The 288,358-nt window shown below is 36.5% G+C and overlaps 1 long non-coding RNA gene across 1 annotated transcript; it reads right to left on the bottom strand.

Annotated features, from left to right (window-relative positions):
• Positions 1-94,249: 94,249 nt before the first annotated feature.
• LOC122237602 lies at positions 94,250-241,580 on the bottom strand. The gene is made up of 5 exons (XR_006216179.1): positions 241,510-241,580; positions 239,258-239,344; positions 197,245-197,350; positions 174,580-174,685; positions 94,250-94,353 (listed from the first exon to the last, which is right to left on the bottom strand). It is a non-coding gene; the product is annotated as an uncharacterized LOC122237602 (long non-coding RNA).
• Between the last annotated feature and the right edge of the window lie 46,778 nt (positions 241,581-288,358).

The raw sequence follows: 288,358 nt of genomic DNA, 5'->3' as shown, positions 1-288,358 counted from the left end.
TGCACATACAAATGAGATGAAGATCCCACTTCATATCCTGTGCATCAGTATTTCTTAATCAGCTAGAACCTTGACTCTCTCTGAGAGTCTTACACAAAGGAATACGTCCATGTCCTAAAATGAAAATAATCTTGAACTTCAAGTTTTTGCTTATTTCTTTTTATTGCATGTAGAAAGCCATTTCCTCACATGGACACACTTCATAATATAATCTTCATAAACAATCATGTCTTTCTCTTTTCATTTTTTTTTTAATTTTTTTTTAACGTTTTATTTATTTTTGAGACAGGGAGAGACAGAGCATGAACAGGGGAGGGTCAGAGCGAGAGGGAGACACAGAATCTGAAACAGGCTCCAGGCTCTGAGCTGTCAGCACAGAGCCCGACATGGGGCTCGAACTCACGGACCGCGAGATCATGACCTGAGCCGAAGTCGGCCGCCCAACCGACTGAGCCACCCAGGCGCCCCTCTCTTTTCATTTTTTGATAAAAATAATTGCTGATTCCTAAAAAGACAACGATTCTAAGTTTTCCAAGGAGGTAAAACGAAAGAAAAACCCCACAGATTTTATTTCAGCAAAAGTAGATTTCTGTGAGATTTTGCAGTTTGTTTTCCTGAAAAAGAAGCTGAAATGTTCATGTCTTAGACTTAGTCTTGATAATACATATGCCACTCCTGTTCTTCATACATTTAATACTTTTTATTCCAAAAGTACATATCTACATAACTTTTTCCCCAAATCTCACTTCGCAGAGACCATCATTATTACCGTTTTGGTTTATCCTGACAATTTGTCCCTAAAAACCGATAAACCTACATGAGCATACTTACACACAGTTATATTTGGTGTGTTTTTTTGTTTGTTTAATTAAAAAAAATTAACGTTTATTTATTTTTGAAGGACAGAGAGAGACAGAGCACAAGCCAGGAAGAAGGCAGAGAGAGAGGGAGAGAGAACCCGAAGCAGGCTCCAGACTCTGAGCTGTCAGTACAGAGCCTGACACAGGGCTCGAACCCATAAAGTGTGAGATCATGACCCAAGACAAAGTCAGATGCCCAACTGACTGAGCCACCGAGGCACCCCGTTTAATTTTTTTAAAGTATTCTCCACAGTCAACATGGGGCTCATGCTAATGACACTGAGATTAAGAGCTGCATACTCTACTGATGGGAGCCAGCCAGTTGCCCCATAGTTGGTGTTTTAAAATAAAACTGGAATCATCTTCTTCAACAACACTGTAACATCAGTTTTTTTACCAATATCATCTGATCATTTTTTACTTTTCATGTTGGTATGTAAGAGAACAACCTGATTATAAAATCAAGGTAATAAAAAATAGAAACAAAAACAAAACCCACAAGCCTGGAGTTTCCATCGGTCACACTGCTGGAGGACAGTCCCCTGGAAAAGGACTACAGAGCTGCTAATCTGAAGCCAGACCCATTATATTCTTTGTCCTCAATTCAAGAAGCTTATCTTCAGCAAGTCCTTCCTCAACTGTCCCTATCTGTGTCAGTAAGAAAGGATTATGAATTCAGATTTCGTATTTAAGGTCATCTAAAAATTTATACTCTGAATTGTTTGCACTGTTTGATGGTGTTTGCAGAACCTGCCAGATGATAAATGTATAAGTCTTTACCGACTTTGATCCTGGACTACATGAGGCTTCACTTTTCAAGCACTGGGAAATCTGAACTGATATCTGTCTCTAATCTCTCTTGACAATGGCAATTTGGCTACAGGAGCTCTTATTTGTGCTCAGCATCAACTACCGTGATGACCCCACAGCCCTAAATAAAGGCGATTTTTCCTTTTCAGCCAAATGATCCAGGCATTATTCAGGCCAAGTTACTTCTCCCTACATTAGCCTGAGAATTATACTGTATTTTTTATTCTAAGAAATTAATTTTGCCTGAATTTTAACCAGGTGCTCGAAGACGTTTCCTTAAAGGCCTTAAATATTCTATTACACTTTCATTTCTTAGCAGAACTCTTAAGAAGGTCCTGACATTCTGTACATTGACAAATTTCAGGGCAGCCAAAAAAAAAAAAAATAACACTTTTAAGAATTTTTGTCAGAATCCCCGATGACAAAGCGTCTCATGAAAAATCATGACTCAGAGTTGAGGCTTCCTTCTTTACCAAATACCCCAAATCAGATAATCTATCAAGCTTGTGATGGTTTTCCACTCACTGCAGAGCACAAACTGAGATTTTTCTTTCAAATATTGTTTTCACCAGTAAAGTAACATTTCTATAGTTCTAAAAATCCATGATCCTCAAAGTTTTCAAAATAGGCTTGTCCCAAATTATTTTTCATTGACCGTGCCAGTATGCACATAACTGATAGATGTTATTAGTTCTTTCATTTATTTGTTGAAAGAAAATTATGCAGCTTTCATTTCTCTTTGATATTCAAAATATTAAATGAAATGTCATTGATCTGGGATGAATGGTATATTTAAAGAAGGCTTTTTTCCCCCCAAACTTTATCTGTTTCATCCCCTGGGGTCGGGGAGCTAAATTGTTTCCAGGGCAACAAGACAGCAAGGTATCTCAAATTGCTCGTGATTAAAAAAAAAAAAAAAAAAAAAGTTAATGCAAGAAGCAACTTGGCTTAATATACAAGGATATGTATTTCGCTTTGGAAAATCCACATATCGAAACAATAAGGTTCTCATCATTTTAGATCAGGTCTTTTTCTCAATAGAAGGTGCATACCTTTCAATGCACTTTTTAATTAAGAGTTTTTTTGTTTTTGAGATAATTAAAGATTCACCTGGAATTATAGGAAATAATACAGAGATACACTCTGTACCTTTACTCTGTTCACACCAATGGTGACATTTTGCAAAACGATGGTACTATTATCACAACCAGGACAGTAACATTGATGCAGTCAAGATACAGAAGATACAGAACAGTTTCACGACAAGGATCCCTGATGTTACCTCTTATTACAAAATTCATTCCCTGCCCCACCCCTCATTCCTGAGCTCTGGCAATCACAAATTTGTTCTCCATGTCTATAATTTTGCCAAGTCAAAAAAGTTTTGTATACAATGGAATCACATAGTATGTAACTATTTGGAACCTTTTTTTTTTTTTTTTTAATCTAGTGAAATCCATGCAGATTCAGCCAAGTTTTTGTGTGATAATATTTTTTTGTTGTTGTTTTAATATCGCCAATTAGTATTCCAGGGTATGATCAGACTACAGTTTATTTACGCTTTCACCTATTAAAGGACATCTCGGCCATTTCCAGCTTGCAGCTATTACAAATAAAGCTGCTGTGAATAAGGGCCCTCCTTTAGTTTTGCTGAATAATATTTCTCTGATGTTACCTTTCCATGAAAAGATTATGCAGCTTTGGTATCCTATGTCTCAGTGATGAAAATAATACCACAGATTTATAGCACAAAATATTTAAGTTATAAGCCAGGAACACTGAATTTCCCAGATTGAAACAGAAAAGAACTAGATTAAAAGGTTTTAAATTAAGTAGCTGCCAAAATCAGCAAAAAAGGGCAGGGACAAGCAATGGAAGGCAATATCCAGGATCAGAGCAAAAATCTAACAGAAGAAATACGACAAAAACAATCCTACTAGCAGCCCGATCGCAGTGGACTTCGCATCTGACATTGCAGCCCATGGGGCTCTAAACCACTGGACAGTGGTGATGACGCCATATCTGTTCTTACAAATTAGCCATACTGTTGACCGTGACGTAACTGCCGAAAAGGACTCCCTTGTTATCATGCACACAACTGTATATAGTCTAAATATCCTGGCGGCCCCCGACATCAGGAATGCCACAGGAAATACTGTCCTGAATTTACGGTAACTTTTTTTTCTGATTCACAATTGAATTGATGGCTTTAAATTTAGGTTCACTTTACTGAAAAGGTCTCCACAGATTAAACAGAAACACTGACGATATTATATGAAGATGCAATTATCGCATAAAACCGATTTCATTCTAGAATAACAACAACAAATAAGAGTTGGGAAAAATAGTAATTGTGGAGAAATTGGAAGCCTCATACACTCCTGGAGTAAACGGAAAAATGATCTTCCTGCTTTGGAAAACAGTCTGGCAGTTCCCCAAACACTTAAAGAATTTCCACATGACCTGGAAATTCTACACCAGGCTACATACTCAAGAAAATGAAAACATGCATCTACACAAAACTTGTACATGAATGTTCATAGCAGAATTATTCAAAAGAGTCAAAAAAGAGAAACAACCCAAACATCAATCAACTGATAAATGACTGTGGCATATCCACGCAGTGGAATATTATTCAGCAAAAACAAAACAAAACAAAGTAAGAGAAAGACGTGCTGATTCATGCTACAACATGGATACACCTCGAAAACATTACGCTGAATGAAATGAGTTCATCACAAAGGACCACATATTCTACGATTCTATTTATATGAAATGTGCAGAATAGGCAAATCTACAGAAAACAAGGTGAATTCGTGTTTTCCCCTGGCTGGGGTGAAGAGGGTACAGATGGGAAGTGAAATTAGATTAGGGGGGATAGTTGTGCTATCCTTAAATCTACTCAAAATCTCTGATTAGTATATTTTGAATAGGTCAGTGTTAGAAGCACCTGTGTGGCTCAGTCGGTTGAGTATCCAACTCTTGGTTTTGGCTCAGGTCATGATCCCAGGGGCATGAGATCGAGCCCCACATCAGGCTCCGCACTCAGCATACAGCCTGCTTGGGATTCTCTTTCTCCCTCTCTCTGTCTCTCTCCCACTGGCCTTTCCCCATTCTCTCTCTCTCTCTTTCTAAAATAAAAATAAATTAACTAAAAAATAACAAATGCGTGAATTTTAGGTTTAGATTCCCTTTCCTTGTACCATTTCAAGACCTTCCCCACCAAGTATCCGTACTGCCTTCCTAATTAAAGAATCATGACTGGCCTATTCCCACTGTCTCCACATGCAGACCTCCCAAGAATTTCTCAAAACTGACGCAATCTGGTTTCTTTTTTCCGACCCTATCATTCTATTGAAACCCTTTTACTACTTCTAAATTGACAAGTCACTTCCTTTTCTTTATATGTCTTCCCTATTTAACATGTTACTCCTTCACTTCTTTATTAGCTCCTATGGCTTCTTCAACAACATTCACGCCCTTCTTCCAGCCCTCAGATTAATTATACCCCAGCACACATTAAGTTCTCTCTCCTCATATCTTTGTCTTCAGTGCAGATGATTCCAAGGGTTTATTCCTAGTTTTCCTCTCTCCTGTCATCCTATCTTCCTAGTTGATCTCATTCATATCAGGTCTTCAACCTGCACTGCCTAATATATTAACCCACTCATAAATCTTGTGTGTCTGCCAAGCAAAATAACAAGTAGTAATGAAAACTGTGGCCACACCCACAAATACACCTGCTAGGTAATGTTCTACTTGTGTTTTACAGATTATAATATCCAATTATCATGGGGACACTGTGTGGTATTGTAACTTTGTCCATTTGATCGACGAACACACTAAAGTTTAGAGAAATTAAATCATTTATCCAGGGTTGTACAGATTTTAAGTGTTCAGGTTGGGACGTAAAGCCGTTCATTGTCTTTGGAGCCACATCTAAACTGTGTTCCAGACTCCAAACCTATATGTTAAATGGTTTAGTGAGTATATCAGTGTTCCTCAGGGGCTTAAAACTAAAAACAACATAGAAAATAGATTTTCCAAAAAATCTGTTCTTCCTGTTAAATTCCTTAATGGCACACAATCCTCTTAGGCATCTTACCAAGAATCGTGGGTTTTATTTTAAATTCCTACATCTGCCTCAGGCCCCACATCTAAGCAATCCATAATTCCAAGTGATTTCACCTGCTAAATATGTATTCCATGTCTAGTGTTCTCCACGTGTAATCCTTGTTTGTTGTTTCAAGATCCTGATCACCTCTCCACCAGAATATTGCCAGGTTTCCTAAGGATTTCTTCCTCGACCCAATCTTTCATAGACCCGTGGTCAATGTATAATTTTATTGAAATACTTACCTGACACTGTGGTTACCCACAGGATTTAGTCAAACGTCTGTGCACTGCACACATCTGTGTCCGCCCACTCTCTTTCAGACTCTGTGTTCTAACTAGTTTGAAGTGCTTGCATTTTCCAGAAAGAACTATTTTTTTTTTTCTCAGCCTCAGTTTTGCACTCCCTGGTCCTTCCAGACTTAGTGTAACGCCATCTCCTGCGGAAAGCTTTTTCTGACCACAGAGCGCTCTGATTAACCCTCACCCCCATGGCGCTCCTTTTCCATCCAAGAATTCTTTCATCTTGGAGACGCAGCATGAGCTTTGAAGCCACATATTCTTGCCCTGGGAACCCATTTTCTATATGTGAGATCTCAAAGAACGAACTTAAATCATCTGATTTCCAGGTTTCCCATCTATAAAATGATTGCACTCATACCTACATCGAAACGCTGTGGTGAGGATCCCATTGATATAAATAGTCCTTGACATAGTTTGAGTTCAGAAATACTAGATATTGCTTTAGCCTCCTAACAAACTGGGGTATTCGTTTTATATCTCCTCACTACTATGATCATAACATAACTCTTTTCAATTCTCCGGTTCATTGCATAATAAGTATTTAGTGATTTTTTGATGCCAAAATGATGTTTCAATATGAACGGCTTCAAGTTTCAGATATTGATAAATATACATTTATAATATAAATATCTATCATTATCCAAAATGTTAATGTATGCTTTTTATTATGACCTCTTTTATTATAATCACATATATTTATTTTTAAAATGCTACAATTTGAAATATAAAATTTTTAGCCATAAGTGACGTACAGAAGCCAACCAAACTAAGGTTTGTTCCAAGCAGAAAGAAATACTCCAGTAGAACAGGCACAAATAGCAAAGGGTAGAATAATTAGGTGGATCTGTGGAACATGAAGAAAGCCAGTGAGGCAGAAGATTGAATCATGGGGAGCATGTGGCCAGCCTGGAGGAAGTCTGGAGGTACGGGGCTCGAGGAAGACTCTGGGTTTAAAGAGTAACGAGAGTCCCAGGAGGACCAGAGCTAAACATCAAACGTCTTTTTCCTCGGTGGAGAATGTGCTGTAAAAGGAGAGTAGGAGCAAAAACTGAGACAACATGCCATGGCAATGGTCGCGAGAAGAAATAGTGAAGAAAGTAAACATCCTTAGTGATAATACATAGCTTTTTTTTTTTTTTTTTTACATCTCACTGGACTCAATTTGCTGCATTCTTCCTCACAATATAGAAATTTCTCTTCGTTACTTAACCTGCCAACCCATATTTAATGAGTGGCTACTCTGTGTCAGGCACTGCTTCAAGTACTAAAGACACAGCAACGTAAAGAGACAAAACCAAGTCATCTTATGGAACTTTCATTCCAGTGGGGGTCAGAACCAGGGGACAAACAGAGAACCAAATAAATAAGGGAGATAAGTAACGTGTTTGAGAGTGACAAATTGTAGGAAAAAGGAAAGGAAAGGCCACAATGGGTGAAGCCTTGGAATCTGCATAATCTGAAATGGGAAGTCCTCACTGAGAAGGCGACTTTTGAATCAGGACTTGACTGGTGGTGACACTAAGATATCTTGAGGAAGAACATGATAGCTTAGCAAATTCAAATAAAAACTACAAAGCATTAGTCTGGGTCTCTATAGGTGATTGTTCAGGGTAATCATGTGAGTTCCCCTGATAGTCCCTGAACTTGCCATTCTACCTGTGGCTGGAAAGCTTATAGTAGGGAAACTGGGAAGCCCCAGTTCATACTTCAAAACACTCCCAACTAATGCTTAATCTCTTGAACCAGCGCTTGTGTTCTTTCCACAAATCCACCCCACCTTTCTACCACTTTAAGAAGAAGCTATAAGTAATACAATATCAGTAGTGCAATTATCAGTTAATGTGGACTCCTTTTGAAATACTAGAATGTAAATGTCCATCTTCCAAGAACTTTAGCAAAGCAACTTATACACAGAAAAGACTAGTGTGTGTACCATGTATTCAGTCTTAGAGATTAGAGAGGGAGATAAACTGTAAGAGACTCTTAAACACAGAGAACAATCTGAGGGTTGCTGGCGGGGTGTTGGATGGGGGATGGGCTAGATGGGCAGGGTATTGAGGAGGGCACTTGTTGGGATGAGCACTGGGTGTTATGTGTACACTAAATTCTATTCCTAAAATCATTATTACACTAGATGTTTACTAACTTGGATTTAAATTTAAAAAAAATTAAAGAGAAAGGAAATACTTTGAGATGTCGGTGGAACCATACATGTGAAGGCAGGCAAAACCAAGAGAAAATAACCCTTTGGAACATACCCCATAAACAGGTCCATTCTCTTTGGTCATCTGTCCATTGTCTGTTTTCCTTGCTGGTTGTGACTATTGCTTTACAGGGTATTGGTTAGGTGTCACTGAGAATTATGGTTTCTGCCTAGCATCCGGATTATTAAACCAGGTGCCAGAATGTCCAGCCTTATTCTTGCATGCTTCCCAAACAAAGAAGGTCCTACGGATTTCTACAAATCTCTTCTGCTCTTGGTGTGTTGATGTTACCACTGATGATACGAATCATCAATGCCTTTAGACAAGTTATTTACATACCAGCTTTTAGACAAGTTTTTGAGAAATATCTTGTGATGGTTAATTTTACATATCAACTTAACTGGGCTAAGGGATGGTCAGATAGCTGGTAACATGTTGCCCTGAGGTGTGTCTGTAAAGGTGTTTCTTGGACAGATTTGAATTTGATTCAGTAGACTGAGTAAAGAGACCTACCCTAACTAATGTGGGTGGGCATCCTTCAATCTCCTGAGAGTCCCCACAGAACACAAAAGCAGAGGAAAGATAAAGTCTCTCTCTTCAGTACAGCTGGGTTGTCCACCTTCTCTTGCCCTATGACACTGGAGCTCCTGATTCTTGGGCGTTCAGACTCTGGGACTTTTATCAGTGATTCTCTGGTTCTCATTAGACCACTCGCTTTCCTGGTTCTCAACCTTGCTGATGGTGGATCATGGGACTTGGCATCCATAATCCATAATTACATAGGCCAGTTCCTATGATAAACTTCCTCTTATACATGTCTAATTGATTCTGCTACCCTGAAGAACCCCAACTAAAACAAATATTTTCTGTCCTCTTTATAGAATCTTATTTCAGAGACATCTGTTTAGTGATGTTACTTGCATAGTAATATTTCATCAAGTTTGTCAAAGTCTAATTTTAGTTTTTTTTTACATACAGATCTCGTGTTTTCTGGGAACCTCAGGTCTAATAGTTCAGGAAATACAGTAGTGCCCCCTTATCTCCAGAGGATTCCTTCCCAGACCCCCAGTGGATGCCTGAAACTGAGGAGAGTACCCAATTCTATGTATACTATGTTTTTGCCCATATGTACATGTCTATGATAAAATTTAATCCATCAGTTACACACAGTAAAAGCTAAACAGTAGCTAGTAATAGAACAATTATAAAAATACACTGTAATACAAAGACTGTATGCTGTAACAAAAGTTATGTGAATGTGGCCTCTCTTTCAAAATACCTTATTATCCAGTACTCACCCTCATCTTCTTGTGGTGAAGGGAGATGATAAAATGGCTGTGTGATGAGATGAAGTGCAGCGAATGATACAGGCATTATGAGGTAGCATCAGGTTACTAGTGACTTGACAATGTGTTAGAAGCAGGGTCACCTGCTCCCAGATCACAGCAGACCCTGGGTAAAAGTGAAAACAGGCAGAAGGGAGGGGAAGTGTATTGAAAATGCAATTGCCAGTGGCCATGCTGCCCTGAGAATTCTACCTTCCTACAGAAACCAAGACTTCCTCCCTGAGCCAACCTCTTTCTGCCTGGGGCTTTTTTTCCTGCCAGAGGCTTTATCTTATGACAAATAAATCAAACCTCACTCAAAGGACCGTCTAGTTGGCCCATCCTACTTCTGTATTAGACGTGTCCACATGTAACACAATTTAATATAGACTCAAACTGAAGTCCGTGTTGCATACAAATGGAGCATAAAAAACACATGACCAGATACTTGTTTTGTGCACCAAATAAAATTCTGGATGTGAGATATCTGTAATCTATACAGATTATTATCGATATTAGCAATGACAAACAGCACCCTCTGGTTTCTCCATTTTATTTTTACCTCTTGCTCAAGTGGAAAGGCTTAGAAGTCAGGGCCAAGTAAATCATATTACTCGGCTGACCTGATTTTAGTGCAGGCACATCCTTCTAAAGGCTCCTCACTCACTCCGCCGTGGACTGACTGTGCACCCTCATGCTTCTAACTGAGCTTTGACCGTCACCAGCTCCTGTTCTGGAAGTCTGCCTCGCACACCTGCCCCTTCCATCTCCTAGCTGGTTCCCTGAACATATCACACACTCAGTAAATGGTCACTGATGGAAGAACATATTACTTGAAACAGATAAAAGACCAGGTAATTCAATTATAAAGGGAGCCCTCATTAATGAATTTGTGATCTACTCTTTACTACAGCTGTCAGCCTTCCAGCATTAGCCACGGTGCACGGATTTTATTTGAATAGTCTCTCTATTTCATCATGTCCTCCAGATATTATAAAATGCCAGTGTGGTTTTTATTGTATGATGATGTGAGAAAAATGAAATAAAACGTCACTAATTTCTACTTCATTAAATCCGGGATTTGTGATCCTATAACCTGCACCAGCCTAAAAGCTACCTTTAATACTATGATAAACAAACCAGTAGTTTAAAGTATATAACAGGAGAAGTGGTAAACCCCGTAGAAAAAGCACATTGTTATATGCCAGCTGATGGCACTAAATATAAATAAAATGAGGTTGAGTGCCTCTACTTTGAAGCATGTTCTGTTTAACAACTGAAACTAAAACCAAATTCAAAAACCAATACATTTTTTTAAAAATTAGACTTCATTGAATCATAACAGATATTTCATTTATCCTAATAGCCTTTTATATAATCATAAAAATGATGAACTGGACAGGACATTACAAGTAGTAATGTATTGCAAACCCTCATTTGGTAGATGTGGAAAGTGCGCCCGGGTGACGCGATTTGCTGGCAGGTCTCAACGCGACGCCTTCTACTGCAATCTCGACCTGATCTTCTCAGACTTACTGCTGTCCTAGGATGCTTCTGTCATCTTTGCTTCCAACCAAAACACATCAGTGAAGTTGTAGGATAACCGCAGCACTTTTCTTAGAAAGTAACGATTTAGCTTCTATTTCACAAACTTTAAAATAAAAGGAGACTGACAAGAGGTCATCTCTAAAATTGTATCAGCCCCTAAAAACTAAATAATCTACCTCTCCAGACTCCCAGGACAATTTTTGTTTCTTTACTTATTTTTATATTTTTTTAAATTTTTTTTTTTTTGGAAGAGAGAGACAGACAGCACATGAGCGAGGCAGTGGCAGAGAGAGAGAGGGAAACAGAAGATATGAAGCAGGCTCCGTGCTGACAGCAGAGGGCCCGATGTGGGGCTCAAACTCACAGAACCGTGAGATCATGACCTGAGCTGAAGCTGAAACTTTAACTGACTGAACCACACAGGAACCCCTCAAGGCAATTTTTTATGCCATCCGCATGGACTTTTACTTTCTACCATATACTGCAGATACAGGGCTATGTTATATCTCTTGTAAAAGACCATAGGCACTTGGAAGGCAAGTGGTTCCATTAAACAATCATTAAATACTTGTAGGAAATGATATGAAGATCATGAAGTCTTTTTTTTTTTAATCGATAAATCTAGTTAAAAAAAACACTATGACTTCAAATATAAAATATCTTAAGGAGTCTAAGAAAAAGAGTCACTCCCCCCTATTGTGAATTGCTCACATTATCTTAAATTGATCTTTTGAATTCAAAAGAACTGTGAATAATCTAGTGCTTAGTAACGGGAAATCAATGTTTGGCTTTAGTTTTTTGTTTTTTTTTTAATCTTTGTGTTATTATATCATCATGTACCTATATATCCCAATGATATCTCCAGGGAGAAATATCAACAAGGTTTCAGTGTTAGAGTTAAATACTGTGATTGGTTTAAGCTTATCCTCTATTCATAGTTAAAACCAAACCCTATAAAAATATACATCCCAGGGAGTTAGCTGAAATATTTTTGTTCCTACTTGTGGCGAGTTTTCAATAGACGATATAATTTAAAACTAAGATGAGAGAAAATTACTTAAAGTCAAGATGAGAGGGAAATGTTTTAAAGTTTTAAAAATTATATTTAGTAAAAATTCCGCAACCTAATTTTTCTCTCATACAATGCTAACAGCGTTTCTGTACATTTGGCAAGTCAGCTGTAGTTAAAATGAAGTATTTACTCACAAGTAGGTATTACCGAATTTTAAGAAGATTGTAAAAAATAATTAAAATTTGGTGTTTATAGTTTTTATCAAATTACTCCAACAATTGCTAAGTTCAGAAATGATATTTTTTGCGTGTAACAAAAACTCTTTCGAAACACTGAACTCCTTTTATTCCTTTGCACTGAATCAGTCCCTGAACACAAGCTATGGGTTGGCGCAAAAATACGTATTATCTTGAAAAACCAAAGTCAAACAGATCAAGTACCTATGAAATTAGGATCTATAGACTGAAGTAGAGTTAAACGTAAACCACTTTTGTTACATTTTTATTTTGCAGCTCCTAAAGTCTCAGCACCAATGAGACGGTTGCAACGTCCCACTCTGTGGCTATGGGAAACGACTGAAATGACATGAGGATCGAGCCTGTGGTTGGCAGAACAGGACTGGGGGCGAGCCTACCTCTCCTTTAATCTCAGCACATCAGTGCGTTTCTGGAAAAGGGAAAAGTGCTTTATTGAGCTGTCTCCAGACAGGAGTCGAAGTACTGCATTTGCTGCCAGCGACTTGCCGAAAACTCCCTTCCGTGAGTCCTTCAGGTGGAAGGACGATGGACAGGACTGCCTCCCTGCTCCTTCACTTTCTTTCCTTTACTTTCCCATTAATGTGAGCACATGCTTGGTAATCTTTCTCGCCTTTTAATTTTTTTTGTTTTTTACGTTCCATTTCTTTCATTTTCTTAACCTGCCCTACCATTTATTTCCTTTTTCCATCCACTCTTCTGCCTTCTATCTCCTTCACTTTCTTAAGTCACAAGAAAAGGGTTACAATTCACGTAAGCAACATTTCCCACTTTCTCCATCAAAATTGCTGTCACTCGACCGGGAGAAGAAAGCTTGAATACTTCCAAGAATCAGGAGAACAAGAGAAACATTTGTATAACAAGCATAAACCTATGTAATCAGTTGACTTGTAAAGATCTGTTAAATGTATCATCTCCTTTTTTTCAATGGAAAGTACTAGAGGCTAAATGTTGCTCAGGAAGAGATGGAAAATCTATTTAAAAAATCCACGGTCCCCACTAGAAAGGGTAGGCCAAATTCTCAGTTTCAGTGTTAGAGAAAACTGATAACAAGGAGGGACACTATATAAGTACAAGTGAGAACAATATAGCCACTGAGGTAATAATGAGGATAATAATTAATCATAATAATAATAGTTAGTATATAGAAGACATGATTGGCTACCATACAAAGTTGGGTTCCAGGGTTAGGGGATAGCTATAGTTTAAGAAATGAAAAGTATTTCACCCAAGTTTGCTAAGGCACACTGGTAGCCTGGGAAAATGCTGTTTATTTTCAAGGAATTGATATAGGAATCTAGGTCATCTTTCCACAGAGAATTCTGGGCTAAGCTTATGTCATTCTGAGGGGAAGCAAAGTGTTCTTCTTTAAATACTGAAGGACTGCTTCCAGTGTATGAGAACCACAAACGGTTTCCTGGAGCACACCTCAGGGAAGCACCTAGAATCTTAATGGGTAGCTCTGTGGCCAGGAAGGCCCAATGTATCAAGAGCCACGTCTGCTGACTCACCGGTGAGTTACAGTTGTACATGTTCCGCACACTGCATGGTACACAGAATGGACCCAACAAATGTATTTAACAGAAATCTAAATAGGGGCACCTGGGTGGCTCAGTTGGTTAAGTCACCAACTTCGGTTCAGGTCACGATCTTACGGTTCATGGGTTTGAACCCTGTGTTGGGCTCTGTGCTTGAGCCTGTAGCCTGCTTCAAGTTCTGTGTCTCCTTCTCTCTCTGCCTCTTCCCTGCTCACGGTCTCTCTCTCTCTCTCTCTCTCTCTCTCTCTCTCTCTCTCTCTCTCAAAAATAAACATTTCAAAAAATTTTTAAAAAAGAAACCCAAATAATGGCAGAAGAACATTCTCAAGATAGAAAAAAGGCACTGAAAATAAGATTTCCAACCATAATAAATATTTTTGTTTCTTGGGCTACTTTGTGTTAACCGTTCTATTATCTGTAATAACTAAATAATATAGATTATACATAAAATAGCAGAGTCAGAGACTCCCTATATTTTGAAACACGTTAAATAAATGAACTCTTATTTGATAAAATGAGTTTTTGTTAAGGATGAACTTTATTTCAACAGTGGAATTTCCAAACTGCAGACTTATATCAGATGTCTGAGATCATACACAGATTTTATTTTAAAAGCATGCACTCTAGAAGTTGGAAAACATTTGACAGATCATCCAGTCCAATACTCATATTTTATAAGTGAAAATAATGAAAATGAGAAAAGCTGAATGAACTTCTCCCAAGGGCACAGGACAAGCTTCGGGGATCACCTGGATTAACATTCAGCTTTAAAATGAGATTAAAATGGATTATCACCATATTATCTAAGATGCTCCTGAAGAACTGAATGATTACTTAGGTCCTAAGACACCAGAAAGATGAATTAAAAACTGAACAAAGAATTTGCAGGACTACCTCTAAACCACACAAGATTGAAAAAAGAGTAGATGAAAACTATTTTATCGGAAGCCTGGTGTGAGAAATGACCTACAGAAATATGTACTCTTGATAAGGTGACTTTCTCAAAATTGATAAGAATGTAAGGCTGAAAATTTCTATTTTCTTAAGCTTTATTTTGTTGAATTCTCACAATGCCTTTAACTGCAAATAAACTTATCCACATGTAAAGTAAGAATACATTTTGCTCAAGTACCATGAGTGTTAAGAAATAAAAAGTTTTTCAGAATTCATATTTAATTATTGCCATTTCCTGTGTGAAAGGACATAATATATTTACTGGGCATGTTTTTAGGAAGTTTACTAAATATAATATAATTAAAATACATGTTTTAGCTTCACAGAGAGCTAAAAAACTACTTGAGGGGAAAATTAAAACAAACAAGCAACAAACACACTTTAACAAATGGATACTAAATGCAGGGAATAAAATGTTGAGTAGGATCGGCACGTTCTACATCCATACATTGAAAAAGGAAGACATCATAGGATAGTAAGCCCCAGACAGGACAACTACAGAGTATCGTGCAAGGGCAGAGAAGACATCCCCGCCTCTATATGCCTGATAAATGAAGACTTACAAGGGAAATGACAGTCTCGACCATCAAAATTCTGCAGTAGTATAGGGGATATTCCGATGGGAAGGGATTGTTCCAGGTAGAAGAATCAGTGTGCACAAAGGCCTACCAGCTTGACGAAGGCTAGACTATTTGTGGAAATGCAAAGCATCCAGCCTAGCCAAAACCTAACTACAAAGATGATGTATCTTTGTATGGCTACATGTGGTGTATGTGAGAGATGCCAATATTGAGATAAGACCAGACAGTTACAGATAGATCCTTGTGAGCTATGATCTAAGTTTTAGCTTGTCATGAGAACAATGGGAAATCATTAAAGGGTTTATAAACATAAGCCTGGTGAGCCACAAAAATTAGATGTACAATTGAGGAGTGGCTTTGGAAGGCTCCTTCTGTGCAACAGGACTACAGAAAAGGTGAAGGTAAATGATCACTAGGGGTGTAAAGTCTTCCAAGAATAACTTCCAAGACTTCAGGGGGACTTAAAAGCTAAGTGATATATACGGTCAGGTAGTACAGAGGAATAAGACCACTGTAACAGAAACAGGTAATCAATGATTAAAAACAGGGATTGTTCGTGGTATATAAATAGAGTTGACTTGACAAAAGCAGCTTTAAGAAAGAGGGGATAATAAGATCTACAGAATGGGCTAAACCATGGAAGACAGAAGATGAGGAAATATAATGTATCTTTGTATTAAAACTCTGACGGCGTTTGAGTCATGTAGTATGGGATGGTGGGGATCCCTTCAGAGTCTAGGAAATCAGACCAGGGATTATCAGAAACCAGGCTGGAAACGCCAAAGAGTTTTCCGAGGTTACGAAGGGAGATCTGGAAGGGCTCTTAAGATAAATGCAGCGCTAGTGTGAGTGGGGCAGGTCTCTGTCCTGTACAAGAGCAGGGCCCATATTAGTCACATGGCCACTGCATCCTAATACAATATGCATGCAAATGCAGCAGGAGGAAGGTTGGAAGGTGAAGTTAGTTTGTCAACAGAAGGACGATGCAGTTAGTTGTTTTCGGACATGTTTTTTTGGCCAGTATGTGGACAAATTCTTCAATCTCAAGATCTGAGGAAGGAAATAAAGAAATGACAAAAATTGAGATCTTATAAATCACAGGAGCTCCAAGGAAGAGAATATGAAAAAATGCACAGTGAATCTTGCTGATTCTTTAATCATCTGGACAAAAGCAGGAGGAATAGGAAATGGGCAAATTTAATTTCTCTCTCAGTGATCAAGTTTTACAGAAATTTGGCACAACCTAGATTATAGATTTAAACATGATTTCAATAAAACTTTGGACCAGCTGCAAAAAACCAAATTATTCTTGAAATGATTTTACAGTAATACCTCAAATTACCATTTCCACTTTTCCTGTTGTCCATTTGATCATCTATTTGTAGATATTGATCTCTTCAAAATTGAAGAAGACAGCAAAATGTAAAAATAAAAATAATGAATGCATTACGTCTTTTGGAACTCATGAAATTTTTATAAGAAATAAAGATAAAAATTAGTCAATTCTCTACTGACTGGTGGACATTATCCTCAGGGAGAAAAATTAGAAAATATATAAATAAATGTAAGTATTATTAAAATAATCTTAATTATGAAATACTGCCTAGTAAAACACTTGGGTTTCTAATAAATCATTTTATTCAACATATATTTTTGCCAGAAAATTGTTGCTACAAATGTGATGTAAAGGCTTTTTGTTCCTAAAATGTGTATTTCATATTTTCTATTTCATCTTGTCAGCAAACTCTTTTCCTTATTCGTAATACAAAAGTGAACTTAAGTTTAGTACAAACAAATTATTACAAATACTAAATTCATACTAAATTAAGGAAGTTTTATTATAAATGTGTAACTAAATTGTGCCACCACATATTAAATTTGTTTTCCCTATATCTCACAAGTACCTCTAATTGGAAATTTGCTACTCGGTAGGGGAAAAAAATCACACCAAAGGCTTATTTTAGACAGATGATAGATAGATAGATAGATAGATAGATAGATAGATGACAGATAGATGATATAGATGATTTATGTATTTACATATATATCATAACAATGATTTTTGCCATTAAGCCTCACTTCAGCAACAAGGAAGGTAGCAAAATGTCTGAGATTCCTTTACTTGTATTTAAATGGAAAACATAACAGTTATAGAAAAGCGGACATTTTTTTCTCTATGAATTTGACCAACTCTCACTATGAACAAGCCTCCTCCTGGTACAAAAAATAGAGAAATAATAGAGAGGTTTACGGCACTCAATCGGACTGGCAAACTTTAATTTTTAAAATTAGGTCCCCTTTTAAACACTTCAGAATAGGTACCATGACAAGACCCACAGTTCTTAGCCTTTTTTTAAGCAGACAATGAAGACTGAGGAAATAATTCTGTCTCTAAATAAACCCGCCTCACCATAATCACGTCTTACTCCATTCGTGCTATGGCTGCCAAGCCTTCTAGGGCACTTTCTATTAACTTATGTGTAGGGGCACCTGGGTGGCTCAGTCAGTTGAGCGTCTGACTTCAGCTCAGGTCACGATCTCATGGTTCATGAGTTCGAGTCCCACGTCAGCCTCTGTGCCGACAGCTCAGAGCCTGGATCCTGCTTTCGATTCTGTGTCTCCCTCTCTCTCTGCCCCTCCCCTGCTCATGCTCTGTCTCTCTGTCTCTCTCAAAAATAAATACACATGCAAAAAAATTTAATTATGTTTATTTATTTTGCTGGGAGAAAGTCTTTCCGGAAGTAACAACACATCCTCCTCCAGTCTGATAGTTCTCTGAAACATTTCATTTCCCAATTCATCAGCATATTTTATCCCACTAGTCAAAGGAGTTTAAACTATTTTTCCTTAACTTATTTCTTCACTCGTAAGCTACATTCGAAAAAATAAAACTCCATGAAAAGGTTAGGATTATTTGAGATATATATGCATATCTTAGAATAATTCAATTGATTTGCCTTTATCAACCTCATAGTTTTTACAACTTTAGCAAATGTATAAGTGATAAAAATATTTCTCCAAGAAATCAACAAACTAAGGGAATCAGGAGAGCAAACAAATCTTAAAACATGTGATTAAATAAATCATAAGAAATATCAATAAGAAAATCATACCAAAAACTAAAATGCCGGGTAATATTTCAGGATTTAATTAATTTTGCAATAATATTTTCATTAAAAGTCTTTATTTTCAAATAAAAATACATATGAGCATTTTAAAGGGTGATGATTTTCTGCATTGTTAAACATTTCTGCTTTCCACTCTTTCCTTGGCACTATTTTTGATCCAACCTCCTCCTTCTCAGATCCACACACTCATGCATGCATGCACACACACACACACACACACACACACACACACACACACCCCTATATACACAAGCACGCATACTATCAATTTTGCTTAACATGAAAAAGAGATCTTTAACTGTTATCTTTAGAGGTGATATGAACCAGATGCTATTTGGGCATTATCATCATTGAACTCAGAAATTCATGAGAAATGGCCCATGTGCAGAAGCCAGAGGATGTCCTGCCGTGGGAAATACATACAGATGATACCAGCTCCCTCAAGCTGTGTATGCAATGGCGGTGTACATTTGGGCAGGCTTAGCAGAGAGTGACAAGTGGACCTAAGTGGGTAGCAAGAACTTAACACAACTTAGAAACAAACCAATTCTTGTGATAGCACCATTGGTGAAGCAACTGCTTCAGATCAGAGAGAAAGGAACAAAAGAGACCACCCCTTCTAAAGATGGAATCTTCCTTTTCTTCATTTTTCTGTGCGCAGGTCTCCCATCCTTTATTATCTACCGAAATCTAACATGATGGTAGCCTGAGGTGTAATCAGTGCAGTTGTTTCAATGATATTTAACTCACACAAGAAATAGGCAGAGAATTTATTATTATTTGAGATCAGCATTTGCCTGGAGGTTGTGTGATATTGCTAATCTTACTGATGCTTTTTAAAGAAGCATTTTCCTACCCTTCAATTATAAGGTTTTTTTAATTGGGTTTTTAAAATTTTAAAGGTCTTTAATAATAAATTACCCACAGCATGTCTATTGCCAACCACAGATGCCATCTCACCCAGTGCTGTTTTTAAAGTACCTTATAATTAATCACAATATTAGCTGATTTTAGGAAACAGTTTGGTTTCCAAATCTAGACCATTATTTCATCTTCTATATACATGAATGGTTTCATGAAAAATACAGTGTAGAATACACGGTGTGAGATATCATGGAATACTATAAATGGAAGATACATTCGAATGAATCCCGATGATGGTCAAGCATAGGTTCAAATATGCTTCCTCTCCTTTATTCCATCAATTTCTAAACGAATTGTTCAAGATCCAACTCAAAGTTCACTTCCTTCATGAAGTAATAACATTTATCACTTGAGGAGAAGTTAACTAACACATTAAGATAACACAGTCTTTTGGGGTCAGGCAATGGGGTATAAAAGGAATTCAGCCCCTGACTTCAAGAAGCCCAGTCTAGACAGAAATAAATACTCATAAAACAAAATTGCAAGTTCATTAATGGAAATATGTAGAAGTTAGTAAGGAAACAAAGACAATGGATGCTTATTGTGTTGTGGAAGTCAAGGAGGACATTCTGGAGGTCAGGAGGTGTCCATTAGAAAGAGCAGGTATTGGACAGTTGATTGATTGGCGGGGGACAATAGGTGTTATTTGAGTTCAGGGGGAAGAAGCTGGGAGTAGGTCATGCAGGAGGACGTGGTTGCAGGAGCAAAGGCCCAAGAGTCAGTAACAGCATAAGGTACAGGAGGAACCACAAGCAGTTTGTATTACTAATGAAAAGAAGGAGACTAGGAGTTGGAGCAGTGGAAGATGAGGCTGGAGATGTGTCCGCACAGAGGTTGGATCCACATGACCTTGCAAATTACGTTTAGGGGCTTGGAATCTATCTCAGAAACACTGGAAATCATAAAAACGCATTGAGAAGGGAAGAACACCCTCAAGATTTGTGTGTGTGTTGTACTGATTTGCTCTTTTCTGTGTTTTTTAATCACTGGAATGTGCTTGAATAAAGTCTTTGAGGAGTCTAATTCTGAGGAAAGTAAGGAATGGCCTATTTCAGCATAGGGATAATGAGCACATAAATAAGGGTACTTTGATGGGATGAAGTGATTTTTGGAGAACATGTTCAAGAGATATTGGGGAAGTAAAATAACAATGCAAGGTGCTATTTTAGACCAGAGGATTAAAGAGAAATCAAAGACCACGCTGAAGAAGTACCACATGGTTCAACACATGTCTTCAATTACCATCCAAACACCACCCTTCCTAGGTGACTTTGGCACAGTGTTTAACACACTTAAGTTTAGTTACCAAAATGTAAATGACAAATTAAGTGCTATCAGTTTTATAGACTGTTAATATTAGTTGAGGTACTTCATATAAAGTACTTGGCACAGTGAGGTACATACTATGATCTCAATAAATGTTAGCTAGGTATTCTTATTAATAATATCAGGAATTATATGAGATACTGGTACTATTGACTGAGAAAGAGAGATATGGAAGAAGTTATCATTTTAGGGGAAAAGAGATGATGAGTTCAATTTTGAAAATTCCAAATAATTATGGAAAAGGACATTCACATGGAAATGCTCAAGATGTTAAGAGTGCCAATATAATCCCAGGGAAAGTATGATGGTTGAGGATATCAGTATGATGGTAACAGAAAAACAAAAATGAGGAGCAATAAAATTTCGTAGCAATGAAAATGATGAGTCCTAAGGGAAAAGAATATAAATGGGAGAGGTATGGGGCACGTGGCTGGCTCAGTCGGCAGAGCATGTGATTTTTGATCTCAGGTTGGTGAGTCTGAGCCCCATGTTGGGTACAGAGATTACTTAAAAAATAAAAAAAAATAAAAAATAAATGAAGCTTGGGAGTGTAAAGAAGAGAGTGACGTAGCAAAGATAAAGTTTAAAATAAAGTCCAGTAAGGTAACTGAAGATGCCCAATGGATTTGGCAAACAGGAAACTGTTAGATCCCTATAAAACAATTCTATGGGCTAAGCATGGGAAGCCAGGAGGCAACTGCTTGAGCAGTGATCAGCATTGAAAGACTAGAGGTGGTGACTGGAAATTGGTCTTTCAAGAAATTCCATGGAATAAGGAGGGTCACTGAGGAGGGAGGCATGGCCCAAGAGGAGTGCTGAGTGTGTGCCCAAGCACATGCATGCCACACAGCAGGATGGCTGTGTCTCATTTTAAACATTTGTAAATACTGCAGAGTTGAGATCATTTTGAAAACTAGTTCTTCGAAAAGGATTGCTGACACAAGACAGACAAGGGATGGGCTGGTCCAGGCCTCAGAGGAAGCAAGAGAGGTTTGTGTTCATCATGGGAGCAAATGATTTGGCTCTGATGCAGCTCTTCTCTGCTGAAACAAAAAGGAAATAGATTAGAAAGGTGTAGAGGGACAAAGGTTTGTAAATACTACTGGAGATGGAATGGGGGGAAGCAAGATAAAAGAACCACTCCATATGCTTGAAATAATGATGTAGTCTCTATCAGTGATGGAAAAGTCATCCACTAGGGCCAAGAGTTCCGATTTTGAGACAGTTGAAGGCCTGAGATCACTGCAGGCAGGACAGTGTGAGCCGACAAAGGACAATGAATGGACAGAGGAGCCTTGACAGGTATCCCAACTGCAGACAAAACGTTTATAATGGGCCTAACTATACCACCATGTGACTTTTTCCAAATAGATTTGTGTTCTGGGTGTAAGAATATAGAAGGTGAATGTTGTTATTGATGCCATGTTATTGGAAACTGGAATGTAGGACCTTGTCCTCTATGAAGAACACCAAAGATTGGGGTGAAATCATAGTTTTCCTGACCAAACATGGGGCCCAGGCTGGGTAGGGAATGAAGAGTTCTGGAGGGATTGAAAGACTACAAAAAACAAAAAAAAAACAAAAAAAAAAAAAACAAAAAAAAAAAAAACAGAATTGTCAAGGGACTGGAGGGATCAATGAGGTTGACCAAAAATACTCCTTTTCATTCAGACTGCTGGCTCCTTAACCCTGGTAAGGGCTGATACACACATTTCACCTCTGTGGCCACTGAAGTCTGCATCTCATCCAGGCTGGGCCAATCATAGTATCTATACCTGGCCACTGTGTTCAGGACAGGGCACTCCTACACCCGGAGCAGGTCAATCAGAGTCCTTCTTGGGCTTTTTTGAAAACCTGCAGGTGAACATAGTTCAACCTTTTGAGGGAAGCAAGGTAACTTTATAATAAAATCAGGCATGAGAGAGAGAGACAGGAGAAAGGGATGAAAAGAGGGAGTGAGAAAGAGATAAAACAGAAGAGAGGAGAGGGAGAGAGAGAGAGAATAGCGATGATGATATAATTGCCATTAGGAATCATCCTCATTCTGAAAAAGAGGAGAGACAACTAGCCCATTGATGCTGAGTCCCCATCCAAGGTTTCATATGTACAAAACATTTCATACGTATGCACTTTTTGCAAGAACTAAGTCTTTACTTGTAGGTAACTGAATGAAAGTTAAGCTAGTTAAATTATCCCTATATATTTTAAACATTTTGGTAAAGCATCCTGAAGAGAAGGTCTCAAGGAGCAGTACCTGCTCCCACATAAAAACAAAAAACCTTTTCTTTTTCAGTTAAATGATTCATTTCATTGCATTTTCTTTTACATTATCCTGAAGTTGTATACAATCATATTAAATTAAGCTCAAAGAGGTTAAGTATTGAAGACTATCTGTCTGTTCTAATTAAACTATGAATTAGTGTTTAGTAGAGGTTAAAATTTAGGGAAGCTAAAAGGGATAAAGATAATTCTTGCATTTGGCTCTAGCAGAAGCTAACAATGCCTTCTTTAGGTTAGTCTTATGCACATGATTGTATAAATGCTCACTTTAAAACTTATAGAAGTGACTGGAATTAATGTGCAAACCAAATAAACCAATTTATCAAATAGTCATCATGTAGTTAACTGTTTCAATATTTATTGAATGCTGACCACATTCTAGTTATTCTATTTACTTCAAAGTACCTGTATTATACGTTATTTCTCCTTCTTCTCTTTATATAGATACACAGTTATATAATACACACATCACATGTACATAAATATAAACATATAAATTTGATTTTGCCAAATTTATGGGCCTAAAATCCATATTAAGATTTCTTTGATGTCCATCAACACATGAATGGATAAAGAAATTGTGGTTTATATACACAATGGAATACTACTTGGGAATGAGAAAGAATGAAATACAGCCTTTTGTAGCAACATGGATGGAACTGGAGAGTGTTCTGCTAAGTGAAATAAGTCATACGGGAAAAGACAGATACCTTATGTTTTCACTCTTATGTGGATCCTGAGAAACTTAACAGAAGACCATGAGGGAGGGGAAGGAAAAAAAAAGTTAGAGAGGGAGAGAGCCAAACCATAAGAGACTCTTAAAAACTGAGAACAAACTGAGGGTTGATGGGGGGTGGGAGGGAGGGAAGAGTGGGTGATGGGCATTGAGAAGGGCACCTGTTGGGATGAGCACTGGGTGTTATATGGAACCAATTTGACAATAAATTTCATATTAAAAAAAAGATTTATTTGAGGGACACGTGGGTTGCTCAGTTGGTTAAGCAGCCCACTCTTGATTTCAGCTCAGGTCATGATCTCAAGGTTCATGGGATTGACCCCTACATTGGGTTCTGCACTGAGCATGGTGCCTGCTTGGGATTCTCCCTCTCCCTCTCTCTCTCTCTCTCTCTGTCTCTCAAAACAAATAAGTAAACATTTTTTAAAAAAGATTTATTTGAAAAGCTTAAATATGAAGAATAGGAGCACTTAATTTAGCAGGCTCTCCCTTCTGGTTACACTCACCCTTATTCATAGTGCAGGCTCATTTCCATACCAAGGCTGAATTATGAGGTTGATGAGCAAATTACTCTCTTGTCAACCCCTCAGCTTCTAGGCAGCTACGTGTGCACACCAGTCCGCATCGGCAAACCCACTGTTCCTACAAGAGAGCTGCTGCTTCCAATCTTAGCTGAACCCAGCACACCATTTCTTTTCAATCATGGAGATATTTCTCATGTGACGCTAGTAAGATCTCCAGAACGGTGAGTGGAGATCAAGAAAAGTGTCCAGAACTAAGCCCTGGGCCTCTCCAACATCCAGATGTCAGAAAAAGTGAAAATCAAGTAGGGAAATCCAGGAGTGACCAATGAGATGGTAAAAAAACACAACAGCCACATGCCGGGCACGGGTATCTTAAAATGAAGACTGAGGAGTGACATTTCGACTTAGCAATATGGCAGTTATTGATGACTCCACCGTAAACAGTTTGAATGGAGAGACTGTCCAAAATCTGATTTGGTTGCCAAATGAGGGCAAAAGTAATGGACAATCATGTCTAGAGAGAACTCGTGCAAGGGGTTTTGCTGCAGAGAACAAAGAAATGGGGGCAGGATCTGGCGGAGGAATGGGTGCTGAAATAAGAGCTGGTAAGAAGGACAGAAGGGAGAACAAAATGTGATCATGAGGCACAGCAGAGACTTGCTTACTGACATCCTTGGGCATGCGACAGAAGGTAACATTTGGTGCAGGTACAACTTGTGGAATGGATGGAAGGAAGGAAGGAAGGAAGGCAGGCAGGCAGGAAAGGAGGAATCACATGAAGGTTTTTATTTTAACATTTACAAAAATTGTATCAAGATACTTATAAGTAAGCAAAATTAAATAATCCATATATAGAGTCTTGAAAATAGTAAAACAAAAAGACTATGTCACACAAATATTAAATCGATTAGTAAGCGTTTAGTGAGCACCTCCAACAGAATGAGGAACATGTGTGACAGGCAAATGAAAAGAATTGCCTATGATATTCAGTGTATTGCCTATCATATAATAAATGTTTAGTATATTAAATATTTATATTTGTTACTGATACTAAATATTTTTATTGATACCAAATATAATAACACTATTATTATTGCTATTTTTAACAATAATACCATCTTTTTATTATTATGTTTTTTAATCTTTATTTATTTTTGAGAGACAGAGACTGAGCGTGAGCAGGGGAGGAACAGAGAGAGAAGGAGACACAGAATCGGAAGAAGGCTCCGGGCTCTGAGCGGTCAGCACAGAGCCCGACGCGGGGCTCGAACTCACGGACCGTGAGATCGTAACCTGAGCCGAAGTCAGATGCCTAAGGGACTGAGCCACCCAGGCGGCCCACTGTTATTGCTATTTTTTTAACCCTGTGGTCAATTACTTCATTGATTTGGAATAAGAATGTAAATAGTACGAACTATTATGATACTCTGTAAAAAAACAAATTGTCTTTCCTGAGGCGACTTCGTTTATATCCAGGTTTCAAACTGCTCTTAAGGTTCTGGTAATTTTTCTCTTTTGCCTGGTGTTCTCCCTGGGACTCAGAATCATTCACCTTAGGACTCTATCATTAGGAGTGTTCTTTTATTCTTCCAAGGCAATATACTGCTCAGGACACCCATTTTTCTTTAATTGTTGGCTTCCTTTTCCATTTTCCTAGCGCAGACATTCTACATAAAATTTCTCATCTTAGAGTGAGTAACGGTTCAGAGCTTAGGCTCATAGTTGGGCTGGCCAGAGTCTCACTCCACTCTCTCTAGGGACAGTGGCATGTGTATTAGCCTCCCTGTGCCTTAGTGAGCTCATCTGTGAAATGAAGCTAATGACAGTACATAACTCACAGAGTTTGTGAGGATTAAATGAGTAAATACATATAAAATAAAATAAAATAAAATAAAATAAAATAAAATAAAATAAAATAAAATAAAATAAAATAAAATACAAATAAATACCTGAATAATAGAGGAGTGTATGGCCCATGGTAAATTCTCACTGAATCTTACTCATCTGTATTTGATAGAACACTCCATTTGAACTGTGCCTCAGTTCATAGGATGGACTCCTAACCAAAACTTCACTGAAACATGAATACAGGCTCAGGATTGCCTTCCTACTGTAGGAGGAAAATGAGTACTAGACCAAGTCACACAGCGAGTGCAAAACACGGGATTCAAATGGAAAACTATGGACAACTGGCTGTGTAGATATTTAAAGATAGATCACATTTTCATATCAAGTTTTGAGACTTCACACATTATCTTGGTTTGTACCATGGCATGTACATAGGTAATTCTTAAATCACACGCATTCTTCACGTAGCTCTAGGTTTATTTCCAAATAGCTCCTTAATGTTTCCTCTTTAAGGACCTGCTAGGATAGCAAGTATAACATATCCAGAACCAACCTCATTTTCTCACGAGGCGCATTTCCTGCTTCCCAGCAGAAGTGTGCTACTTGAAAGAGCTTTTATTTTTCCACGTGCCTCACCACCAGCCCCTTCTGGGTTTTAAATTGTGAAGTCACCCTGAAGTACCTTCAATTCACTTCCATTTCTATATCCACAATACCAGATGTGTTGTGCCTTGACAACCATCTTCAAAAAGTGGCAATTTTTACTCACGGAGAAAGATGTGGGGCATGTGGCAGGGGTCTCAAAATGGTAGTTTGGGATTATATGACAATATCAATTAGTGAACAAATCAGCTTGGCAAGTTCTAAGCATATCTCAGACATACATTGTGCAGTAGGAGTAAAATAAAAACATAGACTATTTCCATATGTGTGTGTGTGTGTGTGTGAGTGTGAGTGTGTGTGTGTGAGTGTGAGTGTGTGTGTGTGTGTGTGTGTGTGTGTGTGTGTATATATTCAGCAATGAGAAATTTAGATCCATGGTGGTGAAGGGTGAAGGCCTACTAAACTGTGCTAGGATCTTTTTCCATTTGTCATCTCATTAAATTCTTAACACAACCTTATGAACTGTTATTAGCCCCATTTTGCAGATCAGGAAAATGAAGTTCAGGAAGCCTCAGCCATAGCACAGAATACCACATAGCCATTAAAATTGTGTTTCAAAAGATTAGTTATGTAAAATTCTCAAGAAGTTTTATGTGAATGGGAACAACCATTTATTTTTGTTTTGTTTTGTTTTTTGTTTGTTTGTTTGTTTAACTTTTAAGATTAGAAGACACTACACCAAATGGGAAGACTATTCAGCCAACTGCTAACAGCGATGTTCTCTGATGTGGGAGGAAATTTTTGAAATTTTATTTTGGGCATTAGTACTTGTCAAACTACAGCTAATTAGAAAAAATGAAGGCAAAGTGGTAGGTGGATAGAGGACTGCACAGAAGGTAACAGGGAACAATGTAGGTAGGTGGGTAGGGAAAAACAAGAAGAGACAGTGGCTAATTATAGGACCACAGGCAGGGAACTAGAGAATCAATGCAAGGGTCAGAAGGACATAGAAGTGGGAAGAAAAAGAATGCTCTAGTATTTGAGGAATGACTAACACAGAAAATGAGCTCATCTCTTCATGGTAAGCCATAGCCGCTGGTGCCTAATTAAGAGAATATTCTCCATACTATTTACTCAAATATTGCTATTACTGTATTTTGCTCATACCAATTGTGCACAATGAAATGCCCTCCACCTGACGTTGAACAGGTGATTCAGGGTCACCACTTTCTATAGCTAGCCAAGGAATAGGCAGCTTTTTCACATTTGAATGGCTATGACTTTTATCTGGTCAACTTTAGCGACATTAATTATACAGTGATTCTGCTGACATACAAATATCACAGTGTGTATCTTATCTCTACAAGATTGTGTTTCTTAAACATCAGTACCTTATGTTTTCATGTCACCACATAAAGATTTTAATGAGATGCCTTACATTGAGATCTATTTGATAAGCATTTGTTAATTAATGTACTGACTTTTGGATGCATAGAATTCTTCACAAGAAAAATATTGGCAGAAATAAAGACTAGCTTATGTTCTCCACAAATTATTTCAATATAATTAATGTGCATGAATTTAAAATAAAACTTCACATTAAGAAAGTGTTAAAGCGGAGATTTCCATAAAATGAATCAAGAATTTTCAAGTAATGTTTCCCTTAGTAATCATGATTCATTCCTTTATGCACATATAGTATCCCACTGCTATTAATTTAGTTATATTTTATATAAAATATATATGTAATGAATACGTCTGACAATAAAAAGAATATATAGATGACTTCAAAAATGCCTTAAAATATAGTATATGGGAGAGCTTTCTAACTATACTTTAAAATTAAGACTATTTACGGGGCGCCTGGGTGGCTCAGTCGGTTGAGCATCTGACTCTTGGCTTCAGCTCAGGTCATGATCTCACGGCTTCATGGGATGGAGCCCCATGTTGGGCTCTGTGCTGGCAGAGCCTACTTGGGATCCTCTCTTCCTCTCTGCCCCTCCCCCACTTACACTGTCTCTGTTTCTCTCAAAATAAATAAATTTTAAAAACTTAAAAGAATAAATAAAATTAAGACTATCTTTGAGAATTTTCCCAAAACTGGCTCTCTAGAGTTACACATTCATGTACGACACATGACCAGCTGTGTTCACCACTTCTTTCTATTTGCTGAGCTCTTCGCATCGCAATAATTTTCCCACATATTCCTCCATGATTACCTTAACATTTTAACATCTTTTAGCTTTTAACACTTAACATTCTTAGTAATCATATTTATGATATATTTATTGAATTATGTATACCACGGTACTTTAATATAAATTAATATAAACATTTCTTACCATAAGCTAGTGACTTATAAAAGGCAAGTGTTTTTACACTAATTTTAAAGTGGACAATGTAGACTCAGTGAAATGTCAAAAGACACACATCAAAGAACTTCTAAGAGGCACAGGGAGTGACCAAATTCCTGTTCTGATTCCTTTTCTCATGTTCATCACATTTAAAAATAAGGTCTTGAGAATATTAGAATGTATTTAATAATCTTACAGTCAGTCCCATTAATATTTTTATCTATGTGTTTTAATTTCCTAACCAGATTAAATACCTCTAGAGGTCAGAGATTTTATTTTAAGCTTTTGGTTTCCACAGGTTAGCAAACCAGCAAACAAACAGCAGTCATTTGGGAAGTACGTGTTGCTCTTGAAAATGTTGGTAATCATTACCAAATATTTATAAGGAGTCATCAAAAAGCAAAAACAACAAACAAAAACCCCCTTCAGTATCACTGATAGAGGTCAATTTGTAAAATAAATGTCACATCAATACTTAGACATATATTTGACTTTAAAAGTAAAAAAACAGAAGTCACATATATGAGGGGAAAAAGAGGGCATTATTCATGTACTAGCATGTTTCAAAGTGGTCTATTTCTTATACGACTTGTTGATTAAAAACAGAGATTTGTTGAGCCATTTCTCATACTAGTGAATTAGAATGTATGAAGGGTGAGGCGTCCTAACAATTCACATTTCTAAAGTTCTACCAGGTCATTCTCATGCCCAATAAGTTTCAAGGGCATATATCTACAAGTTGAAAGGTAGAAATTTTCACATCATCTGTTAGTTTGCTTCTGGAAATAACTAAACTGTACTAACACATGTAGTCATTTCATGGATTACTTTTTCTTTTCAGAACTTAAGATTATTTTATTCGATTTATGCTAAAATCTTATATTACAATGTGTAATTTTAAAACTGTATGTTCATATAGCAAGGGGGGAAGAGAAGAGAGGCAAACAAACCACATGCGACTTTTAATAATAGAGAACCAACTGAGGGTTTATGGAGGGAGGAGGGCAGGAGGGATGGGCTAGATGGGTGATGGGTGCCAAGGAGGGCACTTGTGATGAGCACAGGGTGTTGCACGGAAGTGATGAATCACTAAATTCTACTCTTGAAACCAGTATTGCACTGTATGTTAGCTAAGTAAAATTTAAATAAAAAAAAAAACTGTATGTTATATAGGGGCTATGGAGGTACCTGTACTCCCAATAGGGGGATTTTTTCCTAGGAATAAATCTTCATATACTGAATTACACATGTAATGTATTATGCTTATAATTATTATCCTTACAAATCTGGAAAGCCATTTTGGACTTAAAAAAATCTGTATAAGTCAGCCCTTAGTTTACAAATTCATCTAGACTGAGGTAACAATGCCCACACTAAAATTTGAACTGTTTGCAGGACCAAAATATGTCATAACCTCATAAAAATATTCAAGTGGATATTTTATTTTTCAAAGACAGCTTACCTTTGAGCTAAGAACGTGAGCCTTGAGCACAATTTACAGGCATATGTGAAGGATCTGCCAGTAATTAATCGTATAACATTAACTTTGGTACGTCAATAAATGACATTTGACATTTGTTTTTATTTAGATGTTGTATGTATAAAATTACATCTTTGTGGAGAAGCCACTATATAGAATTTAAAATAATTCAAATAGGGGATATATATATTTTTTTGGAAATAATGCAAACATTGGGAAAATGTCTTTTTCTTTTATTCCTGGGCAGATGTTGGCATTTGGAGGCACATCAGAAAAATGAATTACTTTTGGGCTCACTTCTGTCATAAACACATAGCCAAATATTTTCTACTAAATTCCTCCTGTGACTGGTATGACAGAATATTAAATCTACAGCTGGCGTTTTCTTCTGAATGCTGAGGCATAAAAAAATATATATATTAATATAAATGATTAAAAGACTAATCAATACAATCTGCATAATCAATAGGATGTAAGATACCAGACGCTTGCACGTTTTCTGCCATATGTACAAAGAAGACAGAAGAAAAAGAGCACCAAAGCCTTGACCCTATTTGTGAACATTTAAAAGCATACATAATATAAAGTAACTTTATATGTATATGATCCGATCTCAATACTTGAGTGTTAATACACTAAGTTCTCCAGTCAGACATTATGAAATATAAATTAAGTTGCACGAACACACAGTGTCTGCAAAGGTCAATTAGTATAACCTTTAAGATATTTTGTGGAATAATTGATTAATGTCAACTAATATAAGAATAAAGTGTCAGTAAACGTGTGATTCTAGCAACAGTGAGAAAACATTGATTTCATTTTACCATCTATGTAAAGCAGCATAGAGAAATTGGGCTTTTAAATTGTTTTGTACTTGAAAACTGATAATCTATTCCATTGCCTCTGGTAACGCTGACCTAAATAGCTTAGAAAATGAGTAGATATCCTATTTATAATGTTGGGGAAAAATCAAGGATAACAAAGCATTTTGATAAAAATGTTTGTTATTACATTTATGCAAAACCAAAGTTAACTGAATACATGAGATAAGGGCTTCTAATGACTTTGCCTATTCTGTTTGTGGTAGAAAGATCCAGAAGGTCATTCTCCCCCCAAAATCTACCATAATGAGCGTCCAAGTCCTAAAACTACCACAGTAATTATTTTCTACATGTTATCTAATTAAGTGAAAATCCAAATAGAACTATCCTATGATCAGACATCCATATCTCAGGATGAGCTTTTTCTCTGAATATACTTTCCAGTCTGGCAGTTATCTGAGAACATTCCTCTAGGGAAAAAGATGAGGAGAGTAGAAAGGAATAAGGCAGGAATGTGTTACTCATAGACAAGGCATAGCATTAGTGGATTCTCAGAATTACATTACAGAGCTGAGTTCTGGGAATATTAGTTTCCTCATAAATTTGTTTTTTGAGGTTTCATATCCTATTTTCTACGGGTCCTGCAATCTCTTGGAGGGCTTAACATCTCTGAAGGAAAAGAAAAAAAAAATATTAGGTTCTTGCAATATTCTGATTCTCTTGACCCTCTTCTTCCTCATAGGAGGAGAGCTTTGTGAGTAAGCAGGTGCCATGGCTGGTGTCGGTGATGACTACACACCTCTCAATACAGCTGCAGGCCGTAGTATCGTCCATGAAGCAACCAAGGATGGAAACGATGGACTCGTATCCAGGACCACAGTACAAAATGGTTTTCACTCTTATGGTTCATTCAGAATTAAGCCCTAAGGTACCCGTTTACAGTCCTTTTGAAGTCTTAATACAGCAAGTCCTCAAAAATTATTTTGGAAATGTGACATGTAAGATTAGACAGTTTACGGGGGGACATTTTGTGACTCCCTTATTTTTAATACTAGAATATCACTTTTCACTATACATAGATGGTATAAGTGCAATTTATATATATTATGCTAGCATTTCGATCATACCGAATGACTTTATGAATCATTCACTACAGAATACCACCATTAGAACTGGAGTACAGACATACCGTAAGGTCTACATTGTTTCAGAAAACTCAGAAATGATACTTTTTGATGAAAAACCAACAAAGGAACAAAACAGATTGAGGAAAATATGGGAAAAAAAAGAAAAGGTAAGTTAGGGGCTTTAAGAAAGACCAAGTCTCTGTACTCTTGAATGGAGACTGCCACAACTATTCTGATTATTTGTAGACGGCTGCATTACTCAGGGAGATCAGTACACAGCAGACATTGAGCAGTAATGCTGAAACATCTGGGAAACCCAGAAGGTCTGAGGAGACAGAATCTCTCTTTGTTCCTCACCCTTAATACCAAAGACACATCTTTAGCTATCACGAGGAAGTGAAACAAAACCTAAAAATTAAGGATTTTCTGTTTTACAAAAGGTGAAGTGCAGGAGGCTTTCCAGTTTTATGTCCTGTCTATCTTGTCTATGGAAGATACTATAACCAAAATAATTTGTAAGAGACATTTTTAACGGAGAAAGAATTACTTGAAGTTATTCTTGAAGCCAAGAGCAATGGATTCTCCCAGGATGAACACATACTAAAGACAGATATCAACAAGACAACTTAGATCCTTGCTATATGCATGGAATCTGCAAGATCTTTGGACCAAAACTCTTTGCAAATCAGATGGCTCTGGGTTATACAAAAGTAAAGAATGTGTGTTTTATTCTTACAATTCCAGAAGCAACAAGGTACTTAGCAATGATTAGGCCTTCTACAAGTGTATGCCACGTAAATTGATAGATACATAAAGATATCAGAACATTAAACCAGTGGATACAGGCTTTATATTCATTTGCTTGGTTGAGCACATAGCAGGTACTATTTTGGCCAGTAATATACTGAACGAGCCAGAAGAGTCCCTGTCCTCAGGGAGTTTACAATGTCAAAGATCACAGTCATATTAGAAGACCATATTTCTGCAAATATAAGATGAAATGGGGTAACATTTCTGAGCCTCCTCTGGCTCCTTTCTGAAGTTGAGGGTTTGGAATAATCACAAACACTTCTAACACTATGATCCTATAACTGCGGTAACCATCATGATTAAGCGGACAAAAGAAATTAAAGGAGACACTCTCTTCCAAGCCCCCTCGCTGAGAAACTTTGAAAATGTCCCTTTAGATTTCTCTGACAACGGGGACGCCTGGGTGGCTCAGTGGGTTAAGCAGCTGGCCTGCTGACTCTGGCTCAGGTCATGATCTCATGGTTCATGGGTTCGGGCTCTGTGCTGACAGCTCCGAGCCTGGAGCCTGCTTCGGATTCTGTGTCTCCCTCTTTCTCTGCCCCTCCCCTGCTCATGCTCCGTCTCTGTCTCTCAAAAGTAAATAAACATTGAAAAAAAATTTTTTTTAATTTCCCTGACAACAGCCATGTTTTTGCTGACAAGAAAGTGGAGCTAAGCCTATAGAGCCTACCTATGTAGCACTGTTCTTAAAAGCAACCATAATAAATAGTACTTTTGGTAAAGTGCCATTAAAGTATCATTAAAATAATCTTAAATTACATCAATTCAGTTGGGACTTATATGAACTTCCATTTCATATACATGATCCAATTATATTGTTGCTTAATTACTCCATTGTTCTATATCTCTTTTGTCTTTTCTTTCTTAACTCACAGTTTGTGACTGTGAAGTCCCCATCTTATCGGACAACTTGCTTTTATTTTTATACTAGTAAACACTATGTAAGGTACAAAATACATATTTAATAATTACTTACTGCATAAGTATCATTGTATAGGTATAATCCTTATTGAGCATACTTATTAGAATGAGTATAATACTTATTGAAGTGTATAATCCTTTTGAGTTATACATTTATGCTAACAAAGTAAATAAAAAGTTTACCTTGTAAAAATGACATTTTATCTCTTCATGACAGAATTATACTTGGCATTTCTCTCTTTTTCCTTGTAATTTTTCTGAAGTTTCAAAGGTACTTTCAAATGGAAAAGCAATTCTTATACAATCAGAAAAAAATAAATAAAATGTTTCAGGAAAATCCCTCCACAAAACTCTGGGACTATATTTAAGTCTGGGACTAATTAACAATGCACGTTAAGTATTTTAGTTAACTGAAGAGGAAAAATACAAAATGTATTTTCACAAACATTTAAAAGATAATATATTTCTACCATTTTAAAGATTTCTTAATTAACCCCATTAACTGAATAAAATTATTACAAGTGTCCACCATCCAGGTGGTTCCAAATAATGGATAATGAAATCAGTAGGATAATGTTAAAGTGTTGAGGCCCAAGGGCAAAATAAATTATTTCAGTGAGAGGAAGCACATAGTACTGTATAGGTCAAGGCACTTTTCTGATAAACTATTCTCAGGGAAGTAGGAAATAAAATCCACGTTCATGTTTAACACTGAGCCTCTCCATCAGATTTACCACTAAAGGAACGTCACTGTGAAGGAAAGGAAAGTCTTTCAATAGCTTAGAAAAGCTCACTTTGCAAAAAATCATTAAACGTCAATTAAGACAAATTCATCTTCATATCTCACTCGCCGAAATCAATAGCACGTATAGGTATTCTACAGGCGGGATTCCCCGAAGTCGCTGGATGTGACAATTCCCCGGCTACTCAGAGACTCCCTGAAAGTCAGCGTGCCTCTAACTCTGCTCTTATCCCCAGAAAGTCAAAAGATGAAGGATGAAATGCTCAAAAAGATTTTTAAGGGCAGTGTAGGCACCGCCCCTGTGATCAAAGATCAGTTCACTTCTCTTGCGCTCACTAAGCAACTTGGGTTTTGACCTGTAATAGGAGGAAAATGAAAGTCAGTGGAAAGTGGAGTCCTGAAATGGGAATACACATGATCTGGAGCTTCCCTGCCACTTCGCCCCACGTATGGGAAGCCTTCAGAAGCTGAAATTTAGGCCAATAAGCAGAAGCATGCATATTCCTTTGGATTCACCTCCTAACTTCTTCTGTCCTTTCTACTGTGCCTGAAAGAAACTTCTTTTAGAAGATGTAAACCTTTATGTATGTAAATAACACAATGCGTTTTTATCTGCTCAATCTAATTGGAAGTTGGATTAAAAATACGGAGTAATATCATGCCTTTTACATGTTTGGCTCTCAGGAGGTATTTGTTAGGTAACTAAATACATAATCAACCAGTCAAGGAAATGAGGTCTACAATGTGTTTTAAGTCATTATAAAAATAAAAATGTATATTTAATGTATATTCTTACAGCAGCCTAGGTGCTCTATACAAGTATTAAGCTTGGTTTGCAATATGTAGCATAGGACATCAAAGATTAGCTGGTTGAAATGATGTCTGTAAATACCTGATTTAAAATAAATAATTGCGTATTGCAAACTACAATGAAAATAATCTTGTTGTAAATACTAAGAATATTGCCCTCATCTTTTGCCATCTGGGTTTCATAAAGGAGTTATCCAAAAGCGACGAGGAATCATATTCCATGATTTATGTACATAGTTCTTTACATATGGTAGTTTTCCTGAACCAGAACATAGCAGAGAATGAAAAGGTCTGTTTTATGAGCCAGAACCCAACTCTAGCCACTGCTGGTATATCGACTTCACTCCAGTTACTTGGTAATACGAGGACACCATGATGTCTGTGGTTGTTTCATGCTCAGTGAGCCTCATGGGGCAGGGAGGGAAGTCTATTTTTCCAAATGTCACCTTCCAAGTCACCACTTACATTCATAAGCTGGTTATATAAATGATAAATCCATTGGAATTTCTAGGATTAAAAATGAGCCAAGCACACATCAAGAGTGCTGTAACTATTTACTGTAATTACCATACATGTTAAGAAAGACTGAGATGGCAACTTTCTTTCTGAACAATGAAACATATTAGAAGTATTTGATTTGCTAATTATTAGTCTTTGATTAACTACAATAAAAATTATACTGATCTGAATTACATTTTCCCTCCCTTTCTTGGTCATTCCAACGGAGTACGGATATTCAAGTTCTTACCAAAGGCTAGTCACCACCATTTTAAAATAAAGTGACTGACAATATAACTATGTTGTTTGGATTAAATGGAAGATTATATAAAACTGTATTTTGAAATGCACCATAAACAGGATTGCCTAAAAGGAGATATTATTTGTCCTATATAGTCTTTCATTAACGTTGATTAACTGTCCTTTTATTTCATGACTTTATGACTATCAATACTGTTATCTCTCTAGATTTAATTGAATGTATTAAATAAACTGAAATAATTCCTGCAGCATTCTTTGGCATGAACATGATTTTCAAAAATACATTTTTGATTAATAATCTAATAAAATCAAGTAACACAAAGAATATGATATTACTGGTCTTCAAAAACATTATATAATATTCACTTCCTCTAATAAGTAGAGAAACACATGGGGCTATGCTCTCAGATATGCTGAAAAAAATTAAGCAAAAATACACCTATAAACATTTGAAACAAAGCAGAATAAGAAAAACATCAAAATATAGTTTGTATATTAGTATATAATGTATATATAGAAAGCTTGTTTTATTCTCTTTTAAGTAACTAATGTTATGAACTAGTCATTTTCTCATAATTTTTCCAATGGTTTTATACTGAAAAAGGGTATGAGAAAAAGTTGATGGGGGCAAAAAAAAAAAGAGAGAACTAAAGAAGTTTTTTAAAAAGTTGTACCAAAACAAAACAAACAAAACATTTTAAACTTAATTATTTTTATTTCATTCCATTCATTGAACTAATTTTTCCCAGCTAACATGTTTTCAACTAATAATGACAAGTTAAAAACGTTGTGGACAGAAAGCTAACGGTCCCTGAATATGCAGATAAGGGGAAACCATTTCATCATATTTGCATTTTAAAATTTCTTGATGGTTTCAAAGCTTCAATTATAACTGCATTTTAGTTATACTGAATAATCAATTATTACATTAGTAAAATTTAAAGGTTTTTTTTTTCTCAACTCATTAGTGTGAAGTATTAAAATAATCTATTAAGTGCCTAATGTATAGAAAATGTTTTTTTTTAAAAATGCAAATAGGAGAAAGAGAGAATACTGGGACACAGGGAATCTCCAAGGAGAATCTTATTTCTTCCTCTTCCTTATGGTCATCAGCTAAAAAGCCAATCAAGGCAATGCAATTCCCATAGGATTAATATAGTTAGGTCTGATTTTCCTCAGCAGTAGAACCCAGGAACCAGTTTATGCATTATATTTTTATATGTAAAAAAAGTTAAGCCTAAAGATTTGGCCCACTGAATCACTCACTAAATCAAACCACTGATTGCCTAAGGATATACCTAAGGAGCAAAAATATCATTATAAACACATACAATAACTCAAATGAGTTAACTCAAAATTATTTTCACATCATTACTAAGCAAGGACCACTAACATTATCTAGTGAACACTCCAAAGTTATAAATAAAGAGTTCCACAACGGCCCCATTCTAGCACAGCTATCTGAGAGGAGTTCCCTTACCTGTAAAACAGAAATACCGGTAGCTATAATTTGGTGGTGGTGTAAGTCTTATAGGAGACAACTCATGTAAAATATCTTTGAGTACTTAGAGCCCCCCCACCAAAATAACTAAAATAAAATATCCTTGAAAATAGTGAATTGTTAAACAAATCTTAAATTTCATTACTATTATATATACACATAGTATAAATAATATTTATTATATGTTTATTTTATATATTTACATTACAAATTATCATATCATTCACTGTAAATAAATGATTTTTGTACAATAAATAATCTAACTATATACACTGCTTTCATTAATATTTTTTCTTTATTCGTTGCTAATTAAAAAAAAAAAATGGATGGGGTGCCTGGGTGGCTCAGTTGATTAAGCATCCAGCTTCGGCTCAGCTCATGATCTCACAGTCTGTGAGTTCAAGCCCCACATCAGGCTCTCTGCCGTCAGCACAGAACCCACTTCGAATCCTCTGTCCCCCTCTCTCTCTGCACCTCCCACTTTGCTCTCTCTCTCTCCTTTTCTCTCTCTCTCCTCTCCCTCTCTCTCTGTCTCAAAAAATAAATAAAAATTTAAAAAATATTTGGAATCCCAAGTCTTAAAATTCTCAACAGATGGAAAGGCAGAATTTATTTTATGATGCATACATTTTTTCTATTTAAAAATAAATCTCCAAAATCATAAGGTAATCACAAAGAGTTTAACTTGAAATGCCGATGATTGTTTTAAAAAATATCTATCATAAACTGAATTCAAATTCCTCATCTAGGAATTAAGTGATAAAGGACGTCTGTCTCAGATCTGTATCCCCTCCTATTCTACCCTTATCGCCACTGTGGTCCCTTCCATATATTTAAAAGAGAAATATCAGGAATTCACAGAACATGAGTTTCACAGGAGGGGGACAGCATCTGTGGAATGTAGGCAATGGCCATGGGGGATCTTTTCAGGGATTTAAGACTTGAAGAAATCCATTAATGGATCTATGTAGATACATAGATCTATATACCTCAGTGCTGATTCTTAGACCTATTGTTGATGTCATCCAAACTCTTCATTCAATGACACCACCTTAGCTTCTTTTAGGTAGAAGCTACCAAACAAGTATATGAAATCAGTGGGGCAAATCCTGAGTATTTAAATACTATCAAATGCAAACAACAAAAAACTGTCAGCTTATTTGGGGGTACTTACGAACTGCCTTCCAATGCAGTGTTCTTCAATGGGCAAACTACTGATTGAGAAAAACTTTTCATGGTACACATAATAGAAAAAAGAATCCAAACTTCCACTCCCCATCCACATCCCTTGCCAAAAAGTTCTAATAATCCCTGAAACATGTGAATATGCTACCTCACATGGCAAAACAGACTTTGCAAATGTGAAAATGTTTAAGGATCTTGAGATAGGGAAATTGACCTGGACTAACCAGGTGGGCAGATTCTTTTTTTTTTTTTTTAATTTTTTTTTTCAACGTTTATTTATTTTTGAGACAGACAGAGACAGAGCATGAACAGGGGAGGGGCAGAAAGAGAGGGAGACACAGAATCTGAAACAGGCTGCAGGCTCTGAGTGGTCAGCCCAGAGCCCGACGCAGGGCTCGAACTCACAGGCCGTGAGATCATGACCTGAGCCGAAGTCGGACGCTCAACCGACCAAGCCACCCAGGCGCCCCCAGGTGGGCAGATTCTAATCACAAGCATCCTTAAAAGTAAAGGGTTTTTCCCAAAGGTAACAGAGGGGGACATGACTACAGAAGAATGGTCAGAAAGATACAGTGTCACTGGCTTGAAAGTGGAAGATGGGTTGGCCCACCTGGGGGGCTCAGTTGGTTAAGCGTATGACTCTTGATTTTGGCTCAGACCATGGTCTCATGGTTTGTGGGTTCAAGCCCCGCGTCAGGCTCTGCATTGACAGTGTGAAGCCAACGTGGGATTCTCTCTCTTCCTCTCTCGCTCTGCCCCCCCCCCGCCTCTCTCTGTCTCTGTCTCTGTCTCTCTCAAAATAAATAAATAAACAACAACAAAGAGAAAATGGAAGATGGTGGCCTCTAGCAAGGAATGTGGATGTCTTCTGGAAGCTAGAAAAGGTAAGGAAAATAGATTCTCCCCTGGAGTCTCTAGAAAGCAATGTAGCCCTGCCAACACTTAATTTTAGACTGATGAGGCTACTCCTGGGCTTCTACTTAACTGTAGGATATCAGACTTGTGTTGTTTTAGGCCACTAAGCTTGTGTAATTTGTTACAGCAGCAATAGGAAACTGATACAGCACAAGTCATCCTGAGCTCTGTATGATGACCAGAATCCTTGCTCCTTTTAATCTAATGTCACAAGTGTTCTCTGGTTATTGCTACAACTGAAAACACCCACCCATGTGTCCAAATGTCTGCCAGGTTGTGCAGAACTAGCCTCTGCTGAGAACTTCTGCATTAATGAACACTTATTTGTAATAAAAGTTGGCAATGACATACTAGATTCTAATGTATAAATTCAAATGTTTTGATACATCTTTAAAAATCATCTTTGATACATCTGTAAGCCTCATTTCCGATCTTAAATAAAACTGCTGAGTCGAACCCATTTCACACTGTATTGTTTACATCTTTCAGTGAAATCTGTGTGCTAAGCAATTCTATCTGTAACTCTCTGGACAATACCAATTCATTTATCAGGACAGCCATTAAGACGCCATCACTAGGAGGGAATCCAGTGGACATCCAAAGGAAGGAGAGAGATATTTCTAATTCTAAAAAAATATGAACTCTACTTAAAACAATTTAAAAATAAATATAGCATGATGAAGTTGATCATTAAAAGCCCACACAAATTTGAATGTGTTGACTCTTAATTTCATATAAGAAATAAAGGCATAAAACATTTATTTTATTCTACTAATTAGCAAAGATTCATACTTTGCTATTTTAAAATGCTGCAACCAGTTAAAATATTAAACTATCTACAATATACACATTTCAAATGTAAACAGAACTCATGTTAATATTATTTGTATATTGTTTCACATAGTGAGTCTTTAGGTAAGCTCTAATAAGCAATTCAATTTCAAAATTACATATTGAATGTTATTCACGCCATTAGAAATTTGAACGAAGGATACTGGAGTGAAAATATAAATTATTTCTTGTGTTTCTTTTTAAAATACATATGATATAAACACATACGGATGTGATAGTTTTAAAATTACACATACCTTACAGACGTTAAGTACCACAGAAGGACATTAAAGTATATATTTGGAGCTTCAAATTTATAAAAATTGTAAAAATTAACTAGATTAATACAGATTAGATTTATGCAGCTCTTGGCACAAATGCCTAGTTTTCTAGTTTCAAGAATTCGGGCTATCCTCCTTGGAAAAGTAAAACTAACAGAGCTCAGCAGGAAAAAATAAAATAAAATGATGCCACGTGCTTTGTTTCAAACCTGGATATAAACAAAATACTTTATGTGATAATCTACTTAAATATTTATTATTTTAACTATAAATAATAAATCTATCATCTCATAAAAATACATACTCTTTTTACTCTTCACAGGAATAGGCAACACATTCTATTTTCTAAATAATTTATTCTCTATTAATCAGATAGAAATAAAGATAACCTCATATCCACTTTGTACTAAGAATAAATAGCACTCGATCTACACTCTGAAATATTGTTAATCAGCTTCAAGCAATACATAGCCCAGGAAAGAAACACCATAATTTTATTTATCGCAATGCTTATTATGCAGTCAGATGGGTTTTCATCACAAAAGTCTAATACACTTTCATCTTCACAGAAATATATAAAATGTCCTTTGAAATCAAACAGACCTTCCAAAGACATCAGTCAGTCCATTGTGAAATATTACAGCTTTGTCACCTTCGCCCAAGAGATTTCTGTCAGTCGCCAATCTGGTGTCACTATAGAATTACAGCTGGAGTACACTATCAATGCCTGCTGTGTCCTTTGGGAAACAAAGCTGTGTGGTTGAACTTTATGATTTAGTCCCAAAGGCAGAAGAACATAGCTTTGAAAACCAGACAGGACACCTTCTTCTAAAATTCTGAAGAGACAAGATAGAATCTATTTGCAATTGTTTGGTGTATTATAGATTAAATTGAATATTAGACAAATTTATCAGGTTCATAATTAGTATTAGCTGTCTCTCTGTGTTTGTTCCAACAAACTACACTGTTTTAGAATTTTCAGAAGTACCCATTTATTTTTAATGTGTTTCTTTTTGCCTTAGTGAGCAGTTACCAGCATTAACAATGATTTCCCTCTAGGAAAATGCAGGTAAAAGGAATAAAGTTTTGCTCTTCTTATTCTGAAAACTGTAGTCCCCCAGAGCATTTCTAAGGCCAAGTGTGATATTTCAAATTTTATTATAATATTAAATTTAAAAATCGGTTACAATTAATTTATCATTAAAATGTCTTTTTACTATCATTTTACTATTATGGTTAAAAATTAAAGATCTAGACTTAGAAACAGTTACTGAAGTGAGTCTAAATGCACTTTTTTTTTCAAACAGAAAGTTTTGTACATTTATGTCTATTTCTAGCAGACACATATTGTTTCTTGGATCATAATACTTATATTTTCTTCTGTATGTGGTTGATATTATATATATTCAATCTTGAATGATCTGGTTTATTTTTCTTTTCCTTTTTTTTTCTAGGTGGTTTATAAACATATTTTTTAATATTTATTTAAATTTCAGTTATTTAATTTTCAGTTAACATACCAGTATAATATACACAACTGGTGGGTTTTTTTTTTTAATTTTCTATTATATTTCCCCTAGACGTAACTCAGTCACTTAGAAAAGTCTACCACATTGACCCATTACCTCCAAATGCAGTGCCTTACCATCAATGACTGTATATTACTTGCTATGGTAAAGGAAATACAACTGTTTTCTAGTAGCTAAACAAATGTGAAGAAATAGACCAATCAGCACACAAATATTTTGTTTCTACTAAACTGAGATGCACCCTGATCCCTTGCTGTTAGTATTAAGCCTCAAAATATATGTCAGATGATTTTTTAAATAAAATATTGAGACTTAATAGAAAGCATTGAGGAAGAAATTACCTAATTATTTGGAAATACAAATTAAATTCATATATACATAAACCCTTTTCTTCTTAATTTATAACTGATCAGCTCTGTTCTATCTAAAATTACACATCATATGTTTATATTATAGCCACTATTTTAATACTACATGAAGAAATGAAAAAAAAGAGCCTAATGTATGACGGTCTCATAAAATTGAACATTTTTCTTGCTTTATTCAAATAGTAAAGTCCAGAGATACAGGGACTTCATTGGTTATTTTTTTATTTTATATTTGACTGCAACTAGTCCCGATAAGGTGTTAGGACTTAGAAATTAAAAGTACACCCAGGGACTAAGGTTCTGCCAATTTGGCAAACATATATACAGAGTGCACTGAGAGTTTTCAAAGGGTGTAATAAGATGCTACATTTTCAGAGAACACTCACTTTGCCAAAGTCTTCAAAATATCAGGAGGTAATCAATTTTTCAGCCCTTTAAAAATTATATCCTGAGGGGCGCCTGGGTGGCTCAGTGGGTTAAGCGTCCGACTTCAGCTCAGGTCATGATCTCGCCTTCTGTGAGTTCAAGCCCCGCGTCGGGGCTCTGTGATAACAGCTCAGAGCCCTAAGCCTGCTTCGGATTCTGTGTCTCCCTCTCTCTTTGCTCCTCCCCCGCTCATGCTCTGTCTCTCTCACTCTCAAAAATGAATAAATGTTAAAAAAAAAAAAAAAAAAAAAAAAAAAGAATTATACCCTGAGCCGACTGAGATCTCTGAGGTTTGCCTGAGTTGGTTTTCTCTATCCATAAATCTGAGTAATGTACTGATTTGCAACTAACAAATATTTGTGTGCCTGTGTGTGTGTGTGTGTGTGTGTGTGTCTTACTTTCACAGAACTGCTTATAAGAAATGGTGATCTTCTATCTGGACTGATTCTGTGTAGTGGCTCAACACCCTGTCTGAACAAGATATATTTCCAAATCAGACAAAATTCTGACCATTACATAAGTACGTTATTGTGGAGCAAATCGAGTCTAGAATGACTCCAAATCACTCCTATTTTAACGTGCTCCAGTAGCAGATTAGCAGAGATCAAGATCAAAATACACGATAGAGTCTACACTGCACTCTCCAATGTGGTAGCCACCAGCCAGATGTGGCTTTTGAGTGCTTGAAATACAGCAAGTACTGGAATTGGAAAATATGCACCAGATTTTGAAGACATATTATGAAGACAAAGTCGGTAAAATATCCCACTTATTATATTGAAATGACAATATTTTGGATTTATGCATTAAATAAGTTATTAAGTTAATTTAATCTTTTCTTAATACTGTTTTAATGTCCTTACTAGAAAAATCTCAAATTACATATGTGGTTCACACTATATTTCCACTGGAAAGTGCTAGTCTTTATATAAGTTTGAAAAGTTGGTAAGTGTTTAGAGACGGGGAAAAAAGGACATTAGGCCAGCATAAGCATTTCAGAATGCTACCAAAAAACCCCAAAAAACAAAAAGCAATAAACAAACATTGGTGGTTGGCCATTCTATAGCCATTTGAAGGCTTTTGCTTGTTGTTTTTTTTTTGTTTGCTTTTTGTTATCTTAATAACATAATAATTTAACAGTCAAATAAGAAACATCATGAGACAGAAGAATAGGGCACCAGTTCTCATTCCAGGCTACATGTTAAGATTCATCTTGGAAACTTTCGGAATATCCATGCCTGAGCTCTGCCCCTACAGATCCTGATTTAAATGGTCCAGACTGGGACATTGAAGTTTTTTAAATAACTCTCTCGGTGTTTCTATTGTAAACCAAAAACTGTGAGCTGTTATACACTAAAAATTGAAAAAAAAATTAAATAAGAATAATATCCTAGAGGTTCACAGAAAGATTGTGGAAGGTGGGCTTACAAAAGAAAAGGTTTGAGCCACAACTTTATTCAGAGCACAAGAGCAAGAATGAGGAATTTGCTTCATCTCGTGAGCTCGTTCTGACACTTTGGATGCTGTGTTGTTGAAAAGGATTCAGAAGACGGAGCAGACCTTGCATGACAGTAGTTCTATGATTGATCAGCAATGTCTTCAATGGGGAAACAGAGTGGGAGCTGGTGTTAACCGTTTCAAGAATTTACCATCCAGGGCTACATATTCACTTATCTGACTTCGGACTATTTTTATCCTCATTAATGTCAGATCTAAACTGAAAGTAATTTATAATTCATCCCACCCCTGATAACCACGGCAGGGCCCTTTAAAAGCTCTTCCTGGATCCCTTTCCTCCCGATCTGGGTAAGTGGCAAGTTTTTATGTTTCCAGTAGCCACTTACTGTTACCTCCTTCACAGGTACTTTTTCTCTTGAAGCAACGCAAAGCAGCCAACCAGTCACCTGATTACTTTGCCCTGATTCAAGACCTTGCGCAGTGCTTGTTACTAGGTACATTTTCCTTTTTTACCTATTTATTTGTGCAGAGTCTCCACAGCCAGAAATAACATTGAGGAGATAAGGTAAATGTCTCTCTGGTTTACTGCTACATGCCTAAAAATGTGCTGGCACAGAGAAAATACTGAATGAAGATTTGCCATATCACTAAATTAAGGAAGGAATGATTAATACCTTTTTAGGTAATATTGACTTTGTAGATGGATGCTTTCTTCAAAAGCAGGCTACCTTTAAAAAAAACACAAATAATATAGTTTGTGATTTATTTGCATTCTTCTAAAGTGAATTATACTTTCTGGTAACGGAAAATCTTTAGAAGGGTTTTCTTCATGTCAGCCTCTAATTTATTGAAATCTTATGTGAGTATATTTATAGGCAAATTGTAATGATTTGAGGTGCTGATTTTTACTTCTGGGATCACAGGCCTTCTAATAATTCTTATTTCTGATTGCTTGATTTGAAGCAATTTCACTTATGAAAAACTTTATCAGGTAGTGGGCTAAAGTTATAAAAAGATGAAATCCAAATTGGCAGTTTTGCATATTCCTAGAAATACAAATAAAATGTAACGAGAGATAATAATGAAAGTGGATAAAATCCAAATTTTTGTATGACCTGATTCAGCATTACTTGCTTAATCAGTAGTTATTTCGGTTATAAGTTATCGAACTCCTAATTCTTTCTAAATCTTTTGAACAGAACAGAAATTGTAAGTCACAGAGGAAAATATGATTTTAAGTTAAACTAATCCATTACCAAATGTTTTATCTTCAAAAAATATGATCGAGTTTGATCACTACACATAAAACTCTCCATGTACAGAATTTTTATCTCAGAAAGACACAATATGTCATGCCAACAGAGTTATGAATAAACCCTTTTAAGACTTTGCTTACCTCTATCTTCACTGAAACCACTACACTGACATGGGGTGAGGCAGATATTGGAAGACACTAGCAAGAGGTAAATGAAAGACGAATGAATGATTTGGGAACGTTTTAGACTATCAGCATCACAAGCCAACAACTGCTGTTTGCTGTTGTCAAAATGCTTTTGAAAGACACACACACACACACACACACACACACACCCTGGAGACTACAGGGAAAACATCTGCAGGGTGAAATATTAAATATCATTATGTAAATACATAAATGTAAGTATAAATAAATATATATGCAGGTGTATACACATACACACACACATATAATACATTTACAAATTTTGCCAAGCAAAGATGCAAAGATCTCTCCAGAGGAAATGCTGTCAATTCAAAACTTCTTTGGTTAAAGTACAAACTCCTACCTGTATTTGTATATTGATGTGAGCTTCCATATTTGCTGGACCTTTAGTTTCACTTCATAAATGTATGCTTTATTCTTTTATTAACTCTTTAATATAGGCCAAAGTTCTTAAAATAATGCTGCAAATTCCTTATCACGTGGTCTTTCAGTACACTTAATGCCGTCGGGCTATTTCACTCGACCAAAAGAAGGTGTTTTAAAGTCCTAAAACTTTCATGATTGCTGATAATCTGTATTAGAAATAAAACATCATAGTACTGTGTTCCAAATCAATAATCCTTCATAGATGTAAAACATAGGATTGTCCCCCATACCCTGCCTGAATTTAAGTGCCAAAAAAGAAAGGATGAGGAGAAAAGAATAAAAACTCCCAAAGAAAATCCATTTAAAGCACCAACTTAAATGTAAGTACTAAAAAACACTGGCACATGCCATAGCTTCTACTCCCAGCTCCAACATAGATAATTAAACACTAAGGAGATGCCCTCCAGCTCTTAAAAGACCTGGAGTCCCCCCATCTAAACAATTAAGAGGTGAAAGGGAGTCAATACTGAGGTACCAGTCCCATGCTTTATTCCTCTGATTGGCACATTTTTTAAAAAGAGAATTGTAGAATTAGGGGATAATAGAGTAACTTTGTCAAACCATCTAAGAAATCCAATAAGTGACATCAATGTTTACATCAATCCCCATTCTCTAAGTGAACTGATATGACTGCCCGGCTTTCAGGTCGCCTGCCTTATCCACCCTGAGTCTGTCTATTTTTAAGTAATAAGTGATTCATGGCCTTGCTGGATTCCAACCAGACAAAGTATTCAAGAGAATGGCCCACAATAAAGCACCTTAATGTGATAATTGAACTACTAGATAATACAGATGAAGTGATTATTGAGTATGAGAAACTTTCAACTCAGTAGAAAATGACTTTGGATAAGAGGCCTCCAGAGTTACAGAGAGAGGTTATGTTTTGGTTTTTTAAATAATGATGAGTAAAGAAAAAGACAAGGACAGCATATACTATAACATAGAGAGCATAAGTGAGCAAGCAAAACTTTCATTTTTCTAAAAACAATTTTGAAATGTTTTTAATTTTTTAAATGTGTACACACACACACACACACACACACACACACACACACACACAGAGTTCTGTTCAAGAGATTTATGAGAAAACACCCAAATTTCTTACATAAACTCCTTTGAAACTGTCAAAAATTGCAACCTAAAGGGTTTCCTCCTAAAACTCTAAAATTCATTCTTCATTAAATATCTTATCAAGGAAAAACACCTATTTTTTTTTCACGCTATCAAAGTGTAAGGACAATGTTTGGGGTTTTTGGTTTGCTTGTTTTTAGAAATCATTTTCCTTATTTATTAACTGCATTGTTAATTATTGAGGATTCTATGCCATGTGCTGTGATTTATGTTAAATATAAACTGGTATTCAAAACAATCATGGGACAAAATGTATTCTGTCACCTTTTTGCTCTACGTGTATGATGGGTCATTCATCTAACCACTGACTGAATTATAACTTGTCTTTTGAAAAGAAATAGATTAATAAGCTCCATGTTTTATGCTATTAATACGTACTCAAAACTCTTCTTTCCTTAATGATCTCATTGCTTATTTCTTACCACAAAGGATTTTTTAAGTTTTTATTTTAATTCCGGTTGGTTAATACACAACGTAATAGAAGTGCCAGGTGTCCAATATAGTGATTCCACACTTGCATACAATGCCTGGTGCTCATCACAAGTGCCCTCCTTCTTCCTCATCACCTACTCAACCATCCCCCACCTCTGAAGGATGATGTTTTGTAATATATTTTTAAATGTACCTAGTGCAATATTTGTACCAGACAATAAAAGTGATAACTTTAAGATTTCTTCTTCACAGAGAAACCTAGCTTAAACAAAATTATGCTATAATTTTAAAAGTATACAAAATTGGCAGATTTCCTTTACTAAAGGGTACTCATACTATCCTGAAAAGTGTTTTCTCTGTAACAGGCTTTACAATCTAATTTTTTTTAATATTTATTTATTTTTGAGAGACAGAGACAGAGTGTGAGTGGGGAAAGGGCAGAGAGAGGGGGAGACACAGAATCCAAAGCAGGCTCCAGGCTCTGAGCTGTCAGCACAGAGCCCGACAGGGGGCTCCAACTCACAAGCCCGCCAGATCATGACCTGAGCCGAAGTCAGATGCTTAACCAACTGAGCCACCCATGTGCCCCTACAATCTGATTCTTATTGTCTCCCAGGGAGACCTCACTTGTGTTGCTAAAGGATTTTGGATCTAGGACTTTTCTCCAACCTCAATCTTCTCAGTATCTCTGAAAGTAGAAACCGTAAACGACACTTCTGACCTTCTGAAATCGAGCACCTCAGCTCTCATTTAGAAAACAAGGAGGCCTGGGCTAAACAGTCTCTAAGTCCCTTGCAGTTCTGAAATTTTACCAAGAGTCAGGAGAATTTGAATAAGCCCTCAGTCTTTTCATTCGTCTCTTATCAGCTGCAGGTATTCCTTAAACCAACGTGCACTGTCTCCTACATTTCACCTTTTCAACCAGTCTCAGAGCCTATCGGTTTGTTGAAGATGATTAATACCCTTGCTCCTAACACGCACATACCACGGTATAGAAACAGTTTGGGTTTAAGAATTAAACAGAACGTTGTCTAAATCATATCTTGGCTGCTTACTAACTGTGGCTCCTTAATGATAACATAATACTCTTCATGTCTGAATTTTTACTATCTACAATGATGCAGGTTACAGTAAAAGGATGGTATAAAATGGTAAAAGGTCATAAAAACTATATATGGAAGTCTCTGTGGTTGACCCACAGTAGGGCTACAAAACATATTCTTTAACTGAATGAGCACTGTCTCTCTCAAGGATATTTTCTTCTAATGAGGCTCACTGCTTTCAGAATGAGTCTCTTTGTAACGGTGGGATGTTAAGTAATAAACATTGACATGATTGAATGCTATTTTTTCACAAGGTAAATTTATTTAAATTTTTCATATCACTTACTTTTCCTGGGACTATTAGAGTCCTGTTGCCTGTAGTTCCTGCATCTAACAAATCCTTCCAGTAATTCGGCACCTTCTTGATAATGTGTACCACTTGAAAAGCACAGTCAAGGGGAAAAACTTAAATTAATTGAGAATAATGACCATAACAAGAAAATACCATTTAAGGAAAATGAGTTAGATTCATTGGCTAACTGAGGCCACAGTCAAGAGGTATTATTTCCCGAAGGTAGAGTTTTGAAGAGACTTGGGAGAAAAGAAAACTGTGGAGCTAGTTGGAGACGAGGAAATTTTAAGTAGAATATGTATGCATCTCTAAAACAAGGTATCATGACTTAATTTCCTATGGACAATGGTGTATATCTTTCTGCACAATCACTCCAGATCAATAGAAGTTCAAAACAAACACTCTCGGGGGAAGAAAAAGCTTTGCTATTATAGTCTTGATATTTATCTTCCTCTTAAAAGAAATGCAATGAATGTGATCATGGCTAAAATGAAGTGCGGTAACGTGCTTCAAAGCATGTTCATTGCATTATGCTTAATGTACTTTAAAAAAATAGGTCCATTTAAGTCCTCACGCAGGAAGAAAAGTGCAGAATTTGAATCCTATATGAAATTCTCCCCAGCCTTAGAAATCTTGCCATATTGTGGTCCCCTAAAATTATACCTGCAAATAATTTTACACAAGTTGCAGACTGTAAGAGTTTCACTTTGGGGGTAACATTTCTATCGACCCATTCCACATTTATGAATGACATCCATCCTTATTTCATATTTATGCCATATATTACAAATATATATTACAATATATAGTAATATATTACATATATAATATAATACAATGTAATGTAATATATTACAATATATAGTGGGAACCCTTTTTCCTGTGAAAATATGTAATTCCAATTTAATACGAATGCAAAGGGCAGAAAACTGGCTCACGATCTAATACCTTGAACACCTAAATGCTCACAACTGTGACTGTATACAGGCATTTAGCATTTGGGATAGAAGAATAAATATATTCTAAATAGTGTTTCTCCAAATCTGGCGCATAGACCACCTGCATCAGATTCATCAAGCATGCTTATTTAAAAAGTTGATATTTTACCCTCCCCCCTTCCCCCCCTTAAAACCCCTGCATCAGAATCTCTGGGTATGGATCTCAGATGTCTGCATTTTAAGCAAGCTGCCTGGGTGAATCTTACACACGCTCCGTTGAAATGTCGCTATCGAAGAAACACACAAGACTTCGTTGATCCAGAAGTGGATGGTAACCTCACGAACACAACCTAAGTGAAATTTGGTTACAACTTCTCACCACAGGACCAAGGTCCTTTGTGATACAGCCTCTCTCCTCCCCAGCCCTCAACTCAATAGAGATCAGTGACACGGAACCATATACAGTGCTCACTTTCAGCCACGCATACCTGGCCCACACTTGTCTGATCGCTTCACCAGCCTAAATTCTGATTTATATGAAGCCCAGATGACACCCTCCACTATTCTCCTTTCCTAATGGTGCCCAAACCTTATTCCCACAGTAAGAATAAGTAAAAGGCTTATTCGTGTGACTGCTTTGCTAACATCTTTATTTAAATATAATTCACATACCATAAAATTCACCCATTTAAAGAGACATACAATCAAAGTTTAGAAGATTTTGACCCCCCAGAAAGAAATACATTAGCAATGACCCCACATTCCACTACCCCTCTACCCCACCCTAGGCAATGACTAATGTATTTTCTCTTGCACCTATTCTAGACATTTCATAAAAATGCCAGCTGCACATGTTTCCATCACAACACCATGAACTGCATTTTAACTATTTCCTGATACATCTGCCTTTCTGAGACTGAGTTTCCAAAGTCTGGCACTCAGCATGGCATAGGAGGAATAATCAATAAATGCTGGATTAATTAATCAATGTCCCTTTTGCTTCGTGTCATAGGCAAGGAGAGACAGAACTTGGATGTGCTGTCTCCACTTACAGGGAAAAGACTGGATGGTAACTAAATTGTGGGGAGTTAGGTTCAGACAGGATGGAAGAAGTCTGGCAAACCAAAAAGTGGGATACACACAGCTACTGCTCCTAGACCTTGGGGAGACTGTACATCTGTTGTTAATTGACCTTTACCTCCAGCACCTGTGCACTCTCCTTCGTCAAGGGGCCCGGAGTCAACAGGTTGTGCAAAGCCTCCCTCCCTCTAGGTATTCAGAGTTTGAAAAGCAAGCGACAGATCTTCCCTTTGATTTTAATCAAAATTTCTATTGCCTAAGAGCTACTCACATCACAGTGATGTGATTCTGAATACATCACCTGATTGACAGAACTGATTAAAATACTAGGCAAGATATCAGTCATTAAGTAAAATTTATAACACACGCTCTTAAAGAAGCTTTACAAAGCAGCGTATTAAAAAGGAATGATTAAATCACCCAACATGCCACAAGGGGAGGTTAACATTTTTCTTAAAGGTACTTTGAGACAGCTCTGAAGACATATACACATATATCCATATATATACAAGTACTGTTTACACTTTACAATATACTGCGCAGATTGTTCCCCTTGAGTAAATATACAACTACAGCACCCAGTGATGGCTGTGTAGCATTTCATTGTTAGATGTTAGATGAGTCATCTAAACAATCCTTTACTCTTAGACATCTTGGTTACTTTCCTTTTGCCTCCCACCACCCCTGCCCCCTGCCGGCTATTATGAACAATGCTTAGAAGAATATATACCTGTGCAATTAGTTGGGTATACCCCTGAATACATTTTTATAAAGAGAGCTTCTGTAGCACAGTGTATCCCTTCTTACGTTTTGGTCAACATCACAAAAGTGCTCTGCAGAAAGGCTATATACCCCGACTTACACTCTGGCCTGACACCCTGGCCAAGACTGCATTTTCATAATATCTTTAGTATTTAACAGGCGAGAAGCGAAGCATGGCCTTTTGACCCTGATGTGTCAACTGCCAAATTGGCGTGCTATTAACCTTTTTCTTACAAGTGTTGATGCAAAAATCCCCCTGCCGCTTTCCTCATCCTTGACCCTCTCCCCGTCCCTGACCTATATCCTTTACCAAATCCACATTTAATCCCATGTAACACTGGGGTCAAGGAAGCTATGGAATACACATTTCACCTAATCCTCAAAAGTATGGAAACTGTAGTGCTCTATTTTTTTAAGGACCCATCAGAGTAGAAATACACAATGTAGATTTTATTTGCATTTCCTCAGTTACTTGTGAAATAGATTTTTATTGATCTTGATAGTTCTTTTGCTAAAGTTCAATATATAATTGCCTAAGAGGATATTTACCTTGGGTTTTTAAGACTATTTTTCCCACTGATGTCAATGCTTTTGTTATCATGTATTAACATTCCATATATGCATGATATATTTATTTCTGGACTCTCTATTCTTTCCATTATCATACTATTTTGAATCGTGTAACTTTATAATGAATCTTGGTATCTGCCAGGGCACAACCCCTCCTTCAATTCTGCCTGATAGTCCTTCACTTGTTTTACGTGTTGTTTTTTTTTGTAAGGTACTTTAAAACCACATGATGTTTGTTTTTTTTTAATCCTAATAGGATTTTGCTTGATTTCTCAATGCACAGATTAGGGTTTTAGAAAATTCCTGTCTTTAATATTTTAAACTTTATCGTATATAGCAGCAACAGAGGCATGTGTACCCATAGCACAAAGAATAACAGTGGTGATTAAATGTTTAGGGTGGGAAAATGATTTTTCAGGCACATCATATCATTATCTTTTGTCAATCATAACTGCAAAAGGGATGTTTTTATCATTATCGTTTTGTGGATGAGAAGCTGAGGCACAGAAATTTGTGGTAACTCGTCCACAGTCAACCAACCAATAAACACTGGAGCAGGTATTCCACACAAGCATTTTGTAAAAAGCCTCTACGCTGACAATTCTGCATAGTTAGGGTACACACTCCATTCTGGTCTGTTTTTTATAGCTTTAAAATATTCTTGGGGCTTCTGGGGAGCTCAGTTGGTTAAGTGTCCAACTCTTGGTTTCTGCTCAGGTCATGATCTCATGACTGGTGAGATCAAGCCCTGCGTTGAGTTCTGAACTCACCGCACAGAGCCTGCTTAGGATTCTCTCTCCCTCTCTCTCTCTCTCCCTCTCTGTCCTGTGTACCTGCCCCACTCTCTCTCAAAAATAAACATTAAAATAAATAAATAAATAAATAAATAAATAAATAAATAAATAAAAAAAATTTTCTTCACCCAACACTGTACATATCTTGTTGAATTTACATCCACCCATTTTATATTTTTGACTGTAGTTTTCAATTATTACATGTCTTCGGTAAATTTTTTTAAAATTGGCATTATGTATATTATCAATTATTTATTTGGTAAATGGCCTAATTATTGAATGCTCATTGTTTCTAATTATACTTCAGTTGCTTTCCATTTCCAACAATTATCATCTTTAAATAATCATAATGTGGTTCATGGTTTCCAATATTTACACTTCTGGAGTCTCTATTGTCTGATTCTTTTGCCTCAGAATTACATAACTGCATTATATAACAATACCTAAAAATAGTTTACTACAGTTGAACATTAAAATTTCCTCAATGCATTTATTTTAATGTTGAGATAATTTTTTTACATTTTACTGCTATTAATCAGACCGATTTATAAAACTGGTTTTTATCTATAATTTTTTTATCTATATTCCCCAGCAGTTAAAATAGCTTAGGCTTCTTTTCCTAACTACTAAAGGAATTTGACAATAACTTTCTGAAGTACGAATCTTTTGGGGGATACCTCAACACCAGTCTTTTTATTGGTAAACTTGTATTTTACACAATTTACTCAATTCTTCCAATTGATAGCCCCTGAAATATCAATTTGATGTAGGTTTTCCTTTCGTCATTCCTGATTTTATGTGTTTTCTCATTATTTTATCATACATGTTTTGATCAGATAAATGTTCCACATCTTATTTATTGAAAGAATAAATTTTTGAATCTTACCTTCTTCAAGAAATAAGTTTCTGGATTTAGTTTCAAATTCTGCTATTTCTTGTAATTCATTAATATACCTTCTTTTAGATTTCTTAAACCATTCTTTGTCCTTTCCTACATTTTATTTTGTGGATATTTTTTAGTTTTTTCAATTAAATAATTCATTCACTTTTATTTTTATATAATAATAAAGTACTTCAGATACTAAGTTCCTTTTTATTACATTTTGTCTACACACATAGGTTTTGTATGGTTTCTCTTTTTTTGTATTTCCACAGATGGCATTTTTTTACTGCTATTTTCTAAATAGTCTGCAATGACAGCTTGATTTTATTCTTTGGGTTAGTTATTCCTAAATTTATTACTTTATTGTTAAACTAGAGAATAGTCTATTATTACAAATTTGTCTCTTTTTTTTTTTTTTTTTTTTTTTTTTTGAGAGAGAGAGAGAGAGAGCACACTTGAGTTGGGGAGGGGCACAGAGCAAGCAGGACAGAGATCTCAAGCTCCATGCTGACAGCAGAAAGCTGGATGCCGGGATCGAACTCAGGAACCATGTCAAGGTTGGATGTTTAACCAACCGACAGAGCCACCCAGGTGCCCCCAGTGATTACCAATTTTTCAAAATGCATTAAGGGCTTTTCTTTTTCCTTGCTTGTGTGTGTGTATGTGTGTGTGTGTGTGTGTGTGTGTGTGTGTGCGCGCACGCACGCGTGCGTGTGTGTGGCTAAGTATAAGGTAACATAAATGGGATGTATATCTTGTGTGGAATAACTTTTGATTTGCTTGTATAGTACATAGTTTGCTACTCATCTATTGGGCGATCTTATTAACTAAATCAGCAAAACCAATTGTGCCACAATTTAATTCTTATGTATTAATCTTTCATGAACTAAATAAAGTGTGCTGAACTCAACTACTTCTTGTGTTTCTTACTCTTCCCTGTGTATTGAGCAGTTTTATGTTACATTTTAATTCTAGGTCAAACTTTAAGTTAAAATTGATGATATTAGAGGAGGTGGACATTTTTGTTGTTTTTTTAGAATTTCAGACCATAATCAAAAATTCCTCTCCTTCATCTCCAATCATTTCCCAAGGAAGAAAATCATGAAATGTTATATTCTGCAGCCACATACAATCTACAACCATGAAAATAATTAAAATAAAATGATTAAATTCGTCTAAGAGAGCAACGAATACTTTAATCCATAAATCACATATTGGAAAGTGCAGAATCTGTCTTAAATTAACATGTCCATTTTACTACAATACTATTCTTGAGATCTACATCATTAATGATAAACAAGTCAGAGTATATCAAATTAAATTCTCACATTTTATTACTTAAATCATGAAATGGGGAGTCTAAGAAATTATTTATGTTTAATTTTCTTTTTTTATACTGCTCTGATTATAGGTTATATAGGTTATATGACTTATATATGACTTATATGACTTATATATGACTTACTATATGACTTATAATATGACTGATTATAGGTTATAAAGGTTATATGACTAATATTTTCAACATTGTTCTATAAAGGATAAAGGCTCTTGTGCAAATCAGAGGATTTTTTAAATTCACTAAAGTCAAGACATACATACCAGCTTCTAGCCCCGTAAAACTTAAATAACTCTACCTGTCTAGAGAAAAAGAAACAGAGACGAAGAGAGAGAGAAAAGAAGGAAAAGAGAATAAAAATATGTATTTTTTCCATTATGTCAGAAATTGTGCCAGATTTGTTATCCTGTATCATACCCCATAAGTAATTACTTAAATTCACATTAAATTAAAATCAAATACGTTCCTAATTCTCACCTTGTAGCTAGCGACTACTCTCTTGGACAGTACAGGTAGAGAATATTCCCGTCACCACAGAAAGTCTTTTAGGACAGCACGGAGGACGGATGCTCCTCTTCTCAAGAATAATAAAAAAATACTTATTATTTCTATTTTCAGATAGGACATCTAAAGTTGAGATAAAATAAATTTCATGTTCATGTCCAGAATATTAGCAACTGACGAACCAAAGACTTTACCCTGGTTCTGCTTGGTTACTGAGCCTCTGCTTTTTCCACTCACTACATAAAATTGATTGGAGAAAAGAAACTGTTAGCATTAGGAATGGCTGTGGGAAGCACCTGCCCCAAGCAGGTCAAGGTCAGGAATCTCACCAAGGTGCCTTTGGCACCCTTTCTCCCAGGAACATTTATCCTCATCCTTGTTAGATTGTTTTCATTTTTTAAATTTATTTATGTGTTCTGAGAGAGACAGACAGACAGACAGAGAGAAAACAAGCAGAGGAGGGGCAAAGAGAGGGAGAGAATCTCAACCGGGCTCCACACTGTCAGCTCACAAACCCTGAGATCATGACCGGAGCCAAAATCAGAGTCAGGTATTTAACTGACGGACACACCTAGGTGCCCCCTTGCCGGATTCTGCATTTAATGTTAGATTCTTTGAATGGTGTTAAAGGCTCTTACCAGTAGTTGTGTTCTTCAATGCATTTGTGTTTCAGATTTCTACATCATACCTCCCATCTCTGGCAGAGACTTAGCAACTCTGCCAAGCACTGTATTTATACCACTTATGGAGACAATTTTTGTAGGTGACACAGTCTAAATGACCTGTCCAAATTTAATTATTTAAATTCTACCAAACTCACCCATTTTCTGTTGTAAGTTGAGTAGCGCCCTCAGATATGCCCATTTCCTAATCCACGGTACCTATGAACGTGACATTATTTGGAAAAAGGGCTTTTTGCTGATGCAATGACATTAAAGATCTAGAAAAGAGATCATCACAGATTTAGGACGAGCACTAACTCCAAAGCCTGGTATCTTCATAAGAAAGAGCAAGGAGAGGGCTGGTTCGCAGGCAGACACAGAGGAGGACACAAACCCACAGAGGAAGGTCAGGTGAAGTTGGCGGCAGACAAGGCAGTGATGCAGATAGAAACCAAGGACCATCCGGCATTTCCGGCCACACCAGAAGTGAGGACAGAGTCATGACCCGACTCTCCTTCAGAGCCTCCAGGAAGAATCAATGCTGCCAACACTGTGGGTTCAGACTTCCGGCCTCCAGAACCGTGAGTGAACAGATTCTTATTCTTTGAAACCACCGGTTTGTGGCAATTTGTTACAACAGCCTTGGTAAACTAATAAAGCCACCCTCTCTGTCAGTATTTCCTGTCAGTGCTTTGATCCCCTTCAAAGAAGGTAGGGCTCCTTCTGCATCCACCAAGGAAGTCATCAAGAATGTCTTGTGACTGACTTCCCAATTAACTAAAACAAGGTAGCAAAATCTGGGTGAACACCTAAAGAAAAATGGCAAAAACACAAGGATGTTAGGTTACAGGAAAATAACTTTGCCTTGTAAAAATTGGTTGACTGGCTGGATCGAGAGCAAGCTGTCCCCTTGTTGCAAGTTCTGAACTGGGTCTGAGGCAAGATTAGTGTAGAGAGACTCACTGACAAGATGTGTGAAAACGTACCCTTGATCAAACAATGGCAGAGAAGTGAAGGGAGCTGCACGATACTGACAAATAGAAGAATGGTTCGTTTAATATGACATCTACTTAATGATATGCAAATAAATTATCATGCTGCATGATGATGAGAAAAAAGACGCAGAATGTAAAAATTTACATTTTCTTATTGATCTTATTGATAATCTTCTCTTGTATTTCTCTAGCATCCGCAAAACTAATTTTAACAACTTTCCATACCATGAATTTTTAAATAGCCATTGCATTCTTTAAACTGTGTAGAAAGACTCTTAGGAACATCTTTTAATCTGCTCCAAGTACCTAATCCTGTGAACTATATTTGGTTTCCTCCTAAGGTCTAATGCTGAGAAGTTTTTTTGTTTTGTTTTTTGTTTTTTTTAATTCTCAAGCTCATAGTCAGTGAGGTGCTTACTAAAAATGATAATATGGATGATTGGAACAGAAGGCTGCGGGTTAGATGTTGGGATGGAAATGAAATCTCAAACAAGGGAAACTGAGTGGAGAGACTCGTGTTTCAGAGTAAGTGTAGGAGAGGGTGGGGTCATCAAAAGAACTGCATGGGAGAAAGGGACCCATCTTCTGAGGAGGAAGAGCAGATTGAGTCAGCAGGGCATTGGGCTCCAGAGACAATGGAGCTAATGGCCCAGAGACAAGGCTTCTCTTCTGTTTAAGAAGGCCTAAATAAAGAAGAACAAATTGCCTGAGGCCCATGGATATTTAAGTATAAAGTTGTAATAGTATCACATGACTTTAGTGGAACAAGAAGTAAAAATGCCTTCAATTCCAGAAAAGGGAATCTGAGGGGTTAAAAGAAAAAAAATATATTTACTTATAACTTTGAAGAACCAGGTTTCTTTGGCATTTTCCGGGAAGAACACACAAAGCATTTGAGGCTGGTTAGAAGAAAATGATTGGAAGGCATTCAAGCCTTGGTCAGTCAATTTAAAAAGTCACCCGCTATCATTTGTGTTTATTTTTCTTTAAATGAGGTAGTCTGTACAAGGCAGTAGACTCAAAGGGAATGGCCCTTATGATCACTTTGGCCTAATTGGAATTTATGTGATCCCACAGCCCCCAGGGTTCTCTAGTTAAAAAAGACCGAGTATTCAGGTAAAGAAAAAAAAAATACTGGAAACAAGAAACAGCAGCAAAACTGACTAAAGACTAACGGAGAAGGTCATACAAGCCTAGGATTCTCCATAATTACCTATCCACTCTTCACTGAGACTTCAGCCGTACGCTTTGGAAACTTTTCACCGCTTCCTGACTTTATAAGAAAATGGCAGGCTATCAGAGTTATTACACCATGATGGATTAGACATTTGCTGCAGAAGGTTTTTCTCTACTTTCTACCTACATTGGAATTCTTTATGCAGCTGATTTAAGGTACACACTTCCTAAAATGCTGTTTGATTGCAGTTCATTAGAGTATACTCATTTTTTCCTATTATATATGTTACATACAATTTGATCCAGCAATAGGATATATCCTGGAAGCTGTGCTACACAGGATCAGACTCATTACAGCAGAGATCAATGTATCATTAGGATTACTGTCGGTCCCCCGCGCTTGGAGGGAGAATGGGAGACTTGGTATGCTAACGGATAAAAATTCTGTGATTTGTTTAAATGTCCATTGTTTGATACGTTACGTGCACTCGCATACACTCCTTCACGTACACACACACACACACACACACACACACACACACACACACACAAGTGCACATGCACACACGCACTCTGGTTTAGAGGACCAAAGTGAGGAACGGCAGGACCTAGGAAGCACTTCAGAATAGCTTCTACAGACATAAGAAAATATCACCTCGTACAGTCCCAAATATATTTGCAAATTACATTTTCGAAGTATTTGTATATATCGTTTAAAAGCAAAAACCTCTGGAAAGACAGAGCTTTTTTATGGATCAGAAGAAAGGCACTGAGAGAGGAAACAGATTGTTTTTGAGAATGGGGCCCTGGACAATCAGGTTCAGATTGGGCACCAAAGAAAGTGGACTTACAGCAACAAACAAGGGCAAATCTAATTCATTAGTTGATTTAATAGCACGTAGTAGGTGCTTTTAAAGTTTACTTCATCTAGTGAAATATCCAAATATAATGAACTTTTTTTTTTTTTAGGGAAACTTAAAATGATTCGTCACAAATATTTTGAGTATTGACAAAATGGTGCCAAATATTTACATACTTTAAAATCTACTTACATAAGCCAAAAGTGTATGTGAACATTGGCCTATAATACACATTAACAGAATTTGTGGAAGTATGTGCAAGAATTAATATACATATGAGAATATACATACACACACTCACGGAAGCATATTTCAAGGAAATAAGTGAAATAAGATGAGGAATTAATTGTAGGTATATATCGCACAATCTATGTGCCTACATTCCAAAATATTATGCAGTCAGCTATGGAACTGTTTACCAAAGGAAAGCTAAAAGAATGTTAATCTGGAGGCTAATTTAAGCTTCAGCCCAAACAATTGGCTTTATGATTAAATATTACTGCAAGATCACTGACAAAAAATATCTTGCAACCTTGAAGCTGGCAACAAGTGAGTTAATGCCAACACATCATGGAAATACAGACCTACTTTTATTCTGACACGCTATTTTTTTTTCCAAAATCAGAAGTGGGGTTAGAAATATAACTGTCCATGGTGATCATGTTCTATCAAGCATAATTACAAACACCTTGGCTTATAGATGAGGAAACTGGAGCTAGAAGGTATTAAAGAATCTACTCGAGATCACACAGATTTGAGTGAAAATCACATTTCACATCCTGGCATTTCACATAACAGCATTCAGTGTTATGTCTGTGATAATAAAATTTACTTCTCAAGTAATAATTCACTTCAGAGCCAATCACAGTACTGTGGTGGTTCCCAGTATTTAAGAATAAGCTTTTATGAAAGCTATAGCTAAATATTAATTATATTTAAAATAAAAAAAAAAAACACGCAGGCATACCCTCTAATGTAGTAATTTCAGTTTTGAGAATTTATCTCAAAAAAAAATCTTTATATGTCAACAAAGACACAAACAACAATCAAACTGTTCATGTTTCTTTTTTTTTCTATTATGAAAATGGTAAAAGAAATATCCAAACATAAGAGACTGTTGAAGAACTTTCACTAAATCCAAATAACAAAATAGCATGCAGCACTGACATAATAATTACTGGCATAGACGGCCAACATATCATTGACTACAAAATCAGAAATAATTTTTGAGTAGACTTATAATTTTCTACATGACATTTATAACTTTTACATGACATTACATACATAGCAAAACCATTGTTCCTTAATGTTGTTACCTTAGGATTTGTTACCCAAGTTAAAAATCACCTTTCCATAATTTCACTTCAGTTGTGAAGGACTAGCCTAGAGACATAACTGTTGCAAAAAATTAGCAATTTTATTCTAGAGTTGTTAATAGCAAGTTGATTCCAAATAAAATGAACTGAAAGGACCAAGCTCCAGAAACAGGAAAAAGCAAAGAACTTTATCACCATGTAATTACATTTTTACTCTAGATTTTTCACAAATCAGTATGTCCAACATTTAAATATTAAGGAGAGCATTAGGCATATAATCTTATTTGTACACAATTAATACCAAATCTGATTTGGGGGTAAATTCTCTTTCAAAGATACTTTGTAACTCATATTTCTTTCTGTTTGTTTTTCTCTGAAAAAAAAATCATTAAAATAATTTGTTTCCTTTGGACCATTTATTACTTGCACACTTTTATTTAAATGTATCAATAAGAGAGATTTTTGTTAAGTACTACAATTTCAAATTTTAAAGCAAATTTGAAAATTACGAATATTACAAATTTCAATATTGGTTTCAATGCACACACAGGATATATAAAATATATATAAATAAAAAATAAAGTTACAAATGATCTATATAGAGATTATCAGAATGGCGATTTGGACACAAATCTTACCAAAATCAGTACCAAGAATTTGAAAACTCAAGACTGTTATTAATGTTGTTTCTGCACTTAATTATTTCTAGGTTATTTTCTCTCAAAATTTTTAGGATTTCCAAATACTGAGATTTCTATTTTTTATATTGTTTGGACTAGGTCATCACACAAACTTTTCATTTAACTGAAATTTGTTTTTCAATATTAAACCTTTAAATTTTTATTTTACTCAAATCAATTATTGTTAGCTGTTTTAAAGGCAAAAATCTTAAAAAGTGTAATATGTTCCCCAGTTTATAACTAAGGAACATCATTTTATTTAAAACATTATTTCTAGGTTTCTAGAAGATGAAGACTATAGACAGCAAAGAAATACCATTGGCCCATAATTATATTAAAATTAATAAATGTATAAATTAATCCAGTTACCAATATAAATTTTAAAGAAATGAATAGCAAATTAGATTCACATAATTAACTTCAGAAAAAATATATTTTAAGGCTGTTAATACTTTCAATCTTTTTAACGTATTTTTGAATCAAAGTAAAATGAAGGTGACCGTAATTAAAACATTATCAACTATGCTTTGAATTTAATAAGCAAAACATTAAGTTGTATGTAAAAGTATTGTGAAATTTGTCAATAAGGAACTTCACAATGATAAACAGCTCTCAGATCTGTATTTTAGCAAAGACCTTCAGTATAAATAATGATACATATAAAACGTGAATTTAGTATTTTTTAAACTTCTTATCTACATGTACCATACATAAGAATGCAAGGTATTTTATCACACTTATTTTGACTATAGAACAAACTTATTTTAGATAAGAAATCTCTATATACAATACAATATTAAAATAAAATAACAAATCCATAAAACAACAAGAAAATAAATTATGATACATCCTATCACAAAACAAATATTCTGCAGTTGTTAAGCTCCTGGATTGTCTGGTACCTATTTAAATATATTCTTATTATTATATTATATTATATTATATTATATTATATCAGCATACTGTTTTGTTTTTAATTTGATAAGAACAGATCAAAGATAGGAGGATCCTAATATTTATAGAGCATTTAATTTGATATCTATACCTTACATACTGTTTATCAAGCTAATGGATACTCTCTAAATTTGCATAAATACTCTTCAGGAAAAAAGCTTAAGGATGGAAAGTACGTTGGCATATTTATTTTTCAATAATATAACCACTTAACTTTTAAAATCTGTGTTCAATAGGATACCATTATCCTTTCAGAATATTCTACTCTAGTGATAGTACCTACTAATTAACAAAGAAAATTAGAACACACACACACACATACACGGAGGCTCATTTATCATTTCCAGTTGTCAAATTTCCTGAAATATGGGTGTGTTTGTTTATGCTGCTGTTAATTTTGTATATAATCACAGCTTAAACCTAGAAGAATTTATCTTCCAAATAATAGAATTAATCCCTGAAAACAGCATCAACAACTTCTACTTGGTTTCAGTATGTAAGTATTCAAAACCAGGCCATGCTGATTTTACCATTAACTGCCAAAATACTTTTCATTTGTGAAAGGTAATGTGAATAAACTTCTGCCTTAATTCACACTTAATGAATAACTATTATACAGCAAAAAATATTAAGGACTGATATAATCTACTAATGAATTGGTATTTGTAATCCTAACTAGTTCTCATTAAATAGATCTACACTTAAAAAATGTAAAAATTAAGTGTATTTAACAAAATCATTCTGTAAACTGAAGGGCAAACAGCTAAGGTTGTAAACAGGTGTCCTGACCCACCTTGCTCTCAACCTCATGAAAGTGCAGCTGGGGAAGGGATATTTTTCCCTTTTCACCTGCCCCAGGGAACCAGTTCAGCGAATTTTATAGACTCGGAACATTTTTTCAGGTTGCTTATTTTGCGTGAGAACGTTCTAAATCTGATGTTAGCGTCAAAGATCACTGACATACAATAATGGCGATCAATATTTATTATAAAAGTCCACTAAAAGACCAGCTTTTACGTTACTAAATATGGGGAGTTGAACAGAAGTGTAATATGATTTATATTCTTACCAAAATCACTAGCAAAGCAGTAAAAATGCAGATTTTTGAGGTATGTAAATACTAATATCAATTTGAAGGATTTTTTTTTTTTTAACACTTAATTCAGTCTTCGAATTTGCCAAAAGTATTATAGCTGCCTTCAGGTGTAGACCAAGTCTGAGAATTGATCAAATATTTCAAAACCTTTAAGACGTTCATATTAGAAAACAAAAAACAATCATTTGGGGCATGGAGGCATTGTAAAACAATCAACATCAGAAAACGTATTTGTATGGACATGTAAATACCAGACAAATGTTTTCTTCTGATAATATCAGGTAGTGAATTCTTTCATGATTATGCCTTTCATCTTTTAATTATGCCTCTCTCTAGCCCTTCAAATCTCCTACCTCTTGAAAAAAATAACTAGAAAGGTATGCTAGTTGTAATAATTCGTAAATGATTCTGCTAAATCCTTAAGTTTTCACCGATTTGATACCAATTTTTGATCCACCCACCTTTTTCAGTAAAACTTCTAAATACAGGTCCTACAAAAACACGGGAGATGGTTTTCTACCATTACAGAGACATATCTGCATTTGTCTTATCCAACAGTTTTAACCTTTAAATAACTTATAAATCTTCTATACAATATGCTGTATTTAAGAGACTGATCTCAAGTTTTATGGTAGTTGAATGAAGAGTAGGGTGGCTGACCCAATCATAGATCTTTGACCGAATATTTCTAAAGTTCTAAAGCCATATGGCAGAACCATTAATGTGCCCTATGCAATCACATCCAGAAAATCATCTGAAGTAAAAAAAAAAAAGGCTTTGGATAATCAAAGAAAAGGCTTTTGGATAATCTATCCCTAATTTTCAATATTGTAAGAGAAATCTTATACTCAACGTTAGAAAAACAAGTGTTGACTGAAATAAAAGGAGCTTCTTAAATATAAAGGCATCTGCACCCAATACATCATTAATACATAAAGATTAAATGAGAGAGGAATAGTCAAAGTTGGGAATATCATTTGAAATACATTTTGAGGTCCCCTTTATTTCTGCTAAGACTTTATATTTCAAGATAAATTTATAACACCTATGATCATTGAGAGTAATTCTTATTTTCTTATAACAGAATTGTTTTCTTAGATGGACTGCTTAAAACTCTTTCTTGTAATTAAGAATGGTGCCCCCCCATGAAACCCAGATTCAAATATATATGCATTTTCTAGAAATTATAAGTGAAAGTCATATTCAATCATCCTTTACATTACAAGTGAAGTCAAACAGGCTGGTGACAACATAGAAATTAAAGCATAAAAAGGTTTCATCTTGTGTTTGATCTTCACCGACTGATAAACCTATTTTATCTCTTAGAAGATAAGTTAATGAAGAAAAAAAAACAATACTCACAGCTTCTTCATAAACTCTCAATCCCTCTATATCTTTTTGAAAAGCTTAATTTAGTCGAAGCACATATAAGTCGAAACTTAATAACTATATTTGATACTGTCGGAAGAAAACTACTTAATATAGCTACAAGAAAAAGAAGTCCTGAAGAAATGGAATGAAGGTATAAATGTACAGAAAGTGGATTAAAATACCATAATAACCAGTATAACCACTTGGTGATTGTCAACCTTCAACTATTACCATAAAACTTAAGTTAAATATAGGCACATTATTCAGGAGACTCTTGTAAAGAACCTAATATTGATCCTATGGTTTTTAAAATAAGAATTTAAAAGTTAGTGATTAAAGCATTTCCCCAAATCTTGCAATATACCACACTACCACTGTCATTATCGAGAGTCAGAAGGCTGTCTATCTAGCCAATATTTCCCCCTTTAAACTTGAACTCAACTTCCGTAGTGTGTTACATGATCCTGCCAGCCAGATAAACTTAACTGAAGAGGCTCACTAATGTATAGAGTCTTGAGCACTTTTTTAAAGTTCTAAAATACAATTTATCTATTTATTAATATACAGACCTGCCTATCTACATATGAATATATAGACAGAGAGATGGAGTATACAGAAAAAAAAACATAAATACGCTTGGTTTTCTTTGCAAATATATATATCACATAAGCAATTGCCATACTATAAACACTTCTAACCTATTTTGCTAAATTAACATTGTTGTTCCTAGCTGACTTTAAATTATAAGAGTTAACGTGCTCAAGGAATTTTATATGTTTAACAGTAATAAGAAATTAGTAAATCTCTGGTTCTTATATTTTTAAACATTTAAACGTGACATAAAACTGTCAGCATTTGATACTGAAGTCCTTTTGTTTTTGCATGTGTGAAGGGGTATGGAATGGGATGTTTTTTAAATCCACAATAATTTAATCTGTGTGGCAATAGGCAGAATAAAATCAGTTCCTTCAGAAGGTAATGTTATTATTTTACAACTTGGGGAGTGCCAAACCTTCCTTAATATTATGTGAATGCAAAGGAAACGTAGTTTTAGAATGCACAATTAAGTACTTTTCTAAAGACGTTACCTGATGATTTAGAAAATAATCACATATATGTTATAAACATGAGTACTCAACATAAAGCACGTTTAGATCAAACGATTCTTGGTACTATCTTTTCCAACAGCATCCCATCTGTCTCAAACGTCCTTAAAATGTTTGGTACAGAATTGTAATTTTAAATTGCTAAATAATGATATTAAAATAAGACGTAACTTGATTCTTCCAGACTAGTTAAGCATAGTCCTCTGCCACAGTAAAATCGACAGCAAATTACAGTGAAAAAGCAGAGAAGGAAGATAGGCAGAATAAACTCCAAGACCCAGCTCTTTTCTGAAACTGTGCAACTAATCCCTGAATTTCGGTATGCCTTTGCTGGTCTGTCTGTAAAATGGGCAGCCTATTTTTCTCTCTTAGCTTCAAAGTTCATTGTCAGATACATGACTGGCTGTAAAGCTTTTGACTTCAGGTGGGAAGGCAGATTAACTCCCCACATCATTATTGTTGCCATAATTACCAATGTACAGACACAGGCAGCTTTGGAAGATTTCTGCCTTTCCACCTGAATGTGTGTTTAATGTGTTCAAGGAACAGCAGTTCCAAAATTCAGTCCTGCATTATTGGGAAGGCCAATGAGCACTTCACCAGGATTCCTAAAAAGTTAGACCAACTTTTTCCCTTCAATTTCAGCTACAGTAAATTACTCCAAGAAATAAGTATTTCCCCCATCTTCGTTGTAAAACCATAAACCCAGTTTCATCCAAACTATTAAAAAGTAATCAAACGGACGTTTACTCACTTTTAAGTACAAGTTCATATAGTCTTTTGAACTATAACACAACAGTCAGCCTTTCATTACGGCAGAATGCATGGTTTCCATAGGAGCAACCGACGTTTCTGACATAAAGAAATACTCATAGTCTAATCTGACCAAGGGACTATTTTTTAAGAATGCTTTCTGGAAGCAAAAGGCTTAAAGAATTGAGGTCTACAGATATACTCCCACTATATTTCAGTTGGCATGAATCTTTTTTTTTTTCTTTCATTTAGGACAGAAAATCCAGTCTCTCTCCTAAAATTAGAGCTCCATATACTTTTTTTTTTTTTTTTTTTTTTTTGGCTTCCTCGTGATTGAATCGGGATAAATGAGTGCTCCGTAGGTTCTAGTACAGTTTTCCACTGCTCCATCTGCTGGATGTGCCTACACCTCCTGCACCAAGCGGTAACCTCTACAAAGTAACAGGAACTAATTCAGCAGGTGGCTTCTAAAGGCTCAAGCACGTTCCTTGAGAAACTTACGGTGACTTTTTAATTCTTGTTTCACTGCGAGTTCTTACCTCGCCGTAAAATAATAATGGCAATAACCATAAATAGGAATCCACAGTCGTCGCTGAAACACTAAGGCCGAGAAGATACGCTTCACAGTAGTTGACCGAATACAAACAAGAAGGAACCAGGCTCCTCCTTAGCAGGTTTGCGCCCTGCTCCAACCCTACCGATTTTGACACGTATCCTCGAGGTCCTACAGCCGTTCACCCAAATCTGGACGTGACAATGACATGCACAAAAGTTTTAAGAAGATCTGTAAAACCCGTCTACCAGGCAAGCATCTAAATCCCACCAAAGAAAATCATGCGTCTCCAGACTGTGATTTACCGAGCGGTTAAGGGGCCCGTAGCTCTGTCCGCCGCAGCATCTTTGCAGGCAGCTCGAGTGTCGCGCTCTCGGACCAGGCAGCCGCACTCTCCCCTCCTGCGCCTGGTCACAGACGGGACACGATGCAGCTGCCGCCACCGGCCAGGCCGCTGTCCCCGCCGCCGCCGCCGCCGCCGCCGCCGCTTAAAACCGTGTCCGCTGCTGCAAAGAAAGGGTTACTCCTCTCTTGGAGTCTAGTGGCTGCAAACTTCCCCTGCGCTGTTACATCTACCTTTTTTTCTGCAAACTTGTACGTCCTTCGGCGCGGAAGGGCCAAGCAAAACCGCTACAAGCATCCCTGGGAACATCGTAATAAAGGACACCCCAGGAAGGTAAGACCTGCGACTCGGTTCGGAAACGCGATTTGAAGCCAGACGGGAGACACCGCTTCCAGCGGATGCCCCGCGCACCCCCCGCGGCTCCCTCCGGCGCGCGGCGCCCACGCCGCCTGCCCGGGCGGCCGCAGCGGCCACGGGCAAGTGCGCGGTGGAGGTAAAGTTTGACAAACGATGACCCCTCCTGCAAAGGGAAGCGGCCAGGCAGCCCCCAAATACTCGCGGGGGCGCGGGGGGCGGGGGTGTGAGGGTGGGAGCCGTGCGGGAGAGTGCCACGTACCTTTCCGCGGGCGCCAGGCGCGGAGGCTGAGCAGAGAGCGTCGCTGGAGCTGGCGGGGCGCGGGTCCAGCCCTGGCCGCGGGCTCCCTCCCGGGGCGAGCGCAGCCGCCGCCGCCGCCGCCGCCGCCGCCGCCGCGCCTGGGCGCAGGGCCGAGCGGCCGCCGCCGCGCCAAGGGCGCCGGGCAACGCCGGGCAACGCCAGTCACTTGGCCCAGAGAAGTTGGGCAGCCCGGTCCGCGGCCTCGGCAGCCGGCGAGAGCAACACGTTTAGTTTGAACTTTCCAGCTCCAGTCCCAGCAAATACACACGCACGCACACACATGCGCGCGCGCGGAGGACCTCTCAGAGGCGAGCGAACAGGCACCGGCGGCTCTCTGGCCGCGTCTCTCCCTCTCCCTCGCTCTTATTGGCGCGGAGGTTATTGTTTTATTTATTTATTTCCTCCTCCTCCTCGCTCCGGCCCCCTCCCCGCGCCTCCCGCCCTCCCCGCCGCCTCCGCCTGCCCCTCCCCCAATCTGCGTGGCCGGCCGCGGTCGCTCCAGCTGCAGCGTGGCGGGGCTGCGCGCGCGGCTGGCGGAGGCTGCGGCGGGCCCGGTGGGTGCGCGCCCGGCGGGGGCGCGGGGGGCCGCGGAGCGGGGCGGGGCCCGGGGCGGGAGAGGACGCCGGGGCGGCCTGCGGGGGGCTGTTTGGGGGCGGGGGGGGGGAGACGAGAGCCAGTGGAGGCGAGGACAGGACGCCCCCCACGGCCGCCGGGACCGTGCGGCGTGCGGCGCGCGGCGACGGGGAAGCGGGCGAATCCTGCGCGGCGACCTCCCCGCCCGGCCGGGGAGCCGTGCGAGGGGCGGCAGCCTCGGCGATCCCCGACCCGGCAGCAGGCTGCGCCCCGCGGGCCGGAAGGCTGCGCCCGCTCCTCACCACCCTTGCGTCGCCTCCCTGAAGCCTGGCCAGACCCCTCGGGGACGCTCCGAGGCGCACTGCCGCTGTCTACCCGGGGAAGACGCGACTTTGCTGTTTTTGTCTTTTGGGGTTTTTTAATGGTGGCTGAAGCGCTACGCAGTTAGGCTTCCCCCGCTCCCCAGCCTCCCTGTCCCCCGACGCTCGGGAAAGGCGCGTTCGCCCCGGGTGCAGCACCGGGCGCCGCGACCGGGCGGGCTCAACCCTGGTAGGAAATGAAGTGGGTGTCTCGAGACCACAGCCTCCGGGCGCCGCTGGGGGAAGCCTGCGTGGTGCTCCAAATCCACCTGCAAGCCCCGGGGCGCCAGGGTCTTTGCTGCCACCGCTCGCCCCAAAATGAGCTCTCAAGCGTCACCTGACCGCTGGTGCCACCGTCTCTCCGGGCCAGTCCGCCTGGTTCCCAGACCTGCAGGAGAGATGACCTTAAAGCCGGCCGCCCTCCCTCACCCCATTCAACCCGAGAGCTGGGCTGGAAAGAGCCCGCTTCTGATTCAGTGAAATCGCTGGGCCACTTCACTTGCGTCTTCCCGACCCTACTTCGGAGAAGCTTCTCCAACGCAAACCCCTTCCAGGCGTCCCATTCGGTAAACCTTTTTGTTTGCTTATTTATTTTTATTTTTATTGACTTATTTTTTTAATTTAAGGGTTCACGATTTCAGTCATGGAAAGGGGACAAAAATAAAAAGGAAATAATTCTAGAGATACATAAATCGACACGGCCAGTGAAGTACATACACTCTATCCCAAAGGCTACAATGCAAATCTCGCCACTTGGATTTGCAAACAGGGTTCCTGTCTTAAGCGATGTGTCCTCCAAAGTCCTAACAGTCTTGGGCTGTTTTTTGACTGGGACTCCAGGTATAGAAACACGGTGACACTACAGTACTTGCCATGATCTCTTATGTGTACACTTATTTTTAAATCACTATAAATCACTATTATTATTATTATTATTATTATTATTATTTTATTTTCTGGCCAAAAACACCTTCCAATTTCTCTGAAATGTATATGTTAGATATCCATCCCTTAATGTTTTAGATCTTTTCTCAGAAAGTCCCTCTTAAAGGTACAAGTACTCTTTAAAGACCTGACATTTAACATATCTACTTTACCTTTTCATTGACAGCCGGAGTGAGTCCCCCCAGAGGACAAGGAACAGGGGAGGTTCTGAAATGGGAGAAGGTGGGGAAAAAAAACCCCAGGCTTCCAGCCTGATGTTGCTCCATCTGTAATGCACACTTGTCATTTCAAGGAGGACAAAAAGCAATGTCAATATATACATATCCAACTCTTCCCTTGTTCTGGAAGCACCATCTTACAACTGAGAAAAAGGGCCACCCATTGTTGAATCTAAGACCCTTCTACTGAATGGAAGGAAGAATCTTGAGATAATCCCTAAAAGCAGAAAAGTGGCTCACACTGGTCAGCTGAGCAGTGGTCATGAGGGTCTGTGGGTTTCTGATGACATCTGTGCCAGTAAGGTAGTTAAGATTTTTACTCAGATCTTGAATGGACCACATATAATTTAAACCCAGGATTTGGAAGCATTTGTATTTCTCCCTTGCTCCAGAGGTAGCCAGCTTCAAATATGGGGAACACTTATTAATACTTCAGTTGAGCTCTGCATACAACTTCTTCTGGATATAGATGTCTTTTTTTTTTTTTTTTTTTTTTTTACCATTGTCTGAACAACAATTAGGATGGCATTCGTCCAGGGAATAAAACTGTTCCTCTCCTTACCCTTTCCACATAAACTTGTCCCCAGTATGCTCCTAGTCTCTGATGTCCAGAAGTAGAAATGTCCACTGCAAGCTGTTGTCCAAACTATGATGACCATGTTCACGATCAACACAAAACATACATTTGGTGCCAAGAAAGGTAGTGACTCTAGATTAAACAAATATCATAGTCCAAGATTCTGGATGGAGAAAAAAGTATAAGCCAGAAATTGATATTCATCATCACAGTAAATTACTGAATTTGTAAAATGTCTATTTTCTGTGAACTTCATCTGTTTCAAAGACCGTGTTTATGTTTGTACCCGCAGCATAAGGCATGATTCGTAGGAATTAAAAAATACACGTGGGGTGAATTAAAGTTACAAGAACATAGAAGTGGTGGGTAGCCTTTTTTATCTGTTACGGGTCACTGAATCAGAGGAAAATAATTATTTGTAAAAAAGTATATAAATGTTATGTAAATTCTACATGGAGATAAGCAAATGACAATGTTTTAAGAGATATTTGAGAAATTCCAAAAGAAAATCCACTGCTTTATATTAAATATAAAAAATATATGTAACTATTGGATTAGTTAATTTATTTTAAACTGTTCTTCAGTATCTTATTGTGAGCTAGGAAAATACAAGGAAATAGAAAGGATGAAAAGGGAAAAGGGAGATGAAAGATCCAACAACAAGAGAGGAAGCCAGTGAGGTGGGAAAGGATGTCATGGTAAGAAGCAGGGAGGGAACAGAGAGGGAAATGGCTCAGAATCCCTTCGTTTCTGGGCATAGCATCAACAATCCTCAGAAAACCCATTCTCACATCTCTGCTTAAAATCCGGAGTTTATGGGAGTTTGCTTAGACCGTGGGTTGCTTGTGTCATCAATGATAAAACTGCATCAAACAAGAGAGTGAAAACAGGCCAATCGTCCTCACCTCCACATCAAGGTACTCACTTTTCTCATGTTTTCATAAAAGGTCACTGAGCCATAACTCTTACGTGGTGAAAAAAAACTCTAGTCCAAATTGGTTTTTAACTTGTGAATGCACACTGGCAAGTCAAACACCACCACCCCTTTTCCAGAATTTCTGCTCATAATTTGCAACCAATAATTGTGTGTGTGTGTGTGTGTGTGTGTGTGTGTGTGTGTGTGTGTGTGTGAGAGAGAGAGAGAGAGAGAGAGAGAACCTGTGTATATGCATACACATTATCAACATCTAGCCTGACTCACTGTAATATGGGATCATCCAGGTTACAGATAGATAATCTGAAGTTCAAATCTAAAAGAGATTATTTTATGGTTAAAGAAAAAAAAAGGCATTGTGATTTGGAGTACTCAGGGCTAATACTAAACTATTTGCATGTTTCAAAATGAGTCCCAAAAGTCACTGAAGAATGCATTCCTAATACTTAGCATATTACATATCTCGCTTCTCAAATTCTTCAGCATTTATAATTTTTGTTAATCTTAAAAAAGTCTAAAACTATAGACTCCTCTCTGACACATATTTGCACATTACAAAGAAGATTCTCTAGCCAGTCATCCAGGATTACATTTCCTGCGCTCACCTCAATTGTCGAAGTTGAGAAGGAAGTATCCTGTTCCCCAAGTTCCCCCCACCCCCCCAATCTCAGTCATTTTTCCTACTTCTGGCATCTTTAACCACTATATTCAGGACGATATTAGAGCAAAGATCAGGGAGTCTTTGGACAAGGTCTTCAATTATTATCTCAAGTGAGGAAAAAGAAGGGCAGTAGATTAGCTGTTAGCAAACTTAAGGTTATAGAAATTCTGGGCAATAAGAAACTTAATCTGTCAGATAGGCCAGTGCCATTTCTCTTTATCTGTGTGAAAATAAATAGAAACTGTGTGCCAAGTGTGACTGTACTTAATCCTGTGGATATGAGCGTGTGAATATAGTCGTCCTTAGAGTCAAGGTGTCCAGCCACAAGCCTCAACCTCATCAGTCTCTTTCTTCCTTTCTTCCTATCTTCCTATCTCACAAACTGGCCTCCTTTAATTCTTCCTTATTGAGTTTCTTCCTTCCTCTTCAGGACCCTTGCAAAGACTGTCCCCTCTGTCTGGAGCATACCCATTTATTTCCCCCAACCACCCACCTAAGCTGATTCTTTTTCATCTTTCAGCTCCACAGGAAGTCATATGCTAAGGATGACAAGACACTCCCTCGATTGATTCTGGACCTCCTTTATTTGTTCTCATGAGACCCCTCTACTTTTTCAGCAGAGGACGCAGGACAGCTTGGCATTTCATACACCTGAGATATTTAATGGACACATTTTCTCAGGCTTTGCACTATAAATTCCACAAGAGGAATTTATCTTCAGCTCTTAGCACGGTGCTAGTCACAACCAAGTACATACCTATTAAATGACTGCATGAAAGAGAAATAGATACAATTCAGGAAAGCCATTGTCTGGGCCTTGGAGAGCTGTACAACCGGGACATGATAGAATAAAAAAAGATAAAGGACTTATTTTACCCTGTTTACATCACTGTTATGGAAATCTCTGATATTTTTCAAAACTCCTACCATACCTTCAAGGATAAAATACATCATTCCATAGAAACCATATTTTGAGGCAAGTACATTTTTGAAAACAATTAACAAAAATGAAATAGAGAATCATAAAGAAAGGAGATCAAATTATAGCATTTTGACATTCTAAATGAATCAATCCTTAATCTTGGTCAATTCTGTGAGATATTTTCCTCGTTTATGCTTTGTTTTGTCTTATTAATAAAAATATTCAACTATGTTCTAAGTTAGTTTTAGTGTGTTCTGTACAAAGCTGGGAATGCCTTGGGGAAAATTTATATTACTGTTAATACAGAGTATATGAGTAAGGAATAATAGACTAATTTAAATGAAATTTGTAAAATATAATGATTTATTATGAGATGACAATTATACTGCCACAGCACTTATTAAAAAAGGAAAAATTAATATGAGCCTTCTGATTTCAGAAGGGTCCGTGAATGTGACACGGAATATGAAAAGTACCTGTTAAGATCAGAAATTTTGAGAGAGGACAGTAGAAAAATGGGCAGTTAGGATGAAGTTATAATGCAAAAGATCCAGGTTCACAATAAAGGGTGTGTGAACATATTCCCCCAGTAAGAAGACAAAGTTTATGCTCTAAATTTCCACTTGTATTTAACATCTGCACTTTATGATCTGATTTGCTTGTTTTGTTTTATTTATCTACTTATTTTGAGACAGAGAGAGTGCGTGTGTAAGAGCAAGCAGGGGAGGGACAGAGAAAACCTCAAACAGGTTCTGCTTGGTCAGTGCATCGCTTGACTCACAGCTCCATCCCATGAACCATGAGATCATGACCTGAGCCAAAATCAAAAGTCAGATCAGTAAGAGACTGAGCCGCCCAGGCGCCTCTGATTTGTTTTGAATGTCATCATTGGGAATCATTTGGCATGAAACAAGTGAAAATCTGAAATTTGAAGCATTTATGATATTCTTGATTTTACAATTCAGGGAGTTAATGCTATTTTTTTTTCATGGAACACATCTAAAAAGTCCTGTATACGTAAATATGATTTACAAATAGATACATTCATGAGTTTTTAATGTAAATGAAGGGATTGTATACTTTGAAAAGTAATTTAGTTTTTCTTTTTGAAAGGGAGTTCCACAAATGCATTTGAAATACTTTATTTTTCAAAATATTATTTAAACATTGTTTCCCTTATATGTAATGACATATTTTGCCTTAGTTTTTTTTTTTTTTTCTTTTTTACCGAAAAGTGGAGCCCATCTCAAAATGTTCTCTCATTGATAGAAGGATCCATCAGGCTAACATTAACCATGCCAAGCGCCAGCTAATGTCTTTTCAAAAGGTAAAATACCTCACAGCTTTTGGGAGAACTTTTTCAAATATGACTTTTAATATTTTGCCCTACCAAAATTATCTTTAAGACTAAAAATTTGTGGGGCACCTGGGTGGCTCAGTCGGTTAAGCGTCCAACTTCGGCACAGGTCATGATCTCATAGTTTGTGAGTTCAAGCCCAGTGTTGGGCTCCGTGCTGACAGCTCAGAGCCTCGAGCCTGCTTTGGATTCTGTGCCTCCCTCTCTCTCTGCTCCTCTTCTGCTTGTTCTCTCTCTCTCTCTAAGAAATAAACATTACAATTTTTTTAAAGAGTAAAATTTTGAAAGCTGTGAATGAGAAGGGAATAGAGGGATCAAAACTCAGTAAAGAACTGAGTATCACAAGTGGATCCATGTTGCCCAGGGCCCACCATAGATTTTTCAACCAGTAACTAAAATACATGTTAACCTATCCGACAAGAGAACACATGAGAAGTTTCAGGGAAAGAGAAGCAGACAAGGAAATTTTATTGTATACTCTGTGAAGAAAACTAACACTGAAATAATGCTATCTATCTGGGGCTGGAACGAGGATGAGGCCAGTGAACCTCCCTCCTCAGGTGCACGCACAGAGTGGGGTGAGGTGAGGGAAACACCAATACTGGATGTAAGTAATATTTAAATACTATATTTTTAAAGTTGTAGTGAAATATATGTAAGATAATATGATTTAAATGATTTTAAGTGTACTATTCATTCAGGGGCATTAGGTTATGCGATTGTTGTTATGCAATCATCACCACCATCCATCTCCAAATATTTTTAATCTCCCCAAACCAAAAACTCTGTACCCATTGAACATTGATTCTCCAACCACCCCACTCCTCAGCCCCTGGCAACCATGACATCGCTCTGTCCCTATGAGTGTGACTACTCTAGAAAACCCGTAAGTAGAAACATACATAAGTGGAATCCTTCTGTGATTGGCTTGTTTCTCTTAGCAGACAGTCTTCATTGTTCACCCGTGTTGTAGCATGTGTTAGAATTTCCATACTTTTTAAGGCTGCATAGATTTCTGTTGTATGCATAGATCACATTTCATTTATCCATCCATCTCACCGTGGACACTGGTTATGGAAATGGATGTACAAATGTCAGTTCAAGTACCCGCTTTCAGTTTTGGGGGGTATATACCCAGAGATGGAATTATTTATACTAATTCTGTGGTTAACTTTTTTGAGAAAATGTCATGCTGTTTTCCACAACAGCTGCACCATTTTGCATCCCCATCAGTGGCGTATGAGTTCCAATCTATCCACACCCTGTTCAACACATTTTGTTTCCTGTCCGCCCTCCCTCCCTTCCATCATTCCTTCCATCCATCCTTCCTTCCTTCCTTCCTTCCTTCCTTCCTTCCTTCCTTCCTTCCTTCTTTCCATAATAGCCATCCTAATGGCTGTGAAACAGTATCTCATTGTGATTTGGGGTTTGCATCTCCCTAATTATGACTGAGGTTGACCATCTTTTCATGTGCTTATTGATCATTTGTGTATCTTCTTTGAAGACATGCCTTTGCTCATTTTAAAAATTCGGCTGTTTGTTTTCTTTTTGCCTTGTCTGAGTTCTTTATATATTCTTGATATTAAACCCTTACAGATACATGATTTTCAAACATTTTCTCTCATTCTGTGTGTTATCTTTTCACTCAGTGTCCTGAGATGTACAAGTTTTAATTCTGATGTAGTCCAGTTTATCTACTTTTCTTTTAAATGCAATATATACTTTTTTTTAGACTCTTAATAAATATTTATTGAATGGATGAAAGAATTCAGGTCATTTATGGTTACACACTTATTACACATAATGCTGCAATAGACATTATTGTAGTTAAATTTTCGTATACAACTTTCAAATTTTTTCATAGGATGAACTTCCTAGAATGGGGTTTCTGGGTCAAAGGAATTATATACTTTTTAAAAATGTTAACTAATTCAAAACCATAATGAGCAAAATATCCAAATTTAAAATATATACAGGTCAGTATCACAAGTGTTTTCTTTGCCTCAGGTTCCAATATGGCTCTATACAGCATTACTCTGTGTATTTTCTACACTATGCATTGTGAAACATAAGAAATCTTATGGGTTCAAATGCTACTGTTAACACAAGTACATAAATTATGTAAAAAAGATTCTATAGGAAGGGTTCTACACTGTAACACAAATAGTACTGGGTTAATGTAAGTTCGCAATTCTCTTTATTTGGGTTCTCTGTATTTTCAGAATAAGATAAGATATAAAATTCAGGTCTATATTTTTAGCTTGGTCACTTTTCTTCCTTCCTTCCTTCTTCCATTCCTTCTTCCTTCCTTCCCTCTTTCCTTCCTTCCTCCCTTCCTTCTTCCTTCCTTCCTTCCTTCTCTGTACAAATGTGATTATTCTTATTAGTTAGAAAATGGTCTTATTTATTGGTGGGAATCACAACTGGAACACTACCCCAGGGGAGTTACCGCAGGAGGAGATGCCCTAGAGAGCAGGCAGCAAAGTCTGTAAAAAACTATTTTGTGCATGCTGTTGTGCCTAACCCTTTCTGTCACCGAAAGAGGCCATATTTTCATATTAATCAAGAGACTGCAAATCTTCTGAAAGCTCATGGAAAGTTTGGGATATTAATAGATTTAATAGATTTCTTTCTAAATGTCAGCATATGGCACTCTAAAGATTCCTTTTGTCTGAACCACTAGTGACTATACGTAGATTTACCTTGCTGAACACAGCATACACATTTCTCATTGTTCTACAACTAGGTACCTCTACTTTTGTCAAATGAAAACAATAAGCCAGATTAATGTAAGTCTGTTTCTTTGTACTGTTTTCCATTGTCAAACACTGAGAGACCTTCTTTTTTAAGTGATTGGATCAATGGTGGACTTTGTTTTGAAGCTTGTATTTAAGAAGGTATTTAAGAAGAGTGCAGTTCATGCTCTTCACATCCTTAGAAATCAGTCCTCAAAGACCACAGCACCACCTGTCAGTCCAGCAGACACCGCCATGTCACAACAAAGACCATGAAAGTTGCTTGTCAACTACTTTGAGTTGGAGCAGTTTACTTTCTCAATAGATGAGAACAGAGGACTTTTTCTTTTTTTTTTTTTGAACAAAATGAAACTGAGTTTTATAAAGCCATCTGAATCTTTTTAACTGCTTTCTTTTAACACGCACAGTAAAATCTTTCATGTGAATTTCATTAAGCTTCAAGGTCATTTAGGAGAAAATGGTAAGCATATCAATGACAGAAGTGCTTTGCATTCAATGCCTATCAAATAAATATGTGTTAATAATAGACTCTTCCATTCATTTCCTGTTATTGCCAGCAGATTTGGAAAGGGATCATAATATACGAGATATTCTCTCATTCTCTTTTCTAACTAGGAACACATCTACCACAGAATACGTAATGTTATGTCGCTGCGGTTATTCTTACTTTCAGTAAATAATAAGAGAGAGACAGGGTAAATAGTCTATTATTCTCTTAACTGATTTTTCATTGTAACTGAATGTCCAAGATTATCCCATTAATTTTAAGAGAGAAATATATTTATTTCCATAATCCAAGATTGGACTTTAAATCACAAAGATATTTTATAAGTATATTAAAATCACAGAAATCCACAATCTGAACATGTTGTATTTTTGTAATATACATTCACAGTTTTAACTGAGACTAATGTCCCCAGCAGAGAAATATACCTGAAAAGTAAGATATTCTTTTAATATATTTGTATTTTTTAATTCCTGAAATAAATTCACTTGTGTGGGCAAGAATCTAAGTTCTTACTTAATTTTTTATATATGCTTATCTTGAAAAATTATATTGCAACAATACTTAATTATATGTATAATGCATAGTGATCTTTATGCAAACTGTGTTATACAGACATGTCAAGATACAGAAATTTTTACTAATTGTGAATTTCAGATATGGTGCAACTTATTGGAATTTCAATCATGATCGTGAAAAGAAAAGATTATCTTCAAATTAGTACATAATCGGTGTTATCAATAAATTTGTAACTAGTGTGCTATGTGGCTTGTTAGTTGTTGTAGCTTACTGATCACTGTGACTTGTACATAAAATTTTGAAAACACATTGCTAGTGGAAGAAAATCTCTGCACCAAAGAAAAAAATCTCTTTAAGTCAAAATAATGAACGATACAAAAAATGTTTTTAGGACTGAGGTGACCTGATATGACATTTCTCAAAGACAAAAGGATAGCTATGGTAAAGTCCTGATTAACTAGAATGCTCCAGAATAGCTAGTACAATTTGTTACATTTTTGATTGAGAGTTTTAATTGGCATAGCTCTTCTTTCAATTATTTATTAATTTCTTACCAATGTATTAGAATAGTTCCACCCTTAGTCAAAAAGGATAGTAAACATTCTCAGCAACATGCTTTTTAGCTAAGTTTATTCATTTTTTTAAGCATAAATTGATTTTAGGCTTGACCATTAGAGATTCAAAGTTGAATAATCCTAGCTTACTATCTGTTGGTATCTCACATTTAGACATCCATCAGAAATGTCAAGAGTCAGAACACAATATACAGTGGCCAAAACAGGTGTTACCGAACTTTTAATCTTTGACATTCTGGTAGGTAAAAACCATATTCACTATAATTTAATATTCATTTATTAGAATCGGTTCAATAATTTGCATCTTTTAAGGTCCATTTGTAGTGTTGAGATTGTGACTCATATTTTCACACCCATTGCCCATTTTTTTTTAGTTGGGATGTTGTTTTTTTCTTAATAATATGTGGAAACTGTTTATGTATTCAACTAGGATTATGGTGAGTTCTTTGCCAGATATTTTATTAAAACAATAGTCAAACTTATTGCTTTAATTTACTGTTTTTAAATATTGTATCATACTTAGAAAAGTTCTCTCTCTTCCAGCATTTTATATGATTTTTCTAAATTTTCTGCCATTACTTCTGTACATTCATTGTTTTTAACATTTAAACATTTAGTTATTATGATATACAGTGTCACTATGGATATAACGTATTCCTTTTTTCCTAGAATTTTCTCAGTGATTTGCAGGTCACTTAAACAATCTTAATTAAAAAAAAGTGTATTTATTGATTTTGAGGGAGAGTGAGCACAAGCAGAGGAGGTGCAGAAAGAGAGAGAGACAGAGACAGGGAGGGAGAGAGAGAGTTCCAAGAAGGCTTCGTGCTGTCAGCACAGAGACTGATGTGGGGCTCAAACCCACAAACCATGAGTTCATGACCTGAGCCAAAACCAAGAGATGGACCTTAATTGACTGAGCCACCTAGGAGCCCTGGTCACTTAAACACTCTTAATGAAATTTGTCTTTTTCTGGATTTCTAGTTGATTCAATTGATTTGAATTTCTATTCATATTTATTATTCCCCAGTTTTAATTCCTTTGTCATTATATAATATCATAATTTATTTTACTACCTAAACAAATACTACTTCTCCTCCAATCCAAATTCCAAGTGGTTCATTTCTCCTGACCTACGAGAAACAAGGCACAACTAGATGAAATGAGGTCTTGGGTATTTTTTTGGATCCCAAGAGAAAGCTGGTTTGCAGTTTTGTTCCCTGAGGATTGAGAAACCACATGAAAGACTAAATCAGACATCTCAGCCAAAGCTGGCAATTGGTACATTCTTGGAATCGTTTATAAAGCAGGGACTTTCAAAAGTCCCTGTGGAAGACCAGTATTAGTGCCTTGTGGATGTTGAGCTTCTCTTATTAACAAGAGAACAAGATGATGTGGAACTCACAGACTGATGACTCATTTGTCTTGAAGCTGAATGTATACAGAAGCCAGAGACAGACTAGCCTCCTCCAGCTGTCCCAAACATGGATGGACACCTTGCCCACCACACCACATTCTGTCACCTTTGTGGCTGGTGACCCTAAATGTAAACTCAGATCCACATCTGAACCCCAGTTCCCTGGAAAGCAAAATAGCCACACGTCTCAGAGGGTCTCTATTAGTTTACTATTGCTACTATAACAAATTATCACAAATGGAGTGACTTGAAACAATGCAAACGTAATTATTTTAGAGTTCTTAAAGTCAGAAGTCTGAAATGGGTCTTGTAGGCCTGAAATCAAGGTGTCCACAGAGCTGCCTTCATTTTGGAAGTCCTGGGGTATCCAGGTGTATTCCAGGAAGCTCATTGCTCTTTCCAGCTTCTTTTTTTAAATTTTAAATATTTTACTTATTTATGGGAGAGAGAAAGAGACAGAGTATGATTGAGGGAGGGGCAGAAAGAGGGGAGAAACAGAATCCGAAGCAGCAGGCTCTAGGCTCTGAGCTGTCAGCACAGAGCCTGAGGCGGAGCTTGAACCCATGAGCCCTGGGATCATGACCTGAGCTGAAGTCAGATGCTTAACCATCTGAGCCATCCAGGCTCCCCACTCTTTCCAGCTTCTTGAGGTCACCAGCATTCCTTGACTCATGGCCCCTTCCTCTACTTTCAAAGCCAGCCACTTAGTTTCTTCCAATCTCAATCCACCCCGCTCCCTCTCTTCCTTCTGGATCCTGACATCACTTCCTCTCCCTCTGGTCATGTTGTCGCATAACTCTCTCCAACTGTAACTCCTCCTGCATACCTCTTAAAAGGGCCATTGCTAATCATCTTGCCCAGACAGCTCCTCGTCTCAAGATCTTTAACTTAATCACCAGTGCAAATGTCCTTTTGTCATATAAGGAAACATAACCATAAATTCCTGAGATTAGGATGTGGACATCTTTAGGGATCATTACTTAGCTTACTATAGGACACAACAGGGCAAAAAAAGAAAGATCAGTCACAACATTGTCATTGAAATATAGCTCTTACAGGAATGAAGTGAAAACCCAAAAGAAAAATAGGTGCACTTGAGAAAACTCAGGAACAGTAATGTGCACACACCCCCAGATATGCCAGTGCTCACAAAACTTCTTTCCAATTAAACAATTAAGTAGGCTATTGCAAGAAAAGGCTGTCAGCCTTGAGACCAAATTCAGATCATGAAAGATAAAGGGCAAAAACATAAGGTGATGGAAATCCTGAAGGATAATACAATGACTGGAGGGCACATCCAGGAAACCCATAATAAAAACGAAAGGCATTCAGGAAGATAAAATGGAACAGATGGAAGAAAGGAAATAATTAAATAATAGGAGATAATTCATCTGTGATGAAAAAAGACCTGCGTCTACAGACTGCGAGGGCTCGCTGAGTTCCAGAACGTACCGACGGGATAAGACACACACTTGGCATGTCCCGCAAACTTCCTGAATGATGAGGAACAAAACAAAAATAACACAAGCACAGGGTGAAAGTACAGACTTCTTATAAAAGCAAAACACACTAGCGTTCGGGATTGTCTTTTGCAACATTGGGTGAGAGACAGTAAAACGGCATCTACAAACCCATACGACTGTGCAACCATAAGACGCCTTGCCCACTCGAGATACTGCTCATGTATCAGAAAGAAATATTTTAAGACCACACAGGAAATCATTAGAGCATATCACTCATGTGCCCTATATGAAGAAAGTACTCGAGGAAAGACTCTTAACACAATAAAGAATTGATCTGAGGCAGAACCCTCAGGACGGGGGCACAAGAAAGCAAAGAAATGTGTGAAGAGCACCTCATTATACACTGCCGTGGACATATGTGTATAACTGAACATTAATCTAGTGGATAATGAGTGACTGCCCAGGAATACATAATACAATTGTGGAATAAGGGCCTTTCTAACAGAAGGGACAAGCTGTTGATGAAATTCTAAGTACCACATAACCCAGCAAAACACAGGAGTTTGAGGAGAAGCAGGAACTGATAGAAACGCAAATGGCTTCCAATGTTGTCATCTGGCAGAGGTGTGTGTACCAGTGCAGAGAGAAGTAAGTGTTTGGGAAGCTCAATTTACTGGGGCAGGTACAAGTACCAACGAAATACAAACTCTCAGAGGAAGAAATAGATAGCATCTTGTTTTCAAATATGCTGAATCATAGGGCTTTTAATCCATGGGCAGAGAAAAAGAAAGTGATAATGGAATAGAAAAGTAGAACTTTGTGGATCAAACCAGCAAGCATCAGGAAAGTGATAGATAAAATTAACTCACTCGCCTCCGTCTCTCATTGTTGCAGATCCCTAGGTCTCATCCCCTTAGATCTGCTTCTGTTCTCCATCCATATCACTCCCTTAGTGAGGAAAACTAAACTCAAGGTTCCAAATACGATTTATATGCTAATTATTCCTGAAGTAGTATCTATGACCTGGAACGTTTCCTCCAACTATACACGTATTTTCAACTGACTACCTACCACTCCACTTGGATGTTTAAAAGATATCCCCAAATCACCTGAGCTTACCTGAAGCTGAGAAGTTGAGTTTATTCAAAACTCAACTTCTAATAATTTGCTCCCCAACACACAAGTATACACTGAAAACCACCTATTTCACAGTCCCCTTGAGTCCTTAGAGCTGCTGCTACCTGACTATGTCTCACCACTTCGATGCCGCTATGGTCCCACCACCTTCCTTCATTTCCTGTGTGGAATACTGTCGACTGTCATGCTTTAATGCATGTTCCCCCCACCCCGTCTCTCTCTCTTTCTCTCCCTCTTTCTCTCTCTCCTCCCTCTGTCCTGCTTCTCTCCTTCCCTCCTTCTTTCTCTCAACAATGTTATTTATTTTGAGAGAGAGAGAGAGAGAGAGAGAGAGAGAGAGAGAGAGAGAGAGAGAATTAGTGGAGGAAGCATAGAGAGAGGGAGAGAGAGAATCCCAGGCAAGCTCCATACTGTTAGCAAAAGAGCCTGAAGCTGTGCTCATTCTCAGGAACTGTGGAATCATGGCCTGAGCTCAAACCAAGAGTTGGACGCTTAACCGACTGAGCCACCCAGGTGCCCCTCAACATTATTGAGATATAATTCACATACCATAAAATTCACACTATGAAAGTATGAAATTCAGTGTTTTTTAGTATACTCACAGAATTGTGAAACCATCATCACTATCTAATTTCAGAACATTTCACCATCCCAAAAGAAATGTGTTCCTAGTGGGAATCACTCCTGATTCTCCCTCATCTACATTTAACCTGTGCCAACAACTGATCTATTTTGTCTCTGTGCATTTGCCTGTTCTTGATATTTCATATAAAAGGAATCATATAACATGTGGCCTTTTGTGACTGGCTTAATCAATTTGCATGTTTTCAAGGTTCATCCAGGTGGTAGCATGGATCAGTACTTCATTCCTTTTTTTATTGATGAATAATTTTCCAGTATACATCCACACCACATTTTGTTATCCATTCATCAGTTGATGGACATTTGGGTTGTTTCCACCATTTGGCTGAATAATACTGCTTGAGAATTTCTGTACAGGGTTTTGTGTGAATGTCTACTTTCAACTCTCTTGGGTAGATATCTAGGAATGGAATTTCTAAGACATAAGGTACTTCTATGTTTAACATCTTCAGGAATTGCCAAATTATTTTCACAGTGGCTGTTGCACCATTTTACAATCCCACCAGCAAATATAAGGGTTACAATTTCTTTACATCTTTATCCACAGGTTTTTGTTGTTGTGCATTTGTTTCACTTTAGCCATCCTAATGGGCATGGAGTTGTATCTCAGTTTGGTTTTGTTTGGCATGTCCATGATTACTAACAATGTTGATCATCTTCTAATAGTCTTGGATTGGCCATTAGTATCTCCTCTTTAAAGACATATCTCTCCAAATCCTTTGCCCTTTTATTTTTGTTGTTGAGTTGTAGAAATTCTTTTTCCCCCCAACTTTGTTAACATATCATTGTGTTTTTAAGGTGTATCACGTAATGATTTGCAACATTTATATATTGTGAAATGATTACCAAAATTAGGTTAGTTAACGCATCCATCACCTCACATAATAACATTAATTTTTTTTAGAAATGTATAATTTGTGTCAGGTATGTTTTAGAGTGAACCCAGAACAGTTGTAGTATAAATGCCTGGCAGGGTGGGTTTTCTGGGAAAAACTCATTATTTTTTTAAAAAAATAGAATAAAGCAATGATGTTCTAGACATCTGTCTAAATGATCAGACTCAGGTTCCATACAAAGTACCTTGTTGGATTCTTTTCTATCATGTTGTGCTACTAAAAACCCGGGATGTAAAATACTAGTTTGTTGGTAAATTCTGTGAATTCTGTGAATAATAATATGATTGAAAATAAGTCTAGGGGTGCCTGGGTGGCTCAGTCAGTTGGGCGGCTGACTTCAGCTCAGGTCATGATCTCATGGTTCATGAGTTCAAGCCCCACATAGGGCTCTGTGCTGACAGCTCAGAGCCTGCAGCCTGCTTGGGATTCCGTGTCTCCCTCTCTCTCTGCCCTTCTCCCACTCATGCTCTGTCTCTTTCAAAAATAGGTAAACACTTAAAAATTTTTTAAAAAATACTTCTGAAAGTCAAGGTCTTTATTACTTTGTTTATTTAACAAATAAGTTTGAGCATCAACTTTGTGCCACATCCTGTTCCCAGTACTTAGGACATATTGCTGAAGACAGCAATCTGATTGCTATTCTCATGAAGCTTAGATGGTTTGGGAAGGGGGTGCAGGGGAGATGGTGGGAGGGGGAAAAGAGGCAATGAATATAATCCACAGGAAAATGGGGCACCAGGGTGGCTCAGTTGGTTAGGCCTCTGACTTTGGCTCAGGTCCTGATCTCACGGTCCGTGAGTTCAAGCCTCGCATCAGCCTGTGTGCTGACAGTTTGTGGAGCCTGGAGCCTGCTTCAGGATCTGTGTTTCCCTCTCTCTCTGCCCCTCCCCCACTAACGCTCTGTGTGTCTCTCCAAAATGAATAAACATTAAAAAAATTTTTTTTAAGAGAAAAGTCTAAACAGTTGAAAAGTGACCACAAATAATGAAATAAATGTAATTGTCTAGATCAGCAAAAAGAAAAAAAATGTTTATGCAGTGGTTTTCTGATTTTCTTCCACTGTTTATTTGCATTCTCTTGGATTTCACTGGGTTTCTTTAAAGTAATTGCATTGACTTCCTCGTCCTAGATGTCCATTTCTTGGGGGTTGGTTATCGGAGCTTTAATAGTTTCCTTTGGCACCTGTGCCACATTTTCATGATTCTTAGTGAACTGTGTAGCCTCACGTTGGTGTCTGTGCATTGGAGGAAGCAAGCACTCTTCCAGTCTTTACAGACAGGTTTCAGGAGGTAAAGACTCTCCTGTCTGTTCCCTGGGCTGATGGGATTGCCTCCTGAATCAGAATCATGCTGGATTGTAGCCAGTTATAAGGCTCTTTCTGGGTCTACATTGGGGTCCACTGTTGGAGGGTTTTCTTAAGAGGGTGGGGGAGGCATGCTTCCTGGCAAGTCCCTGTGCCAATGAGACTACCTCAGACCCTTGGTCAGTAGGATGGCGATGGGACAGGCATCTATTTCAGGATCCTCAGATAGCTAGTCCATGACCAGGGGCACGATGGGTGTGGCTCCCACCAGGTCCCTGGGAGGGCTGCTACCTGGTCACTGCGTGTTCCCTTTTGGGCAAGGCTGGCCCATTACTGTGGCCAAGAGGAGCTGGAACCAAGCCCCATGGCTGTTACAGGTTCTATAGCCAAGTTTGAAATATGCAGACCAGGTTCTGGAAGCATGATTGGGCATGTCTGCCACCAGGTCCCTAGGTGGGCTGGGCTGGTCCCTGACATGCCTGGAGGGGCTGGTGCTGAGTAGAGGGCCCTTTCAGGAGCTCCTGAGATGCCAGAGTATGTGTCTCCCACCTGGTCCCGGGGCCAGCAGGCCTGCTCGTGGGCTGCAGCTGGAAGGCCTGGCATAGAGTGTAGGACCCTTTCAGCATCCCTGGGTGTACTGAGAGGGCTCAGAACTACCGGCAGACAATGGCTGTGGGGAAGGTGGAGGGGTATATAGGGCCTTTCAGGATCTCTAGGGGTGCAGATGGGTCCCTGTGATAGCAAGACTGTGGACTGTGACTGGGATGGGCTCCTGCCCGTCGACAGGGCTCTTTTAGAATCTACAGCATGACCACATCGGGAATTTGGCAGGCTTGCCTCCAGGGGCTCCCATACCGCAACCCAGAGGGGCTGTCTTTGGTTCACAGGCTACCACAGAGTCAACTGCCAGGACTGAGGTCTCTCTGCCCATTACCGGTGCACAGGTGGGCCTGAGTCCTCCCAGGTTCCTTGGTATGTGGTGCTGGCGACAGACTCACAGCCAAATGAGACTGTGGCCAAGTCCTCCAGGATACAGAGCTCTTTCTGCTGCAGTACCCAGGGCCACGGTTGGCAAATCCACCACCAGGGCATGAGCTCACCTGCTCAAAACGGCTCTCCTGTCTCAGATTATCTCTGAGTTTCATGGTCCCCCGCATGGATCTCAAATTTCCCACAAAGGCTCTTCGGTCTAGATGGATGCCTAACTACTGTTGCTCAGAGGGGATGTGAACAAGGAATGTCTCATTTGGCCATCTTGTTCCCTATGGTTGTTTTTTTTTTTTAATTTTTTTAATGTTTATTTATTTCTGAGGCAGAGAGAGACAGAGCATGAGCAGGGGGAGGGACACAGAGAGAGGGAGACACAGAATCCGAAGCAGGCTCCAGGCTTTAAGCTGGCAGCACAGAGCCCGACGCGGGGCTCGAACTCACAAACTGTGAGATCATGACCTGAGCCGAAGTCGGTCACTCAACCGACTGAGCCACCCAGGCGCCCCTCCCTATGGTTTTTTAATACTAACATACTTTTTACAGTGAGGTTACGAAATGCTTGTCAGCTGCGGTCATTTCCTTAGATGTACACTCCACATAAGAGGCATCTGTTTACAGACTCATTTATCCCCAGTGATGGATACTCTAGAGAAGTGTAGTGACACATGGTATGTTCCCATTGAACATTTGTTGATAGAATAAATGAATGAAAAAAATGGAAATGGGTAATCCAGGTGACACCAGCCAAATGAAACACACAGAAGAAGTTAACATTATACATACTTCACACAATAATGCTGAACATTTAAAGAACAAAAGGCAGCGTAAGGATAAATGGATTATAAATATGAACATAACAGGGGAAGTAAGTGTATAACTCACTAAACAAAAAATGGTTAGAAATATAAAGAGAACATGCTACATTTAAGAATGCAATTTTAATAAAATGCTGAATGTAAGACTCAAATAGGAAGTAAAAGATAGGGTAAGACTAGCAATTACTAGCAATTACTAATGAGAAGTGTGTTGATTGGTCTGCAAACGAAAATCAAAGCACAAAATCTGTCCACGTTCTCTTCAAAATCTCTCTTCCTAGAATTTTCTTCACTTTCGCTCTTATCCTTCAAAACTCAAATGAAGGTAAAATTTGCATTTTGGAACTTTATTTAATTTTTAGCTAATGATAAGCTCTCATTAATTTGAATTCATAATAGTATTGAATTGTTAATAGTGCATTAGTACATAACATACCAGATAATTCTTGCAGCCTAATACATTTTAAATTTTTATTTACAACCTTATGTGGAGACTTGTACTCTGGTGAAGATGGAAAAAATGCAGAGACTGGATTTACCCCGCCACCTGAAACATCCAACAAAGGAGCAAAAAAATACCAAATAATGGCATTAAAGACACTAGTTTCAGGCAACAAAGGGCAATGATCCCCAGGAAATAGAAAACAGATGAAAGGATCCTTACAATTACTCCAAGATCACTTCTTTGGGAAAATTTCCTGGCTATTTGAACCCAGACAGATCCAGGTGGACATTGTGAGTTGAGAAGATAAATCTGAGAATCCAGGGAGACAGACGGCTAGACTTTGCAAGACAGAATGCCAGCGAGACGAGAGCTCCACAGAAAACTCTGGAGATCTGCAGAGGAGCCCCTCAAGCCTAGTACTGATCAGCACAGTCATGTGAGGCGACTACCTAAACCTGGAAAGGAAACCAATCGAGAAACTCTGACGGAACAGTACCAGATGCTCAAACAGGGCTGGGAACAGTGCTGGTTCCCATTTGCCTGACTGGGGAACCTAACTCCTAGTGCATTCAGTACAATTCTCAGATGGGTCTTACCTCAGAAGAGGGTTTGCATTGACTTTGGAAAAAATGCTGATTTGATCCTATGTAATAAACTTCAAGATGATGAAACTGTTTCCAAGTAATATAACTATATTCCAGAACAAAGCTTAAAACTAGTAATAGAAATAAAAGATATTTAGCACTCCTCAAGATAAAAGTAACAACGTCTGACACCGAACTAAAGGTTTCCAAATGTGTAAAAGACATAAGAATATAGGCTCCTGATGAAAAAAAAATGAATAAATCAAAATCAAATAAACGGGCACAGATGTTAAGGATTAGCAGAAAAGAAGATGAAACAGCTATTATAACTTTATTGCATATATTTAAAGGGCACAGGCATGGAAGATATTATTTTAAAAAAAGACCTAACTGAAATTCTAGACCTAGAAACTATACTGAGATGCAAAATATCCTACATTGAATTAGATTAGATATTGCAAAAGAAAAGAGTCATGAACTAAAAGACCTATCAATGGAAACGATCCAAAAGGAAATACAGAGAGTAAGGAGAATCACAAAATAAATGAAAGGATCACCAGAGGACAATTTTAGATGGTCCAGTATAAATGCAATAATGCACATAACAGGCTTCTCCATAGGGAAGGAGGGAGAAGGTATGGCAGAAAAAATACTGGAAGAAATAATGGCCAAATGTTTTCCAAATTTGAAGGAAACTATAAATGCATAGGTTTAATTTGCACAAAAAATTAAGAAAACTGGATTCACATAGTTCAAAGTTTGTGATAAATAGAAAAATCATCTTTAAAACAGGTGGGAGAAAAAATGTCTCAGGCACAGAAGTGCACAGATAAAGATGACTGTACGTTTCTTGAAGAAAACCAAGTAAAGAAGATGACAATGCAGCAGTATCTTTACAACAGGAAAATTTAAAAAGATGTTTCTGTACCTAGGGCAAATTCTATGCCATGCTAAAATGCCATTCCAGGCATTTGACCCATTAAACAAACTAACAAACAAAAAAAAGCTCTACCTCAAAACTTGCGAGAAAGATACGTTTAAGAAAGTTCTTCAGACAGGTTGGAAATAAGGAGCCATATAGAAGTACAAAAAGCAGTAGAAATAACTGCATGGGTAAATGTTTAATATAATTTGTATTCTTTAAAACTATTTAAAAGACATCTCACTTTTAAAAGAACAATAATAATGCATTGTGGGGTTTATAACATGTAAGTGGAATATATTACAACAATAGCATAAAAGTCAAGAAAGAAAATAGAATACTATTTTCAGTTTTATGTGCTATGCATACATTGGTGTCCTTCCACCCAAAATTACACTCTGAAGAGCTGAAACGTTGTAATATAAATCCCAAAGCAACAACTAAAACAACCAAGCACCACTGAAATTATATATGTATAAAATCCATGAAAAAAAGCCAACAAAGGAGAGGAAATGGAACAGTATGAAATACTCCAAAAACAGGTTGAAAAAGATGTAGGGGGAGCAAAGCACCAATGGAACATAGAGAAAAAAACATGACAGACTTAGGTATGATCCTGTTGCATGTAAATGGTCCAAACACTACAATCCAAAGGCACAGGTTATCAGACTGTATCTAACCAAACACTGTGGGGCGCCTGGGTAGCTCAGTCGGTTCGGCATGTGACTCTTGGTTTTGGCTCTGGCCATGATCTCACAGTTTGTGAGTTCAAGCCTCGAATTGGCCTCTGTGATGACGGTGCAGAACCTGCTTGAGATTCTCTGTCTCCCTCTCTCTCTGCCCCTCCCTCACTCACTCTCTCTGTCTCTCTATCAAAATAAATAAATAAACTAAAAAAAAAACAAGTATTTTTGTTGGAAGACTCAATAGTTTAACATGTAAATTATCACCAAATTGATTTATAGATTAGACACAATTCCAATCAAAATACTGGCAGGGATTTTTACACATTGGTAAGCTAGTCAAGGATTCAAATGGAAATACCAAGGACTAAAAGAATAAAAAAAGAAAGCTTTGGAAAAATGAAAGTAAGAAAAGGGGAAAGCAATTACAAGGTGTTGTAAACTGAATTCTCAATTTTGTCCCCTCAAAATTCATGCAGAAGCTCTCCCCTCCAGTGTGGCCGTTTTAGGAGATCCGGCCTTTGAGAAAATAATGAAGGTGAAATGAGGACATACAAGGGGGCTGTGATCCAATAGGACCGACGGTCTTACAAGAAGAAGGAGAGACACCAGCGATAAGTGCCCCAGGAGGAAAGGCAATGTGAAGAGGTAACAAGGGGGCAAACATATGCAAGCCAAGGAAAGAGGCCTCACAAGAATCCCCACTGTGGATACCTTGATCTTCAACATCCAGCCTCCAGAGCTGTGAGAAGATAAATTTCTGTAGTTAAACCACCCAATCTGTGCTATTTTGTTACGATGGCCCAGACAGGCTATTATGGGGTAACCCTACATGTTTTCAAGATTCATTATAAAGCTACAGTAATCAAGGTGGTGTGGCATAGTATCAGGATAAGCACCCTGGAAAATGGAACCCAATACAGAGTATAAAAACAGACCTGAATATATGCAGGCACCTGATTCTTGACCAAAGTGCAAAGTCAAATAAGTTGAGAAAGGACAGCTTTTCAGCACATGGTACTGGAGTAATTAGGTGACCACATGCAAAAAAAGGGACTTTCGTCCATACCTCACACTGTATACAAAATCAACTCCGAATGGGTCACAGACACACATGTAAAAGTTAAAACTAACAACCACCTAGACGATATGTATGTGTAAGCCGCTGAAACTAGACAACAGAGCAAATGTCCGTAAACTGGTGATAGCATGAACTACGGCATATCTATCTGTGCAGTGTCATACAGCTCAGCAATTTAAAGGAACAGACTATTACTACATGGAAAAGCATGGATTAGTGTCAAAATAATATTGATAAGTGAAAGGAGCAAGACCACAAAGAGGTCATATTGTGGAATTCCATGTTACAAGAGTCTAAAAAACATAAACTATTCTATAGTCACAGAAAGCAGACAAGTGGTTGCCTGGACAGGACAGAGCGGGGAGGGCTCTGAGGTGGGGCTTATAAAGGGGCATCAGAAAACCTCTAGAGGTGATGGATACATTCACCATTTGCTTGCAGTAACGACTGGTTTCACGAGTGTTTATGTACCAAATTTCATTCACTGTACCAAGTTGTGCACTTTAAATTTGTGCATTTTACTGTATGCCAATTTACCACACTACAAAATGGGACATACTGCATATGGGTGTATATTCTCTGTGTGTAACAGTCATTACTAACAGAGTAAAACTAATTCTTATAATAAGCGCAATATTCTGTATTGATTCCAACATCTAGGAAAAACTCATCAAATGATACAGCCTTAAAAAGGCCAGGGTATCAGGGTGCCTGGGTAGCTGAATCAGTTAAGCAACCAACTCCTGATAGTGACTCAGGTCACGATCTCTTGGTTTGTGAGATCAAACCCCATGTCAGTATCCATGCTGACAACACTGAGCCTGCTTGGGATTCTCTCTCTCCCTCTCTCTCTCTGCCTCTCCTCTTCTCTTTCAAAATAAATAAATAAACCTTAAAAAGAAGAAGAAGAAGAAGAAGAAGAAGAAGAAGAAGAAGAAGACGACCAGTGTATCCTCTTAGAGAATGCCCAGTATGACTTCAACAAATCTTTATGCTAAATATCATATCTAACAGCCACCAAGTAGTCCTGGGACCTAATTGGCTACCTGTTGTTAGGCTTAACATCAGGTATTATATTCACATTACAAAAAAAAATTATATCAGCATTATACATGAGCTACAACATAAATGAAAAAGCAAGAGACATGGTCCATCAATGAATTCCTAAATAGAAGCTTCTTGAAGTCTTTCTAACATACAGTAGGCATTTGATAAATATTTTAGAATGGATAAAGTAAGCATTCTAGCATTGAAGCTTCTCCTTTAAGACAAGAAGGAAGAACACAAGGGTAACTCTCAGTAGGCCAGAGAGAAACAATGCTATATGTGTAGCTAAAATTCTACTTAAAGTTTCCCATTACAACCAGATACCAGAGACATGTTAAACCAGAAAAAAATCAGAGACTAGGATGTCTCATTTGAGCAAAGCATCCAAGAATGAATGTGGTTTGCAAATTGTAGCCAAATCTACATAATTACTTGCTCTTAAGGATTCAGCTTTATTTGAATACATTTTTTTGCAAATTTTCTTATAACTGCTATGGACAACATAGAGGCTCTCATTTCTTACGTATCAACATTAGTAGAGTAGATCTGTAGAATCCCTGCTTGGCTTTCTGTTACATAGCTTTCATTTCATTGTAACACTTCAACTAAAAAAAAAAAAAAGATGGTGTTCAAAGTAGAATTGCATATTTCCCTTTTATTTTCATTGTATTATTATAATACAATACTCTTATCCCTATGAGTATCACTGTGATTCAAATTGTACTCCAATATGATCGTTCATTCATTTAAAATATTTATTGAACACCTCCCAAGTGACAGGTGCTATCCTAGATAATGAAGACACAAATAAAAACAGAAGACATTGCTGCTTCCACATGGATAATTTAGTTTACAATCTGGCAGGAAAAACTTGAAACTACAGGGTGGTGGTACAAACTGTCAGCCAGGGAGGGTAAAGAAAGACTTAGGAAAGGCCTTTCTCAGGTAGTGTTATTTCCAACTAAGGTCTGAACACGATTACAACTTTACCACTAAAGGAAAGAGATCAAGTTATAAGACAAGCATGGGATAGAATGAGTCACATCTGTGGAAATGGCATCATTAGGATATGGCTCATGGAAACAGAATTTCTTCTTAATTTCAATACATACTTTTAGGTCTCAGCAATTGTTTAGAATTTGTGTCCTACTCAGAGATATAGATTTTAATATTTTCATCAAAGTGACTATAGACTTTACTTCACTACATTCTAGGGAGATCCTTGCCTTTGATTTAATATTAAATGGGGTACATGTGTTACACTTATCCAAATTCAAAGCATGTAACTGATAGCGTGTTGGCACCTTACCTGAAATGAGTTCACTAGAACACTGTGTTTGCAAGATCGTTACTTCCTGGCCATAAAATGCTTTGTATCATGAACACAATGTATGTTATTACTTTGCCATAATTAAAAAGTTTCTAAAAGCACTAGTGTGGTAGCTGGCTATATCCTTAGAAATACACAAAATTATAGAATAAAAATGGCATAAAATTCTGGGGAGCTTATTTTATTGTATAGCAAGCAATTTAAAGTATTTTATATTAAAAGAAATGCAGCTGCATTGCAGAGTAGAATGTAAAATCTGTATGATCTTTTGATATAAAACATGAGCATTGAAAGAGGGTTTATATGTACAGTGGGTAATTTAAAATTATACTTCCTTGCTTTTTTTATTCTCTTGTCCTATAAGGGCTGTAAGTGGTATATTCGTGATAAAATTTGAGAATGGAAATTGATCATTTTGACTTATCTATTATTCATTCGTTAGGTAGCTGGTTCTGATTATTCAGTAAATCCTGTTCTATATGAGAAAATGCTCAGATTTACATAGGGTTTCCATGACGCAGACCTGAATCTTCTTCAAGGTAATTATCAAACTCAAACCACTGATTTGTTTAAAAAAACATATTGCAGGTGATAAATTATTTGGGCAATGTTTGCAGAGCAGAATTATAAATATCAAACAATTATTTTTGAGGGACTGCCTCAAGAACAGTTGTAAAGGTTTGTAGTCTGCTTAGGTTGAAAATGAATGAAAATGTTACTGAAATGTTACATTTCATGAATGAAATGTTATATCTGAAATGTTCCCAGAATGAAAATGTTACTGAAGACATTAATTTAGTTTATATTCTTTCTTTTTTTAATTTTTTTAATGCTTATTTATTTTTGAGAGACAGAGAGAGACAGAGTATGACTGGGGGAGGGGCAGAGAGAGAGAGAAAGACACAGAATCTGAAGATGCTCCAGGCTCTGAGCTGTCAGCACTGAGCCTGACGCGGGGCTTGAACTCACAAGCCATGAGATCATGACCTGAGCCGAAGGCAGATGCTTAACCGACTGAGCCACCCAGGCGCCCCAGTTTATATTCTTTCATTGTCAAGTGTATCACTATAAAGTTGACAAAATAAAAGAAGATACATTTTAGTGTTGTTTTTCTATTAATAATAAATAAAAGCTATTAGAAAACTTATAAATATAACTAACTCTCCATCTTCGAGAATAGTCCATCCTAATCTATTTCTCATCAACTATAAATTGATTTTGCTCCAGAATTTTATAGTGCATCTTAAGATAAAATCATATTTGTTACATATGGGACAGTGCTATTTCCTCAGATTGACTTTAAGATATTAAGAAGTTGTTTACTCAAAATGGTGAACCGAACATCATTCTGAAGGGTTTGTGTTCTTAGTGGCCCCGCTACAATGGATTCTTGCTGTGTTCCATTAGCTTTTACTATTGGAAGCATTCTAGAAACTCCTTTGGGTTCAATAAGGGTCTTCTCTGGCCTAATTGTATAACAGCGGCCATCTTTCCCCTTGGTAAATCAGTATCCATCACCTCACCCAGTCCGGTAACACCTTCCTATGCCTGTATTTCAATAGTATTAACAACACATAGTGTTGACAATGGTAGTAACAACACACACAATGATAAGCTTAGAATATAAAAGTACCATGGCTACCTATAGGGCAAAAGCCTCTTCCCTTGGGAACCAGGAGAGCATAAAATTACTGACAGTGAAGCGAAAGCTTTTGAATGCATTATGAGGGGTAATAGTCAAAGGAACTATCCCCACTTTTAGCAATTGGCACATATGTTCTTGATTCTGGAGAAACTACATCTTATTTTGGACTTTGGCTCAGAACATATACTACATTCAGCAGAACTGCTCACTCCAGAGGATGTCGTCTTCTGGAGGGGCCACAATATTGTCTTCTATAACTTACTCCAGAATTCCAGAATGCTGGCAGATTTGAGAGAAGTCGTGTGAGGTGATTCCAGCAAATTCTGTGAGGATAATTAATTTTTATTTCTGTAAAATGTATTCGCTGGTCAAAAATGTTATTTTATAGGATACCAGGAATGTGAGTAAAATATTACACGAGTACACATATGATAGTGCTGAAATGGAAATTTCCATCAGCAAAGGAAAATGTATATAAAGATGAATGTCTGTCTCAATGAGGACAACCGTCTGTCTCTCCAATTATGCAAATGAAACAAAGTGATTTTCTAAACCCCTCACCTCCACCAGGCAAGGGTTTATATAAGAAACTCAACATTGACATATCCTGTTGGCAGCTTAGGTGTTCCACAGGAGTGGTAGCTAGAGTATATTTGATCATGGGTAGTATTCTTTTACCCCTTCTACAATTTTTATTTTGCACATGACTCTGGGATGGCTGAGGCAAGTGGCTGACATACTTCCAAAGAATTGAGCCATCTTTTGTTCCTTTTCTTTCTTCCTCCTCTTCAGTGGACTCTTTGGTAAACATTTAATTGTATGCAGACACCTTACACAATGCTGCTATTGTTAGGACCCCATCTTCTTTCCTACATATCCTAGTCCCCAGTATTCAGATCATGTTCTTTTCAAGTCTTTGTTATCTGGTAAAGGTGAGCCACTGCTCATAAATTAGCATAGATCCATATCTTGGGCGATTGCTCTAATGGGGCAAAATAGATCAGTAGATGCAGTGTTCAAAATTTTTATCACTAGTTGGCTTTCCCTCAATAAATTCCAAAAAACAGAGACAAAAAAGAAGAAAATTTACAAATACACTAGAGATTTTAATACATATTTCTAAGTAACAGAAGAAGCAGATCAAAAAAAATAGTTCAGTAATATATAGAGGATTTGAGTATCACAATTAACCATCTAACCCAATTGATATTCAAAGGACATTACTTGGAAAAGCTGCAGAATATGCATTCTTCACAAGTGCCCATGGAATATTCATTAAAGAAGATACTATCTTGCTATGAAACAAATTCTCTGAAAGTTCACTTGATTAAATCATACAAGATACACAATTAAAAACTCATAGAATTAAACTATATGTCAATAACAGAGAGATAACTAGAAACCCACCGTATTTAGAAATTAAACAACACATTTCATCATAAACATGGTTAAAAGAAGGAAATACAATGTGAACTTTCAGAAAACATTTTGAACTAAATGATAATGAAAATACAGCATATCAAAATTGTGAAGTAGAGCTAAAGCAGTGTTAAAAAATGTACAGCTTGGTATACACGTAATAGAAAAGAAAAGAAAAGCAGCGATATAAGCCACCTGTTAGAGACATTAGAAAAAATAACAGAAAATGAAAATCAAAGTAAAAAAAAAAAAAAAGAAGAATGATGAAAACAGAAATCAATGATATAAAATGCAACATAGGAATCCAGAGACATGATGAGTAAATGTAAGATGACTTCCTATTTGGGATCATGGAACAGAAAAAAGGACATGAGATGAACACTAAGGAAATTTGAATGAATTATGGATTTGGTTAATAAAGTGTCAACATTGGCCCTTTGATTGCAACATTTGTGCCATACTACTGAAATAGGTCAACAATAGGAAAAACTGATTAAGGGGGTATATGGCAACTCTCTGAATTTATTTTCTACAAATGTAATTTTTCTGCAAATCTAACACTGTTTTAAATCTTTAAAAAATCTTTAAAAAACTTCTACAGTAAAAAACAAAAGCAAATGTACAATAGAGAAACATCAAAACACCAAAAATGTCAAACATTAGTTGTTTTAAAAGATTATATCATCAATACTAATTAAGGAAGTGTAAATTACAGTCACAATGGATAGCATTTCATTTCCACCAGAAAACTTATAATTAGGAGCACTGAAACCACAATGAATAAATGAAGATTGGAGAAACTTGATATCTTTACAATACCAATGGGAGTTGAAATGTGTCTAATGATTTTTGAAAACCTTTTGCCAATATCCATTAAAAATAAATATACAGTGTACTCCTGCTACCACATAGAAGATAGAAAGCTGCAAACAATGATGTTCACACTCAAACAATGAAAAACAAAGAGTTTAGTGGTCTACAAGGCAATAACCTTTCTTGAGCATATTACAGAGCTTAGGTTGCAAGGCAAATAGGTAACCTGAAATCCAAAGAGAGGCTTTAAAGTAATCACAGTATGTTAGAAGATTTAGTAGATGTCCACACCTTGCATAAAGAGATGAAGATTATAAGAAGAAACATGGAAAATATAGGCAGGTGCCAAATGGAAAAGGCTAGCAATGCAAATCATAGTACCAGAAATTAAGAATCCCTTCAAAAAAAATTGAAAATAGAAAGTAGTAGTTGAAGATAGATCAGTAGCAGGCATTCAAACTAATGGACAGAGAAAAGAAAAACGATAGGGAAAAAAATGAACAGAACAACCAAGAGCTGTGGATCAATATCAAATGGTCTAAGATACATGTAATTCTCAGAAGTAGTAGAACAAGAGAGTGGGACAGAAGAATTATTATAAGAGAAAATGACAGAAACTGTTCCAAAAGTAACAAAAGATACAAATCACAGATTCAAAAGACTCAAAGAATCCCAAGGGAAGTAAGGACCAGTATGTGTAACGTGTGCATACATACACTCTTGGAAACATCAAAAACTACATGGCAATTTTGAACATACTCAGAGAAAACAACAGCATATTATACGGAAGGACAAAGAAAATTAAGCAGTCTCAATATTTCCACTACTGGCTATGTACTCAACAGAAATTCGCTATGAAGAGAAACAGTTCAGAGACAAAAGATTACAAACTGTATAGTTCTATTTACAAAAAAGTTCAAGATTGAGCAGAACAATCTATGGTGATAGAAGCAGAAAATTTGATTTATTTAAGGGTATTGACTTACAGTGAGCACAGGTGAGCCCTCAGGAGCACTGTAAGAATTCTATAACTTGATTTTGCATTTGAATTTTCCTGTTTTTTTTTTTAATTGGCTATCTATTTCTTTATGATTTGTAGACATTCTTTATATTTTTGTATGGTAGTCTTTATGAAACATATATATTGAAACTATCTTCTACTGTGCAGCTAAGCTTTTAATCTCTTAAAAATTTCTTTCAATAAGCAGAGATCCTTAATCTTAGAGAGGTTTTCTCTGTTTATCATATTAAATTTCATTGAGCTGACACTTAAGATTTGTATATAAGTAGCTTATAACAGAGTAAAAAGTGAATTAGTGTACAGGAATAAAAGGAAGAAAATTTGAGATCTTAATAGAAAGAAAATGAAAAGCTTAGAAAAATTAATAGACACATTAAAATTCTAAGTTCTCAACAGAGTCTGCTATAATTTGACAAAATAAACTTTTGAGTTTTGGGGGGAAGAATACCTAATATTAACAGTATAACTGATGCCAACGGAAGACTGATGAGCAGCGATCTACCTTACAACACATTAAAAATAATATAATCAAGGCAGTATCGGCAAAGACTTAAGAAAAAGTAAGTAGAAGAATAGAGTCCAGAAATAGTTCCAGAATATATAAATTTTTGATGTATGAAAAGGAGGATATTCAAATTCAACAGGCAAATAACTGTCTAATTTAAACCTATGGCTGGCCGAAAGGAGTGTTTAAAAAAATTTGTATAGAACTCTACCTCAAATTAAGATTAAAATGTGAAAATAAAATTTAAAAATTGCAAGATCTCAGGAGACCAAATAAATAACCCAGAAATTAGGGAATTTTTTAAAACATGACAGAAAATTATTGGCTACAAAAATATTAAATATTGTATATATCATACATAAAATGGAAACTTGTAGGTCAAGATACATGATAACCACAAGACAACATATAGATTGGGAAGCATTTTGAAATACATATAACTTACATATCTTATAATATTTATGTTATCTCTGATATTTATTAGGGCTACCCTATTTCACGATCCCCCTGTACATAAAAGGCACTGTGGCTTATACAAACCCCTGGAGACTATAACTTGAATGGAAGCATGGTAGGCTTCCAGCACTTGCTCATTATGGCAGTCATCAAAAGAGTTCCTACCTGCTCTCACATAACAAAAACCTAACAGAAAAATTTGCACAGTGTCTTCAACAGACAACTTACAGAAGAGACAACAAAGCAGCCACTAAAAATATAAATCTATGGTGAGCCTCACTAGTACTAATTTCAAATTTCACTGCAAATTTTAATTATAAATTAAAAGAATAATGGACAAGTCTACAAAAATTTAAAAAAAAAATATTATTATTAGTGTTGGCTCTAACACAAGGATACACATATAAGGACGTATCACTGGTATAAATGTAAATTTATATAGTCTTTTTGGAACATACAGCAATGATCATTTGTATTAGAAACAAATATTTCTATGACCAGTACTAAGACTCTAGGAAGTCTGCAGATTTATGTACAGTTATTCATTTGTATGGTAAAAATTTGAAGGGAGGGATCCTTAAAATGGATGCCATGATAAACCTCATTATAAAGAGGGAATATCTGCAATTGAACGAAAGCAGTAGGAGGGGAGCTGAGAAAATGATAGGACATCCACACCATGGAAATATGAGGAGGTTGTAGGGAGTTAGATGCATTCCAGTTGCCTTCAGGATATTTCACAATATAATTTTAAGTGAGAAAATCAAGGTGCAGTAACATGTATATTATGTGAGCTCAATTTCATAAATAGATAAGGAAAATCCTGTTATAAAATTTTTACTTGACTTGTGAATGAACAATGAGAGCGTGTGGATTAAGTGGAAAGAGCAAGCAGAAATCAGAAAACAAAGAGGATAACTAAAATAAAAACAATACCCCAACCACAACAAAAATCAGTTATTCATCTAAGATAAATAATCATTGGGGCACCTGGGTGGCTCAGTCAGTTAAGCATCCGACTCTTGGTTTGGGCTCTGGTCATGATCTCACCCCTGCTCGCTCTCTCTGTCTCTCTCTCTCTAAATAAATAAACTTTAAAAAAATTAAAATAATCATATTTATGTAAAAATAGTATAAACATGTGTAGATGCAGATAATGATATATAGATGATAGATATAGATATATAGATATGCATACACATACACATATACATATACATATACATGCACATATACATATACATACACATATACATGCACATATACATATACATACACATATACATACACATACACATACACATACACATATACATATACATATACATATACATATACATATACATATACATATACATATGATTCTTGTGAAAACGTTATTGCTGATCATCTCTGGTAATTGAAAATTTCAAGTGATTTTGACTTTCCTCTTACATTTTCTATACTTCTTGAAGTATGTACAATAAGCATGAATTATTTATATAATCAGAAAGAAACAAGGAAACATTTTTTATTTAATAAGGAAAATGCGTAGACCATGTGTGATATGTAAATTTATGACTCAGAATAAGTGAATCATGGCAATATCCCACCCCTATGATTTGTCACAGAGAGCGTCATGCATAGGTAATTTTCTATCTATAACTAGGTGGCTGTGTTTCTACTTAAAAGGGTTGTTATCATGTCATTCCCTCTGACATATCTTGGAGTCACTACCCCCTTGATTAGCGGGTTCCATGCCACGTGTAATAAATAATGCCACTCTGAAAGCCTCCTGTCCTGCATTCGCTACTCTCTTTCCTCGGTTCCATTGAATGCATTTGCTCTTCCAGTGAACTCGGGTCCTGTGTTTTCCCTTCATGTAGTCAACAAGTTATTATTCAGTAAGTAGTTCTGTACAATACCACTTTTGGTAATTCTGAAAATGTTCTGTATCTGTGCTGCAATACGGTAGCAACTAGCCACAAGTAGCTACTGAGCACTTTAAATCTGGCAAGTGTAGTCAAGGAACTGGCTTCTAAAATCTTATCTAATTTGGACTCATTGAAATCTAAATAATCACGTGGCCAGTGGATACCATTTTGGAGAGTGTAGTGTTAGAGCCTCAGAGCAATTCTTTCGGGCCACTGAATGAGTGATAACACTTCTTCCTTTAGGGCACATCCCTCACTGTCTGCATTGGGTATGGCTGTGCTCCGTGGCCCCTGCCTTGTTCCAATCATTTATATTACTCTCAAGCCTTTTTTCACTTATGATTATTTGTTTTTTTGGACATACATCTTTTCCTCCAATCAGGACTCTGCGACTTTATTTTTATCACGTAGGGAAATCTGTTTATAACCAAGACATCATTATGGATTGTATATGAATTTCCTTTCACAGGGATTCTGGACCCCAGCAACTCAAGGGCTATGAATGGGTTTTTCTTTTTCATGTTAGTGAATATTTGTGACCAACTACAAGAACAAATTTCTAAACATTTTTTTAAAAGGGGCTTGTCTGGTAGAAGCATATTAGGAGGTAGCATGGCCTAATTCTCCCTGTGACCCCATTAGAGCTTCATCTCCGAGACATGCAAAACTGTACACACGGAGACATCCCACAATTAGGGATGCCTCCACTCACCTACGGAGCAGGGGAATTTAAATGCTTTTTTCTCCTGCAGGTGCCACAAAGAACACCAGGGACACCAGTAACCCTGGGTAGACTGGGAATCCGGGAGTGGCCGCCATAGCACTGGCCTAATGTTCATTTTCTCTGTCCCCATTCTGTCACTTCCCAGGAGGCAAGCCGGATCCATATGCAGGGTCAGGATTTGCCTACTCGTTTGCCTTCTCACAAATTCAGAGCATAGCTCAATTTCTTTTGTTTTGCATCTGGACACTTGGAAGCTACTTCTTTTAGACCCTCAAAACACAAGTTGCACATCCCTTTCTGAGCAATGGGAGGCAGAGTGTGAAGATCCTGGAGTCAGCATGTCTGGGACTGAGCCTGGCTTCTCCAATTTATGTCATTTTGTGTGCTTGACTACGTTTTTAATCTCCGTCCGTCTGTTCTCATCTTTGAATGAGGAATAATCATATATGGATTTCAGAGTGTTGTTGAAAGGGTGAAATAAATTAATATATAAAGTCCTGATAACAATGTCTGGCAATATTACTGATCTTATTAGGCGCAACATTAATTCTCATTATCTCCTCTTCACTTCCTGAAGGTGAATACGTTTATAACATTCAAGAAGAAAGCCATATTATCCAGAGATTTTCCTTCTCGGAGCAACCATACATCTTTCATCTGTGGCAAGAAAAATAGGCCCACACACACCTACACACATGTCTTCTTAACATTAATAACTGGAATAATTTTCATAAATAAAATGTAATTGTTCTATTATGTTTCCTATTTGAGATGGAGAATATTAAAGCTGAAGATAGGCTTTCATTCAGAATAATTTTTACTTTTTTAAAAAAAATTATTTATTTTGAGAGAGACAGAGACAGAAAGAGCAAGAACAAGGGAGGAACCAAGGGAGAGGGAGAGGGAGAGAATCCCAAGCTGCCTCTGCACTATCAGCCCAGGGCCTGAGGCAGGGCTTGACCTCAAGAAACGTGAGATCATGACCTGAAATGAAATCAAGAGTTGGATGCTTAACTGACTGAGCCACCCAGGCGCCCCAATTTTTACTCTTTGATGATACAATTAGCTCCATGCCCAATTTTCACAAGTGTTATATTAATAAATGAATGATCTTAAATTTGCAGCTCAGCACATTGTTTTGTTTTGTAGAATCAATCTATACAGGGACGAGACAAGGGTGTGGAAACAAAAACCCATGCCCATTTTAATGTCTGACATAAAATTATTTCAAAACCCATTTGCCATGAAAATTACCCTCTTTATTATTGTTGAGTTATACACATTGGGATATATAAAATACGGCTAGCAGATACATGAAAGAATGTTGCTAATGAATAGTTTTTGGCTCTAAAAGTCTTTGAAAATCAGGTGACCAGTTCGTTTCCCAGTCTTGTTTGGTAAAAACTGCCCACAAAGCAGAGATATGGGAATTTTCTCTAGCTTCTTGCCAAGGACAGACTCACAGAGATGGCGTGCTAGAAGCAAGAGTCAAGATCTGACTAGATTCAAAGTTTGGAAGGGAGATGGTCATTTAGTTGGCCTAAAAAGCTGTAGTAGTGTCAATGCAGAAGCAATAAAATAAAATAAAATAAAATAAAATAAAATAAAATAAAATAAAATAAAATAATGATTTACAGGTGGAAATACATGATAAAACCAAGAACAAGCCTCATTTTCCCTCCTAGTATGCTTATTTCCATTGGTTTTAAAAGTCTTTATCTGTAGATTTGTCTCTACTCCCTTACTCATCAATTTCCATGTGGGCCAAATCTTTGTTGAGGACATATGCTTGAGGAGGGTCTCTGTTACTGATTTAAAACACTCAGCTCTAGATCTCTGCTTCTAAAGATTATGATAGTGGTACCTATCTAAGATGGAATTTAGGCATCTTTTAGCTATGGATTGAAATGGTTTATTATAAAGTTACCTCTCAAATAGCTCTTGGGTGGACAGAGGTTGTAAACGGAGGTAATATTTCTTTTGAATGGATATTTTGGTGAATATACTTATAGGAAAACTCTTTAGGTGAGCAGTGCAGCAATTCAGCAGGGTAGGGGTTTAGCATATTTTTTATTCTTCAAATCAGTTGTTCACACATTCTTCCAACCAGTTTTAAGTGGGTGGTAATACTGAGGCTCATTGAGCATAGAAGCACCTTAACTAGGACCTTACACAACTTAAATCTACTAGGAATATCTGCAATGAAACAATGGTGTTGAATGCCCTTCAACTTATTTTTCAGAACAACTGAAAAGTAGAACCAAGGTATTTAGGAATAAAGAGTGTCCAGCATAGGGTGGTCAATCATTCTGGTTTGTCCAAAACTGAAGGTGTTTTCAAGACACAGGACTTTTATTTTTATTATTTTTTCAAGTTTTTTTGTTTGTTTTTTGGAGAGACAGAGAAAGAGAGAGAGAGAGAGAGAGAGAGACAGTGAGAGAGGGAGAGAGAGAATCCCAAGCAATCTCCAGCTGTCAGTACAGATCCCTACACAAGGCTCAATCCCACAAGCTGTGAGATCGTGACCTGAGCCAAAATCAAGAGTCAGAGGCTTACCCAACTGAGCCACCCAGGCGCCCCTGGACTTTTATTTCTAAAACTGGGTGGGGGGGGGTGCCTGGGTGGCTCAATCGGTTGAGCATCCAACTTCAGCTCAGGTCATGATCTCACGGTTCATGGGTTTGAGCCTCGTGTCGGTCTCTGTGCTGGTAGCTTGCTCAGAGCCTGAAGCCTACTTAAGATTCTGTGTCTCCTTCTTTCTCTGCCCCTCCCCCACTCACACTCTGTCTCTCTCTGTGTGTCAAAAATAAATAAATGTAAAAAAGATTAAAACTGGAAATGTCTTGGGGAGCCTGGTGGCTCAGTCAGTTAAGCGTCTGACTCTTGATTTTGGCTTCAGTCATGATCTTACAGTTCATGAGTTTGAGCCTCGCATCAGGCTCTGTGCTGTCAATGCGGAGCCTCCTTGAGATTCTCTCTCTCTTTCTCTCTCTACCCCTCTTATGTGCTTTCTCTGTATTTTTGTCTGTCTCTCAAAAATAAATAAACATTTAAAAAATTGGGAATATCTTGAGCAAACCAAGACAAGTTGGTCATCCTAGTCAAGCATCTAATAGTACATTATTATTGGTATGGCCACCATAAATAAAATGGCTTCATTGCACAAGAATGGCCCAAGATCCAAAACAAGGTCAAGAAACGTGATCCTGTAAAGACATTCAAAACATTGAATTAGGCTCTTTTCAGTTTTCTGGACAGCTCCCTTTAAAATATATATAATAAATATTTTTCTGGATTTGTATCAATTAGGTATTCTTGGTAAACTAATTGAGTTTTTGGAAAATCTGCTTCCTGAGAACTAAATATAAAAATAGCATAAATTCAATGTAAACCGTTTTCTTCTAGCCTGTTAAGGCAAGATTTCCCCTGTGATAGCATAATACAAGATGCATCTGTTAGAATTATTTTTTGGCATCTTGGGAAAATGTTTACCAAAGTGATGTCCCATCAGTACAAGACAACTTCAAAACTTTCAAGTGTTGGAAGTATAAAAGATCTGAGTACCTCACAAATCTTGGAGCAGCCAAAATTCTCCATAACAGATGAAGAGACACAAAATCAATACATAATCAAGAAGGTTCTAGGCTCTCCATCTTTCAAGGGATTAAGATGCTTTTGGCATCCCACAATTAAAAGAGGGGAGGCAGTCTATGAAGAGGCAAGAAGTAGAATGAGACATAGTACCTATACTGGGAATGTCTACTCCCATAGCTGAGAACTCATTCCAACACTCCTATTCAGCTACGTGCACTGCCCATCCTTGCACTATGTGAGGGCTGTTGAAAAACCAAGATTCAATGTATTTTTCCACCTTCTTAGGCAGAGTGCTGGACTGATCTCACAAAGATCTAGCTAATACCTAGTGAATTTTAGCAATAGAGAGTCACTCTTATTCAAGACCAAATGAAATACCTAGAAAAGAAAATTAGCAGAAACTGAAAGTTCTGTGATCCTGTCAGAAATGGTGAGTTACTTAATTTGTGTTCTCTCCTTGAACTGTACATTAAGAACCTGGCAAATGCAGAGAGATGTTTAGGAACTTTCCTTTCGCCTTTTCTTCCTTCCTTCCTGAAATATTACTTTAACAAGTCATTTCCAGGTAGGAATACGAGACTCTATAAGAATGAAAAAGAGAGAATGATTGCATGGTATCAAAGCCTAGTATATTTGCAGGTGAAGGGAAAAATGTTTTGATAGATTTTAGAAGATCTCTGCATTTCCTGTGAAAAAGTAGCTGGAGATCACCTGCTGACAGTGATGGGAAGAGAAGGAGTGTTTGATTTTGGGTAAGTGGGCAACATATGCCATATTTGTTGCAGACAATATATTTTGGTATAATTTTGGTATAATTATAATTTTGGTATAATTTGGTATAATTTATAATATACCAAAATATATATTTTGGTATAATTTTACCAAACAAATATTGGATATTATCCCATATGGAGATTCCAGTTATTGTGAATGATCATGAATCCTTAGTGGTACCAACTTGCCCAATTAGATAAATTTATCTAGCTGTGTTCAGCTGTCCAGAAGAAAAATAAGTTACAGGAATAAGAAAAAAACAATTAAATAATGGACTTTATAACTGAATTTAGAAAGCAAAAAATACAAAGAAGAGAAAAAATAATAGAGGAAAATAAAAGGATCAGGATGTTTAAAATTCAGTGGGAGTAGTTGGCCAGATGAGCTAGAAGGACAGAAAAAATTATACTTAAATTAGTGATTTGGGATATGAAACATCGGTTCCATTTGTGTACTGGGAATAGGAACATTCAGGTTCTGAGATTAAGGATATAGAGGAATTTGTTTATAATGTTCCAGAAGGCAGAAGAAAGGAGTTCAGGAGGAGATGGAATAAAAAGGTCAGGACCAAGGAAATGACACGCTCCTAAAGAATAGATTGCTAACATAGACTATGAGTTGGATTGGTTTGGCAATGGGAAGGACGTTAATCACTGCTCTTAGATGTAAATAACAAAACCTGCTTGAGTTAGGTTGGAAAGAAAAAGGTTTATTAAACAACCAGAGAACTACTACTGGGTTATGTATGACTAGGAAACAGAGCTAGGGACAAGACAGGAGAAACATACGACCAATGACACTGCTGGGATCACTGTCCATGATCCAAACACTTGATGCTAGGGACTGGAAGCTAAAAAATATCTGCCATGATTGCCTTGAATAACTGAGTGCCTCTGTGACACTGGTAACTCTATACATCAAGCCACTTATGTGCATCAGGTTGTTGACTTCCATACCTGACTAATGCAGACATATATGTTTGGGGAACATAGGGCACTACATGTTTCCTGTTTCAGCTTTGCAGCCCCCATAGAAAGTCAGACAAGATTAGAATGGGTGTTAAAAGAGGGAATTTACTGCACCTGTCCTAAGGTGTACAGATTTGAGTATTAATTGATGGAATAAGAAATGAGGATCAGGAGGCATCTGGGTATCTCAGTGGGTTGAGCATCTGACTTCAGCTCAGGTCATGATCTCATGGTCCATGGGCTCTGTGCTGACAGCTCGGAACCTGGAGCCCGCTTCGGATTCTGTGTCTCCCTCCTTCTATGCCCCTCCCCTGCTTGATTTCTGTCTTTCTTTCTCTCTTAAAAAATAAATAAACATTTAAAAAATTAACAAAAAAGAAATGAGGATCATGATGAACTTAAACTGAGCCAAATGGAGAGAAGTCCTTGCTTCTTTTGCTTTGTGTATTGTTAGTCATATAACAGTAGTCACATCACACAAGAGTCAGTAGAGCATATGTGCTTATTTTTTACTCTTTCAACTTTGCCCATTGTCAGACTGAGAGACAGAAGGCTCTGCTTATACACCTGACACGTGGTCTGTTTTATTCCTCTTTTTCCAGGTTAGGCATGAAGAATTCTACTGCCCATTCTCATACAAGAATGGATCATACATTTTAATGTAAAAAACAAAATGATACAAATTTGTAAAAGAAATTATTGGAGTCTTTGTGACCTTAGGTTAGGCCCTTGTTTCTCAGCTATGACAAAATTGTATGGTACAAAAGAAAAAAAATAATAGACAAATAAATAAAAGTTTCAAAGGATACCACTGAGACCGTGAAAAGACAATTCATAAAATGAGATGAAATATTTACATACCATATATCTGATAAGGAAGTTATATCCAGAATATATAAAGAACTCTTATAATTCAACATATTAAAAACATATAACACAATTTTAAAATGTGCAGAAGATTGAAATAGACATTTCTCCAAAGAGGATATACAAAAGACAAACTAAGCACAATGAGAATTTGCTCAATATCATTAGTCCTTAGGAAATACAAGTCAAAGCCACAATGAAAATTCACTTCCCATCCATGAGAGTAGTTAAATTTTAAAAAGACAGGCAATAACAAGCATTAACGAGAATATAGAGATATTGGAGCCTTCATACATTGCCGGTGGGACTGTAAAATGTAGCTACTGTGGGAAACTGGCAATTCCTCAAAGTGTTAAAACCTACAGCTTCTATATGATCCAATAATCTCACTCCTAGATATTTACTAAAGGGAAACAAACACATGTTCACAAAAGAATGTGTACAAACGTTCACAGTAGCATCGTCATGTATAATAGCTAAGAGGTAGATGTCTATCAGTTGGTGAATGGAAAAATAAAACGTGGTATATGCATGCAACAGGCAATAAAAAAGTCATCAAATATTGATACAGGCTATAACATGAATGAATCCTGAAAACATATTCTAAATGAAAGAAGCCAGGGCTGCCTAGGTGGCTCAGTCAGTTAACCATCTGACACTTGATTTCAGCTCAGGTCATGATCTCACCGTTCCTGAGATGGAGCCCTGCATGGGGCTGCATGCTGAGAGCATAGAACCTTCTCGGGATTCTCTCTCTCCCTCTCTCTCTGCCTCTACCCTGCTTGTGCACTCATGGATGAGCTTTCTCTTTCCCTCTCTCTCTCAAAAATAAACAATTTAAAAAAATAAATGAAATAAACCAATCACAAAATACCATTCATATATGATTATAGGAATTCCATTCATATACAGTGATTATGTGATTATATGATTCCATTCATATACAGTGTCCACAATATGCAAATCCACAGTGACAGAGACTAGATTATAGTAGTTGGGGGCTAGGGAAAGGAGAGAATAGGGAATGACTACCAATAGGTAAAGAGTTTCTTTTTGAGATGATGAAATATTCTAAAATTAGACTGTGATGATCAGTGCACCATTCTGTGAACTTAATAAAAGCTATTGAATTACATACTTTAAAATATATTTAAGATACAAATATAAAACATATCTCAATGACGCTGTTATTAAAAATATACGTACAATATTCACAAGTAACATATATTTGCAGTCCCCAAAAGTGAACTAACAAAATACTAGCATCCTTGGTAATTTTAGACAACCTTTGTTTCCCTATTCTTTCTGCACCGATACCTTCTTTACTTAATTGCCTATTTTGAACCCGTGTAATACAGCTGCTCCTATTTTCTCTTTAGAATTGATCTTTGTGGGCGCCTGGGTGGCTCACGGCTCAGGTCATGATCTCACGGTTTGTGAGATCAAGCCCCACATCGGGCTCTGTGCTGACAGCTCGGAGCCTGGAGCCTGCTTCAGATTCTGTGTCTCCTTCTATCTCTGTCCCCCACCCCCACTTGTGCTGTGTCTCTCTCTGTCTCTCAAAAATAAATAAATGTAAAAAAATTTAAAAAAAGAATCGATCTTTGTGCCAGATATCTTGTCTGGAACTCTTGTAGCAGAGACCTCTTGGTTATGATAGGAACTGTCACTTCCTAATTACTGTTTCCAAAGAACACAATACTGAATGGGAAAAATCCATCCCAGTATTTTGGGAAAGGGATGTCCATGCATATTAATGCCATTTCCTTCAATTTGCAAAGTTTCTCATACCAGCACTATGCCACACATTTTAAGAAATTAAGAGATATTCCATCAAGATCCATTTTCTTTATCTAGATGCAATTCATTGCTGACATACAGAATGGCACTTTGTAAGAAAACCTGTGTATGTGATGATCATAATCATATACACAATCACATTATCACACTCAGTATGGGAAGCAGGTAACTAAGGAGTCCCTTTTGTACCCCACTTAGAGGATACTTCCACAATTTTTGGCTATTCTTGGCTCTATATTTGACATATTTGCATGATTTGCTCTCTGGTGGTTCTGTTGTGAGGTGTAAGGACCTAACTGCCAGAGCAACATAAATATTGAGCTGTTCATGAAACTTTTCTAAGTTGGCATCTGAAGATAAATGGTTCCAATCCATTGAATATGTTTAGTTGGTGGGAGACACAGCTAATGACACATTTGCCTGTTTGCTACTATGGAAGGCACCACTTCTAAAGAAGAAGACATAAATAAATGGCAACATTAATGCTTTGCCAAAATTGGTGTCAACAGAGTGAGAATGTTTTGAGGTAGAATGGTTGGACCTGTACTTTGGTGTTCGAGAGATTACCTGCATAGGTAATCCTTCAGGACAACAATACAGCCACTGACTACATATGATGTGCCCAGTGGTTACAGGGAAAACTGTCAAGTTCAGCCTTGAACTACTGCTGAGCCTAATTTCCTAGTCAGGCTGGTAAGGATTTTAGTTGCAAGCCAAACTGAATGTATTTGGAGCTCATATACATTCTCTCCACAGTGATTTCTGCAGTGCTCTTTGCTGTCACAGCTCAGGATTTTTTCAACTATTTCCACCCTGGGAAGATATGTGATGATCATCAAAGTTTCTTTTGTTCCAGAGATGCAAGGCCATCGGGCAAATAAAAATACCCAAAAATTCCCATAGCTTACCAGATACCGCTACTCCACTTTTTCATGCACATTGTTTTATTAATGAGACTTCTTAAAAGGTAGTGTGTCCTAACATCTAATGCTGCTGCCAATAGAATGGCTCTAAAATCATCCTGCCTCTGAATAAATCCCACATCTCCTGCATCTTAATAGTATGTCTGGGATAAGATGTTTCACCTACCTGTACCTTGTCATCTGAAAATGGGGAGGAGTGGCAGTGATGATTCTTAATAAGGTTATTATAGGGTTAAATGTGCTAATGATGTAAACAAACACTGTCTAGAATAAGGTAAGCAATTAATAAATATTATAATTATCTTACATATTATTGTCTTGGCTTTCAGATCTAGTTTCGCTAGTCATGATTTTGGATCTTCTTTTTAGACTAGAGTATAATTCTTTCCCATTAATTCTTCCCACACAGGACTGCCCATGATGGTTCTTACTCAGCTCTAGAGAAACTACCCTCAGCTCCCATCTGTGAATTATCTTGCAAATCCCAAGCAAAAAGTAAGGACAAGGGCATGATGTTATTAGGTAACGAAGCAGGAGGGACTGTTGGATTCAGATGCCATACATGGGCCAAGCACGGTTGAAGAAAAGGAAAGACAGCATCCACTAGGGGGTGCATGTCTTGTATGAATGGGTGAATTTTCCAGCTCGGGGAAGATTCTTAGAAGCCCAACTGCACAGGCACTAAAATAAGCCTATTCCGGAATGCAAGGTGGAATTCTGTATTCGTGCTGTTCTCATGGGACTAGAACTAATGTTGCAGCATAATGTCAACTAACGAAGTTTTAGTAGAGGCATTAGTATAATGTGAAAACTGCACAAAACTTAGCAATTTTGTAATCATTCTCTCTTTCAGTTCTAACACCCCCCAACACACACACACCCTCCCCTGCACAGGAACACTCAGACGCACGTACATTTACTCACCTGGCCCATGAAAGCCCACTTTACAAAAGATATTTCTTCACACGTACAATTCACAGTCTTTCTAACATGTGTTTATGTCCTTGTTGTATTTTATATGCTGAATATATGTCTAATCTGCTTCTTTGACTCAGAAACTGTGTGGTGCCTTTGTTCTAAACAGAACCAATCATGTCATGTTGAATTTAATAAATATAACCTCAATACTTGACTCTGTCACTGTCATTTACAGTCTCTAAATCAACTTTAGCAAGTTCTCCTGATTATTTATAAGATACACTCCACTAATAAGATATATACACCTGTGTACTTTTGCCCAAATGGCGCACACGCACACACAAAAGAAGCTTTAATAAAATGCATTAGGAAGGACTGATCACTTTGTCATCAATAAGTATTTATTAAAGACAAGTATTTTATGAAATGTAGAAAATTAAACTAGCTCCTGCTTTAGGGGGTGGATTAAACAATTCTTTACAGGAATGTATGGATTTGAAATGCTTTTAAAATCTTATTTCATTAATATAATTACCATTCAAAATTAAGTTACATAGAGTATCTCAATTTGTTGCTCATGGGATATGATCTCTCTTAGTTTAAAATTACATTATACTTAGGAAAGCTTCAAACTATCAGGTTAACTTGTTTGGCAGAATGTTAGATTAATTCTCTAATTCACTGAAATATCTATTACCTTTTTCGAAAGAATTGACTGTAATGAATTAGAGAGCTAATCTCAACAATTTATCACTAAAATGAGGTCATCACACTTAGAAGAATATTCAAGACTTTCAGTCCATGACTAACATTTTCTTTTTAATGAGAAAACATGTATTTTCTATATTATGCCTTATCATATCTTAATGGTTTTTAAAATATAATAAGGAACTGATATATTTTAAGGTAGAAATCAGTTATAACAGTCTGTTATAAATTATTTGTGGCAAGTTATGAAAAGTCTTAACAAAGAGTTAATATGGTAGTAAGATACACTGATGATAGAGAACAATGATGTAACCATGCCCTAAAATTTCAAGTTTTTTTTTTTTTGGAACAGCTAAAACTAAAAATAATTACAAATCTGGTCTTGTTTTCATCTTGGGCATGCATCAAGCAAAATGACAATAGCAGTCAGTGTTAATATATTTCTAATGAATACTGGGAATATTTAACTAAAATTTATTGACTTGAAATTCTCAAATATCACTGAAGTTTGTACAGATATATTGATCCAGAATTGATTTTGCTAATCTAAGAGATATATATAGGCAAAATTAGGAGACTAAATTACAAAAGAGTATGTTACCAAAACACTCAAAGTGGAGGGAACATGGCCAAACAAAGAAGAATTAAAAATAAGACCATCCTTGAATTCAGCAAAAACCAATACATGTCAAGCCCAGGGTCTTGGGAACCAGCATGGAATCATCAGAATGGTGACTGAGTGCTGTCAGTTTCCACCAGAGCTTATACGTGTGCATGAGCCTGGACTCACCCTAGAAAATGTTTATCCTAAATCCGGTAGAGTATGGCCTTTCTCTGTTACTGCTAGTATCGCTTTTTTTTTTTTTTTTTTTTTTTTTTACCTCTCCATTCTCCACGGCTGTTTACTCCACTTCACCGCCAGAAAGCCGTGGGGCTGGCACTATTAGCCCCCACCGAGCAGCAGCTCCGAAGCTGCTTCTCCGAATACACTTTATTTTTTAAAAAAATTTTTAAGTGTTTATTTATTTTTGAGGACAGAGAGCAGGGGAGGGACAGAGAGAGAGGGAGACACAGAACCCCGAAGCAGGCTCTAGGCTCCGAGCCTTCAGCACAGAGCCTGACCAGGGGGCTCGAACTCACAGACTGTGAGATCGTGACCTGAGCTGAAGTCCAACGCTTAACCAAATGAGCCACCCAGGCACCCCCTCTGAGTGCATTTTAGATCCAATTTGCTACTACATGCAGTGTATTCGGCCACACCAATCCAAATGCCAGCTAGAATTTCACCTATCCAAAAATCTTATCTATGCCATTCATAGAGTCTGCATTTATGGTTTTGCTGTTTTTCAGAGAGCCCTCATTTATTTTTGTATTTCCTCATGTTTTGTGATGTCTGATTGTAAACTTATGTTTGAGTTTGAAGATACCCTTAAGCCTGAGCTGAAAATACATGAACTGAACACATGTATCCTTTTTTCTTTTCTTTTTCTCTTGTTAAAATTACTTTAAAATGCTTCTTATGTGTGGTCTTTTTAAACTGTAAATAATTTGAATTCAGTTTGAAATCTCACAGAACATCAGAAATACATTTATCTTCCACCACCAAAAGTAAATTTCAAATACAAAATTATTTTTGTATTTGTACAAATATTTTGTTTCCTAGTTCAACAATTAAATAATCATGTGTTCCTCCAGTATTCTAGCTTTTTGTTTTTGTTTTTGTTTTTTTTTTAAACAGATTTCTCATGGTCCTTCCAACCTTTTATGGACCCTGGGCTTTGTCCCGTTCCCCCGCATCTCAGTTAAAATGAAATGTTATGTTATCAGGGATTCACATATATCCTTTGGTGGCTTCAAAGCAAGCTCACTGAAGTTAGCTTTCACTGGGGCCCTGTGGGATGTCTTTCTTTCCTTGGCAGCTAGATGGGTTTACAATTAAAAATGTATATATATTTAATGTTCAGTAGCATAGAATAGGTAGACAATATATAATTAGAAATGTTATTACCAGTCTGAATCTCTACCTACAAACGCAAATATAAAGGAAAGATCCACATCTGTATTTTTTAAAAGAAAATTTCTTATTGTATGAAACTCCCTGTCTGGAATGATAAAAAATTCCATCTCAATCAAAAGTCTGAAGGAAGGGAGAGGGAGGTGTGTGTTCTTGGATAGTGAAAATTTTCATTATGTAGTGCCCATGCATCAGAGATGTCCCTTCACTTCTTATACATAATTCTGACCGTGTCTCCAGTGAGACATTTATTTTCCTATTTCACTCAGCATCTTCAGCTTGGGTGGCTCTGTGCTCTCAACACCATCACTGAGCCTACTGAACAGTAAATGTTTACTCACCTTAAATGTTCCACACTGATGTCAACTCACAGGTTCTGCCATTTTCTGGGAAAATACATGAATCTTTTTCAGTTCACTTGGAATCAAATAAAAGCTTCCTCTGGTCTCCAGGAAAATGTATAATCAGACTCCACTCTTTGTTTTAAAAGTGGTCTATCACTCTCCCCCGCCCAGTCCTCCCCCTGCTTATCTGACCTAGGCACACTAGCCTGTGTGATCCCAAACTCATTCTACTGTAAGATCTTGATACTTATTTAAAAGCTGCTTTAGAAGATATTTTCTACTTTATAAAAACAGTTCTACAGTTTTATATTTTACATTTAGGTCTGTGATTCATTTTGAGTTAATTTTCATATAAAGTATAAGATTCAGGTTAAATTTTATTTTTTAAATTGTATATTTCCATGTGCTTCAACACCATTTTTTTGGAATGGCCATTTTTCCTCCAACGAATTGCTTTTGTACCTTTGTTAAAATTCAGTTGAACATATTTGTGTGGGTCTATACCTGAGTTCTATTTTTGTCCATTGATCTGTAAGTCTCTACCTACAGCAATACCACATAGATTTAACTACTGCCCATCAGATAGACTGGTTCCTCCACTTTGTTCTTTTTTCAAAATAGTTTGGACTATTCTGTCTTGGGCCTTTCCATATAAACATTATGATAAACTTGTCTCTATTAACAACAAAAAACTACCTAAGCTCAAAACCAAAACTAAAACCAAAAACGTTGCTGGGATTTTGAAAGGAATTGAATTAAATCTGAAGATCACTTAGGAGATATTTGACATCTTTCTTATGTGGACTCTTCTAATCATGAATACGGTATGTCTTTCCATTTATTCAGTATTTGTTTGACTTTTTAAAATTAGTCTTTTGTAATTGCAGGTACAGATTCTGTGCATGTTTTGTTAGATTTATTTAATACATGTGAATATACAGTTTTCTGTTGAATAATTGTAAATGGTACTATGTTTTTATTTTAGTTTTCACACATTCTTTTCTAGAATTGTGATTGGTTATTGTGTGTTCATCTGATACCTTTTGATGTTGGCCAACTCACTTTTGGGTTTTAGGAAACTTTGTAAAGGTAAGTCATCTGCAGTTGTATGGTTTTATTTCCTCCTTTCTATTCTGTATTCTTTTTTCCTCACTTTGTTTTGCTGTCTTGAATGTCTAGTGACTATGTTGTATCACGCCTATTTTTGACATGTTGTATTTCCATTTTCGTTCAGCTCTATGTATTTTCACAAATTTCCTTTGAGGCTTCCTCTTGAACCCAAAGATTATTTAGAAATGTGTTATTTAATTCCCAAGTGTTTGAAAATCTTCCTCTTACGTTTATGTTATTGATTTCTAGTTTAATTCCATATGGTCAGAGAATATATCCTGCATGGTCTAAATTCTTTTAAAAATTTGTTGCTCTTATGGCCTAGAATGTAGTCTATCTTGAAAGTCTGTAAGCCTTTATAAAAATTTGTGAAATCTGCATTTTTTTAGTAGAGTGTCTATGTATGCAGACTAGAGCATGTTGGTGGCTTCAGTTTATTCTTGCTGCTTTCTCTCTAATGGCTCTGACTGTGAGGTGACGTGATCCTCAACTATAATAGTGATATGTGTGCTTTCCCTTTCTGGCTCTTTTCTCAATTCATTTCTATCAGTTTTTGCTTCATGTACTTTGAGGCTCTGATATTTGGTGCACGCACATTTACGACAGTTCTCACTTTCTAGTGTATTGATCCTTGTATCAGTATGTAAGATACCTCTGGTACATTTCTCTGAAGTCTACCTTAACTGATATTAAGAAAGCCACTCCTGGTGTGATTTGTTTTGCTTTGCTTCATGGTGGCATAGCATCCTTTTACTTCCAAATTACTGATGCCATTGCATTTTATACTTTCTTACAGATCGCATAGAGGTGGGCCATGTTTTTTAAACACATTGCCAACATCTTTCTTTTAATTTATGTATTTAGGTCAGCTACATTTTTTAAATGTTCATTTATTTTTGAGAGAGAGTGGGGGGGAGGGGCAGAGAATGAGGAGGACAGAGGATTCAAAGCAGGCTCTGTGCTGGCAGCAGAGAGCCCAATGCAGGACTTGAGCCCATGAACTGTGAGATAATGACCTGAGCCGAAGTCAGACGCTTAACTGACTACACCACCCAGGTGCCCCTAGATCATCCACATTTAAAAAAAAATGTTTATAACATTTTTTCATTTTTGAGAGACAGAGCGTGAGTTGGGAAGGGGCAGAGAGAGACAGAGAGACAGAATCTGAAGCAGGCTCCAGGCTCTGAGGTGTCAGCATAGAGCCTGACGTGGGACTCAAATTCACGGACCATGAGATCATGAGCTGAGCTGAAGTTGGATGCTTAACCAACTGAGCTACCCAGGTGCCCTGAAGATCATCCATATTTAAGATAACTAGTAATATGTTAGGACTTAAGTCTCCCATTTTATTATCTACTTTCTGATTGCTTCTCTTCTCATTCCTCAGTTTCTGTTTTGCTTGTCTTCCTGTGGGTTACTTGAACTTTGTTCGAGGTTTAATCTTGATTTGTTCACAGTATTTTTCAGTCTATCACTTTGAATAACTATCTTAGTGGTTTTCCTAGTTATTACAATACACAAATGCCAAAGTACACAAATCGACATTTTACTACACCTAATGACGTGTAGAAACCCTACACGTTTTAGATCCTTTTCACTTCCCCCCTTTTAAACTGTACTTGTCTCGACTATTTCCTTTACCTACATTGAGTTCTGCATCAAGTTATAATTTCTGCCTCAGTTGAATGTGATTTAAAACTCGTGAGAAAAAAGGATAGTATATTATATGTTCACCTCTATTGTACTCATGGTGGCATTTGTTACTTGCTAAAATTCCAAGGCTTCCTCTGTTATAATTTCTTTCTGTTTGGAGAATTTTCTTTAGCCACTCTTGAAGGGTAGGCCTGTATTACAAATTCTCTTCATTTTCCTTCATTTGAGGATGACTTTATTTCCCCTTCATATTCCTGAAATAGGTTTTTACTGAATGCGGTCAACAATTTTTTTTCTTTCAGTGCTTGTTTGGTCCATGGTTTTAGATGGCAAATCGCTTGTGTTCGATTAGTATTCCCCTGTGAATACTGTGTTGTTATTCACTGGTTGTTTTCAAAGGGTTTTATTTTGTTTTGTTTTCAGTTTTCAGAAATTTAATTATGTTGTGTTTTGGTTGGATTTCTTCGGGATTATCCTATCGGGGGCATGCTCAGCCTCTTGACTCTGTAGATTTATCTTTTTTCATAAAATTTGGGAAGGTTTTATTTCTTCACATACTTTTTAGCCCCTCTGTCTTCTGACCTCTGAAACCCTGATGTTAGGTCCTTTGTTACTGTCTCACAAGATGACTTTTTCAGTCTATTTTCTTTCATTTTGGGTGAACTAAATCCTGTTGATCTGTCCTCAGGTTCTCTGATTATATCCTCTATCATCTCCATTCTGGTAGCAAACCTGTCCAATGAGATTATTTCAGTTACTTTACTTTTCAGTTCTGTAATTTCTGCTTGGTTCTTTCTTTTTGTAATCTCTATTTCTTTCCCAGAATGGTCTATTTGTTCATTTGTCACAAGATAGCTTGTAATTACTTTTAAAATCATTTTATCATTGCTTCTCTGATGTCTTGTCAGAAATGCCAACATCCAATTCATCTCTGTGACCGTGTCTTTTGATTGTCTTTTCTCATTCACATTGTGATTTTCCTGCAACCTGTTTTCCCAAGTGGTTTTCAGTTGTATCCTGGACATTTCATATGATAGGACTCTGAATACAGTTTAAGCTTTTTTTTCTTTTTTTTAGTCGGTGGTTCCTCTATTGAGGTGTAATGTGAGAGCCAAATGGTTGTGTATGCTCAGGTTCCTTACAGGCCCAATGCCATCCCCACAAAAGTGGAGACCTAATACCTTCTTGTTGTGGAAAGAGGAGGCGGGCGCACAGCAACTTCCATGCCCCTTACATAGGTAAAGGGCTCGGCGAGCTTCTTGCTTCCTTCCTTAAGTCCACATCTCACTTGTTGTTCTCCCTTGTTGTGTTTTATCCTCGGATTGTTAGTTGTAAGAGGGAAGACATGGGAGGAATGTGGTTACTACATCTTCAGGGGGTTAGTTTGGTTTTCATTAGCCAAATATCAGAATATAAACACACCTCCCAACACAAGTTTTTAAACCAAAATGTCTTTATAAAAATGGATAGATATTTATATCCTTAAAACACAATAGCATATTTTAAACAAATTAGGGAATGAATCTTGAATTACCTTCCAGGAACAATTAGTAGGATGTCAGAATTACACGTAGATATTTTGAAAAGCACACAGATGGTAAACAAGGGGACGTGAATCTCAGGTGGTGCTGGCACGTAGGGCGGTATCACAGCGGATCAGTTACATTGATGCCATAATAAACATTGTTTTCTTGAATGTTATGGCAATAGAATAGGACTCCTTCCTTTAAATTAAAAGAGCTGTTATGTTTTATGGTGTAATAGGAAAAAATTGCATTTTACCATTTGAAGTGCAAAGTTCCATTTGGCATGTTTTCCTCCAGCACAGAACAGCAGACAATCTGCATTGGTACTTCTGAGTTGGCTAGCTTACCTGAATTTGCGACTTCTGCACCTGACTTTCCTGCACCACCAGTTTCTGTTACCAAAGGAAAATAATGACTGTTCAACCCTCCTCCGTTCCTAAATTCTCAGGCTTCTTCAAGTCTTACATCTCCAACGCAAATGGTGAGTTATAGTTTATTACAGGATATTGCCGTTTTATTGTAAATTTTTGTGTGCAGTTTTTCTAGCAAATTTATTTATTGTTATGTGTTATTGGCCTTCCCATATCGTAAACAGAATGTTTATGGTGTGACATGCAAACTGTACATTTTATGGGATTCAAAACGAATTTAACAACCACATTAATTGGTTGATGATCAGGAAGGAAAGTTTTAAGCATTTTTACATCCAAACACAGTATTTTGTTACTTATAAGTAAGCATTTTATTGCATTTAGTAATGCGTTAGGAAATTGGTTGGGGGTTTTGGCTGAGGTACAATGCATTATAATTTTTTTCCCATTTAAAATAATGGGGAATAGGTAATTATTCTCTTAAATATTTTCGTACAGAATATTAGGTTTTTAGAATTAGATCATTTACATTAAGTGGAAGACAGCTGTGTTTTGAAATAATGTTTTGCAATAAAGACCTTGATAAAATACTGCAAACAAGTTTCGAAGTGCATAGCTGAGCTTGTGAGTAAATAGGTGTTCGAAACATAATGGGACCTCTAGTCCCTAGTTCTAAGGTAAAGCTGAAGCTCTTATGGTCCTTGGACGGGACTATCTCTGTTGACTTTGGCAGTACGCTTGATTTATAGTCTTAAGGTCAATGACTGCAGCGAATAAGAAAAGAGTTTGGTTCCATGTACCAGAGAAAGTCTGCTGCCTATCTCATATACGTTTCCCATTCACCTTAATTACTGAACCCCGATTTTATTTGGATGGCAATATGTACAGCTAAAGACGAGATTTCCATCCATCTTCCCATATACAAGTAATGATGCAAACATAAATTCTGCCTGTGATGTACAAGTGTAATTACTGAGGGGGTGACCTGTTAAATCTCTTTAGTGGAGCCTGCTCATAGGTGTATATATTCTTCTTGTTTTCACTTCTCTCTGTCAGCAACAGAGAACATAGGGATATAGCACTCATTTGTAATCGGGTATCCTTCGTTATAAATGTCTTATCTTACAGTTGGCAGAGTATAAATATAGAAGGAAATTGGGTTCATGACAATTATTGAATCATCATATTTATCTAGGACTAACTACTTCTAGTTATTTTTTAACCTTAGGGAAAATTAATCTTTTTTTTATTGTGGAAACGACTTCAATATTGAAGCTTTCTGTTACACATCATTAAATTTAGTCTTAATTATACAAATACAAGATACCTGAATAAACTCAGCTCTCAAATTTAGGTGAAGGAAGGCCTACAATAAAATAATCCCCCTTTTGGCATAAGAAACTTACTAAATAAGCAATATTTCTTTTTCAGATTAGGGTCTAGCTGAGGACCCACAAAATCACATTTGAAAGCATTTGAAAACATAGACCTTCTTTTAATCACACTGTAATCTCGCTGGTCATCCCATGAAATCCTGGGCTAAGAAAATTCTTAAAGTGGTCCTTTATACAAACTCACCTACAGACAGCAATGAAAATGGAAAATATGAGCAATTCAGAAGGAAATGATTTACTATGCATCTAACTTCAGATCCACAACAAATTTAAAAAACTGTGGGAAGTAATTTTGAAAAATAGCAACAAGAATATTCCAGAACTAATGATATAGATGAATCATCAGATTTATGAAGCACAATGAATCCCAGATGGCACAAATAACAGAAACTCATACCTAAATACATCAAAGTAAAACTAATGAACAATTAAGAAAGACCTTAGAAACAGAAAGGAAAAACAGATTACTTCACAGAGGAAAGACCTTGATAGTTAGATTATAAACAACAGCTTTGGAATTAGGGAGACACTGCAAAAATATTTTCATGCTGACAAGGAGAAATATTTGTTAATCTAGAATTATATATGCAGCTAAAATATAAACTAAGAAAGGGAGTAGAAGGAAGACAATTCAGACAAAGAGAAACTTATTAAATGAACTTTGGATGGATGAATTTCAAGAAAGAAAAACATTAATCTTAAACATACATGAAGAGAAACAAAGAAAAATGTGCAAATACATTTACAAACTTGGGTAATTCCAAGCAAGTATTGACTATATGAAACAATATTATTGATATCTAAATTTGGGGGTAAATCAGACTGAAGAAGTTAAACATTGAACAATAATAGCATATAAGATTGGAAGGGGTAGTTAACAAATTTACAGTGTTATAATTTTCTTTTATTTTGAACAATGTGGGTGGATATAGGAACAGTGTAATTCATTAAATGAAGTATGCACGAACATTTCATTTGTATGCACTAAGCGAAACAGATGGTTTAATTCAAATAGATACTAGGATAAGTCAAATAAAATTAATTAAAATTTGGGGAAGGAGAAGAATGTGAACATGGAAAAAGTGGAACATAAATAATTAAGGTAATTCAGATATATCAGTAATTACAATATCTATAAACAAAATGAAATTGCTTATTAAAATAGATTGTCAAATTGGTAATGCAAACCAAATCAAGCTATGTTTACAAGAGGCACATTTAAAATATAATTTCATAACGTAATATATTGTTGTAAGAAACTGAAAGCTTTTCTATCAAAATCAGATATAAGGCAAAGAAGTTTCCTCTCATCACTTCTTTTTAACATTGTACTGGAAGTTTTACCTAATGCAATAAGACAAGAAAAAGAAAGAAAAGGTCAAAATATTGGGAAAGAAGTAAAACAGCCTTTCCTCATAGATGATATAATAGCCCATGTAGAAAATCCAAAAGAATGGACAAAAAAATCCCTGAAGCTAATAAGTGATTATAGCAGGATATATGGTTAATGTACAGAAGTAAGTCACTTTCCTGTATACTAGCAATTACTCTAGTGGGATTTGAAAGTAAAAATATAATATCACTTATATTAGCATCCTAAAAAATGAAATACTTAGGTATAAATCTCATTAAATATATATAAGATCTATATGAGGTAAATTGCAAAAGTCTGATGAACAAATCAAAGAATAACTAAATAAATGGAGAGATAGCCCATGCACATGGACAGGAAGACTCAATATAACCAAGATGTCAGTTCTTCCCAATTTTCATGTACAGATTCAATGAAATTCCAATTAAATCCTCAGCAAGTTATTTGGTGGATACTGACAAACTGTTTCTAGAGTTTATATGCAAAGGCAAAAGACCCAGAATAAGCAGCAATGTTGAAGGAGAAACACAAAGTTAGAGTACTAATATTACCTGACTTCAAGACTTACTATAAGGCTATAGTAATCAAGGGAGCATGATGTTTGTAAAAAAATAGATAAATAAATCAATAGAATGTAACAGAGAGGACAGAAACACACCCACATAAGTATAGTCGTCTGATCTTTTTCAAAAAAAGAAGGCAATACAATGGAAGAAAGGTAGTCTTTTCAGCAACTAGGGCTAAAACAACCCGACATCCACATGCAAAAACGTGAATCTAAACACAAACCATACACCATTTACACAAACTAATTCAGAATGGGTCACAGACCTAAATGTAAAACATGAAACTATAAAACTCTCAGAAGATAACATAGGACAAAATATCAATGACTTTGAGTGTGGCAGTGACTTCTAAGATATACCAAAGCCACAATCCATAAAACAAACTATTGTTTGGGTAAACATAACTTAAAAATTTTTGCTGTGTGAAATACACTCCTGTGAATAAGAGAAGACAAGTCACAGTCTGGGAGAAAATAATTACAAAAGACATATGGGATAAAGAACTGTTATCTAAAATATACTGAGGACTTAAACTTCAACAATAATAAAGGCATCAAAGACCTTAACACACCCCTATCAGAAGAAGATATACAGATGGCAAATAACCAGGTAAAAAGATAACCCATGTCATATGTCATTATTATGGAAATGTGAATTAAAACCACCATGAGATAATACCACACACCTATCAGAGGGGCCAAGATCCGGAATACTAACAACAGTAATTTCTGTGAAGATAAGGAGCAGTAAGAACTCACATTTACTATAGCTGAGAATACAAAATGGTGCAGAGACCCTAGAAAAGAAGAGAGTTTGGTAATTTTTTTAAAAACAGAACATTCTCTTACCATACGATTCAGTACTTGCACTCCTTGATATTTACCCAAAGGAGCTGAAAACTCATGCCCACATGAAAACTTGTACATATATATTAATGAAGCTTTTTTCATAATTACTAAATCTTGGAAGCAACCAAGATGTCCTTCAGTAGGTGAATGGATAAATAAATCATGGTATGTCCAGGCAATGGAATATTAGTGAGCACTAAAAAGAAATGAACCATAATCTACACTGAGAAATGGAGGAACTTTAAATGTATGATACTAAGTGAAAGGAACCATTCTTAAAACGCTACATACTGAATGATTCTAACCATATGACATTTTGAAAAAGCAAAACTATGGAGACGGAGAACAGATCAGTGACTGCCAGGGGTAGGGAAAGGGAGGTCAGGGGATAGATGAACAGGTGGAGCACAGAGGATCTGAGGAGCAAAGAAAATACTCTGTATGATACCATGGTTGTTGATATATGTCATGAAACATTTGTCCAAACCCACACAGTGTATAACATCAGGAACAAATTGTGATGTAAACCATAGACTTTGGGTGATTTGATGTGTCAGAGCAGGTTCATCATTTGTAACAAAGGTACCACTCTTGTGGGGGAGGTTGATAATGATGGAGGCTATGCAGGTATGGAGGCAAAAGTTGTCTCTCTACCTTTCCTGCAATTTTTCTGTGAAACTAAAACTGCCGTCCCAACGGTCTTAATTTAAAAAAAAAAAGAAAAAGGAGTAGACATTAAAGCAACTTCACTACAATACTGAAAGTTAAAAAAAAATCAGAGATGAATATTTGACAAAGAAAGTTAACATTTTAATAATACATAAAAGCACTTTTAAATAAGAAAACATTGTCATGGATAAAATAGATCAGTAAGAGTAAATAGATGCTAATAGTGAATAGTTCCATTTATGAGGAAAATTTGAAAATCCTAAAGCTATACACTTTTAGTACACTAACTTCAACATACATAACTAGTAAATGCGGTAGTCTGAGTTCTCCAGAGAAACAGAATCAGCTTCATAATTAATTAGGAGGTATTAATTCCTGCCTTTAGGGAGGCTGAGAAAGCCCAAGATCCAGTTCTGCGAACTGGAAACCCAGGCAAACCAGTGGTATATTTCAGTTTAATTCAGTTTCCCAAGGCCTGAGAACTAGGAGAGCTGATGTGTATATCCTCATCTGAGGGCCAGAGAAGATGAAATGAAATGCCCCAACTCAAACAGGCAGAAAGCAAAAGAATCAAATTCCTTTTTCTCTGCCTTTTGTTTCAGTCAGGTCTTCAAGGGATTGGAAAATGCCCACTCACAGTGGGGAGGGCAATTACTTCACTGAGTATACCAATTCAAATGCTAATCAAAAACACCTGGAGACATCTTCCCAGACACATCCAGAAATAATATTTAATCTTAGCACTCCAAACCCATCAAGTTGACAGATAAAATTAACAATCACAATGTTCATGGACATTTTCTGAAAGCAATCATAAAGCACTTATAAAAGTTTAACCACGTATTGGATCGTTAAGTCAAATCTCAACAAATTTCAAATAATTAGAATTATATATGCGATGTTTTCTGATAATGGTGGAAGCATGCTAGTACTAATCAATAACAAAGATATAAAGATAAAACCTACATATGATTTGAAATTGATTAACATAACTAAAAAAATCAGGTTAATAAAAAAATCATAAGGAATTAGGAAACATTTGCAACTTAATTAAAATCACGTACCATATATCAAAACACTTAGGAAATGTTTGCGTGCATTTATATTAAATCTAACAAAAATTGTGCAGTTTGTGATAGAGAAGATAATAAAATTTAAGTAAATGGCAAAATTAAATGGAGAGTGATGAAGGAGCGTGGGGCAAGCTGAGGGCAAAGTAAAGGCTAACAGCATCGCCCAACCAGGTGGGATCTGTGTGATATTCCTTGGACACTCCTGGCTACCCGAGAACAAAGGAAAGGGGTTTAAGTGCTTGCCATGGTGATGTGAGAAACTAAGGCAAATGAAAAATTAAATTTCTTTACTGCCTACAGCCCATTGACAAGTCCTTGAAACTGGCAGAGTAACCTCCCTCCAGGAGCTCAGCTGCCTTGATGATGACACTTTGCTGAGAGCAAAGGGAATCTTGGCTTAACATTATCTTGATCCCCCAGGATCCTGTAAGTCTACTTTAACATATAAAAATCCCTTTGGAAACTTCCTTTATCTCAACTGCCCCAAGATATATGCTGGCAATCATATTCCAAGCTCATGGCCCCCTGATATACATCTGAAGGGTCTCATGACTGAGGTTTTACTGAATGGTAATAAATGGTATTTTCCTAACAACACCTAACCTCTCAAGGTCCTGGAAACCTTGCTTCCAAAATACCTTGAAGATTTATTCTATCCCTAACCCCCTCTCACCATGAAGGTATATAATCAGCTACCCGTCACAACCCCAGGGTACCTCTTCTTGTCCACGGATCCTGTCCCCATGCTTGAATAAAATCACCTTTTTGCACCAAAGACATCTTCAAGAATTCTTTCCTGCCCATTGGTTCTGGACCACTTCACCATCACCCCAAAACTTCATTGGAGAGCAATCTATATTATGTTTACAGCAAGAAAGCAACAAATTAAGCTCACATACATCCCCAGTAGCTTTAGTTTTAATCAAATTCTCAACAGGACTGTTTGAGAAACTTGGCTGGGTAATTTTAAATTAGGATGGAAAAATAAAAGTCTAGCCAAACCACTCCTGAAGAGCTATAAGATGGCAATTATGACCTTGCCAGATAAAAAAAATGTTCTTAAATTTACAGACAAATTAAACCAATGAAAAACTGGCGGAGACATAAACAAAAGACCCACATACATAAGGAGAAGGGCTAAATGACAAGGTGACACTGTATACCATGGGAAAAACTGGGCTATTTAAAGGGGGAAGGATAACATAATTGATTTCCTATTTCACTTCAAATAAATACAAAAAAAAAACCTTAATGGATTGAGCATCTAAAAATCAAGAGAAATAATAATGGTCTTCATGGATCTGTTTTAGAAGAGAATTTATTTAGGCGCTCCTGGGTGGCTCAGTCGGTTTAGCGTCTGACTTCGGCTCAGGCCATGATCTCGCAGCTCATGGGTTCTAGCCCCAGGTCAGGCTCTGTAATGACAGCTCAGAGCCTGAAGCCTGCTTCGGATTCTGTGTCTCCTTCTCTCTCTGCCCCTTCCCTGCTTGTCCTCTATCTCTCTCTCAAAAATAAACAAGCATTTAAAAAAAATTTAAGGAAGAGAATGTATTTAAAAGACACAAACAACCAACACATATAAAATATTGAATGTTTGACTACACTGAAATTGAGCCATTTTATTTATCACAGGGCATCCTAAGTAAAGTGAAGAGACACTAGAACTATAAGGAGATATTTAAGAACACACAGGCAAGAAAGTGTTAATGTCTAAATGTCTACTAGTCAATAAGAGAAAGACCATAAAAAAAAATCAGAAATACACTGGAAGAAGACATGAAATGACATTTGCACAACAGGAAAGGGCCACTTAGTCTACAACAAGATGTTGTACCATATAGGTAATCGGGGAAATGAAATTATGACCATAATGAGACACAATTTTATACTCACCAGATTGGCAACATTAAAAAGTATCATAATTCCAAGTGATAGTGAGGGTGTCAATCAATTTGAACCAGTAGGCACTATTAATGAAAGTAAGATTTGATCCACTTCTTTAGAAAACTACTTGAAACTATCCTACAGAGTAGAATGTACATAGCTCTGACTCAGCCATTAAACTTCTAGATATTAATTTTTTTAAAGCTCATTTAAAAAGAGTGTTTGAATGTAAAAATTTCAAGCAGTGATCACTTCCAATGATGAGAAAAGGAAATGGTGAGAACACAAGGAAACACAATTAGCATCAGTTAATTTCTAATGTTTAATTTAAGAGATTGTTAGACATTCTTATGTACATATCAAGTATATTATGTAATTTTAAAAATAGTTCTACGTGGTAAGAAAAAGTCACTCATCATTTAAAAATCAAATCATATTTTACTCCAATGTAAAAACTAAAAAAAAATCCTTAACCAGAAAATGATGAATTTTCATAGTGAAGGAAATTCAGTAGAATATGTCTCAAATTATAGCTCATAGTATCCAGCATGTAATATACCAGAGATGCTCCAATATTAATCACTAATGATTGCCTGAATTTTTCAAGATAATTTTAGGTGCAGTCAATTATTTTATTAAAGGTTAAGTTTTGCTTAGTCATCACATTGTTCAGTGGATTGGAAGAAAATGAGAACCTCATAAGTCTTTGTTTAAGAAATAAGAATAGATAGTTCTTGCCAGTTTTCATACAAATGAACAGAGCCTATACCATTTTTTAAATGTTTGCTTTTCTAAAATAGCTTTTAAATGTTGAATCTTCTCAATAATTAAATGCACAAAACTTATTAAGTGCCTACATTTATTCTAAGGACTTAGCACTTATTGTCAAAAGGTAAACAATGAGATGAAGTTTACTCTGGATAATTTTTTTTTTAAATGTAACCCATATAAACCCAGAACTTACTAGCATGTGGGTACTTACGAGGTCATGAAATATTAATACTCGTATTTCTATATGATAATGCCCACTTGAAGAAGCCAAATCTTCAGTCTCTTTAGGTTTTTTTGTTTTTTTGGGTTTTTTTTGCTAATTTCTAAGAAAAACATGTCCTAATAGGAGTCAATTCTCATTTCTTCTACTCTGGTTCCCAAACTGATAATGTCCCTTCACCTGTGCCTTAGTGTAAGTATCATCCAAGGGGATGACTCCCCATCTACAATAAAGTCCAAAATGACAAATGGGTCTATCACTTTACAGTGAGAGAGGACCATGCAGCGTCCCATGAAGCACCCAGGAGAATGATGTCTCCTCTACAATGAACACAAATTGGAATATAACGGTAGCCCTAGGAGAGATGATGGTGAATTAGACTATAATGGAGCTGAGCAGGTAAAATTAAATGAGTAGATACTTTATGGATACTTGAGTTTTACAAACTCCTTTGTAAAAAACAAACAAAGATACAAACAAACAAAAAACAAACGCCCAAAGACACAATCATTGATATGGTTTAGAAACAGGGGTCAGATCACCAGGTCTCCAGTCTTCTAAAAAAAGGAACTTATTTTTTATGTGGTAACTGAGAACTTTTTGTTAAGTTATGATAAATCTGGGCTAAGCCCAGTATAATACATTTGTATGGCCAGATCATGGATCTGTAATGACTGCTGCAAGTAAGCTTGCTATGCGTTCGTTCTTCTTCAGAACCAGACGCCTACTGCTCAACATTTAAGGAAGCGCTCACGCTCAGGACTCCGCAGGTGTTTGGTGAACTCCTTAGACTTGAATGTGAGTGTCTCCTTAGACTTCGAGCCCAGGGTGCCTTGCTGCTGCTAGGTCTATGTAAGTGCCATAGCGGATGTACACATTCAACAAGCGGGTGGGTGTAAACTAGGCTGAGGCAGTGAACATTCAGGTCAAGTGCTACTTGCAGTGATTGTTTTAGGTTACCAATGCATCAACACTCTATGGCACAGGAGCGAAATAGAGTCAGTTTTCCAAAGAGCTTCATTTATATAGACAGTAAGCCTAAAAACACAGTGGCCCCAAACTTCATCCTCAATCGATACTCTTTATTTATAAATATATATCATCTTTTTTTGTTTGTTTGTTTCTGTCTTGTTAAATTTCAAATCAGTAAAATTCTAGAGAAAGTAAGTCCAGGTTTTACCTGTGGGAGAATAAGGCCTGTGAGAGGTGCTGCACACTGACATGCCTTCAGGGGCCAGGCAATCTGCAAACAGGCCCAGCAGCCTTGATACGAACTGTAGTAAACAACAAACCATGCTAGTCTGATGACATTCAACTCCAAATCTGTGAATAGTGTGCCTGAAAACCCGTTGGTACTAGTGTCCTAGAACTTGGTCTTTTATAACTACTCTTTGAAAACCTCTGTCTATTAGAGGCAGGATTAAAAGTTTATATTTTCTCCTTAGTTTATCCTCTCCTTCCCTCACCGCAAACAACAATAAAACAGCAATAACAGCAAAAAAAAAAATAATAAAAACTCAGTCTTGCACCCGAGAAACTGAAATGATCCTAATTTGTGGCCAATCTTTCTGGAAAGAAGAAAGACTTGAAGGTGTTACTGACAACTCAGTGTGGTTTTCTCAGCAATTGTCAGCCAATCACCCGGCAAGGTCTTGAAGGGATGAGAAAAATCTGCTGCAGTTATAGTGGATGTGAGGACACAGAAAGTCCAGAGACAGATCTTAATGGGCTGCAACCAGAGTGGCATTAAGCACTGGGGCAGCAAGAAGATAAGGCCAGTAGCTGGGTGAAAGGAGCTGTTTGGAAAAAAAACAAAAAGGGAAATCAAGAAAGATCAATTTAAATGACTTTCTCAAAAAAATCTTTACTTAATGCATTCATTTGCCTAGGACTGGTGCACTGCAAACAGCCTCACAGTCTTTAATTTCTTTCCTTGTTCTGCAAGAACTGTTTTTTATTTTTCATCAGTATAATTTGTTTGGAACAGTACTAGCATATTGCAACACCTAACATAATTTTTGTAACTAATTTCATGACTTACTTGAGTCCAATTGGCCTTGATATAATTATAACATTGTCGATAGGAAGGCCATGGGTATTGTGGAATGTTTAATTTTTAAATGAATTGATGATTTAAATATAGAAATAACCATACTCAATCCTATGTACAAAACTAAACCTTCTAATGCTTTGTGTCAAGTTCTGTCACAAAGAATAATAAGGTAGTGAAAGCAAAGAAAATGTGCATTCCTATAGTGGGTTCCTTTACTTAGGAAGAAAGTGTTTCAAGGGAGCATGCATAGAAATGGCTTATACATATAATCACTGGGCCATTCAGAAGGGTTCCTGAGAAATCACACAACATTATCCCTCCCTCCTGCACTATCCTTTGTGCAACTTTTGGTAGCATGAAACTTTTGTTCCTGAATCTGCAAAGAATAAGTTTCATAAGCTCCCTTCAGTAGCTTTCGGGCATTAACGCTCAGACTGTGATCACGCACAGCGGAACCCAATTGAAAACTCATTTTTTTAAGGGAAAAAAATACTGTACATAACTATGGGTGCCAGTATCTCACTTAAAAAATGTTCATTCATAAAATAAGGTACATTCACCTTTGAAATTGAGTCTCGACATCAAAACTTCTTTTACAGTTATGGGCACAATGGTTTCTGTATGAGAACAGGAACTGAATATCCCGCCACTTACTTTTCTGAGCCTCAACAGTCCCATTAAAAAACTCATTCCCTGCTGGTGCCCTGAAAGCCAGAATTTGAACTGGTTTTTATATCACTTTCAAAGAAGTGAGAAATCATTTTTATCTTGCAACAAGATGTTACCATTTTAGGGGAGAAATTTTAGAATGTTCCACCTCCCCAAACCATGTAAGGTTAGGTCATTTGAACCACTCTTCAATGCAAGTGTCAAGTGTCATTTTTTTTCTCTCAAAAGATTTCCTGATTCCAGTTGTTTTACAATTTTAGTAATTCATTCATCTTTCCTTTAAATAAAATTATTTCCAAATCTATGATTTATACGGAATCCTGATTAAATGAGTGCGCTTTAGTAATGCTCTTGAGGTACTCAAAGGTTTTTTTAAAGAAACAATGAAAGCGAGAAACAGTCTTGGATTTTTAGTTCAGTTTCTTGCTGTTGAAAAATTAAAATAACACTAATATATTAATTATTTTAACTTATTAATTCAGCCAAAATACTGCCAAGTTTTTCCCCATTTTTGTTACTTATTTTTCTCTCATATGGATGTTTTAAATTTTCATCTGGTTAATTCCAATTATCCTTTCCCTTGTGATTTATAGCTCTGAAGTGTAGAAGATCATCTTTTAACAGATGTTGGATAAGTATTAATTGGTTTTATCTTCTATTTTTTGTTTATATCGATATTTTAATGTGAAATTTATTTTGAAATACAGCATAATGTGAAGGTGTTAAGATACCTCTTTGTAAATTACTAGTCAATAATTTCGTATTATTTACTGAATAATTCTTCCCTTTTCTTTAACTTCTTACACTTCCCTTATCAAAACTAAATGTATGTGACAAGATTTACCTATATCTTTTCCTGCGTCTTCTGTGACTAGATGCCTTTATGCTCCCTGTGACAAATGTACTATTTCCCTGTTCTTACTGGTGCTGCTGAAAAACCCCATCCTTTGTTGTAGCCACTCACACACCTTTAACAACAACAAAAGAATGGTTTCAAGAATAAACTATTTTTAATTGAAAAAAAAAAAACACTGTAACAACCATGTGCTAAGTGATCTATTAACCCTTGTGATTATAACAGAGAATAATAAAGCAATACTATCCTCCTGTGTCACTCACCATCCGAGGGAGAAGCATTGAACTAGTACCAAGTTGATGAGCATGAAAAAGGAGAAAAAAAAATCAGGTGATTTGTAAGAGTATTAAAGAGTTACCTTTCTAAGCTGAAATAAACAAAACACATCAGAGGAAGGATATGTCAATGGATCCTTGAAGTATGGGAGGTGTCAGCAAATTGAATAAAAGAAGGTGGTGAAAATGAAACTATAAGAAATGTATGAAATAATAGAAAGTACATTAAAAAAAATTCATACTAACTCTCACTGGAAAACACCAAAGAGTGCTATCAAAACACCATAATATTTGAGGCATTCCTCACAGATAGAAAAGAAATGGGATCACAACAACAGAGAACAAGCAGACAAGAAACCAATCACAGGTCTCAGAATACAAAGAAGACTGGACGGAGGCAGGTGTGGCTGCCCCAGCAGCGGACCGAATGGAGGATAATTGTTGGAATTACAGACTGAGGCGCACATTCAGAATGGACTGCGCAGCTCAGCCCCCCTCCGTATTCTGGACACTCAGTGTCAAAAGCGTTTGTTCTCAGGCAGAAGCAGTATCTGGGGACAAAATCTGCAGCATCCATAGTATCTGTGAACAAGTGAACAGTAATCTTTACCAGTAAATAAAATGTCAATAGGAAATTGAGGACACTGGGCACCCTGAGACAAAATAACTCACAACAATAAAGAAAAAGAGGAACATCATTAAAGACAAAGTTATGAGAGAATAAAAGAAAGAGAAAACATTTAAAAAATGTAATTAAATAGCCACCCTCAGAAGAAAGTGAGAGGAAATGGCATACATAATGGTGGGGTGAAAGAGGTAGAGGCTACAGAAAATAAATTTTTTTTTCCCTGACTGACAGAAAAAAAAGAGTTGTTAGGTTTAATGCAGAGAAAGAGAAAAATTAGGGAACAGAAAAATGAAGTCTAATATTTCTCCCAGAATTAAATGCAAAGGGAGAATGGACAGTATAAGTTTCTGAAACAAAGAGAATATACACATAAACTTGAAAACCTTTTATTTATTTAGTTAAAGTTTTATTTAGAGAGAGAGATCACGAGCAACGGGGGGGCGGGGGCAGAGAGAGGGAGAGAGAGGGTCCCAAGTAAGCTCTGCTCTGTCACCGCAGAGCCTAACGCAGGGCCCAAACTGAAAAACTGTGAGATCATCACCTGAGCTGAAACCAAAAGTTGGACGCTTAGCGGACTGAGCCACCCAGGTGCCCCTGAAAATCTTTTAAATAGGTATTGCAGAAATAATAGAGACATGAAGAGAAGTAAATGACCAAAAGATAGAATTAATTACCAGAGGGGCACCTGGGTGGCTCAGTCACTTAAATGACCGACTTCTGCTCAGGTCATGATCTCACAGTCCCTGGGTTCAAGCCCCGCCTTGAGGCTGGAGCCTGACTCGGATTCTGTGTCTTCCTTTCTCTCTGCCCTGCCCCCGCTCATGCTCTCTCTCTCAAAAATAAATAAACGTTAAAAAACATTTTTTTAAAGAAAAAATAAATAATTATTGGAGCTCAAAAAGAAAAAAAAAAGACATGGCTATTACAAATTCCTTACTTTGAAAAAAGATGAGTGAAAACACTTCCATATCTGCTTGTAGGAAATTAAATAGCTATGTCCTGGGTTAGGAGATCATAAGGAACACATTACAAAGCAGAAAACTGCTTTCTGGCCTTGCTGAGAACAGCAGACCACACTTCGCTTATCTAGTTAATGTATATCTAGGGGTTAGATCCTGCCTATTCTCATCAATTCCTTAGACCATGTTATTGCATGGAATATTTTACCCTGTCTTGTTTTTCAGCATGTTTTCTATAGGTTCTTACTGGCATGTAACCCACTGACGTACTGTGCAATGTTACCCTAAATGCAGTTCAATACATAGGGAGCTTGAGACCCGCTCAGGGAGACTTCCCCTAGCCTCCCTCTCACCTCTCTTGACTTGCATGGAGTCCTGAGTAATCCTTTCTGCGGACATCGGCTTTGCTAGACAAGGCCTGAAGCCAAACCCACATCTGGTATTATCTCATTGAAATTTTAAGAGGCCAAGGAAAAATAGAAAAACCTAATACAACAGAACAAAAATAATTATTATCTGGTAAGTTTTACCTTTCATATCTGCATGATCATTCATTAATGGTTTTGTTCAGACTATAATGGTAAGCAACATAATGGCTTCCCAAAGATGCCACTTTCTAATCTCCAGAAACTGAGTATATGTTAATGTGAAAACTAAAAGATACTTTGTAGATAGCATTAAATTAAGGACATTAACTTGAGATTATTCTGGACTATTCAGGTGAGCCCTATGCAGTCATAAGGAAGATGGAGGAGGCAGAGAGTATCTAAGAAGAGAAACAGAGGTTAGGTTATGTGATTGAGGGCTATAAATATGGAAAATACCTATGAATCAAAGAGTATGGGCCAACATTTAGAACCTGGAAAAGCAAGGAATCAGTTCTTTCCTAGAGCCTCTGTTGCAGGCTAAGTGTTTGCACCCCCCAAAATTCATATCCGCAAAGTGATGGCATTAAAAGGTAGAGCCTTTGGGAAGTAATTAGGTCACGAGGGTGCAACCTTCATGAATGGAATTCATGCCCTTATAAAAGAGATCTCAGAGAGCTCCTTGCTGCCTTCACCATGTTGAAGACACAGCGAGAAGACGGCCACCTGTGAATCAGGAAGTGGGATATCACCAGACACTGATTCCTTCCTCTTGGACCTTACAGTCATTGGGATGACATTGTCACTTCACTGGGCCTAGAAGGCAGAGCATTCAGCCAAGAGAATTATTCTAGAGACTGAAAGTTGACTGTTGTTTGTCCTGTTAGGTTTTGGAACATGGGCCTTTTACCCTCTTCTTTTTTACGATTTCTCCCTTTTGTAATGAAGGTGTACTTTCTATCCTTTGCCTGCCTACCCTAGGTCTGTCCATTCTTTGCCTGCCCCACCATTCTTTGGAAACGCATAACTTGTTTGTTTTCACAGGTTCACAGTTGGGAGAGGAATTTGACTCAGGATGAATTGTGCCTTGGGTCTCACCCATATCTGATTTAGATGATATTAGGTAAGACTTCGGACTTTCTTGAAGTCTATCCCAATCCCCCTGATTAGTCCTCTGGTGGCTGTTTCAGGAAATGTGTCCAGGCCTTACAGTTACAGTCAGTGAAAGAGGCAGGGTAGAGTGTGGTAACATCATCTTATCCAGAACCAGAAGTAGAACTGTCATTTTTAATGCTTGCTTATAACTTGATTTAAATTCAAATTTTCAGGGACTAAAATAGCAGGTCATGGTCTTAATAACCTTATATTTGTGGGATAAGACTGTTCCAGAGCTCTAAACCAAAGATGTATCTTGGACTAACTCTGTCTCTAGCGTTAAGCCGAAAGCATAGTTTCACTAATACTACTGGTCAACTGGAACAGGATCAAGGCCCAATTTAATCCTTAAGCATGATGAGCTGGGAATGATACCAGAAACCCAAAGCTACAGCAGGAAAGTCACTGTTGCGAATGATCTCTCTTTTCTGTATGGGGCATACTGGCAGAGAACACAATCTAGGGAGCATTAAATTAAAAATAGATTTCAGGAATGAAATTTATTTTGCCCTAACTTCCAAATACATGATTTCTTAAGATATTGGAGGCCTTTTCAGATGACGATATGAGACTAACTGAGGAAAAATCATGCTATTTCACAGGATCTGCTATGCTCAGAATGAATGTCTTGGACATATGGCCATAACTAATGGATTTACAACATACAGACATTGGAAATGCTGAGCTAGATGTTAGTCTACAAGATTCACGTGAATTCTGTGGAAAATATATCCCAGGATCCAGAGAGAAGGACTGATTTGTGGTTCAAATGTACTACAAGAATGGATGACCCGGAAACTGAGAGATTTCTAAGAATAAGAGAAATAAGGTATACGTGTAAATCGATAAAATGACTAGAATCATAATTTCTTCATTTTTTAATTAATTAATTTATTTATTTTTATTTTGGAGAGAGAGTGCACGCAACCAGGGGAGAGGAGTGAGAGAGAAAGAATCTTAACCAGGCTCCCTACTCAGCATGGAACCTTACACAGGGCTCAATTCCATGACCCCAGGATCATGACCTAAGCCAAAATGAAAAGTTGGAGGCTGAACCAACTGAGCCATCCAGGCACCCCTGGAAACCTAATTTCTAACCAATAACTGAGAACCACAAAAACTGTCAAAGGAGCTTGTAAAGGAAAATTTAAAATTTTAATCTTTATATTTTCCCCTTTTCTATGAAAATGTATTTATGCTTCATTATAAAATTATAAAGAGAAAACACTTTAAAATAAATAATTGAAAGTCAACTTTATTTTATTTGGCTTTGTTTATAGGTCTTCTTTTCTGCCTTATTGAATGCACACATTATCACATACACAAAAAATTAGTTTAGGATTTTTTTCCCTAGTATTTGCTTCCTTTTTACCCTTAAAATGGAATTGCTTGATATATACTATTTCACAACATATTTTTATCAAATAACTCTATCTCAGTGATATTTCTCCAGACTGGTAGGCATAGATATAACTCATTCAGAGGGCAGTCCTAAAATTTCTTAAATCAGACCATAATTAATGAATGTTATACTTATTTATTATAAGATGATACATTTTTATGTGTCTTTGATTTGTCACACAGCATATAATAAAGAAAAAAATATAAAAAGATCTTTGGTGCTCAAAATACTTTAAAAATATTGAGATATTTGAATGAAATGCATTTAGATATCTTTAGTTGTCACATCATTACTTGCATTATTTTTATTATTCAGTTTCTTATTTTTCTTACATTTTCTTATTCAGTTTCTTATTTTTCTTACATTTTCTAGATAAAAGAAAATGATCTTTACTTCAATTGATATCAGCTTTATTACCACTCTCTGTTAGTATAAGTATATTCTAGAAATATAATATTGGCAATTGATTATTGGAAACAGAAAAGTCTAGCTTTTGAAATGTGTTTTACAACAATTTACCAAGAATATTATCTTTATGTAATATTTAGAGTATTACCTACCTTAAAGGTATAAAATTAAGTAATAGCCAACTTACTCACACAAATGTCAAGATCAAGGTTATTCTATTGAGTTTTCTGTCTTAAGTTCTTTATTAAAAAATTAATATACGTGCCTTGGCAATCTGAATTATTTATTTGCCAATACTTTAGTGAGAAACATAAATGCACATGATTTTGAAGACACTAGGATCCAAGATGGTAATCAGGTGAAGGTATCTACATTTGGAGTTATTTTTATTTGGGGCTGAGTTGTTGTTACCCGCTTTGCGATAAGGTAGGCCTTATTCCAAGGAATACCGACCCACTGATTACTAGACTTGTTTTTTATCCCCTCTTGAAATAATATATTCAGCAATCCTGGGAATTTCTGCTGTAATGAGAAGTTATGTTTTATACTATGTACATCTACACCTTTATAACCTAACAATATGTCATAGTAAAAATTTCAAAAATATTGTTGAGTCTTATTCATCTTCTTATTTCTGAAATTAACTCACAGGCTTATTGTCAAAATGAAATGATATTAGGAAATATTAAAATAAAGTTATATAGCTTAATAAGATGGCCAATTCTAAGATTGCTAATACTTTTTTTAAAACTGAAAAATGGAATACTATAGTATACATTTTTATTGAAATAGAAATTTTCAAAATACAGAGAAATGGCAAATTGTGTGAATGGTCAAACATATAACTAATATATGTGAAGAAAAAATTAAGTTATTTAAAGCCTACAGAAAAAAAATGCATTAATAAAGATTTCACAGATTATGAGTTTTAGAGAAACTTAAGAAGTTAAAATTTAAAGCTTCTTTTTTGCACTTAGTAAATGCAACAAAATGTTCAAAGAGATTTATAGTAAATATGTGAAAAATATTATATGGAAAAATAAACCAGCTAATACAATCAAATATATTTATTTGTGCAATGTCCTTCAAACTGTCTTTGGAAAGAAATCTTTTTGTTCTGTTTTTGTTTGTTTCTTTGTTTGTTTTACAGAATTTGATATATCTTTAAAGTTAGTTTGTCATTCTGTACTTTATAAGTTATGGCCTCTTTCTTATTAAGTAAGTGAACATAAAAGAAAATTATCTTAAAATACTTCTACAAAGAAGTACAGATTACTTCTATGAAAACTACAGATTAACATGCAGCAATGTATATTGCAAATGTTGTAGTTGTATTCAATTTAAGGCTCATTGACATAAATAGATTAGGAATGATCATAAGATATTATTTCCATGAAAATCTATTCTTAGTAATAAACAATGAAAAATAGAAACTGACTCTAATGTGGCATACCATTTAAGGCTCTTTTTGTGGAAACCATTTCAATGAGGGTGGCCCTTAAAAAGAACTTTTTAAGACACTGAGTAATATGAATAACACAATTCACTTAATGACTACACCAACTGTGGTTGTTTTGTTGGAAAGAGAATAAATTATATCTTCATAATTATGAATCTTATTTTCCCTTTCACTATGGTGATATGACTAAATCTCTATCGAATTTTACTTACTCATACATTTAGGTAATCACAACATACTCAAGCATTGTGTCTGTGTGTCAGGTATGCCCAAGATCATTCCCAGTTCTGTTGATGAGCTAGGCGGACCCACAGAACTTAGCATATATAGAGTCCTACCCCAGGTTATGCTTTACTGCAGCAAAAGGAATCAAAGTCAACAGAAGGAAAGGGTATGTGGGGCAAAGTCCAGAAGAAACAAAGTGCAAACTTCCAAGTCCTCTCTTTGTGGAATTACACAGACACACGTAATTCCTTCTGCAATGAATTTTATAACACGTGTGTAGTGTTGTCTCCCAGGGAAGCCCATGGCAGATTTAGTGCCCAGGGATTTTTTTTTTTAATTCAGGGTGAGTGATGTGGGCATTCTCTGGCTAGCACATATCAAAATTCCAGACCCCCAGAGAGAAAAGAGATATTCAGCAGTGACCATTTTACATGCACAAACTGTTTAAGGATATTGTGACACTCTTATTCAGTCAGAGTGCTGGAAATTCTATTGGAACTGTGTTTCCTCAAGCCAGTCAAGAGCTACCCAGGCAAGCAAGCCTTTGTAAGGATAAGAGGCTCAGGGCTGCTATGTTAACTCCTTTTGTGTGGTATGACACAGAAATAAAATTTGCTGAGAATGACTTAGGGAATGTAATAACTCAAAATGCTGTAATGTAATTTAAATCTTTTCCTACCATTTTCATAATTATAGGACAATATTACCAAATACTTGTTAAAATGAAGATGAACTTTATAATTGGGAGTTAACAGAGTTACCTGAACTAATACCATGAATATAGGAACATAAAAACATTTATTTATCTTACTTTTAAAGTTTCTTTTTAAGAGAGAGTGAGAGCATGCAAAAGCAGGAGAGGGGCAGAGGGAGAAAGAAAGAATCTTAAGCAGGCTCCATGCTCAGCACAAAGCCCTACACAGGGCTCGGCCCCACGAACCACAAGACCATGACCGGTGCCAAAATCAAGGGTTGTGCGCTCAGTCAATTGAGCCACCCAGGCACACCTACCTAACTTATTTTAAAGACAATATACCAAAAGGTCAACAATTCTTTGCTCAGTCTGAGAAATGTCAATATAGAGATTAGACATTTCATAGTTTATTCACTGTATTTTTGCATAAATTATTTGAAAAAATTAAAATGTGATAAAAGGGATGTCTCACATGTGACAAAGTTTTGTGCATTTATTAAAAACCACCCCTAATTTAAAAAATTCACTGAACATCCAAGGGAGGATAACAAAGTCATCATCTATGTGAATAGAGTTCACATACTGTAACCATCAAGTCGTTCATAACCTAAATCAACTTTTTGTTGTCTTTTCTAATTCTGAATGAAGGTGGTTTATTCATCGTCCCTTTGTTGTTATTTGGTTTGGAGTTATACTTGGTTGATGGCATTATTCAGAAACTTTGGAGGTCTGGTGGAAAGATGCTTTCCGGCACAGAGTGATTGATTTTTGATATGCCCAGGGCCTCGAGCACTTCAAACTTAGACCCACAATTATCCCCTGCCAAGTCTTCAGGTTTATATGTTAGTCTCAGTAATCCAGAGAAGCGCCCAGTGTCCCAAAAGCAGTACTGATAATGTGTTCCTGTCCACAGAACCTGTCCTTCATGTGTTTGCAGGGCTCATCACTCCGGTAGAAGCCTGTCCTGTTCCTCTATCTCATTCTGTCTGTCTCTCTCCCTCTTTCTAGCACGTGTGTTCTAGCTCTCTCTTTATTTGTAGTGATTTCTCTTGCATCCTGAAAGTCCAGAAATGAAGTATAATTTATCTTTTATGCCGGATTTTGTTTCAGGAAGGCTCCTCAGAGAATGTAATCCACAATACTGGTGGAAACAGAAGTCCCTACAGAGCACTTTGATGCTGTGTTATTCAGTGAATGATGGCTGATATTGTATTGTATCATGGAATTATAGTACAGAAAAAAATCACCATGGAAAAAATAATGTTCATTTTTCATCTTTTCATTCAATAAATCCTATAAATTCAGTACGCGTTTATAGAGGGTTTATTGAGATCCAAGCATTGTAGTAAACATTGAGGCTTCAGAGAGAAATAAAGAAGTGGTCCCTACTCTTAAGGACCAATGTATAGTGAAGACACAAACCAATTTGTAATGAGTATGTTATAATACAATGTGATATATAGAAAATTGGGGAAAACAGGGATACACGAATCAGACGCAGTATCATGAATTCACCACATTCTACTCATATTATTTCTCCCTAAGCATAATGAAAACTATCCTTTACCACTCGATGCAGGTAGCCTAGGCCATATGACCTTTAACCAAGCTGATTAAATGCAGACCAACTAGAAGTGAACCACTTCAAAGTTAAAACTGTGAAAATCCTGTGTGCAACCTCTAGTTTCTCCATTCCTTCGCAGTGACAAATATGGAAGTCTTTAATGAGGCCACAAGCTCAAGTTTGATTGGGTTACCTGGGTACCACGAGGTGGACCAGTGCCTTTGGCCATGACTAGGACTCCTGGTGAACTGTGTAAAAGTTGGAAAGCTACTTAGATCTTGGAGACATTTATTAAATATAGCACAGCTTAGACTATCCTAGTAATAAAATATGGAAATAGCAAAAAGAATAGAATTGACTTTGTTTGGTAGAGTAAGAAAGGATTTGGGGAAGAGTGATGTTTGCAGGTAGACAGAGAGAAGATCATGTGCAAAGTCATTAAGGTGTGAAACTCATTATAGTATGTGGGAAAGTAGAAACTATTTCAGAGATAATTATTTTAGGTCTCAGGAAAGGAATGAATGTTAATACATCAGCAATAATGAACAGCATTCTATAATGATTTATTAGTCAAGAGTTTTGGGTTGCAAGTAATAGAAACTAATTCTTGCTTGTTTAAGTAGAAAAAGGGAAATGAAAGAAAGACAAGAGAAAGAAAAGAAAGAAAGAAAGAAAGAAAGAAAGAAAGAAAGAAAGAAAGAAAGAAAGAAAGAAAAAGGAATTGGACAAGTTTTTAGTAGACTACGGAAACTAGGGAACCATCTCAAAAAACAGATATAACCAAAAGATTCTGGTGATCAGGAACCATTGCCAAGGTTACCCAACACAACATACATAGTCTAGTCTCAAACCCATATTAGGCAGTTCCTACTAGACTCCCATTTTTATTTTCCTTCACTGGATGCTGGGGTTCCTGCCACTGTAGAATTCTTCTCTGAGATTAATTACAACTGTCCTTGTATTTACTCATTACTTGCCCAATATCCCAATCATTTTCCAGAGACATTTTATTAGATAATGTGAGCTAAAATAGTATGACCCATTAACTGGCAGGGTACAGGGAGTGTGGATATCCTCTTGGTTTTTGTAGGAGGTGGCGGGGTTTGGATATGGGACAGACAAAACAACAATCAAACAAACAAATGAAAAGATGCAAAACAAACCTATATGGCTCTAGTTTGTCTCACTTTTTTTTAATGTTTTCTTTTTGTTTTTGAGAGAGAGAGAGCGTAAGTAGGGAGGGACAAATAGCAAGGGGTACAGAGGATCTGATGTGGGCTCTGTGCTGACAGCAGAGAGCCCCATGCGGGTCTCGAACTCATGAACCATGAGATCATGACCTGAGCTGAATTCCGGCGCTCAACTGATTGAGCCACCCAGGTGCCCCTAGTTTACCTCATTTATCTCCTCCTTACTCTCTGCATGTCACTGTGCCTTTCTTTTATGTCTTCAAATAAACTTGACTCCAACCTACATCCACTTACGCTTGGTGTTCTCCTTCCATGGAGTTCTCCTCCCATCAATCTTCACATTCAGTGTTTCTACAATTCCAGCGCCACCTCCGAGAGAGACGTTTCTCAGACATCGATACCCTGCGGTCCACTCTCCCTGATCACTATATGGCATATGGCTCTTTTATCAGCCTTTGTTGATATTTGTCATTTTGTTTGGTTACATGTTTGTTTGCTGTCCTCCAGCAGACTGTGTTAGCAGGTGCATTTTCCAGAACACAAGTACTACAGCACATTGAGCATTAGGTTGCCCATATTATGTGTTCGATGGACCCCCGGTGAATGAAGGACTAGGAAGCTGCAATTCTTTTGACATTAAAAGGTTACTGATGAGGGGTATGTAGGTGGCTTAGATGGTTGAGTCTCCCACTCTGGATTCCAGCTAGGGTCATGATCCCAGGGTCAGAGGATCAACCCCTGCATCCATCTCTACCCTGAACATGAAGCCTGCTTAAGATTCTCTCTCTCCCTCTGCTTCTCTCCCCCACTTGTGTTCTCTCTGTCTCTAAAATAAAAAATAATAAAATAAAAATGAATTAAACATGCATTTTAAAAATACAAATAAAATTTTAAAAGGTTACTAATGATTATATGGAGATAATTTTCACCTCATGATAAGGAGTAGGAAAAAAAATTACAGTACACTGAGGAATTTTTACAATAAGAATAAAAAACGAAGATGAAAATTGCAATTTTAAGAGGAAGCAGTGGTTGTTGTTTTTTTCTTCCTAAGAAAAAGCACTGCAGATAATCAGTCAAGGGTACCTCACTCTAGGAAGGAGATTTAACTTCTTTACCTTCTTCTACTACTGATTCCACAGCTCCTTCCTCACACGTGTCACATCCATTAGTTTAGTTCCTGTCAGTGTTAGGTTTTCTGAGTTTCACTAAAATCTCTCATCCTAAAATAGCACATGAAACTCCCATAATAGTAAACAGAAAGCTAAATTAATAGGATAATTCTATTTTATATTTTTACTATAATTTCAGGATCAGGGAAACTTCATTATCAATTACATAATTTTACTATTTAATGATATTTAGCTTGTGTTAGGAGTCTTTCTCCCTTTCACACTTTTCCATAACCAGTAATTTTCATCATGTTTGTGAAAGATTTTCTTCTAAGAGAATCACTATTTCCCCCTCATTAGGAGGCATCTTACCATTGTAAGGTAAGTCTTAAAATTGAAATGGGAAGCATAATATCCTTCCTAGCGGTACAAAATCCAATGGTGTGTCTTCAATTAAGTTTACATTCAACTTGAATAAAAATTACAGAATAACCCAAAAAGTTAAGTAATTTGCCCAAATAACACAGTTAATAAATGATTGGATTGGAATATAAACACAGGCAGGCTAATGATGAAGTTTTCACTTTTAACTGTTCTTTTAGTATTTAATAAAATATTTTAATATGTTATTTCCATTAATCTCAGTATATTATATAATTATTATGTAACTCTTACAAAAAAATCTTGTTTTGTTTACGGGGGAACAATATACAAATACATACTTCAGCTGTCCATGTATCAAGAGTACTTACACTACACGATGGAAAATATCATTTGAGTGATTTATGTTTTACCGACTCCCATTTTAACAGTTGGCAATTACATCATCCAATTTCTTCTGCTCTGATCTTTAAGATGCAGTGAAACATGAACATATCCACACATTTTGAAGCTAAAACTTCAATGTTTCCATGATATTCCTGACTTCACCTATAATTTTACTAAGACCTTTATTTGATATGGAGAAAGGTTAATGGAGAAGGAATTAAAATATTTAATTATGTGATATCAGAAATGGTATAATTATTCATCAGAGGGAGTTTAGAAAGCTCCCTTCAGTCCCCTATATACAAATAAGTGCAGTGTAAGTAATACAGCATAGGCACAGACACGACTATTCGTTTCAGAAACACAACCAGAAACCCAGAGACATGTATGTCTTCAAACAATACACCTAGAAGGCAGAGTTACACTTGAGTAAGAAAACAGCTCTTGAAGCATATTAGAAGCCCCGGCTTAAAAGGAAGTATACACATGAGCAAATCAAGTGGGGCTCTTCTGCAGGAGACTAGAGCATCAGAGCATAAACCACAACATCTGGAGTGCTTTCCTCACAAAAGCATGAGGGTTATGAGATGGAAAATGAAATAGAAAGAAAATAACTCCACCAAAAGTAGGGTTGAGTACAGACATGAAAATGAAAGTGAATCCAAAAAAAAAAAAAAAAAGCTGATATAAAGTTCTTTCAGGGTCACAGAAAATGTATTCCTGTCATATTATCCCTATTTATTTCATTTAAAAAATGGTCCTTGTAGGTACGAATAGCGTTTTCATTGCATCTGTGTCATAGGGGCCTCTAAAACAGAAGGGATTCATTTTCTATTGAAGATAGCTTTTATTTTAATTTGAATATTAGGATTCTCTTCCTTGTATTTCAGTCTGGAGACTTTGAAATTAAATAGGTATCAAGACTAGGGGTGAGTGGGTGGCTCAGTTGGTTAAGCATCCAGCTCTTGATTTCGTCTCAGGTCATGATCTCACATTTCATGGAATCGAGCTCCATGTGGGGTTCTATGCTGACAGCACAGGGCTTGCTTGGGATTATCTCTCTCCTGCTCTCTCTGCCCCTCCTATGTTTATTCTCTCTCTCTCTCTCTCTCTCAAAATAAATACATAAACATTTATAAATAAATACATACATACATAAACAAATAAATAAATAGTATCAAGTCTAATTGAAATAAATAAATGGCATTATATCATCAATAGTCAAAAATTCTTCATAAAATCAAGAGAGATTATTTTCCAGATTTTCAAGAGTTCTCAACGTAGCTTACTTAGGTTGGAAAGAAAAGTTCAAAGGTAAAACTTCCTTGAGATTAGCAAATCTGAAGTGAAACAGTGAAGTTATACATCAATTTATTAATCCCAGAAATACCACTTCCTGGGGATAGAAAGAACAGGGTTATTCATTATTATCAAAAATCTCACAAACCAATAGATAAAGGAAGCCAAGGAAAACTAATTTATAATACATTATACTTGTTATGAGGAGTTATGTTAAATATTATATAAGAGTGCAATACTACATTATACTTGTTGTCATGGAGTTATGTTTAATATTATATAAGAGTACAGAAAATAATTGCATTTTTCTCATCTCTTATTTTTCACTAACGCTCCTTGCTTATTACCTTCATGAAATTGATCAAAATATTTTACTAAACGTTTCTTGGTTCACTTATGTCTCTTATTAGATATTAGTCTACAGTGCTAATTTATCGGCGAGGCATTATAATGTTCTATTAACATACCAAATGCATGACATACTTTTAATGTTATACTTATTTGGTCCAGAAAATGCACACAAGGTTTCTGAATCAGAGGCTGAGTTAGAAGAAGTAACTCCTAAGCACATGCATCTCCTTCAGGGCAATGCAAAAAGAGTCAAGTGGCTATGCTGGTGGGGTTTGTACCATACCAGAGAAATCTCAAAATTGTGACTCTGGGGTCTTAGATGGTACCTGGCACTTACCTGCTACCCTCTCTTTCCCATCTTTCTAAAAAAAATCTCTCCAGAAAGAGAAAGGAAATGGAACTGGTTTACAATCCTTTGGAATATGGACAAATAACTTTGAAAAAATAAATCTAAAACTCTGGAATTCTGTTTATTCAATCACCCTTTAGTTTCTAAAGCTTGTCATTTAATTCAGGAGTTTTATTAATTTTTGCTCAGGAAGCCCTGATCAAAACCAAACATAAAAATATTCATATTCCTTCCCCACACTAAGGAAAATGCTAATAGAGAATAAAAAGAACAGTGTCATACAGAATTATTAAAAGGCATATGTAACAAACAAAACCATATTTATCCCACTCCTTCTTGTCTAACTATTTCTTGAAATATTTTTGAATGTCATTTATTTGGATTCTTTTCCCAAGAAATTGTTTCACATCTAAAGGATTCAAATAAAAATGACGAAGTAGTAACTAAATTTATCGACCACTTACTGCAATCTGTCGACTTTTTGTGTGTGTGACACATGGAATAAGTCTGTGTACCTAGGACCAAAGATAGAAAAAGAGGACTAATAAAGCATGATATGGGAGCCAAGAATACTATTTCATGGGATTTCTTATGTTAATCTATATGGAGCTCCATAAATATCCATAGTGATATAGATATATATTAAACTGTGGATCTAAGGAAATACTCATGTACGTTTAATATGTCTGAAAAATGAACAGGGTAAGAAATATGGACGATGGAATTATAGTGTGGGGAGCCATTGTGTTTTGTAAGTCATTCAAATTTGTAGGACTATTTCTGGTTTCTGATTTGTGAAATTTGGGGTTTGGACTACATGGTATTTATCGACTTGTGAAATTATATGGTTAGACTAGACAAAGTTATGAGGTTGTACAACATGATATTTAAAATCATTTTCAACTCAACAGTCTATTTATTGTCTTGTTTTATATACACACACACACTTTAAGAAACAAAGTCAGAAAAAAAGTAACTGAAATTATAAGAAGATTCAGTAAAGCCTCACAGGTAGAGAGTATTATTAGTCTTTTCTTATACACACATTACACATTACATAAAACAGGCTGTTATTTTGCATGGATCTTGTTTTTTTCAAATTATGAACAAGAACAAGGGTTCGATAATTGAATTTTCATCTGCTAACATCCTTTGAATTATTTGTCGAGAAGGAATATCAATGTTGACTCCGCAGCCATGCTACACTTAATCACACAGATAGAGAATTCCATTTTACATCAACCTGAACATATTAAAATATTGGATATTATGATTTGAAGTTATAGACTTACCTTTTATTTTTTAATTAAAAAAATATTTATTTTGGGGAGAGTGCGAGCAGGGAGGGGCAGAGAGAGGGGGACAGAGGATCGGAAGTGGGCTCTGTGCAGACAGGTTGAATGCAGCAGGCCTGATGTGGGGCTCGAACTAATGAACTGTGATATCATGACCTGAACCAAAGTCAAGACGCTCAACAGACTGAGCCACCCATATATTTCAAGAATCGTCTTACAAGGTTTTATAGCATTTAAAAAACATTAAATAATGATATCATAAGATTTTGAAAGTGAACGTATGGCTGTTCTAATTGTAAAATAAGTTTCTGCACGTGTTAGGGTAAACCATTAATTACCTCTGGTAAGTGGTGACAAAAGATACCTAGGAGTCTTTAATGTAAGTTCAACCTCTCTAAATCTTAATTGTATTAAGGCTTTTCAGTCTTAGCGCAAACAGAATATAAAACATGAATCAAACTCAGGTGTGTGTGTGTGTGTGTGTGTGTGTGTGTGTGTGCGCGCCTATACATACATACACAGGAGAGCACTCACCTATACATCCCAACAGAAAACTTGGAGCTATTTTAATTAATTATATCTGAAATAGTTTTCACTTCTATATAATGTATAGATTTCTACGATTCAGATAATTACCAACAAAAAATAACTAAAATACAATCTGAAATAAACAGAATTCAAAAATAGCTCCCACCATTTCTGCTCCCTGGGGTACAGACCCTGCCTAATCCCTGGAGACTGACAGGATGGACTTTCCTGCCATCGTTAGGTTATGCTATATGGCACTGTTGACTTTAAGCAAGGGAGATTTTCTAGGGCCTGACTGACCTCATCAGAGGAGCCCTTTAAAAGAAAATTTTCTCCAAGTGGTCACATAGGAAGAAGCTGGAGATTAGAAGCAGGAGAGAGGTTTTCCGTTTCCGGCTTTGAATACGGAGGCAGCCATGTTGCACAGATGGGAAAGCAGGAGCTTCTGAGAACGGTCTCACTTACCAGCTAACAAGCAACAGGGACATCAATCCCACAACCACCAGAAAACGAAATCTGTCAACAACCTGATTGATCCTGGAAGCCAATTCTTCCTCACAGCCTCCGGAAAGGAACACAATTATGGTATTCCTGATACCCTGGCCTGTGAGACCCTTAGCGGAGTTCATAGCAAACCTGTGTCTAGGTTCAGATATTCAGATTGCTAAACTAATAAATGGGTGTTGTTTGCAGCTTCCAGGTTTGTGGTAATTTGTCATGCAGCAGAAGAAAAATAATACAAAAACAAAACAAACAAACAAAAACAAAGCTTGAAGTACAACTGAAAACTTTTATAAAATGGGTAAAATTTAAAAACTGTATAAAATTGCCTGTCAAGTTGGTCAGTCTTGATAATATTTTGCTTCATAAATCAAAATAGTGATTTGGTAGAAAGTCATGAATACCACCTAATTTTTTTCTGGGTTATTTTTGTACAATGCTATTATCTAATGATATATTCAGGAGATTATATGTATTTTCCAGATGTTTTTCAACATTTTCTATTACTTTTTATATCTATATTTTAAGACATTTTTACTGTTCCAATTTTGTTTGGAAAATGTGGGGACTTGAATGAACAATAAAGGGAATGAGAAACTGAATCTTTAAGGATTGTCAACACTGGTTTTGATATGTTTCAGTGTTACTGACATTACACTAAAATAATATTTAACTGAAACTCATCCAGTTATATTTCAATAAAAGAAGAGGACTGTTAACAGCTTTTAAATTTTAACATGGAATCAGAAAAATTATTAATCCTAGTTAATATAATCACTCCCTGAATATTTTCGGGCTTCATGCAGTGATCTAATTCTGTTAAGTCAATGGACTTCTGTCTTCTTTTTCCCATAAATATATAAGTTGACTGAAAAACATATAAGTTGACTGCAAAACAAGAGAGCAAAACAGTTACACTCTTTCTTTCCTCCCGTGGGCGAACCAAGAACAAGGCTTTGTTTCAACTAAAATCATTAGATTTTACTACATAGTGAATAGATAAAATGTTATAAAACTGGATCTTAAAATAATGGGTAAAGAAATCAAGAAATATAAGCTAATTGAATTTTTTTCCTAATTTTGTCCTATTCTCCTATTTTGTTAGTTTATTATTATTTATCAGTGGACAGTAGGGTCAATGTATGTAAGATCTTTATTGAGCCAAAGGTACTTTCAAAGTTTTTCCATTGCTCAGTCCCTATTAACAAGAAAGAATGAAAATGGTTCTTGAAGAAATTAAATACATAAACAGGGCTCAGCATACCTATTAAGCTGAAACGGTCTTAGTTTTTCTCAAAAGCGGTTTTAACCAAGAAGTTTTGTTTCCTTTAACACATAATATATTCAGAGAAAAACAACAAAAGAGTGCAAACTCAAAAGCATCATAATTTAAAATATAAAATAGATGTTATTTTTAAAATATTTTTCTAGCTTGTTCAAAGCTTATTAATTGAAATAATTTTACCTGTAACATTTCAAATATTTACTAATGATTATCTAGACAATACATAACTTAAAGTACTACCACGTCATTGCTGCTGTAAGTTAAGAAATTTTTTTTTTTAATGCAGGAAGACATAAGTAAAAGAATGTGCCGAATTTTAATCTCCTTGGTTAGGAAATAACGATGGGTTAACAACAGTGTTTTACTAAAAGACATTTAAACATTTTTTAGTTTAGAAATTTAAGTTCCATAAGCAGCTTAATTTACTTCTTTTAGGAGCAAAGTCTCATGCACTTTTATCTATGTCTATGCTATTTAATATGCTATACCTTACTTGAGCTAAGTTACTATTCTGAAGCAAATTTTAAAAAATAGCACTGAGATACTTTGAAAGTGCTCTCTGCCAAATATGATTTTGCCCTGGTCATATTTGGGCCATTATCATTAGTGTTTTCCTGTAGTTTTATTTTAACTTTTTTTTTTACCTTTGTTATGACCTTGGGCACGAATAAGCTCATTAAAAATTAAATTGCTTATTATAGCTTGGCATCACTTTCCGCTTTGATCAGAAAGTACAATAGGTTCCTTGAGTGGATTTACCTATAAAATATTCTAGCAATGAGAACAAAAAAAAGCAAATTTAATAACCTTAATGCTGAAACAAAAGCTAAGGAAATGCCACCAAGAGGGCGATAAGAAACATTGTGTATGGCAAAAGCAAACTATAGATTTGTGGTATCAAAATTTGGTTTTCTATCTCATGAAGTAAGCCTTCCTTACATTAAAAGCTAGTTGTCAATTTCAGCCCTACGAAATTAGGTTCTGCCACTCTGTATACTTATTTTGTGAATCATCGTCAAGTCCATGTCTTTCTCCTAACTCTCCCCAAACAGGGGAGTACCAGGAGCAATTCTTGAATTATTCCTTTAAAAAGAAAATTAGAAAAATAGTTTCTAAATTAGGTATCTTAAATACGCTCAAAGCTTTATTCTTCTTTTTTTTATATTCTGAGGCTGTTATTTCCCGGTTTTGAGTGTGCTATAACAACGTAGGGTGGGGCAACTCCATTTCTAGAGCTGTAGTATAATTTGTAGTCTACCTTTTCAGCATATGGGAAGGGAATAAAGTAAAAGCAGAATGGATCATATCCAAGGTTTACAGTAATTAAATATGAACTAAAAATTCTGAAATTTTTTATTTGCATTTAAATTTCCTCACATTTACAGTATATAAAGGTATTTGCATTTGAAATTTGAAGGCTCTCTGTGTAGGATCCTTTTGTATTGATGAAAGGAAAAAAGCTGGCAATAAAACACATTACATTTGTATCTACTTGCTGTCCTTGGATGGAGTGAGATCAACATGAAGAAAAGGAAAGATTTTAAAGTTATTATATATTTATTTACTCAATATTTTTTAAAAGTGATTTATCTTTTTAAATGTTAGGAGAAAATGTACTGTAGAAAGGAAAAATTTAATATCACTTAAGCAAAAATTCTAGTACTGTTCAACTCATATTATCACAAAACCATCAGAAGCATCAAAAGGATCAGAATCGCTATCATTAAAATTTTAACATTAACCTAAAACCAATTAAACAATACAGAGGTCCATAGTTAGGGTCTACTCTGGACTTAGGGGTTTTGGACTTAGGGGTGTATTTAATAAAATGAATATAAGCTACTGTAATGCAATAATACTTATATCAAATTTTGTAGGCAAAATGCATTTCTATCATTAAAGAGTAAATTAATTTTGATTTGTAACTCACTTTGTACTCCAAGTATCAGATATAGGAAACTTAACCCCAAAAACTTTATTTTTATTATCTATATATTCTATTCTTTTAGGGCCATACTAATTTTGCTACAATGAGTGTGTACCTGCAGCTCTGAGAAACATTAACTCTGGCTATTTCTTTGCATTAAAATTTGAGGTGGATTTATTTATGTATTTAACAGATTATTTATTTATTTAATTTATTTGATAGGCAATTCTATTATCTGTTGCCCAAAATTTCAAAGAAAACATAATGCTACTTTTATCATACACAAGAAGCAATTTGAATAACTCACGAATTTTCATATGTTTTACAATAAAGGGCAGAGAATAAAGACAGACAATTAGAAATAACACTGGAGATGTAAATTTGACTCTTTCTACATATGGGTGTTCAGGATCATCAGTTTATCATGTTGACATGGAGTTGCCACATTTTAATATACTTATTTGTTCTTATACTATAGTTTATTTTGGCTATTAAGGGTTTTCCCTTTTATAATTAATACCACAATATGTATAATCTTACCTTGTAGCTTTTTACCTATACCTATATTTGTCCCACTAGATAAATGAGTACTCAATACTTTTCTCAATCAAGAAGCACACATAGTTTCTAGTTTCTTAACAAACTGGTCAATTGACTTAAAAAGCCATTTTATTAACTTACAGTGATGTGAAGCAAAAGAAAACTAGTAAGTATCGATTTCTCAGTTTTGTTGTTACTTTTGCTTATATGATTGTATGCTAAAGCAAATGGACCATGACCCATTTTTCTTTCCTTACCTGCAGGACATTCTGAGAAGGAAGATAGGTGACCCAGGCTAATCTTCCTAGAAGCATGCTAATAATTGGACCTCTTGGCAAATAGACTGATTATACTGCCATGAGGACAATCTTTATCTGTGGAATGGTTTCAGCAGACTGTCTGCAGTTTAGGATTGCTTTTTGGAAAACACACCCAGAATCTTATATTCACAAGGCATTCTCCTTGGAAATTGTCCTATAAGCTACATCTGTGTGATTCGTATCCAAAATTCTCTTTCTGGGTGAGACATCTGAGGAATCTTGCAGTGTAGTGGGGGAACATTTTCTAAGTGCCTTCTGTAGCAATTTAGAAGGCAGATAAATGTACTAAATGAGTCCATGACTTTAGTTGGGTCAGGAAATGGACCACTGGTTACCATTGGCTACATTTCACAGAGTACTATAAAACGAGTTTGGAGAAGCAAATCCTTTACAAATAGAATTAAAAGAAAAGTCAATGAGTGTACATTCTGGGACTTGTAGGGTAAATAAATGCAACTGATCTTCATTTAACTGTGAAAAACAAAACAAAAAAGGCTATCAGGTAGCAAGATAGAAAATCAACCTGTGGTAAGGACTGAATTAAGGTAATTTCCTTTGTTACAACTTCTAACACTGCTTAAGTTGGTACCCAGAAAAGACTAAGAATTGGTCAAAATTGGCTCAGAGGAAAAGGTTAAAGGAATCACTATCCTTTTAAGTTCAAAGTACCTATAATTAAGACTAGAGAGAGATGCTGACCAAAAAATTCTGGGTATGGTTATAACACATGGAGCTGATTGGAGGAAAAGATAAGTTTTTGAGAGATATAAGCCACCAAACAATCCACCAGTGATTGACCTTAAACCCCAAATCCTCCAGATTATGGAAAATCTGCTTAAGCAGCCAAGGACAGACTTCTCTGTAATGCTTTTTGCAGATGCAACCAAGAAAGACATTTAAAAAGAACATTCAGAAGGCAGAGGCAGGGATCACTGAAATCAGTAAACCACAGTGTTTCCTCTCCCAGTGAGACTTCAGAATTTTTATGTAGTGGTGTCTGCTCTGCAACTTACATTCTTCCCTTTCCTGAGTGTGTGTGTGTGTGTGTGTGTGTGTGTGTGTGTGTGTGTGTTTGAGGTTATCCTGTATTTATGGGGCGTGTTCTTTTAATTCTTTGATTTCTATATCAAAGAAGTTATATGCAAATCTGACACAGACCCAGGACACTGATTCTGATGATTCTAAATCTAGACTAGATTCTTGGATGTACATTGCAGGGGTGAAGAGGGTGAACACAGGTGCATGTAAAAGGAGGTAAGTAAATTTTTGTGACCAAGAGAACAGTGTGTAAATTGTTTGATTTTCAAATATTTACCTTCTCCTTTTGGTTATTCAGGATGAATAATGATCTCCCAAAGATGTCCATGTCCTAATCCCCAGGAACTATGAATGTGTTAATTTACATGGCAAAAATATTTTTGAAGCTATGATTAGTGTATGGATCTTGAGATGAGAGACTGTCTTGCCTTATCTAGGTGGGCACAATGTAACACAATGTAATCACAAGCATCCTTATTAGAGAGGAGCAGGAGGGTCAGAGTGAAAGAAGATGTGATGATAGGTGAGAGAGAGAGAGGTGAGGGAGGTGAGGGGAGGCAGGGAGAGGGAGAGAAAGAGAAAGAAAGAGAGAGAGAGAGAAGACATTTGATGATGCTATGCTGTGGAGTTTAAAGATAGTGGAAGAGGCTGTTAACCAAGAAATGTAGGCAGCTTCCAGAATCTGGGTAAGGCAGGGAAATGGATTCCACCCTAGAATCTCCAGAGGAAATGCAGTTCTGTTGATATCTTGATTTTAAAACTTCCAACTTTTAGAACTGTAAATTAAATTTATAAGATAATAAATCTAAAAAATAATAACTTAGGGTAATTTGTTACAGCAGCAGTAGGAAACTAATAAAATGACTTTCGATTCTCATCTCTGTGAGAAATTATACCTGCCTACCACATTGACAGCATTCTTGACAACATGACTTCCTTTAATTAATTATTCTGAGCAGAAGTGACATGCTACTTCCAAGGAGAAGTTTTTTTTTTTAATTTTTTTTTTTTAACGTTTCTTTATTTTTGAGACAGAGAGAGACAGAGCATGAACGGGGGAGGGTCAGAGAGAGGGAGACACAGAATCTGAAACAGGCTCCAGGCTCTGAGCTGTCAGCACAGAGCCCGACACGGGGCTCGAACTCACAGACTGAGAGATCATGACCTGAGCCGAAGTCGGATGCTCAACCGACTGAGCCACCCAGGCGCCCCCCAAGGAGAAGTTTTAAGACCCATCACACGTTTCCCCCATGTTTCTTTGTTTTTCCTCTGCCACAAGAACAACAATGTCCCGGGATAAGGATAGCTTCATTCACCTGGGCTCTAGAATGAAGATATATGCGTATGACCATAACCAATTCACAACAGACTAAAAACATGAATGTAATAGAATTTTTGCTGCCATAATTTACATGTTATGCAGCTATAGTTTAAGTTGGACAAAATGGAGATTTTTCTCCAAAACGTCTAAGTCTTTCCATTCAGGATTTTTATGTATTACCTTTCACATTTTTAAAATTCGCCAAATACAATGGATTAAAAACCTTATTATATATGGTATATACATTTCTTAAAGATTTACCTAGATTTGTTATTTTTTATATTTTAATGAGTAATTGTTATATGTAAGGAAAGAGGAACATGGATATATTCTCAAGCAATTTGAAGCCAATTTGTGTAAAAACAGATTATGAGCCCTGGAATTGTATTACATCTCTTTTATGTTGGCTTTAATTATGCATTCGACATAAAGTTTCTGGGTTATATAAAAGGATAGTATCCCATTGACTTCTGAAAGTTAGCATATTAAAGAATACTGTAGCCAGATGAAATTGTATTATAGATATGTCATGTATATTATATATTACTTATAGCATGTATACTTCATATGTATGTATTTTTTAGAAAGTTCAATCTCAAATATGTTAAAGATTCTTGTGGCAGACTGAATTCTTTTTCCAATTCTTTACTTCCCTATTTATACTTCTACACCGTTGCCAATAATTGTTGAGGGCATCATAGCAGAATAGGTAGAAAAAAGCATTCTTACCCCATCAATGGCTTTTTAACCATGTGACTTGCTTTGACCAATAAATGTTAGTTGACATGATGTGAGGGGAGGCTTAAATTTGCTTGATCAGTTTGGCATTGACTTCTTGTACTTCTGAATTCCTTCACGAGAACACTCTAATGTATAGTTTCTGATATCAGAACAGAGACATATGTAAGCAGACCTGTACACAATCATAGTATGAAACCAAGCTCAGCTGATATGGGCTGAGTTCAACAGAGCCACACTTGATGTGTATCAATAAGAAAAATTAATGTTTGCTGTTTTAGCCATTGAGATTTTAGGATTATTGATCAAAGAAGATTATGAAAGCAATAGCTCATTCAATTGTTACATCCTGTTGTTTTATCCTGTTGGGCATATATCTCTTTAAGTCATTTAAATTACTATTTTATTAAATTCTATTTTTCTGGTATTAAAATTATCTAATTAAAAAATGCTAACCTTGCTTTATTTGGCTCACACTGGCCTTGAATTCTTTAAAAAAAATTTTTTTTAATGTTTAATTAATTTTTTAAGAGAGAGAAAGACAGAGTATGGGTAAGGGAGGGGCAGAGAGGAGACACACAACTCAAAGCAGGCTCCAGGCTCTAAGCTGTTAGCACAGAGCCCAACATGGAGCTCAAACTCACGGACCATGAGATTATAACCCAAACCGAAGTCAGACGCTCAACCGACTGAGCCACCCAGGCACTGAACACGTGCCTTGAATTCAATTTTTTTTTTTAAATAATTTTTCATGGTATCAGTTTAAGTATTTTTTTTATTTTTGGACAACTCCTTGATGAATTATGTTTATTGTTGTTCAGGTGACGGGAGTAATTTTGTGCAATATTTCAGTCTTCGTTTTTCAATTATGACCTTTAAATTTACTGAAATTAATTACTTGTTCTGAGTTAGTTTACCCAAATCTTTTATGGGTCTTCAAAATATCAAGCTTTTGTGTTTTGGCTTCTTATTATTTATATTGGTTTTTTTTGGGGGGGGGGTCTTTTTAATGATTTGTTTACTTACGGAGATTTCTCTCTATTTTGGTTTAAATGTTACACCATGTGTTCTAACACCATTGCTGTCTAGGTACACTGATTATAGTTCTGAAAAAAGCTAAAGAAAAATAAGTTGAATAATGTATTTAAAATCTTCATAAACAAGTACCTGTCCTGGCAAGAATATAAGCTATACACAAAGGCCAAAATTAAATTGAAACAGTGACCTTGGGATGAAAGAAAATCCCAAAGTATTCATTTTGAAGATACCAGTTAAATGATGTGTGAGTTTCCACTTTGAAAGCATATCCACATTCCAAAGACAGCCAGTATATAGCCTGCCCAAGGTGAAAAGTCTAATAGGAATGTTCCATATAAGGCTGACAGTAAACATGCAAATGAATAAGAACTAATCCCATCTGTGAAAATGAGTCTTGGCTTAATTTGGTGCTGAGAGATAAGAGGAAAAAGAAAAATCCCTCCAGAATTTGGTAATAAAAACTGGGATATCAAGAAAATGAAAACCCAAATTGGAACCACATGTGTGATTTCCAAGTATAAGCAAATCATTTAATTCAAAGTGTTCCAAGATTGATAGGGTCTTCCTCAATACATGCAAACAATCCCTGAATAGACACAACTGTAACTCATTCTTGAGGAACACAAACAGCCTCAAAAATTGTGAGTAGTATATAGCTTTTTTTTTTTTTAATGGGCACCATACATGAAAGACAAGACTAATACAAACAGAATTAGGCCTTCAAAGACTGCATAATGAAATCATTAAACTGTAAGAAAATTATATTCAATAGGATTTCATAAATAAAAGGTTTGAAAGTATGATAAACAGACAAAAGTCCAATAAAAAAATGACCAGATAGATTTGATACAGGACTAAATATTACCAGTAGAAATGTATGTATCCATATCTATCCATAGAATTGAATAAAAGAATTTCAAACTGATTAGTCATCACTAAAGAAAGAATAAGTGGCTGGAAGACAGATGCTAAGAAAGTATTCAGAACACATCCCAAAGACAAGAAAAAATGGAACAAATTTTAAAAGTTTAACAAATATGTAGGAGGGGCGCCTGCGAGGCTCAATTTGTTAAACATCTGACTTTTGATTTCAGCTCAGGTCATGATCTCACAGATCATGGGATCTAGCCCCATGGCAGCAGAGAGCCTGCTTGGGATTCTCTCTCTCTCTCTCTCTCTCTCTCTCTCTCTCTCTCTCTGCCTCTCCCCCCAACTCTTTCTCTCAAAATAAATAAATAAAAACTTAAAAAAAATATGTTGGATATAATGAGCAAGTGTAATATACATCTACTTGAATGTTTAGAATGATAAAATATAGACAGAGAAGAGAAAGTATTTGATAATAAAGTGAGTGAAAAATTTTTGGACCTATTGAACAATGCCACATTCAGATTTAGAAAGCTGCAAGGAATCTCTACCATGGCAAATCAACAAAAAGCCACAAACAGATTGATCCTTCAAAACTGCAAAACATAGGGGTACCTAAGTGGCTCAGTTGGTTAGGCATCTGACTTTGGCTCAGGTCATAAGCTCATGGTTCATGGGCTCGAGGCCCATGTAGGGCTCTGTGCTGACAGCTCAGAGCCTGGGGCCTACTTCAGATTCTGTGTTCCCTTCTCTCTCTACCTCCCCCACTTATACTCTGTCTCTCTCTCTCAAAAATAAATAAACATTAAAAAATCCTGCAAAACATGAACAATCAAAAATCTTAAAGACAGCCAAATAAAAATGCTGATCACCTAGGAACAAATTAATCTGAGAGTCGATTCATAACAGCACCATTTGGAAGCCATAAATCAACAGGATACCATGAAGAATGTGCTGAGGGAAAAAAATAGCTGTCAGTCTAAAATTCTGCACCAAGCAAAACAACTTTTCAAGTTCAGAGGAAATAAATATCAATCAAGCATATAAATTGATTGCATTTATTGCCAACACAACTTCACTCAAAATACATATACTTTTTCTAATGTCTATTTTATTTTGGGGGGGGCACAAACAGAGAGGGAGACACAGACCCCGAAGCAGGCTCCAGGTTCTGAACTGTCAGCACAGAGTCTCACAGGAGCTGGAACCCATGAACCACAAGATCATGGCTTGAGCTGAAGTCGAATGCTCAACCGACTGAGCCACCCAGGCACCTCCATTTAAAATATATATAAAGAAGGTGTTACACAATTTTCTGTAATTTTCTGTAACACTCTGAATCTAAAGTATAGTTCTTGGTCACTCCCTTCACAAGGGTCATTTCGCTTGTAATGGTACAGATAAACACTTGTAATAGTCTAATAAGTGCCTGACATTAAGCTTTTGACTGTGGAGGCATCCACTTCCAAGACATCCACCTTGAATAAACACATCACCAATCATACGACTGGATAGAAAGCCAGACTGCCTTACCCATGAAATCCCCATTTTAGAAAACCCTGGGTGACCCAGATAACTGATCATTTCACTGACTCTACTTTTTACCTTCCTATGCTTGAATTCCCACTTTGCTATTTTCAATTCACCAAAAAAGCAAACCCATGCAAGCCTAGTCACCCCATACTTGACTCCAATAAATGCAGAATCCCAGGTTGGCACTCTATCTCTTTCTACCCATGGCCTTGCTGTGTGGCCCCCAGCCTCCTAGTACTCTCTAGGATTTGTTAGTGCTAAACCTAGTTTTTGCAAAGTTCCCTTACAGTTATTGCTGAGGTGCATCTTGCAATCATGATAAGAACTTCAAGGGTCAGTCCAGGCACAACAGTGGACCTAGTTGGGGAAAATCTGTTGAAATTTGCCATAAGTAATATCATCCTAGAATGGGCCTCAGGCATTCCAAGTTGATAGCCCCAATACTGACAGGTTGAGATTGACACAAAATAATGTTTTATTGTGCACTTTTAAATGCTTTCAAAAGTTAAAAGTTGATATAAAGCTTTCCCTTCTGAAAACTTTATTTAATAAAATAAGTGACTCAATTTAAAAAAATGTGCTGTAGTCACAAAGAAAAGTGATCCAGATGGAAAGTATGCATGAAGAGTCACACACACACACACACACACACACACACACACACAAACCAACAACAACAACAAAAAAAACAAAACCCTAAAAAACAAAAACCAGAAAGACAAAAAATAAATAAAAACAAATATTGGTTGAATAATGATGATGTTTAATTGGGAGGTTAAAAATCACAGATAGATATGGACAAAAATTGCATATATAGAGAGAAATGCCTTCAATGTTAAATGGTTCTAAAGAATCTAGTTTTGTTCAGAAAATGTAAAAAGCTTTTGCATAACAAAGGAAATGATCAACAAAATGAAAAGGCAACCTACAGAATGGGAGAAACATCTGCAAATCCTATTTCTGATAAGGGGCTAATATCCAAAATATATTTTAAAAAGCTCATACAACTCAATAGCAAAAAAAAAAATCTAATTTAAAAAATGGGCAGAAGATCGGAACAGACTTTTTTTTTCTAGAGAAGACATACAGATTGCCAACAGGTATATGAAAAGATGCTCAGTATCACTAATCATCCGGGAAATGCAAATCAAAATCACAATGAAATATCAATGCATACTTGTTAGAATGGCTATTATAAAAAGACAGGGAATAACAAGTGTTGGCAAGGATGTGGGGAAAAAAGGGAACCCTTATGGACTATTGCTTGGAATGTAAATTGGGGCAGCCACAATGAGAAACAGAACAGAAGTTCCTCAAAAAATTAAAAACAGAAATACCATATGATCTGGAAATTCCACTTTTGGGGATATATGTGAAGGAAACAGACACTATGTCAAAGAGATATATGCATCCCCATGTTCACGACAGCATTGTTTCGAATTATCAAGACATACAAACAACCCAAGGGCCCATCAATGGATGAATGGATAAAGATTTTATAGTATACAGTATCCAAAATGTATAAAGAATTTATCAAATTCAACAACCCAAAAACAAATAATCCAGTTAAGAAATGGGCAGAAGAGGAGTGCCTGGGTGGCTCAGTCAGTTAGGCTTCTGACTTCAGTTCAGGTCATGATCTTGTGGTTTGTGAGTTCAGCCCCGTGTTGGGCTCTGTGCTGACAGCTCAGAGCCTGGAGCCTGCTTCAGATTCTGTGTCTCCTTCTCTCTCTGCCCCTCCCCCATTCTCTCTCTCTCTCTCTCTCTCTCTCTCTCTCCCCTTCAAAAATAAACATTAATTTTTTTAAAGAAATGGGCAGACGACTGAATAGACATTTTTCCAAAGAAGACATATAGATGGCCAACAGATACATGAAACAATGCTCAACATCACTCATCATCAGGGTCATACAAATCAAAACTATGATGAGATACCACCTCACACTGTCAAAATGGCTAAAATTAACAACATAGGAAATTCTGCTCTTACACTGTTGGTGGGAATGCAAAGTGGTACAGCCACTCTGGAAAACAGGATGGAGGCTCTTCAAAAAGTTAAAAATAGAACTACCCTAGGATCCAGCAATTTCATTTCTAGGCATTTAACCAAAGATACAAAAATATTCATTCAAAGGGACATACATACCCCAATGCTTAGAGCTGTATTATTATACCAGCCAAATTATGAAAATAACACAAATGTCCACTGACTTATGGTTGGATAAACAAGATGTGAGATATATATGTATACGTATACATATATGCACACACACACACACACACACACACACACACACACACACATGCATGCACCTGCACGATGGAATATTACTCAACCATAAAAAAGAATGAAATCTTACCATTTGCAACAACGTGGATAGAGCTACTAAAGTATATTGTGCTAAGTGAAATAAGTCAATCATGGAAAGACAAATATCATATGATTTCACTCATATGTGGAATTTAACAAAAAAAAAAGATGAACATAGGGGAAGGAAAGAAAAAAGAGAGGGAGGAAAACCATAAGAGACTCCTAACAATAGAGAAAAATCTGAGGGTTGCTGGAGGGGAGGTGGGCAGGGGACATGCTAAATGGGTGATGGGTATTAAGGAGGGCATGTGTGATGGACACTGGGTTTTGTATGTAAGTGATGCATCACTGGGTTCTACTCCTGAAACCAATATTACACTATATACTAAAAACTAATTAGAATTTAAATAAAAACTTGAAACATTAAAAAAATGTAGTATATATACAATGGAATATTATTCAGCCATAAAAATGAGGAAATCCTGCTACTTGCAACAATATGGAAGAACCTTGAGGGCATTATGCTAAATGAAATAAGTCAGACAGAGAAATATAACTTTTATATGATCCCTCTATATGTGGAATCTAACAAAACAAACAAGCACTCATAGAAAAAGGATCAGATTTGTGGTCAGCAGACATGAAGGTTAGGAGTGAGGGAATTGGAGAAAAGGGGTCAAAATTCTACGTATTTCTACAAATTTCTACATATAAGATAAATAAGTAATAGAGATATAACGAACATCATGGTGAACATAGTTAACACTGCTGTATGGTATATAGGAAAGTCGTTAAAAGAGTAAATGCTAACAGTTCTCATCACAAGAAAAACATATTTTTCTTCATCTTGTATATCTATATGAGATGATGGATGTTCACCAAACTTATTGTGGTCATTTCACAATATACATTAGTCAAATCATTACACTGTATACTTTATACAGTGTTGTATGCCAAGTATAACTCAATAATGCTGGGGGGGGGAAGAATTTCGCCAATATTTTAAAATCTTTACATAAGTGAAAGACTAAATCCAAGGGGCCTTAGAAAGAAGATTTACCAAATATAGAAAGAATAAATAATCCCACTCTTACATAGACTGTTACAGAGAATAGAAAAAGAAGGAACATATGTCATCTGGTTTCATGAGGCTAATAAAACCTTGATATGAAAAGCTGACAACAAAGGTAATAGGAGAAAAAAATTACTTACCATTCTGGTCATTAACACACAGTACTGTATTAGCCAAATGAAAGTAGTAATGAAGGGGAAAAAAAAGTAAACTTGACACAATTGTGTTGATTTCCATTAACAGATAAAAAGAGAAAACAATACAGTATGTAATTACCTCAATAGACAAAAAAGTTTCAGTAAAAATTTGTATCTATATGTGATTAAAATATGTTATTAGAATTTAAAATGGAATGTCCTGATGAAGGGTATCACAAAATAATACAGCAAATACAATATTTAATAGCAATGCATTAAAAGCATTTGCTTTTGGACTAAATACACCATCACCACTCTTATTCAACATTGTGGTAGATACCATCAATATTAGAGCAGAAAAAAAAAACTGATTGAAAATGAAGAAATGAAACATCATTTTTTTCAGATCATATGATTTCCCCATGCAGAAAACTCAAAAGAGATGACATGGAAATTGTAGAATTAATAAATAAATATGCCACCATTTTTGGATTATTAATATATAAGCCAACTGCAGTGTTTTGTACAAGAACAGCAATTTTTAATGTAACCTAAAAATTACAATCACATAACTATTTTATAAATTACCTAGAATATGCCAACTCTTATAGAAGAGTATTTACTTAAAGATAATAAAACTTTAATAAAATACATTGAAGCAGATGTAAACAAAGGAAGAAATTTACTATGATTTTGTTTGCGAGGGTCAATGTTGTGAAGTTGTCAATTCTCTCCACATATAAATGCCATCATAACCAAAATCTCGATGGTGATTTTTTTTATTTTTTAAAACTGAACAAGATAATTATAAAATTTATATGAAAGGACAAAAAAGTAAGAAAGAGCCAAGCCTTTCCTGAAAAAAGACAGAACAAGAGTTATGGACAGTAGTAAGAGTATGCAGTATTGTGGAAGGAGAAAACTGACAAACGATGATTAGAACATATTTTAAAACTGTAGTTTCTCCTCCTTGGACGGTAAGGATTTCTTTAATCAAATGTAAATGGTACAAACCATAATGGAAAATACTGATTACTTTGTCTTCATCAAAATTTACAAACTTTTCATTAAAAACAAAACAAAATTAACAAATATTCTCATTATACACCACTGATTTTGGACAGTAAACTTGTATAATTAACGTTGAAAAATAATTTAGAAACTCTTAAAGAAGTTGAACCTTTATGCACTGACAAAATTCCAAAAACAGTAAAAATTAAAATCTAATCAGTAAAATAGTATTTAGTAAGAGTTTTTTGTACAGAAAACAACAGTCTTCAAACGCAAAACTCTTATGAAGCTCAGAGGCATGACATCACAGGAAAACCTAGTAAGCGAAAATGAGGAAGTTATTTAACTTTTGTCATGACTGATTATTACACTGGGGCTTTCCAAGGGTGCCTGCGTGGCTCAGTCGGTTGAGCATCTGACTGTTGATTTCGTTGCAGGTCATGACCCCAGGATCGTGGGTGGGATCAAGCCCTGCATCAGACTCTGCACTGAGCGTCAAGTCTGCTTAAGATGCTCTCTCTCTCTTCCCTCTCTCCCTCTCTGCCCCTAGCCCCTGCTCTCTCTAAAAAAATAAATAAATAAATAAATAAATAAATAAATAAATAAATAAATAAATAAAAAGAATAAAAAGCAATCGGGCTTTCCAGGTGGCAAGGATAAGGGATTGGTTAAAAGTAATTATATCATTCTAAGAAAGAGGATTTAAGTTTATTTTATGATTGTCAAGGGCATTTATAAGAAATGATCTAAGTTTTGCCTGTGTTCATGAAGTAATAAGCTTCATTCAGTTTTGCTTAGTTGGCTTAAATAGTTTTGTCTGCTAAAGGAATTTTCAAGTTTGATCTCCCTTATGTATTTAACCGTGCACTATGGTAAAATCCCTACGAAAAATCTTTGGCACTAGAAGCCCTGTATCTGATTGATCAAGATAGGGAAGCTGTATTGATCAAAATAGGGAAGGAAAAGAAGCAAGCGGCTGCCTAAATTTCCATTAATAGTATAATAGAATGGATGGAAGAAGAAAATGAGGATTACATTATAGTATAATCACAATACAGAATCTATGTAGCAGTAAAAATGAATGAACTAAAGCTGTATGCATAAACATGATTGATTCTCAAAATGTACTATAACTTTAGAAAGCAAGCAAGTCATAAAATAAATACACTACAAAAAAGCCTCAAAATTATTGATGGAAGATAGATAGGATAGATAAATAGATCGATACATAAAGACATATGTGGTAGAATCATAAAAACAAGCAAAGATTAAGTATTCATTGTTATAATTATGTCTCAAAGTGAAGAAGAGGTATGAATCAAGTTTAAAGGACCGTCAAGGTCCAGCTAACGTTTTATCTCTTAACCTGGATGTGGACAACATTTTATTAGTATTCTTTAAGCTGTGTATTTGTGTGTGTGTGTGTCTGTGTGTGTGTGTGTGTGTGTGTTTGCAACATATATTTTCAAATGTGATGAACTTCACAATATTAGCAATTTTTAAATTTAAAGGTAAATTTACACCCATTATATTCTTCCAATGTTTTTTGACCTGCTTTTCTACTTTTTTTTTCCTTATCAAGGTTAAAGCTTATCGTTATGTTTACTCTCCATTCTACACATCTTTTACATTTTTCTAGTGTTCCCAAACACTCGTATCTGATGTTTCTATTTGTAAGTCATTGCCTATTTATAAAATAAAGGTTTTTTTCCCTTTCAGATATGTTTTATGTACAATAAGTTTTCTGAGAACTTAAACGCCTCAAGTCTCTTAACCTGGCACTTATGCATTTAAACGGTAGTGTAAAGTGCTTTACTTACAGCAATTTAGGGATATTGCCTCATTTTATTCTTCCACTCAGTGTTGTCGTGGAGAAACCTGATGTTGATCTCATATTCTTTCCTTTTATGTGATCTATTTTTGTTTTCTTTCTGGGAGATTGTCACTGATATTCCTAAACTCCCCCAGCATGTGTCTAGCACAAATTATTTCTTGTTTCTCCTGTTTGGGTTTTACGGGCCGGCCGTTTCAGTGCGAATGTATTAGACACACATTAGAGTCCTGCACAGCATCCCCTCCGCTCCAGCAGCAGGGAAGGAACCTTCTCTTCATGCATTCTCAGCAACTCACCTCAGGAGCCTAGCACCTCTGCTTTTCAGCCATAGGGAAAGGGCTTATTCAGCTTGTAGACAAGCCACACGATTCAGGAACTAACCCCCAAAGGCCACTCTGGGCGTCAGTGGATATAAATCCCAACTTTGTGTCCTTAGGAAAGACAAATCTGAAATACGGTCCGTGGAGGTCTGAAGCTCCTCATCAAAAAGAGGCCTCATTTGCTCAATAGCAAACCAGATTCTCCTTACGCCAGCTCACTCTCTCCTTTACTTTTGCTTCTTAGGATCAATGTGTCCGTCTGGGTTCCAGCACTGTTTTATGGGGAACACAAACTATGACATTTATATTAAAGTATGCTTTTCTGTACCTCTGGAATGCTGTGCTTGATATTTATGTCTATAAACACACACTATCCTTTCCAGTTCATTACTTTATTCAAAGGTTCCTCTTAGAAATTAATCCTATGAATTCTAGCTTTTGTATTGATTATTTTTTTTAGTTTGTTTCTAACTAAGATTTCTTCAAAAAAAATTTCTGGGAGAGTTTCTCACCTCAATTTTCCAACTCACAAATTTTCACTGGGCCTGGAGCTCATGAGACTTTTAATTAAGAAATGAGCTTTGAAGAGGTGATGTAAGGTCTGACATAATGTAATTTGTATTGTTAACAGTATATAAAAGATAATCGTTTGTCAAAAATAAAAATGTTCTTTAATTTATTTTTGTTGAAAAGAAAATTATCATGTCTCAATTTCTTAGACCACTTAGAAATTCTAGACATCCATAACCACCAGAAATTTTTTGGCATCTTCAATTATTATAGAGATTTCAGAATTTTCTCACATATTCCATTATGTTCTTCAAACATACGTATATCCGTGTGTGTGTGTGTGTGTGTGTGTGTGTGTGTGTGTGTTTATGAGGGCATTTATATACCAATTTTATTAGTCCTAGTTAAACGAAATCAAATTTTTTGATCCTCATGACAGCTTTTTTTTTCCAGACTATTTAAAAGTTATCCTAAAGCATTATGTTTGAATCATATTCTATTCATTGAAACCTCAACTGAGATGTCAAATAACATTATACTTGAATGCATGCAAATGTACATTGCAATTGACCCAGGACAGTAAAGCCACTTCATATAGTAAACTTTGTTATTTTTCTCCTTTCAAATTTTGCACCGCTAATTTTAAAGAGCTATTTTGAAGCATAATTGGACAACTCTCCTACAAAGCTTTGGCAAGGAGTAGAACAGAGAAGGAAAATTCATGAAACAGTAAAAGAGAGAAACACATACTTTTGCCCTATGGCTTTCAAATGAAGTTGCTTAGGAATACTTATCCATATTGTAAATCTGCTGCTGATTATAGCAGTAGCCTTGGACATAACCTCTGCACTTCTCTATTTGTCACCTGAGTTATGGAGATAATAATACTTACCTGCTTCACAGGGGTGGTGGAAAAAGGTAGTGCATTCTTATTAATAAAATGAAGGAGAAAAATATGTATTAATAAAATCAAAACTATTTTGCTTATTATATTTTTCCTTTAGAAGTTCAAATAATTTAAACTACATCAAAATCAATGAAAGAAACTTGAAACAAAGTTCTTGGACAACAACTCACTTTGTTGTGTGCCTTGTGTATACACTTCAACCGTAAGCAATTTTTAAAAGATGATAAGTTTCTATGTTCAGGGCAGCATAAACCTTAATTTTTAAAAACATTTACAGTAAATTAGTCATATGTTAGTTCAAGTTTGTTGGCCTTTGTATATCATAAAGCAAATAAAACATATCATTTATACGTCTGGGAATTTTTAATTTTATAGTGAATTATTATATAGTGTGGTATTTTTCAGATTTTATTTTTCTATCCAAAACTATATTTTGTTTTGTCATCAAACTCACTTAACTTGAAATACTTAAAAACTCAACTTGAAATATTTAAAAACTCAGTTATTTGTTGGGAACAAGTGGCAATATTTTGATTGGCTCTCTGAACTACAGAGGGGACAATGAAACATAAAATTGACTTTCAATCCATAGTGTCACATCGGCTTATCACCCAAAAGATAATTTCACCTTGCTTCAGGACTCATACTTCAGCCATCTTTGTAACCCATCTTTGCACACTGCACACAATGGGAACTCGACACATATAACTTGAGTAAACAAATGTATGGAAGGGGACAAGAAATGTTAGGACTTGTATCCTTTTGTCAACTAAGAGCTCAAAAAAGAGTTCCTGTTTGATTGAAGCAAATAGCTAATTGAGGTAACTATTTCCATTTATATGATATCGATCTGACAATTATTGCCACAGAGCTACCTGACTGATTGCATTTTTCTCTATTACCTTCTTTTACTGCATTTCTGAATCATATGTCATGCTATATAATCTACTTCTATTCAATGTAGACTTTGATGAAACACTTCAGTATCACGGATTTGGATATCTCCAGTCTTCACTAAAATCTTTCAAGGACTGTTTAAACTTGACACAAATCCCCGGTGAAATTCTCACATCTCGACTATGTATAATGGCAATAAAAATCAAGATTTAAAAGATACAGCATATATTTACAGCTGTGCTTACAACATTGTATAAAGAGCATCTTGACATTGAAGTTGCCAGCAGACTGTGCATGGGATGAACAGAGTACATCATGTGTAACTATTTCTACTCCGAATCACTTTGTGCTGTTTCCATCTACAAAATCTGTGGTCATAAGGGCATCTTTATAATTCATATGCTCAAGAGCTTTAGTTTAGCATTCATTTTTTAAAATGAGATTCTACTTAGACTTGAGCCAGTTTTATACTTGGTCATATGAAGGCCAACTTTTATACCAAGGCAAAAGAAGAGATCAGATGGGATTTGAACTAAGAAATCCAGGATGCCCTAGTTTTCAACCTTTCCTTTCATCCATACGGATCTCACCATTCCATTAATTTAAATTCTCCATTCTGGTTTAAGCAAAGGTGAAAGTACAGGCTTAGCTGAAGGGGAACTGTACTTAGTTTGGTATAGATTCACTTACAGGGTATGTTAAGTATGAAAAAAAAAAAAGCAATGATAATAATCACTTTGTTATTGCAAATTTTCTATGCAACTCAGGGAAATGCTTCAAAGAGAAGGATTCTCAAGGCAATTCCTATTGAAAACCTGCAACAATAATCTTTCTCCTGTATTTTTAGGTTAAAAAATGAGCTTCAACTAAAAATATGCTCCACGCAGGCGTTTTTCCCCTCATTTGAAAAATCTACTTAATTACCTTTAGGATATTTCCTTTCAAATATGCCCCCTGAGGTACATCCACTTATTCTACACTTGTCACAGAAAGGTCAGGTCTCCCTAGTGTTTGTGGATACTTGGTTCCACTTAAAGAGTTTAAAAGTCAAAGAATAGAAAAAAGATGGAAATATTACTTCTTTCTTGTAAGATGGCTTTTTCATTGTTATCCTTTATTTATTTATTTATTTACTTTGAAATTTTTTAACGTTTATTTATTATTGAGAGACAGAGCATGAGCATAGGAGGGGCAGACAGAGAATCCAAAGCAGGCTGTAGGCTCCAGGCTCCGAGCTGTCAGCACAGAGCCCGATGCGGGGCTTGAACTCACAAACCGCGAGATCATGACCTGGGCCGAAGTCGGATGCTTAACTCACTAAGCCACCCAGGGGCCCCTCATTTTTATCCTTTAAAAATAAATTCACCTCAACAAAAAGTGCAGATGATTTTTTGCTTTCTAAGTGCACAAAATTAAAATAAATATTTCCAGGTTACATAAGTGCAATTATGTATTGCTATTAAACAATTAACAAAAGCACTGTATTGACTGCCAGAAACCACTTAGGATGAGTCACCCAAAAATCACCAAGGTGAAAAATAACAAAAATTACTCATTAAAATCCATTCTCACCCAATGCATATAGTACACTTCTGTGACAAATCCTGAGAGAAAGTGCTGCATAAATTATCATAGCACCAGATTCTTTTTTTAAAAATGAAAATCTAAAAGCTACAAAAATCAGTGAATCACAAACAAAGCTGTTACTGTCTGGAAAGCGTGCCTCAGTGCTTGCACCAGCTTGCTTGGCTGCTGGTTATGGGCATTAGAAATCCACTCTGGCCATATATGTAGACAATCAGCTTAGAAATATAGGAAGTAGTTCATGGAATAAGCAGCCTGGAAAAGCAGATTCTGCAATCTCACTGGCATCAGGGGCCTCAAGATAACCAGAGGCTCAGCAGCTCAGCACTAGTATGGTTAGAATGTTTTTATTGTTGCACTGGTGGACATTAGCCATTGTCACTCTCATCCTCAATTCCAACAGAGCTGCCAAAAGAAACCCAATGTCATTGTCTCTTTGAATCCCACCTTCTGATTCCATCACCGTGAGGGACAGCATTTTATCGACTTTGTCCCTGCCATGTGCGAGTGGCCTGGTTGAGAGGAGATGCCTGGCTTTGAAGATTTCTGTAATCGTGTCACCAACCAAATCTTACACTGCTGCTTTATATAAACAAAAATAGTCCTCACAGGCTGCCAAATGACATCTCCAGAACAATTTTTTGCTTTATTTTGTTATTCACAAGTTTACTTATTTTGAGAGAGAGAGAGTGAGTGGGGGCGGGGGCAGAGAGAGAGAGAGAGAGAGAGAGAGAGAGAGAGAGAGAGAGAATCACAAGCAGGCTCCATGCTGTCAGTGCAGAGCCCAATGTGGGGCTCCAACTTATGAACCGTGAGATCATGGCCTGAGCCAAAGCCAAGAGTTGGATGCTGAACTAACTGAGCCACCCAGGCACACCTCCAGAACAATATTTTTTTTTTTTTTAAATAGCAGGCAGACCAGTGGACTTAACACTACCAATTTTTTGCTGAAGTTACGTGGCCAAAGAGAATGACTATTGGATCATTCCTTCACACCTTCATCACAGGTGTAAGTCATTAAATTTTGGTAAAGAAGAAAAGAAGAAAAAAAAGGGGGGCAGGGAGAGAGTGGTTTGACATTCAAATCCCTTGTTATTGGTTAGTCACAGCAGTTGCCTGCATAATCTTACTTGCAGAGGGAGTGTAGTTCTTGGACAGAACTTCTGGACTGTGTTCAGTGCTTAAGCACTTCTGTGACTGCACGTGAGGAAAATGGAAGGGGTGCCAGGTTGTACCTACCTTGTACGCTTTTCCCCTTTTTTAATGTTTATTTATTATTGAGAGAGAGAGAGAGAGAGAGAGAGAGAGAGAAAGAGAGAGAGAGACAGAGACAGAGAACGTGAGCCAGGGAGGACAGAGAAAGGGAAACAGCATCTGAACTGGGTTCTGCACTGACACCTGTCAGCACAGAGCCCAATGTGGGGCTTGAACTCATGAACGTGAGATAGTGACCTGAGCCAAAGTCAGTCGCTTAACAGACTGAGCCAACCAGAATCCATGATTTTATGTTTTTCTTATGTCAGCACATCTTCTAATCATCTATTGCCCCTGTTTGGAGTTTCAAAGTCTTTATCACTTCTATATGTTTTAATTCTGAAGTTCCTTACTTAACTCTCCACTTTTTTCCTAGGCTTTATATTCTATATGTAAAGAAGACAAATGGACGGATAGATAGACAGACAGACAGGAGACTCAAAACCTATATCTTAAATTTTATGTCTCAAAACAATGTAATATTTATTGAAATGATACTAATTTTCCAGCCTTTTCTAACATATGCTAAAGAAACTTATCTTCATAAATTCTTTATAAATAAAAATATCATCTCCTATTTTCTGAGACTTCATGAAACTGCTTGAAAATGTTTGCATGTTTTTCACTTTCCATGAAATCATAAAATAACAGAGTCACTTTTTAACTTCTTAAACTGCTTTTTAAAGTTTATCTATTGTAATTGTTACTTGTATCAAATAGATTCTTGAGAATGGCATTAGCTGTTCAAAGCACTAACCTCATCCTTCAACAGTCTCCGAATAACCTTTGACAGAAAATAATACACTCTACAATACTTGCTTTTGATTTTCTACCATATAGATTAAAATTTTTACAAGAACAATGTCTCATACCACTGCAGAAATAAGCACCTCCAGCTGAAATGCTAGAGAGTGTTTCCAACTTCAAATAAAAATCTACTGACTTGGCTAACCTTTCAAGGACAAAACTTTTCTCAATGACCTCTGCAAAAAAAAAATCTTTAGGGAAAGTTTAAGAGTCTAGAAGAAACTTCTCCTCAGGCCTTGAAGAAATACCTCATCTAGATTTGAAAGCAGAAGAGAGATTCTTTTACACTACAATGATAAATTCAGATGCCTTGAAGATTAGACCAAAGTCTTCCCCAGTACAACGTTCACTTTCGCATGACCAATGACATCTTTAGTCAACTGTCTGATAGCCGTACTGTTTTAACTCGTAATATCCATCAGTCATCTTTTAGATATAAAAAATAATTTGATGACTGGGCTAGACTTTTAGGGAAATCATTTCATGCCTGGAATACTGTTTTAAGGCTGACGAAGTGAGAGTCTTCGTTTATTTCACAAATATATGTTTCTCTATATTGTCCCCTCTAAGGAAGTGGAGGGAAAGCTGACCATCTCTCTTCCACGGGCAGACTAGCAATATACAAACACACCTCTTCTCCTAAGTATGCACCGCAACAAATATAAAGACGTATTCTGAAACTCATTTTTTGCCTTTGGATTCACATGCATCATTCTCTGTGCTACACTCCCTCTGCAAGTATGATGCCAGAGTGGTCTTTTAAAATATGTCATCATAGTATTCCTCTGAGCAATTAACATCATCTGACAGCCCCTCCTTTCACATAGAGTAAAATCCAAAGACCTCACAATGGCCTCTACATGAGATGCCCACATCCCTCTCTTGTTACTCCAAGATTTCATCTCTATTATTTTCCCCTCATTCATGTTACAATAGCCATATGAACTTCTCTGTTCTTCTCCAAACATCCAGGCATAACATTACCTTAGGGTCTTATTCCCTCTTCCTCCATATTCTTCATCACTTATTCCTCATGGTCACTGTCTCACCTTCTTCAAGTACAGGATCAAGTTTGATCTTATCTAGGTCCTACCCAGATCATCTCTTTGTAAGAACAATCAGCTCCATTCCCCAGAACATCATAGTTTCGTTTCTCTGCTCTATTACCGTCCATGGACATTTATCATGTTTTAACATACTCTAAAATTTAGCAAAAGTTAATTAAATAATTCGAAATTTAATTCAATTCACTAAGGTTTTAAATCAAAGTAAAGCTACTCACAATTCTAGCATTCACTGTTGAGCTGGTTGCTGAGATGAACTGGTATCACATTTCACACATGTTAGTGCAGCAATCCCAACCACAGGTAGATAACCCAGAAGAGATCCTGCGCATATAAAAAGAAGACATGTACAAGAAAGATTACAGTAGTCTTCGTCACAAGACAAAACACAAAAGAACCTAAAACAAGTGAGCACAGGAATGAACTGTGACATAATGCAAGACAATATGGCAAAGTGAATGGACTAACACGGCACACAAAAATAGGGATAGCTCTCAGTAATATAACATCTAAGGGGGAAAAAAAATGTTTGTTTAATTTATAAAATTTCCTCAAATGCCAACCATAATTGAGTAGAATACTTTTTTTACTGAATTACTTATTACTGAATAAGTAATAATTACTGAATACCCTCAGGGTCACACACTGGAACAAACAGGGTTAACAAAAGGACTTCTGATAATCCCAAGAAAAAATACTTTGTTAAGGAGGATATATTTCATTAATTCAGAGAAAAAGATGATCTTCCCAAGCTCTTTAGCGGTTCAATCCCTCTCTGCACCAAATCAGTCTCTCTTCAACAAAGGTAGAACCATAAGCCAAAAAAGATCATGGCATTTGGACATAGTAAGTTTTTGTTTTGAGGAGAAAGGGAAAAATATTTGAGGGACATTTTCATGGCCCTGAAGATCTACAAGTTGCACTGAACCATCATTGAATCCACAGTGACAGAAATATCCGTGTGAATTTAAAAATAAATTTGTATGTATGCATGTGCATGTGTGTGTGTGTGTGTGTGAGCGTGTGCGTGTTTAATAGTTTGATATGTGGGGGTTTTCTTTCTTAGGCAGCACTGCCTGAGCATAACTCCCCATACATCTGGGCAACATTTTCCCAGGGATTTTTTTTTTTTTGTATCCTCTCCAATAAAAATAAGAATGTATGCCAAAGAACAAAGAAATTGTTAAATGGAGTCAGGATCTTTTTTTGGTCCTATTCCAATTTAACCTAAGCACATACTAAACAAGCTAATACAATTTTTGTTTTTTATTTGGTTGTGCGATTATTCCGGAGAGACTACAGAAGTGACTAAATGGTAGGAAGCAAGCTAATGTCACTGCCTTCTTCGAAAAGAACAATTTTTATAGTGAAATTTGATGGGATAGAGGAAGTCAGGGGTAATAAATTATTCAAGATAACAATAGTCTTAAGGCATCCATAAGTTATCTTTTTAAATAGTAGCCTATAGCTGAGTTCTATGTCAGAATATAGTTAACTTTGTACTCGGGGTTGAGATTGTCATGTAGGTAAGGTTAAATAACAATTATGCCATCTTTCTTAACACCGTATATTTTTCTACTATTAATTCATCATTAAACAGGCCAACCAAAATTGAGGCCATACATTCAATGAAGGAATTAAACTAATATATCTTTTAGCACTCTGTGTTGTTAGTCAATATAAAGCTACTTTACATGAAGTTATTGGTGGACTACAGTTTCAGGCAAATTACAAAGTATCTAACGAATCAGATTTCTGAGAGCAGTATTTTCATTTGTCCTAAAATTCCACTTTGAAATTTCCAATTAACTCTTCTGTTTGACCCTTACCTCAAGAGGTGCAGGTAGAAAAGCCTATAAGGTCATGGCTAATTGGACGCACACTTTCTAAGCTAAAAGTTTGAAGAAGCACTTTCATAAGTAATTCGTACTAGGGTATGAATACTAAGGTATTTTAGTCTAATTCCTACGTTTCACATTATAAATAGTTGACCTTCTTTATGGTTTTCTCTTTGAAAAAAATGATTTCGAAGAATCATGTCATTTCAATGAAAGAAAATTATTAATGTTTGCCTCCAGTTTACAAAATGAAGAAGGTAGGAGAGGCTAGAAAATCATCTCTGTTGTTGATTTCTTTCAGGGTTTTTATTTTCTTCTGCTTTTAGAAAACTGTTAGAATGAATAAAAGTGTGGTAAATGCAATTATTAATTGGTATGGATTTGGGCTGCTTATAATAAATAATCTAGTTAAAGATTTTACAGAATAATTGCATAATAAATGTATGTTTTGATTATAGCTCCTACTTCAAATACATCAATTTTAGTTAATTATATATATATATATATATATATGTATCCAAATTCAGAAATGTTACTATTGATTATTAAAAAAAAAGGAAATGAATAACATGGTGCTTGAGACTGAGTATTAAGTTTACTGTGCCATAAAGCAAGAAAGACTAGTGCTGGTTTGAAAATTGTAGGTTAAAGAGCACTAGAAGGAGTCCATGTAAGATTTGTCTCAAGGTATGAGGCTGGGTAGTGCTTGCATCACTTCTCAGTAGGTCGCCTGTGGCTACAGACTCTGAGCCTAGGGAGGAAAGATAACACACACAAAAGCAGTAATTAGCAACTGTCAAGAGATTCTGCCTATAAAGACATGAGGCTAGAAAGGTGTAATGTGCCAGGCAGGTAGTCGTCCTTGAACAGGACAACTCCATAATCCTTATCTAAGAAGGGGTGAGAACAGAAGAACAGAGAGAGTAAAATCACATCAAAGTGAACGAAAGAGTAAATACGCCCTGCTTAAAATGAACATGCAAAAGCAAGTAGAAAAAAAATCCAATTGTATGAAAGATAAGCAATTATAACAGAGAACTAACATGTTTTTTCCCATGAATTGCAAAGACAATTCTAGTATTTTAAATTTATTGTGAAAGAAATAAATGAAGAAATCACAACCATAAAAAATAAGAAATGATGAAACAAAAACACAATCAAATGAAGCAGGCTAACCGAAATATGAAAGTGAACAAATTAAATTTTTTCCACATGAAAAATGCAGCCTTTAAAATTTAAAAATGCACAGACTCTAGGCAGTATAAAAAATAGTAAATCAGAATATAAAATTGAGAAAAATCACACAGAATTAAGCATCAAAGATGAAAAGGATTAAAAATGTAAAAAACAGGAAAGAGGAAGACAGATAAATTCAGAAGCTAATATTTTTCTGAGAAGCTGAAGGGAGGACAGAGAATCAAGGGAACAGCAAAGAAGTGATATTCAGAGTTAAAATTCCATTATTTCAATAATTCAATTGCTATTGAGTATTTTTCTCAGAAAAGCTTGATGTAGATATAGCACTTGGTATATTAGAAGTGAAAAAATTACACATAGGCTGTCATGTGCAAAAGGAATAAAGAAATATTTTTAGAGGTGCCTGGGTGGCTCAGTAGGTTGAACAACTGAATCTTAATTTCAGCTGGGTCATGATCTCAAGGTTCTTGAGATCAAGCCCCTGCTTGGGATTCCCTCTCTCCCTCTCTCTTGCTCTCCTAAGATAAATAAATACTTTTCAAAAATGGAATAAAGAAGTATTTTTAAATAAATACTAGAAAAAATAAATATATCAACTAGCATAATGATAATTAGGTTTACAACAATGTTTTACAGCAGCAATTCATGCTGGAAGTAAATGGAGTTGTATATGAAAGCAATGACAAAAATGGGTATCTACACAGAAGTAATTACCTTGCTAAACAGTCACTCAGGACATACACCCAGCTTCCACCTTTCAACAACACAGTCACTAGGATCAGATTTACATCTTCCACCCCTATTTTATCAATTAAAAATCCAGATTTTATTATTTGTATTTAAAAAAAAATAGTCCCCAAATGGAGTCTTTCTGTTAAGCCCAGGACACCAAACCAAGGTTTTATACGTAACCTAATTGCTGTTTCAATCTTTCCCAGGAATGTAAAGCATAACCAGTAAGTCTGGAGTTTTCTCATCAGCACCAATGAGAAAACCTGCCACTTAGGCCCTTTCTTTCCCCAAAAGAAGAGGAGGTAATCTCCCTGATAGATCCTTTTGTCCCCCAAAGGAAGATACCTCACCAGACACAATCATTCTTTTGTTTATGAATTCCTTACCCTGCCTTTAGAATGTTTTTCCTTTTTGTAGCCTTTTGGAGTTCTTTCTGTTTTTGGATGGTATGCTGCCTGATTTATGAGTCATTAATTAAACCAATTGGATCTCACAGCTTTACTCAGTTCAATTTTTGTTATTTAACAGAATTGTGGCTCTCAAGAAATTAGAATTCAGGCAATGAAATATAGAGATCCTTCAGAGATAGGGAATAAACAAATGGAGTGAGTCATCTAACTGCTTTAGTTTACTGCCTAGAGATATCTGAAGTCATGATATAGACCTTGACGTCCGTGACACTGAACTGAGTATGTAGGCAACTCAAGTGTCTTCAGTGTGCAGGTCCAAGTATCTGAGAAGGAAAAGGACACAGAGAAAGAACTCCAGAAATCTACAAAGGATCCCCTTCAGGTGTACATCCGTATACTGATCAGCACAAGTGTGTGAGGAAACTAAGAGAGGTTGGTCAGTGAACCACCTAAAGGGAGTAGGGGGAACAGTGTCTGACATTCAAACAAGGCTTGGACTGGTGCCTGTTCCCTCCCACTGGAATTCAAAATGCCCAAATTAATGGGACACTGAAGAGAGTACATGGAAGATTTTGTATCAGTAGCAGGGGAAAACACCCTACACTAAAAGTGCTTTGATCTGACCTGAGAATGTTCACCAGCAAGCCCCAAAAGAAAGAAATTGTTTCTAAGTCAATTAGCAAACAAAGCTCAAGAATCTTTATAAGAATACAGAAATATCCAGGACACATGACCTAAAATTAACAGCATGTGGCACCCAATTAAAAAATACAAATCGGGCAAAGAAATAGAAAATTATAACCTAAGGTGGAGAGAAAAACCAATCAAGATTGATTTAGAAATGGCACAAATAGAATAGAGAAGGACTTTAAAAATAAAATTATTACTCTATTGCATAGTCCATCAAGACGCTATAGCAAAGATTGAACATGTTACACAAAAATATGAAAGAAATAACAAAGGACCCAAATTGAATTTTGAATCATGAAAAAATACAATGTCAGAGATAAAAATACACTAAGGTGATAAATGCTAGATGAGATACTTCAGAAGCAATGATCAGTAAACTTGAAGGTATAGCAAAGAAATCTAAGTAAAAGTGAACCAGAGGGGGGAAAAAAGATCGAATGGGTGAATAATGAACAAAGCATCAGTGAAGTGTGGAATGATTTCAAGCAGCCAAGTCTGTGGGTAACTGGAATTCTCTAGAGTAGGTGTGTCTGTTGGGGGTAGAGGAGGGTATCAATAAATATTAAAGATATAATGGCCAAATTTTTCTAGTGCAAGGGAGAAGACAGTAGTACAACATCTTTAAAGTGCTAGGAAAAAGTGTAAAAGTCACCTTATAATCTTTTACTAAGATAAAATATCTTTTAGAAAACAAAGGTGAAATAAGGACTTTGTTCTGACGTACAGAAGCTAAAAGAATTCATCACAAGCTAACTGTCTTTGAAAGAAATATTAAAGGAAGTCCTTCAAAAAGAAGGAAAATACCACAAGAAAACCAGGATCTATACAAAGAAACAAAGATTATCAAAAATAGAAAAACCAGGGGCACCTGAGTGGCTCAGCCGGTTAAGTGTCTGACTTCAGCTCAGGTCTGATCCCATGGTTTGTGAGTTGGAGCCCCACGTTGGGTTCTCTGTTGTCGGTACAGAGCCCACTTTGGATCCTCTGTCCCTCTGTCTCTCGGCCCTTCCCACACTTATCCTCTCTCTCTCTCTATCTCTCTCCCTTTCTTTTTCTCTCAAAATAAATAAACACCCCAGAAAATCCATGAGTAAATACAAAGATTATTATTTAAATAATTAAAGTTAAATTCACTGTTCACACACACACACACACACACACACACACACACACACACACACTCCAATGTACTGTAGGGTTTACAACATCGTTTAAGTAAAATGTATGGCAACAATAATGTAAAGGTTGGGAAGGGATAAAAAGTACATTCTTATAATGATTTTGTGTTTTATGTTAAGCAGCATACTATCTTTTGAAAGTAAACTGTGAAGAGTTAAAATGTATACCATAAATATTATAGCAACTACTAAAATAACACCCCAAAAGAGAGCTATAGGCAATCAATCAACAAAGAAAACAAAAAAAGAATCATAAAAATTATTATTTCAAAAGAAAGCAGGATAAAGAGAAAATGAAACAAAGAATAGATAGGACAAAGAGATAATGAATGAGAATATAGTAGTTTTAAACACAAACATATAAAAAATCACATTGCATGTAAATCGTGCACCAATTAAATTAAAATACAAAGATTATCATATTGAAATTAAAAATAAGCACCAAATACATGCTGCCTCCAAGAAATCTACTTACTATAAAACACAAAATTGGTCAAAGTATATGAAAGTATAAATAGATTTGCAATGCTAACACCAATGAAAATAAAATTTAGTTTGGCTCTATTAATAACAAAGTAGATTTCAGAACAAACAATGATAATAGAGATCAAGAGAAGGATAAAATTATGGTCAATTCATCAGGAGAACAAAACAATCCTAATCATTCATTTAGCAAGTAATAGAAATGTTAAATATATGAAACAACACTGACAAAGCTGAAAGGAAAAATAATCCACAACACTACTCTCAAAATAATTGATAGAACACATAGAAAATCAGTAAGGATATAAAATATGTGACAAATATTATCAACCAAAACTTCCTAATTGACACTTTATAGAATGATCCATTTAACAATCACAGGATACACCTTCTTCTCAAGTGCATTCAAAACACTTGTCAAGATAGATTCTATTTTGAGCCATAAAATCAATATTTTTAAAAGGATATAATTCTTACAAAGTAGGTTACCTAGCTACAGTTGAGTTAAATTATAAATCAATAACAAGAAGATATCTACAATATCAGCAACTAATTGGATACTCCAACTGGAGGTTGAGTGAAAGACAGCTTGAAGTTCTTTGCCATTAATTTAAAGAGAGGATCTTAAGCATGATTTTTTTTTTATTTTTCTCCAGCCAAATAGAGCTAGAGAGAGAGAGACAAACAAAATTAGTGAGGGTAGACTAATTACAAACATGAGTCTTGGGAATTAAAGAATGTGAAAAAGAAAAGATAGTACATAAAGGAAGAGAGGTGGAGGGATCTCACTGGGGATAGTGAATCCTTGAATTTAAGGTTGAAATTAGAGGGAAGGTCATGGTCAGACTATAATGCTTGAAATTTACATTATGGAATGTTTGCAATTATTACTTTTGCCAATTATTCAAATAAAAAATAGTTTCAGGAGCCCAAATGTCCATCAACGGATGAATGGATAAAGAAGGTGTGGTATACATATACAATGAAGTATTACTCAGCAATCAAAAAGAATGAAATCTTGTCATTTGCAACTATGTGGATGGAACTAGAGGGTATTATGCTAAGCGAAGTTAGTCAGTTAGAGAAAGAAAAATATCATATGACTTCACTCATATGAGGACTTGAACACAGAACAGATGAACACAAGGAAAGGGAAACAAAAATAATATAAAAACAGGGAGGGGGACAAAACATAAGAGACTCTTAAATATGGAGAACAAACAGAGAGTTACTGGAGGGGTTGTGGGAGGGGGGGATGGGCTAAAAGTGTAAGGGGCATTAAGGTATCTACTCCTGAAATCACTGTTGCTCTATATGCTAATTTTGAGGTAAATTTAAAAAAAATACTTTCAGAATTATAAACAAGTGTATTCAGAAGGAAATTTAGAAGGAAAGGTAGAAGAGATATATTAAAAAATTCAGAACCACCATAAAAAGGTGAAAAACAAGCATAACTTGAAAGAATGTGTTTATACCACATGTAACTGATTAAAGAATAACAGAGAGCAGAATATAAGAATTACAAAAATGTAATGAGAAAAGCAAATATAGCCATAAAATAAGGACAGATAATATGAATAAGTCCCTTAAAGTAATAAACCTGAACAGACACAGTATATAAATGAAGCTTAACCCCATCACTGATCAGAAAAATGTATATTTAAGAAGATCAAACCCCTCTTGTATGAAATATTTTTTTTTTAAATGTGATCCATTCCAATACATGGACACACAAGAGTTCTCACACTGGTTAGAATATGAGTTAGTCCAAATCACTTTGCAAAAGCAACTGGCAATATTCAGGGAAGCTGAAGATATGCATAGGCTTAAACCAGAAATTCCAATTCTGGATAAACACTCAGACCTGTACTTGAGAAGGCATGCACAATGATAATACTCACTGTAATATTAGTTACAATGCGGTAGAAATCAGGGGACTATGGGTGGCTCTGTTAGTTAAGCATCCAACTTTTGGTTTCGGCTCAGGTTATGATCTCACAGTTTCGTGAGATCACTGACTGGGCTCTGCACTGAAGGTGTGGCGCCCACTTGGGATTCTCCTCTCTCGGCCCCTTCCCTGTTCATGCTGTCTCTGTCTCTCTCAAATAAATAAATAAAACCTAAAAAAAAACCCAAAGTGGTAGAAACCATAATACCTATCAATAAAGGAATAATTAAATACACTGAGGTATTGTTACACCATGGGAAAACTAGGATGAAGTAAACAATTCTGGTTGAACTAAAACTATAAATACCAACACAAGTAACTCTCAAAAAATAGCAAGATGCAAAAAAATATAGGTACAAATACAATTCAAAATACCAACAGCATTTTTCACAGAGCTATAACAAACAATCCTAAATTTTGTGTGGAACCACAAAAGACCCTGAACAGCCAAAGCAATCTGGAAAAAGGAAAGCAAAGCTGGAAGCATCACAATTTCAGATTTCAAGTTATATTATAAAGTCTGTAGTCATCAAGGCAGTACGACACTGGCACAAAAATAGGTACATAAATTAATGGAACAGAATATAAAACCCAGAATTGAAGCCACAACTATATGGCCAATTAATCTCTGACCAAGCAGGAAAGAATATTCAATGAGGAAAAGTCTCTTCAACAAATGGTACTGGGAAAACTGGACAGCAACATGTAAAAGAATGAAATTGGACCATTTTCTCACACCATACACAAAAATAAATTCAAAATGGATGAAAGAACTAAATGTAAGATCTAAAACCATAAAAATAATAGAGAACACAGACAGCAACCTCTTTGACATTGACTATAGCTACTTCTTTCTAGGTGTGTCTCCTGAGGCAAGGGAAACAAAAGCAAAAACAAACTATTGGGACTACATTAAAACTAAAATCTTCTGCACATAGAAGGAAACAATCAACAAAATTAAAAAGCAACCTACGGAATGGGAGGGGATATTTGAAATTGACATACCTGATAAAGGATTAGTATCCAAAATATATAAAGAACTAATAAATCTCAACACACACACAAAAAAAATAATCCAGTTAAAAACTGCAGAAGTCATGAACAGTCACTTTTCCAAAGAAGATATCCAGATCGCCACCAGACACATGAAAAGATGCTCAACATTACTGATTATCAGGGAAAACAAATCAAAACTACAATGAGATATTGCCTCACACCTCTTAGAATAGCTGAAATTAAAAAAAAAATGCAAGAAACAAGTGTTGAGGATGTGGTGAAAAAGGAACTCTCTTACACAGTTGGTGGGAATTCAAACTGGTGTAGTCACTCTGGAAACAGACAGAATGGAGATTCCTCAAAAAGTTCAAAATAGAACTACCCTATACTATAATCCAGCAATTGCCCTACCAGGTATTTACCTAAATAATATAAAAATACTAATTCGAAGGGACACATGCACCCTGATGTTTATAGCAGCATTATCTACAACAGCCAAGCTATGGAACAGCCCAAATATTCATCAACTGATGAATGGATATACACAACGGAATATTACTCAGCCATAAAAAAGAATGAAAACTTGCCATTTGCAATGACAAGGATGGAACTAGATAGTACAATGCTAAAAGAAATAATTCAGTCAGGAAAAAAGAAATACCGTATCATTTCACACATATGTGGAAATTAAGAAACCAAACAAACAAGCAAAGGGGGATAAAAGTAGAGGGAGGCAAACCAAGAGACTTTTAACTCTAGAGAACAAACTGGTGGTTACCAGAGGGGAGGTGGTAGGAGGAAAGGTGAACTCGTTGTGGACTTGTGATGAGCACCAGGTGTTTTATGGAAGTGTTGCATCACTGTATTGCACACTGGAAACTAATATGTTAACCGACTAGAATTTATATAAAAACTTAAACAATAAAAATATTTAAGTTCAGTCCAATGTTATTTATATAAAATTCAAACTAATATAAACAGTGGTTATGAACATGTACACATATGGGTATTAAAGACTATATACCAATAACACAAAATGGTGATTTCCTTTGGAAATGGATACGGTGGGATTGCAGAGTACACAGGGAGAAGGGATTTTATCTGCATTGTTTTCTTTCAAAAAAATCTTAAGGAAATATTGAATATGATCAGATTCAGTATAACTTGTTGATGGGGTATGGAGTGAAAGACGTTATTTTCATACTTGCTTTTTTTTCTTTAAATATGTCATCATGAAAGGAGAGAAAGTATGAAATATTGGCTTATCTTACCATTTGAATGTAAATACAGAAGAAATAATATTTAAGGAATATCATGGTACCTAAATGAAATTTATATTATTAACTCATTAAGGAAGTATTTTATTGGTTGAATGTAATTTATACTCTTATGAATGCAATGAGAATTTGGGCTTTTTAATATGTGTAAGCTTAATACAATTCATCACCTGGTCTTAACTTCCTTTTCTCTATGTTTTTGGACATTCAGTTATACCAGAAAACTACTTATCCTCAATATTTATAAAATATTTTCTTAAATAGTTATAAAATATTCTCTTAAATATAATAAATATGCTATTTCATATAAAGAAAGTAGATTTTTTTCCCGACAAATGTTCCTACCAGCTCTTTTTGAAATGTATTCATATAACTTAGGCCCTCTTATTTTAAATTTCTCAAATTCATCAAAAACATTCATTGACCTTAAAGTTTGGGTTTATGAAATATACAATGGGGATATTAAAAATAAGTAAATATTTAAAAGATTAAGTGATAAATGTGTTTTCAGAGATTTTGCCCATGTTATACTTATGCTAAATTATTTACAATTGACTTATAAAAACATTTTAATAAACGAGAGGAAGAATTTATCAATGTTGTCTTGTGAAATGTGGATGCATTTCAAATAGATGAGAAAATCTTAATAAAGGACAATTATGATCATAGGAAAAATGTAAAAATTTTTAACAGGCTAAAATGTTATTTTAACAATGTTTCTACTTCTTGAGATGATCTTCAGTTTTGGTTAATGTTTTAGAGCTTCAAAAGAGCCTTTTAGAGGGACACCTGGGTGGCTCAGTCGGTTAAGCATCCAACTTCAGCTCAGGTCATGATTTCGCAGTCTGAGTTCGAGCCCCCACCTGGGCTCTGTGCTGGCAGTTCAGAGCCTGGAGCCTGCTTCAAATTCTATGTCTCCCTCTCTCTCTTTCTCTGTCCTTCCTCTGCTCATGCTCTGTCTCTCCCTCTCTCTCAAAAAAAAAAAAAAAAAAAAAAAAAAAAAAAAAAATTAAAAAAAAATAAGTAAAAGATAAAGAGCTTTTAAAAAAAGTTTTATAGAAATACTCCTCACTTCAGCAATATATGTAAGTATTTTTCCTAAAAGCTTCCCCCCTATAGTCACATACACAGAGCTGCCTCTCATTATGGAAATGTTAATAGCTGTTATCAATAGTGAAATATCTTTTACACATTATTCATTAGTAAAAATTCTAAACTCTAACTTTCTTTTGTTAAGTAATCAGAGTGACATTCATGGATGACTGGAAATATTTGAAGTGATATCTTCTATATTTGAAAATTAGCTTTTTGTGTTGATAACATAAGCTTAGTGATGCCAGACTGCTTTAATCATGAAGGCTTTTCAGCAATGAAACTATTCAATCTCGGTTCATGATTTCCCTCTGCCTCAATCCATAATCATGACAATAGTTTTGGAAGAAAAAATTTCAAACAAGAAAGAGAAGGTTAAGAACATTGAGTACATATATTTTAATGTTTAAAATAGTATTAGCACACTAAGAAATAAATTTAATATTTTGTTGATGTCTTCTGAAGGCTAATTTGCTTTAATGGACCGCTTTGTATTCAGTGAGGTTATTCTAATTAAACAGAAAATTGTTTGGAAGATCTTACGAAATTATAGTTAAGAGTAGTTGACATTGTGTTTTAATACTGTGGCTTGAACAATAACAAAAACAAATGAGACCACCAAAAATGACCATCAGCAAAAGTGATTAAATTTCCATTGTTCCAATGGCACTGGAGAAGGTACCCAGGTTTATCCTTGATCAAACAACTTGACAAATTTCAGTTTGTTGGCTAAGAAGACAAAACCACTGCAAATAATGTTGGCTTTTCAAGAGTTAAGTAAAATTATCTTAATTCTGCAACCAGTGATGATATAATCAGACTTGAGTTTGTCAGATTATAGCTCCTTTTTGGGGGGCACTCACTGAAGTCCCTAAGGGCTAAATAGAGGGAAAAAAGACAAAGACACAGACGAGTTTCCTCAACCTGTAAAATGTACTACTGCAGGTCATATTTGAGCCTAAGCAAATGTCTCATATTTATGTGCTTTGATTGACCCACACTATTTGGATATAGCTACCGAACCCCTAGAAATCTGACCTGTATTTCTGTCCAGGCTAAAAAATGTAATAATTTTGTTATCTTTTGAATGGCAATTAACTATTCTGTGTCTATTCCTTACTTCTAAATGAGGATTATTACTATTTTGCAGAGCACTATAGAAAGGGGTTCAAAGTAAAGAATTTGGGTTGGTTCAAGGTAAGAGATTCTGTGTGATCTAGGGAGGTGACACACAGGACTTCATACATCATGAATAGGACAGCGTATGAGGCAAGTCCTCAGAGAAGTGACGACTACACAGAAAACAAGGACAGATTTAAAGAATAAGGGAGAGGGTCTTTAGTCTGATAAGGGCTGTCTGCTCTTTAATGTGCTTTTAGAAAAGTTGTCATATTTCTGATAGATAATGGCATATCTCTTTTGCCACTTACTAGCTTTGCAATTTTTGGCTCACTCAAGCTGCATGACTTTGGCAAGTAATTCTTCTGAATCACTTTATCTTTAATATGGAGGGAATTACAGTGCTATTATAGATTTGTTATGATGATCAATAAAGCTAACATTTAAACTGCTTTCAAACAACTCCCAGTCCGTAGTACTTAATAAATGCTATTTATTATTATAATTACCATTGTATTTGCTTCTATCCTATCTTTCATCTTTTATTGTTCACATATATAGGTATGTATACATACAAATCTATATTTAAACAACATACAGTATTCATAGAAAGTATGTGCATTTTCAATAATAATAATAAATGGACATTTATGTACTTACCCCAAACATGCAATGTATATTATCTCTATCTTTGAAAAACCCACTATACCCACTATGATCTCTTTTCCAAACTTGTCTCAAAATAACCACAAGGTTTACATTTCTATTATTCATCCCTATGTTTTTCTTTTTAGTTTTTCACTTGCATTTTATAACAAAGTAGTTTCACTTACACAAGAAATGTATGTTTCTTTGCTTGGTGTAAAGCTATCTCTAAGAAGTGATACAGTTCAAGGACTGTATCTCCCAGCTCCCCTGTATGTAGATGGGGCAATATGACAAGTCCCTGCTTAAAAGGAATATGGTTGGATGTGATGTGGGTCATTTCTGAACTATTTAAGAAATGCGTATGTATTTCCATGTTCCCTTTCCCCAACAACCAAATGGGTAAAAACAAATATGTGACGGTAGAGGACTATGAAGTCACAAAATAAAAGGAAAGCAAAGCAAAACTATCCATCTAAGAGGAACACACTCTCCAGACTGTTAGTGTGAGAAAGAAACGAATTCTGAAATTTTCAGTTGGGTATTGAGGGCAGCTAAAAGTAAGCTCACTAATACAGGTTTATAGTCACAAGCAGTATGTTTATTTATTTGAATTTTGCATGTTTTCTTACTTTACAAAAATACTTGTAACATGTATCATTCTGAAGCTTGCTTTTATTATTCAAAGTTATATTTTGCTATTTGACACGCAGGCATCTATAGTTCTTTTAATTTTATTGCCATATGCTATCCTGTTGTTTAAATACACTACGTTAGAGTTATTCCCTTTATCTTTTGATTCAATTGGGAAAATTGTTATCTTTATGATAGTTAATGGTATCTCTCCTTCATATTGTTCAATAAAGTTTTATAATTTTGTTCCTAAAGGCCTCTCACATCATCTGCTAGATTTACTCCTAGATACTTCATATTTTTTATTTCTGTTGTAAAAAATATTGATGTTGACAAGTACGGAAGCATACTTGGGAAGTGTTAGAAAATAAAGAAATAATTGTTGACATGTATTGATTGTTTGTTAATCAACCATGTTATACTCTGTAATTAAGCCAAATAGTCTTCAAATTCCTTTCATGTGCTAAATACACAAGAATTTCATTTGCAAGTAATTATAATTTTGTATCCCCCATTTAAATATTTTTTTATAGTAAACTGCCTAGGATTTCCTGAAAAAAGATGAACAAAAGTGTAAATGGTTCGCATCTGTATCTCAACCCTAGTCTTCAGAAAATGGAGTAAAATCTAACTAGTAAGTATACTAATTGTAGTAAATTTTGTGATACAGCCTTTACTTGGTATATAAGTAACTTTTATTCCTTGCTTGCTGAGAGATTTTACCCAGATTGGATATTGGATTTCATTACCCTTTTTTCAGTATCTATTATGATAATTATATTTTTCTTATTAATTTTTAAATATACCTGCTTACATCATTTTATTTTGAAATGTTAAACCAAACTTGCATTCTTTGCATGACTCTAAATAAATCATGAAATAATATCTGCTTTACCTGATGTTGTGCTCATTTGCTAATAGTTACCTTAGTATTTTCACTTCTAAATTCACAAATGAGATAGGCCTATCATTTTTATGCATTTTAAAGTGCTTTTCTAGTTTGAATATCAAAACTGTACTAATCTGACAGCATTGGATGAAACAGATCCCTTCTTTCATCAGAATAGATTATATACAATCTGAATTATCTGCTACTGGCAACACTTGTCCTGAAAATTGTTTGGCCTGTTAACTTTTTTTGTGAAAAGATTTTGAGAAGTTAAATTTCCTCAGTGATTATAAAATTATTCTGCTTTTCTACTTCATCTGAGTCAGTCTGAGTAAGTTAAATATTCTCCAATATTAGTTTTTAATTTCCTTTTTTATCACATATTCCTTTTAATATTTGAATAATTATAAATCTACAATGAGGCTTCTTGTTTAAAATATATATCTTCTAGCTTATCTACTTTTCCTTTATTAATATTGGGAGGATTTTTTAGTATTTTCTTAGTCTTTATGAAAAGAAGTCTTTATTTTTATTCTCCATTTGTTTTCTTTGGGTTTTTTGTTGTTGTTCATTTGTTTTAAGTTTTTATTTAAATTCTAGTTATTTCACATATACTGTAATGGTTTCAGGAGTAGAATTTAGTGATTCATCACTTACATATAACACCCAGTGCTCATTCCAACAAGTGTTCTCCTTAATACACATTACCCATCTGGCCCATCCCCCGACCACTTCCCCTCCAGTTAGTTGTCTATAGTTAAGAATCACTTTTGGTTTGCCTCCCTCTCTTTTTTTTGTTCCCCTTCCTCTATGTTTATCTGTTTTGTTTCTTAAATTCCACATATAAGTGAAATCATATGGTATTTGTCTTTCTCTGACAAGTCTGTTTAGCTTAGCATAATATACATGTGTATATATATATATATATATATATATATACAGGCATATATACATATATACATATATACCTCTCTATATATACATTTTTTATTGGAAAGAGAGAGAGAGTGTGAGCATGCAAGAGAGGCAGAGGGAGAGGGATAGAATCTTAAGGAGGCTCCCTTTTCAGCACAGAGCATGACACAAAGCTGGTTCCCATTACCCTGGGATCATGGCCTGAGATAAAAATCAAGAGTGAGATGCTCAATGAATTGAGCCATCCAGGCTTCTCTATACCACATTTTCTTTATCCATTCATCAGTCAATGGGCATTTGGGATCTTTACATAATTTGGCTATTGTTCATAATGTTGCTATAAACATCAGGGTGCACGTATCCCTTCGAATCAGTATTTTTGTATCCTTTGGTAAATACCTAGTAGTAGTGTTGATGGGTAGTAGGTAGTTTTATTTTTAAGTTTTTGAGGAATCTCTATACCGTTTTCCAGAGTGGCTGTGCCAGCTTGCATTCCCACCAACAGTGCAAGAGGGTTCCCCTTTCCTGACATTCTCGCCAACATCTATTGTTCCCTGTGTTGTTAATTTTAGCCATTCTGAAAGGTATGAGGTGATATATTTTTGTAGATGTGATTTGTATTTCCCTGATGAGTGACGTTAAGCATATTTTCATGTGTCAGATGGTCGTCTGTGTGTCATCTTTGGAAAAATGTCTATTTATGACTTCTGCCATTTCTTAACTGAATTATTTGTTTTTTGGGTATCAAGTTCATTTTTAAAAATTTTAAAGCTTTAAAAAATGTTTATTTTAGAGAGAGAGAGAGAGCATGCTACCAGGGGAGAGGGGCAGAGGCGGAGGGAGAGAGAGAGGGAGAGAGAGAGAGAAGAGGGAGAGAATCTTATGCAGGCTCAAAGCTGAACATGGAGCCTGATGCAGGGCTCAATTTCACGACCCTGGGATCAAGACCAGAGCTGAAATCAAGAGTCTGATGCTCAAACGACTGAGCCACCCAGGTGTCTTGTTGGTAACTCCTTTATAGATTTTGGATACTAACCTTTTATCTGATGTGGCATTTGCAAATCTTTTCCCATTTCATAGGTCACCTTCTAATGTTGTTGATTGTTTCCTTCCTGTGCAGAAGCTTCTTATCTTGATGAAGTCCCAATAGTTCATTTTTGCTTTTGATTCCCTTGCCTCCAGAGATGTATCTAGTAAGAACTTGCTACAGCCACAGTCAAAAAGGTTGCTGCCTGTGTTCTCTTCTAGGATTTTGATGGTTTCCTGTCTCATATTTAGGTCTTTCATCCATTTTGAATTTATTTTTGTGTATGGTGTAAGAAAGTGTCTAGTTTCATTCTTTTGCATCTTGCTGTCCAGTTCTCCCTACACCATTTCTTGAAGAGACTGTCTTTTTTTCCACTGCATATTCTTTTCTGCTTTGTTGAAGATTCATTGACCATATAGTTTTGAGTCCATTTCTTGATTTTCTATTCTATTCCATTGATCTATGTATCTGTTTTTGTGCCACTACCATACAGTCTTCATGACTGCAGATTTTTAAAAATTTTTTAACGTTTATTTATTTTTGAGACAGGGAGAGACACAGCATGAACAGGGGAGGGTCAGAGGAAGGGAGACACAGAATCCGAAGCGGGCTCCAGGCTCTGAGCTGTCAGCACAGAGCCCGACGCGGGGCTCGAACTCACGGACAGCGAGATCATGACCTGAGCCGAAGTCGGCCGCTTAACCGACTGAACCACCCAGGCGCCCCATGACTACAGATTTTTAATATAGCTTGGAGTCCAGAATCATGATGCCTCCAACTTTGCTTTTCTTTTTGAGGATTGCTTTGGCTATTCAAGGTCTTTTCTGGTTCCATACAAATTTTAAGATTGTTTGTTCTAGCTCTGGGGGAAAAAAATGCTGGTGGTATTTTGATAGGGCTGCATTAAATGTGTAGATTGCTTTGGGTAGTATAGACATTTAAGCAATACTTTTTCTTCCAATCCGTGAGCATGGAATGTTTTTTCCACTTTTTGGTGTCATCTTCAATTCCTTTCATAAATATTCTATAGTTTTTAGAGTACAGATCTTTTACCTCTTTGGTTAACTTTACTCCTAGGTATCTTATGGTTTTTGATGCTACTGTAAATGGGACTGATTCCTTGATTTCTCTTTCTGCTACTTCATTGTTGGTGTACAAAACTGCAACAGATTTCTGTACACTGATTTTGTGTCCTGCAACTTTGCTGAATTTGTGTATCAGTTCTAGCAATTTTTTGCTGGAGTGATTTGGATTTTCTACATAGAATATTATGTTGTTTGGGGATCGTGAGAGTTGACTTCTTCCCTGAAGATTTGGATGCCTTTTCTTTTCTTTTTGTTGTCTGATTGCTGAGGCTAGGACTTCTAATTTCTATGTTAAATAACCATGGTGAGAGTGGACAAACAAGAAAAACAAACAATCCTCGTCCATGTGTCTCAGGCTTCCCTCAGAGCTCTGCCTTCTCTGTGTTTGTGGCCTAGACGTCTCTCACTGGGTGGTGCACTGTTCTTGTGTTTTATCTCAGGCACATTGCTGGGTTTCAAAACTCCAAATTTTAGGGACCCGGCGCAGCATGGAACCACACTGATCCTCTGGGGGAGTGTCTTCCCACACTGTGGCTGGTGCTGGTTTGTCCCAGAAGGGCAGCTGCATGAATGTACAGGGTCTTGGAGTTTTGGGTAAAGTGGAGCAAAAAGCCCACTTTCAGGTTGGCTGCACTCTGCACTGCCTCTGCTTCTGTGCTAATGAACAGGGCGGCTCAGGGGTGTCCACCAGCTTTTTTGTCCCCAGACAGGCCCTGCCACCTCTCCCAAATGCACTCCAAGAAGGGGAACTGTCTCTCCCCGTCGGATTCAGGGGATCCTCAAACCATGCTGTCTGCTCCCTGGCCTCTCCCCTCCTTCTCCATAGGAGCCACAAAGCCCGCCAGGCTTGACTCTGGCAATGGCATGGACTTCTAAAACTTCAGACTTTGAGCCGTGTTCCTTGTAAAACTTATGATGATCAACCCCTCTTGTTTTCCTCAATAGTTCTAGGGAAGTCTTTTGCTTGTGCAACACACCGCACGCTGCTCTATCTCCTTCTCTCCTCTCTCCCTGGTTAGGGGTCCCTCCACTCCACAGCGCCTATGATTCTTCTCTCCACCAAATCATGTCTCTGCACCTCTTACCTTCCAGGATGTGGCCTCTTCTCTCCCTCTAGTTATGCAGTTTGTTCTCTCGGTGCTCAGATTTATTTCCTAGGTGTTCAGAATGATTTGGTATTTGTCTAGCTGTGTTTGAGGGATGAAATAAGCATCAGTCCTCACACTACTCTACTATCTTAAGACCTCCATTTGTTTTCACTCAGCTTTATTCACCATTATTCTTTCTTTCTTTTCATTGCTTCAGTTTTTCCTATTCTGTTTTCTATCTTTTTGTGGAAAGGGGATAGTTTATTATGAATTTCTTCTTCTTTTCTTGAGTTTTCCTCTATGTAGCTTTAAATTTTTTCACAAGTTTTGGTAAGGCCCACTGAGCACCAGCCATTTATATTTATTTACCTACTTATTTTTATTGAGGCATAATGTCATAAGCAAAGCACACAATGTTAAGGTGCACAGCTTGCTGAATATTTTATTATTTTTTTTAAATTTTTTTTAATGTTTATTTAGTTTTGAGAGACAGAGAAACAGAACCTGAGTGGGGGAGGAGCAGAGAGAGAGGGAGACACAGAATCTGAAGCAGGCTCCAGGCTCTGAGCTGTCAGCACAGAGCCCGACTCAGGCTCAAAACCACGAACTGCGAGATCATGACCTGAGCAGAAGTCAGATGCTTAACCGACTGAGCCACCCAGGTGCCCCACTTGCTGAATATTTTAGAAACGTATGCCATCATGGAACATACCCCCAATATCCCAGCAGGTGTCCTTTGGCCCTCTCACATCCAATCCACAGCGCCTAAAGGAGCCATCATTTATTTTGGAACTTCATAATCCAAGGAATTGAATATGTGTTCTTGTGTCTGGCTTGTTTCACTAAATATTTTGTCAAGTTGTTCTAGATCCTAACCATTGCTAGGTATTTTCCTTTAAAAAAGAATGAAATCTTGTCATGTGCAATGACATGATTGGACGTGGAAAGTAGTATGCTGAGTGAAATAAGTCTGTCAGAGAAACACAAATACCCTATGATTTCACGCATATATGAAATTTAAGCAACAAAACAAACAAGCAGAGGGGGCAGAAGAGACAGAAAATCAAATCAAAACACGGACTTTTTTTTTTTTTTTAATTTTTTGTTTCTTTATTTTTGAGACAGAGAGACAGAGTGTGAGTAGGGGAGGGGCAGAGAGAGAGGGAGACACAGAATCCAAAGCAGGCTTCTGGCTCTGAGCTGTCAGCACAGAGCCCAAGGTGGGGCTCAAACTCATGAATCGCGAGATCATGCCTGGAGTCAAAGTCGGACACTTAACCAACTGAGCCACCTAGGTGCCCCAAAACAGACTCTTAACTATAGAGAACAAACTGACAGTTATCAGAGGGAAGATGGCTATAGGGATGGGGAAAATAGGTCATGGTGACTCAGGAAGGCACTTACAAACACAGGGTGATATATGGAAGTGTTGAATCACTATATTGTACACCTGAAACTAATCTTACGCTGTATGTTAACTAACTGGAATTTGAATAAAAACTTCAAAAAAACCCAATATGACATTTTGATAAAGATTTCTACAAGCTTTAATTGGTAGCACATTCCTTACTGTTAAATTCTTTTTCTTTCTTTTTTTTTTTTTTAATATTCTTTATTTTTGAGAGACTGAGAGAGACAGAGCACGAGTCAGGGATGGGCAGAGAGAGAGGGAGACACAGAATCTGAAGTAGGCTCCAGGCTCTGAGCTGTCCTTACAGAGCCCGACGCAGAGCTTGAACTCATGAACCACAAGATCATGACCTAAGCCGAAGTTGGACATTTAAATTGACTGAGCCACCCAGGCTCCCCTCCTTACTCTTAAATTCTAACTCATTTCATTTGGAATTATAATTTTCTTGTGATCTATGAACTAGAAGAGTGTTTTACATTTCAAATGAATGTGATCTCTTTAGGTATGTGTTTGTGATAGGATCATTTTCTTTATCATACTGATATATTACATTCATATATCTTCCGGGATTGTTTGAATTTTTGTATTTTATGGTAGTGGTCCACACAATGCTAATACTTTTGCTTTCATTTCTATTTTGTTTGTTGTAAATAATTATGTATCAGTATTAATTTAATTAATACATATCTAGTGTAACGTTATTTAGAATTTATTTAAGATTTTTGATGTTGTGTCTCAGGCATCTCTCTTGAATGCAGCATTTTGACTTGTCTTGTTTGTGCTGTTTTTTCTTCTTTTATAGATTGTCTAACGTTGAGGCTCATTATTGTTTCTTAATCCATTCTCAACCGTATTTTGTAAGTAATTACCCCTTGTTAATTCTTGTTGGCTATTTGAATTGGGAAAAATCTGTTTTTGGTTGCAGATAATGTTTTTGTTCTGTGTTTTTTCTGTCCTTGTTCTGTTCTTGCTCTTGAAAGATAATTTCACTGCTTACAACACTGAAATGTGTTTTCTTTCAGCACATTAAAGATACAAAAATTTCCTTTACTTCCCTTCCTGCCCTTGAAAATTCAGTTCTTAGGTTAACTGAAGTTCCTTTGTAAGCAACCTCCTTACACCTCTGTTTTTAAGTCTTTCTCTTCCTCTTTGGTTTACAACATTTCCACCATGCTTTGCCTAGGTGAGTAATTTCTTCCTCTTTCTCTCATTCTTTTTTAGTATTAACTTGATTAAATGGCATTCCTGGATCTATTCCTTCTCATATCTTATTTTAAATTCAAGTTACTTATATGTCAAACTAGCTCATTTTTATCATCCACCTTTTTCAAGCATCCTTCCATTTACTATTCATACCCTGGGACATTGAACTTCTCAGGTTCTTCTAAAAAACACATCCCTTATCAGCCGAAAAACCAGGTTAGCAATTTGCAGAGGGAAGTGTGTATAATCTGGCAATTCATGGACATATTCCAAAAGGGGTGTGGACACAAGTAGTTCTGGAGAAATTATCTGTCAGATTCTCAACTTCCATGTGTAGTTTTTCTGAAGTTCCTTTGCTTAAGAACATACATATGAGCAAGGTATTAGAGGGTTCTCCTTTTCATTCTCAGTTCACATTTATCCTATACCCATTGTTTAGAATATAAACACATCTTGAATCTTATTATGATAACTTTCCTAGAGATGTAAATGTGAAATAAAGTAATAGAACTAGTAGGGTCACTGAAGTCTTTTTTTTTTCTTTCTTTTTTTTTTTTTTTTTTTTTTTTGTTTTTTGGTTCAGGCACAGTGAGTTACAGTCCCTCAACCATCTCACTATGAGTTGCATTTCCAAACACCATGTTTTAGTATTTTCTAATTACTCATAAAAATATATAAGAATTTATGCATGCATTTTGTTGTGGAGAAGCAAAATAGGGTAATCCATAAAATACTTCAAGCCTAAAGATATGTTATAGTAAAATACAATTTTATAAAAGATGTGTGATACCAAACTACTATTAATACAAGTCACTTTAGAACAGAAAAAAAAAGGTTAATGTCCTGAATATAAAGATAGTCTCAAATACAGAGGAAAAGGATAAAACCTAACAGAAAATAAAGAAGATATATAGACAGATCCATTAGAGATAAATGAATGAAAATTTAACTTTTACCTATAAAAATGTCAACCACATGCAAAATAAGAAAAAGTCAAATTAAAGCTCCACGAAGTATCAATTCTTACCTGTCGTATTGTCAACAGTCCAAAAGCCTGATGTAGAACTTTGCTGGTGAGGGCATGAGAAGGGAGGTATTCTTCTGCAGTATTACTGGGCACAGTGGTATAATTCCTGCATAAAATGGTAAAATTCCTATTAAAAGAGCATAACTTCTATGGAAGAAAATTTAGAAATAGTGAAACATCATATGCATTTCGTTTTTGGCTCACTAATACCACTTCTATTATTTGATTCTGAAGGTTAACCTGCAACAACATAAAGAGATATGCATTCTTTCTGTTACAGCACTAACTGTAATAGCCCCACATAGGGGAAAAAATCTTTGCTCATAATTAGGGGACTAGTTAAATAAACTATGATACACTATAGTAAGGAAGGTAGAGTACTATGAAGTTCTAAACAGTAATACAAAATACCTCTTAATGGTATCAGAAGGAAAGTACCAGAGGGTTAGGAAAAAATGAAAAATGGAGTTTTAAAAGTGCATTAAGGGGCGCCTGGGTGGCTCAGTCGGTTAAGCGTCTGACTTCAGCTCAGGTCACGATCTCGCGGTCCATGAGTTCGAGCCCCGCGTCGGGCTCTGGGCTGATGGCTCAGAGCCTGAGCCTGCTTCCGATTCTGTGTCTCCCTCTCTCTCTGCCCCTCCCCCATTCATGCTCTGTCTCTCTCTGTCTCAAAAATAAATAAACGTTAAAAAAAATTAAAAATAAAAGTGCATTAAGTATGCTCCAATTCTTATATATGGGTAAAGGAGAGAGCCGGATGGAGGGCACAAAATTATAAGATAGATATTTCTGAATATATTTATCTTATACTTGTTTGGGGAACTATAATAATTTATTAAAAAATTAAACACAACATTAATGACTTTTTTAAAACAAAAGCAATGCCTACAAATTAAAAGCAAAGGAAAACTAAAGAATCCAACTATATAGTAAATTCATGACTTAATCATACAGAAAGGAACAATTTCAGATGACTTAAATAACGCAGTAAAATAACTTGATATACATAAGAAGATAGACACTGAGAGGAAAAATGTTAAAAATGAAAAGTTTTAAAATCCAAAATTTAATACCGTTTAGTTCTTATAACTTTGGTGATAGTGCTGGCATTTGGAAGACCACTAGTCAATGTTTACCAAGAAAACACCCAAATACAAACAAAGTTACGTTTAGTAAATTGCTGGCAAGGAAAGTACACACTGGAGGAACCATGGAATATTGGAGCAAGAGAGAGTTGGGAGATGTTTGCTATGTGATTTATTGTTATATAATATGTTAAAGTTTTTGGAGGAAGTCTGGGAAAACAATTAGCTCTTGACTGACTAGGACAACTCAGTGATTGGTTGTCTTAAAGCATTTTATTAAAAGACCGGAGGAATATCACCTGGCTAGGGTTATCATTGTCAATAAGCCAGCAGTAACTTATATGAGCTGGAGGAAAGAAATACTAGGTTATTAATGTGATTGTATATTGACCTTGTTTAGATGTGATTACTATATATTTTTTATAATTTTCTTTTTTTTTCTTTTAATTTAATTTGAGAGAGACAGAGAGAATGCGGGCAGGGGAGGGACAGAAAGAGAGGGAGAATCTCAAGCAGGCTTCATGCTGTCAGCACAGAGACTGATGCGGGGCTCGAAATCACAAATCTGTGAGATCATGACCTGAGCCAAAATCAACAGTTAGATGTCACACTGGCTGAGCCCCACAGACACCTCTGTTTAGAGGTAATTACTGAGAGATCTTGTTTCCATATTCTTGCATGATCAAATAGGGAATCTTGTCTGATTATTGTTAATGCTCCCTGGAAATTATTCCTCTTCAGGATGAAAGATCATGGCCTAGCTGCCCTCTGTTGGCTCCCAGACAAAATTTCCCCCTCTCAATCTTCCTACTTTAACCAAGGACAAATGAAGCAAAAGGGCAGAGGAGTTTAACCTGTAGGGTTCAGACCTACGATGTTCCTCATATTTTGTGGTCTGGGGATTGTAAGGGAACATTGTCTGCTGTTGGACTAGACTTACACATTTTTGTTTCTTTTGTTGCATGACTATCTATTGAAGAGTCTGATGTAATGTCAGCTCTAGAGTGCTAGAGACAATTTTTCATTTGCCTTTTATTTCTGCACTTATTAGAAGAGGCATGGATAGTTTTTGTATTTTTGTACTTAATTTTTAAGAATATTTGTATAAAGAGACAACCTATGGGAAGTAACAACATTTGTGAACCATATGTCTGATAAGAGGTTAATATCCAAAATATATAAAGAACTGAAACAAATCAATGTCAAGAAACTAAATGACCTGGTTAAAAAGTGGGAAAAGTATATCAATAGACATTTTTCCAAAGAGGGCATAAAACTGGCCAACAGCACACGGAGAATTTCTCAACAGCACTGATCATCAGGAAAATACAAATCAAACCCAGAGAGATATCACCTCTCATTTCTTAAGAGTGTTATTATCTAAAAGGCAAGAGATAACAAGTGGTCAGGATGTGGAGAAAAAGGAACCCTGTGCACTCTTTGTGGAAAGGTAAGTTGGTGCAGCCACCATGGAAAACAGTATGGAGGTTCCTCAAAAACCTGACAAGAGAAGTACCATATGATCCAGCAATCCTACTTCTGGGTATATAAACAAAGGAAATGAAATCAGGATATCAAAAAATTACCTGTATTCCCATGCTCATTGTAGCATTATTCATAACAGCCAAATATGGAAACAGTCTAAGTGTATGTCAACGGACAAATCAATAAAGAAGCTGTGATATATACACTGGAATATTGTTCAGCCATAAATAAAAAGGAAATCCTGCCTTTTGTGACAACATGGGAGGGCATTGAGGATATTATGCTAAGTGAAATAAGCCATATAGAGAAAGACAGGTACTGTAATCACCTCACTTATATGTGGAAACCTAAATATAAAGTCAAACTTATAAAAGCAGAGAGTAGAATAGTAATTACTAGGGGCTGAGGGTGTCAGGGAAATTGGGAGATGTTGGTCTAAGGCAGTTATGGAGGATGAATAAATCTAGAGGTCTAATGTACAGGCATGATGACTATACTTAATACTATATTGAACACTAGAAATATGCTAAGAGAGGTGATTGCAGGTGCACTCATCACACACAACAACCAGTAACTATGTGAGGAGATGATATGTTAATTAGCTGAACTGTAGTCATCATTTCACTATGTATATGAACATCAGTCATCACGTTGTATACCTTAAATACATAAAATTTTTATTGAAAATATTTATAAATAAGTGAACAAAGAATATCTTTATAGCAAAATGCCTTGAAAGATAGAGATGGTGTCTACTCACATAGCAAAGTGCTATCCACTCTAATAAAGATACTGTTTACTTATGGAGCAGAGTTGTGAAGACTACGTGCAGTCGCTTAAAAGACCATTTGGTGGTATCTCAACAAAAAGATTTTCAGCTTGGATGCAAACCAATGGTATGTGTATCATTCATGCGGGCCAACCTCTGTAACTTGGGTGCAAAGGGAATGACGTGAATGTGGAATTTTTGTCATGGGCTATGCCCTGAATAATAAAGTCCTCATCTCTGATTGAGAGTCTCATGTCTTCTGCCAGCATCCACAAAAAATGGCAAACAACTCTGGTTAGCTTACAGGTAGGGTAAAATCTTAGATTCTTCACAGCTCTTGTCAAGTAATATTTAAGGCTTTAATAAAAAAGGGATAGGGGTGCATGGGTGGATCAGTCGGTTAAGCGTCCAACTTTGGCTCAGGTCATGATCCCATGGTTCAAGAGTTCGAGCCCTGCGTCAGGCTCTGTGTTGACAGCTCAGAACCTGGAGCCTGCTTCAGATTCTGTGTCTCCCTCTCTCTCTGTGCCTCTCTCACTCTGTCTCTCTCCCACTCAAAAAAAACATAAAAAAAATTTAAAAATGTATAAACCATTACATGTAATTACCTCAACCAAATTATTATTAATATTCATGATAGTCTGTAAACCAAGGGCCTGAAACCCAAGTCAAAATGAACACACATCTGACAGTTCTTCTGGGTTGGTTTTAGAGACAAGACTTTTCTTTCCATGTAGTCATGGATCTTTCATTTGATTTACAGATGATAAGTTTATCATCTATCTATCTATCTATCTATCTATCTATCTATCTTTCTACCTACTAACCTTCCTACCTATGTATCTATCCGATTTTCTAAAATATTTACAAAAACACGTAGGCAAATGAATTTTAATTACTTGATAAAGAAATATTGTCTACCTAAGGAGAAGTACATTAGTGGGTTAGTGGTCACAGACAGTATTGGCCATGCACATATCATTTACCATAACAAGAGTGAGTTAAATATTGTTTACTTAAGCCATGTAGGTTTTCTGAGAGGACTTAGATAGGTTTTGACTAAAAATCCTGGAGTGAACACAGTGGAATGACAGAACAGACTACACAATTTGGGTCCCCACCTTAAGTAAGTCTGGTTCTGCTGTAATGACTTTAGCAGAAATATTTTATTTGACTTGTAATCAAAATGTATACAGTAGTGAAGGGTTAGATTAATAATGTGAGGGAAACACAAATTTTATAGGGAGCCTAGGGGAGAAAATCCATCTTCTAAAAAGATTTCATCAGAATTAAAATTTTGTCGGAGATCATCAAATGGGGATGACAAATTCAGTAATTGCTCAAATTCAGTGTAGTATCTGTGGTTATAGAAAAATGCACATGAGTCTTGCCTTTCCTAAGATGGTTGAAGAAACCCTTAAGGGATTCAAAGTAAAGAGTAAAAATAGGTACAAGTATTAAGACAAACAACAAAGAAAAATAAAAAAAAACCCAAACAACATTTAAGAGACTGCTGAGAAGTGCCACCACTTAATTAATACTAAGTAAGATTAGTAGTAAACCAAAGAGGGGGAAAAAAGGAGCGAATCTACCAGAAACACAATCTAGTTCCATCAACTTGGGTAAGATGTATGTATATCATGTCAACAGCTGCTTGATAAAAGCATTCAGGGTTAGGTTTCTTTCTCCCAATGTTCATAATGTTCTGGAGGACTCCTAAGAAACCCTCATCTCAGCTTTTCATGAACAAATGAAAGGCCAATGATCTATAAAAGAGAGCAAATACCTTTTGATCTAGGAAGCAAGAATCCAAGGATTAGCATCCTATGGCTGTATCATTGCCATAGTTAACAGTTCGTGTCAAGGTCTTTTCCACTGAGACACAAATACACTCTAGGATGTTTCTATCACAAGACAGTCTTCCAATTTCAGGCCAGGTAAGGGCTGCTAGGTAAACATTTTCAGTGTCTTGAAAATGCTCTTCTATACAGTGATCATAAAACTGTATGCACCATATGAGTTTTTTGCAGTAGTTAGCCATACTATTTTGCATTAGGGCAGTCTAAGATCAGTAGAAAAATTCTCAAATTCATGATGCAGCCTGTTACTAACTCACAAGGGAAGAGGTTATGGCAACAGGTTTAGGCCACAGGAGTTCCAGAGCCCCCGGGAACTTTGCCAAATTTTAGTTTTAAATCTATTCTTTTCTTGTATTGTTCCTGAAGACTATGAAAAATGAATTTTTTGGGTTAAAAGGCAAGGCTTTAAAAAGTTCTTCAATAACTGCCCCAGCGAAAGGTAGCTTTCCAGTAGTAAAACTCCTCAATCCATTCTTAGAATAAGCAAATCAAGACCATAGGATATTAGAACATATTGACTATCTGGTTGAATATTAAGTATGTTTTCTTTTTCTAAATGCAAGTTGGAGATAATATAGCCAACTGAGCTGATTTAACTTCTGGGAAAAGTTAAATATTTCAAGGACCTAAAATCTGATGCTTAACATGGTCTTTCTTTGGTCAGAAGTCAAGATAGAAATTGATGTTTCTTCTTGACAAACCTTTAATTGTAATCGATAACTTATTTACTATGTGATATGACTAGAAATTCAGTGTTTACTTTATTTACTTTTCAGACCCAGGTCTAGAGTTAGTTGTTTCTAAATTTTTTTTTAACGTTTATTTATTTTTGAGACAGAGAGAGACAGAGCGTGAATAGGGGAGGGGCAGAGAGAGAGGAAGACACAGAATCTGAAACAGTCTCCAGGCTCTGAGCTGTCAGCACAGAGCCCGACGTGGGGCTCGAATTCACGGACTGCGAGATCATGACCTGAGCCGAAGTCGGATGCTTAACCGACTGAGCCACCCAGGTGCCCCTAGAGTTAGTTGTTTCTCGTAAGACTTTTGGTTTCTTTAATTGGAAACTGGTACATAGAGGCCACAATCTGATCACTAAATGAATTTACGAATGCTGACTTGACCTTTGTATCTATTCCTATTCAGCAGGTAGAACTATAAAGTACATACTTAAAAAAAAAAATTAAAATACATTGGGGATTTTTGTTGATACTGTGAATTCAAATTGTATCCATCTTATATCTTTTTTTTCTCCAAGAAATCTAGTTATCATTTCAACCAACACATTAATCATTTCTATTATCTCACAAATAATTTCCACAGTCTGACAACATAATACTAAGAAGAAAAAGCAAACAAAGAAAGAACAGTGACAACAACAACAACAACCCTGCCAGCCAACAGTTGGCCACTTGGCCAGTGGTAACCAGTCTCTAGGCTATGATGTTTCCTTTTGATCATAAGTCATTTCTAAAAAATATCAGCAATAACCAGACACATTTTGACTATGGTAGAACAAGAAAAAACAAGATGACTCTTTAAATCTTGTCTGGACACACAACCAAGGACACTGACATTATTTAAATAAACATACTCATCTCTCAGGTAACATGTCTGACTACTCTCATTTCTGACAACCCCAGCCTTGCAATGTTACTGCTTCCTCTTGATAAGGATTATTAATATATCTAATCTCCTAAATGCTGCAATTCCCAGCAGATCCCATTTCAGCAATGACTTCCTTTTCTTTGAATTCTACTAAGAGTTATGATGAGTCATAATTATATAGTAATCACCTTATAATTCCCTCTGACTGGGACACTCCATTTCTTTGGTAAATTCTTGTTTTCTATGGCAAGTTAATAAAGTCACGTGATGACAAGTGTTTTCTCGGTGTTCTTTGACTGATGGACTTCAGCAAAACTAGAGTTTCCACTAGGATTTGTCTGAAACCCTTGCTGTTATGAACCAGGTCTCTTGTTTCAGTAGAGACCCTCTGCATCTCTACTAGTTCAAAGGGAAGGCCATCTCTCTCAAACCTACAAGGGAATTTGCCTGGGTTCTGATGTTTACATTGAGACTATCAGAATTGGTCTTCCTTTGTCCTAGCAAAATACAAAATCAATATTCCTTAAGAACGCAATCTGTATTTAAAGGAAATATTGACTAAAAATGGACCTAAAATCTGGGTCACATTTGAATCTGTGTGCCATTGTTAAAAATTTCACAAATCCTAGGACAACAAGAGAAAAGTTGATATTGATAGTTTCAGATTTATCCTTGCTACTTCATTTCTTCTTATCATTTCATTTCTCTCTTGCCTCTCTATCAATCTGTCCATTCTTTTGGTAGAGGTAGCAGATATGAAAATTTTGCTGAAAATAGCTAGTTGGCAAGGCCATGAAAATGATTTAGAAGTTAATGAAACTTTAAGGGGAAACAAGCAAAAAACAAACAAACAAACAAACAAACAAACAAACCAAACCATCTTTCTGACATGGGTAGTTGTCATTAATGTAAATAAAAGGATTAGTGAAAATGTAGTAGTTCCATTCTTGCTAAAAGTGAAGAGAAAATGTTAAATGTATAATACTTTATGTACATTTACTCCTCTTTAAATTTCTTCCTTCTAAAAGCTTGAACTGAAAGAAGAAAAATAATTTAATCATGATTTTTTTTTTTTTTAATTATGGCCATGGTTACTAGGTTTCAAAATAAGAAAACCAGGGCATGCAGATTTTGGCCTGATTGAGTCCTTGAAATGTGGTCATTAATTTAGAAGTTTATAAATTATTAATATTTCATGGAATATTTGAAATACTAGAATTAAACTTAGAAAATTACAGTAAGTTAACAATGTTGATTCAAAGACAATTCCATTTTTCTTCCCTGGTTTTGATATATAAAAATAATGTAATGAAAATATTGTACTACAACAAGAATAGGGTTAAACTACATACAAACACCTTCTAAATTATATCAATTTTATGAGTCAAATATGCTATAATTGTTTTCTTATGTCTAAGGTTTTAAAAAAGATAATAGTTTGTGGTTAGCTATATGGAATTATAATAAAGGATATTTTGAAAGCGTTTAAGCTTGTGAAATGTCATAATAATACAAACAATTTAAAAAGTGTTAGTGAAACTGTGTATACAGTCCTTCCTGTTGACTATAAAAACTTAGAAAATGTTAAATTGAGTTAATTAAAATATAATCTTAGGATAGCTTTCCAATTTCTAAATAAGAATAAGAAACAAATCAGTGATCACTGAACCTAGTTATAATTTATTCTTATTTAGTAGTAAAGCTGTAAAACTTTATACAAATGCCTTTGAATATTATTATAATTATTCTCATTTTTGTCACCTTGAAATTTAAGTGACATGAAATTTTTGCTCGTGAAAAAAATTGTTCATGTTTCCTTTTGTCTAGTTTTCTCTTGTGTTTGGAGAAAACAGAGTGAATTGCTTTGGGTTAAAGATTTTAATTAATGGGAATACTTGAAACTAAGCAAGTGTTAAAACCACAGGATATATATGTTACAGAAAGTTATAAGTGTGTAGACAGGCAAATTATCCCCTTATTGAGGTAATAGTCGTAATTTATTAAAACAGTAAATGCATTATTAAATAATATTGCCTTATTTTACAGTTGTTACATATGTTGATAGATAGTTGTTAGTTATTTAAAATGTTAAAAGCTTTAAATTGATCTATTTATAGATTTATAAATTTTACATATCTACATTATATGTGTGTACATGTAAATTTATAGGTCTATGTGATTAATATTAGAAAAGGTGGCTAATAAATCCTTTTCTGCAAATTGTTACTTAAATAATAGCCAAAAAAAAAAAAGAGAATGAGAATTTAGTTCCTTTTTTCAAAAATAACTAGACACTTTGTGGCTACATAGCAGAGTTTACTTTTTATTATCCAAATATTGCTAACTTTCTATACTTCTGGCATGTTCTTGAATCCCTATTTTTAAAGGCAAAGTTTACAAATAATTGTTTCTTATCACTGTGCATTATGAAAATATTAACTTTATTTCTTTTACATATTTATGACTTAAGTATATATCTTGTCTCCTTTAAAAACTCATTTGCCTTTCCTAAATTCGGACTCCGGATTCAGAAGAATCAACTGTTTTGCCATCTTCTACAACTAAATCATCTTTTGGTTTCCTATGATGACTGGGAAGAATTATAAATGTTTACTGATCCATGTAATAAAGGAGAGGTTGTCCGGGTGCCTGGGTGGCCTAGTTGGTTAAGCGTCCAACTCTTAGTTTTGGCTCAGGTCATGATCTCAAGGTTCGTGAGTTCAAGCCCCAAATAGGGCTCTGTGCTGACACTGTGGAGCCTGCTTGGGATCCTCTCTCTCTCCCTCTCTCTCTGCTCCCACCCCCACCCCACCCCCTGCTTGTACTATCTCTGTCTCTCTCAAAATAAATAAATAAACTTTATTATTTTTTTATAAATAAATAAACTTTAAAAAAATAAAGAGAGGGTGTTAAAAACAGTTACATTTGTCTGGCATGAAATTGTATCTAATGCAGAACTAACATGAAAGGTCTTTTGTTCATCAGACTTATAACAAAACAGCAGACAAATCAAAAGAGAAATGCGGTCTTCCTCATGTTAACTATGATTAAGTACAATGTATTAACAGAAATACAGTAATTATGAACTTCCTGGATTAAAAGCAGAAAGACTATAAAGTCACTTTCTTTAAAAATATTTTATTTTTAGATTTCTTTCTAGGTTAAATATTTCAGCCAATCAGGAGCAATCATAATACACCATATGGAAGAAATTAAAGGCCCTGGAGATTTGTTAATGCTGTCATTGTTTATTTGCCTTCACATCTTCGTAACACCCTGACTCCGGCTAGTTTCCTCTTACCTGAATTAGAAACAAATCTGTGATTGTTCAACCTCATTTAGGAAATGAGCTTTGCCATTGGGAGACTCCGTGGACAGCTTGACTAACCAGTTAAACGTAAGGCAGAAAAGGGGCTGTCATGCCAAAATTTGCAAAGCTATTTGCCAGATGAATTATCAGTTGGAGGAGTCACAAAGAATACAGATTGTTGATTTAAAGGTTCTCTTTTTTATGGTCAGTATTATGTAGATCTGAGGGAGGGATACCCAGCAATTGCATTAGATGGTTCTGATTCACAGCACCATTAATTGTTGTGAACTGAGTAAGATCAGAACACCCCGGAATTAGTGTGTATGCAGTGGTAGTATAAGCAGGAGGGGCAAACAACAAATCTCTCAAGTGAGAGTTCATGAAGTACAAGTTTATGTAGTTGAATGCAGGTTTTGTTACGTGACACTGGCTCCTACAGAAAGCCCGCGGGTAGCACGTGATTTCTAGGGTCAGAAATTTATGCAAGTAGCTTTTGGCAAGGAGAATAAATGTGTAATTTTTAAATTAAATTCTGTATAGTCTAGCCAAATGGACTGTTAGCAGAATTCTCCATTACGTTTAAGGAAGTCCTCTTAAGTGACAATAAGGTGTATATATATTTTTTACCTCTCATTTATAAGAACAGTCTACAAATAGTCACATGCGTTTTATAAGGATCTTATGAATCCCCCATTTTTGTTTGTTTTTTTTTTGAGGGATCAACTATATACCTTAACACTCTCAAATGATCTCTATATATTCTTCCTTCTTGAGTTATGGTATGACTAGTGTTTCAAGTTATCAGTCTATGTTCCACATCACTCTCAGATTTTCCTTCTTTTTGCTTATCAACTTACATTCAAGGATTTTTTTTTTCTGGTTCAATATTTTAGCACATTAATTCTAATCCATGGGGTTCCAGTATACACCAAGTAGCCTAATAGTTACATTATATATTCTTACTCCTAACTTTTTCTTTTAAAATGTAATAAAGGTATTTTTCATTCTAAGATTTTCAGCTCATTCCTTTTCAGAGTGCCTTTTTAAAAAATTAAATTTTGAGATGGCTTTATTTCATTCAAAGCCTCTTGCCATTGTTTCTTGCCAGCTCCCCAACTTTATTTCCATCTCTCTCCTTCTCGTTCAGTAGGATCCAGTCCTACTTGGTCCCTTCTTTTCTTAACACACCAAACTTGCTGAGTGAAATAAGTCGGGCAGAGAAAGACAAATATTGTATGACCTCACTTATGTGTGAGCCTGAAAAAAAACAAAAACAAAAACTCAAAGGGATCAAATTCATGGTTATAAGTGGTGAGAGTGGAGTGAGGTGGGGAAAGGAAACTGGATGAAGGGTGTCAACGGCACAAACTTTCATTTCTAAGATAAAGTACTGGACTGTAACATACAACATGGTGACCACAGTTCTCACAACTGCATGCAAGAGAGTAAATCCTCATAGTTCTCATCACAAGGGAAAAATAAAAGTCTTTCTCTCTCTTTTTTTTAATCTATATGAGATGATGAATGTTAACTAAACTTATTGTGGTAATCAGTTCATAATATATGTAAATTGAATTATGCTATACACCTTAAACTTACACAGTGCTGTATGTCAATTATACCTCAATAAAATATTTTTCAACAACATCTGTTCTGGCAATAACATGCATAAGACTGAAATATACTTGTTAATAAAATGAAGAATAAGGAATAGAATGAAGAGAATGAAGAATAACATTGATACAGATTAAGGGAACTCACTAGCAAAGTCTACATGGAACACTTTTTTTGGAATAGGTAGTGAATTATTCATGGTGTTAGTTTATTGTATGTTTTCCTGAACTAATTTTACACAGAAGATTTATAGCTCTCTTCAATCTATGGATTACTTTATTGCATTCAAATATATCATTTTTATTCTTTCCATTTTACAAAAAAATGGAGGCATTGTCAGGGTGAGTAAGCTCATATCGAGTAAGATATTGGGAAGAGTATTGAGAAAGATGATTAAATAAGGTCTGAAATTCATGTATGATACTCTTTCATTTTCTGATATTGTCAAGAAAGTTACCTTTCAAAATGAGTAGGTGTGTTCCCATCAATAGACATCTTTAATTAAAATCTAGCCTCTTAAATAGGAAGAAAAGAAAAGAAAAAAGACACTCATGCAGGAGATGTTTAAGTCAAAGATCTAATTCAAGATGTATGTGAAATGTGCATTCTAATCAAAGTGTAATAATAAGACTGAAATAAGATTAAATTGCAATCAAAAGGAATTAAGTGCGGATGTTTAAACATATTGAAGTCAATATATCTTGACTTTGTTATATCTGTATCATTTTCAAGAGTATTATTTGCATCTAATTGTGGGAATCAAATTGTTACCCAAAATTCAAATAATTACAATTTCAAGAATCCTTTTATATTGACATGCCTTCTACATTGCAATGACTATCTAAGCAACTGTCTTGTTACTTGGTGGATAAATGCATTCCCAAATATGAATTTGGGAGAAATGTAAAAATAATACAGAAACTATGAATAGTATCTGATATTATTTGCTAAGGCTAGTGATAATTCAGGGCTTATTTTTCTAAGAATAATTATCATTAAGGTTTATATGTTTTTATGTAACAGTCCTGAATAAATGTTTTTCAAGGATGATTATTTTCCTTTACCCCCTCATTTTCTCTGTAATGGTGATATTACAATAATGTTACAACAACTTACCTAATTCTCCAATTTTGAGGCTTACATTTTTTAGTGTAACATTATTTACACTTTCTTAGCTTGAAAAGACATTAGAGATTAGTTAAATTCAACAATTAAGACCCAAATCCTAATATTAACTTTGGTTCTATTGCCAGAATAATTAATGCTTGCCTTGACTTGTCAGGGTCTACTATCCTTCAAAGTCAAACACTATAAAGATAGCAATAGTCTGTCACTCATTAACACCTCTGAAAACTATAGTGCACTATGTATGCTTGTATTCACTTCACGGTACTAACTTGACTGAATTCCTAAGTTTGCTCATTATTATTATGATTAGTAATTTAGCATTTCATTTTACAATCAGTGAGATGGTAATCAGTGGAATCAGGGTCTGGTGAACAAATTAAACCCTGGTGTTTCTCCTGTATGGTCTTAGATGTCATAGGACCTCTAATGTGGAAAGGTCGTCTCTTCAGCATGTTCATTACAGCTACCCCATCAATGGTACACAGTGGTTGCAAAGAGTATAATACTTAAATACTCAAAATCTATAAAAGGTAAGAGAGTTGTGCTCATTCTGCCTTTTGAGTAACTAAATTCACCCACCAGTAATAAGTATTTTGCATCTCAAGAATGCATTTTAGGAGCACTTTGGTGGCTCAGTTGCTTGAGTGACCGACTCTCGGTTTCAGCTCAGGTCATGATCCCAAAATTGTGGGATCCAGTCTCGTGTCCAGCTGTGCACTGGAATTGGAACCTGCTAGAAATTGTCTCTCTCTCTCCCTCTGCCCCTTTCCTGCTCATGCTCTCTCTCTAAAATTAAAAAAAAAAAATGTTCATTTTACAGCAATGAGAAGAAAAATAACCTTATTTATAATCAATAAGTAACAAGCTATAAGTGAGTATGTATATATTCATATATGGCTTATACATGCTAATGTGCATACATGTGTATGTGTATGACCGGTACCTGTCTACACATATATACAAATATAAAGATGCATATACATGCCTATACATACACAAATAGATTCATAGATTGAGATCTGTGTGTATATACATCTATAAACATGTATGAAATGAATATTTTAAAATAAATGACTGAAATACTGAATATCCATATGGAAAAAATGCATCTTGATCCCTATCTTGTAACATAAACAAAGATATATAGACAGATTATCTATCTAAACATTATTTATAAACGTGAATGTTAATAAACCTCTAGAAGAAAATATAGAAGAATATTTCTATGATTGTTAGGTAGGGAAAGAATACTTAAGGGGAACCCAAAAGCACTATTATTTCAAAAAGATAAATTGTACTTTATAAAAATGAAGAATCCTTGTACCTCCAAAGATACCCTCAAGAGAGCAAGTAAGCAAACCACCTTTTGGGGAAAAAAACTGTATCCTCCACAAGGCATGTTTGAATCAACAAGTAAATAAGAGAAAATCCAAGACATAAATTTCTCAGGCTTAAACAGGTACTGCATGAAAGATGATATACAAAGTGTAAGTAAACAGGATAATCTCCTTTACCACGTTCATCACCAGATAAATGCAAATTGACACAATGTGCTACCACTATACCCCCACAGAAGAACTGGAATGAAGAGATGATAGCATATGGTACTAAAAACAAAGAACTAAAGCACTCCCATACACTGCTGGTAAGATCACAATTTCATAGAAGTATCTGAGAAAATTGTTCGGCAGCAGGTACTAATGCTGAAAATACATTTCTCACGGCCTGACAATTCCCCTTTGGGAATATACTCAATAGCAATATGTACATAAGTTTACTGAAGGCCAATACAAGGAGGTTCACAGAAGCACAAGTTATACATACACTAAGATCAACTCAAACAGCCATCTACAAAGGAATGTAAAAACAAACGTTGCTATAGTCATCCAGTGAAATACTATAGAGCGATGCAAATGAATGAATGACCTACTGTTAAACAGAACAAACTGGAAAATTTCCAAACAGATGTTGAGTGGAAGAAACGTGACACAAAGAAAGGAGATGTTTTATGATTTGTTACATAGAGTTCAAAACAGGAAGGGGAAAAACTAATCAATGATAACAGAAGTCAGCACAGTGGTTACTTTGGGGACATTTGGCTTTTTTTTTTTTTTTTAACGTTTATTTATTTTTGAGACAGAGAGAGACAGAGCATGAACGGGGGAGGGTCAGAGAGAGGGAGACACAGAATCTGAAACAGGCTCCAGGCTCTGAGCTGTCAGCACAGAGCCCAACGCAGGGCTCGAACTCACGGAGTGCGAAATCATGACCTGAGCCAAAGTCAGCCGCTTAACCAACTGAGCCACCCAGGTGCCCCAAGGGGGCATTTGGCTTTGAGACAGGCATGAGAAGAGATCTCTGTGGTGGTGGCAAAGTTTTACTTCTGAAACTGGATTATGGTTACATATTTGTGATTGTACCATGAAAATTAGTCAAGGTGTAAACTCCATAGTTTTCCTAAAAAATCGTTTAACTCTAATAAAAATTTTTTCAAAAATCTGTTGTATATTTTCTTAAGGAATCAGTTGCTCATAGCACATTTATAGTAAGTTTGGTCCTCAGAAAGAAATCTTCTCTCTTTCAGATGAATGATCTAATTATAAAGAAAGTTTGAATTTAATTTCACTGTAAAACATCAATAACACAATGTCCATGATTTTCATTTACCTAGTTAACTAAAGGTTGGCCATCAAAATGTTCATTATTCTAGGCTTCTGATACCTTTCTCTGGCCTAGATGATTCTAGAAACCTTTTTCTAAACCAACACTGACTTTTTAGTCAATTCGTTTCATGTTTTATTTTATTTTGGAATCATGTATCTTGTTGCATTTATTATATCATTATACTAATAGTAGGTATTTATTGCAGGCAATTCTGGAAATAAAGAATGGCATAAACATAAATGTCATATATTAATCTATTATATCTATCTCACAATTTAACATTTATATATAATACAAAAATACATTTATGTGCAAACATAAAGAGAGTAATAAAAATGAAAGTATACTCAAGGTATCATGTCACCTGTTTTATTTATTTTTTTTTAACGTTTATTCATTTTTGAGAGACAGAGCATGAACGGGGGAGGGTCAGAGAGAGAGGGAGACACGGAATCCGAAGCAGGCTCCAGGCTCTGAGCTGTCAGCACAGAGCCCGACGCGGGGCGTGAACTCACGGACTGTGAGATCACGAACTCAGCTGAAGTCGGACGCTCAACTGACTGAGCCACCCGGGTGCCCCTATTTAAATTATATTGAGAATATTTCTCCCTATCATTATTTCCTAAGCCTGATGCTTGCCAGCTGTTTACAATAATCTCAACTGAATAGAATAAGAATGATTTATATAACTATCGTTGCATATTTACACCATTTCTGAGGTAAAATCTCCCGATTTTCTTTCCTTCTCAGATTCCTTTGCAGGTAACTTTTCATCTCCTCATCTTCTTAAGGTGTGAAAGCCAAGGCTCAGACTTTGGATGTCTCATGATTTCAAATATAGTCATATTTTATACTGCTTCTCTGTTTTCTTATTTCTACCTCACGACTGGTTGAGCAGGAGTGATTCAAATTACGGGCTCTTCTTGAAATATCAATTATAGGAAAAGTCTATAAATAATTGTGCTACAATATTATGATCTCTTTCTGTTTCTCCTCTTCTCCCACAGACAAACAGGTTTTGTTTTTTTTTTTCCCCTGGCACATTTATCTTTGTAATTTTTAAATTATTACCTCATTGCTTCAATTGCTGTGTTTTTTTATGTTTAATATTTAATAGTGAAGTCAGCCGATACAATTTTAATTTTTTTAAATACCACATTTTCCAAAAAAAAAATCACATTATCACCTGGAGATTTATTTCAACAAGTTCTAAAAGATTAGAATTTTTATAAAGTTATAAATTCATTTACAGAGAAATGCCTTTGAATCTGCCAGGGTTATGAGAGGAAGAAGATGGAATACTTACAGCAGGATGTTGTGAAGAATTTTTACATATTAAGGATCACAAATGGAAGGGCGCATGCTTGGAAATGGTAGTAGGAAGGCTTTTCCACCCTCAGGCCACAGAAGAGACGTGAGCAGATCTCCGAAAAGGGAGCCCGGTAGGTTGATGCGGTACCTTAACACACAGCGGCATCCAGTTAGGGTTCCAGCCAGCTTAAGGTGAGTATGCTGACAAGGGGCAAGTCAATAACCACGAAGATTCTCCTTCCCCTGCCAGTCTCCTGCCAGCTCTCTTCACTGGCTAAACCCAACCAGAAATCACTGGACAAGAAAGCCCCCTGGATGCATTCCATATGCTGGTTACCCTCATAATGGACAAGAGGCAAAAGGAAGGGGACGCCTGGGTGGCTCAGTCGGTTAAGTGTCTGACTTCGGCTCAGGTCATGATCTCATAGTTCATGAGTTGGAGCCCCGCATCTCTGTGCTGACAGCTCAGAATCTGGAGCCTGATTCATATTCTCTGTCTCCCTCTCTCTCTCTCTCTGTCTCTCTCTCAAAAATAAATAAACATTAAAAAAATTTAAAAAAGAGCCAAGAGGAAGGTGGATCTGACAGGGCAGACATAAAACAGACATGGCTTTTTTTTTGGAAATACAATTAATACAATGAATATCATTTGTTTAATCATATAGACAAATATATAATCTGGTCTCTTTATATATCTGGTCTCTAATACAAAAGCTTAGAAAAGCTTAATAGTCATCATGTCTTTCTTCAACAATTTTCTTGCAAATTTACCTAAATGTAATTATATTTGTGATATGTTTGTGAATATTAATACACTCTATCTGGCAATTAATGAAAAAAGATATACTAAATTTGTTTGTGGACATCCTACTGAAATCTCATGCAAATTTCGAGGTTTTTGTTTATTTTTGTTTTCAGGTGATTTTTCTTTGTTATTTAATGCAGTGGGTGACTATTCTTTTTAATTGGACACTTGAGCCCTTCTAGGGTTATTTACCTTTTTAAATAACTGCCCAGGGGCTCCTGGGTGGCTCAGTAGGTTCACAATTGGACTCTTAATATCGGCTCAGGTCATGATCCCAAGTTCCTGGGATCGAGCCCCATGTTGCCTGCTGAAGATTCTCTCTCTCTCTGCCCCTGTCCCATGCTCATGCATTGTCTCTTTAAAAGAATAAAAAACAATTCCATAAAAAACTGGACAAGGTTGTTTTTTAGAAGGACTAAAACTGGTATCTCCTACTCCCCCAACTTGCTGATATTATTTATTTTTCTTTTTAATAAATTTCTATGCAACTGCTTTTCTCATTCCTTTGCTCTAATTAGGTAATTATTTTTTCTCGAACACAGAATTTTACGTAAAGATTTTTTTAAAGGTTTTTTTTTTTAATTTTTTTCTTTTATTTTTGAGACAGAGAGAGACAGAGCATGAATGGGGGAGGGTCAGAGAGAGAGGGAGACACAGAATCTGAAGCAGGCTCCAGGCTCTGAGCTGTCAGCACAGAGCCCGACATGGGGCTCAGACTCACAGACCGTGAGATCATGACCTGAGCCGAAGTCAGACGCTTAACCAACTGAGCCACCCAGCCGCCCCAGATATTTTTCATTATTGGTAACAAAGTATTGGTATCATCATTTTAAAAATAAGATGAATATCTTCTGTACCTATGATAATACTAACATTATGTTCCCAAATGTTTTTGTTCTCTTATTTTTTCATTCTGTACTGTTCTGACATTTGAGTGTATACTTTTAGTCATTTTAGAAACAGATTTGTAATTAATATATAGTGCTTCTAATTTTATTCTTAATAATGTATTAATTTCAGCTAAAATTCTCACTAAATACTTTATAACATTGTTTTAGGTGTTTTGCTGTTCCAGTTTTAAAAGTCTTAGTTGGATTTTTCTTTTATGACCATTCATTTTCCCTCATAATCTAATAACTCAAGACTCATATGCATTACTATTAATGGTTATGCTCACACTACATACATTTTAAGTTAGTATTCTTTTTCCTCTGATTTCTAAATTTTGATACATGGTAATGCTGTTTGTGGTGATAGAAGTCCTGTTTTCTGTTAAAATTAATTTATAAATTTTGTTCTATTTATATCACATGGCCAGTGAACAAGTCTACACGATTTTTCCTAAATAAATTATATGAAAGCATAATTCATAGTCTAAGATATTTCATTTTTCCATCCAGTGATTGAAAATAAACATGCATTCTCAGAATTGAAATATGATTTTTAGCTATAGTGTTATTTATTTAAAAAAATTTTTTAAACGTTTATTTATTTTTGAGACAGAGAGAGACAGAGCATGAACAGGGGAGGGGCACAGAGAGAGGGAGACACAGAATCTGAAACAGGCTCCAGGCTCTGACCTGTCAGCACAGAGCCTGATGCGGGGCTCGAACTCGCGGACAGCAAGATCGTGACCTGAGCCGAAGTCGGCCGCTCAACCGACGGAGCCACCCAGGCGCCCCTCATAACTGATTTAAAGAAAATATTAGCACTGTGTAATAAAGTTTCACTTTCATATTTTTTGTAAATTTGTCTTTTATTTCTTAGAGGTTTTTGTTCACTATGATCATACAATACATAAAAAATTGGTGCTGTATATTTTATTTTGGTGAATGTTACATAACTTCAATAAAGAACGAAACTCATTTTGTGGCTTTCTGTGTTCCTTATTTATATGTTGCCAAACCTTCTTTCTTTTTACCTGCATTTTCTTGGAGTCCTTCAAATATCCTTTGCTTTAACTTATGAGTCACATATTTTGAAATTTGTTTCCTATCATCAACAAATAGTTGTACCTTTTTCATCTCCTAATTAAAAAAAAAAAAAAACTAAAGTGAGATTTTTGCTTATCAAGGTAAGAAATTAAATATCTAGGTCAAGACTGGAGATTGAAGTATGGTTACCGAAACTTCCCCCTAAATTCTCTGAAACACCAGGTTAAACTAATAAAAAAATAATATAAGAAAATTAATATATCCATAATGATGACAGAGCATGCTAAATTATGTCATTGGTGGAAATGAAAATGATAGAAAATTTTAGTTGAGATTTGACTGAAAAACAAAGTAGAGAGGGTGAACCTATCACCAAACATAAAATTAGAGCCACCTTTGGACATCATTCTTCGCACTCAAGAGACAGAAAAACTCCCCATGCCATCACAGACTAAAATGAGCAGAAATAATTGTGGGAACCTAACTGCTCCTTAGGTTATTAATTATATAGTACATGAGTGTAGAAGAGTTTCTCCTTCCCTGAATTTTGAGAACCTGCCTTTAGAAAGATTTGCTACTAAAATGAAGCCCTCAACTCTAATTCAGGATAATTTCATCGAAAGCCAAAAAGAATAATGACTGCTAATGATTTTGCATTGCTTATGTAGTTTCAGGCACTATGCTTAAAAGCTTTACATAATGAGGAATCCCAGAGGTTAGAAAGGAGAAAGTAGACAGATGTGAACACACACACCTTGTGTCAGTTGAACAGCATATTCAGAAATAACGCTTAGGTTACATATTGGCAAAATACATCTACAACTTATACAACAGGATATGGATTTATAACCATAATTTAAAAAGAATTCCTATACACTGATAAAGAAAAGCCATCATCCCCAAATAAAATATAAGTAGGAACAAAGTAGGAATACAAATGGCTAATAAACTCATGAAAGTTGATTAATCTCACCACGATCAGAACACTAGAGAACAAAACCACGTGCCATTTTCACTAAATAAGACTGGCCACATTTTTAAAGCTTGATAATGCCTAGGAATAGAGATAACCTAGTAGGTAACTTTTTCCACTGGTGGTAAGAAGACGGATTCCTGTTCTAGTCATTACTTTGGGTAAAATGGATACATTTATATATACAAACTATGTTTATGCCATAGGAAACAAAGCAGTAGACACAAATTTCCATTTAGGTTAGGCTTTTCTTAATTTACCCATCCAAAACCCAAATACTACACTGATAGCTTCAATGATTTTTAAAAAGACTTAAAACACATTCAAGTTTTTTGTTTTTTGGTTTTTTTTAATCACCATGGACCAGAAAAAGAACAGAACGACCTAGCAGTACCAAGACTGATTCCACAGCCTGCTGAGACCTGGCCCCATTGGATGGCAGAGGTGGCTGGGAGGCAATTTTAGATCAAAAATGGAGAACCAAATCCAAAACCACCCTACATGGGCTCAACTGGGTGGCAGAGATAGAGGTGACATTCAAATTCTTTCTTTTCCTTTTTTTTCCTTCAAAAGAAAATCGTGATGGGGGTGCCTGGGTGCTTCAGTGGGTTGGGCAACCAACTCTTGACTTCGCTCAAGTCATGATCTCAAGGTTCCTGAGTTCAGGTCCTGAGGTGAGAGCCTGTGTGGAGCCTGATCGGGAATCTCTGTCTCCCCCTCTCTCTGCTCCTCCCCTCCTCTGTGCTCCTCCCTCGCTCTCTCTCTCTCTCTCTCTCTCTCAAAAATAAATAAAAACATTAAAAAAAAAAAAGATCTATATGTCTATCTCTGGTTAGCATAGGACTTCTGCTCATTTAGGGATGTCCCAGGCAGTGGAGTGGAGTTAGAATACCAAAATCAAAGCAGTGTCCATCTGTTTTCAATCTCAACTTCCTCCTATGTACAACAGTGGGAACACCTCATTTACCTTCTTCCTGAAATTGTCAAAATCTTAGTGCAGTAATATATGAGAAACCATTTTATAAACTGTAAACCACTATTTTAATGGTAAAGTATAATTGAAAAATAGACAATTTCAAGTTTATGCTCTATTCCTAGGACACTGAAGACACATTTCTTTATAGATCAAAACTCAAAAATGGAAGCTTGAAAACATGTTTCTTCTCAAAGGAATAGAACACTGACTCCTGAAGGAAGATACATACCTTGGCTTTCCAAGTAACATTGTTTTACCATTTTATTAGTTTTCTGTGAATTTTTGTACAGTTCCCGTAAATAGTTTTGCGTAACGTTATTACAGTGTAATTTTCAGAGCACACCGTGAGAGCATGTGAACCAGTGGAAAAAAACACAACAATCGTAGTGTAAGTATGTAATACATTTTCTGGAAAAATTTGTTTTTAATTTTTCCACATGAACTCGACATGTTCACATTTTGCCTAAATGTTTCCATATTCTTTAGCTGGTCTTAACATGGCCCATAAAGTTTATTTCTAGTGAAGAGGGAAATTCAAATCCAGTAATGAATTGGGAAGTGATGGGCGTTTCTATTTAATAATGCTCATAATGAGCTCTGTCACTGAGTTTGAAATGTCCAACTAAATGTGACCCACACCATTTTTCTTAGAAAAAGAAACCAGCTGGACATGATATGGACTATCATTTAAAGTGACTCTCCTGTCTCACCCTCTCAGTACTTTCCTGCTTCACCTAAATTAAGAACCTTGTTGCTTCCCACCTTATGTTTACATATCAAATTTTTTCTAAAGGGTCTCCTCAGTTGTAGACGAAGCCTTTTAAAAACACCATAATGCTGCTGTGCTCAACTGAAATGCCTTTAGGATTACAAGGGACTGAGGTCAAGGTCACACCATACTTATACAGGCAGGAGGTGCACTTCCATTTTTATTATGGATAATATATGTCTTTAACAAAGGTTTCGGCTAGATGGAAAACATCTCTCTCTAACTAAATGTGTCATACACAGGCATTCATTCTCTTAGGTCAAATGAGCATTAATATTTTATTAGTGTGTTTTAGTAAGTGAATGATGACTGTCTAATACCATCATTCATTGAACTAGCTTAGATAAGAACAAAATAAATCCCCCCAAATAAATTAGTAAAGATAGCCCCCTTAACATTAAAGAAGAAACAAAACAGAAAACAGATACAAGATACATTTAGAAAATTAATACAAGAGCTATTTTTAAGTACAGATTAAAAAAAATACTAAGCCAACTTTAACTTTTTAAAATATTTTAAATAAAGAATAATAATAATAAATAGCACAAACAGAATAATGAAAGAGGAAAGAACTTCAATTCTAGATGCAATTTTTAAAAAAGCAGTATTCCTGAGCTCCTGGGTGGCTCAACTGGTTAAATTTTTGATTTTGGCTCAGGTCATGATATCACAGTTCATGAGTTTGAGCCTCCATCAGGCTCTCTGCTCTCAACGCAGAGCCTGCTTCAGATGCTCTGTCTCCCTGTCTCTCTGTCCCTCGCCTACTCATTCTCTCCTCCTCTCTTTCTGTCTGTCAAAAATAAGTAAACATTAAGAGAAATAAAAAATAAAGTTTAATTAAAAAATAAAAAGGTGTAATCATATATTACATACAATTATGTAACAACATATTAAATTTTAGATTAAAAGTATTTTCTTTGAAATATGTTATCAAGTGGTACTAAAAGATATACAGAAAAATTGAATAGATCAATAACTAGAAAATATATTCTAAGAGTGATTAAACACCTATATATACCTAAAAGCAAACTCAGAGATTTTTATCTACCTACATAAAACACCTTTCATAAAAAAGATAAATCTTATGACAGTGAAGCTGTTCCAAACATAGAGTGAGATGGATGTGAAAACTAAGGAAATCATAGTTATAAAACTACTCCAGACTAGTATTACCTATCAGTCTTGATAGTGAAATTTCAAATGAAAATGGAGAAAACCAAATAGGAAAGTATTAAAATGATCAAAAATATTTTATTCTAAGCATTCAACGGTAGTTTAGTTTTACAGAAAACACTACTCAATCCATAATTATAGAAATTTATACAAGTCTACAAACCTGAGTGAGAAACGAGAAGAAAATGAGATCCATGAGTATTAGATACTGAGATTATCATTTCAGATAATAAATTAAATATGCATAAAATGATTGAGAAATACAAAGGGAAGTAGAAACCATAAGGAAGAATATTTGTGAAAAAATCAGAATTAGATTTCTACAATTAAAATTATTCCAAAAGAAATAAAAATACAATAATTGAATTTTAAAATCCCATTCTTTTTTTAAAATGGTAGGGTAGAAATAGCCAAAAAGAAACCGGTGATATTTAATATACACCTAAAGATATTTACTCAAATAAATAGACAACTATATAGAAAATATGTCAGACTTGCTTTTCTGCTTAGATATTTACAGAGTGGGAAAATGCATCCAACCATAAAAGTCAGACAAACTGCAAATTCATAACCGGTCATGAATCCACGGAGAACTGAGATTATGAGACAACCAAATCACCACATTCGCCTAAGGAGAGAGAGGTATGCTGTGGACAGATGGGACAGAAGCACTTGAGTTTTCTTGAGCAGACACAGTGAGGTACTAGTCCGAAGAACCAAGCTAGAATACGTGGCCCACTGCTGGAGGCTGAGTGCATGAGAAGAAAGGCAGAGAACAGAAAGATTCTGAGGACCACAAATACTAGGAGGGTGGTTTGTAACCATTTGAAGAGTTGTTCTTCACAAATCCTACCTTGCACACATACAGAGGCCTGGTAAGAGTACTTGCAAGGATTTGCTTGTAGCCCACGTCTTGGGCAAGATAGGAACACTCACTGTGGGAGCATCACAAAACTATCCAATCTACCTCTTCTGTCTTCATGTATTAGTTCACTCATGCTGCAACAACAAAATACCATAGACTGGATGGCATAAACAATATAAATTCACTTTCTCACAGCTCTTGAGGCTGGAAGTCCAAGACTATGGTGTGGATACAGCAGGTTTCATTCTGAAGCCTTCCTCCTTGACTTGCAGATGGCCAACTTCTCACTGTGTCTCCACATGACCGCTCCTCTGAGCATGCACAGAGAGCTCACTGGTATTTCTTCCTCTTATAAAGACACCAGTCCTGGTAGGATTAAGGCCCCACCTTTACAACCTCTTATAAACTTAACTATTTCTAAAGGTCCTAACTCCAAGTATAGTAACTTTGGGGGTTAGGGCTTCAAACTAGGGAGAAGGGGAGAGACAAGACACAACTTAGTCTCTAACACTCTCCTATGAAACAAGTCTCAATGGATGGGGGAAGGGACAAGAAGCCCTGTCACTTTTAGGGCACCTTGAAAACTGATGGTGGCTGAGAGAAGTGAATAAAATAAGCCTGTCCATCATTAGTGGTAGGGCAGAGGTTCCTGCTGGGACCAAAAAATTACCATCTGCAGGAAGGGCAGGAACACTTGAGAAAACTGTGTCCTAAGGACCCGTGGCCAAGCAACCTGACTCAAACAGGCTTAACCAGTGGCTTAATCAGAACAATAGATTACACCTTCCAAACCTTCACTACCAAGCTAATCGATTGTCAGTAAAGGGCACAGTGGGATACCACTGTGATATCTGTAAGGGGCTGTCTCTCACTGAGGTTCAGTGAGAAAGGAAGACCTAAATGTGAGTTCACAGGAAATACTGAGAAAAACATCTAGTAAACCAACCTTCACACTAAATATATGGTATCACTAAAGTAATTTGAAGACTGTAGTTCACTGGGGGTAATCCTAGTGACAACAAGTTTGGAGCCAAGCTCAGCTGTTGACTACATTAACACAAACTGCCATATTGCGCGCCTTGCGGAAAGAAAGGCATGCCAATTTCCAAGAATAAAAATTGTGTATTTTAGTCTGTACTGTCTTACAGTACAGAACAAGCTTTCAGAAAACATTACGAAGCATGAGAAAAGACAATCAAATACAACACACCTCCAAAAGAGAAAACAATCAACAGAATCAAGCTGAGATATGACACACATGTTGGCATTATAGGGTAGGAAATTTAAAATCCTCTGGTTAATATGCAAAGACCCTAATGGAAAAATCATGCAAAATCATTTGAGTAATTTCAACAGAGATGCACACTATAAGAATGAAATAGAATGCTAGAAATGATAACAGTGATAGAGATAAAAAATTCAAAGTAAAATAAAGACAGACTCTTTGGGAGACACGTATAAAGGAGGAAAGAATCAGTGAACTTGAGAATTTCTACCAACTCAGGTTGGTAGAAATTATTCTGACACCTAAAAGAAAAAAAAAGTAAAACAGATGAATAAAACAGAGCAACCAAGTACGTGGGACAAATAATCTAATAAATGATCTAATCTACACATTATAGGAATTCAGGAAAGAAGACAGAATGGTATAAAATAAAGCAAAACAATAAGTCTGATGGGATGGTTAGAAAATAGCTAACAAGATTGAAGATTTCAATCCAAACATTTCAATAATAACATTAAACGTGAATGGTGTAAATGCAAATTCAAACCTGTAACTGTCCAATGGGATAAAAAAGCAAGACCCAAGTGTATGTTGTTTATAAGAAACTCTGTTTAAATATGAAGCCAAACATGAGTTAAAAGTGAAAAGGTGGAAAAGCATACAGGAGGCAAACACTAACCTGAAGAAATTTTAGTTACTTAATATCAGATAAACTACATTTCAAAATAAGGGATATTATCACTGATAAAGAAGGGCATTGCATAATGAGAAGCAGATCAATTCTCCAATAAAACATTAACATCCTAAATTTGTATGCGTCTGACATCGAAGTTTCAAAATATATGAGACAAAGACTAACAGTACTGAAAGGATAAACAGATAACTTCATAATTATGACAGAATTCAGACTCCTCTCTCAATCACTGATAGAAGGAGTAGGCAGAAAATTTGTCTGGATATTGGAAGACCTGAACAACACTGTCAACAAATTGTCCTAACTGATATTTACAGAACAGTCAATAAGAGTAGAATATGCATATTTTTCAAGCACATGGAACATCCAACAAGTGTGACTGTATTCTAGTCCATAAAACAAACCTTGTGGAGTATGTATATAATATATACACATACTATATATATATAACATATATAACTGTGTTATTGGATCATAAAGGAAATTAGTAATCAATAGTGGAAAGATATTTGGGAACTTGAAAGTAATTGGAATGAATAAAACATTCTAAATAACCCATGTGTTAAAGATAAAAGAAAATTAAATTGTTTTTTACTAAGTTCAATTTAAAACATAATATATCAAATTTGTGAGATAACGTTAAAGCAGTGCAGGAGAGAAGTTTTTATCCTAATGCTAAAATTTAAAAAATGAAAAAAAAAGTCTTTTTTAAATTAATACTCCAAGTTTACACCTTAAGAAACTAGAAAAAGAACAAATTAAAAGCAAAGGAAACAGAAAGAAAATAAAAACACCAATGAATGAAATGAAATGAAATGAAATGAAAAATAGGAAACAACAGAAAAAAGTTGAAACTTAATGTTGACTCTTTGAGAATATCAGTAAGTTTAATCAACCTCTACTCAGAGTTCCAAGGAAAATGATTGAAAAAACAAGTTAACAACATCATGAATGAAAGAGAAGACAACAGTAGAAATTCAGCAGATACTAATTGAATAATAAAGAAATCTACAATTTTAAGTCCATACATTCACAATTTTAGTTGAAAAGGACCAATATGTTGAAAGACAAACCACCAAAACTTACACAAGAAAAAAGATTTATGTGAAAAGTTCTTTATCTACTGAAGAAACAGAACTCTTACTCAAATACCTTCCAAAAAAGAAAACTTTAGATGTATTCCTTGGTGAATTCTACCAAGCATTTAAGAAGAAATAATATCAATTCTACAAAACACTTTCTAGTATCTAGAAGAGGAGAAAACACGTCCAACTCAGTTTATGAGGCCAACGCTACATTAACAAACCAGACATTCAAAAAACTAAAATTATAGACCAATATCCCTCATGAATGTAGATAAAAATCCATCAGCAAAATGCTAGCAAATTGAATCTACCAATACATACAAAGAGTAATGCATCACAATCTAATGGGCTTTTCCTAGGAAAGCAAGGTTGGTTCAACATGGAGTATCAAAGGATGTAATTTACCATAATAACAGATGAAAGAAAGGAAGAAAGGAAGAAAGAAAGAAAAAGAGTAACACATGATCTTGTCAATAATGCAGAAAAATCATTTGACATAACTCAGCATTCATTCAGGCAACCACTGTAAGAAATAAATCTCCTTCATTTGAACAAAAATGACATCTACAAAAAGCATACTTTAATATTCACTCCAGTGTGCAGATTCTCATAGCCCTGCTCAAATACTTTCTCCTTCATTTATCTTTGAAGTTGACTTCTTAGGAGCTACTCCTGGACAAAGGTCAATTAGTTGTGAGCCACTGATAGGTCAGAGATTGTGTTTAAACTCCCTGAACCAGAAAGGTTTTCACTAATTATTGTTCCATCTAAATGTGCCTTAGAGATTACATTCCCTGTTCAAGCTCTTGGCCTCCATTAATTGCTCTATTGTTTCAAAAGTCTCTGGTACATATATTGATCACTGGTTTGATCCCATATAGTCAGTTGTCTTGACAGGAGAAGATGGTCTTAAGATCCTGGGCTATTACCCTGTGCTATAGAGAGGAAGCCAGTGTTTGGGGGAGGGGGGTGGAGTGGGGGGGATAGAAAACTTGCTCTTCACTAGCTGCTCTACCCAGATTCTTCCTACAGAAGAGGAAATGTGTTTGGTGGTAGTTCTAGAGGGTAACTCAGGTTGCCACCAACTCCATGGAGTAATAATTAAGGTTTAAGAAACAAAGTAGTAGAGTGATGTCAGAGAAAGCATCAGAGTGAGAAACACTAAGAGTTTGCGCTCTGTAAAAACAGTGACAAGTGTAGCAAAAAACTACCTTTTTTTTTTTTTTTTTTTTTTTTTTTTGTAATTCTAGAATGCAACCAAAAGCTTGTAGCCATCTGGTAAAACATTCACTTAAAAAACAAACATATGGACAGCTCCACCTACCCCCCAGAAAATGAACCCAAATGATTCTCTGTGAGAGTAAAATTGTGGTGCCTTAATTTACCTTATCCCTATCCTTTGTTCCTCAGGTCAGCAGAAGACTTAAAAATAATTGCATTTCTATATATACATATATGTGTGTATATATATAACACATGCAGCAGGATGTAGGAAAATAAGAACCTTCACACTTTGCAGGTGAAAATGTAAAGTAATACAATCTGGGCAAAACAATTTGGCTATTGTTCAAAATGGTAAACATAGAGGTTTTATGTGGCCCCATAATTGCACTCCTATGTATATACCCCAAAAAAATGAAAACACAATATGCATACCAAACTTGTGCACAAATGTATATAGCAGCATTATTCATAATAACCAAAAAGTGAAAATAACCCAAATGTTCATCACTTGATGAAGAAATAAACAAAGGTGGTATATTCATACAATGGAACACTATTCAGCCAAAAAAAAAAAAAAGTGAGGTTTTCATGGATGGATATTTAAAACACTATGCTAACTGAAAGAAGCCAGAGACAAAAGGCCATATATGGCATAATTCCATCTATCTTAAATGTCCAGAATAAGCAAAACCAGGGCAGAAAGTAGATTCATGCTTGCCAAGGGTTGAAGGAGGAATTGGGATTGACTGCTAACAAGAATTCCTTTTAGGGGTTGATTAAATGTTCTAGAATTAGATAGTCATGATGGTTGCAAAATAATGTGAATATACTAAAAAAAAAAACACTGCATCATGCACAAAAATGATTAAGATGAATTTTATGGGGGCACCCAGGTGGCTCAGTCAGTTAAGCAATCGACTCTTGATTTGGGCTCAGGTCATGATCTCATGGTTTGTGAGACTGAGTGTTGCGTTGGGCTCCATGCTATCAGTTTGGGATTGTCTCTTTCCATCTCTGTCTGCCTTTCCCTCTAAGTCAAACAAATAAAAAACTTTGTAAAAATTAAAAAAATGAATTTTTATATGTGAATTTTATATCAATAAATAAAAAAACAAAGAAACAATATAGTGTATTTGTCTCAGATATTAGAACTCATAAAGGATCTGTAGTTCTGAACGTACTGTTTCATGCTTCTGTGTCTGTACAGACTCTACTCTTTCTTCTTATAATTTATTTCCTTAAATTTTGTTTAATTACTGAGTTATCAATTAATTTTCAAGATTCAGTTTCAAAAACCACGTTATTTGGGACACGGTTATTATTGATCATTTTCTTCTAAGCTATGACTCAACCTTGTACAAATTTCTTTAATATAATTGCCCATATTATTTGTAATTTGTTTTTACATGTCTGCATTTCCTTAACTATTTAAGGACACATAAACCATTCAGTGAGCTTTATGTCTTCAGTGATTTTGTAGTGCACGTAATATTCTTATATATTAACCAGTCAATAAATAGTTTTGTAAGTAGAGTTATAAAAATAATTTATTTCAGAAATTACTGAAAAGTATATATATGTGTGTGTGTATATATGTATATATATATATATATATATATATATATATACACATATATACATATACGTATATAAACTTTTAATGTAGAACTTATACTTTAAATTCCAGAGATTTTTTTCACTGAAAAACCTTCATTTATGCCTATTATAGCTGTATTATGTTTCTTCTTTTTACATCTATAAAATATAAGATTTGTGCTTAAAAATGTCTGGTTCAGGAAGGCATAGTTTGACCTCAGCTGTGAATACAAATCACTCTTTTTTAAGTCTAACCCTCCTCAAACATCAATGTTCACAAAATGAGAAAATAAAAATGTAAGAAAACTAAACTCAAACACAGAAGCTGAGGAATCTTTCCCTTCATCAGACAGTAAGAATTGGCAGAGAGAAAAACACTGCAATAGCAAATGACAGAGCGTCCAGCAAATATGTAAATATTAGTGTTTGTGGGGGAGAAACAATTCTAAGTGCTTGCTAAAGTAGCCTACGTATTTTCTATGTAGAGGGACTTTAAAATACATCGATTTTTTTTGTTAAAAGGTTCTTAATGAGTCATTGATTGAGATTGTTGCAGAGTGGATTTGTTTATATGTTCAGACAGTGGAGGTTTAAGGAAAAATTCAAAGGCACTATTTTTCACTGCTGATTTCATCACTTAAAAGATTTTCTTTAAGTTCTTAATTAAACAAAAGTTTATTTTCTGGCATTTAATATCGTGAGAATTGTCAATTCCTATTTTTCTATCTCACTTCCCTGGCTCTTATGAAAGTGATTTGCATGATGTTTCTCAAAATTTAAGAACTAAAATTAAAACTATTTTTCTAATCTAAACGTCTATTCTTAAACGTTCACCCTTTCAAATATGCAAAAGACATTTCTTACCTTCAACAATGACATCGTGTAATCACTTGTACTTCATATTATTTCACTTATAGAAGAAGCTTAATTAGTAAATTCTGTTTTTAAGCAGTGATGTTACAAAACTACACATACAAGTTTGTTGTTTGGAACTCAGAATGTATTCTTTCATTTGATGAAAATAAGTTGTGTAGAGTCGTAATTAGATCCTTTGGTTAATTTCTACAAAGTTTATTTAAGTTGCATGAAATTAGACCCTTAACATGGCTATTTTTTTTTCAATACGGGTAGCAAAATAAATACATATAGTGAAATTTAATAAAAGTGAAAATTTCTTATCTTGGCGTTGTACATTACTGGGGGAAAAGAACAGTGTATTTATGGGGTATATGAGAGAATGCTAAGAAATCTTACAGTTTATAATAAAAATAAAAGTAGTAACAATGGTGATGACATCAGTCATCAAGATACATTTTGTCTTGGTTATTATTTTGTTTATAATTTCCCATGCAGACTGACATGCTACAAAAGTAAAGACATTCTTCTTCTATCTGGACAAGTTTTAAGTCAGGAAAAAGAAGAACTGATTACATATTAAAAATTATATTTTACACAAATGAAGTATTTGATTAAGAAATCTGGGATCTTATTCATTTCTTTGTGTTGCAAGCAACCATTAAAATCGGATCCTTCTCCATTCCCTATGCCTCCTAGTCAATTTTTAAATTCATATTGACACCTTGGATTATCGGTTGCTGCCAGTGAATGGAGTGGGCCAGGTGGATGTATCTGCCATTGTTCTTTGTTGCCAGCAACACGGAAAAGTAGTCTCGGAAGTAATTACAGATAGGCCACATAACCTCTGGGAAGGCCCACAGCAGGCCCTGAAGACTGTATCACCAGGAGTCATACCCCCAGAAGACACCACACAGCTCCAAGCCCCATATCACTGTCACACAGCACAATTCACCAAATTCACCACGGTCTGCGTCTGCACTGCTGCTGGTCTGGGCAAGGGCTCCACCGCGGAGACAGCTACCACTGTCGCCTCTGAAAACGAAACGTCCCCACTCCCTTAGCTAGGTGCCAGCCTGTCCACATGCCTGGTGTACAACCCAGAGAGTGGGCTGCGTACATTTTATTCATGAAGCCTAAAGTCACTTGCCCGTATCCTACCAGCAACAGAGACAGGGAAAGTGAGTATCTGGCATCTGTGGCAGAGACTAACGATACGGGAAATTCTCCCAAATGCAGGAGGACTTTCTAGGGTGGAAGGTCACCAAAAGAGATTACAAGTGTCTACATAAGCTATCAAATTTATTTGAATAAACGTTCATTTAAATATATGTTTTTAATCAAGAAGTCGTTTTCTACTCATTTAGTGCAGTTACTCTTACAAAAATAAAGTGTTTAATTTGCACACAAATTATATTCACTTACACACCTTATTTCCTATGTAGGAAATAGGTCAGGGGAACTACCATAAATCAAAATGTGTGTATTAATAATACTAGTAACTAATAAGCTTTCAGAGTTAAGCTATGATTGGTATATAATAACCATAACATAGTTAGATAGATAATAAGAGGTAAAAGATACTGCTTTGGATAATCTCACTTTAGGGTGACGGGGTGACAGTGGTAAAGGGAAGCTATTAGTTCTAGTGCTGGTGATGTTTGGCGTTGCAGAGGACAATGGCTAGGAGTCCCCTTTGTTTTCGAGGCGCAAGGAAGGCCCGTGGGGGCCTCAGTGCAGCAGGTTTGGGATGGAAACCGTTAGTTCTGTGTGTTCCTAGACAGAGGAATGGAGGAAGGAAGGAGGGATGGAGGGAGGAAGGGGGAATGGATGGAGGGAGGGAGGGAGGAAGGAAGGAGGGATGGAGGGAGGAAGAATGGATGGAAGGAGGAAGGAAGGATGGAGGGAGGAAGGAGGGATGGAGGGAGGAAGGAGGGATAGAAGGAGGGAGGAAGGGGGAGTAGATAGAGGGAGGAAGGGGGAATGCATGGAGGGAGAATGGATGGAGGGAGAATGGATGGATGGAGGAAGGGAGGAAGGATGGAGGGAGGGAGGAAGGAGGGATGGAAGGATAAAGAAGGGATGGAGGGAAGAAGGAGGGATAGAGGGAGGAAGGAGGAATGAATGGAGGGAGGAAGGGGGAATGGATGGGGGGAGAATGGATGGAGAGAGAATGAATGGATGGAGGAAGGATGGAGGGAGGGAGGAAGGAGGGAGGCAAGGAGGAGGGAGGGAGGAAGGAGGGATGGGCAGATGGAGGAAGGAGGGATGGAGGGAAGAAGGAGAAATTGAAGGAGGAAGGAGGGATGGAGGAAGGAGAAATTGAAGGAGGAAGGAGGGATGGATGGAGGGAGGAAGGAGGGATGAAGGGAGGAAGGAGGGATAAAGGGAGGAAAGAGGGGTGGAGGGAGGAAGGAGGGATGGAGGGAAGAAGGAGGGAGGGAGGGAGGAAAGAGGGGTGGAGGGAGGAAGGAGGGAGAGAGGGGGAATGGATGAAGGGAGAATGGATGAAGGGAGAATGGATGGATAGAGGAAGGAGGGATGGATGGAGGAAGGATGGAGGGAGGGAAGGAGGAAGGAGGGATGGATGGAGGGAGGAAGGAGTAACAGAGGGAGGGAGGAAGGAAGGATGGATGGAGGGAGGAAGGAGGGAGGGAGGGAGGAAGGAGGGATGGATGGAGGGAGGGAGGGAGGGAGGAAGGAGGAATGGGCAGATGGAGGAAGGAGGGATGGAGGGAGGAAGGAGAGATTGAAGGAGGAAGGAGGGATGGATGGAGGGAGGAAGGAGGGATGAAGGGAGGAAGGAGGGATAAAGGGAGGAAAGAGGGGTGGAGGGAGGAAGGAGGGATGGAGGGAGGGATGGAGGGAGAATGGATGGGGGCAGAATGGATGGAGGGAGAATGAATGGATGGAGGAAGGAGGGAGGGAGGGAGGAAGGAGGGATGGAGGGAGGGAGGAAGGAGGGATGGAGGGAGGAAGGAGGGAGCGAGGAAGGAGGGATGGAGGGAGGAAGGAGGGATGGAAGGAGGGAGGAAGGGGGAATAGATAGAGCGAGAAGGGGGAATGGATGGAGGGAGAATGGATGGAGGGAGAGTGGATGGAGGGAGAATGGATGGAGGGAGAATGGATGGAGGGAGAATGGATGGATGGAAGAAGGGAGGAAGGATGGAGGGAGGGAGGAAGGAGGGATGGAAGGATAAAGAAGGGATGGAGGGAAGAAGGAGGGATATAGAAGAAGGGGGAATAGATAGAGCGAGAAGGGGGAATGGATGGAGGGAGAATGGATGGATGGAAGAAGGGAGGAAGGATGGAGGGAGGGAGGAAGGAGGGATAGAAGGATAAAGAAGGGATGGAGGGAGGAAGGAGGGATGGAGGGAGGGATGGAGGGAGAATGGATGGGGGCAGAATGGATGGAGGGAGAATGAATGGATGGAGGAAGGAGGGAGGGAGGGAGGGAGGAAGGAGGAATAGGCAGATGGAGGAAGGAGGGATGGAGGGAGGAAGGAGAGATTGAAGGAAGAAGGAGGGATGGATGGAAGGAGGAAGGAGGGATGAAGGGAGGAAAGAGGGGTGGAGGGAGGAAGGAGGGATGGAGGAAGGGAGGGGAGGGAGGGAGGAAGGAGGAATGGATGAAGGGAGAATGGATAGAAGGAGAATGGATGGATAGAGGAAGGATGGATGGATGGAGGAAGGATGGAGGGAGGGAAGGAGGAAGGAGGGATGGAAGGAGGGAGGAAGGAGGGACAGAGGGAGGGAGGAAGGAGGGATGGATGGAGGGAGGAAGGAGGGATGGAGGAGGGATGGGTGGAGGGAGGAAGGAGGGATGGACAGAGGAAGGGGAAATGGAGGGAGGAAGGGGGAATGGAGGGAGGAATGAGGGAGGAAGGGGGGAAGGAGCTGCGCAGGAAGAGGGGTGGAGGGGTGCCTTTTATTTAGAGTTGGGAGACAGCCCATCCTTGGATTCCCTCTTTACTCCAGAAGGAAGGAATGAAATTGTGTAAGAGCTTAACAGATGACTTTTCCACCCTAAATATTTGTAATGCTTCGTTTAGCAACTGGTGCAAGATTTAGTGTTTACCTATTTTACTTGATTCTTTAGCTGGAGGGTGGAGCAGGATGGTCTGCATTGTCAGGCAGCACTGGCATTGGGGGCAGAAGAATAGACCCATGAATCATCAAGTTTATGCCTTAAGCTTCTGAATATGTTTTTTAATAGATTCCCTCAGTACATTTAAGAGTTTTTACAATGTACACCTAAGGCATTTTAAAAGTTTCTCTTTAAACTTTAAGAGTGTGCAACTCTTCAAATGAGAAGATTGAATTCATAGTTAAGTGGACCATTGAGATTTTTTTAAATGTGTGAGACAATTTTTTTTTCTACAGTGGGAAAAAAAGGAAAGCTATTGGTTCAAATTTAAAAAAAAAATTATTTTGAGAGAGAGAGAGAGAGCACAAGTGGTGGGGGGGTACAGAAGGAGAGAATTCCGAGCAGTCAACATAGAGCCGGATGCAGGGTTCGATCCCACGAACTGGGATATCATGACCTGAGCCGAAATCTAGAGTGAGAAGCTTAACAGACTGCGCCACCCAGGTGACCATATTAGTTCAAATTTAACCTTCCAGGGGTCTAATGAACTAAAATATGTACCTCAAAAATATATGTCAAGTTGTAGCCCCCTACTTGTGTATGTAAACTTATTTGGAAATAGACTCTGTCTAGGTATCACTAAGTTAAGGGTCTTGTGATAAGATCATCCTGCATATAGGGGGAGTCTTAAATCCAAGGGCCCCTGTCCTTAAAAAAGAAAGGAGAGGGAGACTTGATAGGCACAAAGCCCTGTGCACACGGAGCCCCAGATTGGAGGCATGCTACCAGAAGGAGGAACAGCCAGCGTCTCCCTTAGAAGCTGCGAGAGTACGACTATGCCCACACATTGATTTCAAGCTTCTGGCCTCCACAATTATGACAGAATAAAGTTCTGTAGTTTCACGTCACCAAGTTTATGTTTGTTTTGGCAGGACTAGGGAACTAACCCAATGGGATAGAATGGGATAGCATTTGCCCAGGCGGTTTTTCCCACTGGCCTTGTAGTGAGTGGGTGCAAGAAGAAAACCTTTCTTAGTGGCTGCTCACAGAAATACATGATTAATAATTTACGTTGCTCAGGATATGCCTGCAATTTGAGTGGTTTTAGCAAGTTTATCATTTTACATTTATATAAAATTCTGTTTTATATAAATCTTTAATAAAAGTTTTATGTAGCTTCATGGTAATAAATACCCTATTTTTAAAATAAAGAAATTGATGACTTTGAAACCTAGATGTTTACTGATATTTTATATTTTAAGGATTCTTGGATCATTCCGAAAGAAATAAGGAAAATAAGAATGGGAAAATGGGAAAGCTTAAACAAGGAAACACTCGCATTACATTTATTTCTATGAAAAATCATGTAGTAAATGTTTATAAGCTTATGAAGTTTTGCATTTAACTTACAAAGTAAATACTGAATATAAAGAATTAGTATGATGGGGCCCCTAGGTGGCTCAACCAGTTAAGCGTCAAACTTCTTGGTTTTGGCTCAGTTCATGATCTCACGGTTCTTGAGACAGAGCCCCACACTGATTCTCTTGAGATTCTCTCTCTCTCCCTCACTCTCTGCCCCTCCCCTGCTCATTCTCATTCCCTCTCCCCCCACCCTTTCTTTCAAAATAAATAAAGTTTTTTAAAAAAGAACTAGTTTTGGGTGCCTGGGTGGCTCAGTCGGTTAAGAGACCAACTTCAGCTCAGGTCATGATCTCACGGTTGATGGGTTCGAGCCCCCTGTCGGGCTCTGCACTGACAGCTCAGAGCCTGGAGCCTGCTTCGGATTCTATGTCTCCCTCTCTCTCTCTGCCCCTCCCCTGCTCATGTTCTGTCTCTCTTTCCTTCAAAAAGAAATAAACATTAAAAATAATAATAGTAATAAGATAAAAAAGAATGAGTTTGAGTTCAATTTGACCTTTAGATACAGTAACATTAAAGTTACATTCCTTTGGTTGGTTGGGTAGTATTTTGCACGTTATACTGGCAGAGAGATCAAAGATTAAAATGCATTTAGGACATACATTATTCTTTCAGCTGTATAAAATGCTGTCCTGAGTAGACATATAAGAAACTGGAGGGATTAGAACAAACCAAAGATATATTGTAAGGAAAGTACCAGAAGGACATGAAAATTCCACAATGGAGTAAGAAAACAAAATTGTGCAAGACTGATACATTCCTAGCTTGGCTGATTGGAAGAATGACAAGGTGATTGGCAGAAATGGTAATATAAAGAAACTGAGAAAGACTATTTGAACTCTTAGAAATGACTCTCTTTGACAGAACCAATAAGGAATAGCAAAGCATTAAACAAGTTTAAATGTCTTTTCCCCTGGCCAGTATGATACGATGCCTAAAATGAGTCAATAATGCCAGTTCTCATCAAATTGGTGATACAGGTGTCTGGATGAGATGATTTGTGATATACCCAGAGGCAGTGTCCCTGAAGTGCCTCCGTCCAGCTCCTCTCCCATAGTCCTCTTTTGTCTCAGGAGGTGAGGAGATACCTGCAGAGCGAGGGGAGATGCTCCTTCTTATTTCAGGCTTTGATTTCAAATGCTTATAAGAGGGGAAGACTGGAAGGTTTGAAAGTACACACGATGTGACGGAACTATTTTTTCCTTGCCTCCCACATTATAGTTTTCACTGCCAAGATAAAATTCTTTAAGTTGTGTATTGAGAAGAGAAGGGTCTGGAGAGAAAGCAAGATGTTCAGCATGGTGGGGTGGGGGCAGGGCTGCAGAATTTTTATGGCGGGGGAAGGGATATTGTTTTCGGAATATTGTGAGACTATGACAGCCGAGAATATGCATTCTCCAGTTCTTGTTGGGGTCCTGGGAGGTAAGGCAAGGATAGTGTGCCTGTTCGAGCTGCCAGGGGACAGAGAGGTGATTAAGGCACCTACCAATCGGTGAGAGAACACCCAAAAGTTTCTTTACCCGGGAGGAGGTGGGGGCACCTGGGTGGCTCAGTTGGTTAAGGTTAAGCATCTGACTTTGGCTTGGGTCATGATCCCACAGGTTAGTTCCTGAGTTCTAGCACCAGGTGGGGCTCTCCACTATCGGCGGGGAGCCCACTCTGGACCCTCTATCCTCATGTCTCTTTGGCCCTCCTCCTCCTTCTCCCTCTCCTTCCTTCTCTTGAGAGCTCTCTCTCAAAAATAAATAAACATTAAAAAAAACGTTTCTTTACCCTGGGGAAGCAGAAGTTAGCTGAAGGAGTTAAAGATGTTTAACTAAAGGAGATCTCAGAAGTGATGAATTCTCCCTAATTAAAGATTCAGTATTCATTTTATTTTCTTTAAGCAAATTTCCTTAATCATAAATTAGAGTAGGGCGTACTAACTCCTCTGAGCTCTCATGGTTTCAGTTCTTTATTTATTTTTTTCTTTTACAATTCATTTATCTATTTAGAGAGACAGAGAGAGTTGGAGAGGGCCAGAGAGAGGAGAGAGAGAATCCAAAGCAGGCTGTCAAAACAGCCTGACACGGGGCTCAAACTTGTGAACCTGAGATCCTGACCTGAGCTGAAATCAAGAGTCAGATGCTTAACCGACTCAGCCACCCAGGCACTGCCACCCATCATGGTTTCTTGTATATTATACATATTATATATTGTTTACCTTATTACAATGTAAAGCTCTGAGAAGTAGAATTTTAGTTCCTCAGTAAAATAATCCTAATATATGCAATTGGTCAAACAATCAATACAGATTAAGGTTTTCTATATTGTCTAAAGTAGCAAATATTCATTTCTGAGGTAAACCAGTGATGACTTTCTTTCTATGGCCCTCAGTCTACCTTCCCACAGCCCTTCGGAATTTCCTCATATTTTCAACTACATTTTCCATTCAGTTTTCATCGGCAGGTCTTCATTAACACAAGTAAGTTCTATTATAAAATATTCGGAATTTTTTTCTTGTTTCTTGTTTTTTTCTCCTGCCTCAGCATTCGCTCACCCTTAACCATATACATTTTCCAATATTATACTAGTCTTAAACTCCTCCATGTCAACTACATAATCACCATCTAGAGTACAGCCTCATGTATTTGCACCAACAAACCTGCTTCATTTCATTGCTCTATGGTCACCTTCACGATCCACAGATGAGCAACAAGGTTCCTGTTAGAAATTATACGACCACGCATTCCTTCTCCCCATCTAAGACGGACAACAGACACATGAAAAGATGCGCAACGTCACTCCTCATCATGGAAATACAAGTCAAAACCACACTGATATACCGCCTCATGCCAGTCAGAGTGGCCAAAATGAACAAATCAGGAGACTATAGATGCTGGCGAGGATGTGGAGAAACGGGAACCCTCTCGCACTGTTGGTGGGAATGCAAACTGGTGCAGCCACTCTGGAAAACAGTGTGGAGGTTCCTCAAAAAATTAAAAATAGACCTACCCTATGACCCAGCAATAGCACTGCTAGGAATTTACCCAAGGGATACAGGAGTGCTGATGCAGAGGGGCACTTGTACCCCAATGTTTATAGCAGCACTCTCAACAATAGCCAAATTATGGAAAGAGCCTAAATGTCCATCAACTGATGAATGCATAAAGAAACTGTGGTTTATATACACAATGGAGTACTTGTGGCAATGAGAAAGAATGAAATGTGGCCCTTTGTAGCAACGTGGATGGAACTGGAGAGTGTTATACTAAGTGAAATAAGTCATACAGAGTAAGACAGATACCATATGTTTTCACTCCTATGTGGATCCTGAGAAACTTAACAGAAGGGGAAGGGGAGGGGAAGGAAAAAACAAAAGTTGTAGAGGGAGGGAGCCAAACCATAAGACTGTTAAATACAGAGAACAAACTCAGGGTCAATGGAGGGATGTGTGAGAGGGGAAAATGGGTGATGGACATTGAGGAGGGCACTTGTTGGGATGAGCACTGGGCGTTGTATGTAAGCAGTGAACCGCGGGAATCTACCCCAAAAACCAAGAACACACTGTACACACTGCATGTTAGCCAATTTGTCAATAAATTATACTAAAGAAAAAGAGAATTCTGCTCTCTTCAATTCATGGGCATTCTTTAAGACATAGTGCACTTCATGTTTCACTTCCAAGTGACCTCCTAAACGCTCTCCAACAGGGTTTCTTAACCTTGGAAGAACTGCCATTTGGGGCTGGTAATTCTGTGTTGGGGCAAGGGGTTGCTCTATGCATTGCAGGATGTCTCACATCATCCTTGGCCTCTACTCACTAAATACCAGCAGCTCCTCCACCCCTCACAATGACCAACGTTGTTTCCAGACTTCGCTACATGTTCTCTGGGGGATAAAATCGTCCCTAGTAGGAATCACTGTTTGAAATCACAATAGTCTTTTGAAATTAAAAAAAAACAAACAAAAAACAAACAACAAAAAAACCTTTGTATAGCTCTGAACATTTCACAACTACTTTTTATTATATACATAAGTTTTAATGATACAAGATATTATTTAGTGTATATAACAATCTCATTTATCCTCTACCACAATATCATGTATTATGAGGTCCTTACAGATGAGAAACTCAAGGGCATGAAATTCAGCAAATGGATATTCTAGTGCTCTCTCTTCCATTCAATGGTATATGGTGTCTATATAAATCACTTCTGACTTAAACACAACCTACTTTGTGAGATATCTTCTCGGTAAAGCGTCAGATTATAATGTTGTTCTTGGTGGTTATTGCTTCTGTCTTTAAATAGATTGTCAGCAATCTGAACTAACTATTCATTACATAAAACCATGGGATATCTCGGCAGAAATGTTATCTACTCCATTTACTTAATATTAAAGAAGGAAATAGTTTTCTATCAATACCTAGCACAGACCCTCACAGACTCTAACTGCCCAGTCAACATTAATGAAATATTTAAGCAGTAGTAATGAGCATCCTTAGGCACACATGTAAATTAAACATCTTTCTTGGTTGGCAGCTGCTTTTCAGTTACTCTGTCATGGAAAACATTCTCCCCTGCCTCACCGTCCTAAGTGCCTTCTTGATCATTCCGTGAATTAAAGAATGCATCCAGAACTCTCCATTAAAACCTTCCATCACTTCTGCTTACGCTGTTTCTATCTTTTACCAACATCTATTTTCATCTAAAATTCAGCAAAACCTCAATTTTCTCAAAATTGCTAATCTTGGAGACTTGATGGGAGTAAACGATCAGATACTAGGATGACGTCACTGCTGACTTAATTATTTAATGGTTTTGGGGCATTTGGGATGTGAATGGGAACCTATTTTGAACCAAAGTAAGAAATTTGGTTCCTCAGTTCCTTCAAGGTAGGGAATTTCTCAAGGAAAAAAATATTTTATAAGAAAAAATCAGATTAATTAGAAAGGAAAAATGTTACTGAACTGGATGATTTTGAGACAGAATCACTGAAAAGAGGAGGTAAAACAGGATGAGGTACCTGACTATAAGAGAGAAATTAGTAACAGAGACGATATTGAATTTTAAGAGGAAGTGACCACGAAAATTATGGAGCTAGATAAAATATCTTTGTAAAAATGAATTTACTTTGAAACAACTGCATTCAAATTACTTTTTAAACTACATCAAGATGACTTTATATCTGATAGATAAATGCATTGAGTAATAGAGAGACATTGAGAGCAGGGTTTTCAAACACATGATCCTGTCAAAACCTCTACTGTGTCACATAAATATAGTAAAATGTGTGAGCAGAGGGAAATAAAAATGGAAAAAAATAATAATTTCCCATTGCTTAAAGGGTTTCGTTTCTGCAAGAAAGAATAAAGAATTAAGTGAGCTAATGTATGCTTATGGGAATTCATTAGGAACAATTGAAAATTAAAAGTTAAAAAGTCTATTTCTATCAAAAATGTTTCTGAATCTATTCAATTTCTGACAGAAGAGGACTTTAATTATTATGTTGTGTCACTCACAGGGACGAGAGTATTTTCCAAGATGATTGATTGCAGCTGGATTCGAGAGCAATTCTCATTTTCCCCATTTCAGACTCCATGCTAAATCTAGGAAACAGACACAATAGTTTGTAACAGAATATTCATCAACATAGACTGACTTACAGAGTTTGATGAGGGATCAGGGGATTTATTCAACTTTCATCTTACTGAAGGAAATGTTCTTGAATATGTCATTTGTAGAAAATTAACCTATGGTGATTGCTCTAAAATATTTTGAAGATTCTGTGGCCATTTTTTTTTTCCAAAGATAGAAAGTAAGAATTGTGAGAATGAATAAAGGAGATGATGCAGTTGTAGGGATTCGAAGTTAACTAAGGGTAGAGAAAACAGCCATGAAAAGTTCTCCAGTAAGGCAGACTTGTGAAAAGTCATGACAGGAATGAGAGAATTTAAGTTCCCACAGAGTCGTTTCTTGATATTACATTCTACATTTTAAAAAATCCAACCATTTTCTTTTTCCTGGTAGCAAATTAGTATGATTTTAAAATGTATCACCGTGGGCACTTGGGTAATATTTCTTACTCTGTCTGAAGTATTGAGTACTAAATATACCAGAGCACTGCCATATTCCTTATGGGAAAGTTCAAATACTGGGAAAAAACTGACTCACATGTTTGAAATCCCAATGTCTAGAATATGGTTAAGCACTCATGTTTTAGAGATAATGATGAAAAATGCATGCCCCACGTTTTCTTATCACTGAGGTCATTTCCCAAAAGCACTATTGCTTAACTGATTTACAATTTGACTAAACACTAAAGAATAAGTCACACCAAATAATCCTTAACTGATGAATTGAGCAAGATGGGTTGATCGGCCCTTTATAACTCTGATTTCTATAATTCCATAAATTCAATATAGTGTATCACAACTCTTAAAGGGAATGCAGTGATGAATCAATACAAATGAACTATAATGAAAATGGGACATTTCTTTTATCATGTATTTAAGGGAAGACTTTCTGAGGTGATTGTGGTAAAGATATGTAAGGTTATTCGATGTAGCTAATGCCTCCCTTCCTTATGGCAAAGGCTTTCCAGCCCCACTGTATTTCCCTACCCCATTTTTAATTGGTTTCCTGGATGGTTCCCAGAAATTCTGAGTACTTTAGAGAGGTTTTTCAAGAGCATTACAAAGGGGTTGTATCTATAGCTCCTGAAGTTAACAGCGTGTAATGCTGAGGTCAAGATTGTATGCAATTTAAAGCGTACACTCCTCATTTGCAAACCAGGGCTCATGATGAGAACAGGAAGTCAATTTTGTTCTTTCTGCATATGTCAAGAATGAATATTGCCTTGATCTAAATATTTGGAGATTCAAATAGATGACTTTAATTTATAATGCATATCTTATAAGCCTGCTCTAGTTTGCTTAGATGGTTACTTGTAAATTAAAACAAACAAGAAGTAGCAAAAAATAAACAAATGGCTTGATAGAATCTATAGCAAAACTTTGGTGAATGTTTTTCTCCTAAAACTTATGTGCTAAGACTGAGTTATAACAACAACCAAAAGTAGTTTGATAATGTTTCTGTATATTTGCTAAAAAATGTTTCACAAGTTTAATCAAGCCAAGGTTATGAAAAGTTTTTTCTGAGTTTATAGAATATCCTTTTGCTCGTTATGAGTCTTGAGAAGAAGAATTAGGAGAGTGGCTGGAAATTTCGATATGTTTAATAAATATATTACAAATTCATGAAGAAATTATAAAATAAGACCGACTGATATACAAATATGAGCAAAAGTATAAAGATTTATGTATATGCATATATCGTGAACTTGTCTAATACAATGAATGCATTACTATATACAAATGTATTTACTGTGCATTATATGTATCGTCAAGAATATATTCTATAAGAATTCTGTACTGCTGTAACATCTTAATGAATGGACATTACATAATACACTTACTATCTGGTATAGCAAACTGATTTGGAGCTAGGCTCCGGGCAAATGGATGGCTTACAATTCATCTCAACCACCTACTAGCTGAGTTTCCGTGGTTAAGTTGTTCAGATTAAGTTTCTCCTTCCTTATTGATCAAAAAAGAATGATAGTTTCTACCTTCCTCAATTTTGGCACAGATTCACTTACACGTAGAGCATACAAAACAAAAAACAAAAAAAAAAGCCAACAGCAACCTTATCTCGGTGTAGACGAACTCCAGAAATGTTGAAATCCTTATTATCATTATACTAGTTAATTTACCTCTAAACGTCGTGGGGCTCTTTCCTTTCCTCGGCAGGTGAAAGGAGCGTGCGAACGTGAAGGAAGGAAGGCGCCCACTGCAGCTGCGCGGCAGGGAGGCACGTGGGGGCGGGGCCGCCCGGAAGGTGCGCGTCAGGGGTCGGGGCCTCGGAGGGGCTTTGACGACGTCCCACGTGTCCTTCACCCGGTCCCCGCCCCCGCCTCCCGGACGACGGAAGCTCAGTCGGACGGGCGCCGCCCAGCGTGTTCTGGAAGAAGCCCCCGCAGCTCAGTGGCGCCCAGGAGCCTGCGGGGTGAGAAGGTGGCCTCAGCCAGAGGGAGCAGGGTGGGTGAGACCGAGGTCCGGAAAAGGACGGGCAAGATGTTGCTGTCATTATTACTGTTGTACTGTTAAGTTTTTTCTCAACCTTGTGTTTTAAGCAGTAGACGCTCTTGTTTCCTTAATTACTTTTTGGATATTACAAATTTTAAATTAAGAAAAGCCTCTTTTTTTTCTTGCAGTGTGGTATTATATAAGGTTATATCAATCTATTTTCTCACTATCGGATTAAAATACAGTGTTAAGCCCAGAAGTATTTAAATTAAGTGAATAGTATTAATCCTAGATAAATGCTTCAAATGCTTTGAAAACATTGTTTAATAATGTTTTTTATTTTGAGAAGACCAATATATCTTGCAATTATTTTGTAGGACTATCCCATAGAGAAAATACTGTTGAGCCTGCCTAAGAGGAATACATATTAATAGATTATTTTGGGGTAAGATATACAATTTTTTGCCTTGTCCAAATCATAAATCTTTGTTCGTAATGTGTTCTTTCTAAAGTTTTGAATTTTCTTTTTGCTACATTGCTAATTAGAGATATTCTGGCCAATATTTTGCATAAAGAGCACATAAGCCTCTACTCTGATAATTGTTTACGTTTTCAAAACCCAGAGGGAAAACCCAAAAATCAGGGTGTTTCTGACTTTTGTTAATTTCCCTAATGGGTACAAGGAACGTGTTGCAAACTAAGCTTAATGAACTTGATTCCAAAGCGCTACTGGTGTTCATGAGTGACCTACATTTCATGTTTACTCTAAAAGTCAGGTTTGGTTTACATGGTCCTTTGATAAATTTTGTGGTGATTTTTATTTGGTAAAAAAGAATATAATCTCTTCAACTTCTTACAGAAGTTTGTTTTTGATGATTTGCTAACATAGTTTTATGAGTTAGTCACATACTTGAATCTGAAAGTGGAGCAGAGAGGCACTTGGGTGGCTTGGTTGCTTGAGCATCTGACTTTTGATTTCAGGTCAGGCCATGGTCCTGTGGGATTCAGCTTCCCCGCCTCTGGCTCTGCCCGGCTGGCAGGCATGGAGCCGGCTTAAGACTCCTTTTCTCTCTGCCCCTCCCCTATTTGTTTTCTCTCTCTCTCTCTCTCTCTCTCTCTCTCTCTCTCTCTCTCAAAAATAAACAAACAAAAGTGGAGGAAGTAATATAAGTGTATTAGAATGGTGACCTATTAAACATAATTCTTTAAATAGTTATTTAACATTTACTTGGAAGGAGACCAAGCAGTGCAAAAAGGAGGGCCAGAGTAGGACACTGGGGTCAGTACTCTCTCAATATGTTGCCCTTAGAAACTCCTCCTTTGCCCTAAACTTGCATATGCCACTCAACCACAATAAAAGCTTGCCCTTTCCTGGACACGTTATTTTGAAGGCTTTTCAGCATGCCTTAGATGGCTAAGCGAAGCATTTGTCCTTTTTGTCTTCATTGAGCGGCAGAATTTAAGCAACAGGGTAATTTTATTTTATTTTTTTTTAATTCTTTTCAACGTTTATTTATTTTTGAGACAGAGAGACACAGAGCATGAACGGGGGAGGGTCAGAGAGAGGGAGACACAGAATCTGAAACAGGCTCCAGGCTCCGAGCTGTCAGCACAGAGCCTGACGTGGGGCTCTAACTCACGGACCGCGAGATCATGACCTGAGCTGAAGTTGGCCGCTTAACCGACTGAGCCACCCAGGCGCCCCAGCAACAGGGTAATTTTAAAAAGCTTGTAACACTGCCTGGCACACAGGAAGTGGACCTGAGATGTGTGCTGATAAATTCAGTTGTCTGCATTTTCAGTGATACTTGGAATCCTAGAGAAATGGTACTATTTGTAGATCAGCGTTCCAGGAGCCTGCCCAGGTGATCTCTTGTCTAGTCCTCCTCTGCTTGGATGTTATCACAAAGAAGCAAAAGATAATATGTGTTATAGATGCAAGGGGCTCTAGTGTATATTGATAAATTGGAAGTCATGATGAAAATCTTTTAAGTAATGTTACCTAATTTTAGAAGAGGTAAGCATTTTTTTGTCCTTATTTTAAACTGATAAATGTTGAACAAATTGTTCAAATTTCTACATAGCTGTTGGTTAGTATAGAAATTGGATTAGGATCCAAATATGTCTGAAACCACAGCCCACACTCTTAAATCAGTAGAATATAGTGATCCCAACTGGCTGTAAGAAATAGCAGATATTGTCACCTAAATCTTGCCAGGAAAGAAAGTCCTCAGATAAATTATTCTGGACAATTGCCATTTCTCAAAATAGAGAACTGGTTTAGAGCTCAAAACCATATACAGCAACCTATCATATTCAGTTAACTAAATATGCACTCCCCCCCCACTCAACTTATGCTTAGAAGTTTGCCAACATTACCTTGTTTAATGTTGGATGTTGTATGAGTGTGTTCTTTTTTACGTGGCTATAGTGAATATTTGCTGAAACCTCATTTGAAATTATTTAGACATAAAGCATTTCCACTCTAATCTATTGCCTAGACTTACCCATTCAAATATGAGAGAATATAGGTCCTAAATTATTTACTGAGGAAAATCTTGAATCTAACTATAAGTGTTCTTACATGATTATGATTTGCTATTTATTGGAATATTTATTAAGTGCCTATGTGTCTGGGACCGTGCTAGATCCTGAGTATATGTTGGCAAAAGAAATAATGTTACTCTCTGCAGAAAGCTTATAAAGGGGAGGAGGAGGAAATAATACATAAGTAATGCTTAAATATAAAGTATGATTTTGATAAGCAATATAAGGAAAATAATGACATATCCATAACTTAGAATAACCAAGAAGTACAACCAACTTATAAAGGAGCTCAGGTAACAGAGCCCTGAGAAAGATACATTTAGGCCATGGAAAGATGAGAGAAAGCCACCTATATCAACAACTTCCTATAGGAAGAGTATTCCAGGTAGAAGTAACTGGCTTTGGAATATTTGGGAGTTGGGAAAGCTTTTCTAGCAAATGAAAGAAGCTCGTTGTGACTGGGGTAGAGTGGACAAAGGAAAAAGAGACCTACAGCAAGGTTAGCTAGTGTCCAGAACTGTGGGGGCTTATGCTTACATAAAGGATATACTTACTCTCCTGATAGCTTTAGAACATCCACTGAGAGCCAGATGTTCTTAGAAGTGAGGTCCAATAGGCATGAGCCAACTCACGTGAGCTTGAGCTAATGGAAAGATAAATACCAATTAAGTAATCATATAGTCAGTATAGAATGGTAATGTTAGAATTTGTCTAAAAGATTGATGATTGATGCTGTGAGAGTTAATGGAAAGATCTGACCTGGTGAGAGAGACCAAGAAGCCTTCTTAGTTAGAAGAATTGGAGCTTGAGTTGAGAGCTTGGTGATGAGCAACCAGAAGAAAAGAGGGATGGTGTGAATCACAGGTGTACATTCACATGGCATGGGGAATAGTCTGTGGGGGAAACTAGTCCCTTTAATGTATGTGGACAGTCAGGACAGGAAGGGCAAGAAGAGAGGTAAGTGATACATTATAGAACTCTTGCTATAGTCGAGGTAAAAAAAAAGCCAAAAAAACAAACAAACAAAAAACAGCAGCGTCTATAACCAGGATGCTGGCAATGAAGTATAGAGAACTGGGCAATTTTGACATGTGTTGAGGATGTAAAAAGTCTGACTGACTGATTCATGTAGGATGCAAACAAGAGACGGAAAGCATGGATACTCTTGGGTTCCTGATTAAACGACACAGCGAAGGATGCTACCATTTACTGGACTTGAGTAGGATTTGAAGAGATAGCTGAGAAGAACAATCAAGAGTTAGATTGTGGACAGGTTAACTTTGATGTTGACTTTTCAAGATGAGACTTCAAAGAAGGAATGCCAAGCATACTGTTGGTTATGTAAATAAAAAGTGCAGTGACACCTTATCTTGTAGTCATTAGCATTTAGATGTTAGGGATGCGGAGGTCCTGTGGTCTTGTATTGAGACACACGTGCTCGATGGGCTTTGACACCTGCATAAAATACTGCCATCGGAATTATCAGGACTCTATAGTAGTCTTTACTGGCAGCATCAAATATCCATATTGCCAGTATTTAAGGTGTGTAATCCCGAACAATGTGTTATTCAACAATTTCCAGAATATTGGTTGTGAAAAATGTTTGTGAAAATAAAAAACTGAAAAATCTTCCAACTTTTGAAAGCTTGCAAAACGAATCTGTTTCTTGCATCTAACCAAGATTTCATAGCTGCCAAGCGAATTTATGTATGTGTCATGCTTGTAGAAACCTTTATTTTGGTGTGAAGGTGTTTTTATTGCGAGAGATACCTTTCTAATTTATCAGATGCATATATTATGTTAATGATGTGAGACAACCAGGAAGCACAGCTGGATTTTGCAGACTTGATGTGTTTGGTTTCCTTGTGTTTTGTTTTACAACATTGGCCAATGTAGTAAGTGGTATTGAAATAAATTTCTGGCCCCGAGATGGAGCTGTTCCTGCCTGGGATGCCCTGTCAGAAAACTGAAACTCAGATAACCTCCATGTCCCTGCACTGCTCCAGCTGACCGGAAACACAGGATAAGTGGTCAGCCTTTCCCCAAACACCAAGCCAGCTCTGGGCCTCCTGACTCCAAACAAAGTGACTGTGGGACCCCAGCCTATCAGTTATTTTTCTCTTTGTCTCTTCCTTGTTCTTTATTCTTTGTCCTATAAAAACTTGCCTTCCATCCCATTAAAATTTTTTTTTAATGTTTATTTAATTTTGAGAGAGAGAGTGAGAGTGAGGTAGGGGCAGAGAGAGAGGGAGACACAGAATCTGAAGCAGGCTCCAGGCTCCCAGCTGTCAGCACAGAGCCTGACGACGGGGGTCTCGAACCCATAAACTGCGAGATCATGACCTGAGCCAAAGTTGGCCATTTAACCGACTGAGCCACCCCAGGCACCCCTACCCCATTTTGCAGTTCTCTGACAAAGAAGAACAAAAATCTCTAAGCTTCATGAAGTGTTAAAGTTTGATTGTATCATTTAAATTGTCTTCTTTAATCATTTTTTAACAGTTTTTGGCAACAAGGGATGAGATTTGAAGCTGAATGTTAATGGCCTGTAGGGCAAGATGCTCAGACAAGGCACCTGCTGAACCCTTCGAGTTCACTGCTCTTCTTGTCCCCAAGAGCTGTGGGTAAGTCACTTTTGGATTTGAGTTTTTGTCATGTGTGCAGCCCTTCAATCCAAACCAATTTTATGTAAATAGATAGGTATGGTCCCCGGAAAGGTTTTGGGACCCTGGAAAGGTTCTGGAGTTCATTAAATTCCCAGAAACTTTTCAGGAACTGGGAGTCTGCAGTGGGTGGCGGCCATTAGGGCATTTGGAAACAGGGATTCCAGTGTCTAGAACCATTGATGGTTGTAAGGAGAGTCACAGTACCTCAAGGTAAATCCACAGCATAAATCACTTGAGGGACTTGGAGAAATAAATTAACACAGGAAATTGAGATTGTCTTGACCATCAAAATCAAAATCTAAGTGGGCCCAAGACAGACTATGAAAAGCTGTCAAGGTGTCGGCCACTATAAAGACATCTTGTGAAAGGAATAACAAATCTTTTGCTAATGGGAATTTTAGAAGCCAGAGCCATCATATGGGTGGGTGGAGCTCATAAAAGCTGTTAGAGCCATCACCACTTAGGTCTGAGACCCCTGTGCTAGCATCAGTTGGTCACGGGATGTTGGATTGACACCAGGTCACCTGGCAACCTCAGGCAAGTTGTTGTGAGACAGGGTGCACTGTCAAACCCCATAAAATCCTTAGCCCAGCAGCGCATGCTTCTTAGGTATTAATTCAACTCTGAGAAGTCCAAGTCTCGGCTAGTGAAATGAGATCCTCAAGTTTCAAAGAACTGAGCGTGCCATGCCACTTTCCAGCATAATGGCTTATTTGAGATCTGAAAACCATGGTTCTGGAAACCGCCAATATTTACAAAAACAGCAAAATATTACCAAGGTGACCTAGAATTACAATGGCCATTATGCAAAACATTCCAACTAGACAAGGTCTTTATTTGAAAAATACCCTTGAAAGCAAGGGATCCCAAATCAACAAAAAGAATGGGTTATTTTAACAGGCATGCAGAAACTTTCCAAGAGCTTCAAAATTCCAAAATAATTTCATTGAAGGATTTGTTTGAAAAGGCTAAGGAAAAATGAAAGACACAAGAGGTACCTAAGAGAAAAGACTGTAAGACTGATGGGACTCCCTCTTGCCCCCTTCTCCACCTTTACCTGAGTACTCAGAGTCTACTAATCCTCTGTCTCCATTGCCTTTCCACTCTAAGTAGACTACAGTACAGTAAACAAAAGCCCAAAGTTAGTCCTCTTATAGATGCCACTATCATACCCGTTAAGGGCCCCTCTGAGACTTGATGAGATGGTTGATGGGAATCCTAGAGATTCTCCGATAAATGGTGACCAGTCATTTAAAAGGCCAAGGGGAAACTAAAAATAAAATTAATGGAGACCTAGCAAATTCTGGTAGATACCCAAGCTATATTCTGTCTTAAACTCCACTTGCTCAAAGCAGATGGGATTCTGGGAGAACTGGTAGAAACCAGTGGAGAATGAGAATTCTTGCCAGAGGGAGCTGTCCAGTGCCTGGTCGAGAGAGGATAATAAAGTTTCACATTGTCCCTTCATTTCCAAGTTTAGACCCATTATTTGTCGATCCCATCACCTCCTTGCCTGTCTCGAGAACTTGGCTTGGCAACTGTCAGGTTGGGGGCCTCCAAAATATGGGGAGGAAGGAAAAAAGACAGAAAATGCTCAATGGTCAGCATTGGCAGGTCAATGTGACCAGACAGAAGTAATGATTCTGCTCCATTTGTATGCAGCTCAGGTCCTACCTACAGATGCCTGCTCTCAGGGGAATTACTTTGTCTTTGTCTCTTTTAACATTGGGAGTGGCTCTGGATCTTGGGATGGTAGGGTCTTTTGCACCTTCTTTGGGGATGCCTCTTAGTCCAGAGTTGTTCAATACTGCCATGAATATTTACTGTTTTCCATGGCTGAAACCTGACACGATATTTCGAAGGATTTGTTTGTTTGTTTGTTTTTTAGTAGCTCTATAGTTAGAAGTTGACCAAATTGGAAGGTAGGGTTCAGAGCCTGTTCAGATGTTCAGAACTTTTATTTTCTAAGCCTTCTTTCCTGAACTAAATAAAACTGTATACCCAGAGGGAAGGAAAAATATTCCAAAGACAAACTGCTGTAAATCTAGAAAATAGGGATCTTTTGATTTCTTAGTTGAAGATCTTCTCCCTGATACAAAGAAGCAAATTGAAGATAATATAGTTATATTGCTGAGTAAACACCTTGATATCTTTCAGGTTGCAACCCAATTCTTTGAGGAATGAAAAGCAACTGTCCTAAAATTAAGAACAACTCTTTAGAAGGAAAAAAAGAAAAACCTGGGGGACAGGCTATTTGGAAACTAGGCAAAATTGTTTGTCTCTCATGAATTGTTTTCTTTAATCATTCTTTGCCAGTGCTGAATGTAAATCCGGGCAGAAAGTAGTTAACAGACATCTCAAATGGCAAAACTGGGAGTGAAATGAATGAAATGTTTTAATGACCAATTGAAGTCAGAAATCCACACACTTGCCCAGAGTGGCCTAGAGTGGCCCTAGAGTGGCTCAACTTCCATCACTCACTGTCTCTTCCTATTTCCGGGCACCATCTTTGCCTTCTGGAACCCACTTTCCAGACAAGTCTCTTAAAACTGAAATCTTGGAAGAGCCTTGTCTGCACTCTGAAGGAGTGTGGACCGCTTAATTTTCCCTCCACTTTTTGATCTATTACTTGGCTAGACCCCTGGTTGGCAGCAATAAATAGTTACCTAGTCAGACCTTGGAGTTAGCCTCACTTTTTTCTGTTTGTTCCATAATAACTTGTGGATTTACAAATTAATCCTATAGCATAGTTAGCGCAGGTATTTAAATAAAAGCTTGGACAGATATATGGACTGAATGATCCCTGGTATATGTATTCCTCCATATACCCTCAGGATCATTCTTGAGTTGAGCTAATTCATCTGATAGGGTACAGTCTCAGCCACACTAATAGAGCCTTCAATTCTCATTACCAATTAACTTTGCTTTGCTGTGATTGGACATCAATGAAGAACATAGTACGTCTATGGAATTTCTTACTCTAAAATACATTTATTCTTAGTAGAGAGTGAGGGTTTTATCACTTTCCAGTTCCACTATCAAGTACAAATTTTGGAGGCTTCGGTTTCTTCCCATCACTGACTTGCGGGTGTTAAAAAGACACCACCGCCACCACCCCCAACAAAGTACAAGAAAACACCACACTGTATTCCCAGTTCAACCCCCTCTCTTCAACTCCGAGAATGCATCCCCAAAGAATGCAAAGGTGAGCTGTGAGGGCTCTTAGTAGAGGCTCATCACCCATTAATAACAAATATAGCTGAAATAGCTCTTTTGCATAGTGAAATTCTTATAAAAAAGTTCTCCTTATCTACAGAGGATGCCAGAAAGTGCAGAAACCAACCCTGTATATACACTTTTTGCTGTATGTACACACCTATGACAAAGCTTAATTTGTAAATTAGGCACAGTAGAAGACTAACAGTAAGAATTAATAATATGATGAAATAATCTTAACAATATACAGTAATAAAAGTCCGAATGTGGTCTCTCTCTCAAAATACCTCACTGTACTCGGCCTTCTTGTGATGCTGTGAAATGATAAAATGCCATTGTGTTTAGATGAAATGAGGTGGATGATGTAGGCATTGTGACGTAGTGTTAGGACACTGTCAACCTTTTGATCATTTCTCAGAAGGAAGATCATCTATCCACTCCTGGTCTGAAGCTGACAGTGGGTAACTGAAATGGTGGAAATTGAACCTGCAGATGGGGGTGTTGTGTGGAGACTACTATGGTCTTTGGTATTGACTTTTCCTCAGGCATTAATATTATGCTGACCCCAGTGGTACTCGATAGCCTCCAGTGAGGTCTCCTTTGCATCCCAAGCGGCTCTAACAGGCTTCTCTTTCCCTCCCTCCCAAGCCCACTACTCTTCCACCTCCTGCGATTTCAAGGGTGATCTCCACCTACTCCCTTCCCTCTGTAGCCTCAGTGGTTATGGGACAAAGGATCACTTCCTCCTATCCTTTTTTGCCTCTGTAGTTGGGCAGTATTTTATTATAATCTACTGTGTAGGGCTTTTGTTTTGGTTTTACAAAGTCAGCTTGGAAGGCCTATAAACAAAAAGGAACACCAGTTTTTCTTGTCTCTATGCTTCCTCCAAAACTAACCTACTTCTCCTCAGTGCAATGAGATGTATCCAACTGGGTAGGAAAAATCTAGATACTAATGAGTCATAGAGATGGATAAAATAGGTGGAGAGGATTAAGAGTATGCCTCTCTTGATGAGAACTGAGTAAATATATGGAACTGTTGAATCACTATATCGTACCCCTGAAACGAATCTAACGCTGTTCTGATAACTACAATGGAATTAAAAAAACAAAACAAAACAAAAACAGCAAAAATGGCCATTTAGTGTTGCTGTATTGCTCCACAAATGTTATTGACTACCAATTAAACTAGGTTTCATTATGCAGATTCACGGGTCAAGTACTTATTGGACCTAAGACCCAGTATTAGACACGTCATGCTACTTTTGAGATTTTATTCCACTGAATCAACACCATTTGGCTGCCAAAACCTCAGGGCAAAATGTATGACCTGTCAGTAATAGTAAAGGTAGAGATGACATTCAGAATAGGAATGTTTAATGTAGACTATGAAATGAGAACCCTGAAGGGGTGCCTGGATCTCTTAATCCGGAGCTCTCTTTAGAATGTGGAGTTACTTTATGTTACTTGGTTGTAGCTGTTAGTCTCCATACTCAGAGAAAGTAAAAAAAAATCTCCATCTATATTTGAATATAGTATCTAAATATCTGTTATGTTGATAACTGGTGAATGATGATTTATTCTGCAAATGTACCAAGAATTAACAACTCTTCTGCTTTTGGACCATCATCTTATTTTCTACATTTCATTGTATCCTATGTACATGACCCTTTGCTTCATAAATTCCTTGTTCAAAAGGTTATCAACAGTTTGTAGTTCTTGAATTTTATTATTTAAATAATTTATAAAACGTTTGACATCCATTTGTGGTTTTACTGATCAGCAAGAAGTTGGCTTTTGTTTTTTTTGATATGACACTATACAAGGTTATCATTATTTTTAATTCTTATGTGGTAGGTGTAAAAGATATTCTTTTAAAGTATTGCATTTTCTTTTTAATTAGGCAAGTCAAACATTCCGCATATCTAACCACATCCTACATGTAACCTTTAAAAAAATCAAGACCAAATAAAATATAAACTTTTAAATCTACATAGATTTGGCTCTGGACAAAGGCAAAAGAACAGTTTTACATGTTTAATTTTAGATACAAAGATTTTCTGTCTTCCCCTAATGTAAAAAGCAGCTAAATATATTATTGTCAAGGTTTTCATGTAGAAATTTTTAAATGAATCCTAAATTCCTTAGGATATTTTAAGACTGTTTACCATGGAATAAGAATGGCTCTTTTTCTTAATTTTTTCTAAAGAGGTTTGGTCCTATTGAGATCTGTTGAAAAATTTAGAAAAGTAACTGATCCCATTGAATAAATAAAAGTTAGTGACAGTGATTAGCAGGAGATTAGGTTAGAATTTAGTGAATAGATCCCCGTATTTCTATGGTATTTCATTTAGAAAAGGTAAGAGAACAAACCCTTGAGAAACAGAGATATATTTGACGATGTTGCAGTGGGAGTCTTTTACTGAGAATAGAGCCAATGGCAAAGATGATGCCTTCAGAAAACAAGGGGGAAGAGATACTTTTGTTCTATCTTTGGGTAGGCCAATTAGCCATCTTGAATGCCTTACCTTTTTTGTCCTGTGGCCTCAGTCACTGTGTGGGTTCAAGTCTTAGTTTCTCTCTTTCTTATAATGTCCTTATTTCATTTGGATCATATCCCAGGTGATGTATGCAGGAATCATTGGTTAATGATCATGACAAAGAACGTCCTTAGGATTGTCTGAGTAGAGTCATCCAAAGACTTCTGTGGGTACATAAAAGCTTGATGGTATATGAGAGGCAAAAAGCTCAGACAACGAGTAGATCAAGGTTAAGAAATCCTGCCAGAGGGAAAGATTTGACACAGTGACAATGCATATGTCTCTATTTATTAAGTGTGATCTGTGTAATTTGTCCAGCTTCATCAGAAAAAGTGAAGCGACCAAATGAAAAATTGAAGGTGCAAATCCTCATAAATTTAGAAACCAGCAGTTTACGCAGGTTTCTGAAATAATTGTTGTAATCATGGCTTCCATTTCCATTCATAACATAATTTTGAATATTAAAATTACTTTTGAAAATAAGTTCCATATTTAGTGACAGTTTATTAATTCTTAATTACATAGACATCTTGTAGTGTTCTGAAACAATTTTATATTCAGGGTAATCTATATTATATTATAATACAATGACATGTTCTAACATAAATTCATATTCATTTGTATTCATATAAAGGTCTTAAAGTAAGAAAATTTTAAAACTAAATCTTTGTTAAAATGGAATGAGCGATATTTTTATGTAAAGGTAGAATTAATTTGGAATTTAAATGAGGGCTTAGTACACTCAAAAGGATTTTTGGTTGCTATCATCTAATTAGAGGTTTTAATATTTGATTCTCTCATTGAACTTCTAGAAAATAAAATTACTTTTGAATATGTTTTCCAGTATCAAAGCCTTCAAGAAAATAACAGCCTGATAAAGATCTACCAGTGGATCAAAAGAACCTGATCATGACTAAAATATCTTTTTAAGTTACCTGTGGGAGAGACTAAACCACATTTATGATTATAGTATAGAACCATTCAAAGATAATGAAAATGAAAAAAAAATCTTAAAAAAAGATGATTATACTAATTTACTAAGAAGAACTGGAATGATTTCATATGGCTGAAATAATTAAATGTTCTTATTACATAACATTTTATAAACCATAGAAGTAAATGATCAACAGAAGAGTATGAGAATATAATTGCACTAAACATAATAAGCTGAAGTAATAAATTAAAAAGTTAGAGTAATTTCCTTATGTGTACAGTATTAATAGTTAACACTTATTGTCTGTGATATCTTGATTATTCCATAATTTATTCTATTTTGACTGGGATATATTGTGGAATCTCAAGGGAACAAAAACCAGTGTCTGAGATAGTTTCAGAGTTCTGAAGAGAAAGCTCTTCTATTTGGCTTCAAAGTTGAACCTAAGAATCTAACAGAGGCCTAGAGAGAAGCAAAGGAGTCAAAGCCCTGAGGAGTCAGGAAGCAATGTGAAACACAAGTAGACTGGTTTGGGTGAACTGATTCTGCACCTGTAATTTACCCAAAAAATGTAACGATAATATGAAATAATTTGTCCCTGAGTACTGGTTGTCTTTTATTTTTTTTAATTGTTTTTGCTTATTACTTATTTTTACACTATTTATATTAAGTTTATTAAATGTCTTTTATTTTAATCCCAATATAATTAATATCCAGATTTATATTAGTTTCAGGTGTACAATATAGCGATTCAACAATTCTATAAACATTGCTGAGTGCTTATCACAATAAGGGTACTCTTAATCCTTTTCACTTATTTCACACATTGGCCCACCCACCTCCCTTCTGGTGAACATCAGTTCTCTACAGTTAAGGGTCTTTTTTTTCTTTTTTTGTCTCTTTTTTCTTTGCTTTGTTTGTTAAATTCCACATTGAGTGAAATCATACAGTGTTTGTCTTTCTCTGTGTTATTTCACTTAGGATTATACCCTCTAGATCCATCCATGTTGTAGTAAATGGCAAGATTTCATTTTTTATGGCTGAATAATATTCCTGTGTGGGGTGTGTGTGTGTATAATTTCTTCCTTATCCATTCATCTATCGATGGCTCTTAGGTTGCTCCCATATTTGGCTATTGTACATAATGCTGCAGTAATCATAGAGGTGCGTATATCTGCTCAAATTAGAGTCTTTGTATTATTTGGGTAAAAACCCAGTAGTAGAATTACTGGATCATATTGTATTTCTAGTTTTAATTTTTTGAGGAACCCCGTACTGTTTCCCAGAGTGGCTGCACCAATTTACATTCACACCAACAGTGTGGAAGGGTTCCATTTTCTTCACATCCTCACCAACACTTGTTTCTTGTGTTTTTAATTTTAGCCATTTGGAAAGGTGTGAGGTGATTATCTCCTTGTGGTTTTGGTTTGCGTTTCCCTGAAGGTGAGTGATGTTGAGCATCTTTTCATGTGTCTGTTACTAATCTGTTTTCTTCTTTGGAGAAACGTCTATCCATGTCTTCTGACCAATTTTAATGGATTATTAGCGGTGTTGAAATTTATGTATTCGGAAACTAACCATTTATCCATTCTGTAATATGCAAATATCTTCTCCCATGAGCTAGGTTGTCTTTTAATTTTGTTGATTGTTTCCATCACTGTGAAGTTTTTAATTTTGATGTAGTCCCAATAGTATATTTTTGATTTTGTTTCCCTTGCCTCAGGATACCAACCTAGAAAAATGTTGCTATGGCTGATGTTAGAGAGATTATTGCCTGTGCTCCCTCATGATTTCATGTCTCACATTTAGGACCTTATGATTCATATCTCACATTTAGGACTTTAATCCATTTTGAGTTTATTTTTCTGTATGGTGTGAAAATTTTATCCAGTTTCATTTTTTTTCATTCTAGCTCTCTAGTTTTCCCAATACCATTTTTTGGAGAGACTGTCTTTTCACCAATGGATATTCTTTCCTGATTTGTCAAAGGTTAATTGACCATAAAGTTGTGGGTTCATTGATCTATATGTCTATTTTTGTGCCGTACTGTTTGCAGCACTATACTTTGTAACATAACTTGAAGTCCACAATTGTTACGCCTCCAGCTTTGCTTTGCTTTTTCAAGATTGCTTTGGCTATTTAGGGTCTTTTGTGGTTCCATACAAAATTTAAGATTATTTGTTCTAGTTCTGTGAAAAACACTCTTGTTATTTTGATAGGGAGTGCATTATATCTGTAGAGGGCTTTGGGTAGGATGGGCATTTTAACAATATTTGTTCTTCTAGCCCATAAGCATGAAATATCTTTCCATTTGTTTATATATCCCTTCGATGTCTTTCATCATTGTTTTATAGTTTCAGAATAAGGTCTTTCACCTTCTTGGTTAGGTTTATTCCTAGGTACTTGATTATTTTTGGTTCAATTGTAAATGGGATTGTTTTTTTTTAATTTTTCTTTCTGCTACTTATTAGTGTATAGAAGTGCAATGGATTTCTGTCTATTGATTTTGTATCCTGTGACCTTACTGAATTCATTTATCAGTTCTAGAAGTTTTTGGTGATGTCGTGGGTTTTCTATATATAGTATCTTTTGCCAATAGTGAGAATTTTACTTGTTCCTTAAAACTTTGGATGCCTTTTATTTCTTTTTACTTGTCTGATCACTGTGGCTAGGACTTTCAGTAGTATGTTGAATAAAAGCCATCAGAGTGGACATCCTTGTCTTGCACCTGACCGTGGAGGGAAAACTCTCAGTTTTTCACCCTTGAGTATGTTATTAGCTTTGGGTTCTACATATATGGCCATTACTATGTTGAGGTTTGTTCCCTCTGAACTTACTTTCCTGAGGGTTTTATGAATGGATATTATACTTTTCACATACTATTTCTGCACCAATTTAAATGGTCATATGGTTTTCATTCATTCTCATATTGATGTGACATATTAAATTAATTGTTTTGTGAATATTATCCACCATTGCATCCCAGGAATGAATACCACTTAATGGTGATGAATGATTTTTTTTAATTCATTGTTGTATGCAGTTTGCTAGTATTTTGTTGAGTATTTTTGCATAAGTGTTCATCAGAGATATTGGCCTATAGTTCTCTTTTTTTGTGGTGTCTTTATCTGGTTTTGGTATCAGGGTAATGCTGTCCTCATAGAATACATTTGGAAGGTTTTCTCCCACCTCTATTTTTTGGAATAGTTTGAGAAGAATAGGTATTAACTTTTTTTAAAATGTTAGATGGAATTCACCTGTGATGTGGTCACAGATAGATTGACCTGTCATCTGGACCTGACTTTTGTTTGTTGGAAAGTTTTTATTACTAATTCAATGTTCTTACTGTCTACTCAAATTTTCTGTTTCTTTCTGATTCAGTTTTGGGAGGTTATATGTTTTTAGGAATTTATCCACTTTCTAAGTTTTCCAATTCTTTGGCATTTAATTTTTCATAATTTCTCTAATAATCTTTTGTATTTCTGTGCTTTCAGTTTTTATTTCTCCTATTTAATTTGTGATTTTGTTTCTTTGAGTTGTCTCTCTCTTTATTTGATTTCGGGTAAGGTTTATCAATTTTTTTTTTTTTCAAAGAACCATCTCCTGGTTTCAGTGTTCTCTTCTATTTTTTTTTTTTGTTTTATTTCATTCATTTCTTCTCTAACCTTTATTTTTTCCTTCCTTCGTGTTTGGGATTTTATTAATTGTTCTTTTTCTAGCTCCTGTGGGTACAAGGTTAGGTTGTTGATTTGAGATTTCTCTTGCTTTTTGAGGTAAACGTGTATTGGTATGTACTTCCCTCTGACAACAGTTTTTACTGTATCCCAAAGATTTTGGACCATTGTATTTTCATTTTCATTTGTCTCCACGTGTGTGGTTTTTTTTCTTTTTAATTTTCCAGTTGACCCATTCATTGTTTCATAGCATGTAATTTAACCTCCATGTATTTGTGTTCTTTCAGGTTTTTTTTTTCTTGTGGTTGATTTCCAGTTTCACATAACATGGTCATTAGAAAAGATGAATGGTATGACTTTAGGTTTTTTGTTTGTTTGTTTAATTTGTTCAGATTTGCTTTGTGTCCTAAAATATGATCTATCCTGAAGAATGTTCCATGTGTACTTGTAAAATTTGTTTTTTGCGGTTGTAGGATGGAATATTCTGGATGTATCTGTTAGAACCATCTGGGTCAATGTGCCATTCAAAGCCAGTGTTTTCATGTTGATTTCTGTTTGGATGATCTATCCATTGATGAAGTGGGCTTTTATAGTCTTCTACCATTATTGTATTGCTATCAATTACTTCCTTTATGTTTGTTATTAACCGCTTTATGTATTTGGGTGCTTTCATGTTGGGTGCATAAATATTTATAATTGTTATATTCTTGGATTTTTCTCTTTATGATTACACAGTGTTCTTATTTAACTCTTTTTAAAATGTGTTTTAAAGTTTATTGTCTGATATAAGTATTGCTACCCTGGCCTTCTTTTCACTTCCATTTGCATGACAAATAATTTTCCATCCCTTCACTTTGATTCTGCCTGTGTCCTTAGGTCTGAGATGAGTTTCTTGCAGGCAGCAGATAGATGAGTCTTGTTATTTCATCCATTCTGTGACATCACACTATGTCTTTTGATTGGAGCATTTAGTCCATTTACATTCAAAGTAATTATTGATAGCTAGGTACTTATTGCCATTTTGTTGCTAGTTGTTTTGTAGTTCTTCTCTGTTCCTTTCTTCTCTTGATCTTTTTGTTCATAGTATGCTGGCTTTCTTTAGTGATAAACATGGTTTCATCTCTATTTTTTATATATCTATTACCTGCTTTTGATTTGTGGTTACCATTAAGTTTATATAACATATTATGCATATAGCAGTCTAGTCTATAGTAACTTGATGGTCTGGTGTGTTTGGTGATCTTCCCCTCTCTCTGGGTCAAGACTCACTTTGGAGTAGTGCTGGTCCCCGTTGGGGCTGTTTGCACACTGCCACATTTCTGATGCTGCTTTGGAGGAACTCCTGCCCAGGGTGGTTTGCAAAGGAATTGAGATGTATGGTGTTAGCAAGACTTACACTGTCTTCTCTGAGAGGGGACCTGGAGCCACTTTGGAAAACTTACGCCTCAGGGCTTGAGTGGTGAGTCCACAGACGAATGTGGGGGCAGGACATATGGTGCCAGCAAGGTCCTACTTGTCCACTGAGGGAGGGGAGCTGCTACCACCTGGGAAAACTCCTGCTAGGCAGGCATAGTTGGAGGGGGTGTATCTGCAAACGTGCTCAGGGGCAGCTGGCAATGTTAGTAAGCTAGGTGGACAGTGTTCGAATTGAGCTGGTTCCTATCGGTGTTCCTGTGTCTAGTCTGGGTGGATGAGAGCAGGAAATGGTGCCCACCAGCTCTTTTATTGTTGGAGATGCCTCCCAAAGATCCTTGCCATCCAGCACATGCTCTGAGATTAGTAAACAAACCTCCCTCCTATAACTCAGTTTTTTTTTTCATTTTCTTTTTGTTGTTGTTGTTATTGTTATTTTTCCCCCAAATTGCTGCTTCTGTGCTGTATCTCAGTGGGACTGTTTGCTGTGCTGTCTCTTTAAGGGTGGGGACTCCATTTCCTTTTGCTCTCTGGCTCTCTCAGAGCCCAGCCACCTGATTTTTAAAACTTCAGGCATTATGCCCTGCTGATTTTAAGAACTAGCAGAATTAGGCCCTTCTGGTTTTCAAAGCCAAATATTATAGGGGTTCCCTTTCTCATTTCAGGTCCCCAGTGCTTGGAGTAGAGTCTAGTCCTCTCCCCTCACGTTGCCCCCAGTGTCCCTCCCTCCCAGGGACAGTTCTGTGGGTCACTTTGGCTCCCAACTGGGTCTCTGCTCTTCCTACCTTCTTTGATATGCCTTCTTCTCTTCATTTAGCTATGGAAAGTGTTATAAGTGTCAACACTTAACAAGTGTTAAAATACTTTAAGTCTTTTCCTTGGTTATGTACAATGATGGGGGTGTTAGCTAGTTGTTTCTGTGGACGAGGTGAGACTTAAGGGTCTACTCTTCCACCGTCTTTCCCAAGAGTTCTGTGACCTATTTCTACTAGTTGTCTTTTAAATACTACATTTCCTGTTGCTGTCAGCACAGCAAGAGAGGTGAGTTCCTAGTACACATTGCATGACATGGATGACAGGTGTTAGACTGCGAGGTTGGTGTTGAAAGAGAAAAATTCCTTGATCTATTTGATCCTCATGTTCATGGAGTCCACATTTGGGAATTTTCTTTTTCTCTAAAATTTATTTGTATCCTCAAAAGTATTTTTGGCACTTTCATGGCATTTTGAGTAACTACAGAGCAACAAAATATTTGTCATCGAGTGTGTACCTTTCCAGCTGAGACTGAACCAGGTAAAGCTGTGTATTCCTGTCTCAACTTTCATACTGTAAACAAGTGTCCTTTTCATGGTCTATTTAGTGCTCTATTTTTCATATTTATTTCCTTTTTGTTGATGATTTCACTGTGAAATGCCCGAAGCATAGTGCTGAAGTGCTGTCCAGTGTTCCTAAGTGCAAGATGGCCGTGACATGCCTTATGGAGATAATAAAGATCTTAGATAAGCTTCATTTAGGCATGAGCTATAGTGCTGTTGGCCATGACTTTCATGTTAGAGAATCAACAATAATATTAAAATGGGTGTCTTTAAACAGAAACCTACATAAAACAATGCTATATATTGATTAGCTGAGAAAACTATAATAACCAGAGACTTTCAGGAAACTTACCCCATAACTCCCCTAAAACTAATGGTCTGGTATTTTCTAGTTCAGTGTTTACAGCAACTTTATAGAGTATAATTTCGGTAGATAACAAGAATCAACTGTACCCGGGTGCACTAGTTGGCTAGAGCTACAATAATAAAATGCTACGGGCTGGGTGGCTTAAACAACAGGAATTTATTTTCTCACGATTCAGAAAGTCAAAGTTCAAATTCAAGATGTCAGCACGTTTGGTTTCTTCTTTTTTTTCTATTTATTTTTTTAATTTTATTTTTGTTAATTTGCATCCAAATTAGTTAGAAAATAGTGCAACAATGATTTCAGGAGTAGATTCCTTAATGCCCCTTACCCATTTAGCCCTTCCCCCCTCCCACAACCCCTCCAGTAACCCTCTGTTTGTTCTCCATATTTAAGAATCTCTTATGTTTTGTCCCCCTCCCTGTTTTTATATTATTTTTTCTTCCCTTCCCTTAGGTTCATCTATTCTGTGCTCTAAAGTCCTCATATGAGTGAAGTCATAAGATACTTCACTTAGCATAATACCCTCTGTGTGTGTGTGTGTGTGTGTGTGTGTGTGTGTGTGTGTATGTATATATATATGTATATGTATACATATATATGTATGTATACATACGTATGTATACATATATATGTATGTATACACACACACACATACATATACCACATCTTCTTTATCCATCCAGCTATCGATGGACATTTGGGCTCTTTCCATACTTTGGCTATTGTCAGTAGTGCTGCTATAAACATTGGGGTGCATGTGCCCCTTTGAAACAGTGTACCTGTATCCCTTGGATAAATACCTAGTAGTGCAATTGTTGGGTCATAGGGTAGTTCTATTTTTTTAATTTTTTGGGAAACCTCCATACTGTTTTCTAGAGTGGCTGCACCAGTTTGCATTCCCACCAGCACTGTAAAAGAGATTTCCTCTTTCTCTACATCCTGGCCAATATCTGTTGTTTCCTGAGTTGTTAATTTTAGCCATTCTGACAGGTTGTGAGCTGGCATCTCATTGTGGTTTTGATTTGTATTTCCCTGATGATGAGTCATGTTGAGCATGTTTTCATGTGTCTGTTAGCCATCTGGATGTCTTCTTTGGAGAAGTGTCTATTCATGTTTTTTTCCCATTTCTTCACTGGATTATTTGTTTTTTGGGTGTTGAGTTTGATAAGTTCTCTATAGATTTTGGATACTAACCCTTTATCTGATAATGTCGTTTGGAAATATCTTTTTTCATTCTGTCAGTTGCCTTTTAGTTTTGCTGATGGTTTCCTTCACTCTGAAGAAGGTTTTTATTTTGATGCGGTCCCAATAGTTCATTTTTCCTTTTGTTTCCCTTGCCTCTGGAAGTGTGTTGAGTAAGAAGTTGCTGCGGCCAAGATCAGGGAGGTTTTTGCCTGATTTCTCCTCGAGGATTTTGATGTCTTCCTGTTTTAACATTTAGGTCTTTCATCCATTTTGAGTTTATTTTTGTGTATGGTGTAAGAAAGTGGTCCAGGTTCATTCTTCTGCATGCTGCTTTCCAGTTTTCCCAGCACCACTTGCTGAAGAGACTCTTTACTCCATTGGATATTCTTTGCTGCTTTGTTGAAGATTAGTTGGCCATACATTTGTGGGTCCATTTCTGGGTTCTCTATTGTGTTGCATTGATCTGAGTGTCTATTTTTGTGCCAATACCATACCATCTTGATGACTGCAGCTTTGTAATGCAGCTTGAAATCCAGGATTGTGATGCCTCCAGCTTTGGTTTTCTTTTTCAAGATTGCTTTGGCTATTCTGGGTCTTTTCTGGTTCCATACAAATTTTAGGATTATTTGTTCTAGCTCTGTGAAGAATGCTGGTGTTATTTTGACCTGTCTGCTTGGTTTGCAGTTGGCCACTGGCTTCCTGTTGTGTCTTCACATGGTCTTTCCTCTGTGTGCATGCATTTCTGGCGTCCCTTTGTGTGTCCAAATTTCCTCTTCTTATAAGTATGACACCAGTCATACTAGAATAGGGTCCACTATAAGGGTCTAATATTAACCTAATTACTTCTTTAAAGGCCCTTTTTCCAAATATTGTCACATTCTGAGGCACTGGGTTCAACATATGAATATTGGAGGGCACACAATTTAGTCCATAACAGTGAGTATCCAGCAACAAATAATATTCCCAGCAGTTTTGTTGTCATACTTTTCTTCTCCTTTTTTCTGTTTTAGAAAGTTCTTGTATTTTATTATCAGTTGATTATTACTTCAAATTAATTATTATTATTTTTAGAAATACTAATTCCTGACTGCATATATATGAGTTTATGAATTTCCACATCCCAAGAATAGAACTCCAGATAATAATTCCCCATATTTATTTGTTTTTATGGAAAACATGAAATTTGAGTATTTAAGCTATATTTTATTTCTAATTAAGTCTTTTGCATAATTTATTCTTGGGTAACTTTGATATATTCAAGACCTGGGTATGAGTAATAAAGACAATGTTAAAAAATAATGATATTCTTTGATCCTTAAATTCTTGCATCAGATTTCTGGGCTCTCACCTGACCTACTCATTTTAATAAAATTTCTCACAGATTTCAAAGCAGCTTATACGTTCTGTTGCTGGCATTTTGGTTTTCCATGTATATTACAAGTTCCTACCCAACCTCCTGAGTTTAACTTCAGTTCAAAGTGGCACTCAGTTGTTGAATTTGATATCATTTCCTTTTAACTGTTACTGCCAACTGCTATTATGATTTTAAAATTAATATTTGGAATCTTGAACAGAGTGAATTCTCTTCTATTTCCCCCCAGAATCCCTAGGGTTACAATTATATTTGACTTACAGACTTTTTTTATAGTGCTTTATCTTAAGAAGTTCAAGTTCATATTTCTCAAATTTTTAGAAGTGCACAAGGTGTATCATAGAATATTGAGCCCTACAGTTTGTTTCTCTAAAAAGCTTATTCCCTGGATGATGCTCAGACCTTTAGAATTTTTCCTGCTAAGAACCAAGTTCATATTCCCTTAGCATATGCCCAAAGGATTTCCTTGTTTAATCTTTGCATCAAATTTCAATATACGTCAACTCAGTTCTTTATTTTATCTCCTTGGGAAATTCTTAGGATTTAACAAACAAATAGGACAAGCAACTGTTATATATTAGAAATTCATTTCAAAGGAGCTCCTGGCCCATTCTGATGTGAAGACGCTCAGTGTCCTCATGTAGGAACACTAAAACCCCCCACCAGGACATTTACTGTTATTTGTACTCACGGTGAAAAGAAACTGTGCCATCTATTCTTTTTCTTTTATTAAAGAAATCATTTTAATGTCTTTGGATAATTAAGACATTCTCTAGTAAACATTTAATATGAATTTAAAGCTTAATGCTTTATAATTATCTTTTAAAATTAATGCTTTGTGGATCATCTTATAGTGACTTAGCTGTAGATTGTATTTGTTTCCTCATGTCAGATAATTTCACTTACTCTATTATCCTTGGTTAATTTAGGTGTTACCAGATTTTCTGCTAAAGTTTATAATCAAGGAAATAAACTGTGTACTTAATATAATAAAGTGGTTTGGAAAAGTGAAATGATCCCCAATTCCCTTCTAAACCTTTTTAAAATATATTAAACGCCAACAAATGAAAAATCCACAACTCTTTGTAAATTTTAAATCACAAACATTAGTCTTTGTAACATTGTTCCGAACCCACAATTTTATATAAAAGATCATAAAAATGTTGATTGCATAGTCAGTAGAGTAAATATTTAATGATGTTCGAAAAGGCCTCTGTAGTCGTTCTTTGGCTTTATGACCAGAGTCTTCCATCTTCTCCATTTTTTTTTTTTTAGTGTTTATTTATTTTGAAAGAGAGAGTGTGCACATGTGCATGTGAGCAGGGGAGAGGGAGAAAGAATCCCAAGCAGGCTCCACACTGTCAGCACAGAGCCTGACGCGGGGCTGCATCTCACAGACCATGAGATCATGACCTGAGCTAAAATCAAGAGTCAGATGCTTAACCACCTGAGCCATCAAACCACCACTTTTCATTTTGTTTTTTAACATGTATAACTACTTAACCCTTTGAGATTGAAAAAAATATTTTTAAACTACTTAGTAATATTATAACTACATATACTAATGTGTAGTATGCAGATGTTTGCATGTATTATATCAGTTAATTCACTCTCCGAACCCAGTAAAATCCATTTAATCATAAAGTGGCTGAGAAAATTTAATCTTCACTGGAAGCCACATATTTGATTATGTGACATTGGGATTTCTTGTGGGGTTTGGTAGCATAAGAAGGACCTCTGTGAAAAATCGTGATCTTTCTAGATTTTTCAGAGTGACAGGAGACACAGATATCACCAGTCTTATTTATTGCTTGGATTTTATTCCCACTTGACCCAGGATGACCAATTGAGCAGGATATGGGTCTATTTTTCTTCTGATTCATAACCTCCCAAGCAGCATTTTAGTGCTTGCATACCCAACATTTTCTCACTAATATGACCCATTGTTTCCAGAGTTGCTACTCTTATCAAATCAGCACCTAGAAAAGCACACTATTAATCTACTTTCAATTCTAGCAACTACAGACATTCTATCAGTAGTTAGGAAGATAGTCTCTTCAGGGATCTGGGCAAAAGCATTAATGCTGCTTCCTATGGTCCTTGCAAACACCTTGGTTCTCGGTGTTAAATATAGACAGTATCGGCAGTGGTTAAAGGATTTTTTTCCTTTTGATGTTTTTCTTATCAGTTCAGTTACCTTTTTTTTACGTTTTCATCAATTTTGCTTGTCTTTCTCTTTTTAAGAATTAGTTCTATTATTTTGATGGTAAAAGTCAGTATTTCCTTTTATGTATTTCTTTTTAACCTCATCAACTATAACCGAATATGGTAACCTAACTTCAAATCTTGTACAAAAATTTATATTATGTGAATTAACTAATGAATTGGGATAGATTTCCCCTGTTCTGATAGTGATATATAAAAACACTATGATAGTCAAGGTGATTCTGTAAATTTTATAACTGTTTACCCAATTCTTGTTAAATCTTGTTACAGCTAGAATGTTGTTCACTAGTTAACAGCAAACATAGGAAAAAATGAATCAAAATAAAGAATTCACAATTATGTTAGATATGGCATTTGTCTTACTAAATGGTAATATCAGTCTTATAAAGATATGAGTTAATGTATAAAAGATTATAAATAAACTGTCCTAAATAATCAGTGGTTAAGTGATAACCTGCTTTAAATTTATACAACTTATGTTGCAGGAATTTTATGTAATTTCCTTTACATTGTTGTAAAAATAGTTTGCCTGACATCATACTTGGCATATTTAGTATTTAATTCTGTCAAAGAATTTATTTTTAAATGACATAATAAAGTGGAGCAAATATTTTAGGATGAATATAAAAAATGGCATTAGTTCCTCTCTACCCCCTGCCAGTGATTCAGATACCCATGAATCTAATTATTTCAGCTGCCCTGAGGAAAAGGAAGCCTTTGAATAACTTAGAGTGATTTCTTTGCTTCAGAAAACACTCCTTTTATTCTTCTAAATACTTAAATCATTCTATCCCTTTAACCTTTAAAACCTTATAAAGCAGAATTATCTCAAGTTCTAAGATTCTTTGATTTTAAACGTTCACAGGAAAGATGTGCCAATGCCCAGTACTACAGAAAATTTTGGCATTGATTTAGAAGGCTAAATATCTTTTCCTCTGAGAACTTAGAGGTACAATGTTTTAACGTTTATGGTCTTTGCAAAATAAGTGCGAAGCGAAGTGACTACTAATGATTCCATGACATCCTGGGTAAAGGGAATCAGAGCACCCTTCTCATTTTCGTTATAGTTGACCTTTGTTTGCTTAAATGCCATTCAAGCATTTTTGCCATTTAAACAGATGTTTTTTGCTCAAGATCCAAAGATCAACTCGGTCAACATTTTATTAATTTTACTGCAGATAAAATAAATCTAGTGTTTATGGTTATTGGTTATCTAGTTATTGGTACAGTTTCCTTCCTTTAAATGAGGTTAAGAATAGTAGTTAACTCATGGTGTTGTGACACATGGATTACTAAAATGAAAACCACTTAGGACAGTACAGGCTCACAGTAAGTACCGTGCAGGGTTAACTACTACCATTGTTGTCATTAGTAGGTCTCTCTTCCATTATGTAACTAGTCACACAGAATGAGAATAAAGAATGCTCATCTGATGCTTGTTATGGTGCCTGTCCCTGCCTCCTCCCCACCCTCCCCTGCCTCCTTCTCTTATCTGTCCCATTTGTCATTGTCTAATGGGGTTAAAAAGTAGGAAAAAATGTTTTAGATGAACTATGAGATTCCCATTTATTTGTGTTTATTATGCTTATCTTTTCTCTCTGAACTACCATTTGCATTTCAGTTATTTCTGGAAGGCATCTAATATGTCTCTATTTTAAGAGGATGATCCAATCCATCACAGTCTCTGAGATGGGCTCTCTCATGTCTGTCCTTCACCGATACATTTGGAGACTAATTTTGATGAGATCACTACTTCTTCTCTTTTGATAATCACAAATTTTAGAAAAATCTGAAGATGCATGGGAGTAAATATATACTGAATTGTCAATCATACCAACGTGTCTATCAAATTTTTAGTGGCATTTATTTTAAGACTTACCAATGAGATTTTCTTTCTTATTCTTGGTAAGCTTCCTCTTTTGATACCCTCAGTTGATGTTCTAAATTATGCTAGGTAGTCTTAATCATTCACTTGGTTGTTTATTTACTCATTCATTTATTCATGTATTCATTCATTAAATATTAGTTAAGCCCAGGCACTGAGGAGAGGCTGATACACAGGATAATGTGTGTTATTTGATCTCATGGTTTACCTTATGTGGAAAAATAAACAAGGACAGAAATAAGCATAAAATTAGGAAATGAGTATTATTAAAAATATAATATCTTATGAGATAATACAATGGGAAAATCTAATTTGAAAGGGAGGCCAGAAAATACTTCTCAGAGGTGATACTTAAACTGGAACCATAGGGACACCTGGGTGGCTCAACTGGTTAAGCATCTGACTTCACTCAGGTCATAATCTCCCACTCCATGAGTTTGAGGCCTGCATCGGGCTCTGTGCTGACCAGTCAGAGCCTGGAGCCTGCTTCAGATTCTGTGTCTTCCTCTCTCTCTGCCCCTCCCCTATTCATGTGTGCACACTCTCTCTCTCTCAAAAATAAACATTATAAAATTTAACAGACAAAAGCTAGTGTGTGATATAAATGAGCAAGAAAGGGGGGATGTTGGTTGATGAACGTGGAGAAGTAAGCTGTGATCAAACCCAACGCTGATCACACGTGACCTTGTTGCTTCTTTCATGGGCCAAAAGAATCTGTGAGACATGGGATCCCTCAACTTCCTATCACACCTATACATCCACACACATCATTGTTTTACTTCTGACCTCAAAGGATAAAGGCACCTCTCTCCTCTGATTAGAACAAAGTCATTCCCTGTCTGTAGTTCTTTCAACAGTTTTGATTTCTTCAGGGTTGCCTATTTAACATGCTTCTTTCTCTAAACCTTCCTGTCTTTAAATAAATGAGCAAAAAAAGTTTCTGGAAGACCACTGATCATGTTCTCTTACATATTAGTAAAATAAAGCTTATTTCCATTCTCATATTTCAGTCTCCCTATTATGAGATGTATCTAGTTATACCCTGCTACATGTTTTATGATATAACCTCTAGTTCAGTGTTCTGTGTGATACACATTGTTATAACAACATTATATACGTATGAAGTTATATATAATGTAAAGTGACCTATACTTAAAGAAGGTTGTTGCAGAAAATGTATGGGTATAAAAAACTGAGAAATATGGCCTTGGTTTTTGCCCCCATCTACCTACCAGGCTAATATTCCCCTCCTTTCTGTGTTAAACTGCTTACAACTTCATCTGTTGTTTATGGTCTTTGCAAAATAAGTGCGAAGTAGTGATTTTATATGATCACTATATACTTACCAACTATTTACTTCTGAATGCACCATAATTAGGCTTTTTCCTGCCTGTAGAATTTGCATTAACTCTTAACTTTAAGACTGTATGTTTTATTTATTATTTATTTATTTATTTATTTAATTTTATTTTATTTAATGTTTATTATTTTTGAGAGAGAGAGACAGAGACCAGGCAGGGAGGGGCAGAGGGAGAGGAAGACAGAGAATCCAAAGCAGGCTCCAGGATCTGAGCTGTCAGCACAGAACCTGATGCAGGGCTCAAACTGACAAATTGCGAGATCATGACCTGAGCCCACGTGGACGTTCAACAGACTGAGCCACCCACGTAGCCCTGTTTATTTATATTTGATAGAAACAGAACATGAGTTGGGAGGGTAGGCAGAGAGGGAGGGAGACACAGAATCCAAAGTAGGTTCCAGGCTCTGAGCTGTCAGCACAGAGCCTGATGTGGGGCTTGAGCCCACGGACTGTGAGATCGTGACCTGAGCCAAAGTCGGATGCTTAACTGACTGAACCACCTGAACTTTTGTTTTCAAAATGTCGCTCTGTTATCATTGGCTCCTATTCTTTCAGGTGATATATTTAAGTATTCCCACTGCTGACCCGTGGAGATGTTGAAGCTATTAATCTACCTTATTATAATAATCTATAGCTTTGGTTTCTCTTAATAATATTTTTGCCTCAGGATCTCCTGTTCTTGGCACGGCATGTCAAAACATACACATACATGCTCAATACATAAAAAAAAAAAAAAACACATCAATTATATTTCCAGCATGCCTCTAGTGGCCAGTGTCCACCAATCTTTTCCATTCTTCTTTAAATACACAGGAAGCTTATGCTTCCCAGCAACTCACCCCACTACATTTATATGAGATCATAAGATTGAATTCTGGCCAACTGAATATAGATAGAAGTGATGATACCTCTTCCACGTGTGACTTGTACAATGTCTCAAGCTTTATCCTCAGTACAGAGTAGAAGAGAAATTCTGTTGAGTTAATATAGTTCCCAAATGGAAACTTGCTAGGATATTTAGTTATAATGTATACATACAAGACCCCTAAGATCTCAATCTGAACAAGATGAGTTAGAAATAAAACTTTACTGAGACACTGACATTTCGGTATTCTTTATTATAGTAGATAATGTTTACCCTAATATAGAAGTTGGTCCTTTAAGAATGTACTTAACTTACTTTAGAATAGTAAAGATAACAAACCTAAGTTATATGATGTTGGCTTAGCTGTTTGGTGATTGGCAAGAAGGTACTCATACCAAAGACTGAAAAGGTTGTAATGGGAATCTCTAGGGCAGAGGTAGGAAAACAGACCTTAAAAGTTTGGTTTTTGTTTGGTTGTTATTGGCTGTATTTGGCTAGAAAGAGATGAGCTGCAGGAAGAATTGGCCAGTATGAAGCAGAATGAAAGGATCCAGAAGTTCAGAGACTTGCAAGGTTGGAAAGGTGACAGGTGATAATTCCTAAAAGTTGTGATAAATCCTAGGAGTTGTGATTTAAAAGGGATTTTCATGACAAAGGTCCAGGAAAACATTTCAGTAAAAAAGAAAGGAAGGAAGGAAGGAAAGGAAAGAAAGAGAGAAAGGAAGGAAAAAGAAAGAAAGTAAGAAAGAAAGAAAGGAAAGAAAGAAAGGAAGGAGAAAGAAAGAAAGAAAGAAAGAAAGAAAGAAAGAAAGAAAGAAAGAAAGAAAGAAAGAAAGAAAAGAAAAGAAAAGAAAAGAAAGAAAAAGAAATAATGAACAAAGGTCAGGTTCAGAATAAGGTCTTTCTCCCTATTCTTCCATATAGTCTCAGAATGGTCTCCATTAACTTGAGAGAGAACTATAGAGTGAGGAAACACAATAAAGCATGTTTAAGAACAATGTAGGCACATAGAACTGACTGAAATGGAATAAATCAGATGCCTACTCCCTTTCTGAAGAAATCATATTGACAAATGAACCATAGTCCCGAACTAAAAAAAAAAAAATTTGACTATTCAAGGCTAAAAATAATCCTTATTACCTACCCTTCTGCTTGTCCAAGCAGGGCCTGGGTTCTGAAAGCTATAAAGCCCCTACAGAGGACATACTCTCCAATATTCATGTCAGGTGTGCCCATGAAAGATAACAAAAATGAAATAAAATTACAGAAGGTAGAGAAAAAGGCTACTAAGAAAATGACCAAAGGAGTTTGCTCCTAATGTGGGCATTCAGGACGAATTCAGAGACGACTCTTGGATACACTAGAGGAAGGAATTTTCATAGGAGACCCATGTAGAAAATTTGCCTAGGATGTTCAGACCTTGGTTGTATTAGCCACAGATGTTTGTGGTGTGTTTGTGTGTGTGAGTGTGCACGCATGTGTGTATATGCATATGCCCATGGTTTATAGCATAAATGATGATTATCCAGATCCCTTCTTGTGGACCCTCTTACGTCACTTGTTCCCCATCTCCTAGGAGTATTTGCTGCTGACACCTATAATATATCTCCTTCTATGAATTAACTCCTACCCAATGAAGCTGCCTTACCTGAAGGCTAAGCACCCCCCCCCACACACACACACACACACAGGATAGCCTTATTAAATGACTGGTCAATCAAGTGTACCAATGTCAGTTCCATTGTCTCCATTTGGACAACTCCAAATAGTTCTCCAGCTCAAGAGCACCCATGACATTGGCTATGACTTCTGCAGCAAGTGCATCAAACCTCCTCCCTCTGCACCATGCTGCTTTCTTTACTCCCTTACAGTGTTGTTCCTAAGGGCACCTCCCCAAAACTGCCTGAATACAAATCTTTCATATCAGAGTCTCCTTCCAGTCTCCTGACCTGAGATAATACCTCATAATTCTTCCTCTAACTAACCTTTAGTTTCTTGCTTGTTTGAATATATACCTCAGATTTACTGACTGCTTGCCAAGATGGCTAACACCCCCTGAATCCAAGTTGCCATCCTCTTGTTGAGTACTGCATGGACTTTTTACTTGCATTCTTTTTTTTTCTTTTTCCCCCACTCTTACCCCTTTTCAAATATTTCTTCACTCAAAAGAAAAGTGATAATTTGATGTAAGTTATATCATGTGATTTCTTCCACGTAAAACCCATAAAAATTTTATATTTCACTGGAAATAAAAAAAAACTCTTTTTCATGGACTTAGAAATTTGGTGTGGGATGCCTGGGTGGCTCAGTTCGCTAAGCATCTGACCTCAGCTCAAGTCATGATCTCAGTTTGTGGGATTTGAACCCCATGTCGGGCTCTGTGCTGACAGCTCAGATCCTGGAGCCTACTTCAGATTTTGTGTCTCCCTCTCTCTCTGCCCTTCCCCTGCTCGTGCTATCTCTCTCTCCCTCTCTCAAAAACAAATACATTTTAAAAAGAAAAAAGAAAAGAAAATAAATTTGGTGTGATATGGTCCAAGCCCGTCTCTTCAACCTTACCTTGTCTGCTCTCAGTCTCCTTCATATGCTCTAATAACCTTGGAATTTAGGTTCTCAAACATAGCTTGCCTTTCTTATCATAAGGAATTTTTATCTGCCACTTGCTCAGCTAAAGGATCTCTTCCTTCCCACCATATTTCACATATTATTTCCATTTATTTAGATCTCATTAGAGAGACCTTCTATGAGAACCCAACCTAAATGGTATGCACTTCTTGGATTTTCTTAGTTCCTTATTTAATCTTATTAAATAAGGTTATTTAATCTGTTTATTTGTGTTTTACTTTATTGTTTTATTTATTCATGTTCCCTTTAATTCTTTTGTGAATGTATGTATCTGTTTTCTCTCTTTAATACACATTTTTTATGAGGCCAGGCTGCTATTGCATGAAAAATATTCCAGTGAAATTGTTTTGACAAAACTCATGGTTCACCCCCAGTTAACAAATCTAATGTTTACATTTCAATATTCTTCATGTATAAATTTCCTGGATATTTCTTTTATGAACCTGCTTTTTTCTTTTTACTTATTTGACATCACTATATTATGATTGTATATTTTTGATGTCTCCCTTTCATTTTACTTTGTGTACTCCTTATTCATTGCCCAAGATATTATTTTAACACCTCTGGTCTTTTACTCATCTTCCAATCACAAACATTCGTTTATTAATATGTTTAATCCTACCTACCCCTGTGTTTCTAGACATCACCTGTGTGGTAGAGACTAATGGTTTATCACTTAGAAGGAAGTTCAAATTTTGGAGTCTGGAAAGCTTAAATGCTCAATATCCCAGTTTCTCGTTGCTGGAGAAGGGGAATTTGGCATGATTTTGGTCAGTGAGGTATAGATAGAAATCCCTGGGGAAGGAATCCCTGTCTCTGTGTCTGTCTGTCTCTCTCCCTCTCCCACCTATGCACAAACACCAAGGAAAAGGTGCTTAGCCTTGTGTCCTTCATCCTACTCCCTTTTTTCCTGGAACAAATACACTTCCTGAATTTACAGCAACTGTATTATGATAGGAGTGTAAATAATATCTTCTTCATACCAGTGCAACATGTAGGTTGAAGAAGGCTGAGTCCTCAGTATCAGTATCAGTGCTGAATACCATGTCCATTTTGGATTGCCATTCTCACGACTTTGCATAACCTGATGACCTCTACTTGTTTACATCACCCAAGCGATGGCTTTTTGTTATTCATAGCTGCATGGGATCCTAACAGTCTCTCTTTTGAGGTACACACAAGTATATTCATCATGTATGGGGCATTTCACATGTACCTGAGGCCCAAGGTATTTAATACTGACCCTTCTATCTCCTAATAGTCTATTTCCCTTCTTGACCTGAGTATCTTCATTGATGGTACTGGTTCCTTGAGTATACTTATAAATGTAGCACCTTTCTAGACTTGGAAAGTTCCTTTATGTCCTATATTCAATAGATAATTGGTCCTCTTGATATATCTGTAATTAAGCCTCTCTGCCCACACTGGCATTGGTCTTGTTCAATATCTCAGCATCTCTCACATTAGCAATGCATGTGCCTCTTATTTACTTCATACCTTCATGTATGCTTCATTCTAATCCATGACCCATACAGAAAAAGTGGATTTTTATAAAACACAAATTTTGCTTGTATTTTACACAACACTCTGTTTGTCATTATAGCTTCAACCTTATCAGAATAACTTCACTTGACATTTAATGACTTTAATGATCTATGTTTAACTGTTCCTACATTCATCATCTCTCACTCTATTCCTTCCATATAGTCATACATATTAGTCAACTCTTTTTTTTTTTCCTGAAATCTAACATACCTCCATTTTTTTATGTGCTTTTCCTCCCTGCATTTGGTTCTCCTGACTTTGCTTTCATATTAGGCCATTATTCATTATAAGCTTTTCCAAGAACCAGTGTAATTTGTAATTTCTCTGTAACACTTATTGAGCCCCGTATCTCGCCTTGCAGACGTAACTGTCTCCTCCTCTGCATTATCAATTTGCCTCCACTTGTCAATATTCATTTACTTGCCTCTGCGATGTTCTATATGTCAGTGTTCAGCCAGAGAAACAGAACCACTGGGAGATATGTATCAAGGGACTTATCCAAAAGAATTGGCTTATATGATTATTGGAACTTGCTAGACAAACTGAAATCCCTAAACACAAGTCTGTATTCCTAGGTATAACTCAGTATAAGGAAGAAAAAAATACAGGCCATCAATCCAGACTCCATCCCAAGATGTAGGAATCAGAAAGATCTTTTCATTTTGGACAGAGTTAGGTGACCAGTAATAAAACACATCATGGTCCAGTCACCCTCCCTGATTAGATGTGCATATCCAAGGAGATAATGGCTTTTGAAATGAAAGAGATATAACATATGGAATCCATTGGGCCACGCACTCTCATAGTTTAACACAGAAAGAGATATTGTGTCTTGCTTCCCTCAGCAGTCATTCTTAGTAATGTTGTTAAACAGTCCACTGTAGTAGAGATAGTCTACTGAAAAATCTTTCCAGAGTATAAGCACAGGGTGTTAGGTGAATGTGCGTCCTGGAGATTTAAAATTGTCAGATATACAAACAGTATTCTAAGTGACACTTTAGTTGAGGTGGGAAGGAAGGAGAGATAATTGAGAATGATTGTTTTATGCAAATGTTTCAGAGGTCCTCAGTCATGGAATTGAAAACAGATATAGAAATGACTAAGACATGGAAAAGGTTGAGTGTGAATAGATACTAAGAACAGAAGAGTGATGGAAGGAGGCTTTAAGTAGATGAACAAAGGCAAACCCTGCCAAATCCTGTTCAAAACATTGGATGTAATTTCTAAAGCCACTGGAAAACTTCTATGTGACTTTCGACAAAAGTATAAAATAATCAGATTGTGTTTTAAGTAGAACATTCTTGTTACATTGTAGAAAATTGTATAAAGAAGGATACTGGAAACTACTGAAATATTCAGAGACAGTTCTTAAATGATGGCTAAGACGAGGCAGAAAGAAGGTGTGGGTAATATTTAAGAGGTAGTATCAGTGAGGCTGTGGGAATGGGAATAAAAAAAATCCCATGTTTTGGGCTGGACCATTTTTTAGGACAATGGTACAGTTTAATGATAATCTATTTAAGGAGTAGAAAAGATACTAGTGTTGAAAATGCTGCTCTATTTGAAGTATTGCATCCTTGGGGCACCTGGGTGGCTCAGTCGGTTAAGCGTCCAACGTTGGCTCAGGTCATGATCTCACTGTTATGGAGATTGAGCCTTGCATTGGGCTCTGTGCCGATAGCTCAGAGCCTAGAGCCTGTTTGAGATTCTGGGCCTAACTCTCTCTTTCTGCCCCTCCCCTGCTTTCACTCTTTCTCTGTCTCTCTCTAAAATTAAAAAAAAAAATTTTGAAGTGTTTGTATGCGATTGCAGATGTCCTTAATAGCTGGAGATACTAGTCTCCAGTTTAGCAGAGAGATAGAACCTCGAAATAGTGATTTGAATTGTGTCCAGATCATCATAAAGTCCATAGGAGAAAAGTGGATTGATACCCTTGTTGAAAAAATGGGGGAAAAAGGGAAGAGAGGACAAAATGAGATGGAAATGAGACCTAAGATGAAGACGTGGGAACTCATCATTAAAGATGGGAAAACTACGGAAGAAAAGAAAACTACGAAAAACGAGCATGAAAATTTGGGGAAAACATGGACCATGGGATATCATGGAAGAAAATAGTATCTTAAAATAGAAAAAGTGGAGTGAACAATTGGTCAAGTGCTGGAGTGTATAAAGAGTGAAGTATCTGGATTTAGTGATAGGGAAGGCAGTGTCTTTAGTGAGAATAGAATTAATAAGAAGTGGAGATAAAGGTCAAATGGGAGTGACACGTAAGAGTTATGGATAAGGAAGCCAAAGCATTCACTATGGAAAATATGTTAAATAAATGCCAGTTTGAGAAGGACATCAGGTGGAGTTGTGCATGTTTGCATTTATCTGTGTGTGAGATGGAAGGAAAAACTTTTGCAGGAATGTTGGCTCTCATTCAGTTAATTATAATTAATTTTGTATTTTGTCACTCATTATCACATCCCTTGGGAACAGAAACACTTGATCCTGTCCCTCCCAAGAGGATAAACCAGAAAAAGCATGCTCTCTATGTTGCTCTGAGTATGGTAGGAAGAGATCCAGTGGACACTTGTGAGTTGAAATTTGGTGGTGCTGTCAGGCCTGGGACTTCAGTAAGGATACGACTAATTTCTTAGTATAAGCACATATGGAACTTTTTAATTAAGTATTTGCATTGGGGGTAGTCATATAATAATGGACCTCTTAAAACTAAAAACACAGGGATTCAGAATACGAGAATTTCATTAATAATACAATTAAATCGCACCAGTAATAAAGTCTAGATTCTCAGACACATAGTGGATGCTCAATAAAGGATTGATGAAAGATTTATTAATTGATAGGTTCCAGGGAAAATACTGTATATTTTTTCCATATTTTACCTAGAGAGTAGAACAATTAAACTGAGGGGAAAAAAGTGATCAGAATTAATTTAAAAAAATTTCTGGAGAAGTCAAAAATTTCAGATCCCTAAGCGTCCAACTTCAGCTCAGGTCATGATCTCACGGTTTGTGGGTTCGAGCCCCGCATCAGGCTCTGGGCTGACAGCTCAGAACCTGGATCCTGCTTCTGATTCTGTGCATCCCTCTCTCTTTCTGTCCCTCCCTCACCCATGCTCGCTCTCATGCTCTCTCTCTCTCAAAAATAAACACTAAAAACAATTTTTAAAAAATAAAATAAAAAATAAAAAAAAAATTTCAGATCCAGACAACCACAGTTTTGTTTGGAGTCATATGACAACACTGGCTCTTCATTGTCAGAAAGGCTGATTCAGAGACACCCAGAATTGTTCTGTTTCCTTATCAAATTGGAAACGAAGCTGATATCAGAATTTATTAGCCAGGGAATGTCATCTTCCAGTCCAATTATTTTTTGTTTTGGACATTGCTGGCTTTTGTGTTCTATATACTTGATTTATCCATTCAGGTAAATAAGAGTTAATATTAAGAGTGTCAGTTTGGCCCCAAATGATAATTAGTATAATCTGTTGTGTATGAAAGCTGCGTTGGCAGGACTTGGGAGTTTAATAATGCCCATGGTATGAAATCAACAATTTGTCATTGTGGCTGAAAAATGCACAGATGGACACTCAGTCCTCATTTTGGAATTTATTTGTTTTTCCAGAAGATCCACTGAGGTTATGCTTCTTTTGTTTGCATTGTCATATTAAAAATAAAAGCCAGTGGCGGAAATGTTGCATGTCAACATGGTATGCCGTTTTCTTATTTATCGTTATTAAACTCTTAGCTAGTGTGCTATTTTTATATTTCCTTTCATTAACCTTACATTTGTGGATGAGTACAGAAACATGAGGGAAGGCTAAAATTGTAAGAAATAATAAGATCATTTAAAAATATGTATTACTTGGGGCGCCTGGGTGGCGCAGTCGGTTAAGCATCCGACTTCAGCCAGGTCACGATCTCGTGGTCCGTGAGTTCGAGCCCCACGTCAGGCTCTGGGCTGATGGCTTGGAGCCTGGAGCCTGCTTCCAATTCTGTGTCTCCCTCTCTCTCTGACCCTCCCCCGTTCATGCTCTGTCTCTCTCTGTCCCAAAAATAAAAAACGTTGAAAAAAATATGTATTACTTATATACATATATAGTTTTATTCTGATATTATTTGAAGCATAATAGTGCATTTTGTACAGTTTATCATGTATTATAGGTATGTTTATATAACTGACACATTTTATAGCAGTGTAAATATGCAACTTTATAGATATGGTATAGGGGCGCCTGGGTGGCTCAGTCGGTTAAGCGTCCGACTTCGGCTCAGGTCACGATCTCGCGGTCCGTGAATTCGAGCCCCGCGTCGGGCTCTGTGCTGACGGCTCAGAGCCTGGAGCCTGTTTCAGATTCTGTGTCTCCCTCTCTCTGACCCTCCCCCGTTCATACTCTGTCCTCTCTCTGTCTCAAAAATAAATAAACATTAAAAAAAATTTATAGATATGGTATATACAAAAATTGTCTTTACAAATATGGTAGTGGAGCTGTTTATGTTGCAAGGCTCCATATTACCTTTTAAAAGAAAGGAACTATGTAATAAATTGTTTCTTTAATATATGCCATCTTTAATGTGTAGCCAACCAAGGGATTATTGGGTTTGTGAATGAAATTGAAATGTTTATAAATTGAAATGTTTTATAAAGCTTGTCTCAGGGGCAAGCTAAAAGGAGACGCTTGGAAAGGAAGGCTGTATTTCCAGGAAATGTATGTGACTATATAATAGTAGGCCGTAGCTCATATAATTCATGAATTTGGTGCTAACAATCTCTGAATATGATCTATTTCCTTTAGCACATGTCATAGAACATATATGCAATATATATTTTTACATTCACAGCTAAGAATAACGTAAATTAAGTGTTCTGTCTTTCTCTGCCTTTGTATACATTTATACTCAGGTGGGCATTTGTATATGAACTTGTCTAAGTAAGTTTTGTGAAATAGACATAGCTTCACTGCATAAGACCTCTTAGATTTTCCTTTTTTTTTTTAATTTTTTATGACGTTTATTTATTTTTGAGAGAGACAGAGCATGAATGGGGGAGGAGCAGAGAGAGAAGGAGACACAGAATCCAAAGCAGGCTCCAGGCTCCAGGCTCCGAGCTGTCAGCACAGAGCCAGACTTGGAGCTCGAACACACAAGCTGTGAGATCATGACCAGAGCCAAAGTCGGACACCCAACCGACTGAGCCACCCAGGTGCCCCAGATTTTCCTTCTTTCTAATAGACATCATAATTTTATAATGTGTCCTGGAATTAAAGAAATCAAAAAATATATGTCATTTAGGACACTTCTCCTTCTCTAGACATGAAGAAGAATTGTTTATTTTTTTAGAGAGAAAGAGACAATCTTAAGCAGGCTCCATGCTCAATGCAGAGCCCAATGTGGGGCTCGATCCCACAACCCTGAGATTATGACCTGAGCTGAAATCAAGAGTCAGACACTCAATCAACTGAGCTATCCAGGCACCCCACAAGAAAGAATTCTTAAAACAACTATGAAAAGGTGGTCCATACTTATAAGAGTTCTTTGGGCTAGAGAAATAAATAAGACAGATTGACTTCAGGGTAAGCTAGTTTTCTTACAAAGCTCTAAGTCAGAGATGGAAGGAAGAAGCAAGGGAGGGAGGGAGGGAGGGAGGGAGGGAGGGGGAGAGAGAGAGAGAGAGAGAGAGGGAGGAGGGCTTGAAGTAGGAGGAGGGAGAGAAAGTGGGAAGAAATAGAGAAGAGAAGTAAGTGGAATGATAGAAAGGGGGAGGAAGAAAGGGAAGAGGGAAAGCAGGGTGAGAGAGGAAGATTGACAGAATTAGACATAGGTTCTCCATCCAGTTCCATTCCTCCCCTTCATGGTACTGCCTGGAGCTAACGTGTCAGAAATGCTGCTCAAGCTACTGAGGGTGTTACCTTAAACATTATCATGAATACCTTTTGGGTTCTGGAGTGCTGTAGCCATATTTTTTGTGTAGTATGAACCGTCTCCCTGAAAACTGTGGTCTGTCTCCAAATGACACCTCAGAAAATGTTCAGATAACAAACCATATGTTGAGAACTAGTGAAAATCTTCTGTTATGTTGGGGGACCCAGGAAATTTAGAAGATAGGTATGAGACTCTGCATCTAAAATAAATGGGGAGCATAAGGACACTTTCCTGTACAAATATCTGACAGCTGGAAACACTATCGAACTTTTTCATGTATTTTATATGACACATTTATACCAAATGGAGAGGTAAAAGCCTGAAGTAAACGTCCTAGTTACAACTGTCTTCCAGAACAATCTCTAAGAATTCCACGAGGTGCAATTCTACTTTTCTGAATACAGTGAGCCCAGGAAAAACAGTTGGTTTTATCCTAAAATTATTAGATATCACCATGCTTTATTCCAGCTAAATAAGCATGAGTCAAAACAAAGATTAGGTCTTTTTGGTTCTTGAACCCATGTCCATTTGTTCTCTAGGAAAATGTGGTGCCTAAGAAAATAGAACTAGGAAGTCTTTTAAAATAAGCCTCTGCCTTTTAGTTCTAAGAATCAAATACGCATTGTGAATCAGTAAGTTCTGGTAAGCTATATCTTTAAATCACATACTGAAGCCAAGAGAGAGAGGGGTGTACCCTCTCCATAGTTCACCTTTTTTTTCCTGCATGTTTTCACCTCTCCTGTCAGATCTGCAGAGAAGCAATTCCAAGTTGCTGTGGGTGTCTGTTGTAGAGGAGACCTCTGGAGAAGGCAGCGAGTGAGATGCTGTGACTCTCTCAACTCCACACTTGGACTTGAGGCTGTAAATGGTACCCATCATCTCCATGTTGCACTACCCATTCTAAATCCGCCCTACCTTCAGCTCTCAGCTAATCCTGGTTGCTTAACTCTAATGTGACCAAAACTCATTCCACAAGGGTCTGAGCTCTGGGCTATCATGCCCTCCTAATGCCAGGTTGTTCCACACATCCATTCAGTTATATTTGGACAAAAGAGTAAGAAGGGGCACTCAAGTGAACAACATGGGTTCCAAACATATGTCTGTCCCCTCTTAATTGGTAAAAGCCTTCCTACTTCCTCCTGATCAGATTCGTTTATCCTGCCAACGTGATGCTTCTTCTTTTCACCTGCTAATTTGTAGGCAGAAAGGCTTCAAAATGCTCAGTGAGATGCACGTGCTATAAAGTAGGTTCCATAGGCATGTTTGGAGATTTTCCCATTGTCTTTCAGTGATGGGTTTCCAATTTGATTCCGTTGTGTTTGTAGAACACACTATATGATTTAAATTATTTTAAGCCTTAACAAGTTGAGGCTTGTTTTATGGCGCAGGGATATGGTTAGTTCTCAGGGATGCTGGAAGTACTGACTCTCCCTGGAACCTCTTCTGCCATTCCTACAACAGGGATGGGTGGGGATGCTCGCAGGTTAGGGGTGAACATCTAGACTCCACATGTGGTTTTTATGGACACAGTTGGAAGGGGGTGAGGGTGAATATTATAATTAGTAAGTGGGAGTAAAGTCCTAGCTCCCTACTGGACCTTCTCTGATACCACTCTGGAGGATGTTTGTTGTCTTGTTACAGTCCTAGGAACACCAAAGGCCATGCTCCCCACTCAGCCTCTGCTGGCATGGGTAGACATTAGGCTACGGTTTTGAATGTGATGTTTGGCTAGAGTAGAGCAGCTATTATCTATAAGTTTTCTGTATGTGTAGCTAGTCCCTTTCCCTGTTCTTTGATTAGAGAATGAACTTCTCTTGTGGATATTTTTGTCTGCTTTCATGGGAATTTCTGGGTTGCTAGCTTCTACAGCTCTAAGTCAGGGATATTATAGAGCAAAAAGAAAATCCAGAGAACTCCAGTTAGGTTCTGAAGTTCCTAGTGGATCTGCCTTCCCCCCACCCCCCACCCCCAACTGCTCAGAGTCTTCTTATGTTTAATATGTGATCTCTAGGGCTTTTAGTTTTCTTTAGCAGGATACTGACAAAGAGTACATCTCTACCTATTTCTCAGATTCAAAAGTCCTTCCTATGAAATTTTAAATCGTTTTGACTGTAGGTAAAAGGAAACGGGCAAAATTAATTTCAATAGCAGATCTTATTCAATGTGATATACCCAAAATATTTTAATTTTAACATGGAATATTACAAAGATCATTGAGATAATTACTTTTTATTACTAAATATTCGAAATTTGGGATTTATTTTATACTTACAACGGATCTCAATTCCTGGTAGTCACACTTCGAGACCTCAGTAACCAAATAAGATCAGCAGCGACCATATTGGCCAATAGAGTTCTATACAAACACGTTTGGAAATGTATGTGAAATACTTATTTTGTTAAGAAACATATAGTTCAGTTTGGCCTGCGGTGAACTGCAAAGTTCAGTGGTCCTTTCTTATCTGTTTCAGGTTCGGTTAGGAGAAATGGTCAGAAAGTTGGGGTGATAGGACTCCCCAGTAATAGAGGTCATGCAGTGGCCCTTATGTGCCAGCAGTCATGGGGACTAAGCCTGCAGAAAGTTGTAGAGAGATTTAATTGAACATAACACCTACAGGGGCAAGGACAGCAGCAGCATCATGATTCCCTGGTAGGACCAGCTTCCTGAGTGTTTTGCCTATGCAGGCAGATGGGGCCCACCCCCAAAGGGCCCCCACACCTGGAGGTGACTTGTACACCATAGGCTTGGCAACACACATGTGCTCCAAGGACGGCAGAGAAACCTGGGGAAGATTCAGGATATGACACCAGTAAAGTTGTCTAATTTCATGGTCAGGATTATGCCAGCACATACCCTCCAGAGTAAAAGTCAAATTGCTGCCTCCTACATCTACCAGTAAAGAAGGAAGAACAGTATTTGGCTGATTTTTGTTTTTTGTTTTGTTTTTTGTTTTGTTTTTTGTTTTTGTTTTTGCTTTTGCTTTTTGTTTTGTGTGCATGTGTGTGTGTTTGATTCTGAAGGCACTAAAGGAGAAAGAGAGAGACATTTATAGAACCATTCTTAATCTAATTTTCTGTGATTACATCAAAATATACCATAGACCATTTAATAAAAAACAAAATTAGCAAGAAATCAATATGCACATGCCCATACATCAGGTACCTTGTGCAAAATAAAAGGGGAGCATACTTAAGCAGTAAGGATGTACTAGTATCAAATTATTTAATTAAGAATGCATCTTGTTTGCAGGGACAGAAACATAAATTATCAAGTTCTCTTTTTTCTAGTATCCAATACTGTCTGCTACTACAGTGTATCCATTTTTTTTCTTCATTCTCCATTTCCAACTGTGCTGATATGTCTGTTTCATTGATTTACTGCCCATCACATCTGAATCTTATCTGACTCACTGGCAAACTATCATTCACAATAGACTTTCATTAATTAAATGGTGTGTAAACTGCACTGTAGAACCATTCTGCCCTGACACCTGCAAATTAATAGGATTGTTTTCTGTGTCTTGAACCTTCTTTGTTTTCATTGCCCATGGCAACATCAGGTTTCCAAAGAAGGGCCGGTTTCCCACTGCATTGGGATGTTAATAGCACCAGGAACAGCAGAAAACAGAGGTAGTCATGATGGAACTTGTTTATTTTACCCCTGTAAGTAGCTTGAACTTCAGCCTGTATTCTCTGAGGATATTACCTTTGTCATTAAATTTAAAATTTTTGCAAAGATATCTTTCATAATTGATCATTCCTGCTCAAGTTTAATTTGTTCTTTGTCTGAGATGACTTCGTCTTTATTTTTTTTTCCTGCCTTTGATCAACTTCTGTTGCACTTTTTATATTGTATATTTACTCAATATTATTACCCTAGCTACAAAATCTGCCTGCTCTAAGTTATATTATGGTTTAGATAAGTAAGCAAACATTTGTCGACTTCTTTCCCTACTCAATGGATATTTATTGAGGATCCCTATGACACAGGAGCTGTGTTAAGGCTGAACATCCGAACTCAGTTAAAATCAGACACCTGGCTACACCTCATGTGTCTCACAGACTAGTGGAGAAGAGAGCCTCCTATCCAGAATATCACAAGGAGTTATTTTTATCAACTGTGGTAATGCTTTCCTGAGAGGATGCAACAGTGAATATTTCTTGAGGACCAAATATTTGAGCTGATAACTAATATCTGTGGACAATGAAGGTGATGTTGACTGATGAGCATTGTAGGTAATGGCCGCCGTAAAAACTCCCCAAAACTGTGGGCTTTGGGAACTAAAAGAAAAACCTATAGAGCAAAATGAAGAAAACATGGAGGAACATATTGGTAAATAAGAGAGGGACTTAGGGCTTAGATCACACAAAGTCTTTTTTTTTTTTTTCACAAAAGTCTTTTTGTTGGTGGTGTTCACGTTAAAGAGTTTGGGGTTCATCATAAAAGAAATGGAAAGCTCCTTAAAGTTTTAAGCAACAAAGTGGTTTAATATTTTGATTTTAAAAAGAATATTCTTACTACAAAATACTTTTTCAGCTACCAATATCTCATGGATTTGGACACAAGATGCAAACATGGGCCAAGTGTGAATACTAACATCATTTAGAAATATCGAATATGGGGGTTCCTGGGTGGGTCAGTTGGTTGAGCGTCCAACTCGTGATTTTGGCTCAGGTCATGATCCCAGGGTTGTGGGTTTCAGCCCTGCATTGGGCTCCACTCTGAGCATGGAGGCTACTTAAGATGCTTTTTCTCTCTCCCTCTGCCTCTCCCCCATGTGCTCTCCCTTTGTTCCCCATGTGTCTCCCTCCAAAAGAAAATTTTAAAAATTAGAAATAGCAAATATGAATAAAATAAATAAATGAGTAACATCTAGAAAACCAGTTGGTAATGTGGCTGTGAAAAGGCTCCATAGCAGAGGTCATGGAGAAGGATGGCTTGTACTTAATGCAGTGGCTGAAGAGATGAGAAAAGTGAACAAGTAAACACTCTTTAGGAAGTAAATATAACACATTTCAGTAGATTAGATACTGGGGATAAAAATAGGAGTCTTGTTGAGTTTAAGGTGATAAAGTCATAGCTATGGGGGGAGTACCTAGACTAGAATGAAAAAAAAAAAAAAAACTCCATGGAAGGATTTGACAAGGAACCTAATATTTAATGCCCTAAAAAGACTCAGGGAGGAATAAGTCTGATGGATGGTAGAAGTAATAGTGAAACTTGAGCCTTGAAAGCTTAGAGAAGAATATTTCCAGGAAAAAAAGTTTAATCGTAAAAAAATACATTAGGATCAATTGTAGAAATTTGAATATGGACTAAGAATAACACCATTTTAAGGGGGTTAATTACTATCTATGAAGAATGTTGAAATATTGTCTTGGTTGTATATGGATTTGTGTGTGACTGTGTCTGAAGAATCTTGCTGAAATATATAGGTTTAGAGTATCTTGGTATGAGAACTTTAGATTATTTCAGGACATTATTAACTGGGCTCATTTAAAGGCATGCTCACTTGCACTAGATGCAAGTTAGGTAGGTGTTGGTTGAAAGTCTGAGTTAGGTAGGTGTTGGTTGAAAAGTGTCTTCTGCATTTAATGGCAGAGAATAAAGATCTTTGGTGGTATGGTAAGAGAGAAGAGGCAGATAATGCAGTAAGGTGACAAAAGAATAAAAGTAACAAATCAGCAAGTAGTCAAACTCCCAATAAAACTTTTAGATAACACAAGAGAGCAAAAAATGTTTTGTTCATTTTTTTCATATTTGTTAAAAGAATCAAGCATCTTTCAAAGCTGATGGAAAAGATTCAACTGGAAAGAGAATGATAATAACGCAGCCAGTTTGTTGCCTAAGGCGTTGGGGTGTAAACATAAGTTTATTTTGCCCAGATACTACCTTTGGAATCTAGATTTCCCACTGGGTTGGAGGTGGCTCAATGACAGCTTCCTCAGATTCCATAAAATTCCTGCCACTTTCAATTATTAGTAAGTCTCAGTTTTACTCATTTTCAAAAATTCAATCACAGACTCAACAGATTTTGGCCCTTGCCTAATTCCTAGCGACTTCATCTGTGGGCTGAATATTTCATGGAGGCGATATGGGAGCAGGATCACTCAGTGAGGTGCCTCTTTCCCCTTCTCCTTGTAGTTTTGCTGTTGTTAGGAGCAGAAAGGTAGGGGAGGAGGAGGAGACAAATTCCCGTTATGCTGGTAGGGAGGCATTCTTTACTTCATTCCGTCCATCCACCCTTCCATTTGATGTGCGTGGACTGTGCTAATGTGGTGGTCTCCATTAGGTTGTGTCCATGGTCATCTTGGAGGGGTACTCAGCTTAACTTTTGAGGGTCCCTTTTAGAGAAGCTGCTCAGACCCCCTTTACTTGCCTGTTCACAAATTGTGCCTCCATCAGTATAGTTACAGAACATTTCCATTCTATCTTAAAGAAACCCTCTTTTCCTTAGTAATCACTGCCAGTCTCCCCACACCCCCTAGAACTAGGTAACCACAAACCTACTTTTTGTCTCTATAGATTTGCCTATTCAGGACATTTACTTTTTTTTTTTTTTAATTTTTAATGTTTATTCATTTTTGAGAGAGAGACAGAGCAAGCATGGGAGGGGCAGAGAGAGAAGGAGACACAGAACCTGAAGCAGGCTCCAGGCTCCACACCGTCAGCACAGAGCCCGATGTGGGGCTTGAACCCATGAACCGTGAGATCATGACTTGAGCCGAAGTGGGACACTCAACTAACTGAGCCACCCAGATGCCCCCAGGACATTTCATTTAAGTGAAATCATGCCAGGAGGCCCTTTGCAACTGGCTTCTTTCACGTGTCATGTTTTAAAAGTTCATCCATGTTGTAGAATGTGTCAGTAGTTCACTCCTTTTTAATGGCTGAATAATATTCCATTGTATGGATATTCCCCGTTTATTTATCCATATCCATTTTATCCATATTTCAGCTGATAGACATTTGTTTTTTTTTCCCCAGTTTTGGCTATTGAGTAATATGCTATGAATATTTGTGTACATTTTTTGTGTGCACGTGTTCTAATTTCTTTTGTGTCTATACCTAAGAGTGGCATTTCTAGATCATATGGTAACTCCATGTTTAGCTGTTTGAGAAACTGCCAGAATGTTTTCCAAAACAGCTGCGCTATTTTACATTCCTGTCAGCAGTGCATGAGGGTTCCTATTTATGTTCTTGCTGACACGTTGTTACCTGTCTTTTTGATAATAACATCCCTAGAGTCATAAAGTTATATTTCATTATGGTTTTGATTTGCATTTCCTGGGTTTCTGAGTGTGTGTATAATTTTATATGAATGCATAAATGTGTTCATATTATATATGCCTTACTTTTAATGCCACCTTTATTTGACTTTTGCTTTTCCACACATCTCCACATTTCCTTGTCTTTGCCCCAAAACCCACACCTGCACATCCTGCCTAGTATTCATTCATATGTTTAGATACAAATACATATGCTTCATCATATCTCACACATTTATCTGTGCTTTCTTCGCTAAATGATTCCTAATATGAATATCTCCAAGTCATTTGAGGTAGAATAAACTCATGATTTTTAGTCTCCTTGTGATATTCCATAATTTGAATTTACCGTAATTTTCCCAGTCATTGCCTTATCCGTGGATATTAGAAAGATTTGTAGTTATTTTTCCTTTGAACAATGGTATAATAATCATCCTTGTACATATGCCTCATATACCAAGGTCTTTATTTCTCTGGAGTGAATTCTAGGGTCATGTAGCTGAATCCCAGGGTCTGTGTGTTTGTAATTATACTAGATAACGTCTGTTCTCTTTCCAAGCTTATAGCACTGCATATTCCCATAGTAAGATATGAAAGCATCATTTCCTCATATTCTAGCAGCAGAATAAGGCACAGGAACTTTTCCCTTCCTATTCTCTATTCATACATTTCCTTGCCACTTAGTTATTAATTTTTCCATATACATTTTAATTTATCCAATTAAAAAAACAATTGGGATCCTAATTGAACTTGGAGTACATCCTTATATTAATTTTGGGAGACCTGACAATTTTATTATTTTCTTTCCATCAAAGAGCACATAATACTTTTCTGTTTGTTCAGATATTTTTGACCTTCAATATGTTTTATACTGTTATTCACACAGTTTCTGGGCTTTCTTAAATGTATGCTCAAGTATTTTATATTTAAGTATTTTATTGAGATATTTTTTTCACATTTCTAATCAGTAAGGAATTATATGTAATTTATAAGAGCAAATAGACATCCTAGAAACAGTCTGTGCTTTAAGATAAGATACTTCATGACTGGCATTGCAAGGACTGAGAACAGGCTAAGGTAAAGTGTTAGTAGAATGACTTAGACGAATATTTTTCTTCTTCATCCCCGTGCCTGTAGACTAAGTTGATTTCTTTACAGCAATTATTTGTACCTCTGATATAATGCCCCTATATTTGGGTGGTTGTCTGCTGTGGCATTATCAAGCATTAAATGCTAACAAGCTGAGAAAAATTTAAGTTAGCAAAGAAAACATTGATAGACCTGAAGTAGAAAATAATGAGTATTTTTAAATTGCATAAAAGTCTCCACAAATCCTAACTTCATATTAAATTTTGGTGAAGAGAAATGGACTGGCTTATATTACTGTGTGGGAAAGAGCTACTCACTTGCTCATTCATCCATTCAGTCATTTACCTATTTACCAAGAAATTACTTAGCACCTACTATGTGTAAGAAGGAAACCTTAGCTTTCTTGAAGCACTCATTCTAATCTAGGGTTGTGAGGGGGAAAAAAAACATAAACCAGGTGAAACAAAGCTTGATAATGATAAATACTGATGAGAAAAACAGAATAAGGTAGAGGAA

The sequence above is a fragment of the Panthera tigris genome, chromosome B1 (assembly GCF_018350195.1).
Source record: "Panthera tigris isolate Pti1 chromosome B1, P.tigris_Pti1_mat1.1, whole genome shotgun sequence".
NCBI lineage: Eukaryota > Metazoa > Chordata > Mammalia > Carnivora > Felidae > Panthera > Panthera tigris.
This window is presented reverse-complemented; position numbering and strand designations above follow the sequence as displayed.